The 287,213-nt window shown below is 40.1% G+C and overlaps 17 protein-coding genes and 2 long non-coding RNA genes across 30 annotated transcripts; 5 read left to right on the top strand and 14 right to left on the bottom strand.

The window, feature by feature from the left end:
- Window positions 1–24,881: 24,881 nt before the first annotated feature.
- LOC121906233 lies at window positions 24,882–28,214 on the bottom strand. Its single transcript, XR_006098579.1, has 3 exons — window positions 28,134–28,214; window positions 25,384–25,530; window positions 24,882–25,016 (listed from the first exon to the last, which is right to left on the bottom strand). It is a non-coding gene; the product is annotated as an uncharacterized LOC121906233 (long non-coding RNA).
- A 27,706-nt stretch (window positions 28,215–55,920) lies between these two features.
- Window positions 55,921–86,442, bottom strand: LOC121905803 (forkhead box protein O6-like). Its single transcript, XM_042424326.1, has 2 exons — window positions 85,798–86,442; window positions 55,921–59,947 (listed from the first exon to the last, which is right to left on the bottom strand). The coding sequence occupies exons 1-2, from the start codon at window positions 86,284–86,286 to the stop codon at window positions 58,223–58,225; spliced, it is 2,214 nt and encodes a 737-aa protein (XP_042280260.1). The 5' UTR covers window positions 86,287–86,442; the 3' UTR covers window positions 55,921–58,222.
- Window positions 86,443–93,682: 7,240 nt separating this feature from the next.
- med18 (mediator of RNA polymerase II transcription, subunit 18 homolog (yeast)) lies at window positions 93,683–96,579 on the bottom strand. Its single transcript, XM_042425312.1, has 3 exons — window positions 96,209–96,579; window positions 95,947–96,033; window positions 93,683–94,378 (listed from the first exon to the last, which is right to left on the bottom strand). Exons 2-3 carry the CDS (start codon window positions 96,017–96,019, stop codon window positions 93,822–93,824), a joined length of 630 nt encoding a protein of 209 aa, XP_042281246.1. The 5' UTR covers window positions 96,020–96,033; window positions 96,209–96,579; the 3' UTR covers window positions 93,683–93,821.
- Window positions 96,580–97,657: 1,078 nt separating this feature from the next.
- LOC121906430 lies at window positions 97,658–102,316 on the bottom strand. 4 transcript variants are annotated; one of them, XM_042425308.1, is made up of 7 exons: window positions 100,260–102,316; window positions 99,817–100,116; window positions 99,428–99,706; window positions 99,126–99,227; window positions 98,926–99,042; window positions 98,719–98,759; window positions 97,658–98,632 (listed from the first exon to the last, which is right to left on the bottom strand). In XM_042425308.1, the coding sequence occupies exons 1-7, from the start codon at window positions 100,321–100,323 to the stop codon at window positions 98,519–98,521; spliced, it is 1,017 nt and encodes a 338-aa protein (XP_042281242.1). In that variant the 5' UTR covers window positions 100,324–102,316; the 3' UTR covers window positions 97,658–98,518. The 4 variants fall into 4 exon arrangements, with proteins under 4 accessions (XP_042281242.1, XP_042281241.1, XP_042281243.1 ...); XM_042425307.1 differs by having other exon boundaries at window positions 99,126–99,350; window positions 100,260–101,736; XM_042425309.1 differs by lacking the exon at window positions 98,719–98,759 and having other exon boundaries at window positions 97,658–98,661; window positions 99,126–99,350; window positions 100,260–101,735.
- A 132-nt stretch (window positions 102,317–102,448) lies between these two features.
- Window positions 102,449–111,200, top strand: LOC121906429 (cytochrome P450 4B1). The gene is made up of 12 exons (XM_042425306.1): window positions 102,449–102,726; window positions 103,211–103,355; window positions 103,498–103,542; window positions 103,635–103,762; window positions 103,971–104,095; window positions 104,233–104,387; window positions 104,557–104,663; window positions 106,762–106,952; window positions 107,048–107,181; window positions 107,818–107,882; window positions 108,311–108,393; window positions 111,021–111,200. Exons 1-12 carry the CDS (start codon window positions 102,535–102,537, stop codon window positions 111,196–111,198), a joined length of 1,548 nt encoding a protein of 515 aa, XP_042281240.1. The 5' UTR covers window positions 102,449–102,534; the 3' UTR covers window positions 111,199–111,200.
- Window positions 111,201–112,087: 887 nt separating this feature from the next.
- On the bottom strand, window positions 112,088–122,271 carry ppp1r8b (protein phosphatase 1, regulatory subunit 8b). The gene is made up of 8 exons (XM_042425313.1): window positions 122,193–122,271; window positions 117,314–117,445; window positions 116,725–116,785; window positions 116,238–116,391; window positions 115,465–115,682; window positions 114,952–115,096; window positions 114,600–114,664; window positions 112,088–114,298 (listed from the first exon to the last, which is right to left on the bottom strand). The coding sequence occupies exons 2-8, from the start codon at window positions 117,364–117,366 to the stop codon at window positions 113,945–113,947; spliced, it is 1,050 nt and encodes a 349-aa protein (XP_042281247.1). The 5' UTR covers window positions 117,367–117,445; window positions 122,193–122,271; the 3' UTR covers window positions 112,088–113,944.
- Window positions 119,643–125,590, top strand: themis2 (thymocyte selection associated family member 2). The gene is made up of 6 exons (XM_042425304.1): window positions 119,643–119,777; window positions 120,652–120,792; window positions 120,877–121,302; window positions 121,944–123,157; window positions 123,354–123,468; window positions 124,030–125,590. Exons 1-6 carry the CDS (start codon window positions 119,675–119,677, stop codon window positions 124,140–124,142), a joined length of 2,112 nt encoding a protein of 703 aa, XP_042281238.1. The 5' UTR covers window positions 119,643–119,674; the 3' UTR covers window positions 124,143–125,590.
- Window positions 125,591–125,645: 55 nt separating this feature from the next.
- rpa2 (replication protein A2) lies at window positions 125,646–133,336 on the bottom strand. Its single transcript, XM_042425311.1, has 9 exons — window positions 133,184–133,336; window positions 132,884–132,978; window positions 132,026–132,127; window positions 131,075–131,188; window positions 130,243–130,317; window positions 129,904–130,020; window positions 127,516–127,653; window positions 126,910–127,004; window positions 125,646–126,176 (listed from the first exon to the last, which is right to left on the bottom strand). The coding sequence occupies exons 1-9, from the start codon at window positions 133,194–133,196 to the stop codon at window positions 126,089–126,091; spliced, it is 837 nt and encodes a 278-aa protein (XP_042281245.1). The 5' UTR covers window positions 133,197–133,336; the 3' UTR covers window positions 125,646–126,088.
- Window positions 133,337–134,778: 1,442 nt separating this feature from the next.
- Window positions 134,779–138,272, top strand: smpdl3b (sphingomyelin phosphodiesterase acid like 3B). Its single transcript, XM_042425281.1, has 8 exons — window positions 134,779–135,042; window positions 135,150–135,363; window positions 135,717–135,814; window positions 135,940–136,083; window positions 136,185–136,354; window positions 136,778–136,964; window positions 137,173–137,306; window positions 137,507–138,272. The coding sequence occupies exons 1-8, from the start codon at window positions 134,982–134,984 to the stop codon at window positions 137,867–137,869; spliced, it is 1,371 nt and encodes a 456-aa protein (XP_042281215.1). The 5' UTR covers window positions 134,779–134,981; the 3' UTR covers window positions 137,870–138,272.
- Window positions 138,273–138,570: 298 nt separating this feature from the next.
- On the bottom strand, window positions 138,571–142,618 carry mecr (mitochondrial trans-2-enoyl-CoA reductase). The gene is made up of 10 exons (XM_042425282.1): window positions 142,292–142,618; window positions 141,155–141,252; window positions 140,862–140,993; window positions 140,624–140,767; window positions 139,915–140,017; window positions 139,446–139,548; window positions 139,270–139,343; window positions 139,119–139,179; window positions 138,956–139,028; window positions 138,571–138,847 (listed from the first exon to the last, which is right to left on the bottom strand). The coding sequence occupies exons 1-10, from the start codon at window positions 142,486–142,488 to the stop codon at window positions 138,684–138,686; spliced, it is 1,149 nt and encodes a 382-aa protein (XP_042281216.1). The 5' UTR covers window positions 142,489–142,618; the 3' UTR covers window positions 138,571–138,683.
- Window positions 142,619–144,332: 1,714 nt separating this feature from the next.
- lin28aa (lin-28 homolog Aa) lies at window positions 144,333–160,748 on the bottom strand. 3 transcript variants are annotated; one of them, XM_042424272.1, is made up of 4 exons: window positions 160,558–160,748; window positions 159,549–159,721; window positions 154,858–155,042; window positions 144,333–147,943 (listed from the first exon to the last, which is right to left on the bottom strand). In XM_042424272.1, exons 1-4 carry the CDS (start codon window positions 160,670–160,672, stop codon window positions 147,724–147,726), a joined length of 693 nt encoding a protein of 230 aa, XP_042280206.1. In that variant the 5' UTR covers window positions 160,673–160,748; the 3' UTR covers window positions 144,333–147,723. The 3 variants fall into 3 exon arrangements, with proteins under 3 accessions (XP_042280206.1, XP_042280207.1, XP_042280205.1); XM_042424273.1 differs by lacking the exon at window positions 160,558–160,748 and adding an exon at window positions 160,176–160,456; XM_042424271.1 differs by lacking the exon at window positions 160,558–160,748 and adding an exon at window positions 159,805–159,991.
- A 3,234-nt stretch (window positions 160,749–163,982) lies between these two features.
- LOC121905765 (glycoprotein endo-alpha-1,2-mannosidase-like protein) lies at window positions 163,983–176,826 on the top strand. Its single transcript, XM_042424270.1, has 4 exons — window positions 163,983–165,270; window positions 167,495–167,604; window positions 174,084–174,160; window positions 175,482–176,826. The coding sequence occupies exons 1-4, from the start codon at window positions 164,760–164,762 to the stop codon at window positions 176,116–176,118; spliced, it is 1,335 nt and encodes a 444-aa protein (XP_042280204.1). The 5' UTR covers window positions 163,983–164,759; the 3' UTR covers window positions 176,119–176,826.
- Window positions 176,827–177,538: 712 nt separating this feature from the next.
- yrdc (yrdC N(6)-threonylcarbamoyltransferase domain containing) lies at window positions 177,539–183,949 on the bottom strand. Its single transcript, XM_042423820.1, has 7 exons — window positions 183,875–183,949; window positions 182,997–183,287; window positions 180,752–180,947; window positions 180,104–180,218; window positions 179,812–179,931; window positions 179,475–179,605; window positions 177,539–178,205 (listed from the first exon to the last, which is right to left on the bottom strand). The coding sequence occupies exons 2-7, from the start codon at window positions 183,166–183,168 to the stop codon at window positions 178,136–178,138; spliced, it is 804 nt and encodes a 267-aa protein (XP_042279754.1). The 5' UTR covers window positions 183,169–183,287; window positions 183,875–183,949; the 3' UTR covers window positions 177,539–178,135.
- A 742-nt stretch (window positions 183,950–184,691) lies between these two features.
- On the bottom strand, window positions 184,692–202,808 carry mtf1 (metal-regulatory transcription factor 1). Of its 3 annotated transcripts, none has more exons than XM_042423817.1 (11): window positions 202,729–202,808; window positions 200,440–200,971; window positions 193,694–193,932; window positions 192,450–192,581; window positions 192,170–192,243; window positions 191,123–191,256; window positions 190,366–190,443; window positions 190,067–190,169; window positions 189,312–189,985; window positions 188,903–188,972; window positions 184,692–188,526 (listed from the first exon to the last, which is right to left on the bottom strand). In XM_042423817.1, exons 2-11 carry the CDS (start codon window positions 200,905–200,907, stop codon window positions 188,033–188,035), a joined length of 2,466 nt encoding a protein of 821 aa, XP_042279751.1. In that variant the 5' UTR covers window positions 200,908–200,971; window positions 202,729–202,808; the 3' UTR covers window positions 184,692–188,032. The 3 variants fall into 3 exon arrangements, with proteins under 3 accessions (XP_042279751.1, XP_042279753.1, XP_042279752.1); XM_042423819.1 differs by lacking the exon at window positions 202,729–202,808 and adding an exon at window positions 202,624–202,645; XM_042423818.1 differs by lacking the exon at window positions 202,729–202,808 and adding an exon at window positions 202,281–202,594.
- Window positions 202,809–203,310: 502 nt separating this feature from the next.
- On the bottom strand, window positions 203,311–227,382 carry inpp5b (inositol polyphosphate-5-phosphatase B). 4 transcript variants are annotated; one of them, XM_042424738.1, is made up of 23 exons: window positions 227,096–227,382; window positions 225,828–225,908; window positions 225,336–225,433; window positions 225,157–225,186; window positions 224,945–225,055; window positions 223,094–223,237; window positions 217,587–217,677; window positions 216,023–216,193; window positions 212,984–213,085; window positions 212,565–212,679; window positions 211,643–211,759; window positions 210,223–210,410; window positions 209,827–209,938; window positions 208,220–208,329; window positions 206,878–207,013; window positions 206,485–206,595; window positions 206,082–206,247; window positions 205,474–205,709; window positions 205,175–205,288; window positions 204,711–204,795; window positions 204,142–204,269; window positions 203,922–204,033; window positions 203,311–203,513 (listed from the first exon to the last, which is right to left on the bottom strand). In XM_042424738.1, exons 1-23 carry the CDS (start codon window positions 227,149–227,151, stop codon window positions 203,404–203,406), a joined length of 2,724 nt encoding a protein of 907 aa, XP_042280672.1. In that variant the 5' UTR covers window positions 227,152–227,382; the 3' UTR covers window positions 203,311–203,403. The 4 variants fall into 4 exon arrangements, with proteins under 4 accessions (XP_042280672.1, XP_042280669.1, XP_042280671.1 ...); XM_042424735.1 differs by lacking the exons at window positions 224,945–225,055; window positions 225,157–225,186; window positions 225,336–225,433; window positions 225,828–225,908; window positions 227,096–227,382 and adding an exon at window positions 223,559–223,637; XM_042424737.1 differs by lacking the exons at window positions 223,094–223,237; window positions 224,945–225,055; window positions 225,157–225,186; ... (1 more) ...; window positions 225,828–225,908; window positions 227,096–227,382 and adding an exon at window positions 220,991–221,067.
- Window positions 227,383–229,144: 1,762 nt separating this feature from the next.
- Window positions 229,145–231,180, bottom strand: LOC121906199. Its single transcript, XR_006098572.1, has 3 exons — window positions 231,069–231,180; window positions 230,305–230,843; window positions 229,145–230,106 (listed from the first exon to the last, which is right to left on the bottom strand). It is a non-coding gene; the product is annotated as an uncharacterized LOC121906199 (long non-coding RNA).
- A 478-nt stretch (window positions 231,181–231,658) lies between these two features.
- Window positions 231,659–235,423, bottom strand: LOC121905414 (mucin-5AC-like). Its single transcript, XM_042423633.1, has 2 exons — window positions 235,370–235,423; window positions 231,659–233,860 (listed from the first exon to the last, which is right to left on the bottom strand). The coding sequence occupies exons 1-2, from the start codon at window positions 235,398–235,400 to the stop codon at window positions 232,014–232,016; spliced, it is 1,878 nt and encodes a 625-aa protein (XP_042279567.1). The 5' UTR covers window positions 235,401–235,423; the 3' UTR covers window positions 231,659–232,013.
- A 5,573-nt stretch (window positions 235,424–240,996) lies between these two features.
- LOC121906240 lies at window positions 240,997–245,185 on the top strand. The gene is made up of 8 exons (XM_042424988.1): window positions 240,997–241,195; window positions 241,432–241,542; window positions 241,661–241,745; window positions 241,894–242,078; window positions 242,163–242,259; window positions 242,359–242,509; window positions 243,233–243,475; window positions 244,922–245,185. Exons 2-8 carry the CDS (start codon window positions 241,468–241,470, stop codon window positions 244,977–244,979), a joined length of 894 nt encoding a protein of 297 aa, XP_042280922.1. The 5' UTR covers window positions 240,997–241,195; window positions 241,432–241,467; the 3' UTR covers window positions 244,980–245,185.
- Window positions 245,186–246,699: 1,514 nt separating this feature from the next.
- On the bottom strand, window positions 246,700–254,015 carry LOC121905740 (endoribonuclease ZC3H12A). Of its 2 annotated transcripts, XM_042424230.1 has the most exons (7): window positions 253,946–254,015; window positions 253,687–253,830; window positions 252,236–252,685; window positions 251,592–251,731; window positions 249,107–249,341; window positions 248,786–248,892; window positions 246,700–248,608 (listed from the first exon to the last, which is right to left on the bottom strand). In XM_042424230.1, the coding sequence occupies exons 3-7, from the start codon at window positions 252,607–252,609 to the stop codon at window positions 247,566–247,568; spliced, it is 1,899 nt and encodes a 632-aa protein (XP_042280164.1). In that variant the 5' UTR covers window positions 252,610–252,685; window positions 253,687–253,830; window positions 253,946–254,015; the 3' UTR covers window positions 246,700–247,565. The 2 variants fall into 2 exon arrangements, with proteins under 2 accessions (XP_042280164.1, XP_042280165.1); XM_042424231.1 differs by lacking the exons at window positions 253,687–253,830; window positions 253,946–254,015 and adding an exon at window positions 253,555–253,679.
- Between the last annotated feature and the right edge of the window lie 33,198 nt (window positions 254,016–287,213).

The following is a 287,213-nucleotide window of genomic DNA, read 5'->3' as shown; positions in this document are numbered from 1 at the left end:
TTCAAACGCTTTGGGTCTCCATGACAGTATAGCAGGAGCTTTGATTGGTTAGCTGTTGAGCTGTGATCCCACAAGCAACTCCCACCAACACATAACACATACTGAACATCATCCAGATTTGGTAATGAAACACTGACACTTGTGGTTGTGTTATGCTTGGCAGGCTCTACATGCACAGTAAACACTGCTAGTAGTTGCATGTGGTGTAAACGCAGCATTAACACCATCACTGTGTTCTTAATTGTTTTGGTGTCATCAGTTCCCTTTTGTTTTATACCCTTGGTTTAACTAGTTGCCTTGTTTTGTTATTTATGTTTATAATTGACCCCGTAGGAGAGTAGCTTGCTGACTGTATGTGAACTATTTTTCGTTCTTAAGAAACAGACCGTTTCCAAGTACCTCACTGTGTTCTTGACATTGCTTCTCAAAGGCACAGTACAGGTTGCACATTTGTGCACATTTGACCTATTTAAAGAACAACTTGTCAACCTTTTGTTTTGGCTGTGATTTGGTTTGCATTAAAAGTGGCTTAATTTGCTACCGCCTTTCGAATTAAGTTTACATCCTTCAAAAGACGACAAAGATGCTGCTTGACATACCTGAGAGCTGGTTTGTATGAATGGCTGAGCTTGGAGCCAAAGGCAGCCTTACATGCAGGTGTTGTAAGAGTCTTACGATACTCAAGGTCACTTGTTACAACAGGCAGTACATTCATATACACAAGGTAAGACAGGGAAACAAACAGAGTGACAGCAAACGAGTCAGACATGAAGCAGGACAGACTCTAGCGGAAGGTTGGGAATTGCATCAAGGTCATTTGTTTTGAGCTGCCATTCCAAGGCTGTCTTGTTCTTTGTCCCTTCTGGCAAAAGGCGTTCCTGTTTGTGTGTGTCAAAGGGAGATGCAAGAAACAAATAATTATACTGCTTATTACATGGTGATTTAAAGAAACACAGACAAAAGAACATGCTTTAAGACAGGAAACACAATGAGACTTATGGCCAGGCAAACAGGAAGGCAGCTACCAGGTTCACATAAAGGAACTAACAGAGACAGTGAGACACGGGCAGACTGACAGTGAGACAGGCATTGGGCAGGGAGACAAAGAGATATAGTCATACTGAAGGACAGGCAGATAGGAGGGCTGGCTGTTGTCAGCATCAGTGACAACAGCAGCAATGTAATTATAGGCTCTGATTAAAATCAATCTCATTTCTGCCACTCACAACATATTTTGCCTGCTGAAAAGATCTGTGCTTCTCTGACACCTCGGCTAGTGAGAGAAAAGGGAGGAAGTAAAGATGGACAGATGGGCAAGAATTAAGATGCGGGCCATGGTAGCCATCTAAGTTGCATTGCAGTGGCGTTTTTGCACTGCACTTCTCAAAGATCGCTTCTGCAATTAAATATTGTTTGTGAACTGGCTCACAAGCTAGCTAGCTACTTTGATGTTTTTTCTTCAGTATTGGAGGCCATGGTAGAAAACAACAGGAAAGATGAGAGTAAAACTTGAGAGATGGATGCTATGGCATAAATGCTCAAAGCCCGATGCTGCAATGTTTCAACCACATGCTATTGTGTGATCATGTAACTGAACCACTGGGATCCCCCAGCTTTCAACTTACTGGCCTCCCACCTTCTCAAAGGTGTCTAGAGTTGGGGGTTTTGTTATTGGCCTACAAGATCCACCAGGCTAAGTGGCTTTGCCTTTCAACCCGTTCTGTGGCACAGTGCTGGTTTTGCCGTTTTATAATTGGTTGCAGTAAAGCTTTGGGTGAAGAAAAATAACATTAACATTGTCACTTTTGACTGACTTCCACAGGATGAATTTGAAAGTGCTGTGGAGTAATTTTTCAGACTAGAATTTTATCAATCAGCAAATTTGGAATACATCATTTTGTGCATTGTAAGCATGTGAACTTCATTTTGAAACATGAAATTGTAAAAACTGAATTCTCCTCTTTGCACACTTGGCACCTATGCAGAGGTGTCAAGTGGCACCTATGCAGGGTTGTCAAGTGTGCAAGGATTTTAGGGTGATGACATTAAATGCATGAAGAATGCATGAAGATTTAATGGAGCAGAAGCTTGTGGATTTTGCATTCAGGTTTTTCTGAAGCTGAAGTTTGTCACAAGTTCATACTTTAAGTTTAGTAGAGTTTGTAGTAGAAGTTTGTAGTAGCCGATAACAGCACAGTGCAGCAAGTGTGGTTTAGCGATTTAAAGGTAAAAAACATCTAGGTGTCTCTTATTACTTGGTTTTAACATACAGTACATTAGATGTTTTTTTTTTTTAGACATTTAGCTTAAATAAGTGTGTCTTAGTGGTATTTCAATGACCATATTTCAACAGATTCAAATGGATGTCCTGTACATAGTTCTTTGCAAAAGCTGTACAAAGTGGTTAAAAAAATAAATTCTTTACATACACTATAGTCCTATTGCATATGTGAACAGTGAATACTTCCCTACCTGCCAGAATTAGTCTATAAAACTCATGATCATAGACTTAGACGGTTACAATTTGTTCATATTATGGATGCATGGTTACTGAATATTCCACAAGTAAAAAAATCCCTTTTCCCAGCTAAGGAGACAAAGACACGCAAGGAGAGTAAGTGAGACAAAACAATGAAACACACACACACACACACACATACAAAGATTGACAGAAAGAGAGAGAGACAGAGACGGAGGAGAAAGGCGTCAGTGTGGAGAGGATTTATGAGTGGGGCCTGTCTGTTGGCTATGGGCCTGGTCCCTCTGTGGTCCACTCCTCTGTAATATTCACCACTCCTCAGGCTCCCATGTGTCTGCCTGTGGCTGCAATGTACACACATGCACACACGCACACATGCACACCCGTACACGCATACATATACTGTACAAACATGGGTGCATGCATGCACATATAGACTGCTCCAAAAGAATCCAGTCACTGTACAATTACCCCTCTGCTATGTCATTGGGCACTTAACATCTGCTTCCTCTTTCGTCTTTTTCTCATTTCCCACCTCTTTCTATGTGTTCTTCTCACACTGTTGATTTTCCTGACTGTCCACCTGACCCTTCATGCAGACACTGGCGGCTCAGACGCCACAAACAATTATCACGGAACGATTATCACATAAGGAGGAAGTTGTGATGGAGGAGGGAGCTTCAGCAAACTGCTTCATCGTGACCGTATCAGCAGTGTTGTCAATGAGATGTGTCAGGTAATAAAGGCCATCGTACCCACTTGTATAAATATGATTGGATCTTAATAGTCAGCTGGTACACAAGCAGCTCATAAATGAGCCACTCATGATTAAGCCTGAATGAAGAAACTGATGCCAATCAGCTACTACAAGCACAACTTCAGTGCCCTGTCTGTTCTATCCAGTGCTCAATTTCTGTTTTCAAACTCCAGGCAGCAACACAATTCTAAGACTGTCCTCTTCTAATTACAGTTCTGTAAAGAATGACATAAAACACAACACACACAACATCAAAACACACTGGGCTGTTTTGGGTAGCTGTAGGTCGCAGAGGCTCGCAGAAGAACTAATGTGCACATCTCACAAATCTCAATAAAGTGTGCATCAAGCAAGCTCATTAGTTGACACAATTCATGTTGGGAGGTGGGTTGAAAGCAGGAAAGAAAAAACACTTAAATGTTAAACCGAAAAGCTGTACAAATATAAACGAAACGGACATGCAAACATCTTCAAACGATCAGTTTCCTGCAGCCCTGAGAGTCTAAAGTGACTAAGCTCCACTAGGCAAAGCTGGGAGCCAAATATATGCTGTTTTTTTTAAACGAAGGTCAATGATGGTTCATAATTTGACATGTAGTTTGAGGTGCGTTTTACTTGTCAAAGTCTGAAAAAGTAAGTGTCACAGCTGCAGGCATGAAATACAGTGTAACCTTTGGAAAAGCATTACATTTCATAATAAAAAATGTAAATACAATGCTTTACATGCACTGCACACATACAACAATGTATATACTGTACGTACTGTATATGTACACACACACACAAACGCACACACAAATACAAGCACTCACAGCCAGCAAAGAGCTTGATCTTGCCGTTTTTTTCCCTTTTCTCATTTGTGTAAACAGGGCACAGATTACAGAAATAGAACCATTCAGGCCTTTATGATCAGTGTTAAGTGTGACTGAGGCCATGTGCTAGGCATGTCCATATTGCACAGAGGGGCGCTGAATGGGGATTCCTCTTGTGTGACCCTGGTCAATAAGGCCACAGCAGCCTGCCATGCCAGCCAAGACAGAGGCCAACGTGATTTAACACAAGGAGGGAGGAGTTAGAAAGGCAGGCGGTTAGATATGAGGAGAGAGGAGGAAGAGAAGGACATAAGGAAGGGAAAAGAGGCAGAGGTGAGGTGTGTGAGGTGGAGATGGGTAAGAGGACAATAGTAGTTTTAACAGTAATGTAGAAACGAATGGGGAAGGTAGAGGAAGGGAGGAAGGAGATATAACAAAGACAGAATAAAGAGGAAGTGATGAAAGAAGGGACAGGTGAGTGAAGAAAGAAAGGGGCAGAGGAATGGGAGGGATTCATGAGAGGGTCGAGGGAAAAAGAATACTGTATTTCTGTGAATTTTGCGTGTGCTTGTGAGGTTGAGTACGTTCAAAGAGAGTGCATGAAGGATTTGACAATAAGAAAGACAGAAAAAAGAGAGGGAATATAAAAACATCAGTGGCATCAAAAGAACAAAAGCAAGAAGAAAGACAGAGGGTCAACTGAAGAAAAAACAGAGCTGAGAGGATGAAGAAAACTTTGGAAATAGCCCATAAAAAGTATGTGTTTTTGTGTATGTGTGTGTGAGACTTCCCCTCAGTAATGTGTGTGCCAAGCAGCTGCCAGTTATGATCCTCTCCCTCTGCCCAGGGCACTTCTAGAGGACACTGCAAGCTGAACAGAGATTTAGCAGATTCATGTGATATGATTGATATAATGCAGCATATTTGATCACATTTATTACAGAGTTGATGAATAATTCACTTAACGAGCACTGAATCTTTTGCAACATTTTGATTGGGTGCATGACACAAATACATCCTAGACACCTCGTATCTGTCTTATTCATTAATTCATCTGTAAATGCATCTATACTGGTTAATTTTAGTTTATTCTATCATCCTGCTATCCCGAGTGTCAGAGTTTAAACACTATTTTGGAGCTTTTTGACCCTGCATGAGACAATACTTGCAGTTAGTGTGTGCATCAATGGTCAAATTAGGACAAGCAAAATGCAATAAGGTTAAATCCATAAAGTATTCCCTTCAACAGCACCTAAACACTGTGAAAGTGTGTGTATGAGGAGACAGAACCAGAGCGAGGGGTCTATGAATGAGTACTGTGTGTATGCGAGTGTGATGCTGGGTTCACTTATGTAACAACCACAAGACACAGACAGTGGGAGGCTGAATTAGGAGGTACAAATCGAGGAAGAGGGCAAGAATAAAAGCGAGACAATGAAACAGAGGGAACCACAGAGGGAGCTTCATATTACTGAGCCAGCATAACTGAAAGAAAGCAGAGAGTACATTTATTTGAAAGTTAATTTTAAAAAAAAACAGATTAACATATAGTCTTTACTATACATAATTTAATCCTTACAACTATCCTAACAAAAAGAATTTCAAAAAAGAATTTCTAGATACTGCCTGTGATAATTGAGCTGAAACAAGAGTTAGATTAGACCAACAGACAGACAGACAAACAGACAGACAGACAGCCCTTGCAGAGAGTCTGTGCTCAGAAGTGGCCTTCTGTGATCCCTGCCACTTCCAAACAGCATCAGGAAAGAGTGTTGCTCTGGCCGCCAGCCGGGCTGTCGCCATAGGGACCCAATTCAAAGAACCCCCGGCCAAACCATCTGAAAGATGTGAAGGGGGGTGATTTGAAGATGTGAAAACCCAGCGAGAGTGTGGATTCAGTGCTTAAACACCCCGTATACTACTATCATCCGGCCCACTAATCAAAGCCTCGAGTTTATTCTGTCCCTGCGTTTTTTTGTCTATGTCTCTATTTCTATTATCTCAATTTCTTTCCTTCTGTTGCCGACTTTGAAGTTGCTTAAGTGAGATCAGAATCCCAAATTTTCTCCCCGAGTTGACGTCTGTCTCTGGCTCGCTCTCCCTCTGTGTCTTGTTTCCTCCTTTAGCTCACAGAGAAGAATTCAAAGTGTACTCTTAATGACTTACATGTGTTTCGATTAAGAAGCTGGCATGCACTTCCCATTTTAATGGGCTTTCTGTGCTCTTAGTTCACTGCTGGGGTAGGTTATGTGGTGGGGATCTGGAGGTAACGGCTTTTAATTGCCAGGCTATGGCAGGAATGTGGTCGGTCAGATGGCAGGAATGTGGCATGCGAGACACACATATTTTTTTCTGGCTTTTAGACACATATGTGGGCACAGATGCTCAAATGATATGGGCACGACATGCATACCAAAACAAATGCTTCAAGAAAACATCTGAGGTAACAGGTTATGGTAGGTAAGGAAGAGAATGTACCATAAAACCCCGGGAGCATATTATAAAGTATGTGATCTTTTGCACAGTGGGCGCCCAAGAACCCTTTTAGAAACTCTGTCCTTTGTTTATTCAAGAGTAGGATTTTGAATTAGCAGGATGAGCAGCACTACTGTTTCTTATTCTGGGAGGCGTTTGGACACATGGCATTGAGAGTGAATAGAGGCATCTTGAGAGAAGAATTTAGTCTTTATAGGTAGGAATGACACCTGTATGGCAATATTTTACCCTGACAGTGTTCAACGTGCAAAACACACATTGCAAACATTTAAGAGATAGTTTAGGTTACTTGGGAGGAATTAACATTTTTTCCTGTATACTTGTAGTCAATGAAAACCATTGTAAGCATTTGGAAGGTGTGTTGAATAGCGAGGTTAGCATCATTTAGCTCAATTCACGGGTGGTTCTGTGGTAGAAAAGGAGAAGCTCTGCTCTAAAGATGGAAAATACACTAATCTTTGTCAAAACATTTCAACAAACATGTTTAGCTATAATTTACAGTTGCTTATTTCACAATTAAAAAAAATACATATGAAACTTCAAATCTATTTCCAGTTCATATGCATGCACAGCCACAACATACAGCTATGGTGTAAGAATATAAATATGCACATCTTATAAACTACTTGGATGATATCATTGTGTTTTCATTTTGTATTTTTTCTATGTATAAAAAAGTTGAACAATAGTGTAATAAGTTCAGAGTAATAAATCTTAAAAAAAAAGTTGCTGGAAAAGATGAATTTGCCTGTGCGAGCAACTGCTGGTTAAAACAACTGAAATAAGCTAAGCTAAACTCACCAGTTCACTGCATGGAGACACATAAAAAGGCATCCAAGTGTGTATGACCCAGGGCTAGTAGGAATATGTGTAAAATTATTGCATGTTCAAATTTTCTTTTATTTCTCTTTTTTTCTTTTTTTTCTCATTTGTTCTGTTTCATTTAATTTGTCATTCTTTTTACATTTCTTTTACACAACAACATAAGCTGGACTACACAAGGAAGGCCCTCTCACTCACTCTCTCTCTCTGTTTTTCTCTCTCCTCTCTCCCTCTGTAGAATACTTTACAGGCCCAAACCACCCTGCGGTTAAAGAAAAAAGAAAAAAAAAAAAAAACACACTGGGTGCAAAATGATCCCAGCCCTGTAAAATTAGAAAAGGGGAGGAAGAAAAATGAGCGCACCCAATGTAGCATGTGAACTAATGATGGGTTGGTGGGGTGGTGTTGGTTTCGGCGGAGGAGGCCGGCGATACCATGTGATGCAATCATCACCTTTCGTCCAGTGTATGGTTAAAGTGGGCCGCGCCCCGGCAGTTTGCGGTGTGCCCACAGGGTCATGCCGGGGCACGTGTGTGGGTGCTCGGCCGAGGGAGGCAGGATGGGGCTGGAACAGGGTGGAGAGGAGTCAGGGGGATGATAAGGAGAAGAAGAATAAGGGGGGTGGAGGGTGGAGGATTGATTGAGGTGAGTGTGAGTGTGGGTGAGACAAGGAGAGCTGAGAAAGAGACGGACTGACAGATGAAACGAGGGAGGAAATGGAAGGAGCCGATATGCACATAAACACACGTGTCCGGACACACACACATGCACACACACTCACAACCACTCCAAGTCACCCTATTATTATCATTATGCAAGTGTGACTGCAAATGGTCCCCCTGAGCAACAACAGGACTGAGCAATGAGCCCATAAACAGATATGTGTAGCAGTGTTGGCATTTTTGATGAGGCAGCAGCAGCACACACGCATTCACACACACACACACACACACACACACACACACACACACACACACACACACACACACTCCTCTTTCCCTTCGACCTCTGCTCTCCGAGGGAAGGCAGTGCTAGCACACAGCCTGCCGTGGGGACTGAGCGACAGTGTGCCCAGCTGCATGCCAACTGCGCCCGCGGGCTGCCCTAACCCCAAGGGAGCAAACAGCCTCTATGCTCTCTATATCACTATCTCTCCCTTTCCTTCTCTTGTCCTCCCTCTCAGCCTCTCTCTGTCCCTCTCCATCACCCAATCGTTAATCCTTACTCTTTCTCCTGCTGCTCTGTCTCTCTTCCCCCCCCCCCCTCTCCATCCTTCTTTCTGTCTCACTCTTGCTGCCAGTCCTAGAGAGTGACTGACAAGCTGTGAATTGCTCTGAGGCTATACCCAGATAAAAGGCAAGGAATGCACATAAGTACACACACACGCGCACACACACACACACTTCACTGGGAATCACATCTACTGTCACATAGATAGACACAAGTCCTGCCATTCCCATGTTGGTGAGAGCAATACACAATCTCTTTGTCCAGTCCCCCCCACCCCCCCACCTGATGCCAGTGTGCTCGGTCACTCACTGTAATGGTACCCAGCATCAATCTGTGTGTGTGTGTGTGTGTGCATGTGTGTGTGTGGAGGGGGGAAGGGGAGAGCGTGGGTGTGAGACTGAGCCAGAAACAGACAGGGAAAAAGAGAGGGACAGATTGAGAAAGAGAGTGTGCATGTGTGCATGATGTGCATATGTGCATTTGTGTGTGTGTGTGAGAGGAAGAGATATTGCGTCTCACAGTGTGTGGTGTCAGGTCTGGCTGTGTGAGCTGACACTGATTACAGTCTTCACAGCTCACTCCCATCACAGGGAACTATAGCCATGGCCAAAGCCCTATATTTCAAAAAGTTGCAACACTGTGCAGGATCCAGAATTGCTTTCGTGCCTCCAGCAGCTCGGCCGTCGGCTTCCCAGAACGAAATTTAGAAGCCATACCGTCCAACTGCTCGGTATAAAAATAGAAAGGAAAAAAAAAGAATGTGTTCAGACCTAATGACCTATCTGAATTACACGATATAATGACAGAGCCTTAATTTCACTACATTTTGGTGCCATTTCTAAAGAGATGAATTTGACAGTCCACTAAAAAATTTCCATCACTTAGGGCTGGGTATTTTACCTAAATACTTTTCTGGTACTGAACAAAATGTATCCGTAGAATTGATTCAGTACCATATTTACTTATGTTTTGCTTAATAGTTCCTCATTTAAATTTACAATTTGCCAAATTTAGACTTAGACATTGAACATTTGAGGACTTTTCTTAAATGAAAAAAGGGGTATTGAAGAAAAACACGTCCTTATTTCTAGGTATAAAAAGGTTTTGGTATTGTATTAATAACATTTCAAACAGCACCCAACCTTACCTCCACGCTAATCTTATAAAATGGCCTATACTGTACATATGGTTAGTGTGTATTTATGTATATAGCTGGAGCACTACTACAAAAACCACCCATCCCAACAGTTTTCTATGCAAAACAGTTCTGGCCTGCTCTTGTTGAGACACATGCTCCTGTCTTTTGTGCCAAATGATAGGCCATAGTGCGGAGTGTATAATTATTGTAACAAGCCTTCTCTCTACACACCAATGACAAGGAAGCATTGAGAAAAACAAACAGTGACACTGATGACTGATGCCTACTCTTAGATGCTCACATTTAAAGGCTATCAAACCATGAGACTCCTTTCTCTGTGTGGACCATTTCTTTTTTTTTTTTTTCTCCTTTCTTTTCATGTGCTCTCTCTTTTCAGTGTCATTGACTGCTTTATGCCAGATATAAAAAGCAATGCATGGCCAACGAAGTGCATAATGGGCAGATTTGACTAACGTGTCAGTGCAGAGGAGTGAAAAAGAGGAGGCAGCGAGGGAGGGGGAGGCACAGCGAGAGGGGGCAGAGGGAGGGGGAGGAGGAAGCATGAGGCAGGTGAGAGAATGCGGGAGATAGACAGATTGAAGGGGATGAAAAAGGAGAAAAAAGGAGGGGATGAGAGACAGTTAGAAGCAGAGGGGTGGTGACCTGTGCCCCATCCTACAACAGAGGTAGTCGCCCTGGCATCTGCAGACACAGCGGGCATCAGCTGACATGCTACATGACTCGCAGGCTGTGACTGAAGTAGATTGGACCAGCACATTCATGCTGAGTCGTGGTGGAGAGACTCCGCTGTCAGATAAAGTGACTCTCTGTCAAATGAAAACAGATGATAAACTGAGTGGACATCCAGTCTGAATCAGTCTGTATCACGACTGAAGCAACTATAAGCCAAATCCAGGCAGCCGCTGCGGTGAATTGGGACCGACTTTGAGTTAAAACCTGCGCAGGCTCCACTCAAGATCGAACAGAACAAGTATTGAGAGTCCAACCATGCATCACCCTCTCAACCTCACTCACCAAGATTCGATTGAAGCTGACGTGACCGACGCTGCGGACCCCATTGAGAATCTTCGCTCTGAGCCTAATTCTCCACTCTGTCATGTGAATCACGTACACCATGAGCATAGTTGACTCCAGCTGATGTGTGCTGACATGTAAGTGCCCATAGTGCGAATGTTAAATCCGGCACCGTGCTTCCTTCATCCATGTGTAAACTCCATGCTGTGTATGTGTATAGTGCATTAATGCCTACTGGAGATGATGCAACAGAGGTCAAGCGTTGTCCATAGCTAACTACTGGCCTCCGTATAATGTAATGAATGCATTAGTTACATCATCATGTCAGAGTCTTCATAATGTCTCCAAAAGATCAACATACTGTAAACGCCGTAGGCTTACATTACAGTTTATGTCAAGATGTTATAGCAGCGTATGCTAGAAATAACTGATTCTAAATTTATATGGTCATTTGGCATTGACTGCCATCACAGATCATCTTTTATTACATCCTCCTATCGCCTGCTTAAGAAATATTTGTGAAGGCTCAGTATAGTAAAAGCTGACAGGCTTCGCAAAAGTTTCATAAAAGATTTTAATTTTCTACTTCTACAGGTGAAAATATACTCATTCAGGAAAAAAAAGGACAATGAATCATCCTCCGAGTCAAAAGGTGTCTTGAGGGTGGGGAAAGAAGTTGGTCATAACAGTGTAGGGCTAAATATAAAGAGGAAGTAGTCACTGAGACAAGAGATCAATAAAAAGGCTGAAGAACATAAGATATTGCATTTACAGGTAACACACAGGTAGCTGCATCTCCCAGTGTGTGTTTAATACCAAATGCAAGAGTTGAACTCAAGGTAAAGGAAGTGTTGGATCATATCTGTCTTGCAAGGAACTCCTATTTTCTCACTTTTGCACACCTGCTGCAGAAAGTGGCGTTGACTGTCTAATTGCCAGTTTGAGTGCCACGAAAACTTTTTCCACTTTTTCCCACTTTCAGACTGTCTGAAGAGCATGTATGATGGAATGAAGTATGTGCAAAGTCTTGTCAAATGATGCAATGCATATAAAAGCCAACACCTATGCTATTAGCCGGGTATATCTGATGACATTTGAGATCAGGTGAACGGGATAATATCCTGAATGATTACATTTTGTTCTTTTATGGATTAATTTATTTAGTCAAACACTAGTGTTCAATACTGCTGCAACATCACAATTTTCCAAATTCTAGCTTGTGTTGATGTGTCATCATCATGGATTGGCCTATACGATAAAAATAATACATCTGAATTTGTAAACCGAGCGGCATTCCCCTTTCACTGCTGATAAACCGTTGTGGTCTTGATTGGCTCCAGATGTTGGCTTTTTTAGCCTTGTTGTCGTTTTCATTGGGTGGCCACTGCACTGCATGAACACATAGTGGAAGAATACTGGTTTGTGGGCAGACAGACGCAGGTGTATGCTGTAGTGGTGCAGTCCTGGTCCCCACCCCCCAGCCCTCTGCTGTTTAATGACTGTGGTACAGCCCTCCACTGTGGCTTTGCCCCACCCCTCCTGCCTTTCTGAGCTTTTGAAATGTGCCAGCCAGATGTTCGGGGCTTACACCTGTAGGAGACACAGTCTTTGACATGGTCTCTGTGGATCTGTGCTGAACACACACACACACACACACACACACACACACACACTCACACACACGCACACACATAAAAGCACATATGCATGGATGTGCACATGAATCCAGATGTACATACGTCCATGTGCCCAGCAGAAGTGCGTGCTCACAGATATGCCAACAGATGGATCAGCAGACACGAGCCAACATGTAGACATACAGGCAGACAGAATCACTCACACGCACAGCTCCATCTTTAACCCCTCATTTATCACTGTTCACTCACCCACAGCTTGGTTTCAACGTGAATTTCTGGTGGGGTAGCGGGGCATCCAGTTTATGTCACCCTGGTGCTATACACCTCTCTCCCACGTCTCACCCTCCATCCACCTCCTTTACTCTTTCGATATTGTGTGCCATTACGCTTCAGCGTTTTGTAACTGGAGACTGTCTGTCTGGCTGGTGTAAGCTAATGGAGAAGAGCAAGTGTATGGAGAGGCTATAAGAGAGACAGTCTTCCTTCCTCGCATGCTGCTGTCAGAAAGCATACGGGCCTGATTAACGACAACAGCCACAATAGCTCTTTATGCATTCTCTCCTCACTGCTGGCCTGCTGCCAACTCACCCTCGGGGAAGGAGAGGTATACACGGTGTTGAGAGATTGTGTGCGTGTGTGACAGAGAGAGTGAGAGAGAAAGAGAGAGGAAGGTGAGGTATGTAATATGTTCTGATTTGGGGTGAGTGTGTGTGTGTGTGAAAGGTAGGTGCAAGGGGGAGCATCCAAAAAGTGCTAAGGAGAACAACCAGATGCTGTAAATCCAATTCACAACTCTCCGAATCGCCAATCCTTTCTTGTGAAATAAAATAAAAAAATAAAGAGGTACTTATAGAGGCTTTTTTACATCCATAATATCTATAAAACAACTCGCATAATGACCTAAATGTAACCCTTGTTCTAAACATTAAAACTAGTCAGGACTGTTGTATCAAATATAATTGGGAGTTGGATGAAAATAGCCCTAAAACTTTATATCTATTTTAGGTTGTGTTTTGGGTCTATAGTCTCAGCAGATGCTGAGTACTTGTGGGTGAGTGTTTGCGTGTGTGCGCGTGCATGTGTGTGCATGTGCAACTGTGTGTGTGTGGCTAGCTAGCAGCTATCTCCCCTCGCTCCTAACACAGAAAGGTTGAGAAGAGCCATCTTTCATCTCCTCTGCATCATCACAGCGTCTGCATTATTAATGGCCCTGATTACTGTAATCAAAAATTCTTATTTATTTGGAGGAGTCGGTGGAAGGGGAGGAGGCAGCGAGGCCTGGGCTTCTCTCTCCAGACAAAAAACCTTTGGTCTCCAGCTTTAATTTTTCAGAAATAGAGATGCCGCAGTGCCCTATCTTCCCCAAGTTCGGAGCTAAGCTAGTTAGGCGCACATAAACATGCAAATACTGAGGCACAGACGTTCAAACTTTTTCTTTCTCAGTCTTTGAGCATCACATACACTCATGTACACATACTCACAGTTGCTTGCACTCATGCACTCGGATGCACGCACACACATACGTAGAAGTAACTGTCAATAAGAGCATCTTAACGAAGACAATCATCTAGACCTCCAGACAGCCAAAGAAATAAAAAGCAGAACGCACTCATCCCTGCCTTTCATCTGGTTTTTGAGCTTCTTTTCCACCTCCTTCAATAAAGTATGTCTGTCTCCTTGCCTTCCTTATTCTCCTCCTCCTCCCTTGCTTCCTCCACCATCCACTCCACCCTGTCTAATCTTTCCAGGCACTGCCATTTGCATGCAAATAGTCCATTACCCAGTGGCAGGGAGACACAGCCAGGAGCTCACTACTAGGTAATCAAGGACAAAAGAAGTGCAGGAGAAATGTGAGAAAAGAAGGGGAGAAAAGAGAGAAAGACAGAGTGGAGTGAGAGAGTGCAGTGAAAGATCACAGGTGAATTAACATTGAGAAAGAAAAGGCACAAAGCGACTTGGCAGAATGAAGGGAAGAAAGAAAGGAGTAGTGAGGCAAGGAGAGGAGAAATTCTGTGAAACTGGCAGAGAGGTGACGTGTTTGAAGCGGTGATTGGAGGGAAGAATCTTTGTAATGTACAAGTTACAAGTTAAGTTGAAGACTGGAATGAGCGGAGTGCAGCTTTGAGTGTAAGAAGGATCAAAGAACACTTTATTGAAGCTTGTCAGGCTGTCAATCTACTGGAGGTTTATGAAATAAAAGAGTGTTACCCAGAAGTACGCATGCAAGGGAAAAGGTTTCTCCCTGCATGTTTTGTCTGCATTTTAAAGAACAGCTTGCAACAAATAGCTTGTCACTGGGGCACTGACCATAAAAGGGCAAATTTGTAGCATTTGAAAGAGGTACATTTCAAAAGAATTAAAGGCATACCTTGACATTTTGAATATATTTGGTTATTTTTTTTCGTCAGTAGATATTTGTCACATTGAGGAACATTCGTTCCGCAGTTTTTGTAAATACTCTTCACATTGTTAGCATTCCTCACAACAATTCCTGCTTTAACGGTGTGTTTTGAGGACTGTGAAGGAAAAAAGGAGAAATATTTTTTTCCACATTGTGACAAGTGGTGAAGAAAATGGCAATTTAAAATGCAAATGTCAAATACTGTCGGTGCATCTCTTTAAAGAACAAATCTGTCACTTGAGGTGCCTCTAATCCTGTCTCTATAAACTATATACTGGACCAATAAACTGCATACAATAAGGACTTTAGTACGGGGATACAAGTAGTGCTGAAATGATTAGTCAATTAATTGATTAGTTGAACAACAGAAAATCAATTGACAACAATTCTGATAATTGATTAATTCTTTGTTATTTGTTGTTCTTGTGTCATTAATCAAGTAAACATACCAAATATTCACTGGTTTCTTTGTTTTAAATGTGTTTTTCTCTGGTTCATGGAATTGTAAATTGATTATTTATCTTTCTTGGACTGTGAGTCAGACAAAACAAGCAATTTGAGGATGCCGTCTTGGGTTCTGGGAAACTGTGATGGCTGTTTCTCACAATTTTGTGACATTTTATAGACTAAATGACTAAACTATTGATCAGCAAGGCTAAATGCTAACGTCAGCATGCCAACATGTTCACAATGGCAATTCTATCAAGCAGGTATAATTTTTATCATGTTCACCATCTTATTTTAGTGTGTTAGCATGCCAGTTCATACTAATTAACACTAAACACAATGTACAGCTGAGGATGATGGGTATTGCAAGTATTTGGTATACGTACCAAATTTTGTGCCAATCCGTTGCATCGATGTTGAGATTTCCCCAGATAAGTTGGTAATGCTTGATGAAAAGACAAGGGATCACCTAAGTCAATAGGATACATCCACTGAGAAGCAGATATGTCAAAAATTTCCTGGCGATCCACTCAATGGTTGTTTAGGTATTTCAGTCTGCACCAAAGTGGTGGGCCGACAGACCAACATTGCCATCCATTGATCCACACCACAAGCGTAGCTAAAAATCCATGTATTCACATGGTCCAGTGTCTCAAATGTGAGGAATTGCTGCTTTTATTTTGTTTTTATCACTGTAAATTGAGTGTCGTTCAGTCTTGGACTGTTAGTCTGACAAAACAAGCAATCTGAGGACAATCTTGGGTTCTAAGAAATTGTAGTGGCCAAGTTTGTAACATTTTATAGACTACATGACTGGACTATTAATCAAAAAATATAACTGGCAGATAAATCGATATTGAAAATAATTGGGTAGTTGCAGCTCTATATACAAGGCAACATTTTAATTCCCATTAAAACACATTATTCTACATTAATACAAGACATTTTTCCACCAAACAGCTCCTTCTGAGTGGTGACCAACTATTACTTAGCATTGCAGACAGAAAATAAGATTGCGATGATGATAATCTCAGTGAAATAATTAAAAACTTGTGGATTTCACTCTGCTGTCCATCCTTCTGCATAACCTGCATAACCTTCTACGCAACCTCTCGAGGTGCTTGTTCCACTTTCAAATGTGAGTATCAACCAAAACCTTGTCTCACATTCAGTGCATCCCTCCTTCTCTCTCTTCCCAATGATAGATGCTTGAGGAAGCTAAACTTCTTCTTATGGGAGAAGAAGAAGTGCATGAACGTCAAAGGAAATGAGCCCCCCACCGCCGCCACCACCTACAACCCCTTCCTGTCCTACCCCCCCTCCCGCCTCCACTCTGCGAAGCGGTTGATTGCGGCCCGTTTGATGTCCTAAACGCGGCGTGCTAAGATTTGCTCTCTGTTCCTCGCCGAGCCCGTTTGAAGCTCTGCATGAGCGACACACATTTTCAACGTTACACTCTGCTAAAACGGGCAATTATTTTTTTTCCCCCCTTTTTTTTTTATGTTCGGCTTTGGAATCGCAGCGCATAAGGAGGTGGAGAGAGAGACAGGGAGCGATGACTTGCACCCACACATTCCTCTAACTAAGATGTAAATATGCATGGTGCAAAGACCTTTCTTCCAAGACAGGCGCTTTACTGTTTCCTAAACTTTTTTTTCTTTTTTCTGTCACAAGCATTACTGAAATTACACCTCCTGTAGATATCACCAGCATGCACCTATTAAGACCCATATATTACTGTCAGTAGTGCTTGGTTGAACCTGCCTCAACCACTTCTCAGCATCTCTAAGCACTTTCATAAGCCTCCTCTGTCGGTCGTGGGAATATAAAAGAGTCCTCCGTGATACAAGTTGCTGTAAAGGGGTTTATTCATTGTACGAAGCACTACTGAAGCCGCCTCAGGCTTGCTTCTGTCTACACCCACTACAGGAGCTCCAAGACAGTGGCTTGGAAAAAAACGCTCTAGCCTTGGACCTGCTCCTCACCCACCCACTCATCTCTATGCGAAGCAAGGTCACCACTTATGTAGGTTTATCATTTTACAGACTTGCATTTGACACACAGTTGATCCACTGCTACAGAGCTCTCTCAGACCGTGATATCTGCATGGTTGCAGGTTTGGCTTGGTGTGCCGTGGCACACTGGTAACATGTGCAAACACATACACACACTCATACGTACACATCCAAGCGTACATACACAATGAGACACTCTTCTCTCAGAGCTTGGCCTGTGCCCAGCGTTGCACTCCCCTTTTATGACCCTTGCTTTATGGTTTATTTAAAAAGTAACAGTCCCTTTATAGGTCATTAAAGCAGAAATAAAAGACAGCAGACAGCCTGCAGTGGGGAGAGGAGCGAGCAGACGCCAGCCAGATTGGCTTGAAACACACACATATCTACACACGCGCACACACACACGCACAAATTCAAGCAATGCAAGGGTGCATCCAAGGCTAAGGGTTGTGACCCTCCTGGTGAGAGTTGGTGGCTGCACATCATCATTTTACACATCATTACCCTGGTCGAATATTGTGCCATGACAAAGTGTAGGGACAAACAAACCCATGTACTGTATAAATGTACACATACAGCCGTACATAGAGAAATTATTTGCACTTTTTTTGGGATAGATGAATAAATAGGATAATACATACAAATGCACACTGAATGCAAACATGCAAATACACACATATATCCAGAGGCTGCTCACAGCAGACATGCAATTTTATCATTTTGGGCTCTCACTCACTCTCCTCTCCTTTCTATTTGATTCTCTCTCCCTCCCTCTCTCTGCCTCCCCCTCTCTCTCTCACACACACACACACACACACACTCACCCTCTTCTCATTCACACACACTTTGACCTGTGCGTGGTGGCAAAATGGGCATGATTAACTGTACAGAAATGTCAGCCGAGAATAATGGCTGAAATGTAATTACTGAACGAATGTGGTCCACCGAGAGACGAGCAAGACAGAGAGGAAAGGAGAGGAGAGACAAATAAAACATTACTGTATCCATTGAGTGTATTGATGATGATGTGTGTGTGTTTCTTAGTCAGAAAAATACAATACATGAGAAAATTTTGGGAAAATGTTTGCATCATTCAGGAATAAATACATTTATGTGAGCATAAATAAAAATAGCAACATTTAAAATGTGTTTTTATTTGCATACACACACACACGCACACACACACACACACAGACTGGTGTTCTGTGTGCTTTCAAACAAGCATGCACATATGTTCAAATGACTTATGGTAAACTGCTCCATACATCCAATCAACTAAATGATTGATTGTGACTCTACAGTGCCATTAGAATTACATGTATGTCTCTCTGGCATCGTTAATCTTAATGCATATCTTCAGTGAAATACATATATAATAAAGAGATTTGCTACTTAAATTATGAACTACAGTGCATTTATGACAACAAGAGGCATGAATAAGTGTGTTCGTATGTTATGTGTTAGTTCTGCTTCAGAAATCTTTGTGACTATAAATACATCTTTATCTCGTTTAGTGTAATGTCCTTGGACTGATGTGTGAAGAATGGTGGTGTGTATACTTGTGTAATTGTGTATGAGACGAAGACAGGGGAAGAAACAGTGACAGTGAGTGGGTGTGTTACATGTTACATGCTGTACAGCATGTCTACATTTGTGATAAAGAGAGAGAAAGACAGAAATAGGTTCACGTTAGAGAGGATTTATTAGAGTTTTGTTTGTGGAGCTCCAGACTGCGACTGAGACTGAGTCATTTTTTAGAGACAGGGCTCCTCATGAAAAAAGTGTTAGTCTGGAGCCCTGGCATACATTGATGTGTAATGTGTGAGATTTGTGGTGTGTGTGTGTGTGTGTCATCACATGCGCATATGGGCCATTTTGAAATCGTTTGCTTTCAGGAACAGGGTTGCAGCAGCCCTTTTCCCTCCTTCTCGCTTTCTATCAGATCATCTCTCTCTCATCTAAGCGACCATAGAGAGAGAGAGAGAGAGAGAGAGAGAGGGCACAGAGAGCGAGGTCATAGTCTTATTAGTGATAATGAGAGAGAGCCACTCTGCCAATTTACATCCGTAATCTGATATTAGCTCCTGCCACCCGCACTAAGGGAGCACATACGCACACAGATGTAGACAGGCGTGCGCACATTTGCAGGCAGACACAGAAGCACACACACACTCACAAATTTGAAATTAGTTATTCATATTCATGAAAAAGAGCATAACTGCTTTTGGGTGAAAACTATGGCGGCTCCTACGGACAAAGGAAATACGCTCTGAATCCAGAAATATCGGAACGCATACAAGACAGAGAGTAGTGGCTAAGACATGTTAGTAATGCTAACTAACTAGCTAGTTCTCATCACCTCACATATTCTATTTATGCTTGTACTTTCACTCTTGTGTCTGGTTTAGTATTTGGAGCAGATTTTAGATGCATTTTCTTTACTTTACATTTGTGATTTCATTCCCTCATGCTTTCTGTCCTTTTGCCCCATCATAGACTGCAAATCTACCAATGGTTTTAAGTAAATAAGCCTTGTTTTTAGCTTGATTTGTTCAACTGAAAATGTGAAAATCACCAAAATTAGGATGCACACATTCATGAAAAACATCACATGCACAGTAACGTCATGCAAAATATCACACACACACACACACACAAACTCATCACAACATATAGATCAACCTCTGCATCTGTTTCTATATCAAGAGACTAATGGTTCCAGGAAATGGACGGATGAATGAAAAGCAAGATACTCTCGGGCAAACACTGAAGAACTTGGTTGAGCAGGATAAGTCCTGGCAACATGTTCATGAATATTCCATCCACACCGGAAAAGCAAATCTCAATCACTCGCAATCCCTTGTGTTTCAATTAGATCCAAACCACCCAGAATCAGCTAATTGTCATAAGCACTTAAGCATGTATGGCAGGATCCCTACCATCAATCCACGGGCTAGAATATGTATTATAACTATGAGGGTGACAGAGCATTATGCAAGCTAGAGGGGAAATCTTTTAGCTGTAACATCACACACTTTAGCATACTGTCATGTATAGCAACCCTCTGAAATCACTTGCCTCCACTACAGGCTGTGGTTCTACATACCCACATTATTTCAATAGAACTTTTATCATCCAGTAATGCCTAGCAGCCTGGTTAAGAGTGCCATATGGATCTAGAAGCTACACTGCACAGCATTATCGACATCTTGCTCAAATCAAATCTACTCATTTCCTGAGCCTTAAAAGCTTATTTTACTTAATGCAAATCAAGTAGAATTATGATGTCACATAACTGTCACATAACTGTGCAGGTATCCATAGTATGTTATCCAACATACTGTCACTTGTTTGCAGTTCTTCAAATAAGTGCAAATGAAGCAACAAATATACAATTCAATTATGACTCAGTAAAGACTAAATCAGTTTTATTGAAGAAAGGTATCGGGGCAAGTCCACGGCTTTTAAATGCAGATAGCAAGCAATTAACACCCAGTATGTGTAATGTGTGTAAGAGCTGCTTGCCATTTTAATGCTTGGTTGATGTTGTTAAAATTATATGTAGCCATTTTCACAATATTTTAAAGGAAAATGTATTCTGGTGTCTGATTTGTTTTTTAATGTATTCATTTTTAACAGCAGTCAGTGTGGGAGATATAATGTTATGGAATCAAACACATTTTTATTCGTACATGTGTAAATGGTTCTGTTGTAAGTTCAATAGATTTGTGGGTATCAGGCACCTTAATATGTTTCTGCTTGCATGTTACTTGAACGAGGAAGCCTGTAGGCCCATCAGTTTGGTGCCTCTGGTGTGATAAAAACTTAATTGCCCTGAAGAATCCAAAATCCTTGACTTCCAAGTGAGCTGCTCAACAACAAAGAATTTTACAATCTGACTTTCAAAGATGTCATCTTGGAATCTTTTTAAATATAAAAGTTGTTTGTTGATCCGAAAGCATCTGCAGTGTGAGAATTCTCTATTCCTCTGAGAATGTGATGGTATCTGTACGTCTTCTGCACAAGGGTGTGTTAGCAATAACTAACTCCAAAAAGGACAAAGGAGTGAGTGATGGCTTTTACTATGTTGTCACAAACAGGAGTTGCCTTGGTATATTTTTAAGAGCACATTTTTTTTCCATCAACCCTGCCCTCGACTAGTCCTTTTGTACCTTGTGTAGGTTTTTTTTGTTAATATTATGTACAGTACTTATATGATTAATTTGCTTTTTTGCACTATTCAATCTCCAGTCTTCAAAACTTAACCCACGTTTCCACAATTTTATTAGTCTTTATTTCCTCGATCCTGTTTCAAGCTTTTTTTTTTTTTTTTTGTCTTTATTCGATAACGAGCAGCTGAGAAGCGACAGGAAACAAGAGGAAAGAAAAAGGGATAATGACATGCAAAAAGGTCCCCAGCTGCAATCGAACTGGGGGCATTGCAATCACAGTGTATGGTATACGTCTTAACCACTAGGCGACTACAACTCCCCAAGAAATATGAGCTTTTTAAGTGATGCTGCCATGGAGTGCAATGGATGCGTTTTTATTCTCCTGACTTAAGAAAACCCTTTCATCCAAAAGAGCTCATGTCTTGGAAGTATTCCAACCTCCCGTCAGCTTTCATCTCATTACATTTATTTTGGACCATATGTAAATATGATATATGTGGATAAAGATGTCTTAGTCATCCGTCAGCATGCTGAGTCAGAGTCTGGCTCCAAATTTGGATATCCATCATGTAAGAGAGAAAAACACATTAATTGGATTTAAAACAAATATGGGAGAGTTTGAGGGATGGTACGTAACTTATAGACTCTTGCTTGACAAAAAAGGCAACAACCAGCTGAACTTTTGTTGTTTTAATTGCATACAAAAACTTCAAGCAGGGATTTTTTTCTCTAACATGGATGTTACATTTTAGAATAGAAATCTCAGAAACCTTATGGCCTTTCAGCTTTCCCTCTTATTGGTTATAATATGACCTCAAAATCTGTCTTAATCTACCACTCTCCTTTCTGCAGCTTCCTTTTAGCATTAACCTTAGCTGCATTAACCTTACTTAGCACCTAAACCTTCTTACTTTCCAGTAAGACAGTGTGGAGAAAAATGCAGGCAGCCTGAGTATTCTGCCGGTGTGTGCACTGCATTTTCTGTTTGACTGAGAGTGACTTCTACTTCTCCCTTTCAATATTGCGTATGCCGTCTCCCCTGCACACTGCCAATGTACTGTACCACACACTCTTTCTCACCAATTACCTGCCTGTATCTCTCCGTCTGTGTTGTGTGATTGAGAGAGGGTGTGAGAGGAAGAGAAAGTGAGGATGTGTCTATATGCGTGTGTGTTTATTTGTGTGTGCAAGCAGCATACCTGCATATGGGAGTGCGTGTGTGTGTGTGTGTGTGTGTGTGTGTGTGTGTGTGTGTGTGTGTGTGTGTGTGTGCAAGAATGTGTGTCCGCGTCTCATTCTTCTGCCTCTGTTTCCCCTCCGGATCTCATGTATAATTTATGGAACCTCTCATGAATATGCTAATTAGCCGGCGTGCAGGGAGAGGTGAGAGGGCTTCCCCTGTTCTATTCTTACATTCGTCTGATGAGAGAGAGGGAAAGAGAGAGGGATGAAAAACAGAGAGAGAGAGAGAGAGGGAGATAGGGGGAGAAACTGGGAAAGTGTGTGTTACTGCAGTACAGGAAAGGGAATAAGTGAAAAAAGGGGAAAAGACGAAGGGCAGGGAAGGAAAACGCTCGAAGGAGAGAGTGTGGAAATACATTTATGAAATCCTGGGCGTTCGACAAATAAGCATTGTGGCAATATGGACGGTGGTGAGCCCATGTTGTGCTATATTGTGTTGGAGACAAATGAATCACCCATGCTGAGGGGACGTGGAGAGGCGAGATTGGAAGAGGTAGTGAGAGAAATGGGTAGATGAGAGGGAAAAAAAGGGAGAAATAGTTGTCATTGTTCCATCAGCATTTCAGTCGTGTTTTTGAAAGGCTAGACAGGCAGGCAAATAGGACCGTTATTCCAGTTTCAATTGCTTCTCCCATAAATAGATGATAGGTGCCAAGTTTCTGAAAAACACCCTTCTAGTTCTAGACAAAGGCAAAGGAGGGTGACGCAAGCTCCTAGCACTAATCAGATAAATTGCAGTGGGAAAGGGGTAGAAGGTAGAGAGATTAATCCAATAGCTAACAAACTAGCAAACTAAACATCAAACGCTTCATCTTCAAAGTTGCGTAACATGAAAAACCTTTTAAACCACATCAAAACCTTCACAGACAGCTGAGGGAAGATCTCACTCTCCTCTCTTCTCTCTCTCTTTCTCTTGAACTCTCTGTCAGTCTATCTGCCACCCTCTCTCTTTCTCTCTCCCTCTTTTTGTCTCACACTCTCAGCCTCTCGCTCTCTCTCTCACCCCTGTGTTTCCTTCTCTTCTTCTTCTCTCTCTTCTACTATCTGCCCTCTGGAGTTCAATCATGAGGAGTGAGTCTCATGTGAAATAGTGCGTAACATGCAACGTTTGCATGTGTGTTTGTACATGCATGCCAGTGTGTGCACAATGTTTGCATGAATGCGTGCAGTTAGTGGATGTATGTGTATGTGTCTTTGAGGGAGTTCATGAGTGTGTGTTTGCATGTGTGTGTATGTGTGTGTTGTCTTTCCTCCTGGCACCCTCTGGGTAGAGAGAGCATTCCAGCGGGCAGCTGATGATTCAGCATCTGTCGCCCTGCTTATGTAAGAGAGCAGACACAGCCTGGATGGCTGACTGACTTGATGAATGGATGAGTTACTGACTGACTGACTGACTGACTCAGTGAACAAACTGCCTGATTTACTAACTCACAGACTGACTTAACAAACTGCCTGATTTACTATCTCACAGACTGACTTAACAAACTGACTGACATGACTGACTGATTACTGGAACAGGAACAGACCTTAACTTCACACAAAGACTAAACACACCACTTCTAACAACCTACTTCCAACCAACAAACTACAGTACAACCAACCTCCAAACAACATACAGATTTTTTTGGTCTTTAAAGGCAGAAAGGATCTCATATTGAACAAGAAAGTAAGTAAAGATTGGAAAATAAGTTGACTTAGGGTGTTTTCAAACCTATGGTTTGTTTGCTCTGGTCTGAATCAGTGGATGGGTTGGCAAACTTGTTGTGTTTTCCCCTTGGTTCAGTTTCTTTTCACACATGAAAAAAAGCTAAGTGAGAATGAATGAATGAGCGATAATGTAACCACACAAAGAAGGTCCTAAAGAAGGTGCCAAAATATCAAGGAGGCAACATACTTTGTCACTACTCCAGGATGGACCTTGATTCATTATCCGGCCAGCTGCTAGCAACTGTTGTTTTCGCTCATCCTCTGTTCCCACCATAGACCAACCAACCCAGAATTCATTTGAGACCACACTGAGACCACTTCCTCTAAATCCAATATGGTTGTTGAGGTTGACAACCAAGTACAATTGCTGTGTTCAGATCTGCCCAAACGAATCATATCAAGGGGAAAAACGAACCAGAGTCCAATTCAACCAGACTAAGCAATGCAGGCCTGAAAACACCCTTAAAATCCAAAATCCAGCATGAACAGCCACCCATCAACAATTTGCACTGACCGAGACTTGGACGGTAAAGCTGTGCAGAGAGCAGCCAGAGGAGAACTTCACAAGCTGCAGGTGAACTTCAGGTGACACTGCACGGAAATCCGATGATCTGAAAACCATCTCCCTAATGGCAGACACAGCATTATTTTACAATTTGCTTCTGGCCAGTTTTTTTTTTTTTTAAATTGAACTTAAAAAACCATTTCATGATGTCCGAATTCTGGTCTTGAAATAAAAACATTTAAAATAATCTTAATGCGAACAACAGGCAGAAACTGGATCAAAATTCAAACAGTGAATGTCCTTAAATGCCACACTGTATTTTATTATATCTAACTGTTAACCTAAATTGGCTTCAGACTGGAATGGACCAACTATGTACAACTAGTCTTTTCGGTTTAACTGACTATCTAACTGACTCACCGGTTTTACGACTTGCTGACCAACTAGTTAGTCATTCTCCTGACATGATATTTGGCTAACTGACTCACCTGGCTAACTGGCTGGCTGACTGAAGTTGGAGTCAAACTGGAGCAGGTTAGATGACTGATAGGTATGCTGGCTGCCTGTATGGCTGGATGCCTGACGGAAAAGCTGGATGTCTGATTAAACGTCTGACTGGCTTGCTGCCTGGCTGGCTGGAGTCAGACGAGCAAGAGAGTGAGAGAGAGAGAGAGGGAGAGAGAGAGAAAAGAGGACGGGAGCACAGAGGCAAACCAGAGTTCATTACAGTAAACTTGGAGAGGCAGTGGTGACAGGCTGAGAGAGAGTGCAGAGACGGGGAGAAATTGAGAGTGACATGAATACTCTGAGCCTCCATGCAAATAGATGCAGTTACCTAGATGGCCTGCTCCTTATATAGACACAATGGAATAGAATCACAAACACATACACACACACAATGGAGAGTAGCTGTAAAACACACACAGAGACACACACAAAGACTTTCACAACACAGGTGCACATGTACACTGTGTGTAAAGCTTGTTTCTCCAGCTGAAGGTTGTTGGTGGCCGGGAGTACAGAGGACAAACTGGACAGAGGTGGAGGGTATGGCAGTTCGCATGCATGCATGTGTTTGTATAAGAGACTGAGAAGACAGAAAGATCCACAAGAAATGAAGGAAAATGAAAAGCAGGGTTGGTGTTCAGCAGTGTGACCTTCAGTGTCGGGCTGTGGGGAGGATCAACCTCAGGGAGACAGGGGCGGCTTGGCAAAGTCACTCCTACACAGGGCTCACTGGCAGACGGGGTCAGGCCAAACAAGCACACACCCACAGGAACAGCTCACACCCAGAGCCAGCCTGTAGCAGACACTCAGCCAATAGATATGAGGTGCAATAACACCCAATGTGAGTGGGTTCCTCTCATGGTTTTAAAAAGAGAATACACCTTTAACAACACATGCACACATGTACACATTGAGCTCTCTAATTCACACATCTCACTTTAGTGGCCACAGACAGAGGGAGGAGGAGGACTGGAAGGAGAAGAGGAGGAGGAGGGAGTTACAGCGGTAGCAAGAGAGAAAGAGGGAGAGAGAGAGAGAGAGAGAGAAAGCGCAAGAGAGGTGTCGCCTCTTCTCACTGATCCCTTATGCTAAGAGGGATTTGCATACATTTTTAATCAAAGCAAATTAGATCATAACCAAATTAAATCACGCTTTCCAGCCGCCCCGTTCTCTGTCTGCCTCCTGTTCCATCCACCCACCTATTCCTCATCATTTAATTATAGTCACTAATAAGTATGGTTAGACAAAAAAAAAAAAACCTCTGCAAAGATATGGAGCTAATTGTCAAAAAATATATGTTGAGTGTGTTGTTGTGGTTCTTAAATGTTATCCATCAATCTTGTAAGAATGTGAACATGGTGGAAACTGGATTTAAACATACAGTAGGTAAAACTAACTTTACATTGGCTGCAGGTTTACGTGGGTCTTGACAGCGTTCGGTGGCTTTGCTACTGTTACTGTCAAACATGTACTGACAAATACATAGCAATAAATCAAATGAAAACACATACACACAGACAAGAAAACATGCACGATGGCTGACAAAACAGTCACCCACCATAGAAACTAGACACCTCCTCCTACATTCCTCTCCACACTCTATGCTGCTAAACAGATTGGTATCGGCCCCCATCGCTAGCTATTGCCCATTACACAATGACTTCCTACTGTTGTCCGATAACTCAATCACAACACTATTATAGGCAATCATCATGAGGTCCACCTCTTCACTGGCCCAAACATATTTTGTCACAAACACAATTTGTCACGATTTCATCCCTGGCGAACAATAAATCCTGTATGTCCTCGCACACAAATTAAATTGCACGTGCATGTGCCAATACACACATGTACACCTGCACATGCCCACCAATACACCCACACGTACACAAATGTGCATATTTAAGAGTATTCTGCCTCTTTCTTTCTCTGTCACACACATGCACGCCGGCACACAAAGGTGCCTGCAGGCCTATTTGTGATGCAGACTCCCATGTCCCAGTAAATGATATTAAAAGTCATATCATGAATAAATCAGCAGGCAGGGTCCTAACGTCTCCTCTATGACACATTCACATACAGTAGACAGTAGAGGGAGAGGGCGAGAGAGAGGGGACAAAGATGCCATCACGTAGAGCACACACAGGAACACACACACACACTGAATGAACTTACACAGTAAACACACACACGCATGCATGTATGCATGCACCCCTGCACAAATTTTATGCATGAAAAGTGCCCATACTTCTGTATTAGCTTGTGATAGCACATTCTTTTGAATTTCCCCCTCAATTTTGCAGTGTTATATTTTTTTATTTCAAATTTAATAACTTACATATTTCCTACAGTACATGTACAACAATCTTATAGAACTTTGACTAATTAAGGGGAAATTTGATACATTACCATTTTATTGACAGGTTTCATTTGAAATGTGATTAATGTAACAGTCATTAAAACAGGTAACCCCACTGAGACTAATCATTTCTTTTTCAAGGCAAAAACATAGACCGCAAATTAACAAAGTACAACAACATGCAAAACAAAAAATACAATTTAAGCTGCACGAAAGAGAGCAATTTAAAATGTTGTATGTACTTGTTGCACTTGGCGGTAGTCCAGTATGAAATAGGTTCATATGAGACAAGCCTATTTAAATCTTCAGTTAACAAAGGAAGGTCGGCTCTTTGTTGAGCTTGCCATATGATTCAACTCAGGTTAAACTCACCTGGAGAGCAGATCCTGCTGCTTTGAGCCATTAGCCTGGATGAAGCAGAGCTCATGGAGGCACTTTTGGCACATTTCAGTTCTGACCTGAGGGTGAAATATGAGAACCAAATCCTGAGGCTACAAACAGTAATTTCCACAGTATATTTAAAAGAGCACAAACACGTAGGAGGCCTTGTAGATTAAAAAAGCATGCTTAAATTGAAGAATTTTAGATCTGAGCATACACAGAAAGCACTGACTTTAATGCTTAAAGGTGTGTGATTAGCAAGATGGGGGGTTTTCTCTTAACATCTAGAAGCAGTTGTAAAAAAACTACAGAGACAAAATGCGGCTCTATGTCATAGAAATGTTTAGTACACATTTTACAAAATTTTAGACTTGCATGTATCCGTGTCTTCACTGATTATAATCTGACTGTGGTGAGGTGGTGCCACGAGCAATTTGCTAGCATGCTAGAGGCCAACTAGCATGCCTCACATTCAAAGTTAAAGCAACAGTGAGCCTATTATATTCTGTTCTCTGTATAGTCTGATAAACAGCTAAAAAGACAAATGAGAGTAGTGTTGGATGTTTAGGATTTGATGAATGTGAAGCTGTATTGCATCAACAATTAAAGTTAGCTAATTTGCTTTTGTGTGTAACGCTAGCTACATCAAAATCTGCCAACCTGTCAACAAATACTATGCCAACTTTGCATACATGTTCAAGTTCAAGTTCAAGAAGTTGACTTGCACTTTTGGTTTTTGGACAAAGCAAACCAGTTGCACAGCACATGGTGGGTAGTTCAGGAGGGCCTGCGAGTATGGAGTATTCCCAGCAAATACACAGAGTCAGGCCCACTCTGCCTTTGACAGATTGAAATTTGAAGTAGCTTAACAAATTTGTTGATTAATCAATTAGTCTATTGAGAGAAACTATTTTAGATTTTTCAAACACGAATGCCAAACATCGCCCATAGTTCCAGCTTCATAAAAGTGAACATTTGCTGCTGTTCTTTGTTGTAAGTGATCATAAACTAAATATCTTTGGGTTTTGGACTGTTGGTCAGACAAAACAAGCCATTTGAAGAACGTCACCTTGGTCTTGAAGAAATTATGATTCACACATTTTATATAACAATCAAGAAAATATTCAGCATCAATAATGAAGATAATTGAATCAAAGCTTGGACATATTGTAATATGCAGGTCAGTCTCAGACACTTTGCAGCTCATATACAGAAAGGATCATGGAGGTGTTGAAGTCCAGATGAAACGGCATTTCGACAGTATCTAACTTCCATATTGTGACGTATTTCCCAGTGAAACAGGATAGACAGGTGGGACATAACGTTGGGAGGAATTTGATTTGAACGTTGAAAAGTTTAAGCTTGATTGATGGGTGGATGTCATCATATTATTGGTTGAAACTGGTTGGTTCAAGCCTCTGTTTTACAGGAGGAAAACATGTTTGGATTTTGATATAAAAATACAAATAAATCGATTTTTTTGTATTTTTTGGCATATATTGTTAAATATATGCACAATATGACCAGGGGTGTGATCTAAAAGGGTTAAAAAGGCATTTTCTATTTCATCTTGACTTAAAGAGCCATGAGGACATTAGGAGGTTGAGAATGTTTGTATAAATTAAGATAATTCACTAGCATTAAAAAAAAATGGTGACCAAGTTATTTTTAGCTGCATAAGAAAACCATGACTTGTTCCTAAAATAGTTCTGATTTCATCTTTAATTTCAGCAGGTGCTGAATATGAAGGCTGTTGAAAGAACAAAGAAATGCATTCCTCTGTTATAATTACTAAATACTTTTAAGATTTAGTAGATGCAGTTGCAGGTTGTTTGTATTAACCATAAGTTAATCAGCTTTTGTGGACAATAAGGTAGATTTTGCAGGAAAGAGAGGATTTTAAGACAATTCAGAATTTGCTGTGCAGCCCGTTGCAAGGCTTGTGGGTCTAGTTCATCAGAACATACTGTGTATTGTGGAAAGTTCAGGCACCTCATACTCCCCTTGTATGCAATATGTTGCTTCATATGTGCTATATGGTCCTATTTCCATGCCCCTAAGTGCATCCAGTGTGTGTAACAGGGGTCAAACGATGAGCATCTGAACACTTCTCTAACTCTGGCATTTTGTTGCTGCATAGCACTTGATCATTCATCATTCAATCAATTGTTATTTAGGTTACTTTCATTCATTAATTTGTTTTACTCACACCTTTGGTTTCAACTTGTGCCTTATATTTTCTTTCTTTAGAAAATGCTGTTTGTTTATTCCATCAGTATCATAATGTGTTGTGAAAGTACAACTCATTCTAGGTCAATTTCTATGTGTTAACAGTTCGAGAATCTTGCAGCAAATATCTGAGAGGTAAGAGCTAAGGAATGTTTGTATGTGTGTGTGTGTGTGTGTGTGTGTGTTGGGGGGGGGACTCAAAGAGAGGGGAGTTGGCTGATGGGCAAAGGCATGCTGCCTGCAGGTTCAATCTGCCCGCGAGTCAGGCATCAAACTTTCACATCCATACATCAATAATTCAGTGCCCTGCATTGTCAGAGTGTTAGCATGCCACAGTGGCAGACGACAAACCTGGGTGAGGAGGCAGAAGGAGATTGGAGGACAGGAGAGGGAGGAAGAAAGAAGTAAAGAACCAGTGAAGAAAGATGATTTGAGAGATGGAGGGAGAGACTGTGGCCCATATGAAAGAAGATAAAAGGGAGGTGGGAGGGCTAAGAGAGGGGTCTGGGGTCTACAGAGTGGAGCAAAGTGGAGGGCTCTTAGAGTGGCTTTTTGTAAGTATACAGAACTTTTGTGGTAAGAAATCATAGCTGCAACTATGTCCTACTCAAATTTACCAAAATGTAAATTACACAAATATTTGGATATGTATTATTTTACATCATTCATCATAACATTTTATTTCACTGGTTTGACTGACTGGTTTTATTCATTATTCCACAGTCTATGTCTTAAGAACATGGGGAGCATGATTCATATAATATACAGTATGTGAGAAGTATGATCTGTCCTGGTAGATTCAAAACATTAGTGTTACATACAGTATGTGCGGTCAGTCCACAAACAGTCAAATGTGCCGCATCATAAACTGACTTAGCTGACTTAGTTTTAATTTTAATCTGACATTGGATCGATTTATTTTAAATACATTGCTACATGAAATGATCCCTTTCATGTACTGATACCCTGTCTGAAGTCCAGAAAACTGGGTTACATGTATACATGGCTGAGAACTTGTCATTGTCCAGGAAAATCATGTTTCTATAATCCCCTACACCGATTCTGGAAAACGGTTTTCTCATTTATATGGGGCTTAAGGAAGGGTGGGAATCTGTCATGAGGGTAGCATGAACCTCTGTGCATGTAACACCCCAGCAGTGAGGCTCCTTAGCTGCAGGTGAAAAGAATTAGATCTCTGTTTACATGTTGGCTGTTTGAACCTGTAGGTGTAAATAACAACATTTCATAAAGGCTGCGTTCCATTTTTCCAGGGCCTTGATAGCATCAAACAGGCCTTTTTCGCAGCTGACATTTTGACTTGTCATAGTAGGAAAGTCACAGGTGTCACTAATAACATTAACAATGACTTTGGCCCTGTTTACACCTGGTATTAACTTCTGACGTACTTAACAGCGTTAAGTACGTCTGTTTACACCTGACATTAACATGCGTCATCTTGAGTAACCACTGATCGGTTCTCACTTGCCCGCTCTATATGCAAATAAACACGAACATCATTTCCGTTCGCAAAGACCAAATTCGTTCGTTATTAACCGCGAGAGAACCGGATTGTCGAGAGAGAGAGTGAGAGAGAGAGAGAGAGAGAGAGAGAGAGAGAGAGTTATATGCAGTGACCTCTCCATTGAGAGACGCTGTGCGCATTTACGCACGTGACACAGCAGCATAACTTCATTGATTATTTAAATCTCCGACACGCCGACAGCAGCGGTCAGGATCTAATGTTAATAATGTTTTGTTTTCTTCTACACATCCAATAGGTCAGCTGTTACACACACAGTCCAGGTTCATACTGTCTGTGGTAAAGCAGCCGCCATCCTGATAAATCCTGAGCTCATCATATCGAGCAGCACAGCAAAACTAAAAACTGTCGTTAATAACTTGACAGGAAAGAAGAAACCATCCAGCAACATTTAGCTTCTGACAAGCTTCTGACAAGCGAAAAACAAGCTAGTTTCTGGTTTTGGTTAAATTACTATCCTAACTGTCGATTTGAAGAGTGAAACCGGTTAGGGGAACGGGAAAAACAGGAAAAAACGGGAGGTGGATTACGTTTTTTAATTCACATGTTTTGTTTATCCTGTTATCAAACAAGTTGAATAGCTAAGGGCCCGGAGGCAGCAATGTAATTCCCTGCCAAGTCTGCCGGAAAATAGAGAACGTTGGTTGAGTATAGGCGGTCCTTCAATGTGGTCCAGGACTCATTGCGTTTACATTGCCAAATGAATGTGATCACATGCGGCCCAGACCACCTCCGAATGTGGTCTGAGTGATCGGATCTCAGTCCGTCCTCAATGCGTCTTGGGTGCGTTTACACCTGTAGCCTATATAGAGCTGTCCACTTGTGATCGGATCGCCCGAGAGGGATGTTAATAATACCAGGTGTAAACAGGGCCTTTGTTCTATATAAGGATACGTTCACACTGCAAGCCTTAGTCCTCAATTCAGATTTATTGCCCAGATCCATTTTTTTGTTTGGCTGTTTACAGTATTCTTTAAATGTGGCCAATATCCATGGCTGTGGGAAAATGATTTTAGTTAGGGGTTCAGGGGCGCTGACTATTTACACCCCCCACCCCCCAAATTTTTTTTTGAGTTTATTGAATACCTGTTGTTTGGAGTAAAGCAGCCGTCCTCCTGATAAATCCAGAGCTCCATCAACGCTGTCTAAAACTTTCATTTCAGCAGCTAAAAGTTTCATTCTGTTTCCCCTGGAGAGTTTCGTCTGTCTTGTCAAGTTTATAACTACAATTTTTAGTTTTGTTGCTTAAACGTCCCACGATATTTGCTGCAGTGATATTACTGCCCGCACAGAAATGTTTAGGCTACAATTACTGAAAGCAGCCTCTAATCTTTAAAGTAAATCGTTAAAGAAAACACTCACATCAATTCAACACACAAGAAAGAAATCACCTGGAAAGCTTGCGCAGGTCAACATAATTTAAAAAGCAATATAGCCTACAGGGACCAGTAGAAGTGGAGCATAATGTCCACAGTAGGGATGTGCAGAGAGCCAAGTCTTTGTATTTGTGTCTATATTTGTTGAGGCAGCAAAATTATTCATATTTGTATTTGTATTTGAATAAAAGTGGAAATAGGAGTAAAAATCCAGTTTTTGTTTTTAATATTCTTTTAATTTTATGATATTAAAGTATCTTTTGAGTGAGGTTGCCACACCAGGTTTCGAATTTGAGTCTCACAGATCATAGACGACTGCTCTGACTACAAGCTAAAACAAAGTGCATCGCAAATGTGTAGACAGACCCCTACTTATTTATACATCCATAACACACAGACAGCACAGCGTGTTACATCTTGGTAAGAACGTCATAGGTGATTCTTTCTTTGCAGTTTTCATTAATTGCCTATTTTTTGACAACCTAACTTTGTGGAAAGGAGATGGGGAACAACAGGTTATGGAGAGTCCCTTGAAAGCATTTTGCTTGTGTCAGTAGCTCAGCTTTATCTCTGGGGAACACCCCCAACTCCAGGAGTGATGTCCACATTAGGAAATGTGCATCATGTAGCAGGTGGATGTGACTCCCCTCATTGAGACCTGCTGATAGATGCAACAGCAGAGCAGAGGAGAGAGACTGAGATAACGATGTAACTGATGTGACCTGCACTGGTATTTGACATGTTTTTTTTTCTTCCCGAAAAAATATTTGTAAAAATTAATGTTCATAAAAAATCAACTATTTGTGCTTTGCCGAATAACATTTGTATTCGGGCCCACCCCTAGTCCACAGTTAGCAGCTGCTTTGCATTCAGAGTCTGTCAGGCTACCGGAGACTATTCTAACCAGCATGAGTCAACCGGGTCCATGAGCTGCATGTCTTATACCCAGTTCTTTTCCCCACTCCACTATATTTATGCACAGGGTCTATTTGTGCTGGACCAGCTCCACATAACAGAAAAAAATCAAATTTTGCAACAACACAAATGGGCCTATAGGTTGCCAGTCACCTGGAGGTGGGGGTACTGCACCTTGGGGCACCCTTACTTCCCATGGCCATACCAGATTCCAGTGTGAACTGGTCACAGTCATGAATTGACCCACATGTGCAAAAGAAAAAGAAAAAAGATGTCACACGCAGCACGCTGTCATACAGAAGTGAACATGGAGGCCACTGAAGTCAGCGTTTACCGTTTTATTTATAAGTTGATGTGCAGTGGAAGCCAGTGAATTTGTGAGCAGAAGTGTCACCCCAGATACTCATGAGGTCTAACACCTCACTGTCCCTCCACTGACTACCTCCGTCATAGCTGTCTTCCATGTTTGTGGTCACCGGAGCGACTCCCGCCAGTGCAGAATTATGACGAATGACGATCTAGAGTGATGTAAAAATCGCATGAATTCCAATATGACTGTTCAGACTAGGGTTGCATTGTGAAAAATCAGACCTGTATCTGATTTAGCACCACATATGACAGTGGCCCAAATCAGAATATAGAAGATCAGATTCATTGTGATTTGTGTTGTTCACACTGTTATGAAAAAACAGATCTGAATCACATATGAGCAAAAAAAAAAAAAAATCAGATTTGGGCTACTTTTGCTTGCAGTCTGAACGTAGCCTGAGTGTCCCAGTAAGCCAAGCTGACAGTGAGCCAGCATGCACAATATCATGACCCTGAAACTGGATGCAATGCAATTCAGCCATCCTTACTTTCATTATTAACACTCTTTTTCCACTGACACATGTCACAATGACCAACAATTTCTCTCTGCAATTGTTTGGTCTGCATTAAGCTCCAATTGGTAACATTCACAACTGTTCAATTAAGTGATTGATAGCACAAGGGTGCATTTGTATGGAATTTCAAAAAAAAAAATCAAGACATTATTAAAGTGCAAAATACTACACCAACACCAACACTTAATGTGTCGTGTTTACCCGCTGATAATAGTATTAAAAGCAACAGTATATCCAGATCTCAAGTATCCAGAGGAGAATAAGGTTAATTAACTAGCCTAGTAACTGTATGGTAGCTTGGCAGATGGAGTCACTCAAGATAATTAGCTGATTTGATAAATTTTGTCTAATCATCCCCACTCTGCCACTGTGTTAAAGCAGATTCTATAAACACAATATATTCTCAGTGCCTTCCACCCTGAGTAGTTCAAAATAAATATGGTGAAAAGGTTAATAAGATATTCACCTGTGTAAGATTCGATACATCATATAAAGAGATAAAGAAATATATTTTGGACAATAAGGGAAAAATGAACAGCGCATTGGAATATTTGAATTTAATCTAGTCTACTCTTCTCATGCCTACATGGAGAATTCATAACATAAATACAAGAACAAGGAAAGGTGACAAGGACAGACAACAAGCAAGAGAAATAGATACAGAGACAAAGAAGAGTAAATAAAAAGTTAATGGACACTAAGAAAGTACATTCACAGCAAGTACTCTCCTTTGTCCTTCTTTTGCTTTCTCACTCCTTCTCCCATGCCCTTATTGTATCCTGTAGCTTACTTCATTGATTTTTCTCACACTCACCTGTAAAGAAAAGTATAGCTGATTTGGACTCTCACAAATTATAATGTGACATTTGGTGGAAAATACATTGCAGATGCCGATGAAGGAGATAATGAGATTTAAAGGGGTTTAACACTGCTGGAGTGGGCCAGAATGGCTTTCCACCGCTCTTCAATTGACTGCATGGCTGACCCCGATGTCAGCTTATGTCACTTATCATCTTGAAAAGGGCAAATTGAGCAAGAGTATTCCATCGAAACTAAGATATCCCATTTTCAGACAGAATGAGCTCCCTCTCTGAGCTACACCCACTATTGTTCCTTGGAGTGACGCCAGGCTTTTCAGCTGATCATGCACAAACACACATGTACTCTCACAGTCAAGTGCATCTGCACACGAGAGCACACACACACACACACACACACACACACACACACACACACACACACACGCACAAAACGTGCACTCACGCAGAGGCACAATTTCCCACTTGTGTGTGAGCCAGCCATTGGAGAGAGCAGGGAGACGACTGACAACCAAGGCAAACTGCTGAGGGTAAGCAACATTCTCCAGGAACACTCGAAAGCTGGGACAGGAGGGAATGTACAGTGTGTGTATGTGTGTGTGTGTTTTGCCAGATAAATACAGATTTTCAGAATTCTAATAATTAATTTTACTCTTTTCAGATAAATGTTTAAAGATCCCCTCCAGACAAGTTTTATGACATACAAAAATATTCTGCTCTGAATAATAATTTGTGTCTAATATGTTTTTTCCATCCAAAAAAAAAAAAGTTCAGCTACCTTTTTAAAATCCTTTCTGTGACCTCTCTTACTTCTCCCTTATTGAAAAATCCAGAATCTATGAATATGCAAATATTTTTCATTTCAAAAGTTTAACTGCTGGATACAAGATGTCTCCTACTTTACTGAAAAGTCTGTTATCAGCGTATATGCAGTGGAGGCTTCAAGTTTCCACATCACACTTGTGATAGTTGCCCACTTGACCACAATTGGCTCCAAGCTAGTTGTGATGTCACAAATTATGCTCACAGGCAATCAATCAATCAATAACTTTATTTATCCCCAGTGGGGCAATTGGTTATGCAGCAGTGGGATTCACACATTTAGCACACATGAAACACAGGGGCACATAAGTACAACACACAGACCAAAAAATATAAATGCACAGTAAAAATACTCAGCCAATTAAAAAGATAAAAAAACCAATAAGTTAAAACATATGCAAATGAATACCTTTCCCTCCTAGAGTTTAGGAGGGAGATGGCAGAGGGTTTAAAGGAGTGTTTGTATCTGCTGGTTTTAGCTAGTGGAAGTCTGAGGAGGGTACCAGATGGCAGAAACTGAAACTGTTGATGGAAAGGATGGAAACAATCAGACAGGGTGGATTCTGCTTTCTTATATAACTGTTTGTTGTAAAGATCCTGCCGAGTTTCCTGTGCAGTGCCAGTTATTTTGCTGCAGACATTAACTGCCTTATTGAGTACATTTTGGGTTTTACTTTGAGAGATTGATACCAGCAGATAAAGGAGAAAGTGAGCACACACTCCATAAAAGACCGATAAAACATTGTGATCAGGGTCCTTTCAACCTGGAAAGTTTCCTGAGACAAAAGAGACGCTGCTGGCTTCTCTTGTACACCATGTCAGTTTTATTCTCAAATGTCAGTTTATTGGCTAGTATAATTCCCAAATACTTGTAGGACTCCACTATTTCCATCTTCTGGCCATCAATCACTGTACTGACAGGAGAAGGGTGAGAACATCTAAAGTGACTACACATATCCTTAGACTTGGACACATTCAGTACTAAAAGCGATTCATGACACCAATTTGATAGTCAACAACAGGACCATGGGAAATTCCCTTGCTGTTTAGCAGGCTCACTATGACTGCATCATCATCAGCAAACTTCAAGATGTGATGGTTTTCACACATGCTACAGCAGTCATTAGTATACAATACAATATGTACAATAGAGGAAAGAGGAGGCATCCCGGGAGAGAGCCAGTGGATGTTACAGACAGCTCGGAGGAGTGATTTACTCTCACTCTTTGCATCTTGCACGTGAGGAAGTCTAGAAACAATATTGCCGTCCAAGCCAAACTTGTCTGTGAGCTTCTAGACTAGCAGAGGTGGCTGTATGGTGTTGAAGGCTGATGAAAAGTCCAAAAACGATAATCTTGCATGCTTGTTAGAGCTGTTGAAGTGCTCACACCTTAAATTCAGATTTAAGGTGAGCACAGAGAAACTTTCCCCCTTCAGCAGGTGAATGTGAAAACAGCTTTCTAGTCTCAAACTCTGCAAACTCATTCTGCAAACATCCAACTGAAGTAAAATAAACACATTTTTGAATGGAAGGGGACTTTAAATCAATCTGTAATATAAGATTATGTCAAAATAATGTCAAAATAGCTGCTTCATTTGAATTAAATTCAATTTACTGAACAGAACGTTTTTGATCTGAATGTAAGTTGACTGAAGGGGAATTAAGTGGAAAAATATAATGCAAATGAGACCACAACATGACTAAAGACAAAAGAGAGAATGGAGAGAGACTAAGGGATTGAAAGAGAAAGAAAAAGAGTCGATATATAAGGTCATGATTCCCCAGTAAATGTGGTCTTGGTGTGGATCCCCTAAAAATAACCACAGTGGCTTTCATCTGTCCTCTACCCTTGGCCTTTAAACATCTCCTCTGCAGCTGCGGGGCAAGTTAGTGACCTCTCTGTCCTTGTGCTCTCTCTAAAGACGAACACACACACATGATAACATGTTCATATAATTACACTTGTGAAGACCTTCACAGACTAACCTCTAACCTTAACCTCCACCCACTACACTGCACACATAACTGTAAAGCCAAGCACCCACTAGACCACTGACTCTGAACAGGTTTTCTGAATTCACACATAGAGCCATTGTGGAGCCTCGTTGCTCACCTTACTGTAGAGTGACTGTGATTCCATTTAAGCGCTATACTGTGCTCATGACCTTCGTCATTCTGGTCAAAGGAAAGAAAAATATCCCATATTATAAGATGTCTGACTGGCAGTTCCACTCAAAAATGTATTTTGTTTATTGTTAGTTCAAGTTGATGTTTTTAGTTCAAGAGGATTTTTTTAACAAAGTAATTGAACTTATTTCGGAAAACCACATCAGATATACATTACTATTAAAAGCAGAGTATTTTCTTATGTCTTAAAAAATGTGGGAGGGGATCTTTCAGCTGAGGTTATCTTCATGAGTTGGTTGAAATAACCTCTCCAGCTGGCTTTTTGATGTGACCAGCTGACTCGATTACAAACGAGAATCTTGTAAAGGGGTAAATATAACTACATAAATGATATTGTGCTAAAAGACTGAGGCCAAAGCTGCATGTCCCAGACAAAAAGTCAGCTGCGGTCCGGCAAAAGTTGAGTTCACAAAGGGCTGAAGTCGGTTTGAACGTTGTAGTAAGCTAGTTAGCAGACTATCACCAACATTTTCAACAGAGAGAGCGATGTTTTTGACAATTCTGCATAGTTGTTAGTGACATTTCTTAATACTAATCTTCCAAAAAGATTTTTTTTATTTATTATAATAGCCAAAAACCATTCACAGCAACTACAGTATGGTTAATTTATGAATAAGGTTAGGGAAAGGAGGGATGGTTACAGTTAAAAAGCCATGACATTTTGGTCTGTGACAGGACACAAACACTAGTCTTGAAAGTCAGACTATCCACTGCCCTGAGCTCCACACCCTTTCCTTCTTTCCACCTAACTACAAAAAGGACAATCCATTGGCAATGAATTCTGCACATGCAAAATGATAGATTTGCAACCAAAACAATGTGGTGTATTGGGCTTTATTTGCCGTAGCATGTTTAGGTATGTGGACGGAACTTGTCGACATTTTCACACAGCCTGGTCTGCCACCCACTAGTCACCTAAATTGGACAACAATGTTGTGAGAATTTTAAGTGCATCCTTCAGGTTTCCGGTTTACTTCTTCTTCTCCCATCGAATTCTTGCCCACCACAACTCCTCACCACCAAGATGCCCTCTCTTATGTGGACAGTGTTAAACAAGGAAACTAAATAAACCTAACTTCAACCTCAATCTAAATCTTGCACCAAAATAGTCCCTAAGTAAAGGGGAATTTTGGTTTTGAAGATTTTTCTCACGTTTCTCTCTCATGATACACTTTAAGTTGTTTTTTCCTTTGCTCATTTCTGTAATACAGTCCTACATATTCACTTGAGCTTCATCCCTCTCTGTACTCTCTCTCTCTCCGTTTCACACACAAGAAAGCACATTGACCGACTGGGCTGACCAATCGTGTCCATTGGACCATCCCTGATATACCTAGGGTGCAGCGGGGCATGCGCATGCCAACACGGCGTCTGCATGCAATCTTGATCTCGAGTCACTCAAGCAGGCAGACAGAGGACGTGAGGAACAGTGGAGAGGAGAGGGAGAGTGAAAGAGGGGGGGGCCACCGCAGAGATCATCTATATTTCATAGACCTCTCAATTAGTGTCAGTGTTCACGGATGGGAGGTTGGGGAGCAGTCCCTGTCTACTTGGCCTGCTCGTCTGCTCATGCTTGGCCTGTACCATCGACCCCCTTACCTTCACCCTCCCCCTCCTCCCCCCTTCTCCCCAATACACAATAGGAGGGCTGATTTAGGTTCACTTCGGGCTCTTCAAACCATAATGAACGCGATGCCGTAGGGGATTCTCGACAGCAGTTTGATCTGATATAATTTCATAAATGTGATAACGGTGTTATTCTAAATGTGAGAACATGGAGAATAAATAAAAATCCCACGGGATGCCACACTCAAGTCAGATGTTAACATTTATCATGGTTTTCATGATGCACAGATGGCAAGGTAGGCATGTCATAAAACATTAAATGGTAGCAAATACTGTACGTGTAAAATTGCATCAAATATAACGATCCCAGATTAGCAACTCTGCCTGTTTACATATATTATTCATTTCAAATCTCATTATCTTCTGACTTGAGTGATGTGTGAATTTATAGCTCAAGGTACAAGAAGCTCCACATTTTTGGATGATAGAGTAGAGAATGGTCAAAATTACCTGGATTAGCACCCCCTCCCCCCATGCCACTATCTCTCTAAGTATATCTCCTGTGTGTCAACATTCCACCTACAGCTTTAGGAGGATAGTTACATAATTTCACTACCGGAGCCAGACAGCTCAGCTCATAGGCTCAATCCTATTAGATTCTATTCGAACATATTATATTATTCTACTGATTATCTGATTTATATTGACTGACAAAAAAAGTGGCAGCTTTAGGCTATAGTCTCATGCCGGCAAGCACAATAATACCTAAATTAATAGCGTTTTGTGCAAATACAATCATGTCTATGTGTCTTTTGAATTAAAGTGGTAACTGTAAGATCACATGTTACTGTAAGAAATAATAAAAGTTTGGCTCAGTCAGACCTGAACTCCTCCAGTTACATTGGTTTCCACTGAGTTTGTAAACACAACAGGAACAAATATGATGGATTTTTTCTTAACCAAGGGTAGAGAAATTTGGGGTTAAAAAGAAGACCAGTTTTTAAAAAAATCTTTTATATAGAAATAGTTATGTTCAATTATTAGGTTGAGATTTATTACATTTATGCAAAAGCTTGGACATCGTTGAGTCTCAATATTGGGTTAGAGATTTTTCAGTTCAGGGTTTGGGCTGGGTGTAGCTCAGGTTAGAGTAAGGACCTGAAAGTACGTTTGCCGTTGGTCATGGGATTTTCGTCATATTCATCCCAGTGGTCTCTTCCCATTGAGATGGGGCATTTCCCTTCTCAAGTTTAAACCTCAAGTAACTGGTTTGTGGTCTGACAGGGCCAAAGATGTGAACAAGGACAGCAAATAGAGAAAAAGTGAGAGAAACTCAAACTAATGGGTATGTTTATAAATGTTTTGGAGCACAGAGTAACATATAGTATTTATTTCCCTATATATATGACTATATCATCATCTAGGTTTCTCTCTGCTGTCAGTCCACACTGCTGCATTTTGCAATGTCTGCTGGATTTTGTGCCTCTTATGGAAAAGGAGAGCTCCAAGTGATACAAGTGATAGTTTTCAGTATCAAGCTGTCATCATTATATGAATTATCATATCCAATTGATTACTCACCGAGGAGCAGACAGAAATCAGAAATTTGGATAAGGTGTTTATATTTCACAGTATCCTGGATGATCCAGCTAGTATATTTAGGTCTCTAAAAACTGGGAAAAGGATTTATGCAGGTTTCTAAAACCAGGATGTGATGTTTACATGTGCAAACACATAAATGGTATACTCCAAAATTCTGATCATTACTGAGATTTGAGTGTGCATGTTATGTTGAAAATATGGAAAAAGAAATAGATGAAAAAAGAGCACAGAAAGTAGGAGAAGAGCACATTTTCAGTTAAATGTGTATTCACACAAAGGACACATTTGACTTTAAGCATCAGGTTCTATCACTGTAAGCCCTGCTTTTTGCTGTCTACATGAGGAGAAGCCACTGTCGCTTTGCCTCTCCCTCTTTTTCTCCTTCTTAACCCAGCTGGAAGCTCCTGCTGCTAGGTTATAGCTTGTCTGATGCTCCCCTGTGGCTCATTTAACCAGGGAAGGCAGCAGAGGAGAGGAGAGGAGTAAATGAGGGTTTATCAATAGGGCAGACAACTCCAACCAGCCAATGGGAAGTATAACTGAATATAATATTGAAAGAGAGGAAAGGAAAAAGTGCTAGAGCCAGAACAAAGGGTGGAGAGAGGGAGACGACAGTTACATTTACATGCACAAAAAAACATGATGATTGAGAGAAATCAGGTTTTTAAGCTTCAGCAATGTAAACAGACTTATTTAACTGTTCAAGTTTAGTCAGACTTCAGATTTAATCACTTTGAATCCAAGGACACATCGCTATGAGTAATGATGTTTCCTTTTATCCTACTTAACTGCTGCACAAAGATACTTTCCCTGTCTTGCGTACACATGCACAGATGGAAAAATCACTGTTCAAAACCCAGTTGAGCATATGCATGGGCAAGAAATCAGCTTTCTCCAGCAGCAATTTAGCTGTGTCAACTATGTTTGTGAGAGTACTAGGATTTACTCTGTGGCCCAATTGGTGGCCCTGGGGGTTAAAGGTCAAATCTAAAGGCCGATAGTGATTGGTTCCCCTGAGGAAGGTCACAATACACATCTGGCCTGGAGCTCATCCAAGCATTTTCCTTTTCTCTTTCTCCGTCTCTCTCTTTCCACACACTGCAGGGTGACCTTGAGAATGTCTGGTGAATTTCTTGCTTTTTTTGTCCTACCATCCTTCTTTCAACTCACTGAACAATTACTGCTATAGGAATCTCAGGAATAAAGGAATTTCAACTTCTGCTAAGGGAAGAGACCAGCTGCTCTGGAGTATATACAGTATATGTGTGTAGGTGGTGTTAAACCTTAGTTCAGGGCCCCTTCCTCTTTTCTTGATGATCTAGGTAGGTAGCAGAAAGAGCTTCAATGTGCACTTTAGGGTATACCCTTGGCAAGGGTTACCATGGGAATTAGGGAGGAAGGCAAAGGTCAGAGGGCTGTGTATAGGGGTGTGTATTTGTGTGTTTAGGTGCTGCTGATGTAAGCATAAATATATTTGGTCAGGTAAAGGTATATTGAACAGGCTGATTCAGTTTGTTACTACTTGGGTATTATTTTTTATAGCTTTGGCCATCATTCCTATTGGTTATGATACCATTATATGCAGACAAGCTCTATCAGGACAAGAAGTCAACAGTCAGACAATCAGATGTAAACATGATTGGTTGTAAACAGGCCAACAGTTTAGCCAGATGGAAGAAAAAATAAGAATGAGCACACCCAAAATGTTGGACACAATCCTTCACTACACAGGAAAACTGTTTTCGCGGACAAGATAAGTATGGCAGGTCAAGTTGAAGCAGGAAGCCAGTTTGTAAACTGTGATGGATGTTGTTCCTAATCTGGGGTTGGGAACCCCCAAGGCGACTCAAGATAAAACTAAGGGGGCACAAGGTGATTTATGGTACAAAAAAGAAAAACAACCGTAGCAGAACAAAACACTGTACAGTTTGCCTCCCATTCACCCCAATGACAGCCAGGCATTTGGCCTGAACATTGGGAGCAATTTGGGGTTCAGTGTCTTGCTCAAGGACACTTGGACATGTGGATCAAACCACCAACCCTGCAATTAAATGATAATCTCGTATGTATGACTCTTTCAGAGAATTGAGTACTTGCCTTTTTCTCGTAAAATAGATGATAATTTCACATCTCCAGGGTCCCTATCATTCAAATGAAACAATCTGAGAAGGAAAAGTTGCTCACCAATCATGTCAACACAAAGGCAATATAAGCCACGATTTCAGGTCACAAGTAAACATTTCTTCATTGCAGGTCAAAAAGGTTGGGGACCACTAAAATTGACAATTTGGGTAAAAATTTACTGTTTACCTTTGTTGTCTCTTCCAAACCAAGTTTGCCTAACCTAGGGGTTCGTAAAAACATGTATGATCATTTGAAGGCTTGTTTATTTCCACGTCTGACTTTTTTTTTTATAACATTGTCACTATGTTTGTCTTGTAACTTGTTGTGTAAAATTGTAATATTACTGATTAGAAGGAAAGCCAAACTACAAAAATAAGCCCCAAGTTTTGATAAACCAAAATTATCGATTAATATCGCACACCTTTTTGGATATTTTCAATTTAACCATGTCAGTATAAGAACCATTTTGTGAAAAGTTTGTGTCTTCAAGTAATTTCTTTGTATTTCTGTACACAAGCACCAACGTGGGCATGCAGATGACATGGGTAGTTCATAAAAGTCACACTGTGGTTTGCGGTTATGGAAGAAAATAATCTGATTTGAGTGAAGGCCATTTGACTTTGCCGCACACCGAAGAGCACATCAGCTGACCCCCGTAAAGCCTAATGGACTGACAGAGCAGATAGCCTAACAGTGACTCATGCAAGTGAAACTGATCTAAGTGCGAATCCATCCCTCATGGCAATGTCACGGTGTAGGCCTACCTTCAGCACTGATTTGAAGCCAAACGCGGCACAGGCAGAAATGAGCCGCTGTGGCTGTGAGGCAACGGGAACACTGATCTGAGAGTAGTCTCAGAGGCCAGCTGAGGAGAGCTGCAGCTCTGGGCTCTGGTGAGTAGTGAGAAATTAATTAAGAGTGAAACAGCAGCAGGAGGGAAGATAGGAGGGAGGGCAGCAGAGGGACTGAAGGAGAGAAGGAGCATGAGAGAGAGAGAAGGAGCCTCTGGGAGTGGGCCTCCTGGAGGATCAAGACTATTATTGCTATTATCATTGTCTAATTTTCCCTCCTCTACCGCTCCCCCTCCTCCCCCCACCCATCTTTCTCATTTGCTCTTTATTCCCTCTCCCAGTTATGCCTCCTTCTCTCCCACCTTTCTTCATCTTTTTCCCTCCTTTCCTCTCTATCCTGGCCCTCAGAGTGAGGACAGGCTGCTAGCCAGCGGGTGCTGTAGAGGAGGGAAAGCAAGCGAGAGCCTAATGAGATGTCTATCGCCTCCGTCTAGACTGGACTGCTCCTCTCAGCACAGAAGCACCACCACCACCACCACAATGCACTGTACTACACACTGTACCCTGTCTGCATGCCGACTGCTGCTGGAATAGCGAGAGGCAAGGTTTGTGTGTGCGTGTGTATCTAGGTGGTGTGTAGAAGCAGTATGTGCTTCTAAAGTGGATGGCATGGGCAATGTGTGTGTGTCTGAGGGGTACACTGGCAGAGCTTGTTGTGAGGAATGATTGTGTGTTTTTGCACTCTTGTTTGTGCATATATATATATATTGTGCACAGACATTTCTGAGTGACAGTGTGTGCTACTGTCAGTGCTATATCTATAATTCGAGTGTGTGAAAAACTGGCCCTTGGGCAGACAATATTATGATGGATGCCCTCACACACACATACACCCTCCTCCACTGTGATTGCCTGTTAGGGCTCTACTCTCACAGGCTGACAAAAAAAAAAAATCTGCCCTCTAAATCCCACCATCATACGCACTCTGTTTGCAGAAGCCCCCTTTTTTATTTCCTGATAGGCAGGCCCATGGCAGAGCTCCACCACAGGGACCTCTACTAACACCAGGGGGACCTCTGTTGTTCTGTTGGGACCTCTCCACCGGCAAAGTCACCAGAAATACTCAGTTACACATGTTTCCCAGCATCCATCTACACTTCCCTCTCCATTGGCCCACTAAGCTGCCTTGATATTTTATAAATAGAAAACATACCGTCACCAATTCCACTAAAGTAGCATAATAAATACCTTTTGTATGTCTATTCTTTTTTGATGCCACGCAATTCTCCACCTTAACAAATCTTTTTTTTTTTCTTTAACTGAGTCCTGAAAACCTTATTTTCCTTTAAAAAAGTAAAAGAAATCACAAGTGCAGTAAATATATTTTAACCAAATTTAACCAGTTTCCAAAAGAAATCTGCTTGTTTGGAAAATGTGTTTGAAATGAGTTTCTGTATCAGGAAACAAGAAACAATAAGGCCAGTTGAGTCTTGGATGACTGAAAATTGAATTTAGAGAGTTGATTTGCATTAGAGACAGGTTGAGATATTTTTACTGCACTGGCACAAATTTTCAGTTGTTTTGAAGAAGTAGTTTAACATCTAGAAATGCATGTATTTGTTCTTTTTTCTGAGAGTTAAATGAGAAAATCCATATCAATCTCATGTCAGGGTGTTAAGTATGGAGCTGGAGACAGGGCGTGTTTAACCCATAGCTTAGCATGAACACTGTAAAGAAGGGAAAGCACTCAATCTAGTCGTGTCCAAATTTGTTAAAAAAAAATACATCTACCAACACATTCGAAGCTCACTAATCGACATGATGTGTCTCACTTGTTTAACCTGTAAATAACAGAAATGTAACAGCAACATTTTGTGATTTGAGGGGGTGTTACTGTGTTGGAGCTATTGTTTTTCATTAGCACAGGTTTTGGTTTTAGTCTCTATCCAGGCACAATTGTATCACACCTGGTAACTTCACTGTGACGACAAGACTTTGAGAAGCTGTGCACTCAGTTGTTGTTTGCGAATAAATAGTTCTAGCACGAACTCCCCATAAAACCATTTGTGAGTTTTACATTTTTGTTTATGTACTAAACAAGAAAAAAATATGCAAGTCAAATAGCTGCAAAGGTGTTGATTCACTGTCTCCAGTCTTGATGCTAATCGAGGCTATTGATTCCAGCTTTGACATTAAAGGCTTTGAAAATATATTACTTCCAAATAAGGAGTGCGGGATGTTGCTTTTCATGCTCTGGAAACAGGCCCCACTACCTCAGACTGAAGGAAACACCATAACTTACTGGAAACACTGACCAGTGCACACCTGGGCTAACATTTGCTACTTTAGAGAGATTGCACTAACAGGGCAGGTATTATTAATCGCAAATAATATTAAACATACTGAAATATTGTGTGGCAGAACTGTGTGTTTGGAGAAAAATCACTGTAAGAGAAGCTCCAGAAGTCCAAGAGTCGAGGAGCCGGGGAGAGCAGCAGGCGAGAGAAGTGTCAATCACAGCTGTCAATCAATGCCCACACGGCAGATATCAAAACCTACTATAAGCAGGGTGGGAAATTAACTTTTTACAATGTGAACATTTTCCAGCCACTGACAGATAAATGTTCAAATTCACCAGCCACTCAATAGTAAACCATTATTTGGTGTCTGAAATCTACTAGCCACTTTCATATTTTACCACCATTTGTCTGGTGACTGGTGCTAATTTCCCACCCTGACTGTAAGCCTTCAAATCTTATTAATGGAGCAATCATTTTCAAAATAACCACCAGCACACTTATTAGAGGGCCCAAATTTAGTGAGTGAGACCATAATGACTGGTTGAAAAAAATTATTTACTTAGTATTTCTCGAGAGAAGTTGACACTTCTTGCATGGGAGTCAACTGGAGCCAGGGATTCTTGGAGCCAGCATCTAGAGGCCGTTGGCGGCATTGCACTTTCAGGAATTTCCATACTGACTTCAGCCTCAAGCCGTGGTAGTTGCCACTTGAGTCCTACTTCAACACAAAAGTTTCTGCCAAAGTCAGAACAGTTTTGGTTCCTTCACACGAGAGAGACACAGGCATGAAATTGATATCGATCCTCTCATCTCACTCTAGGAAAAAGAAAAAAAAATACACAACCCAACAACCCTACCAAAAAGTCCATTAAGGAGCCACTGAAGGGGCAGCTGTTAGCGGTTAGCCTAGCATGCTACTATGAAGGCAGTCAACTTCACATTGTTTGTCAGCTCAGTTCCCAGTGGGGGTGAGCTGTGAAAAGCTGGAGCTTGTCTCACTATAGCAGCCTTTCTCTCACTCTCGCTCTTTGTCTCTTTACATGGGTTTTATAATCAGAAGCTGTTGTGAGGCATCTCTTATGGTAACCTGCACACAAACACACATATACACACACATTTACTTAAGTCACTTTTGGGGTATTTACATAGACTTACATTCATTTCCTGGATACTTACCCTAACTCTAACCATAACCGCTACTTGCCTAAACCTAACCCTTACCCTGACTCAAACTTAACCTAACCTTAACCTTATAGCCATTGACCCAAAAATCAGCATTTTACCAATTGGGGATACAGCTTTTATGCCCAGTCGCATAAGCCGTCCTCAATCAACTGGTCTTCAGTCTGGTTTATGTCCCTGAAAGTGACTTAAGTCATACCCACACACACACACATACACTGTTCATTAAAGTGCATTCTGCAGAGGGCAAAGAAATGGAAGGGTAACGAGAGAGAGACAAATGAAAGGAAGCAGAGAGAGAGAGTGAAAGAGAGACAGAGAGCTTGTTAGCAGCCATGCTGAAAGTCTGCTCCAGTTATTCGGTTGAGTGAGAGGCACCGCCTTTTTTTTTTTAAAGTCTTCCTCACTGTCTCTGTTTCATCCCCACGCCCTCCCTCCTGCTCTCTCCTCTCTGAGCCCCGTTGGTTCCAGGTGACAGGCTTACTGAGGGTCAAGCAAGACTGCACACTGGGTAACTCACCTCGCTCACATGAAAACACACACATTTACTGTCTCTCTATCTCTCTCTTAGACACAGATATACACGATGTGCTCACACACTGGGCTTTCGACTGCAGGCCTCATTAACTACACTACAGTTGCCCCTGTTTTAGAGACACTCCTCAGCACGCTGTCTCTCTCTCTCACAGCCACACACACATTTAAGCTTTCTCTCTGTCTCACACACACAGTCAAAAGCACATATATTGTCCTTCAAGCTTTGTATTTCTCTTTGCCCACTTCACATCATTATATCTCTTTATCTGTTGCTCATACAGGCACAAGACCTGTGATCAAAAGGCTTATTGATTTAGTTTATTACAGATTTTTCACCAAAAAACTGTCAATTTTTGCAAAACCAAAAAAAAAAAAAAACATGCATAAAAGGTGGCTGCTGAAGAGAGTGAAACATCACAAAAAAACCCAAAGAGACAACAGGTGATGTACTGAACCAGACCAAAAATATGAGTGAATATTAAACCAGCCTTGAGAATCTTAGGAATCTATTTTATGCCTCTAACTGTCAAAATGCACTGAATGAAAACTTACACATCTGGTATGTTCTGTGATTTCTCGTTTTCATAGCTAAACCACATGAGTCTAAGCTGTAGGTGATTTGTTATACAGCAAACAATCAATCCGAGCAGTAGAGCACATACAAGACTGATCTCATAAGGGACATAATGTAAATATGAACTGCATGTCTGTGTGGTTGCATATACTCATGTGTTTGTTAGCAAATGAGGATACTGTTTAAATTTTCTTCAGGTGGTGATATTTTTACACTTTAGAAAAGTCTGTTTTTTTGGAAATTAATCACTCATTTGGTCAATACTGAATGTAAAGAATACTTATTAATAACACAACTTACATTTCAAATGTCAACTAAAGCTTCTAAACCTACATTATCTTACTCTCCTATGTCATAAGATAAATTATTTTACCTGAATTCAACTCAGCAGTGCACTTTATGTAATTATGAGTAGATGTAGAGTAACTGTCAATAATAATAAGCACATTGAGTATATTTGTGTGTGTGTGTGTGTGTGTGTGTGTGTGTGTGTGTGTGTGTGTGTATGCCCATATGCCTGCATGATAACCAATGTTTAACGGACCTGAACAAACACAATGGAATGCGGTTTGATGTGTTGTGATATTTCGTTTTTTTCTTGACTTTTACTTGTCATGAACATGTTTTTATTGAGACTTGTTACATGTGTTACATGTCTTATTATACATGTTATGTTTTTGTTGTATGTGTGGACCCCAGGAAAAGTAGCTGCTACCTTAGCGGCAGCTAATGGGGATCCAAATAAAGAATAAGAATGTATCTGTGCCCCTTGGGATCCTGCATGGCCTCTGCACAAACAGCTCTTATCTCCTGCGATCGAGTCTGACGCTCCAAAGCTGCTGCCATCAGCCACAAACTCATTAATTACTCTTTAGTATCAAGCCGTAATTAGAGACACCAATCAGGACTCCCGCTCTGCCACCCCTCTACACCCACCCCTCCAGCCCCTATTAGCACTCCACACCGTACTCTGTGTGCTAGTGAGCTAAGTTAGTTGCAACACATCAGCACAACACTGAGATGAGCTCCCCCCATGTGTGAGATTAGGCCAAGTGCAGTTTGATAGAAGCGAGAGAGGAGGGAGGGGTGGGTGAGGCAAGCTGGATGTGTGTTGGGAGAAAAATAAAGGAGGAAGAGAGGAGGGAAAGACAGAGGTAGCAAGGTGAGGGCGGGGAGAGATACAAGAAGGTGAGGCGATGTCGACGCTCGGGATGAGCATTAATTTGACATTAATTGTGTCATCACCGCTTTAGGTCACCCCCTCCCCTTGTACACACATTTACCTCTTCTCTTCTCCCACTCCTGATGAGTGGATCAGAGGAGAAGGGAAAAGATCTGATTACATCTGTCTTGTCTGTCTACACTGGAGGAGGGTGAAATGGGGACAAGAGGGAAGAGGCGGGAGGGTGGGGGTTTGGGTTCATTAAGGACAGTGATTGGTGTAATAACGTGCAAAAGATAGCAAGTAGGTCTATCTGTGGACTCGCAGTATCCACATGACACACCCACTTGGTTCGGTGTAGGCATGGGCGGTAAGATGGTTAGGGTTAGGGGTCAGGTTCAGTGTCGTGTATTATGATGTTATGGTGACAACATCGAGGAGGAGGGGGTGTGTCATGTAGTAAAGTGGGCGTGTTGTGCAGAGGAGAGCAGTAGATAGGAGGATTTCCTGGTTGGTAATTTTCTTTTAATCAGGAAGAAGTCGTTAGCCCTGGACAGTGGCAGGATGTCCAACTTGATTATGTAATCTATATATTTTTTAAACATTTTGAGATGAGATGATTTTATAGAGATTATGTTTGTTTTTTTGTTTTTTTTAGCAATAACTAATGACGACATAAGCTTTGAAAGAGCTTTGAATCAAAATTTACAGTTACCCTCATTGTTACTTTTGAGATCTGTTGATTGCATTTCACAAAATACACAACATACTTCAAATTACAATATGTTATGCCAGTAATGTTAGACTAAATTATCTAATAATGTTGGTTTGGTTAGCTTAATCAGATATTTTACCCTTCGTACACATTTCCTTCATGTTAATATATTTCATACCTACATTTACACCAAAGGATAGTGTAAATCTCTTATAGTATAGATCTCTTGGCTCTAACTCTTAGTTTTGAAAGTTATGTTACAGCTTGTGATGCTGCAGTGACCTCCTGTTTACATTGTTGATCACTATTGATTCGATGGGTGCACATTAGTAGCTAAGACATGTCTCAGGTTCTAATGGCGCCAACCAGATTTATTAAATTGTTATTATGAGAACTTAGGAAAGAAGTTGGTGATGGATTTACAAACAGCTGGTACATCCCAATCCTGGGGCAGATTTCATGAGGTCATATTGCTTTACAGTACATCTCAACCTGAAAGTGACTGTTGGGCATCTCTTGTGACTGATTTTTTTTAATGTATCCACAATTGATCAGTGCTCAGAAAGTCCATCCATCCCCCACACCACACCTGCAGAGGTTAGTCAGAGCTGGTAGGTAACCTGGAGAATGTCTTTTTCAGGGACACTCCAGCAATGTGGATGCTTGGGTCTTGAACATTTGCCTTCTGGTTTAAAGCATTTTTCTGCTCTCTAGGCTACACCTTACACCTTCAGCAGGACGATCTGTATTCTGTGTCCACTATTCATTTTTCTACACTCCTGCTACATTGCTTCAGTGTATCATAGCTTGATTGGACTGGATGACAGAGAATTCCAATACAAGCCTTCAAGCAAATACAAAGCGTAAAGATGTCATTGCACTGCAAAAAACATTAATTCAGAGATCTTTTATTTAGAATGATTAAATCAATTTTTTTCTTATTAAAGATAGATACTGTCATCAAGCTTATCTTTATCTTGGTAAGATAGCCAATCTAATTTTCAGCAACAGCCCACAAGAAATTGCATGGTTGATGCAGTGATATCCCAAAACATCTATTATCAGAAAGCTAGATGGTTTTTTTGCTTATTTCAAGAATCACATCAGTCTTAACATTTCTGAATTGATAAAGTATGGGATTTTCATTTATTTATTTTTTTATTTTGAAATAGTTAAGACACAGTCTGTGATTCAAATACAAACAAAAGAGTAGTCCAACAACCAAAATTCAAAGCACACGACTGGAAACTGATATCATTCCCAAATTGATTGACAGGTATTTTAATACATGGACTAACACTAAGCAACAACTGAATCCAAGTTATTAATGTTTGCTGATGCGGTTAAGGTTTGTTTACATAGATGTGATGAAATTTAAGCTATCTGAAGTGATGCAAAGACTCCTCTGCGGTGTAGTTTATAGAGCCTCTCATGCCTTTCATGATTTGAGTTATCGGAATGATATATACGAAAATGTGATACTATTTTCCTTTTGGAACCATTAAGTCTTTAAATTTGGTTCTTCGTTGTAGAACACACACTAATTATTCGTAAATTAAGTTCACCCCAGTTGATTCAAAGAAATGTTTTTATCTCTCAATGAGGCCAATTGTGTTGTTGTCTTATTGTTGCTCAAGGGTCTGTGCACCAGACCCACCGCTTTTAACTCTGGTTTCAGCAAAAAAGACAAAAAAAAAGAGCACAATTCTAGCTAATGCTCTATTAGTGTATGTCATGAATGATTACTTGATGTCTCTAGATTATAGTCTCTCCCATAGACACCTGTCTGCCTCCAATACAAATATTGTTGTGATGAGATGTTCCAGATCTGGGCACCACACTGTCTCACAAAGTTTTTCATCAGTCCTCTACTCATTTTTAGTCAATGACATCATTTTATGTATTACAAATTACTCTCTGGTGTTTGCATTTTCCATTCTAGTTGAATCTTTGATGGTTTAACACCTCACTAAGAAATGCAGTCTCAATCCCTTGATCCTGTCTCTAAAACTGCCCTTTATAACCATGCCTATAGTTCTGATAACTTTACAATTTCAAAATACTTTCAGAGCACAAAGACGACTCTTGGCCTTATTTTAGCAGAACACAAGTGCAGTATTCAATTTTTTAATTCTTTTAATCTCACTGTAGCCTCCAATCCAACTTGTTGGCTTTAGTTTCTAAAATCCAAACTGTCATTCCCTAATTCAACAGTTTAGCCAGTAGGAGCCCTCTCTCTATGGTCTATTGGTGTCTCTATGAGCTCTTTTTCCCATGTGGAGTTGATGATGTCAGCACCTTTTGGCATCCTGAGGGTAATGAAGACAAGTTAAAAGAGGTGTGCAGTCTGTTTTTTTTCTACTAAAAGATATCCTGTAGGATTGATTTTTGATTGATTGATTGATTGATTTTAATCATCTGTTTATGCATCTTTGGAGCTTAGTTACATCTTAAAAGTTACCTGAATTTGTGTAATGATTATAAACCAATTAAAGTAGCTTTTTCGTTTCCTTTTACATTATTCTTCTTGCTTATTTTTTTCAAATGGCTTTGAAACAATGCTTTGGAAAGTTATGTACTAATAAAGATAGTAAAGATTGTAAAGATGATTATTAAAGCTTATTTTCACAGTGGTTGCAATGGCTGAGAATAAGTCTTGGCATTTATTCTGAAGGCAGTACATCAAACTCCCCCCTTCTATATATGGGTGGGTTAATAATTTCTATGAACAATTGAATTTTGGAGATAGAGCATTTTCTCACTTTGCAGTTTGGCTGGAAAGTAAGAACTGCTGAATCCTCATAAGTACTCAAGGACATCTGTACCCTGGAGCCTTGCCTGGGTGGGTCTGTCTCTTAGCAGTGTCCCCAGCCAGCCTTTAGCTCCAAGGGCGGTCTCGACAGCAATATCACTGGGCCAAGTAAGGAAGGACCTGCTCCCAGATGCTTGAGTGGATGAATAATGACACTGTAACACAGCTTCTCTCACTCGCTGATAATGAGGAACAGAAGAGCAGACCCTCCCCGAGGCGCAGCACCTGGACTGGACTGCCTTCCTGTCTACCTCAACCTCTATCTCTCTCAGGAGAAAGGCAGGGAAGAGTGAGACTTTGGCCATACGCCAGACTCCTAGTCTCAGTTACACTCAATCACACTCAGTTTGGCCTAATTGTGAAATTATGAAACATCTTATAAAGTTACTGGACCGTATTTACGCTCATCAGACCCCCAAAAATGCTTACAAAAACACATTTTAATTGTGTGTTTTTGTGTCAGGCACTTTAGCTTTTAATATACGCTGCCTGCCTTCCTCCCTCCACACCTTTCCCTCCACTTCTCACTTCTCTCCCTGCAGAGAGGCTTTGCCAAGTGGAGTCAATTAAAACTGTACATCTAAGTGAGAAATGATTGTTTGAGCGTGTGCGTGTCGGTGCGTATGGTTTCATAACTGTGCCTCTTTGTGTAAATGTGTGAATTTGTGGTATTTTCAAATGTATGTGTGTGAATGTGCATGTGTGGTGTCTGTGTGTGTGTGTGTACATGTCTGAGTGAGTGTAGAGGCAGGGACTCCCCTGGGGCCTGGCAGTATGGCGCTGTAGCGCTGCACACTCCTCCTGTGAAAACGCCTCCAATGGGACCAGGACAGCTGTGGCCCAACCTATACCGCTTCATGGGCCATAACAAGCCTTATGACACACACACAGACACACACACACATGTATACACACCTATTACTCCAATCCCGGCAACTCCGTCTGGCTGTCTGGGTGCCTCCTTGTTTTGTCTGTCTGTCAGAAACTATCTCTCTCTCCCGCACACACATACAAACACATGTGCGTATACACACACACACACACACACACACACACACACACACCATTTCTCTCTTTCTTTCTCATGCAGTCTGAAACACAAGTGATGCTTCCAGACATATGTGAAGGCACTTTTTTCCCATTTTTCATTCATACAGCCCACTCCTCCTGCCGCCCACACAGCGACTTGGTGTCCTGGTCAAACACGACTGCCAAGAGGGGTTGTCTGTATGTGTGAAAGGAGTTATGTTTTAAAAATGATACAAGCTGGGCAATAAAGAAATAAATTCACAAGCAACACACATTCATTCATCTTGGCAGCTACTGTATACAAGCACATGAGAGAAATAGCACTTGACAAGCACAAGTAAGCTTAGAGTCTCAGAGTCTCTGAATTGTAAGGAAAAGGTCACTGTGTGTTTTCATGAAAACAAATTTGTCTTTATGGTCATAGTCACACAAATGCAACAATGAAGACAGTCTTTCTTTTAATTTCATTTATTTAACAGTCACCAGATGATGAGATACATTCTCTTAAAAAAGAAATAGACAACAAAACTGATATTCTTTTGAGATTTTAAAAACTATTATACAATATTCTTAATATATAGATTTTGTACAAAATAAAAGTCAGTAAAAGGGGCAAAGGGAGAGTGACATCTTAAAAAACAGAGAAAAAAAGAGGAAGGGATAGGAGTTGACTCAAACAACTACCACATTTAGGAGTGACAAAGACCAATCTCTTTCATAAATAAATATAGGAAAATTAGACATCATATATAGCTCTCTTTCCAATAGCAGGGCATTGCTAATGTCTGTAGCACAGGTTATAACATAACTGCTTTGTGAGGCCCATTTGCTTAGAAAATTCCACACATTTTCCACCAGAGATTAACTGGAACCAGTGCGGCTAAAAGCCCTGAAATAAAGGTATTTACCTCCGTAATGGGTCTGATAGTCTGTGCCGTGCTTGACCTTTGGCTGTAACAATAACCCCCACCCCACCCTTAACCCTCTTCTTTTCTTTTGTGTGCCGTACTTGGTACAGACAAAACACAGTGAGTCTCCTTGAGGGAACTAAAGAATAGGGGTGTCCTCTTTTTTTCTCTCCCAAGGCCAGTGAGAAACAAGCTTCAGACTCCCCCACTCACAAACATAGAGACAATTGAGCGGAGCACATGTGGGAGGGTGCACGGTATTGGAGCATAGGAAGGTCATACTGCACTACCAACATCATTTCACCATCCTTATACTATGGATATTTCAGCGCTGTCCTTGTTGGCCCTTAAAATTTCAACAATACAACAACAACTACAAGACAACAGAATAAACACACAAAAAGGGGGTGTGGATGGCTGTGGGGCTTTGCAACCCTGTTTGACATAGACTTATGCCACTCAGATTGGCTGATTGTTCTCTCCTTAAATCTCTCTCTTTGCACTGCTGAAGTATTTGAAGCTCAGGGTATAAGCACTGAAAACATGGGAACAAGGAAACACAAAATACAGACAATGAGGATGATTTACAATACAGATACACTACCTGTTTTCAGACACACACACCCAAACAGCATGGAAACTGAGGCTGGTGATTGATCCCACTGTAACAACAGACTTTTGTTCTATCCTTGTCTCCATCTTTTCCATTTGTACCCTCTGTGAGCAGGCAAGACGACAGTGACATTGGCCTCCTCAGAGCAGGACAGCAAGCAGAGTGACTTGGCGTTAATCACAGTTTTGTCTCACTTTCTTGGCACATTAAGTTGGAGAGGCAAGTGGCTGCCCGGACGGCCGGGGTGAGAGATGGGAGGACAACGCGTTAGATTCTCAATAATGACGCATCGCTGCCGCATCACTTTGGAGATTAAAAGCAAGATGCTGAATTTCAATCAAGCCACGTTAATGGCTCGGTGTGAGGAATGGTCACTTTGTCTCCACTGGCAGGCAGAGAGAGAGAGGGAGAGAGAGAGAGAGAGAAAAACTAGCACGAGAAGCCCAGGTGAGACAAAGTGATACAACATTTTAATTCACCAAATTGCATGCTAGCCAGTAATGATAGAATCCATTTAATGATGTAGCAACAATATTTTCTAACCTATGTCAAAAGGGCATTAACAAAATGTTACATACAAGAGAAAAGTCAAAGTGCCAAGGTCTAAATGCATGAAGCTGTAAATAACAGGACTGCTGATGTAAGATAATTGGATCTGATGAGCATTTGAATGTCATTATCATTATACTGGTTTCAGATCAGAAATCTATTTGAATACATTGCATATTAACCAGTTTCTGATTCAGGTTTAAATGAAATATATTTTATTCTGTTTTAAGTTTGTAAGGTGAATAATGAGGAACAGGCCATCTCTAAGATTTTGAGGTAACGCTGAATTAAAAAGAGAAGTTCCAACGACAATGCAACAAGGGATTTTTTTTGTAGAAAAAAAAGTCCTTACTGCTGACAATGACGGTCTTTGAGAAAAGGAGTCCAATTTTAATACACTGCCAAGATTACTTTATCAACACAGCTTGTGATTTCCTCATTTGTTCCTGTCAAGTACTGCAGCCACCTAGCAAAACATGCCAAGCTCTGCCTGAGCTGCTCTGTGAACGCATTGCACTGCGAGATGTGACCCACTTGCAATAAAGTGCATTGAGAGTTCAGTTGTTCTCATGGTAGATGAGAAGCGATGTTGGGCGAGCACAGCTGAGAGATTGTCATCACAGTATAGCTGATATGAGGAAAAACCTAATGTGACATGAACTAGATCTCTCGGGGGGAAGGGGATCAAAAGAGGAGGGGGTGAAAGAAGAATTGTCAAGACAACAAAGAAAGACAGGAGTGTTGGTCCTATAGTCTCTGTGTCAAGTCAGGAATGTCACAGTTGAGCACAGTGCTTTATGGGTAGGGTAGTTCTTTCTGAGGGCAGGGTGTGTTGTCCTACACTTCAGCCAGGAACCCAGCTCTGGTTGCTATGAGCTTGCTGTGGACCAGCCAGTCCGCTCATCCCCATTCCCATTCCCATGCCCACGGTCACACCCATGCCCATACCCATTCCAATGCCCACACCCTGAGCTAGGGAGCAGTCAAAGTTAAAGTCCATTTCCTCCCCAGAGTCCAAAATGTCATGGAGGAGGATGGACTCCATATCACAGTCCAAGCTACCATGGAACATGTCGATGTCCAAGTCAGCTGGTAGTCTCTCATGGGGGTGTGGTTGGTGATAGCCAAGGTAGTTGTTGTTACCGCTACCACCCCCCATCCCCTGGCCATGGTGGAACAGTCCATTTGCCATGCCTTGGTGTTGTGGGTCGGGGTAATGGTTGTGACGGGGGTGTGGGTGTGGAGCAGTGGCTACATGACAGGAGTCCTGGGGCATGCCAAGCATACCTGCTGGGTTTGGGGGCAGGGTGGTGGAGGCAGGGAGGTGAGCATGTGATGGGGGACTGTACAGGTAGGGAGCTTTGTGGTTGTAGGTCTGCAGCTGGTTGCTGTTGCCACGTGGGGTCAGGGCCGGAGCCCCGGGTGGTGTGTGGTTATGGCTCTGGCTGAGGTTGTGACCATTGTGAGTGAGGCTGTGAGGTGAGTTGTGATTGGTTACATTGTTGTGATTATGAGTAGGAGTATGGCTGTGAGTTCTGTTATGGCTATGGGCTGAGCTGTGACTAAGAGGTCCATTGTGGCTGTGGCTATTGTGGTGCCCAGGGTGGTGGGTGTGATGGTTGGAGCCTACTCCATTACAAGCTTGGCCCATCATGGGATGGCTCTCTCTCTCCTGTCCTAGCATCATGTCCTTGGCACAGTATTGCTGCCCAGCTGACCCCCCTGTTAGCAGACTCTGCAGGGCATTGGTGCTGGAATATGCCCGCATGGTTCCAGAAAAACTGGCTGGCTTGTTCTCCTGAATGGTCTGCATGGGCGAGTGGTGGCGCAGCATCCCCATGCCTGCTGCACCATACACACCTGCACCATAGGAGTTCTGCCCCTTCACTCCAGAGTTGTAGTGATAGACAGGGGTTTGGTGCTTATGTCTACCAACAGCAGGATGCTGCTGGTGTTGCTGCTGTGGGTGATGGTGATGATAACCATCCTCCATCAGCTGTTCATCAAGACTGATGGCACCTGTCAGGTTAGCCAGCTGAGGCAACTGCTCAAGGGGAGGACAACGATTCCCTGCCCCCATGGATGGAGAGCGGGCACTGGTTGGTGAGGGGTAGAGGTGGGGTGAGGTGGAACAGGACAGGCCTCCCTCCTCTGGTTCCTCTGGTTCTCCCTCAGCGAGGATGGGTGACAGACGCCCACTCAGGGTGGAGGCTGATGAGCTGGCCCTGGAGTGGAGGTCTGTCCAGGCATCAAATTCTCCATCTGTCCCAGATGTACCTCCAGCACCTGGGAGGCCTTTACGTGGTGGGCTGCCATGGTCAGGGGAACCCTGGAGCCCCACCACGGCAGACCCAGCTCCTATCCCAGGACGCCCAACCCTCTTGCCCCTAACGCGGCCTTTACTCTTTAGATATTTGGTGCTGTTGTCCATGGAAACAGCTCGTCGGCGCGGGGCCTTGCCCATCTTCCCTCCATCTGGGTTCAGCATCCACCAGGAGCTCTTCCCTGTCCCTTCATTCTGCACCCGGATGAAACGCGTGTGGAGAGACAGGTTGTGACGGATGGAGTTCTGCAGAGAGATAAGAGAGACAGTGTGAGAGATCAAATGAAATTACACTATACTAACTCACACCACTTAATATTTGTACATTAACTGCCTCTTTTAGGTGAACACTTAAAATTACACTTAAAAAATTTGCATAAGATTCACATCAAATATTCCAGAGGAAAATAAGAATTCAAAAAAACCTAGTCACAACCACAGCTGTCAACACTGCTTATAAATCATTCAGTCTATACATGCTGAGTCATAGATAAATTGTGCCAAATTACCAGGTTGCTTCCATATCTATTATTAAATATACAAAACACACAGAGTTAGATACTCAACCCTCTATGCAATCAGTGTCAACCAAAGTCAGAGTCAGAAAATTGAGAGCGCATTTAAAAACACAAACACGTTCGAAGGACAGCTACAGCTGGCACGGAGAAAGACCCTGTCAGCCTCAACCAACCTGAAATGACCCGAGACTCTATCTTGAGACACTCTCCTTATGTACGTCAATCCTCCCACTTTCATTTCCATCAATCCATCTGTCCCCCTCTACTTCTCCTTTCAGCCAGGCTGATGTAAGCTGCTGTGGTCGGGCTTACTGTATGTTTGAAGTCAGTGCCAGTCTGGCTTAGTGCCAGCCCTGTCTCTTTCACTCTTGTAGCTTGAATGGGGGGATGTATCGCAAGATTGAGCCAGGAGCAAGGAAGGCTAATGGATGTATCCCACCCTCCAACATCTACCTTCACTGCCTATCTCCACTGCCCTCCCCTTTTCTGTCTTTATCACGATCCTTCTTTCTCTTTTGTCACTGAGTGCTACATATTTCTGACTGACACATTTCTGTCTTGATTTTTCCTTTTCCTTATTTCACACACTTCTGTGCTCACAACAGTCATTTTCCACTTCTGCTTTCAATCTCTATGCCTTCAATTATAGTGTGTCACCAATTACTTTCCCATTATCCTCCATGGCGGCATGTACAGTCACTGACTCAGTAATTCATAGGATATAGTTTTTTATTATGATTTACATCTCAAGGGTTGCTGAATGCTGAAAGTTCCTGATGTGCAACAGCGTCTGTCGTTGCAATTCTGCTCTTTGTTGTATGCAAGGCATTTTGACACTCAAGCAGGAAAATATCAAATCAAAAGCACCTCCTGTGGTTTAGGAATATACTGGTACAATAGATTGTTTCAGATTGAGGGGTACTCACACTTCCACCATCTCCATTATGTTGTGGATTATTTGTATTCACACTGAATTGCACGGCAGGGAAACAAATAAATCAAATTGTGGCGGAGAACACATAAAAGGGAGGCAACTGAATTCAGGTGATCTGTGAATGCCTCCTTGGGTTATCTTGCTGTGACACCTCCGGCATTGGGTAACCATGGCAACCGGGTAAACGTGCAACAGCAGAACTATATCATATTGTGGTGAGAGTCGAGAGAGAGAGAGAGAGAGATGGAGGGAGAGTGGGGGATGGGGAAAAGGATGCAAGAGGAGGCGGTTGTTTGATGCTGCTGCTCCAACACTAAACAGCCTTTCATCTCGGCAGTGCAGGTCCGCAGGGGATGCCCGCTCCCTGCTTCTGACGGCTTTTCAACGTGCCGCGCCAACTCCCTGTCTCACCCTGGCTGGATCATCCACCTATCATACCACTCCAAATCATCCCCATCAAGTCCTGTGCATGCCTGAATTAAAACATATGTAAGCTTTCATGCCATTCCACCAAGGCCGATTGTAAATGGGGCATCTTTCACAGAGCTGAACCACTTCATGCTGCAACTCTGTGTGACTTGTCTGATTCAAATCTCGATTTATCCCCATATGAGAGAAGAGCAGCCCCATTGAACTTGGAGGGATTTGTCATCATCCCAAACCCTCTTTATCTGATGAATCCACCTGCTAGAGAGATTTGAGAGATTTCGGACGGTGGCCAGTCATGGCATCATCATCATCATCGCTAGCTGCTGGCTTCCTGTCATGTAGTTTTCCACCACATGTTTTTCTTTGTCATCCTGTTAGTGTGTGTGTGTGTTTTAGAATCTAAGAATAGCGCAGGTTGTAGTCGGTTCCACTGTGGGTGTGGTTCTATCAGCCTTCTGTTCCCTGAGTCTGAGTCAGGGGCAATTTGGCCAGCCTATGGCCCTCACGCCCCCGAAACAGGCAGTCACTGCTAATCCCCCTCCATCCCCGAGTAATCCCAAACAATCCGTGGCTAATCCCAAGTTGATTCAGGGGCACTCCCAGCTGGGTGTCTCACATGGAGCCATGCCAGGTCACCATGGACGCAGCAGGCAGCCCAGATATGCTATGATCCAATAGTAATGCTGCATGTGGGGAGTTTGAGATGTGGGAAATAGGGATGCTATGAAGCTTGTATAGGACGGTGTGTTAAACCATTCCAAATGTTTGTGTTTGTATTTTAGCAGGTGATTTCTGAGGCAATGAGCTGATGTTAACCATATTTTTGATGCCTCCATCAAATCAACTACCTTTACTCTGTGTTTTGTCCTTGAGGGGTGGCTTTGCCACATTTTTACCCCTACGGGTTGAATAGAATAAAATTGAAAACTTTATTATGTATTAAATATTCATAAAATGGAAATTCTCTTTCAGCCCCCTGGCTTGCTGAGGCAGACGGATGAAGCCCACAGAAACATACAATGACAGAGAGGAACACACACATCACACGCCTGGGTCCAGGAAGCTACTTCCTATTCAAATCATACCCCTTTAATACAATGGGCCTTGTGGAAAGGTCTCTAAATAATGAATGAACCAGTGGCTGGGCTTATGCAGAGAGATGCACTGCCTGGTCCCATAATACTGAAAAGAACAGACAAAGTCATAAGTATTGGTGTGAGTTCTTTGTTCTGTCATCCGGGATATCTGCCCTGACCAACCAAACACAACTAAATGAGGTCAAAAGGGGTTAGTTTGGCCATAAAGTAAAAGAGGATAAGGGTAATAGTTTTCAGACCTATCAAAGCCAATTAAGGTGAACAAGACTCTCTTAGTTGAAAGAAAACAATCAGCTTGGGTTCAACTCTCATTAAGGCCTAAAAGTCCTGATAGCTGATTTAGATATTTAGACAACAGATACCAAGCCACAGGATAGGCTTGTCTGTCCTCAGATTAAAAGCTTAGGCTCTTTTGAAACAACTCTGACATGTTGACACTTCATTTTCCACAACACACAGGTGGCCCAAATTCCAACATCTTGTGTGATTCTGATCCGACAGATTATTTCTTAATATTTGTTGGTAAACTGAAACAGGTTCCTGGTATTCATCCATAATAATCTCCCTCAGAACCATTTATTCAGCTTTTAGAAAATTTTACAACACTAATCAATTGCTCTACTGTCCCCCCTCCAGTTCCATGCAAACTCAGTTTGATTCAGAGACTGCAGAGGCCTATTTAGTGCTGAGAATCAATGAAATTTAATGGCTATCAGTGTTGAGGCTTAGCACACATCAAAGCCTGACTAACTACACAATCCACCTGCAGTATGAGGCCAATATGGGTGCTCAATATGCCATATCCTCACTGTTAGCAGAAGAATGTCTAACCGCCATAGGCTTGTGAGTTAAGTAATTGTGCCCACTTGCCCGAATTAGCTTGGTTCCCAACACACCCCTTGCCATTCCTAAGATGTCAGTCAGACATTAGCATTGGGAGTAGATGTAATATGGGGTTAGGGATTGTTATGTTAGGCCCAGTGGTTCATCTGGGATAACCTGACTGGCATGGGGGCAGCTGTGCTGGGGGTGGAGGGGCAGGAGGAGGTGGAGGGACTTGGGGATAAGGGGTGGGAATATAGAGGTACAGCTAGGGGCCCCTCCACGCCACACAAAGGGGTGCCCTCAAAATGCCCCCCACTCGCTCCACCCCCCTCCCTTAGCCCTTCATCAGAACCCACTCATGGTTTTTCCCGCTCACACACCCACACACATGCTCCCACACACAGGGGCTAGGAAACAGGTCAAACGGTTTATAGGACCCATCTTGTGGCAAATGTGCACTCATTCAAACAGAACTGAGAGAGGAACTAAGGACTGTGAGTGGGGTCTGGGAAGCGGCAAAAAGAAACCACTCACCCGATTCAAACAACCTCAAGGGTGAAGCAGCGTGGTGCGCTTGCCCAGCTAAGAACACAGCAGCTGTTCTTGTAGTGGCACCGGGTAAAGCCGTTTGCCACACTCGACTGGTATTACCAAACCATTTCATGCAGAATAGAGCCATTATGTATTGTCAAAGGGTATCCCTCTATGGTGCACATTCATTTGATAAGCCTAAATCAAGGGGGAGTAACAGAAGCGCTAACTGTGTTTATTGTGATGCTGTTTTTGCCTGTGCAGAAGGCAGGAGGGATCAGGGGGAGGGGAGATTTCAACACAAGCAGTTTTGTTCAGCGCAGGAATGAGTTTTGTCAGCTAAGCCTGTCTCCAGGCTATTGGTGGAAATTAGCGCCGGCTAAATATTCGCTTTCCGTGATTGATGTCACGGCTCGCGTTGTCCCTTTGAAGGGAAATAAAGAATTTAGAACCATGTGGATTAATAGGGACAGGGTTGGGGGAATTTTATGTGTCTGAGGGGAACTTGAAGAAGGACTAAAGGGCCTAATGGCTGCACAGATATGGCACAATGGAGCTGAGCCGATAGGGTGTATCAAAGAGTGAGAGAAGACAAGTGAGACTATGACAGTGAGTACAAGAAAGAAAATTGGAAATTGTTTGTGTGTGTATGTGTGTGAGATAGAGAGCGAGGGAGAGTGAGTGTGCGAGAGAGAAAGAGAGAGATGTCGGCCTAGCTATTTGCCTGAGAAGCTCAGAGTCAGATGATTAAAATCCCTTTAGGAGGCTTCTTTAAGAGAGACAGATGGGCAGACAGGCCTGTTTTTGGAATGCAATCAAATTGAAAAGATTAAAAAGGAGTCTCTTTTATTAGGAGGTGAGAAACAGTTACTTCTCTGCCACATGCCATCATCGCCTCCACAGCAGTGGTCACGACTGCATTGGCATGCAAGGCACATTACAGCCCTTGTTGGGAAAGAAATAAACCTGGGATTAGGAATTGTATCTAACTTAGTATCACTGTGGGGTCTCTGACGATTGGCAGCGTTTATAATATCTTGTTGAAAAACTACGCTCGTCAGGAAAAAGTCAAAAACCTCAGCCTTTCATTTCTTATGGGTCATTAGAGAAAGGCTAAAGCAAGCCTGGGTGACTCAGAGACTTTTTGCCAATAGTTGTCCTATTACAGACAGAGCTTTCACTTGATCTCAACGCCAAATCTGAACAGGTACGATTCAAATGTGTATTCCCTAGGCTCCCATTGTACTTGAATAGACTGAGTTTGCACAGTAGAGTGATTCAAGCACTGTGAAAGGTGCGCTGTATTCGACCCCATTATTCTACAACACTGCAGGAGTACCATTTATGAAAAGGCTTAAAATGGAAAGCAAGTGTGTGGTAGTGTGTCTGGTGGCCTCAGATCAGGAAGTGGCTGTGGAGAGGGGTGTAATGGAGTTGGTGGGGGATTCCTGCCTGACTGTGCACTAATTGCAGCCAATGGCTGGCGACTCATCAGCCATGCCCACCCTGGCGCCAAAGGAGGGTTTGGCATCAGGGTGGCAGGGTGTGGGATAGAGAGGGGCCGCCACAGCTTTGGTGGGTAAAAATAGATGCTGACAGATTAGTAGAGCATCTGAGACCCGGATAGGGGATCGGAAAATCCGCTCACCTGATGCCAGGGACAGCTGAGTGGTTCCGGTGGGCGCAAAGGGGACACAATCTGGGCATCATGTCTGACACCCACGCACAAAATGGAGCCTCAGAATGGGTGTGGGCACATGAATATGCACGTGCCACAGAATAGTACGGGTGTGGTTTTTCCACTGGGACCTGCAAGGTAGGCAGACCTCACACCCTCCCACTGAGGATTCACACAACAGGTGCTTGGGCTTGGCCACCTGTGGGGCCGGCCGCCTGCTCGCACTTCACACCTCGTCTAGGGAGCAAACTAACATTTTCCACTGGGCTTGCCATGCTTTTGTTAAAGACCAACACGTTTCTGGAGAGGCTTTTATAGCTCTTTTTACAAGATCGGCAAGATTTGCGTGTGCGCAAGTCAATCTGCATTTATGTGAGCGCCTGTGTGTCTATATTTGTGTATCAGTCCATTTAATAGTCAACAGGCACAGTGTGGTTTTGATTATATTGAAACCTCCCTCTGCCATATACAAAGAAACTGTCGGCCAACAATGGAATCAATGCAGGCCCAGGCTTTTTTCACACTCTGCCTCCACATAATCTCATTCATAACAATGAGAATCTCATTTCCCACATTCTAAAGGTCAGTGCACACCTCTGATCACACTTTAATAAACATCATTCTCAGCGTTTAATTTAATTTCAGCAGAGCAGGAAACTCATAGGCAGCCATGCACATGGCATGCAAAATTCATTGGATCGTCCCTTTAATTGCTTCAATTTCACAGTACAGAGAAGAATGACCGCAATCACTCTGGAGAAAAAAATAATGCACAAATACACTAAAACACAGGCACACATCTGCAGAACACACATACACACATACACACACACACACACACACACACACGCCCAGACAGAGAGAAGATAAGTAGAGTCAGTCAAGTGCCAGTTTTTGTTACATTTTAATAAAATAAGCCTCACAATTTTTTTGGACCTGCACCAAGTAGTCCCTCCACATCTCTTTGTCATCACACATTTTAACTCTCACCTAAATTGGCAAACTGTACCAAACAAACACATATACACGCTCAAACAGAAACACACACACACACACACACACACACACCTATGCACACACTCACTCACACACGTACATTGAACACACATGCCAACATGACACAAAGCCTGGCACACCGGGCACACTCATTACCGCAATGCCAAGCTACCAGTTGCTAAGGAGACCTGTGGGAGAGGGAGGGTTCCTTGTTGTTGCCATAGCAGCCAGCTCGCTCCCTGCCAACTCTCTCCCTCAGGGAGAAACAAGGCAAGAGGTGGGGGGTGAAGTGGGTAGAGGTAGGGGGCAGCGGTTTAATAGGGCTATGAGGTGCAGAGGAACTTCATTAGCCATCAGTGTGCGCCGCACCAACCACTGCTCCCCATGAATACCTACCCACATGCAACACTTCAGCCTGCAGACTTCCACTTATTCACGCACAGCCCATAGACTCCCACTTGTTCGCACACCTATATGGAGAAGACGATTGAGAGTGGCATGCTTAAAATGAAAAGCACGGAGTTGGGGGGAGGTGTGTGTGGGGGGGGGTTGAATATATCTGCAGGGGGAGGGGTTGAGAGGGCAGAGGTGGGCGAAGAACTAAAAGAAGATGGGGGGACAAAGGAGAGTCTAAAGAGGGTCTTGAATGTGGGGGCCCGCTTGGAAGAGTGGTAGGGATCTGAATCACAGAAGCTTAGGTATAAGGCTGCATGGAGGGAGGCAATTCTCTCTGTAACCATGGCTCCCCCTAACCAACCTTGACCTTCAGCGACAGCCTTTATCCTTCAAACCATAGAATAGCACTGTACAACCATACATACATATATAGTATATTGTGCATAAGCATTTTCAGTACGGAATGCAATTGTACAACAAAGTGCAATACAGCAACCATTCCTCCGTATAGCCTGTGAGGTTATTTTAGAATATGCTGCAAGCTGTTTTACCATTTGTGATTACATTTTTTCTCTTATGCCATGCACGCAAATTTGAAACAATTCTGTTGATGTGTTAAATGTTACTCAATTTGCATTTCCAGATTGTTTTCTAAAAGTTTACCATCCACGCTGAAATGTCAAAGCAAAAGAAAAACTGTTTTTTATTAGGGGTTTTTGATTGACAGTTTTCCAGCCTTTTGCAAGCATGGCCACACTACCTCCTCTTCTCTTCCAAATCTCTCAGTGATTAAAAGTTTTATGTGTTAATTTAAATCAATAAATATATATATATATATAGCTGATCACACAGTGTGGTTGGTTTCATCTCAGTGCAGCATCCCTGGAAATAGCATTGATCTTAGTTAGCAGTTGTCATTCATGACCATCAATCACAATTTGCAGATTTAGCTATTCACAGGTGTAAATTGAAGGGTAAATCAGAGGAACAATGGTTTTAAATGCGTCTATATTAATGTGTACATGACATCATATATAAGGATGAAATCAACAAGATGAGTAACTTCAGTGTCCAAATCACTCAGACTACCCTCACTAATTTTGATCAATCTGATATGATGATATGATAATGCATAGAGAATAAATGACGATGATGATGTGACTGCATTTTTAAAAGGCTTTATCCACATTGCAAGTACAGTACAGTATATATATTTACTTTGCATAGCTTTCTTTTTTTAAATCTACTTTCAGTGCTCAAAGCCTTAGTGTAGATGGAAAGCCAAATGGTGAGGAAAATTAATTCATGTTAGTGCGGACATCCTGTGGACAGCCTCACAAACAAGGCAATCAAGGTGAGGAGAGCTCAACTCCTGTCGGGTCAAAGTGATTTCTGTATTCAGGAGCAGTGCTGCAAATACTGATAGCCTGATAACCCATGATACCCCTGGCTGCCTCAAATTCTCATATTTTAAGTGCCAGGATACAGTACAAACAAGGAAGATTTGGTCTGAATGAACCCTGTTATACAGTGAAGAACAACACCCACCACCCACTACACCTCTCCACCCCCGACTCAAGCTTGACCGATTCAATTCAAGCTCATAAGAGGGACAAGGAGAGAAAGTGAAGAATCTAGAGAGCAAGACACTCCTGTCCAACTGAAAGGAATGAGGAGATGATCCCCTTCTCTCTCCATTTCCTGAAACAAAAAGAGCCCAATTAAGTCAGTTTGAGTTAGGGTCGAGTGTGTGTGCATGTGTATGTGGGGGGGACGGTGGAGGCAAAAATGTGTATTAATGTGTATGCAATAAATGGAAATAGGGGGAAACATACTTTAAGTTGTGAAGACTGTCTGAGAGGGGCAGAGGGGGGAGGAGGAGGAGAAAGGTTTGTTGGGGTTGGGCGAGAGAGGGAGGGGGGAAGCTCTCCCTCTCGTTGTTCTCTCTTTCTCTCTCTCTAGCCTAACAGGGCCAAACTTGCTCTCAGCTCCTCGACGGGAGATGCTGAAATATTAATCGCCACGCTCCAGCCGCAGACTAGTGAACACAATCGCTTCAAACTCCCACCCTAATGAGTGTGTTCATGAATGGCTAATGTGCACAGATGGGGGGCTGATGACTGGATAGATCGCAACGGGGAGGTGAGGGAGGGAGGGAGGGATGTAGGGAAGGGGGAAAGTGAAATTTCGGCGGGGCGTGGTAGTAGTGGTGGGGGTGGTTGTAAGGGGGTGCAGAGGCATGCCATGACCTTTTAAGAGCCTCCTGAAAACTTAATTAAGACTAACCCTGCGATACTCTTTCTTTCTTTTACTCCCTCTCCCACACACACACACACACACACTCACAGTCTCGCTCATGCTCGCATGCCTGCACAGACACACACACACACACACACACACATTAAAAAAAAATTCTATGATCCCTTCTCCCTCCTCTGAGTGCATGCCGATTGTTTACCCCCTTGCCCTTTGCACTCATACCCCGCTGAGCTGATGTACAAAAGATTTCAGGGGATAAAACTTCAAAATGACTCACGCAGGCTTTTTATGAACACGACAGTTTCTTCATCGTGTTAACGCACATACGCATCCTGAGATAAACAAAAACACGAGTAGACATTAAAACTGCAGAAGCAGGTATGTCTTTCCTCACCCCCTACATGGATACATCTCAGAAAGAAGGTGGAACAAATCCGCAGGGCTCTGAAGAGCAAGGTGAAGAGCTCTTTCACCTTAAATGCCATTTACTTCCACAGTGAAGTTTAACAGTTACATCTCACTGATGGGGTGAATCCTAACTCACTTGCATCACAGGGAGTGTAGGCCAAAGCACCCTCTCAACCAGAGGTTGTTCTTCAGGAATGTTAAAGCTTCACATGCATAGTTTATGGCTGAATCTAACCTGTTCTTTCACCCCTGAGATGCTTTTTACTTCAGAATACCTCCATCTTCATCATTGACTGGTCTCCTCATCATCATTTTAAGTTGGCTCATGTATTCATTGACGTCAGAAACATTATTGAGATACCATGTGGAGAGTAACAGAAATGCGGGTTAACGCGTCTTCCCAGGACTCTCTATTACCATAGAGGCCACCTACGGATTAAGTGAACCCAGCGTGCGGACGCATACGCAGACACACACACACAGACAGGCACACACACACACACACATGCACCGACATGCATACACTCTCAGCATCTAATTAGAGGAGTGAGATGCTGTGACCTAATTCCTAACCTCTCCTCTGCAGTCAGGATCGGGGCCTTGGCTTGGATCGGTTGGATTAAGGCGGGAAAATGGAAGGTAGCTCACAATATGGGAATGGAAAATGATGGGAAGAGGTTTTCTTGGTATGAAAAATGATGATGTATGGAGGAAACCATAAGAGTAAGTCATATTTCAAATTAATATTTACCAACCATAAACAGAAGGCTTCCTAATAAGATACCATGTTTGGCTGTATGTAGACAACCTTTTCCTGTGTTTTCAGAGAATAGTAATGCTTCCATTTTAAATCAACATGTCAGACAAAACCTAAAAATGTTCATACTAAACATAAATTGCAAATTGATTGTGTACCTGTTGGCTATTAAAAGTTTTACCATCAATTTGACAAGATGAGATGAGAAGATTGATAACACTCACTCTATACTTGTCTGGTAAATATAAGGCTACAGCCAGCATCCGGTTAGCTTAGCTTAGCAGAAAGACTGGAAACAGGTTATGTCCCTGACTATTTCTTGGCTGGGAGAAGCGACTTTCTGAAGTCTCTGGCAACCAGAATCAATCAATCAAGCACAATTTGTTTTTACACATCAGTTTGTGTACTGATTTAACAAACAAGATACAACATGTTAATTACCGAGCTTTAGAGGTGCTGGTAGGCAGATTCTGTCACCTTTGAAAAAGCGAGGTTAGCTTTTAGCCCCAGTTTCCAGTCATTATGCTAAGCTAAGCTAACCAGCTACTTGCTATAGCTTTATATTTTCTGGACACACAGTGTTGGTGTTGACCTTTTTACCTAACTCTCATCAAGAAAGCGAATAAGCATATTTCCCAAAATGTCAACTAATCGCTAAAAACACAAGCTACAGCTGTCACTCTAACTGTTGCTAACTAGCTAGGTTGTGCCAGGTTGCCATCTGACAACACTGAAATGAAGCAATTCCATAAAATGAAAATCAAGTGGGACAAGAGTAATTTTTTGCAGGTGCAAGTTCATTTACATTTTCAAGAAGTGGGGGTTTACATCCAACATCAGCTTCTGGACAAGTCTAGTTCGTCATCTTCTCAGTTTGCCTATATGGGACCACTGTAATCAAGATCAGCCAAAAGCAATGCTTTTGCCAAAAAAATATCAAAAAAGTGACGGTACAACTACCAAAAAATTCTTCTTCTTACCTACAGATGCCATGTCAATAAGATACTTCCATGCATTTGTGCCACAACAATAGACAATAACTTTAAAAAATGACCTGTGAGTAGACAAAAAATTGGTGATGCTCAATGCACTTGAAGGGGTTCAAGCGAAATCCACAATTTCACTCTGATGCCAACAGTATACTTCAATTAATTTATCACTGTGGACTAAAGTAGTGGGCCACTATTTCTGTACAAACCATTTTGCTTAAATAGTGAACAGTACTTAAATTCTACATCTTCTCAAGATCTTCACTATGTTCGCTTTTGCATAATTATTTGTCATCATGCTCGCAGGCCAAAAGAGAGACTGGTAGCATTATTAACGAGCTAGCTGTACTCTGTGATCACCTAAATGCCGCCTGTCTTTCCATCACATGAAAATTCCTGAAGACAGATGCAGCTGGATGGAGGCATATTTACAGTAAGTGCCTGACTGTGAGCACCACTGAGGGGTTCTGTGTGAGCAGAAAGTGTGATGGTCACACACAAATACACATCTGTCAGCAGCTTTGCATGAGCTGATACATGTATGTAAGAAAGTGCTACACCTCTGTATGTTGTGTATGTGTGTGTGTGTGTGTGTGTGTGTCACAGCACTCCTGGATGGGGGCTGCAGCGTTTCCGCCTGAGTGCGACTGTCAGTGGGCATCACTCAGCCCGGCAGTGTGGCAGGACGCGAGGATCATTAGTGGAGATGGAGAGAGCAAGAGAGGGAGCAGAATGGAGGAGAGTAAAGGAGAAAAGGGGAGAGAGGGGCAGTGACTGTGTGAGTCGGGCAGCGCGTCTTAATATCCGTCTTGAGAGCATTACACACACGGCAGTGCACTTTCCTCTCAGTCACGCAATCGCCCCACCGCAAAGACCCCAGCGTGGCCCCCTCCTCTGTCATTTTCTCCCCTCTGTCACTCTCCCTCCCTCCATCCATCTTACCCCTTTCACCCTGCATCTCTGATTGACCCTCTCTGTCCCTCCCCATATCTCTCATGCTGTGCCCTCACTTAAGCACAGTGCGTTGCAGCTTTTCATTTCCCCAGCTCCAGATTTATCCATCCTACTTTCCTTCTTCACTTACATCTTTCCATTTCAGCCCATTGCTCCCATTTTCCTCCACTCTGCATCGCACAGCCGATCTTCTCCTTGCACTAAGCATCATTGCTACTTGACCTGCTCTTAACCGCAGCAAGGTGAAACAACTGTTCTACACATGTGAGACATAAGCTCTTTTCACTTCTTTTCCCTTCACTCCTCATTCCATCCCAGCACTACATCCCCTGCAGTTGTTCGTGCCAGCCTTTCACCCCTTCACCCATCAGCTTATTCATTTGTACATTTGCTCATCAGCCCATCCATTAATCTGACACTTTGGTGTCTGCATGCTTCATGTCCACAGTCGTTCATCCACCTCTCTCTCTATCACTCACTCACTCTCTTTAGTCAGAGCGATCCCTCTGATCTCCCTCTATCCCTCCAGGTCTGTGACCTGAGCTGAGATGCCCTCTGCTGAATACCAGAATCAACATGCCTGACATTTAACAAACAGAACGGGCTCTACAAAGCTAGCTGTGTTAGCACAAGTGCTAATTCTCCCCTAGTTTGCTTACTCAGTGGGTTTCCAGGTTCAGGATCCATCTGTTTGCTTTACTGTCATTGCATTTATTATACACAGATTAGGTCTAGTCTGTAATACATTTGTCCCAGTGAAACATTTGTGAGCTTGGTTCTGGCACCTGCTGTGAGTGTAGTTTAGCATTATGGCATGCCGATGACAAAAGTGCAGTGATATCATGAAGTTAAGTGATGCAATTTGGCCAGATACCTTTTTCTGTTGAAAGACTGAAGGTTTTGGATGGCATGAAGTCAGAAATAAAACTGGCATGTGAGCATTTGCACAGGGAACATGTGACCAACCAGGTGCAATAGATGACAGTGTTACAGCTACAAGGCAATAATTGATAAGTCAATTAGTTGATCAAGAGAAAATTAGTTGAAAACAATTTTAACAATTGATTATTATAAAATGCCAAACATTGGCAAGTTCCAGCTTCTCCAATGTGAGTATTCGCATCTGTAGTTTATGTCATATAATTACAAATCAGTTGAGTTTTAGGCACACTAGAAGCATCGCTGAATGGCAATGTTGGACCACTTTGGTCCGTCCGACCAAAATATCTCACCATTGGAGGAATTGCCATGAAATTTTGTACAGATGCTCACGGTCCCCAGAGGATGAATCCTACTGACTTTAATGATCCCTTAACTTTTCTTTAATTTGACCACTACTTTGGGTTTATGATCAGCCAATCTAATGACATATCCATAAGCCTCAGCTGTATTTTGTCTTTAAAACTAGTTGTTAGCATGCTAACATGCTTAACTAAGACATTATACTTGCCAAACATCAGCATTTTAGCATTGTCACTGTGAACATGTTAGCATGCTGACATTAGCGTTTTAGCTCAAAGCACCATTGTGCCTAAGTACAGCCTTATAGAGTTACAAGCATTGCTGTAGACTAAGTCTTGTTTAATCAAATTAAGGCAAAAAATAAATTCTGATAAAATAACCCATTTAAAAAACACATTGGTATTTGTAAGCTAACAATGGTCATTTGGACATTGAATAGACAAAACAGTTCATTTATAATTGTTATTAAAAAAGATTAATCAAAAATAAAACTAAATCTTAAATGTACTTCCATGAGGGGATTGGGTTATTTTAATGTGATTAACAATATTTATGACCAAACAAAGCTCACAACCATGTAAATCCCTAACACATATCCATTCAACAGTTCCAACTCACATCACTGCCAGGTAATGTCACAATCTCATCCCTCTCTGCCCTCTGTCATTCCTCTCATGCTCACACAAAGATACATTCCTCATGGCAAACATCAACATTTTGCTAAGCATCTCTCTCCCTCTCTCTCCCTCACGCACACACACAAACTCCCTCGCATTAGTACAACCTTTTCCTAATCACTATTCCAGACACACATAGACAGCCCCAGAAATACACAAACACACTCACTTTCTCTCACACACACACACACACAGCCTTGACCCCGGCAGCATCCCTTCGGCTCCTCTCTTGCACCTCCTTGCCACTCATCTGGATCTCTCCCCGGCCAGTCTTTGGGCATGGATCACTTGTAAGGATTTGAGAAAAGACTTCGCTAAGCTGATTGCTAAAGGGGAGGGGGCAAATTACCGTTGCACAACTGCGTAAAAACCTTCTTGGGTCATGATTTGCCTTATGTAATAGATTGTGTGTGTGTGTGTGTCTGTGTGTGTGTGTGTGTGTGTGTGTGTGTGTGTTCCCGAAATACCACTCCCCCCGCAGCCCCTACCCCACACCATTTACCCATTTTGCACTAATTGAGGGATCTTTTTTCGGAAGCTGTTATTGCATGCATTTAATTATTTATTTTGACAGGAAGCAATCTGGTGGCTAGTGAAGAGATCGTGAATGTGTGTGTGTGAGTGAGAAAGTGAGAGGGAGGGAGGGTGGGAGGGAGGGAGAGACGGAGCGAGACTAGGTCAGTGTAGCTTTTTTGGGTAAATGTGTGTGAGGGCAGAGCTACCGAGCTAACTGTACTCTATGTCTGTGGGGCTTTGCATGTATGAACAGTATAAGAAATTGTGTGTGCATGTGTCTATGTGTGTGTGTGTGTGTGTGTGTTGCATCCCAGAGTGCATGGCTTTCTGAGTGCAATGGGAGTGCACTAATGGACGCACACTTGAGCTGAAGTGTGCAGAGTGTAGCTGAAGTGCAGCCAAGTCTGGCTTCCAGTCCTGCTTGGAAGCCCTATAATCTACTCTCCACTATTCTAGCTCTCTTTCTCTCGCTCTCCATTTTCCTCACTTCCCTCTCCGTGTCTTTCTATCTCTGTCTGTCTATCAATTTAATATTTTCATCCCCTCTTCATTGACTGAGCCAGCCAGCCGGCCAGCCCCTGTCTCCCCATTCTCTACTTATTAAATCTCTTTATCCTGGTTCTGAGAATGAAGACATGCGGATCAGCGTCATTGCTGGCTGGCTGTGGACTTTCCTTTCTTCTTGGTCCCCCTCTCCCTGCTGTGCAGTGGGGAGAATGAATTAAGGGAAGACGACATGCAACCACCAGTAGTCTTGACCTTTATCAAGCTCCAGTGCCTAAGGCGGGGTGAATGAGACATTAAGAAAATGACTGAGAATTATTAACCCCTACTTACTTATACACACACACAGATATTTAACACACAATCTGGTCTGAACAATGGCTCAGATGCCTTTCTCCTTGGACAGCACTTTTCTGACAGTTAAGGATAAGCTGAAGCCAAATGATCAAATTGGGAATAACACTTATGCATTCTGTGTCACGTCACTTAAGAAAGAAAAGAATGGGAAGACCGGCCCGGCTTGCCAGCTCAAATTGTTTAACTGTGATTGATCCCTTGTCGAGCTCCAGCTTCCCAGCACTCCTGCGAATGCCAAGTCCTGTTGAGAATTGATGCTTCATTATAAAGCAACCACACAGGTTCTTCAAATGATGCATCAACCTCTTAGAGAAAGCTGGACCTGTGGGCCAGATGTTAACCCTGACGGCCGCAGTCCCAGCCAAGCTGTACTTCTAATGATATATCATTTCCCCGTCTCTCTCTTCTTCTTTCTTTCTCTTTTTTTTGCCCGTGTGCACAACTGGCACATGTGCATGTGTGGCCATCCTTCTACTCCAGTCAATCAATGAGCAGAGACAATTCCCCGAGTGACATTTACGGAGAAGAAAGAGAGCCATTTATCACTTTAGTTTTGGGATAATAAAAGAATGACTGAATGAGCCAGTGTGTGTGTGTGTGTATGTGTGTGAGGGAGAGAGCAGGCGAGAGAGAGAGAGAGAGAGCTAAAGATGAAAAGGGGATTTCAAAAGCACATGAAAGGAGCAGGAGAAATGAGCGAGGGAAGAGGGAAATGAGTGATAAAAAGGCTACTTTGTGGGGAGGACTGAGAGTGTGAAATAGAACAAGTGAGGAGAGAAGAGAAGGCCGTGAGTGACTGACAGTGAAAAAGAGAGCACGAGAAAGAAGGGTAGGAGATGAAAAAAAAGCCTGGGGTACGGAAAGAAAAAAGGCAGAGAGACAGAGGAGAGGGGATAGAAAAAGACTCTCTGCACAGGGAGAAGGAGAAAGAGGGGGAAGAGGCAGAGATGAAAAGAGGGTCTGAGAGAAAGACAGAAAAGGGGAGAGGAAACAGTCGGGGACAGAGTGAGGCAGACGTGCTGGGTTCATTCAGGGCTATGAGCAGAATCGGCGTTCAGACCTCACACGGTCAGCATACTAAATACCGGACCCAGTGTCCTGACCCAGATTCATGCCACTGACATACAAATCCAATTGGGAAGGGAAGAATTATACCCCGCCACCCCCTACCCACTGCCTGACCATACCTCCCCTCAGAAACCCCCCCCCCCCCCCCCCCCCTCCCCCCACACCCCAATCCCAGCTGGTCTCACAGTCACCTCATAACCCAACAACCTCCCCTAAATCCTGTAACCTCCCCACACACATGTTGGCTCCCACACAGATTGACTCACACATGGGTTGCCTTACAGATATACATGCCCAGACACACCCACACATGTTCAGTGATTTCTTTCCAAGGCAGTTTCCTCTGCCTTGCTGCTGAGCTGTAATGTCAGGTGAGCTGACATTACAGCTCAGCAGGGTCCAACGCTGGTTCCTCACCAGCCGCTACCCGAGGTGACCTCTGTAGCCACGTCCATCAGCCACAGATGCGTGGTTCAGCCGCAGCATATCCACCAACCATTAGCATAACAAGCATCTTTCTTGAACATAACTCTTGCTACCCCTCCTCTCCGCTGCCCTCCTTTTTCTGCCCACCTGCTCCGATCAGTCAACGTTAACTACATTTCCCTTTGTGAGGCGGCTCCCTCCATCACTCGCCAGGACCGCCAAGCTCAGGTAAACTGATCGACGGCCCTTATACGCTGTCCTTTCCCCTCCCACAATCCTCTAGCTCGTGACAGGGGCTTGATGGACAGGCTGAGAGGTGCAAGAGACCCAGCACGTGGCTGCCAGGAAAAGGTCCGGAGATGGAGCATTGTGAAATAGACCGTTTAGCTCGGCATACATCATCCCTTTCTCAGGGACAGACACGGCAATATGCGTGCACGTAAACACACACATTTACACACATGCACATGCACACGACCATCAATCGCTTGCATACAAGAAGAAATATCCAACGCAGAGAAAAATTGAATTAGGAAATATGGGCACTGTGATTTGTGGGAGAGAGAAATACAGCTTGGAGCACATTTCATCTTATAGCGAGAGCAAAGAGGAAGAAGCATCTGTGTTGTTTATCTAAAGCCCCCATCTAGTTACAATGGCTTGATTTGAAATATTCATATACATGTATGACAAGATCAGGCCCATTATGTTGCTCTCTTGGCGGGGCTTCACTGAATGGACTGAATGGAAACCCATCAGTCAGAGTAAATTATGAAGACAAGATACATTTCATAAGCCTATAGATGGGCATGAAGAGGAGCATTATTGTAGCCTGATATCAGTCATGGCAACACACGTTCTATAGTGTCATCAGTATGATAATATGCTATAGGCTATTTCAAGGATAAACCCGCCATTATAATACTTCACAAAGCATATAACCAAAGAAAAACACATTAGGCTTTGTGTAGTGTGCATCATAAGGCATTATATGACTTGTGTTTGAGATGGATCTGTAAGTAAACAAATGATACTTCAATCATAATGAACCATAAATCATACAGCCTACTAGGGCTGCAACAAATGATTATTTTCTTTATTAGTTAATCTGTCACTTATGTATGATTAATCATTATGTTTTATTTAGTCTATAAAATGTCAGAAAACTTTGAAGGAGCCCAAAATGACATCTTGAAATGGCTTTTGTCTGAACAACAGTCCAAAATGCAAAGATATTCAATTTATAAGGATATGAAAACAGAGAAAAGCAGCAAAATTTCATATTGCTGGAAACAGCATATGTTTGGCATTTATCCCTGATACATGACTGAAACGATAAATGATAATCAAAATTGTTGATGATTGATTATCTGCTGTTAATCAACTTATTCTTTCAGCTCTACAACCTACCACAACATCCTGCAGATTGCATCTTTGTTGGCCAACAAAAGGAAACATTCCTTAGCAATGCCCAAACAGTGCACATCTTTAAGTACAAATAAAAATAGCTTGTTCATAGTACATTACGGCTATTAAGGTGTATGCTAATATGGAGTAGGCTAGCCTGAGGCCATCTCTCTGTGATAGGGGGTGAGTACTAGAGACGGAGCAGAACATAGTGGAGTAGAGCAGGCCCTGTAGTGGTAAAGAAAGAGACAGAGAGAGTCGACCCAGCATGACTACCGCCTGCCTGAGTGGAGCAGCCTGCCTGCAATTAAGGTGGAATCAGGGAGAAATCTGCGCTGCCTTGATAATGAGCCTCGTCTGAATTATTAACGAGAGCTGTTCCCTTGGGACCCGGGCTCCCACTGAGCCCATCAACCCCCCCCAACACACCCAAATGCACACACACACAGATACACACATTCATTCACACAAGGAGAAAGGAGAGAAATACATGCATTACACTAAGAAGCACACACACACGCACACATACATGATGACAATCACACATTATGCACATTGACACAGATGAGCAACAAGCATGCCGCTACACATGGAGACTGAAATTTCCAGCACCACAAGGGCTAACACATATTATTCACACGCTGAAGTGAATATCCAAAGCTATTTGCGACATTTTTAATACAAACAACATTTCTCTGGAACAAAATAACATCAGATTGGAACTGACAGACTTTTCTATGTCTTTGAATAAGCTACTTCATCATGGCATTTGATTGAATATGAAGAATGCCTTTTGATGTGTGAATCCTGTCCATTCAACCTACTCCACTGATCAAGCCTGTGTAATAACAATTGGCATCTTCTTAACCACATTACATTAGGAGACAGCATACTGAGGTATTTCATTTTTGAGATGTGAGCTAGTTATTAGACGATGAGTCATTTATTGCGAATTAGTCATTTTGGAAAGTATTTATGGTCATTAATGAAAAATACTTTATTCTAGGAGTAATACTACTATTGAGACATCTGTGGGTCCTCCCTGTATTCTGGTTCAGCAAACCCTCTAAACTAGCAGAATATAAGCATTTTTTATTAGTCTCACTGCAAGTCACAGGGACAAACTGCATCCTATTTTTACTGGTGTCAATAGTGTTGCTGGAGGGCAACGGAGCAGGAACACAGTGACTTTTATTCCTATTTTATTGAACTGTGGATGTTGTGAGTATATGCCCAGAGTGTGTCCAGCAGCACTAGCATGGCATATAGACCCCGCAACAGAAGAAGACCTCTCTCTGTTCCCTCCCCTCCTCCCCAATTTCATAACCCATTCCCTGGAAATAAAAAGAGATGTGTTCTAATCATCCAGCACTGGTGTAACACTCAAGGCTGCCACCCAACCCCCCCCCCCCCCCCCGTCTCCCCAACCTCCTCACATCAAATCTCCATGACATCAAACTTCACACACAGCCTCAGAGAGAAACACACACCACATTCTGTTCCTGCAGCTGTAAACGGTTTTGCCAAAAAATCCGCGGGCGCTTACCAAACAGAGCCACGCCTTCCATATGAGCCAATCGCCGCGAGTCAGACAGGTTTCAAAACAAATCAGACAGCAAAACAGCACCACAGAAAGTCGCTTCCGCTCTCTGTCAGCCCCCTCCTCTCCCAAAAAAAATTGGTTTACCCCACCCAAGAACAGAGTGTTCCTCCATGGGTGGTTTGAAGAGGCACAAGTGTGTTGTGTGTTTCGTGCAAATGTGTGTGCCTGAGCTAGAGGCAATAGTGGAAACCATCACCCTAAATAGTGCAATGGGAAAAGAATGACAATTTCTCTATGCCTCACTATGCTTCTTCAGTTTAGGAGAAAAATGAACTGAGAAGTGTATTTAATATTCTGAGAAATGTCACCAAACTGCTGTAAAAAAAAAAAAAAAAAGAAAGAAAATGCAGAGCCATGGGTAATAGGCTTGGTAAGAAATGCTTCAACAGCTGAAGTTCAGTTCAGCTGAGAAGAACATCCAAATTAGTTCAACCCTGTCGAATTGAGAACTTGACAATCTCATCCCCTTGTATTCTGCTCCAAAAGACCCACTAGCTGAGAGTCGTCGAGCTGGGGAAAATCCAGCATTGTTATCCTATTATCTCTGAGATAATGTGAGATATGAGATTTCCCTTAGATAAGAGGAGGCACGCTGCTTAAGGCAGTATAGATCACTGGCAGGAGACTGCTAAAGCTCAAAATCCTGACGCCATAGCTCCTCCGAGAAATACTCCTTACCTCAATTGGCCCTTGTGACAAAAACCACTAAGACAGAAAGAATGTATAGAATGTCTAATGGATAGATAGATGGAAGGAGAGAAACAGAAAAGCAGAGAGATAAAAGAGATAACATGGCTGTCTGCTAGATGGAGTGATAAGAGAGAGCGAAGTAATATCAAAGGCAAAATTATATTGTTTTTCATATTACTGTCTCCTGATTGCTGTCTCCCATATTTGAATGCGTGCCCATGCTTTGGTAATTTGCATGTACATTAATCATTTTCAGTGAGAAATGAACTGCCACGGCTGCCTGAAGGCTGCAGGGGGAAAAGGCAGTGAGAACGGGCTTCTTGGCATCAGACGCCCGGCTCAACCTGAATATACTGCCTGAACCCAACCTGGCTCCGGCTGCAGGAGCCAAGGGGAGATGTAAGGTGCTCATAATCCTACACCATAAATCTGTCCAGCATGCATCATATGCTCTCATTTTGCGAATGTGTGTGTGTGTGTGTGTGTGTGTGTGTGTGTGAGTGTGTGTCTGTCTGTCGCACTCTCAAATTACTCTGCTCCCCTGAGCCAAGACGGAGGATAAAATATGAATCAGCTGAAGTCTAGGATAGTTTCCAGTCTCTCCAGACTCCCCGACCATCATCAAAAGGCACAAGCATGCACGTACGCATTCCTGTACCCGCACAGCAGACACATGCACGCAACTCTACACACTCTGAAAGTTTCAAGTCTCTCCACTTCATGCTAAGCTCCTGTCAAACACACTCTCTGCTGCACATTTGACATTCATATCCTTCATATTTGCCAAGTGTCTCTCTGCTGCAGCTGCCTGTGCATAGTGACAGGATTACGAGAGTCTGTCTATCTCTTTACCTATAAATCAATTAGATAAAGCGATATGATCCAGCCCTGTTATAAATACTACTGCCTGTGGAGACAGGGGTTATGTGCCTTTACAGAAGATAAGACTACACAGTCTTTCTCTTCATCTTTTCACATACAGGTGGTCTTTCCTTTTCACCGCCCTCCAGTAACTGTCAAAATCTTGTCACATTTCTCTCTCTTTTTTTTGAGCTTCTCATTTGTCTGATTTCTGCCACTAAAGGAAACCCCATGACCCCTTAACCTGCTAGCCCCTGCACAGACCACCACCTAAAGACACTTTAAAAACAGTCTAGTCGTTCTGGATTAAAGTGTCTGGGTGACTGCCTGGCACCCTTACCGACCTGCTGTGCAATCCCCTGGCATCTCACTAGAAAAACCCCTGCGCTGCAAACACAGACAGGGGGGAAACTACATGTAGGCAGGCTGAAACATACACAATATGGATGCACTGTAGCAGCAATTGCATGTACCCAAAATATAACGTGAGGGTATCTTAGATGCATTCATTACACACTATTTATTTACATGATTAAATATTTTTTGCATCCAGGCTGACATAAACACTAAAGCAACCCCCTCCCCCAAAGCATAACAATGGCATTATCTTCTGACACCCTTGAAGTTAATGAACTTCTGGGCGCCTACAGGGCAATCCCCATACCGAGTTCCCTGTAAACCCCACCATTAGAGGCATTAGGAAGTCAGGAGCTAGACTATGCACCATTCTCCGCAGTGACACGCTGTCAGACCAATCAGCGGCCCCAAACACACACGCCTATAGAAGTAGACAGCCCCTCCCCCTGTTCTTGCCCCCACAAAGACACACATACACACACACACACACAACACTACCAACCCTGACGCTTTGTTGCAATTGACATGTGCTTCTCCCATGCACAAATGCAGTATGCATCCACATGCGCCTGTGGATGCTCGCACTCAGATATAATCAGCCATAAAGACATAAAACATAACCATGCACACAGGGCTTCAGAATCAGTCTCTAACTTCAGTTTAGAATCCTGCAAATTTCTGGGTCGGAAAATAAAGGCCAATGAAGTTACAGCTAATCTATGCTGCGGTAGTGACTTGCACCCCGGTGGAAAGTGTAAGAGGGTTCACAAGTGCACAATTCTCCGTAACCTCCCTCCAGTAAGGAGATGATTAGGAAGCCATGACCTCAGAATACTGCAGCCTTCCTAGAAGTCAGAAGCCATTAGGTATTTATAGGAGCTTAATGGTACTGTCTAGGTGTACTGGCTGTCTAGTACTCATGATCGAGCCAGCTTCACATCCTTTCCCATACGAGTCATGGCAGCATGACTTACAACACACAATCTCTGTTTGAAGATTATTTTCCTAGAGCCGCTACATATTGTCCAGGTTTGATAAACTGTCTAAAGAGGTTCCTTTTCTTTTAGTTGGTCATCCCCCGCCCACCACCACCACCACCAAGTCCCCCCCCAACCCCCCCTAGCCTGCCTGCCTCCTACGCAGACAGCCAACCTATAGCACTTAATTTCATTTCGTTTCATCAGCAGCTTACCAACAATTCTTTTATATATTTTTTATTTCCCTTCCACAACAGAAAAAAGCAGGCTGCTTTGCATCAAATGCTTTGCTCGCAGATGATATTGTTGATTGAGTTGAAAATGTAGAGGATGATACGAGTAGTGTTTTCCAACTCACAAATGCTGCTGTCAAATATAATTGCCTGATATGATTGTAAAATTACATGGATGGAAGTGCACCTGTTTTGTGTGCTTGTGAGGGGAGGGAGGTGGGGTAGGATGATTTCAGGACCTGGGTTGGTGGACTGAATCTGAACATGTGACTTTATGCTAACCTTGTCAAACTTGCTCTTAGAAGCTGAGTTTACACATGCAATTCTATCATTAATCTCTTGTCAAACGGATGTTTTCATGTGTCCACACCCTCTTTATTCCATGACAATCTTAATGAAATAATATGCATGTAAATGTCTTGTCATGCACTGAAAAAAATGGCTTGCCACAGTATGCAAAAATTAAGATTTAATGATCACACCCCTAATAAAAAAAACTCTATAGGGCTTCATTATGTATTCAAAACCCTGCTAATTCAAATGGGATTCTTATTTAATGACCCAAGTTTACTAAAAAAGTTGAAAACAGTTATTGCAAAGGCCAAGCTAGGCAGTTGCATCATGCATTAAAGCTCTACTGTAAATACATGTATGCTGTTGAGGAGTGATTTTTCCATTTGCTGTTTGTTTGATTCCTGTATATAAGCTACACATGTGTCCCAAGTGTGTTTACATTACCACATTGTCTCAGCCGAAACCAGGTCAGCCCTGTTACTGACATTATGGCTGCCTGCTTTAAACGACTTACCTAATCCCCCGTCATTACCTGGAATGGGCCCCATGTCTCGCCTGTGGCCTGAAATAGCCCAGGACCTCAGACTGCCACTGTCAAACCCCCTAATTTGCAGTTTCATAAATAGCAGACTGAGACTTGGGCGCTCAAGATAAAGTGGCCCTGTGGTTTAAGAAGTTACCTCTTGTTGCGAGTGCAGGGCCTAATGGAACTAAGTCTACCTGGAGACACACCTTAGCACAGTTCACTTTAATGGGACAGGCTTAAGGTGTCAGTCAGGTGCTTGTGATTAAGCCTGAGGCCAACAGAGGAGACGTAAGTCTAAGTGGTGACAGAGTTTATGTTATGCAACAGCAACACAACAAGTTTTGACAACAGACTGAGTCCTCAGAAAGACTCAAATATGAATGCAAGTTGTTGGACACATGCCATTACTTAGGTCTTTGATTGTAATTGATGATGCGAATGACACACCCAGATAGTTCTGGATGAGTAGGAATTATGTGACAATGCCAACTCTGTATTTCTTTGTATTTAATGGGATGAATTTAGCAGTAAATAAATGTTCAATAATGAGCTTATACGGGGAAAGAGATATGGCTAGCCAATGTGAAGTCATCTCTAAATCCTGTTCAGTAACAGTAGTAGTAAAAACATATCATACAAACCCAGATATCATGTCATTCACAGGAACCTTAAGAGTCTAGGGCAAGATTCTGAAGACTGGTATGGCACCCACAAAGAACTATTATACTGTACAGCCTCTACCTTCTCACACATGGCCGGGGAAATGGTAGTCTATATTCAGATGCAAAACTTAACATCTAGTCTCAAGGTCTGAGCTCGGAAAGGTGAACAACCAGGACAAGCACTGCTGCCCTGCTGATCTCCCTGCCCCTTCTCCCTGTCCTCAGATGGCCATAATGAATAGCAACAAGATGAGGCTGGGACCAGAGGCTGATAACATGGGCAGATGTCCAGGAGGTTACTCTAGGCTCTCAGCCAGACAGGCAGTGGTTGGTGGACTGTGGTCAGTTGTGAGCAACCTTCTGAATATTTACATTGTGGACAGCTGATCTGTGATCTCCTACAAATGTCTGTGTTGATTCTTGGATTAAAAAAAAAAAAAGATAAGTGGAGGGCAATGTGTAGTGCATACTTTCATAGAAATACATGGAACACTTTCTTCTATTTATCTGCCACATTTATTCGCAGCAGATATGGACATAAATCATTAACCACTGTGTTTCTGCTCCTGGTGAAGGGATTTCATGCACTACTACGGACGCTGTTGCCCATCATGAGCTACTCTCTGCAGATGGGATGAGCAGAGCCTTGTTACACACACAGCGAGTGACTCCACTCCAGTCTATTATATTCTGCCATCAATGATCTATTAGAATGACTGACGGCAGTAATGAACTAAGACAAGATAACGCATGGCACCATTCATGCGTAACCGACACGGAATCCCAGGGTGACATGTGTATGGCACGAGGGGTGAAAGAATCATAATGGCTTAGTGAATAGGAATAATACTCAATATTATCACCAGACACTCTGTGATTAACACGTCAAACCCCATCACGCTGGCATGTATATTTTATTCCTTACCTTCCAGCCAGCTGAGCTATTACTGTCGCCCTTATCCTTGAAATAGGGCACATAACGGACCATCCAGTCGTATATCTGTGACAGCGTGAGTCTCTTTTCTGGGCTGCTCTCAATGGCGCGGGTAATGAGATCCGCGTAGGACTGGTTACCCCACGCGTTCCGCCGCGAGGATTTGGCTTTGCGCAGCGGTCCGGTCACATCGAGCGCCGCGCCAGCCAGGCATGGGTGCGTCGCGCCTGTGGGTGCCGGGGCGCCGGCTGGATGCTTCAGCTCTCCCGGCGTTCCGCCTACGAGCCCCGCTCTGCAAGCCGGGACGTCCTCCGGTTCCACCTTGATGTTGGCCAGTGGAAGACCCCCGCTGACCTCGTGTCCACCGGGGAAATCCTCCGGGCAAGGTAGCGGCCAGGTGCATGAGCGAGGCCGGCTTTGCGGCTCGAAATCCGAATCAACCTGATGAGCGTCTAATTCGTCGTCCTCCATCATCAACATTTACCCTTCAGTTGAAACGGAATAAATCAAATGAAGAGCAAGGGAGGGAAATACCTCCACGATTCCCGTATCCCACTGTCTTCAATATCACTTCACGTTGAAATCGCCTTGTAACACGGCTATTAAGCTTACAGTCTAAATCAATAAGAGGGAATTCAGCGGAGTAGAAGGATCATGATGAACACAAGCAAAAATCACAGCATCGCGTGTAAAGATAAGAGAAGTAATAAAAGTAATAGTAATTTTTCGTCCATTTTACCTGGAGTAAAATATCAAATGGTGATTAAAATGCTTCTCATTTAACAGTCCACATCACCCCAAGACAGTCAATCTCAAACGCGTGTCAGAGCCAGTCATAGGGCGCTTTTCAATCCAGTTGCAGCAACAGATGATATTTCAGATAAGGAGCATATTTGCAAGGCATCGTCGATAAATCCTCCAGAAGACAACGGGAAGAATGGGAAAAGAGAGGGAAAATCACCAGGGCGATAATGCGTGATTACCGTGAATTATTAAATCTTCCAGTCTGCACGGATTAAGCTGGCAGCGCCACATTCAAGTCCATTCAGCCTGAACAGCACAAAACTGTCTGCAATTATAATGAAGAGGCGTGCGCATGTGACGAATCGATAAATTCCCAGTCTGAGAAAAAAAATATAAAGGAAAAAATAGTCCAGCAATCAAATCTCGTATCCACTTGTCAGGATGATAAAATTGGCTTTTATCACACCTCCTCTTGCTCCCCTCTACCCCCCCTTGCCTTTTCTCACTCTCAGATCCCACACATGTTCGCATTTGCTTACAACTCGTTCCGTCGATGTGAACCGAGGATGACGCGCCGGCGCTGTAGTGGAGATGCTGCCAATTGGAGTGCGCTCACGAAATCAATACTCTCCGAACATGATTACAGCGAAATCCCGAACTCTCTCTCTCTCCCCCCCCTCTCTCTCTCTCTCTCTCTCTCCTCTCTCTCCCTCTCTCTCTTTCTCTCCACCATCTCTGTTATGAACGGAGGGAGCAAAAGCCAAATTCTTAATCAAAACTCTGCATAATGATATTTCTGGCGGAGCGTCAGAAGGCGCTTTGTGTGCCAGTTTCCGCGTCCAGCCGTGATAAAACAAGACAATGTGAAAACTACACAAGGGAGAATTTCGACAAGAGTTTTTTCTTAAAAAAATAAATAAATAAATAGAATAGAGTGACTGATAATTGCCTTTGTGCGTAACAGATTGTCCGAGGCACTGTGTGCAGTCCAAATGCCCTCCAGGGGAACTCACGGTGCGCAGGAGGTTTCACCTCTACTGATTATTTGCAGCTATACTCCAGTGAGTGTAATTTTCTATGCCGATTAGACAGATTTAGTTCAGATTAAGAGAGATTGGGTAACCCTAGATTTTAATCTGGGAGGAGCGAGGTGAAATGGGGCTTTTCGGAGGCCAGAATATAAAAAAAAATCATCTCTATTCCTCACTCCAACTAATGTGAGGAAAAATAAAACACTTGCACATCCTCTCGAATTGCATTGGCAAAGCCTCAACGCCAAAAGACCAGAGATGCTGCTCTGGTAGACACAGCCCTCAGACCCCTGTGCGTAATTCTGATACACTGACCGAGGGGGATTCCTCCCCTCCAACCCACCAGCCCCCTCCTAAAATCTGACAGCTGGGCGGGCACACAGTTACAGGTGCTCGAATCTCATTGGCTGTTTATTTCCCTTATACAAATTGGGTTGGAGGTCTCACACTGTACCTCATCATTTCTATCCATCCAGAAAAGATTTGCTGAGCACACAGGCTATTTTACTGTCTGCTTCACATTTTTATGCACACTCACACCTGTTATGTTGATGATTGCTATGGGGAGAATATTACTTATTCATGGACTTTTACAGTCAGCCTCTCATGCAGCTACAATTTCTGATAATGTTTGTTAGTTAGGCAGCCATTCCATATGAGCGTTTTATCCGCCCATGGGTGATCAGTGTGACCTATGGGGGCATTGCAGTCAAAATATTCAACAACCGAATGATAAAATGTCACTCAACCCAGAGGCGTACATTCAATGCAGAGTCTGGTATCCTAAATTTTTCTAACTTTATAAGTGAGCATTCTACTCAACTCAATTTTTAGTCCAAATAAAACATCCTCATATCTTTGAGTGACACATGCACAGTTCATGAGCACCATCAAAACAAGCTCCTGTGCAGCACACAGTGGCCGAAATTGTCTAGAGGACCCCACCCTCTCCATACTCAAAGTGCGCATGGACTGAAGCTGTACTTAAAAGTTACACAACATGGCCACATTGTGTGCACTCAGACATGACTGATGTTGAGAAATTTGTGTCAAAAATAGCATGCTTTAAGCACGGGAGGATGTGTCATGGAATGACTTCATGCCAAACAACAGTGGGATCACATGGTTAAATTGCCATGTTGCTAATTTTTGGGTTTGTGTAAAAACCCTCCATGTTTCCAAAGCACCATTGCACCTTTGATTTATGGGAATTTTTTTCATAATCACCTGGCCACTTCAATATGTCCCAAGTATAAAACCAATGACGGACACAGACATGCCTTTCATAACTTCTTGTCTCTAACACAAGGTGCTGCTCATGATGCTCTACAGACTGGAGATTACATAATGTGTCTTGATTACACATTAAGTGAGAGAAAAGTAGTTGTGAACATCAAGAAGACGAATGACCAGACCCAGAGGCTCACAGGTGGTCTACATCTCAACAGAGACAAGAATTGGAGGGAGTGGAGGTAGACACGGAGGAAGGAGGAAGACCCAGGCAGCGCAAGTTTAAAAACTACGTATGTGATCAGTTGCTTCCAGGCTGGCTGCTACACTGTACACATACCAGACATTCCAGAGGCAGCGTGGCTGGCTTCAGGCTCTGTGTGGCTGATCCTGGAACAGCATGTTCTGCACAGCAGTAATCACCTCAGCCAGCCAAAAGCAAGGTAGAGCACCACAGCAACAACAAGGCAGAGCTTTGTGCCTGTCAAATTGCACCCATAAAAGGTGTTCTGGAATTTCATTCACATAAGGAAGAGGACACATTTTTCCACCCATTTCTGCAAGGCCTGTCTTCATTTCCTTGTCCCCGCCACTTCAGTCATCCCTCGCAACCTCATGATGTTGTGCAATTTATCCCTCGTCCTCATTCTGCCCGGTGGGATAAGGACGAGAGGAAGCCGGAGAAGCCACAAAAACACCCTCGGGAGATCGATGCCTGTCTGGGAAAACACCTCCCTTGGTTCCCCTTCCCTCTCAGCAAACAACCCATACTCTTCAACAAGCATATGGTCTCCCAATGACACAGGAAGGAGAGGGCTCAAATCCAAGTATTGGGAGCGTCCTGGAGTAGGCGAAGCTGGATTTCACCCCTTTGTGGCACTGGCCCAAAGTAGGCTGACTTAAAGACTTCCTGCCCCAAGCAAAAACCAGCTTTTCAGCGGCATCTTAGCATCTGCACTGCCAACTATGAACATTATGTTCAGAGGCAGCAAAGACAATTGGTGCCAAGAGTTTTAATTAAGACTGTGTTGTGGAATCGAGAGTAGAGGCATGTGGAGGTAATGGCTTCGCTCCTCATTTCAGAGGTCTAACAAAATATGATTAACTAACACTATCTGCCTTAGCCAATTAATTATATTTAACAGTTAAAGACCCATAACTACCAAATGGCCCAAAGAGGAAAATGAATGTACGCTGCTATCATACCCAAATGTGCAGCTAGCATAATTGTATTATAATACAATAAACTAATGATGTCAGAGACATTTTAAAGACTGTAGGGACAAGTGGACAGTGAAGCTATGTTGCAGCACTTCATATCAAGATGAGTAGATGACATGGTACAAACTGCCACAAGACTGTAATATGTTTTAACTACTGCAACAGGTGTGTACAGAATAATCATTTAAGTCAGTTATCAAGAATAAAAGCTAAGCCTTTGGTGGTTCCAGTTTATCCACTGTAAATATTTGTTGATTTTCTGTTTTATATCATAGTTAACTGAACACCTTTTAATTTTTGGACTGAAGGTTAGAAAAAAACAAGCAATTTGAAGAGGGCTCTATGTGCGATTGACATTTAGAGTAATCTGAAAAAAAGATTCATCAATAATTAAAATACTTACATTACAATTAGCAGCGCCCTACATGTCCCACAAAAACAATACCAAAAGGAGAATTTTGATGATCGTTCACACACTGTAACCCTAACCCCCAATGAATCCACATTCATAGACTTACTAAGATTTCTGCATGTATATGTTGAGAGAGGGTGTCACTCTTGTCTCAATTTCATTAAATAAACCATGCAGCATATCATATTGCCTCTGGCAATGAGTTAAATCCCTCACTTGTACAAGTCAGTGGTTGGCTACATCCACAATAGCCGAGTAGGCCTGATGCCAAGACACTGATTAGCCTAGCTCTGCCTCTGTTCTCCAGGCAATGTGGAGTGGAGGTGCAGTGGGAGTCCAGCTCATCACCAAAGAGCACTGTGCTAAACACAAGTTTAAGTGGAAGAAAGCCAGCAGACTGTAGAGTATCCATGCTGGACATATAAAGCCTTGGGCAAGGAGGCATCTGCCTCTTTAATACATAATTCACTCAGAGCTTGAAACATCATGCTTTAGTCCTTCTGGTTGTTGGAACATGAAACTGTCTCCATCAGATAATTCGGTCTCATTGACGATCAACGTAGTGTACCAGACAGGGAACTAAAAAATTAAGTTCAAATTGAGCACTAATGTATTTGCTTTAAAACCCCTCAAACATAGTAATATATTAATGGGAGAAGAGAGGGAAAATTATGTTCAAAGGATGGCTTTCAAGGTGCACCAAATAAATGTGGAAGCACTGTCATCTCACCTTTCCACCTCAGCGAGCTTGTCCTCATCAGCCGTGATTTGCAGGTAGGTCAACATGTAGAGACAGCCATCTGCCCTCAAGCCCTCCCTTCAGACATGCACACGGTCACTTTACATCACAACCCCTGCAAAAGCATCTTCCTGTGGGGGTATTATTAGAAGCACTCATGTCTTATTGCCCACATTATTATCATAACTGACAGGATGTGCATTAGTTACTTCAGTCTCCGAAGCAGATTGGCCATAATGTTGACACACTGGTATACAGGCCATTTTTGAATTCAGCATGTAGAGTGAGGAACCTGAGGCAGCTGTAGTGCTTTCATCTGTAATAGTCCCAGCTCAAGTTCCCATGAAAGAGGCACTAATGGGTTAACAGTAGAAATGAGAGGGGAAGAGAGGGAAAATCAATGCTTTTGTTGGGGGGAAGAAAGAAAGGCTTTCACAGGTCTATGTATCATTAAGCAATTGAGAAAGCTAATTAGAGTGGGGGGAAAAGATGTGCAGATCTCACCGCTAATTATTTCCATGGCAACCACAGCTCCTGTGGATGATCTGAGGTACCATTCAGCCGGCTCCAATTAGACATCCAGTCCAATGAAGAGCAAGAGAGACCCCTAGTGGGATAAAACGAATATGTTCATGAGAGGCTATACAAAGCAACAAATCAATGAAAAAGAACTTTTTAAACATAGAATAACGATCACGTTAGATTTAAAAAATGAAGAAAATAAACAGGCCTTTGTGCAGCATTCAGTATACTCTGGAAACAGTTGCCACAGTTATCTCACCTTTGTTGAGACAACCATGTTTTTTAGGTGTTAATCCTACCTGAACATTATGACTTGTAACTGTTCCTTCACACCTGTGTACCTTATACGTCGGTCAGCCACAACATTAAAACCATCAGCCTAATATTGTGTAGGTCCCCCTCGTGCCACCAAAACAACTCTGACCCGTCGAGGCATGGCCTCTGAAGGTGTCCTCTGGTATCTTGCACCAAGATGTTAGCAGCAGATCCTGTAAGTCCTGTAAATTGTGAGGTGGGACCTCCATGGATCAGACTTGTTTTTTCAGCACATCCTACAGATGCTCAATCGGAGTGAGATCTGGGGAATATGGAGACCAAGGCAATACCTTCAACTCTTTGTTCCTCAAAATACTGAACAATTTTTGCAGCCTAGCAGGGCGCATTATTCTGTTGAAAGAAGCCACTGACATCAGGTAATACCGTTGCCATGAAGGGGTGAACCTGGTCTGCAATAATGTTTAGGTAGGTGGTACATGTTTGAGTAACATCAACATGAATGCCAGGACCCAAGGTTTCCCAGCAGTACACTGCCCAGAGCATCACACTGCCTCCGCCAGCTTGCCTTCTTCCAATAGTGCACCTGCTGCACCTCTTCTCCAGGTAAATGACGCACCAGCACCCAGCCGTGCACATGATATAAATAAAACGTGATTCATCAGACCAGGCCACCTTCTTCCATCACTCAATGGTCCAGTTCTGATGCTCACATGCCCATTGAGGCCACTTTTGACAGTGGACAGGAGTCAGAATGGGCACTCGACTGGTCTGCAGCTATGCAGCCCCATATGCAGCAAGCAGCAATGCACTTTGTGTTCTGACACCTATCTACCATAGTTAGCATTAACTTTTTCAACAACTTGTGCTACAGTAGCTCTTCTGTGGGATTAGACCAAACAGGCAAGCCTTTGCGCTTTGGGCACCCATGACCCTATCGCCAGCTCACTGGTTGTCCTTCCTTCTGGTAGGTACTGACCACTGCATACCAGGAACAACCCACAAGACCTGCCGTTTTGGAGATGCTCTGACTAAGTCGTCTAGCCATCACAATTTGGCCCTTGTCAGAGTCGCTCAGATCATTACACTTGCCCATTTTTCCTGCTTCCAACACATCAGCTTCAAGAACTGACTGTTCAAATGCTGCCTAACATATCCTACCCTTCGACAGGTGCCATTGTAACAAGATAAACAATGTCATTCACTTTACCTTTCAGTGATTTTAATGTTGTGGCTGATTGGTGTAGAGGAAAACAAATCAATGTAATCTATCAAAAAATAATCAAAGAACATATTCAAGAACTTAAGTTTAAACTTAAATCAATTAAAGAACTTTAAATTCCAAGAGCCACTGCAAAAATGTGTTGTAAAACCTATTAATATTAATATGACAAGTGATAATCTAGTATAGATCTTTTTTTTTTTTGCCAACACATTTGTATAAAGGGGTTATTCTTTTAGTGCTTTTCACCCAATGCAAGCACTGGTTTTAACATGGGAAAACCCTTAAGAATACATACTGCAATTGTGAAAACTTAAATATACCAGGTATATGTTGAACCATTACTATATGGTTTAAATTTATGAGAGTAATAAGCATCTTATGTCAAAACTTCTATCAACTGGATTTAGTGGAAAGTAATGGAATGAAGTGATACCTTACAGTCATTGTAGAGAGCTCAGAAAACAAACTGACAAGGCGTGTAACTCTTAAGTCAAAGTTGTTCTGTATTTCATTTTAGATAACACGAGAATATTGTAAAAAAACAAAAATACAAAACAAACAAGAGATCTAATGTGTCCATGGTAGCCAGAGGGAACTTCACCCTCTGAATTATGTCATTCAATGTCTCTGTTTGCTGGGGTCAATCTTCTCCAGGTGAACCAGGGGTTTGAGTTGCTCAGCAAAGCTACGCATATCCTCTGACACAGTGTCCTGGCCAGCGGGAGCCAACACACTCAGCTCCACTAAGTATGAAAGAGATAGACGTTCTGTGTTCTCCGTGTTCCCTGGTACCAGGATACGAGACAGTTTGGTAACCACAATTTTCATTGCACCTTTGCGGAATATATGTCCATTGGCAACAAACTCGTGGTCCATGCGGAAGCCCATCTCATTGAGGAACTCTGGCAGGCTGTGAGAGGCAGCCACGTCAACACAGTTGCGCACCAGGGCGTGGCGGCTCTTGTCTCCCACTTCAGGTTGGCCGAGGTAGCGTAGATGCCATGGAGCCGTGGGGTGGGAGAGGGAGCGGCGGGCACGCAGAATGAAAGGGTTGCCTTGTTGACCTTTCAGAAGATAAACCAGTTCATGATCTGTAAAGGTCTCAGGTTCCATGTTGTCACACAGACCTCGAAGTCGATGCAAGAGACTTTCCAGGGCCTGGTCTAACACACTGCCTGAAGTGATAAAGGGTAGAGAAACAGCCGCATAAATATAAACAATGTGGTGAGATGACTGCACAGTATATTTTATTTATTATTCCACAATAAGAACTGCTACATTACAAACACTGAGATTCCTTTAGTAAGGAAGATTAGACAGAAGGGAAACAGACATTTGTCACAAACATGGCAGATGTTCTTCTGGTTTGTCTGTTACGGTAAACGATCAGTTCTCACCAGTGCCAGCGCTAGGAAGTTAACAGTCTGTTGCCTCTGACTGTCTGTCAGTTTGTGCTGAAACTGTTATAAAGTGGTTCAACATTGTGGTCAGGCTGTAGTTTGAGGTGTTGTTGAATTTTACCACTTTATATTGGCTTTCAAACATTTCGTCCACCCCATTCACATCATGAGTGTAGACTATTCAGAAGATTTTTAGAGTGACATGTTGGACGGTGCATCATCAAAATGCTAAGTGAGGCAATATCTTTTAAAAGTATGGCTTTCATTCCTCCAAAAGACTTCTAGAGACTTATACAGTATGACTGAAGTTGCTCTGGCAGCTTATGGTGTCCCAACACCTTATTAAAGGATAGGTTAAAAAATTTCCAAGTCTGTCTAAACAGTCAGATACCCAGATGAACACTGAAAGAGGTTTTGCTTGCTGTAATCATTCCTTATGCACATACTGGCTATTAAAAGATCCCCTTCAAAAGCACTTTCAATGTAAGTGATGGGGGGCAAAATCCAAAGTGTGTCAACACAGTCATTTTGTGCAAAAATGCATTTGGAAGTTTATCTGAAGCTTATATGAGACTTAAGCAGTCTGAGTTAGTCATATCAAGTGGATATCTGCCACATTTACAGTCTTTTTATCATCAAATTCCGTCTTGGTGTTTCCTCAGACAGTGTTTCCCTGTTGAGCTGTGGTGAAGTATAGTAACAAAAAGAGGGACTTTGGCACTAAAGAGACTGTAACGATGAAAGAGATATACTTCATTTGACTCATTTGGACAGTTGACACTTCATTTTAGGTTAAGATAAACTTTAAAATACATTTTGCACAGAAGGAGGCTTGTGGACTTTGTCCCACATCACTTACATTGTAAATACAGTATGAAGGGATCTTCTCATGGCCAGGATGTTCATTAGGGCACCTATTGTTTTATCACAGACTTGAAAAACTGTGAACCCCTCCTTTAAAGCACTTTTTGTTGTTTTTTTTCTATAACTTGTCACCAATCTCTATACATAACATGGGACTATTCTCAATGGGAACACCATATTTTGCCATTTGCCTACTTTATGCATTATGACGATACAGAACATTGTGTACCTCAAAACATATAAATAAGAAATAATGATTTTGGATGTATGCTTATAGCATCTTCAACAACATACGTGTGCTGTTGAAGTTGTTGAAATCTTAGATATCACATCACTCATTGCACCACCAGCATTGTAAACATTGTTCCTATAGCATGCACTACGCAGCTGTACAGGCCATAATACTCTGAGGTAGTTCATGGCTTATTGAGATGTTCTATCTTCTGTCCTCAGCTGTCGATATTTGTGACGTAGCTCACCTTGCAACAGGTACTCCATCATATTGATTGTTCCCCCGGTGACAGGCATCACAGTAACAGGAGGAGCCTCCATCTCTGTCTTTGAATCTGGAGGGGAGGAAAATATAATTATACTAGTGGCGTGCATGAACCGTGAACATTTGACTGTGTGCTTGTCAACTTCAGTTACAGTTGGTAACGTTAGCTAAATAAAGTCGGATAGCTGTAGGCTAGTCGTGGCTAACTGGCTAGCAACAGTGGTTAGCATAAGTCCCTGCGTTACCTGAGAAAACCACGTAGCACAAAAGGCAGCTGTTCACTTGCTGAGGAAAACCAGGTAAATGTTGTTGTGCTCGTCTTCGGTGGAGCCTCCACAGTAAAGGACCGATGATCAAGCAGGCCTCACTAGTCTGTTCAATCAATACATGGCTAGTAACGTTAGCTTCTCAGCTAACTAGCAGCTAGCTATCATCGGTTAGCCGAAATGTAAGGTGCGTTACTCAAATTGCCGTGCTAAGCGTTTCAGTTTGTGATAGAGAGGCGATTCACAACGAAATACAGCCGAACAGCCCGGTTAGTAGTCAGAGTAAGGATGTGAATGAGGGTTTTCCTCTTCTTCTTCTTTGAGGTTCAACGGCAGCTGGCTTCCATAGTGTTGCATTACTGCCATCTTGTGGATTTAGGTAACTATTACAGTTTCCGGATTGTCACATTTTCCATCAATCGTGTTCTCATCAGGAATCTGATCAAGCATCCTCCGCTCTGTCCACTAACACCACCCTCCAGTATGTTCTTCAATCCTGCTCCTCTTAGCCCTAATCTTTTCACTTCCTCCATCATCTTTCTCCCTGATATATATTATTATTGCAGCTGATGATCACATGTTCCACAGTTTCTGGTAATTGATAGTTGTTCACAAATACCGGTTGGATGCTTCCCTGCAGTATTAAGTGTGCTGTATAGATTGCTGTGTCCTGTTCTTAATCTAGTTATTATTACTTCCTCTTTTCTGTTTCCTCCCCTGTTTCTCACACTACCTGCTCTGTTGCCACACTATTGACATTTTTCTACACAATGCCCTTTCCCTCTGATTTTGAGAGTTTAATATGGATGTCTATGTTTCCTTTTCTAACTGCTTGTTTGGCTAGTTTGTCCACTCTTTCGTTACCCAGATTGCCTATGAGAGCATGAAACCCAAATGAATGTGACCTCATTGCATGTTTTATTAATCTTGAATGTATTGCAATTATTTTGAATAGTAAGTCCTGGCAATTACTGGACACATCTGACATAATACTGCACAGCACAGAGACCAAATCACTACTGATTAGGACTTTGTTGGTCTGTTTTGTTCAATCTATTAAAAAAACCAATGAAGCCTTTCTCTTCCTCTGGCTTGATTCATAGAGTTTGGCAGTCAGCTTTGAGGCACATTACACAAACAGTAACAGTGAAATAACACCACAGTTTAAAAGAAATATCTCATTTAGAGTAGAGATCCTGCATACAAGAGTTTCCTCAAGTAGCTGGCTAAATGTATAGAAGTACATCACTAAAATGTACTTAACTATTAAAAGTTGTTATTATGTAACTGGATTATCATTAACAATGCATTTGCATGTGAGCAATGGTGGAAGAATTCAGATTAGGTTATTTTCAAAATAATAATAATAAAAGTATTCATTCCACACTAAAAAATAAATGATTCCCATTACAAGTAAAAGTGCTGAATTCAAAATCTTACTTAAGTAAAAATGCATAAATACTCTTCGTACTGTTAAACTGATATTTAAACTTAAACTTGTATATTATTTTCTTTATTTTTGTTGCATACTGATCAACATGCAAGCAAGGTCAAGATGGGGCTGGTTTTAACTACTTCATATACTCTTGCATTGTTAAATCTATAAGAACAATCTTATTTTATAAGCTACTTATATGTTTTGTATGTAAAATCTGAATCTGCAAAATGATTTTAACTCCACTTCATCAAGTAAATGTATTGGTATAAAAGTATAGCCTAATATTTCCTTATAAAATTTAGTGGAGTAGAAGTATATAGTAACATAAAGTGGAAATATTCAAGTAAAGCACCTCAAAAAGTACATAGTTACTTTCCACCACTGTGCATAAGCAGCATTTTAATGTTGTAGTTGGTTTAGGTGCAGCTAATTCTAACTTTTTACACACAGTTGAGTAGTTAAAACTATGTTTGATCTGCAAAATAACTAGTAACCAGCTGTCAAATAAACATAGTGGAGTAAAAAGTACAACATTTCCCCCTGAAATGTAGTTCAAATAGAAAATAGGCCAGCATTGCAAAAACTCAAAGTGCAAGAACCCCAAAAATGTCAGAAAAAAATCAAAAGGATGTTCCCATGCTTGAAAGGGTAAAGAAAAAGTGGCTGCTGCTTGCACACTTATGGGTCACTTCATTAAGAAACTTCCTAATCAAAAACAGCCAAATATTTCAAACTTTACCTTCAGATCCACATGGGTGACATCACAAACTTTTTTTTTTTTTTTTTTTTACATGAAACACAGGTTATTCTTAGAGTGATCAACTACTTAATCATATGGCAGGACCTTTTCTTTACACATTTATTTCACTATACACACAATCACTGTAAGTCATTTGATTGTTTGCTGTCTTTGCAGGTCTTCTGATGACAATTGATGAATAAACCACTGAAGTCTCCTCTTGCACCTGTAATCACAGGTAACAAATTATATTACCTAAAAGAAACAACACACGTCAGTTCATTGATGCATGGTAGACTGTCTAACACTTACCCTGTTACCCATGCCACAACCAGGAGAAGAAACAGATAAATCTTTAGAGACATAGAAAGAGAAAAAGACTCAGCAGGGACACATGAACTTGCATAGCGTGAGCCTCAAAAATCTACCCCTGCTTCTGACACACTTATAAAGAGCAGAAGACCACTGAACAAGCAATAAACAGGAAGTTTCAGTAAGACAAAGAGCTGCATATCCTACCTGCTTGCAATTTTCGTCTGAGGCAGCAAATTAAAAGTGCCACTAAAATAAGACATGCAATGCCTGCTGATGATCCGTAAATAGCTGGCGTCAGATATTCAGGCTCCGTATGAGTACCTGTAAAACCAAAAACATAAGAACTGATATTCCTTTGATTCAGTTCACAAACTCCTTAAAGAGAGATACGGCAAAACACCCACCTGTTGTTTTGTTTGAAGCGATTGATGGCTCATGGGTGCTGTTAACTGTACTGTATCCATCCAACATCTGCTTTACATTGCAATTTAAAAACCCGTTTGGATCTACAAGCACAGATATAGTCACTGTGCCTGTCTCCACATTTGATGTGCTGTTTGGTTTGATGTCTTTGAATTCCATGTCACACATTACAACGCAAGAAACAGATGAATCCTCACTGTGCTGGACTGTTATGTCGCAAAAAAACAATTGTAAGTTAAACCGTTTAATATTGACATTAGATATGTGTGTGTTGTTTTCTCACCTGTGATTACACACAAGTTGATAGTAAGTAGCTTCTGTGTGTGTCCATCACATTTACTCGTCCAGCAGGTATATTTCCCAGCTTCTGCTCTTTTGACATTTACAATGTGTATAGTCTTGTTTGAAGTCACAAATTCTGTCTCCGGTCCTCGTAATGAGTTCTTGAGATTGGTTGTGTTGCTTGCTTTAAAAGTCCATTTTTTAACTTCACCTGGACATTCATGCATAAAACTGCTGCCTGCAGTAACGTAGAATGTCTTATAAATTTCATTAATGATTTCTGAAGAAGAAAAAAAAAGATATTCTTTATTTGAATAGAAGATGGGCAGGTTGGTACTTTAATTATTCAGTTTTAAGAAAACTAATCATAACAATAACAATAATTCTGACCTTTCTCCACACTGACGACTGTATACTTGCAGCTGTCATAACGAACTTCACAACAGTACAGGCCTTGATTATCCTCTGTAATAGAATTAATGACCAAGGAACCGTTGGCCGCAACAGTCATTTTGTCCCGCATGCTGTCCTGTTGGAGATGTACTCCTCCCTTTCCTTCAGAAAATATCTGGATTTCTTTACCATTTTCATCTTTCTTGTAAAACCATTTGAATAAGTTTGAATCACCTCTCTTATGTTGACAAGGTATCAAAGCTGAACATCCCAACAAGAACCGAAGGTGATGTGTGTCTGTTAAAACATGAGTTTCTGTTATACACCAATAGTAGCTTGAAAAATGAAAACTATGAATAAGTATTCACAGACAACAGCAACCTTCTCAAAATTGTATTTTAAAATACATAATAATATCAATGATTTAGTCAGTTACTTACTGTTTCCTGAGGTAAAAGCGGCTGAGTTACAAATAATCAGGAGAAAAATAAATCCTTTTTGCATCGTGGTAGTGACAGTTTTATCACTGAAAATATAAAGACATAACTGAAACTAGTAGACACGTCCCCTCCGTTGATACGCTATATCTGATCATCAGAGCAAAGATCAGAGACTCTGTATCACATCAGAAGGTTTTAGATAAAGTGTAACAACTAAATTTTTGTTACATCATCGGAAGTGGTCTAACAGCCAATGCAGAGGAAACTTAGCGTGGCTTTCACCCCCGCTCTTTTTCTGATGGTGTGACTTCACTTCACTTATAGCTTTAGTATAGGTGATACACTGTACTTGCAGCTGTTTGTAAAAAGTCTAAATCTACTCCCTGAAGTTTATACATCTATGAGATAATAAGTACATTATGTGAGTTAAAAAAAGAAAGAAATGAATTCCTCATCTGCCAAGCTTAAACTGGAATTTCTAAAAGATAGGTTGATAAGATTGATACAGAGAGTGCCAACGAGCACAATGTGTGGAAAGTTCAACAATGGAAAAATTTATATGACACGAAGAATATGAATCAGACGTGACTCACATTCGACTACTGGAGCTTTGGGCTTTTGTCAACTATAATGTGCAAGTGTGTGACTGTAACTGTAAAAGTCAGTGTTTCAGTGTGTGATGCTGTGAGTTTTTGCACTTAGTTGTGTTTTCATTTTTGTTTTTTTAATCTCAGAGAGATTTAGACATATTCATGCCTACGGGCAGTTTTTCAGTCTTCAGTTTGTGGAAGTAAACTGTAGCATGTGGCTGAAACTTGTGAAAATACAGGAATGACACATAAACTCTGCAGAAAGTACCAGGGTCTTCTTTTTGTCAGTGCTTAGATGACTAAATATTGTTTACTTTTGTCCCTTCAATTGCTAGTAGGACTAACTGGAAGTAGAAGAAGTGTATAGCCTATTACAGTGAAAAGTGTAACTACAAAACTGGACAAACTAGGGTACATTAAAAGCACAAAATGTAAGATTTGGCCACCTGCTCCGAACAAATAGCCCAAATAAAATTAACAAATATTTTTAAATGTATTTATTTATTCATTTTTATATTTAAACTGAAATTCTGACCAAATCCTACATAGTGCATCTGTAAACAAATCTATTATAATTATATTTTGTACAATATTGGCCATTGATTTGTTTAAAATATGATTAAACTTTATTGATTCCACACAAGGAAATTAATAGCCTACTCTGTACATGAGCACACATTATTTTCACCTTTCACACAGATTTCATATTATGTAATTATGTTTCTGCTGTTGGGTGTCTCTCCTATTTAGGTGATGCTTTCCAATACATAAATAAATAAATATATATATTCCTGTGAGGGCTGAGCCAAATTTTCAACTCTGTCAGCTCTTAAAATCCCCTAAAATATCTGCTGATGGAATATGATAATACATAAATTGTACTTTTTTAAAATATGCTGTATGTTTCTTATTTATTTTTATTTTATTAGTTAAAAACTGTTAATTACATATATCCTAAAAGGCTAAAATCATTATTATGATTGAATAGCTCTTCATAGTCTGTTGTTAGTAAGGATTTCATACTCCATACTCCACATCTTGGCAACTTGGTCATCATTAAGAAAGATATACTAACTTGCAATAATATGTATACATATCATTCATTACTATATATTTGAGCAGGCTGTATATACTGAACATAGACACCTTTTTTAACCATTCAAAATTTATTTCAGTACTCCTTTGCACTATTTGAATTTTGTTTACAGAAACAGTTTTAGCTGTATATAGATATTATATGTTGTTTTCCACTTGTTGATTCTATATTTATCTATTTTTTCACCCACTTGCTTGTACATAATAGTGATATGTTTATGTTGTGTATCTTTCTGGAGATAATAGTTGTGTGTAAGCACATTGAGAGCCACTAAACCGGATTCAAATTCCTTGTATGCGTAAACATACTTGGCCAAAAAAGCTGATTCTGACTCTGAACCTCCCCAGTCCTACATAGCCGTCCGTTAGACGATCGTTTGGTAAAGTCAAAAATCCGATATTTCCGTCAACACGTGAAGTCATCATTTTGATAGACAGTCCCGGTGCAGATTCTCCACCCATCAGGTTGCCAGCGATGATTATGTCATACCCCACTAACTTATTTGTGCGTTTGTCTCGCGCTTCAGTGCTCATCATCTAGTGCAACACTTCCCGTCGTTTCTCTCCCGCGAGACACAGGCAGCATCGGAATGGTGTTAGCTGAAGCGCTCGTGACATTTCAGTGGGGCTGGCCTCACATGCATCACTTGTTTGCCCTGCTTTGTCTTGTCGCCGTTGTCTACAAATTAAGCATCGCGTTTGGCAAAAGGAGGGATGTGTTTCGACATTTTGAACGTTTTTCAGGACCACCGGGACACTGGCTTTTGGGACATGTTTTGGAGGTAAGCCATGCATGAGTACTCGGTAACGTAGCAACCGCTTTGTGTAACCGTTACATAGTCCGCACAATACTTAATGTTTGTTAAGCTGCAGTCTACAGTATATGGGCGCTTTGTCGTGCAGTTGAAGTAAATTCGTCCAAGTGCAATTTTAAGATACTTTGAGTATATCCATTTATGAAATTGAAGTTATTTTAAACTCCACTACATTCATCTGACAGTTTCACTTAGAAGATTAATAAAACATGCAATAATCGTACAAGACTTAAAATATGGCAAGACTTGTAAATGACTATTTTTACGTCGTGGTTTTGCTACTTTTTTTTTTTTTTTTAAATCACTGCCCCTCTTGAGAGACTCGCAGATGGTAAACATCACGATTTAAGCAAACAGCTCCTCCATGCCATTAATCAGTTACAAAGCATGCACGCAGGCTGCAGGGTTGATAGGTTTAGTCAAGTTGACACTGTTGTAATTTCCCTTTCAGTTTAAAGAAGATGGGACCGACTTGGATAAGATAGTAAAATGGGGACAGGAGTACCCTTATGCCTACCCACTGAGGTTTGGTCCATTAGTTTGTTTCCTCAACATTCACCATCCAGATTATGTGAAAACAGTACTGGCATCAACAGGTGTGTTTGAGCAATTGTTTTTATCTTTACTGTTACACCTTAAAATCAGTGTAACACATTCAGTGCTTCATAAAATGTCATTGGGTTTCATTTTTACAAAAGTCAACATAAGGCTATTTTCTATTTGTTTGTTACCTAACAGAGCCAAAAGATGATTTCGCGTATAAGTTTATTGAACCTTGGATTGGTAAGACATATTTTGCCTTTCACCTGCAACATCTGCATGGCTTATTATGATGTTGCTTTTCATGCACAATCACTGTCTGTTTCTGTCTGCAGGGGAAGGTTTACTGGTGTCAAAAGGTCAGAAGTGGTTTCGCCACAGAAGGCTATTGACCCCAGGCTTCCATTATGATGTTTTGAAGCCCTACGTAAAACTGATGTCAGATTCTGCTAAAACTATGTTGGTATGTAAATGACAGTTTATATGTGTTTAAATCACAATTCATAATAGGTAACTACAAAATAAAATGGTGAAGTAGTGATAAAAACATTTAGGCTGATACTTTCCACATGATATATTTGTGTCAGAGTTGGCTGAGCTAATGAGTGTGTTGTGTTGAGATTTTTCCATCTCCTGCAGAGAGGTCACATCTGCTCTCTTATTGTTGCCAGGACAAATGGGAAAGTTATGCGAACACCAGCAACTCCTTTGAATTGTTTGAACACGTGAGCCTCATGACACTGGACAGCATCTTGAAATGTGCATTCAGCTACAACAGCAACTGTCAAACCGAGAGGTTAGTTTATGCAAACCTTCTTCCCACCATTCACAATTTCATGCTTACTGTATGTTTTCAGTTTCTGCGTCTTCTGTCTTAATTGTGAGTGGAAGAAATGTCATGTTTAATGGTGAAATGTTACATTGTCATTGCAGTGGAACAAATGCATATATCAAAGCAGTGTATGAGCTCAGTGATCTGATTAATCTGAGGTTCAGGACATTTCCATACCACAACGACCTAATTTTCTACCTCAGCCCACATGGCTTCAGATACAGGAAAGCATGCAGGGTGGCTCACAGTCATACAGGTAAAACAATCTGAACAACTGCCAAAATGTCAATAGTGCTTGATTTGATCAATTTGCCTTATAGTGTGCCCATACACTGAGCTTTCACTATAAATGGTTGATATTTTACACATTGCTATATTTCAAGAGTTAGTCTGCAAATACTCATCCATTATCTTGTCTGTTGAAGAGGAAGTCATAAGAAAGAGAAAAGAAGCTCTAAAGGCAGAGAAGGAGCTGGACCGCATACAGGCCAAGAGAAACCTGGACTTCCTGGACATACTTCTCTTTGCAAGAGTATGTTATGTGATGTCCACTCCAACCCACTGATTTCACAAAATTACACATTCTGATATTCGGTCAATGTAATGACACTGGTACCAAACTGGTATACAAACCTCTAAGTGAGTAAATTGTACATGTATGAACTATCAAAACAAGAAGTTACAAAAAGCTTTAGAAAAAATAATTTTAAAATGATTAATGAGAATAACTATGTAAAAAACATTTAGCAAAAACAGCCCTAAAGTGGCAGACAGTCCAAAACAAACAGCAAACAAATGTACGGCCAACAAGGTACACAGCATTTTAAGGTCAGGGTAATTTGTTATTGTCCTCTAAAGGGTAAAAGTTTGATGTGCAGTCAGGGTTTAAAACACCACACTAACTGATAGGGACAACCACTCAAAATGTAGAGTAATAGAAAATGACAAAGTAGACTAGAGACAATAAAAACAATGAGATAGATAAAGAATTAAGTACAATGATCTGAAAAACCTGAGATCATATTAGAGATTCGGTAGTATAAAGTGCAAATAACATGCAAGTGGCAAAAGCAAGCAGAGAGGGCTGCAAAGCATTATTGTGCATAAGCTATCCGATGCTCAGCATATCAATGACCACTGACACAAAGGCAACATTCAGGTTTTTGTCCTCTTACAAGGTACTCTTGAGCAGCGGCTTGAAGGCAAAAACTCCAGTTCTTAGGAGAGTGTTGGCCTTCTGCAAGTTTCTGCTTGCTGTAAACATTCCTGAGTTGGGCCTAATTCGCCACAACTTTGTATATAAGCTTGGACATGTTAAGGTTTTCATACTGAACAACAAGACAAAAAGATAAAACTGTTTCTGTAAAATGTCTGTTAAACAGGGTAAACATAACAGGACAAATATTAAAAAGCATATACACAGAAAGCAATAAATAAACAGAAAGCCAAACAGTAAGGCCAAAACAAAACAAAAGCAAGACAAAATTGGGATAAAGTTAAGACAAGACAAAAGACACCAAAAACACAGTAGAGAGAGGACAAAAAGACAATGAAAGATGAAAAGACGGTAAAAAGACAACATCACACAAAAGCGAGTCTGTAAAAATGGGTTTTAAGAAGTGATTTAAAAGAACTGATTCTGTCACTGATTCTGCGAGTCTTATCTCCTCAGGCAGGTTGTTTCAAAGCTGAGGGGCCCTGATGGCAAAAGCAAAGTCACCTTTAGATTTAAGCCTCAACTTCAGAACAGCCAGAAGGCCCCACCTGAGGATCTAAGGCTGCTCATATGGGGTCAACATATCTGTTATGTAGCTTGGAGCCAGATCCAAATGTGCTTTAAAAGTGATCAGTAAAATCTTAAAGCCAGGATTGTGGTGATGTGATGTTGTCTGTTAAAACCAGTAAGAAGCCAAGCTGCCGCATTCGGAACTAGTTGGAGGTGAGAGAGTGACTTTTGGTTTATGCCAGAAAAGAGTTACAGTAGTCTAGTCTTGAAAAGATAAGTGCATGAATGACTTTTTCTAGGTCACTGTGTTTAAGTATTGTTTTAATTCTGGAGATGGTTCTTAGTTGAAGGAAGCAGGATTGGACAACTTTTTTTTTTTAATCTGTGGTTCAAAGTTTAGATTTGAGTCAATAAGTACTCCCAAGTTTCTGGCAGCCAGCTTCACAGACAAGGGATCAAATTGTTGTCTTATATCCTCAACTCAGTTTATGTCCTCTCCGCGATCCAAACGTGTTTGGTGTTGACTTGTCAGCTGCCGTTTCGTCCAGTGTTGTTATATCCCAGTTTGGGACGTCCACTTCCCTTGTCACTGCTAACTCCACCCTCTGAGGGAATAGACAGACATGTGTTACCTCCATGACTTCCAATACTCAACACCAGCCAGACTGCCGTATCTTTATTGTATATTTTATTGGCTTTTATTATGGTTTGATAGATAGATAGATTAATACTTTATTTATACCAAAGGGAAATTTTAAAAAGTGCCTCACAAATAAAGTTAAATATATAACAAATATAGTTGAATGAATATAGTCTATTAGTTGTAATAGTTGTCACAGTAGTAACAAATAATACATTTATTTGTCATTTATTTTTCTATTTTTGTCTTTTATCTTAACATCAGGATGAGAAGCAGCAGGGTCTTTCAGATGACGATATACGAGCAGAAGTGGACACATTCATGTTTGAGGGCCATGACACCACAGCCAGTGGCATCTCCTTCATCCTCTACTGTCTAGCCTGCCACCCAGAACACCAGAAGATATGCAGGGAGGAGATCATTCAAGCCCTGGATGGCAAGGACACTATGGAATGGTTGGCTTACATATTGATAACGTTGCCATATGCAAGTCAGCAGCTGGTTTGTGTGACTTTAAGGCCCTCCACTTTACTGTGTCTGTCTTTTTCAGGGAGGATCTCAGTCAAATTCCATACACCACAATGTGCATAAAAGAATCCCTCCGTCTTTACCCTCCTGTGCCAGGAATGTCCAGAAAAACAACCAAACCCATGACCTTTTTTGATGGAAGGTCTTTGCCGGAAGGTCAGTGGTGTAGTTCTGTCTAATAATAAAAGGAATAAGTGACGATGTCACTGTTAATGTTTTTGGAAAGTTAAGATAGATAGATAAGAGAGGACGGTGTTGCATACATAAGAACTTTTACCCTACTAGGAAAAAATATTAACCTCTATCTTCTATTGGTTTTGTTTTTCCATAATGGACCTATGGCCTTTGCACAACTTGCAGCACACATTAAACCTTTAACATGCAATTTTCTCCCCTTTGTTTCCACTCAAGTAGCTTTACGCTTGTTAAAATAATCTTATTCCACACTGTCGGTATCATGCTTTATATGTCAAATGGAAACATCAAACGGAAACATTCTTGATGTGCACCGACAAAACTTATCTCTGTTTGAATTTAATTAACTTATGTGGGTTTGAACTAAATTTGGCTGCACAGCATGAGTTTGTAATGACTGATCCACCAGTGTACAGATACTTGTTAAGGGATAGCCAGAGCTTTATCATACAGTATGAGTGATACTGAGAGTCACCACCTAATATACAGTATAGTAGTTAAGTCTATTTGCACTCATTCCCTTTTTATGTATACCAAACAGAGTCTACAGTACCAGCACAAGCCTACATCAAAATCTTATTTTCCTTTTTTCCCTAGGTTGTTTTGTCGGAACAAGTGTGTATGGGATTCACAGGAATGCAGCTGTCTGGGAAAACCCTGATGTAAGTGAAGGTTTATTAGCTGGTGGTAGAGTGGAGCGTGTCAATACAGGGTGCTGATTTCATTCTGAGTAAATGAGTGTACACTCACTACATGGTGGACATAACAACACAATATTACAATTGATAACAAACCAGAGTTCTGCATCAATATGAAATGTGTCAAATAATGGAAGTGACATTGTTGACGATTAATTATGTCTCTTATAAGACTGGGCACCATTGGTGTATATATATATATATATATATATATATATATATATATTTACATATATATAACGTGTGTGTGTGCTTGAATGAGCATGGACTTACTCAATTCTCCTTGGACAAATGAAGTATATAGAAACTGTCTGATTGTCTAGGTGCTTTACAACACAGAAACCTGCAGGATAATAACAACACACTGTTTTTTCCATCTTGTGTCACCATAGGTCTTTGACCCACTTCGTTTCCTACCAGAGAATTCTTCCAGAAGGTCACCACATGCGTTTGTGCCGTTCTCTGCAGGGCCAAGGTATGTCCACACCTGATACCGTGTGACTGTCACTCGGAACAAAGCAGGGGTGTTCTCAGTTTACAGTTACTCACTATTACTACTTATTAATCTAACAAAAGTCTACACTTTGTGGACATGTAAGCTAGCACCAGCCCATTTTTACCAACACAATAAAAAAAAAGAAAAGATAGGGTGAACTCAGTGTAACCCATGATCAATCCACTTATTAATATACATTATATGAGTCTTTACAGTGAATACTTTTGAGTTTTGGTTTGTTTGTTTTTTTTGTTTGTTTGTTTGTTTTTCTAATATTCAACGTACATCAGAACCAGACCTAATATTGGATTTAGGATTTTAGTAAGCAAGTTTTAGTCAGTTCAAAATGGTGATTGTGTCTTGAATCAGCTTGTTAATATGTTCAGTCTTGTAGTTGACAGTCATTCATGCTACTGTGCAAACACATTAAGACTAAGATGGATTTGTGTAATAAAATTACTCCTAATAATTTTCTATAAAGTTGAATAGTCAATTAAACAGTGTGTTGCGGTTTAAGGACAACATATAAGAAACACCATATAATACTACAGCTGTGTAGGAAATACCAATTTGGTGAAGCTTATTGCTCGTTCACCAGTTGCTCATGTGACAAAGAAAAAGTCTTTAAAAACTAAGCTTTGAGCTTCTTTTTTCACGTTTCATTAGGGCCCAAGCACTGACAGTGCGAAGGCCCTATTGTAACTCAAGAAATTTTTCTCCATTATTATTTTTCTTCTGAAACAAATACATTTTTGAGGGCCTAAACGAGCACAAAAAGTTGTTCAACTTTGCACATACATCAAAAGTGGCGAAAAATTTGATATTTTATGGGTCTCGCAAAATGGCTCGACAGCGTCCCCTAGAAAATTTGGAAAATTGAGCCCCTCGATACGGATTGTCATAGAAGAACAAAATGTGGTATGCTTATGTATCATGACCAGACGCACCAAAAAGTCTCTTGGACGCATACCCTAAGTCCAACACGAAGTCAGCCATTTTGGATCAAAGTTGCAATTTTGACGCCGATTTTGTCATTTCCAGCCCACATACTTTAACGAACTCCTCCTAGAGATTTGACCTCAGCAACAACAAAATCAGTCAGTATCATCTACAGGCCTTGGAGATGAAAAGTTACCAAAACAGTGAGTTTTCGACATTGCGAAGTGGGCGTGGCCGGGGGGTGAATTTCGCCATGAAAATTGAAACAGCCATAACTCTGGCATACATGATCCTAAGAGATCCAAACCTTTTTTGCTTGAAAAGAGTCCCGCCCTGAACACATCCATGTGTCAATACTGGATCTGAATCATAGCGCCACCTATTGGCAACAGGAAGTAACATGTTTTACACTTTGACGCCCTGTGGGTAGCACAGTGATGGGTCTACCTCAAATTTACTCAGAATAGTCTCAAGACCTTTGAGTTTGTATATTCTGAAGTTGGTGGTTTTTTGTTGAAAGGTATTGCCATGATGACGCGGTGAATTTCGATGTCTCGCCATGAAATTTCAAAGCCCTATAACTTGACTCCACACGGTCTGATCTTTTCCAAATTTCATATGCTTGTCAAGAGTCCCGGCCTGAAGACATGTCAGGTCCATATTTAGTGACAGTCATAGCGCCACCTACTGGCAACAGGAAGTATCATGCCTCATTCTTTGTTGTATTACTCCTAGGAAATTTGGCCGATGAACCTGAAATTGACTCAGCTAAGATGTAAGGCCTTGGTGATGCTACATTTAGCAAGTCATGACCCATAACCAAACACCGTTGCCATGGCAACACATCCTTCACCATGAAATACGATGCTGTTTTTTAGGGGCAAGGGATGGGTCTACAGTCACGAAACTTGGCACACATGGCTGGAGTGACAACAGTTAAAATCCAGGATAGGTCATTTGCATAGGCGTGGCAATATGTCTCAACAGCACCCCCTTGAAAATTTCAAAATTGTAGCCCCACCTTCCAGATTAACGTAGAAAAATGAAATTCGCGAGGCTTATTTATCATGTCAAGACGCACAAAAAAGCCTCTTGGAGCCATATTGTAAGTCCTACAGGAAGTCGGCCATCTTGAAAAAAGTGGTCATTTTTCGCGTTTTTTTGGCCATTTCGCATACACGTCTTCATACCAATATTCAGTCAGTGATGCAAACTGGCTCCATAGCGCCCCCTACGACATTTCAATGCAGCAGCCCCAGCAGCAGGCAGAATATTGGATTGAGGAAGTGACGTTAATCTCCTCTTGCACTGTCTGAAAACAGCCCAGGTCTGGGGACATCTACATGCCCGTGACAGAAGCCCTTCACCAGCGCCGCGCCCCGACGTACACAAACTTGCAGCTTTAATTTGTTTCTGTTATTTTGTTCACCTCCTCTTCATGCAAAAAAGGATGTGTGCAAGTGCAATTCTGATCATGTTGTTACTGACAGTTGGTGTCTTTGATCTCAAAACAACCCTTATTTTTTTGCCTCCGAGTGAAAATGATGAACATCTATGGTCCATCCGCTGCATGTCTCACTCTAATGACATGTTACTGTCCATGTTATTGCTCAAAAGCATTTCATTTATCATCATATCGGTATTATGTTTTATGTTTTCCTCTTCAGGAACTGCATTGGTCAGAACTTTGCCATGAATGAGATGAAAGCGGTGATAGCCCTGACACTGAAGAGATATCAGCTGATAGAGGACCCCACAAGGAAACCCAAGATAATTCCTAAACTTGTGCTTCGCTCACTCAATGGCATCTACATCAAGATCATACCTGTAGACCCTCAAATGTAAAGGGAAGCCTTATAATTTAGTAAGTCTGTGCACTGACATAGAGTCTAACAGATGATGATGAAGTGCAGTATTTTAGTAATGTGAATGTAGTAAAATAAGTTTTTGTGGGAAATTATTTGCTGAAAAAAGAAGCCATTTTATTTTAACACAACAATGTTTTTATCATACATTTTTCGCACTTTCTTTGTGAAATAGGAATACGACCTGTATTGTGGATGGATATTTACACCAAATTAGTTTATAATAAATATGAAAAGTTTGAAAAATAACATTTTCCTTTCTTTGTTTGTAAATGCATTATCTAAGATAATATATTTCGTACAGAACATGTACACAAATATACATGAAAATAAAGGATTAGTTGTGATGATGAAAGTCTTCAAATCTTCACCTTCGTCTCTGCTAGCTTTGCATACTAAGTTTTGCAGTACAAACGTGTCTTCATACTTCTTGTTCTTGTGGCTCTCACCTCTAGTAGTGGTTAATAGCTGAGCCACAACAAAAGGTATAGCTGAGCACATTTGACATTTAGCCTGCATTTTTTGTTAATTCATTTCTGTCAACAGTAGCCAAACATTAACAGTGTAATGCCGCTGTAATGATTGACGTCTGCTCTGTCAAAGTGATTCATCTGTGCCAGATGAACTCATTTGAACCAGGTCTAAAGTCCTCGAAATGTTAATGTTTAACCCCAGAATAAAGTCTTAGGTAGTACGTAATACAATATGCTCTCAATAACATATTCGGCCTATGCTGCAATACTGTCTGCAAATAAGCCATCAAAGTGCTTTCACCGAGATTACTTTTCATTAGGTATAAATTTGGAATACAGGAAGTTCATATCAAAACCAAAGTGCAACATTTAATCACAGCTGAAAACACAGTAGAGTTATGAGTCAAAAGTAATTCATTTTTTATTTACAGTCATATGATTACAAAATCCACATGCCCACAAGGACAAAAAGTCACCAGCACAGTTTGTAAAAATGAAACACCTCGTCTTGTGATATCTGAACTTTTGCTAATTTAAAGATCCCATGAAATGACAACTTCCTGAAAAACAGGGAATCTTCAGTGGTGGCCTTATGCTGTATCAGAGGATAAAAAAAAAGTTCAAACAATGAGGTCATCCTGCGTTTTTACCATAACTACTAGTCCATTGGTTTACACTAAGATAGATGCATTACCACAACCTGTTACAAAAGGAAATACGGAGGAGTGTGGTGGCCTTGTGCTTAAGATGCATACCATATGCTGTGACCGCAACGTCCGGTTCTCTTTGTTGCATGTCATTTGCTATCTGTCTTCTTTCATTTCCTCTATTGTCCTTTAAATAAAAGGCAAAAATGCCCTAAAATACTTTAAAAAAGGGAAATACAGAACATCACATTATGAAAGTAATGACACCATTTCATGGGACCTTTAAACTTGGAATACACTGTAAAGTTCCACCAGTTTATTACGTTTTACACGGCTAACTATGTTTTTCCTTCTACTGTGCACAAAGACACAGTTCCTATGTCAAGTCAGTTCAGGGCAAAAAAAATATTAACAATGTAATATATAAGCTGCACTGTACTCTGTTGCATGTGAAAGATGTTAACATGCTACATAACCATTAAAACATCCTAAATCCATACCTGTTTCTGTTTTAACTAACATTTTATTTTGCAGGAAAACTGGTATATTACTGAACTAGAATCCATTCCACTATATTCTGTTACTACGTGACAGCAGTCCAATCAATTGCCAGACATAGAAAACTGTAAAATCCTTGTATTTACAGTATACTGGTGCTGGGAAAATGGGCAACAAACCATCCATTATACTGGAAAAAGTCAAGGGACAAATGTGATCAACATAATGTTTGGACAGGGCAAATGGCTTTTATCCGCAAAAGAATGTAATGATATATAATAACTTGAAGCTTGCAGCAACACTTTCACGGGATGCTATATGCAGATTTTGGACATGTTTGGGGTTAAGGTTAGTTCAACAGGCCGTCCACAGTGGTACCTGCAAGTCCCCAGCCCTCAGTGAAATCTTTCTGACCTTTGTGCACAAGTCGCCATCTAGTGGCTAATGGGACAAATGCAAGACACTTCAGTTGATGGAATATATATAAAGAAAATGTTTGGGTGAGTAAAACAAAAACTTGATCACATTATCTCAAATAGGTTTTCCAAGTGTTAAAAAAACAGCCCTGTGTTTTGATAGAAACTTAATCAAGACATGACTTCATGTCTGGATTCTCTGACTTTTCGGACTTCTCACAGTAAAATATCTTATATAAAAGTACTTTTTGCCATTTGTTTAATAGCATTATCAAAATATTTAAGCAGTGAAAAAATGTTGAAACATGTTTAGTAGAAAAAAAAAATACAACTTTACATCCAACACATCAAAAACTCAATGACCCATATCCATGTAGCCAGTCACTCACAGACAAGCATAACTCACTGCCACTCTGAGGCTTAAATGTACTGACAAGTTTTGTGAATTTGTTAATTTTGCTTGCAATAAAAATGATTTAACTGGTTTCTGGCTGACTTATCAACTGCTGATTCAGTAATATAGATGATACCTTGTGACAGACTACAGGGAAATTGTGTGGTGCCTTTTTTGTGATGACAGTAAGTAACACAACCAAAACCAACCAAAAATAGTGAATAACACCACCTCCTCCAGGTCACAGTCCCTGATGTATCTGCTGGTAACCTGAAAGTCAGCAGTTTTGAGAAACAGGTTAGATGAGTAGTGAAGGGGTGGGTTTCTTGCCTGGCCAAGCCTCTTTGGCATACTTCTTTTTGCGTGGCTCGTTGTGGGTCTCTGGTAGGTAAGGGGCTGTGACAGGGGTGGGGTTGAGGGTGACAGGGGGCTGGGGAGCCTCTGGGGCCAGGTCCACTTCTGGTGCTGGGTTGGGGAAGGGCAGAGGAAGCCCTCCCTGCATAGCAGCACCTCCTGGAGCTCCTGTTGGCTGGTTCTCATGACTAGTGGGAGGCAAGTCCCCATAAAGACCACTGCTTAAGCTGTAGCCATGGATGCGTTTTGAAGTCAAGTCATCAAGACCCAGAGTGTTTTGGCCCTCTGATCTCCGTTTCTGCAGCACGGGTTAACAGAGTATTAACTTTGCAAGTCATACATTTAGCCCCTAACGTTACACATTTACTTTAATGACACATTTTACAATTGTGTGTTACACAATACTAGACAAGTAAGTTCACTAGTTATTTTTGGTTTCAGCAGATTACAGTCATTATGGGAATACTGGTAATATCTTAAGCATAGCACTGTTTAGGTTCTGAGTAACCAAACAGCTCAACACACAGTTATACTTTGAAGCATGTTAACTAAAATGTATTAACTGAATCAGACATTTTTATGACAAAACCAACACTTACCTTGATGGGGATGACAGCAGTCTGCACCATATTTCTAAAACGTCCTACCGAGGGGTCTATATCCTCTGTAAGTATGTAAAATACAAGCGTTACAATTCATTAAGTACATTTCAGGCTCATCCCATGAAATGTAGAAATGCACATATCTGATTGGTGACATATCTTGATAAATACAGTATATATTTTCTTCATGACAGGAGACCTTTGTCTGCAAAACCCTTCCAATGAAGTTAATTAATATGTCTACAAAGTCTTAAACATAACCATCTACCATTACTTTAGTTTGGTATTGTTTTTCACCAGACTACAATCGTATGTGTTTCGTCAATGCAACTTTCACTTTGATTTGTACCTGGGTTAATGATGCAATCCTCTTCATTGAAGGTAACTCTGGAGTTCCTCCGTTTCCTCTTAGGCCTCTGGATTTCCAGGTTGCCTTCCTCAATGGTCAGGAGGGAGATGCGCTTGTTGTGAGCTGTGTTGAACTCTGTCAGGTTCTAGAAAAACACAGACATCAAAAGAAAAACATGTGTAATGCAGTAGAATCAATATCAGGATATCACAACTTTATTGCATGATACTACACCAGACAGAGCAGGATAATAACAAGTAGTATCATAAACCTATGTGAAAAGCAAATATCACTAGTTAATAATTAGACAATAGGTATAAATAGAACGTATAATCAGAAAATCTGTGCAGTGCTTATGTTAATATGTTCCTGAAATTTTGGACATTTACATTGTTACTACTTCTATAATCTACGATCTGTAAGGATGTGCCTGGCCTGCCACTTAGAACACCAGAAAACATTCATCTTTATGAACATTGTTACTGTTACTACCAAGAAACTATGTCAATATACCTCCAGCTCTGTCTCTTCCTCTGGAAGCCCGAGCAGTCCTTTCAGCTCCTCATCTTCTCCTGTCTTGCTGTCTCCTGTGCCGGCGGTTCCTTGTGTTTGGGGTTTCTCTCTAATGGTGTAGGTCCGTGTTGAAGCCCCAAAAGATATTGTCGAGTCTATGGGCACCTGCTGAGGCTTGTGTGGTTCCAGACGGATGTGTCCAAGGAAAGTACCGTGTGCTAAAATGGTGACAATCAAATGACCAAAGGTACATATGTTGGGACAGTTCATTCGGTTTTCAGATGATTCATGTTTTATGGAATTGAGTATGATGCAGTCCTGGTGGCAATGCGTGTGTCGCTGTCACACTAAGTCTGTAAGATGGTGTAATAATAAACTGGGTCACAAAATCCGTGTCAGCACACAATGAGGTCAAATTTGTTTTTGTTTAGCAAATAAGTAATTCTCCTCTAACAGAGTGACTTTTTGTGGTGATGACATCTGAGTGCCTTCATCTTCACCATCCCTAAATGACTGTCCTCACTGACGGATGTGGTCTTCCCTACTATGAATCAATAATGCAAACAAGTAAACTTTGACAGCCTCAAATTAATAAAAACTTAAACTTAATGTGGTTTCCACTGATGACTAAAAGACAGACAGCAAAGTCAAAGCTTTTAAGTTAAAACCTACTAGTAGTGCTCACAATTGACATACTTATGTACAACCTTTACAGACACTGGTTCTGAATATAAAATTACTTAAATACAATTGTGATTCTGAGGATGTCTTACTGCTGTTGAGGTCTATGAGAAAGACCCTTTTCAGGTGTTTGTGGTAAACCAGGGCAGCATGGACACGTGAACATGACTGATGATCAATGGTGAAGTCACACCAATCTGGGTTCCTCCCAAACAGGTAGTACTTCTTTTCATCTATGATCAGTTTCTACAGGGAGAGACAGTTTCAGTGTGTTATCGTCATTAAAAGACTTGTGAAAAAGATGTGTAAACAGTCTGCAATATCTCTGTGCCTCTGAGCCATAACTCAACAGTGTTGCTTCCCACTGAAAAGCTTAAATCTCAGGGCTGATGCTGCTCTCGCACCGGTGGAAGCCATGCAGCCATAGAAAGCCCCAGTGTGCAACACATCTGGGACAAAGTGGACTGTCAGGCTCGTATCTGGTGCGATTCAACCATCTTAATTCACACGATATTTTGTGCTTTTGCACAGATGCATGCTTTAACACATGCTTAAGGAGACCGCCAAGCTTGCAGTTACCTCTATCAGTTTGTCTCCCTTCATCACGTCTAGATGCAGCCCTGCGGGTGGTTTGCCTGCCCTGAAAAGCAAACACTTTGTTAACGATACACACAACAAAACAGTATGGATTCCGAGCACACATGTGAAGGTGATCAATACAGGCAATACATGATTATCCTGGCTTTATTTGTCTTCTCATGGTTAACGGTTTATTTATTGAAACGGGTGGCTCAACCTCCTGAAAACGTTTCCAGCAGTCGCCACATACTGCAAGAACAAGATTGCTACCAAGAAAAACGCAAAGAAATATGAAATTGTCTGATTTATATCCCCGAAACTCTGTTGTTGTTAACCAACATCCCTAAAATTAAACTGCAAAGCGTCCTTCTGCTCAAACGACGCAACGATATTTCTAAATGAATGCCAACGTTAACGGGTTAGCCTGCTAGCTTGCTTAGATGCTAACGTTAGCTACAGTAACTGAAGCTACAAGATTCTCTCCGATTAGCGGTAAATTACATAAATGAGTGAACTTTGTTTTGTTCATCTGCATCTCATACTGCATCACAAACAAGCCTTATCAACTTTCGCATGTGCATTTTCTCACCATGTTGGACAATCAAAAGGAGGAGGACTCTCTTTGCTTGTTTTAGTCGCCATCTTGCCCGAGCTTTTCAAGGCCGAGGTGCATGTTGGGTAAAAGCCAGGTTGGGTTCTTGGGAGTTGGAGTTTTGCAATCCTGCAAATCACATCACATCAAATTTAGACTTAATTAGACATTTGATGATTATATATTATTATTTTGGTCTTAAAGGACGGCTTCACAATTTTTCTAGTCTGTCATAAAACAATAGTCAGGTGCCCAAATGAACACTGACATATGTTTTCTTGCCATAATCATTCTTCCTGTTCCTACTGGCCATTAGAAGATCCCTTCATAATGCTCTTACAATGTAAGTGATGGGGGGCAAAATCCACAAGCCTCCTTCTGTAGCTTTCAAAGCATTCAAATTAATCAAATCAAGTAGATATCTTACAGTCTTTTAAGTCCCTCTTTTTGTTACTATACTTCCACTGCAGCTCAACAGAGAAACACACAAAGGGAATTTGATGCTAAAAAAGACTGTAAATGTGGCAGATATCCACTTGATATGACTAACTCAGACAGCTGAGGTCTCATATAAGCCTCATAAATGCATTTTTGCACAAAATTATTGTGTGGACACACCTTCCCATTCACTTGAATGAGAAAATGTGTCCAAACTTTTGACTGATACTGTATATTGAAAGTGCTTTTGAAGGGGATCTTTTAATAGCCAGTATGACCAGGAAGAATAATTACAATGAGCAAAACCTCTTTCAGTGTTCCTTTGGCCACCTAATTGTTGTAAGACAGACCTGAAAAACTGTGAACCTATCCTTTAATAAGGTGTTGGGACACCTCAACCTGCCAGAACAACTTCAGACATACTGTATAAGTCTCTGGAAGTCTTTTGGAGGAATGAACGCCATTCTTTCAAAAGATATTGCCTCACATAGTGTTTTGATGATGCACTGTCCAACATGTCACTCTGAAATCTTGCAAATAGTCTACACTCATTGACATGAATGGGATGGACGAAATGTTTGAAAGTCAGTATAAAGTGGTAAAATTCAACAGCACCACAAACTACAGCCTGACCAAGTTATAACAGCTTCAGCACAAACAGACAGACAACTAAACCCACTAGGGGGCCTCAGACCCCAGATTTCTGACTTCAAATATGTGCTACAGAATCGTGGTTTGAAATGTATGTCTACGTGTTGTTATGGAGAGTAAGTGCTTTGAGAATCTGAACACCACAGGTCTCTCAGGGTCTACATCTATTGCAAGGTCTTCGCACCTAATAAGGTATTGTGGTTACTTGACTCTTTGTACAAAGACTTCACTCTTTGATTGCAAAGAGCAAGGATGAGTCAAAGGGTTCGGTCACACAAGGTAGCATCTGATAAGAAATTGAATTACCAAACTGGATTATGGAAAGGGGGGAAAACCTCTCAAGAGATTGAGCCAACAGATCAGGGTGATCTTAGTGATGCCGTTGTAGGACACCTTTGGAAAGTGTTGTGGGTTACACAGAGACTGTGAGGGCCTGTCTCGTTATGTCACAGAGGTGGGAGGATGCTTAGTCTATTCTACAGGAAGTGAGGGTGTTGTCTTTATCTACCATTTGTCTGAGGTTCATTGAGTACAAAGAGGGAAAATTCCCTGTATGGAGAATGTGTCATGGACTTTAATAGGCACTAGAACCAGGAAATATTGGAAGAGAAGGACAGTACAGTGACTAAAATTACATTTCATATCAACTCAGCTAGAACCCATTCCTGGCTTAGCTGGGTGAAACATGTCTGTCCTTCCTGTCATGTATAAATCATTACTGTTGTGTTTTGGCATCAGTTCTGGGGCGAGATTTTCTATTAGATCATGTGTGATCTGTCCACAGTAGTTATGTGATACAGAAACATTGTGTTTGGCCAGACCACCAAGTTGTGCTTTAAATGCAGGTACATGATTAACAGGCTTTGATCTTACAGACCTTGTAACAAAATGTTTGCACAATGCAGTATTTGCAGTTCCCACGCTCACTCACGCACACGCAAGCACACACATGCAAATTTTCCTTATAAAGCTATGCTGTTAATCTCTGAATTTCTCAGTATATTTTTTGTTGCGTGATAGTAAATTAAGTGCTATAAATAAAATAAAAAATAATATACATTTTCTTCAAAACTTCACTGTATTACAAAGCTGATGTCATATCTCTTCACCTCGATCTGTGAATGCAAGCACTGTGCAAACTGCTCCTGTAACTTCCTCATTCAGTTCTGTGGTTTGTGACTGACAAAGCATCCCCCTTTTATGCTGCACTTGTCATTTATTGTCTGCCTTCATTTTTGAAAGCAGCACACTTATGCAGCAGCAGCAGAAATGGCAGGCACGACTGCTTTGCCACTTCAAGAATTCATTGCATCATTGGACAATACTTGTTTGCCAAAAATTCTACAAGTTTGCTCTGGAGTGTACTTTCAAGGTAGGCCTTCATTATATTCATTCATATGCGATTTGAAACTGTGAATGTAGATGAGCTTTGGATTGCTGAGGAGATTGCTACTAATCGTGATGTGCCTGTAGTCCATTAAATATAAAATATAAATATCTATTAAATTACAGAGGAATTTTTACATTTATGCAGGTACTGTACATAAATATTATAATTAATATAATCATTGTATAATTAAGTAAAAGTAGCAATAGAGCAGTGAAAAATACTCCTGTACTCAAAATCATACTTAAGTAAAAATATAGAAATATTATCAACTAAATGTGCTTAAAGTCTCAGTGGTATTCATTACACAGACAAATGGCCCTGTGAGAATTTGATTATAATATATAATTTTATTTTTATTATAATACAGTTTTTTATTATAATACAGTTTCACTTCATCAACACCACCGAGTGTGACCGGCCACAGGCCATTACACCACATCCACACCATCATGAACTGATAATGCTACATTAATGTATCTATTTATTGTTTACATGTTTTTAGTTTTTTGCTTAACCCTGAATCAGATTGCGTATGGAGAAGGGCTAGTACCATTATAAGTGTATACTTCTTCCTACTGCTGTTCAGACATGTAATACTTATTTTTGTTGTTTATTTATGTTCATAAGACTTTATTTATTGAGAGTTTGCTGTATATCTTTACTGTTCATTTTATTTGTTATTCTTGTTTTGTTTTTATTTGTTACATGTTCGAAATAAACAAACAAACAAATTCAGATTACTGTTGCCAAATGAGACGGTGACCATTTTTCTGAGCTGTGAAGTTTTTGTTCATGACTGAGTTTTGATGTTGTTTCACTGTTCCTCTTTATCTTAAATTCTCACTTTCTGTTTCAGGGTCTATATATGAAATTTCTGGGAGTGAAGTGTGTTTTTCCACTGGAGATCTAGTAAAGGTCACTGGCATTGAACTCCTATCAGTTTGCTGTGAAGACATCGGCACCAATGAGAAGTTTGAGCTGCCTATCAGCCACACAGGTCGGTCTGAGCTGTGAACAACATTCTTGTAACAGCAACTATTTGTTTCGAAGCTGACCACTGATACTTGTTGCTGTTTCTCAGGCTTGTTCAAGGTTGTACCAGACGACATGCCGTACAGTACAATAGAGGAAATGCTGAGCCTGAGACCTGTGGGCCTTGAATCCTGCCTTCCCTTCACTTTTGCCAGCCACTCCAAGATGACCTTTGAAAATTTCACTCTGGGGGCCGGGAGAGCTTTGACTGTGCTCTCCATTCAGCGGCGTGAAGGGAAAGAGGATCAGGTGCGCTGCCATGTTCAAGGACAAGAGGGAGCCTCAGCTGAAGTGTGTATCCCTCTTTCTTCCCGAGGGGAGTTCCATGAGTGTGAGAGCGAGGAGCGCTTCACTCTGCGGGAGATCATGTCCTCACCCTGTCTGCGCAGTCGAAAGTTTCGCTTCATCAACACAACCAAGTGTGACCAACCACTTATCCTCAGTCCAGTATACCAGGTCAACGCCATCATGAGCTGTGAGAATAACCTACTTTTTTCTTTTTTTTTAACTTTAAAGTTATCTTAATTCTTTTTTTGTTTGTAAATTACACTTGAATTTGTGTGTAAATTACAGTGGAATTTTTACATTTATGCAAGTACTTAAATATTAATATTTCAAGGCTTTACTTGAGTGTTTTCATTTTATGCTACTTTATAACTTACTATATTTGAGAGGCAAATATTGTCCTTAAACCTCTATATTTATTTCCTTCCTATTAAGATTAAGATTTAGATCTATTGCTTGATCTTAAACTCAAAAAACTCGAAATGATGAAAATGATGAATTCAAATATGATGCATCATTGTAGATTTCACAACCCAACAGTAAAAAAAGTAAATTAAAATCAACTTGGCCAACATCAATGTTTTAGTAAAAATATCTCAGTAATATTTCATTACTGTATTATAAAAAATGCTCTCAGGTATTTTTACGTGAGCGTGATTTTGAGTACAGGGGTATTTTTCACTGTTGTATTGCTACTTTTACTTAATAAGATTATCCAAATATTTTTCCCATAACTGATAAAACATACCGTACTCTGGTTTCAGTTATTTTTATATCACTGAGTGCCTCCACTACATTTTCTAATACTGTTTCTACCATTTTTTTATACAGTAAGGAAGAATGTGTTGAAGTTCCCATCCAGCTTAGAGGTGGATGTGATTGATGTCACAGACGTGTGTAAGGATGTAACTTTTGTGACGCCACTCAGTCTGACGGAGGTCCTTTCCCAGCCAGATGAATCCTTCCCTGCAGTAGTGGAAATACTGGAAGGCCCAGAGAGCCGCTCTCTGTTTAAGTGCAACTGGCTGCCGCAATTTAACAAAAATGAGAACCTCATTTTCCATAAGAAAGGAACCTCACCCATGATTTTGATATCCAGCTTGAAAAGTCGGAAGGCACAGCAGTTCTTCCTGGTATCTCAGCAATATGGTGGACGATTTCGGAGGCGGCCAAGAGAGTTTAATTCAGTGTATGAGCTGTATGTTGCTTTAGCCCAGGCACCAGATCTGAGGGTCACTGTAACAACGAACTGTGAGGAAATTGAGGAGGAAGGTCTGCCTGGCCTCAGTGTTGGGGACCAGCTGGAGGTCGTTAGTTGCAAAATGGTTGAGTTGCCTTGTGGAAGCAGTAAGGGACAGAAGGAGTCCATCGAGGCTCTCTTTTGTCGGCGCCTCCAAGAGCTGGATGATGACGATGATGATGATGATGAGGAGGAGGAGGAAGTAAATCAGGAGTGTCAGAAAGAGGAGATTTTCCTGCCTTTGTACATGCAGGGTCACTTTGTGGAGGTTATCACTGATACCAAGAAATACAGACTCAGGGACTTGGGTAAACAGTTTAAATTGCCACTGGATGTTAAAGTGGTGAGCCGTGATACTGAACTCGAGACTGATCCACTAGTTGGTTTTCCATGTCTCAGAATAGAGGGGGCTATGCTGGAGCCCACCATCCAGGCAAGCTTTCCAAACAGACCAGACCACTGTTTCGAGATCCCCACCCAGTGGCTCTCTCTGTCCGTCTGTTTCACCAAGGACCCCCTGCCATGGCCCAATGAACAACCCCCTATGTTCCACTTGGATACAGTTACTGAGGTCACAGACACGTTCTTATATGAATTTCGAAAACAGGGTAACTCAGATGCAGCTCCCCCACCTCGACCACCAAAGCGAAATCTGTCATCCTCAAAATCTTTGAAAAAAACATCAAAGAAAGTCTCATCGAAGGCAGACAAGCACAAACATCGATCAGACAAAAGCGTCCCAGCCAAAGAGTTGGGCGATTTGAATTTAAATAGCAAAAAAAGACCTCCAGCTCCCCCACCTCCGGTAAGTGTGGTCTTTCATGCATATAATAAATTTCCAAAAGCTATTTAAAATTTATTATGATCATCAGTTACCACGAAAAACACACCGCAGACACATTTTCTCACAAAGTATATTTTAGTAAAGACAAAATGCTTCCACTTTTGTGGTAAAGAAGTCAAGTATGCAACAAAACTGAATGTTTCCCTTTACTTTGCAGGCTATCTTAGACGATGAACCACCACCAGTTGTACCCCGAAAGCACTTAGCGCCTGAAATGACATCTGGCAAGGCTCAGCCAAACACCTATGTGAAAATGGAAGACTCTAAAAAAGGTGAAGCTCTTTCTGCAAACTGTAACATGCAGGTTATGGCCATGTAGGCAACATTTAAATGAATAAGACGGTTTTCTATTTTTATTTTATTAATGTCAGCAAATCAGATGAGTGTGCAACCAACAATACTTCCTCACTTCCCTATCTGTTTGGTCCAACTGAAGATATAATAACAGAACACAAATTTGATTTGACACTGCAGTGTCACGGAAACATCAGTAATAACTTTTTGTAAAGCATATTAAAACAGGAGTAAATAATGCTTTTGTTTGGGACTATTTTCATTTGTGGCTTAATACACAGCTGGCACTCTAGTGAGTATTTACAGCCACAGGATGGTGGATTGACTCAAAATAGTGCCCAGCTATATCAAACTTTGTCTACGCACACAATACTTAGTTAGTAAGATCAATTCATTGTTGGTATTGATCTTTTCTTGGGATTTCCTGACAAAGAGAAAGGAGAGAATATTGCTAGCCTTATGCTTGAACTTAAATACTGGATGTGAATGGGGACTCCATTATTACTATTTGATGAACTGTACCCCTCTTTTCCCCCCAGTGTCGCTGAGTGACGTTGCAGCAGATGTGGACAGTGACCATGACTATGAAATTGTGGATGACACTTTGGCAGCAATGATGAAGACAGCACAAGAGAATGTTTTGTTCTACTAAAAGGTATCACATATGGGCAGTGAGAGCTGAATGGGTGACTATGGTCACAGTCATATGGTCGTTTTTACCATATATATATATGTGACATTATTTTAGGACACTTCAGTGATAGCAAATGTGTGTAGCTTCCTCTTGTGTAACACATAAAACCTGTGCTTCTCATGTGGTCGGAGCAACTTTTCATTCCTCAACCATCCTCGTCAAGGTTGTGAGTGGCTGGAGCTGTGACACATACAGTACACCACCCGCAAACCCTGACTGAACAAATAATACCTTTGCTGTTGGAATATGCTGCAGCACCATCGTACTACACATTTTATTCAAACTTGTCAGGGGAGTGATTTAACCATGTGCTAGTTTCAAGGGCTGTAGCTTTGTATACAAAAAATTATATTGTGCAATAGTAAGCAATGCTTTACAGGAAATACAGTCCAATACACCACGAAAAGCTGTAAAAAGTTGCCAGAGTTAAATCAACTCCTCTTTGTCTAAACAAATACTCATTTATAAGCTTCACAGAGGTAGAAATTGGTTGCTTCATGTTGTGGTCATTAACTGCATGTTAGTGTGTCAACCTCCTACCATATATGTATACACAAACTCTAAACAGAAAGGGCTCAGATCAGTCCTCGCTGTGAGGTGACACTCTTAACCACAGAGATCACAAAATGGCAACTCTGTAGTTTCTCACTTGGTCATAAATTCTCTATTACTGTCAATCGTAGAGCTCTCCCAGCTGTCATAGAGAACTAATGGTCTGATTGTACAAAAAGGCACTGCAATATGTTTCGAATCCTGTTTTTGTAATCTCAGTGAAAAGACTATTGGGCAGACTTTTAATCACATACTGTGTAATGAAACCACTTTCCTGAAAGAAATGAATGTAAGTTTTACATTTGTGACTAATTGGCCAAACAATTTGAAAGACTTACTTAAAGTTAATTTTGTGTAACATTTCTACAACTTCAGTTACAAACATTATGTGGATTAATGTGTCTGCTGTTCAATTTTGTACAAGAAAGACACGTATTGTCATAAAAAAGAAGCTGAAGAAAGCATCAGACTTATTTGGTATTTTCACATTTTGTTAAAACTTTACTGTGTGAACCAGTGGGACCTTATATACAGGCCTACATTTCTGCACCAAGGCCAATCAACTGAATTTGGTTGGTGGACTCAACCAAGTGAAGACAAATATTCTAAAGTGTGATCCAAACATAAAAGATGCAAGATTCAGTCTTGAATGTCATACCAAAAGGTCTGATTAGAGATGTAAATGAAGTATTTCTGTATTTTAAAAAAATTGCTTGTTTATTGTGGGGTTGTGTACTAGTATAAATAATTGTCTTAAATTAAGGTTTAATGCAAATAAATTGTGGGAAAGGGCTTCAATAGTTTCCAAACCTAGTGTACATACAGTATATTATTAAGATGTCATTGTGTGTGAAAACTATGAATTAAAAATGTGATAAACTGTGAAATAAAAAGAGTAAAAGACCAAACTGTATTTTGTATAATCTTTATATTTTGGCAAAAGTAAGTTACATTGACAAAAATAAATTGAGTACTTATGTTTCAAATCTTTAAAATTACAAAATGCTTATCAATGAAGAGGGGGAAACACAGAATAACTGCTAACAGTGTCTTCTTCAACAGCAACACCTCTGGGACTTGCAAAACAGCAGAAGCAACCAGGGATACAGGATGTGTAAACCCCATTGTCTTACCAAACCCAAACCACATGCTCTTCAGCTAACATCAAACACAGTACCTTTACATAGAAAGGCTCGTAGGACTTCACTGGGTCCTATTCTATTAAAGAGGCCAGACAGGTTGTGATATAGTTGATAGCTTTCAGTTATTAATTGTATAATAGTGACTACGTCTGCTTCAATTCAAAAGAATAACCCCACTGGGTTGAATTGACAAAAACTTGTTGAAAGGGTCTAGTCGTCATTGTCGGTTGATTTGTAGTGGTCTTCGTCGATGGTGGAAAAGATGTGACCCTCGTTGCTTAGGAATTCAACCGCTTGCCTGTTGGAGTACAAAGAGAAATATGAATAGTATTTTTGCAGTACTTTTGTTTAATAGAAACTTGGTGCAAAAACGTGTCAACTTTTATTATTTCGTCTGAGACTCAAAATTCAGCTATCTTTAATGAAGAGGAGTCAGGAATTTAAAACCAGGGCACCTTTAGTGTTTAATGTGGTCACAGGAACAGCTACAAGGTTACTAAAATTGACAATAGTTTGAACCTTCCTGGTTTGTTTCACTGAGCAACACTGTTCTGCTGATCATGACAGCTGGTCATTCCGGTAACAGACAGTTCGCTTCAAGTTAGCGGCAATAAATGTGTTTGAGGCACCACTCTTTCATTCAACAGATTTTTTTTTTTTTTTTTTTAAATCTCCCTAATACACAATCAGCAGTCAAGCCAGCAAGATCAACTAACTTGACTAACTTGTCACTGTGATCTGTAAAAGGGGAACAAAAATCTCAATTTAAATGTGTTGAAGATTGTATTTGTGAAAAACTCCCCTTCTTCAGCTGAACAGACAACATTTTCATAAGAACAAAGTGCCAGTCACAAATTCAAAGTCAATGGACCATGTCCAAAACATCACTCCATGACACCCTTTATTCAGTCTTTCATGCTTTTCAGGTTAGGGAGAAGGTTTTCCATAGTTTTAAATAATTGACTTTACAGTCCCAATTACTACTTTAAAGTGCGTTTTCCCTTTAAAACTCAAAGCAGAACTTTTCTTACTTGATGACAGACAGACTCATGCCACTGAGTCTCTGCTTAAGGTCCTGAATGCTGATGCCCTGCTGGTCTGGGCAGCCCCTTATCAAACTCAGCACCTTATGAGAGGAACAATGGTAAGTTAATTAAAAACATGCATAATGTGTGAATAATGTGTGCAAATACAGAAGCAACCTTCAAAAGTCAACTTCTATTTTTGTCTTTGAGACGACAATGCTCACTTTTCTGAGAAGTTATTTTCATGTAAACGATAATTAAAGCAAGGCGGAAGGGGTGGGTGGGTGTTGTGAAACTGAGAATTTGAGGATGAACATATTTCGCTGTACATATGACAGTTAGGCTTTTGACCATTTTTACTTGAAGTTAATGTTCTCATCTATGTTCATTTACAATTAGCAATCAGCTTACTTTAATCATGGCTGCAGCATATTGCTGTTCACAGAATACTGTTTAAATTGTTAATAACTGAAAAGTTAATATTTTGGAGGACATACTGGCTATTGTCTAACCATATGCCCACTGTGGTGACCTTTATACCCATAATGGAGTCAACTTTTCTCAACAGTAGGTAATTGTAAAAAATCTAATATTAATATAATTTATTCTCACCTGATTCTGATTTGCACTTAATCCATTGTTAGTCATGTCATTAGCACCTGCATACCCCCCTCCCATCCCTCCTATGCTCCCCATTCCTGGCCGTGACATAGGTGTGACACTACTGCTCATTCCTCCTCCGGCACCCGACTGAAAGAGAAACAAAAAAACAAATTGTGTTAATGCATTTCCTATTAATAGCACAACATGATATCCCTAAACATAAATACTTTTAAATGTCATAACAATTGCAAATGTGATTATTGTATGCCAATTCAGGCACATTTTATTCCAATAAACTCAATGTGCTTAAAGGAGTGTTCTTGACAAACCTCACAACCATCCCACTGGCGCAAACCACAGACACACAAAAAAGTTTTCCGTTTCAGTTTGAATGTGGACATAGCTGTGACAAATCTTTGTTCCAGAAAACAGGAACAAGGTACAGTGCCCCGGACTTTTCCACATTTGGTCATGTTACAACCACAAATTAAAAAGGATTTCCTTGGGGTTGTGTGTAATGGAAAAACACAAAATAGTTGATAATTTTGGAGTGAGAGGGTGGAATATTACATGGAAATAAAAATCTGAAAAGTGTTGAGTGTGTATGTATTCACCCACTTTGCTGTGAAACCCCTAACTAAGATCAGGTGCAACCAATTGCCTTCACATAGTTAAATAAAGTCCACCTGTGGGCAATTTAATCTTTAATATAAATACACCTGTTCCATGAAGGCCTCAGAGTTTGTTAGAGAACATAACTAAACAAACAGCATCATGAAGAGCAAGGAGCTTACCAAGCAAGTTAGAGATAAAGTTGTGGAGAAGTACAAAGCAGAGTGAAGTTATAAAAAAAAATATATCCCAAGCTTTGACTATCTCACGGAGCACCATTAAATCCATTGTTAGAAAATGGAAAGAATATGGCACAACAGCAAATCTATCAAGAGAAGGCCGTCCACTCCCATTTGGAGTTTGCCACAAGCCATGTGGGAAACACAGCAAACATGTGGAAGAAGGTACTCTGGTCAGATGAGACCAAAGTTGAACTTTTTGGCCCTAGTGCAAAACGCTACGTGTGGTGGAAACCCAATACTGCACACCATCCATACAGTGAAACACGGTGGTAGCAGCATCATGCTGTGGGGATGCTTTTTGTCAGCAGGTACTGGGAAACTGGTCAGGATTTAGGGCAAGATGGATGGAGCCAAATACAGGGCAATTCTTGAAGAAAACCTGTTTCAGTCTGCAAGAGACGTGAGACTGGGGCAGAGGTTCACCTTGCAGCAGGACAATAACCAAAAAACGTTAGTCTCAGAATGGCCCAGTCAAAGCCCAGACCTCAATCCAATTGAGGATCTCTGGCGAGACTCAAAAATTGCTGTTCACAGACGGTCTCCATCCAATCTGACTGAGCATAAGCTATTTTGCCAAAAAGAGGGGGCAAAAATTGCAGTCTCTGGATGTGCAAAGCTGGTAGTGACATACCCCAAAAGACTTGCTGCTGTAATTGCAGCAAAAGGTGGTTCTACCAAGTACTGACTCGGGGGGGAGGAGGGGTGAATACTTGTGCATCCAACAGATTTTTTTGTCTTAATTATTTTGTGTCACAGCAAAAAGTATTTTGGACTGTCAAAGCACTATGCATGTTCTGTTAATCAATCAATAAAAAAAATCAATTTGAATTCCAGGCTGTAACACTGGAAAATGTTGAAAAGTCCAAGAGGGGTGAATACTTATACAAGGCACTGTAGCTAAAAGCGCCTTCACCATATCTGGATCTTATTCTAAGTACAGATAGAAAAGCATCACCTGATGATCTGAGATTGCAAGTAGCATTTTGAAGTTGATTGCACTGGGAGCCAGTGATGTGATTGAAGTATTAATGTAATGTGTAACGTTCTGAATGAGCAACATCCTTCCTATTGCTTATGGGATAAAGTTGCCAATCAAATTTACTACATAATAGCAGCATGGCACATGCTGAAATCTGGGACAGTATACTGTCGTCAGGTAAAAATCAGGACTTACAAGTTACATGTATTTTTCCAGCATATTTGTATCAAAGTGATAGTATGTATTTGGACAAATGTGGGTTGTAAGCAAAAGTAGATAAGCCAGTTTTTTTAGTCCAGTTTTAACAGACAGCTATATGTCCTGTCTGAGTTACTCTTACAATAAACGTCCTATTCTCCATCTGTCAGAGGGAGCGACTGCTGACTGAATGACCGCATGCATTCATACTTGGTTAGGTTTTTCAATACTAATTTAAATAAGGCCTTTAACATCAATATTATTTATAGGAACTGATAGCTATCCTGACTTCCTTATTTTCTGTGTTTCCGATCATCAATAATAAAGGCTACTATGTTTTAAGCTCATGATTTCTCGGATTCTCACCATCGTCTGAGGTTTGCCGAGCGCCATATGTGCTTGGACAACCTCCAACATATGCGAGGTGATTTCATTCATGTCCTCCAGGGTCCTGACGCTGAATGCCACAACAGATCTGTGATTCTATGACAGGAAGACAAACACACACAGTTCATCTCAAAACATCAACAACATCCACAGCTGCACATGTGGCACACCAAAAATACAATAAATGAGAATAACGCAACACATCAAACAAGCTCATACTGACCAGTATTTTATATTTGACAAGCCCATGTGCCCATGAAGCTATAGTCCTATTTGTTTCTGGGTATAATGGAGATGATTATAGGACAGTGAACTCACCTGAAAGGAGCGCAGATTGCCGGAGACTTTGACATACGTGCCTGGAGGCAGGACAGCACTATCCACGCTGGGGTCCTACACAAACCAAAAACAAAGAATTGCTTAGCTGCTTGAGTTCTGTAAAGTCTCAATCTACTTATAAACATGGAATAAGTTTTCCATCTCGCTATCATTGCTTTATTTGCTAATTTTATGGGTTTATTCAATGCATATATTCCACATTTTACATTTATTGGACCTCATGAATAATACTTACGTTTGTCATCACTGTTATATCTGTCATATGCGTTATGTACCACTAATCAACTTCAGGCTAATTATAAACTGAGTATGAGAAGTAAAACTTGCTTCACCAGAAATAGTTCATGATGGTTTTTCTTGCAATCAAATGATCTCATGTCCGAAAAGATTGCATCTTCATAAATAGTTGATAGACATCAGTTGAACAGGAAATCACCAACAGGTGTTTATCTATCACATGTTCCTATTTCACACAAATGGTTAACACATCTAGAAAACGTGCCTAAGACTGAACACAGCAGTAGAATATTCTTAAATTGTAAAACAGAAAGGACTGGACACTACTGTGTCTTCATCAGAGTCAGGGTGACCCTGACTCTAGTGTGAGTAGTGTTGAAACATTAGTCTGTTTGCACAATTAAAGGCTGCAAATTAATCATTGTGCTCTAGTCCCTTCTGTTTTTTGAAGTCTGCTGTCCTCAAACTGAGAACCACCTGGTTCAGCTGCTTTTTGTTGGAAGATGCATGGAGAACCATGTTTCTACTAGTATTCTTAAACTGTGTTTGCGCAGGTAAAAGTACCCCCACTGACCTCTGTGTCCACCCATTGCTTTACGTCCATGGGAGCACCTGTCATGTCATCGACCTTGTACTGAATGTTGGTCATGGACTTGTCTGTGCTCCTGATGATACCCACAATGGTAACCTATGAAACAAAAGACAAATTGTGAAAGAGTGAGAGGAAGTTAAATGATTACACGCTCACACCATCTCTTGTGTTAGTGGATGTGGTATAAAACAATCAATAGGTTTTTTTCCCCTGAACACATTGCAAGTTCTGTGTTCTTTACACAGCAGTTGGAATGGTCAATTCCTCCTTCATTACTATTCTTAGTGATGCTACTGTTGAACAGGGGAAGAAGACAATGACTCATCTACTTCTATTTTGACTTAACAGAGATGAACTTAATTGTGAGGTTATACATGGACATTTGAGCCACAAATCATTTAGTAAGATTCTGCATAGTTAGCTTTAGAAAAAGGTGCTTTACAGATTGTGTGCAATTTAGTGCTAAAAGGAGCAGTACATTAATCAGTTAGACAATTTTGTTAATTTATTTAAGTCAGTTCTCAAACAAAAATGCTAAACATTTGCTGGCTCTGGCTTCTCAAATTGGGACTTGCTACTTTTATGTTTATATCATTGTAAATTTAATATCTTTTGGTTTTAGACTATTGGTAGGACGAAACAAGAAATGTAATGTGACAGACATGATTCACCATTTTCTGACAAAAATAATTAGGAGATCAATTGATAATGTTCCATCTTCCTAATTGTGAATATTTTCTTTTTTCCTTAGTCTTTTATGAAAGTAAACTCAGTATCTTTGGGTTGTGGACTGTTGGTCTGGACAAAACAAGACATTTGAGGACATCATCTAGAGCTTTGGGAAACAGTGATCAATATTTTTCACTTATCAATTAATAGATAATGAAAATAATCGTTAGTTGCAGCTCTTGTCACCACTCTGCCGCATTTTACCTGAGCAACTTCAACATCGCCGACTTTGAAGGCCTCATCAGCTTGGGAAGCAGACATCAGCTGAGACACCGTGCAGGGGATTATCTGTGTGGCACGTGTTCTCTGCAAAAACATACACACAGATTGACTGCTGTGCCTCACCATCCATCAGTCAGTATTTTCATCACCACAGAGAAACACTTGTACACATGTGTGAAGAGGAAAGAGTGGGTGAGCATTAGAAGCTCCCTTAATAATGCACTTACAATGTCCACAAGCCTCCTCCTGTGCAAAAATGTATTTAAGTTTATCTAGAGCTAATATGAAGCTTCAGCCATCCAAATGAGTCAAATCATGTAGATATCTTTTAATGTTGCAGTCTTTTTAGTGCCAAAGTCCCTCTTTTTGTTACTATACTTCCACCACAGCTCAACAGAGAAACACACAACGGGAATTTGATGTGAAAAAGACTGTAAATGTGGCAGATATCCACTTGATATGACTAGCTCAGACTGCTGAAGCCTCATAAGCTTCAGATAAACTTTTAAATGCATTTTTGCAGCAAATGCACAAATGTCTGTGTGGATACACTGTGGATTTTGGGCCCCATCACGTACATTGAAAGCACATTTGAAGGGGACCTTTTAATAGCCAATATGAACAGGGGGGATAATGACAGCAAGCAAAACCTCTTTCAGTGTTTATATGGGCACCTGACTGTTCTTTTAAGACAGACTCATCAAATTTTGAACCTATCCTCTAAAATGCAAATTAAGGGATGATTTGTTATGAGTTGTTCATCTGAATTTTATTGATCTATATGAGTTTTAAGTGTCCAGTGGACTGTGATGAAGCTGTAGAGTAGACTTCACTACAGACCCCTTTCTTCTCTCCTCCCTGGGATAAGGAAGGTGATGCAAAGCCTCCTGGGGACTGAGTGTAACCTCCACCCATACTGGACTCACTGTATCCTCCTGAAAAATACCAAGAGACAATGACAGCTGAGATAAATAGCCGTTCAGTTGTTCCCCCCACTTTACTAACCAACGTTAACCTTCAAGACACGACAGTAAACAAAGAGCCAACTTAGTAATCCAGCTAACGTTAGCCACAGTCAGACAACGTAAACAAACCGAAATGACCACTTTAGGAATAAAACAGTTTGGATATTTAACTCACCCTGATTCCACATGTTGTAGGCACCTTGTATTTAAGTTAATAAAATCGCGTTTTTAATGTTATTATTGACACTGTGTAGCAGGGACAACAGGACAACAGGCGCACGCAGGTCTGCAGACTTCTTCCTTGTGTAGTCCCGCGCGCCAAACTAAACGTATGACGCATGCGTGAACCAGAAGTCCCGCGAAACCTACAGTCACATGGAGCTACGACTTACATTATTTTTCCCTGAGTTTTGCTTGTCAGACAGTCAATTCTCGCTGCATGCAAACAAATCCCGCCTCTTTCGATGAGATCGATGTGTCAAACGTTCAACTACGGTCCCAAAAGTACCTTTTGCGTCTATTTGTCCCAAACTTTGGTTCATATAACGAGTAAGGGGCGGTGCACAGCCTGGAAGGAAGGACTGCCTGGAAGGCAAAGCTCGGGGTTGTCGGCATTTTTAGGCTTTGCTGCCTTTATGGCTGTCAAAAGACACTACAAGTATTGACAACATGCATGCCTTTATCCAAAGCAGCTGCTTCAGTACACTGCAATTTTAAAGTTTCAAAATTAACAAAAACATTATTTTTTCTCAATCAGTGACCCCTAGGCTGCATATTGTGGCATATATTACATGAACGCAAGTTGTATTATTATACAGGTTGCATTATTATTAATTGCACACTGCATATACTGTTTACACTGTAGACATTTGCACATTTCTGGTCAACATTTCATTTCATTCTCTTCAATTTAAAATTTAAACCTGCAGCAGCTCCTCTCACAGAATATATTTTACAAGTTTTCTTGTAAATGTCTGTCTTTTTTAAAAAAAAAAAAAGATTTAGGATTACTTAATTTTGTGTATATTTTGACTCTTATGCACCACAACACCAAGGCACATTCCTTGTATTTGCAAACCTACATCGCAAAAAATCTGGTTCTGATTCTGATATTGTATGTTATATTTATAAAATAACGATAGGCATAGTAGACGTTGAAATTCTAAAATGTCTACCTGCTGTATAAACACCTTACAGTCAAAAATATTTTGTCAGGAGAGCTATTTGTTTCCTGTAATAATTCAAGCAAATAATTCTAAGAAGTCGGTGGTCTCTGGAGAAGTAGGCCTATGCATTTACGAGAATTACCAGAAAGCAGCACGTTCACCTAAGACTTCTGCTTTTTTAACCCCAAGTGAGTTATACATAGCCTACAATGAATCATAATGAAACATTTTCATTTTCAATGTCACACGGCTGTAAAAATTAACACATCGATGAGAGAAATTAAAAACTTGCTGTTAACCATACCTCTGCTGTAAATTTAAAATATACCCACTGAGTTTATCTTTAGCCTACATAATAATAAGGTGTATCTGACACCCGTGGCACTATATAGTTATTATACTGTTTCAATCATATTAATTAAATCTTTGGAATTCCACATGACAGGTTATTTAATTTTTTGCCTCACAGTTTATCAGTTCACACCGTGGTACGTGCATGCAGGCATGCTGCCAAACATGTGTTAATCTATAGCGGATACAACTCTTTTAATTGAGAAAAAAAACGCTCAATGGCATTTGAACTTGTCAAGTCTCCAGGCTTTGCAGAACTGGCTCTCTTTTTATCTTCGTTTTATAGGCTATTTGAAATGTTAACAATAGAATTATCTCACTTCAAAGGAATGGGCCAACTCCAAAACACGCCTCATGAATAGTTGTATCTTATCTTGCTTTTTATAGACTTACCGCTGTTACCCGAGACAGGGATAACTCACATCATTCGAGTGTTTGCTTCTCTCAGAGTTCAACATGTCTGCAGTGAAGCTGCTCCTTTTTTGTCTGCTTTTCAAAGAGGTTGTTGCCCTGTCAGGTAAGTAGCGAAAAGAGCATAGCCAGGCCGCTGAATGTTTCGTATAAATTTCCAGTCACAGAGCAGGGACAACTTCATGTGTGTAATTACTCATCGTCTTTAATCAGGAAACTTTTGGCACATCACGGACCTCCACTTGGACCCATCATACACACTGAACAATGAGCCTGAATTGGTGTGTGAATCCAGCGGTACACGACCTGCAGCCAATGCCGGGAGATTTGGAGACTATGCTTGTGACTCGCCATGGCACCTTATCAACTCCTCTATATATGCCATGAAGGATATTCTGCCAGATCCGGATTTCATTGTATGGACAGGGTATGTAGCCTGTTTTCTCCGTGCTCATAAGAACATTTTTTATGAATCCTGGTGCATGGCTTGTGTTAAGTCCCAAGTCCATCTCTGGGGAGACAAATGCTTGTCCAGTTTCATAATGATCGTGTTTATGTCTTTTTATGAGATGTGATCCACTTTTGGCACAGCTTGGAAACATAGGCCACCTGAAAGTATGTGGCTGTGGGCCCCCATTGTAAATTATATCACTACTCTACTTTATTGAACAGAATTGCGGGGAACTAAAAAAACTTCACTATCTTCCTCCCACTCATCATTTATTCCTAAAACTAATTTACAAAAAAGCAGATTTTAACAGCCTGTCTTTTGCTTCTCAGAGATGACACACCACATATACCCAACAAGGATCTGGGAGAAGAGGCAGTGCTCAGCATTATCAGGAACCTCACCGACCTCATAAATCTTGTCTTTCCAAGTATGTGTGAAGTAAAGAGACATTATGTTAAGGAGAAAACATTGCAGATCAACATTAACTTCAGTGTTTTAATATTGACTAACTCTTAACTGGTGATGAATGTTCTCCATTATTGCCTTGCTTAGACAGTAAAGTGTACTCTGCCCTGGGAAACCATGACTACCACCCTAAGAGCCAGCATCCAGCAGTCCCAAACAACATCTATGACCGAACAGCAGATATGTGGCAGAAGTGGTTGGATCCAGATTCCCGAAAAACCTTTAAAAGAGGTGGATACGTATGACACATGGCACAAAACACAATTTACACTTTTCAAAGCACATGTCTAATTGTGTCATTAATTTTCTGCAATGTTTTGCCTCTTGTTCAGGTGGATATTATACAGAAAAGCTGCTGAATCGAACAGGTTTTCGGATGCTGGTCCTTAACACTAATTTCTACTATGACCAGAACAAGCTGACCAAGGACATGGATGACCCAGCGAGCCAGTTTAGCTGGGCCGATGAGGTTCTTACAAAGGCGGCCAACAACAAAGAGAAGGCAAATCATCTTGTCTATCTGTGCCTTGCAGCAGGGGTTTAAATTAGATTGAGGGGGGCGCCCTCATACTTGGAAGTTGGGTGTCTAGGGGACTTTCACTACTTTTAATTTGCTGTCATTTGTCACTTGAATTACCTCTTAGTGAGCACCAAAACATTTAGTGCTTGATGAATACCTCATTCCTCTTTTCTATGCTGGTCTCTAGGGTAAACAGGAAGAATGTTTTGACTTAACATCCCTGTATGAGTACTTATATCTTGAAAAAGAAGTTAAATTCTACAACAAGACTCCAAAGTTCCTGTAGGGTGCTCCAGCCCAATTCCACTCCTGCCTTGCAAAAAGATAAATTCAAATAGTAAAACTCAAGCTTTTATCAGTGAAAATAGATGATTTTTGCTAACTGTACACTGGTTTGTCTATCAGGTTTACATCATTGGCCACGTTCCTCCAGGTTTCTTTGAGAAGAAGAGAAATAAATCATGGTACAGGTCGGAGTTCAACGAGAAATACTTGGAGTTAATTCAGAAGCATCATCCTGTCATACTCGGACAGTTCTTCGGCCATCATCATACTGATGCCTTCCGCATGTTCTACGATTCAGAGAATGAAGGTTGAACTGTTGTAGTACTGCTGCTACGACTTATCTTTTTTGAATTGTTTTGCATCACATGTGATTTATTGGTATTTTAATTGGTTTTTATTGACATGACATACATTTACATTTTACTTTAAAGTGTCCAGCTGTTACATGGCCTTGTTCCTTACAGAAAGTGGTAATATTAGTGTAATAAGTGAGGATAGTCTTTCTGTTTCAACAGACACTCCTCTCAGTACAATGTTCCTCAGCCCAGGGGTCTCACCGTGGAAAACATCATTGCCTGGAGTTGTGGACGGAGCCAACAACCCTGGAATTCGTGTCTTTGAATATGACACCCAAACACTCCTGGTCAAAGTAAGTCAAGGATGTTGGCAGGCTATACATTTGTATAATTTACATTCAAATATATTTGATTTTGAAGCCTTTCATACCTGCAACACACAGCCTATTTGTTTTATTTGACATTAACAGATGTGTCACTTCTATGAAACCTTTTTTATTTATGTTCACTGCTTTGTTTTTTTTTTTTTACCCACTTGTCTGAACAAACTCAGGATGTGGTGACCTACTATCTGAACCTGACTCGTGCTAATGCAGCCCGGGGACGCTGGGAGAAGGAGTACCGCCTCACAGAGAGTTTCGGAGTACCAGACGCCTCCCCAGCCTCCATGCACCAGGTTCTGAAGCGTATGGCTGAAGACCGCTGCTACCTACAGAAGTACTATAAGTTCAACTCTGTCAGCTATGACCTGAAAGAGTGTGACAGTGACTGCCGTGCTGACCACGTGTGTTCAGCCAGAGAGGTAGACTTTGAAAGTTATGAAAAATGTCTGGAAAAGGAAGGGGCAGCTTCAATCTCTGCTGGGTTGCTGCCACTACTGTCTGTGGCAGTAAGTCTGGTGTTGGCCAATAGGTAAATATCATCTATATCACAGATGATGTGTAAATTATTGAAGCTTCAAAGAGTCATGCCATAGAAAAACTGATTTTAAGAGTTTTGAATATTGTTGCCTTGTAAGACAATATTTAACATTTAACATGACAGGTTGTTTTCATATTTTAAATTCTATAACTTAAATGAGTGATGCACTAGATATAATTAAGCAAGAAAAAGCAACTTTTGGCTTCAGCGATCTTTAATGTGGCCTTTCTACCAAGGTTTATTGGTACTGCTTGAATGTTTTAATTTTACAGTAGATAGAAATTCTTTTGGCTGAAGAATATGAAGCTCATACTATGCAACTGTAAGGTTCAGGTTCAGATCCAGACTGGTATTTGTCTCACTTTACTGTTTTTACTGTCTATTTAATAAAGCCAGATATGGCTCAAGTTTTAAAAAGACTGTGTTGATGTCATTTCAACAGAGGAACAATGCACAGTGAATATCAGTAATATCACAACAATAAATCTGTTCGCTAATATTTATTGACAGCTTGTGTCTATATAACTTGAAAGGAATACAATATATTACTTATCAGATAACACTGAGTTATCTGCATCCTGAATGATTCCTGTCACCTCTTATCCCTATAAAAAACTTACTGAGTTATTAACTACTGGCAGTAAACCAAGGAGAACTCACAATGTCATTAAAGAATATGATGCTGGACCTTGAGCCTGCTGTGAAGACATATTTAATGAGTATGTGATTGAGCAACAGATCTGAGTGACACATCAACAATAACGCGACAGTCTTGGGGCTGCACTCAGTAGTTGATGAGACCAGCCAGTTCACATGATTAGGATCTGTTTAGCTGAGGTGAAAGGCTGCATAGCAGTGTCCAGAGCTCTGCAGTACTCTTGGAGTCCCACCTCGGTGCAGGCAGGAGCTGTCAGCTTTCCCTGCTGGATGAGGGAGCACAGTTCATCCAGCATGCTTCTAAATGCTCTGTCATCTAGGGAGGAAGTTAGTTGAATTTCTCATTAAAGAAATATGAAAAGACTCATGTGGTAATTTTTCATGTGACTTATATTATGAGTCAGGTAATTCCAGGCCTACTCACCATGTGCGTGATCTCTCTTCCATTGTGTGACCCAAAATCCTCGAACCTTCACATCCTTGAAAATAAGAGCACTCTGGAGAAGAGCAAGTGTAGTAAGACATACTGAGAAAAAAAAGGGTCTCTGTGAAATGTAATGTTAAATCTGGGAGGCCATTCAACCTACCACAGGGACAGTAACGGGCTGTTTGGCCATCCCTCCGTATGTCACCATGGATCCTCCAACCCTAGAATAAATAAGAAACATGTCACATTATGATCTGCTTTTTTCATCACTGTAACATCTCATGTCAACACAGATTATTCAGCATCCTCACCGTAGATGACGGAGCAGTTCTGTTGCACTCTTGCCTCCGACTCCATTTAATGCCAGTTTAGGCTTTGGACAAGTCTTAGAACGAAAGAAAAACATTACTACATCAGTACTGTGTTTATTCACAGATAAGAAAAAACACATAATCATATCTCTAAAGCTGTCTTCAGTTGCACAGACCTTGAATAGTTCCTTAATCTCAGGCCGCCTGAGCGCCTCTTCTTTGATCACGTGACTGGCTCCGATGGCCTTCAGCCTATCGCTGAGCTGTGAGAACTCTGGCCTTTGAAAGGGAAGATACAATGAAGAAGTTCATTACAGTCATAAATTCTAGCACACAAAATAAAACTCTCTCTGACACCCTTGGACAAAAATACCCTATTATCTCACAGTCAGGTGAACCACAGCGACAGGCTGATAACCTGAACCAATGATTATGACTGAAAAACAGCATCTAGAACAACTTTAACCCTGTGTGAAAAACGCAAGTCTCCTGAGAAGACTTGATATACTTCATAGTCAATCAAGAAGCAGCTGGGGCAGTCGCAGGCACCACTATGCTCACTAATGTAAGCGTGGTCATTTATTTCCACACAATATTTTAAAAAACAGTGTAATTTAAGAGTTAATCCAGTATGACTGACTTTACCTGTCTCTGACAATGTTTATCGTGTTTATTCCCCTTGCAGCAGCAATCTGAATTACAGCCTGTCCAACTCCACTGTTGGCTGCATTCTGGATCACAGAATCACCTGGAAGGACAGGAGATAGAGGGGAACTGTGAGCTGTCACATGAAGGCTAAAACTACTGTACAGCTAGTCGTATTTTTAAGATAGATAAGTACAAGAATACTGCACCCTCAATTCTCCATTTAGATTTTGAATTTACCAGCACTTCAATTAGGCATCCTGTTTTCATCAGCTTGCCTGTTGCATAATGAACACTTAAGGAGGTTTGAAGGTGCAGGATCCCTTCCTATGTACAGTCACCCTGCAAATATCAGCACATAACCTTAATCAAGGCTTTGATGTGTGTTTATTAGTTTCTTTTGTACTGGTGATAACTACTTCTGTAAGTCAGGTAGTGTTACTTTTCGAGCGGTGTGTACAAATACAATTTGAAACAGTTAAAAAATATTTGTGACATTATGTCTGTGGGTTTCATCCATTTGGTTGCTGAAAATGTAATTCAACAAACATTTCCTTTTGGAAGTGGGCTGTTATGAAAATGAAAGGACTCCTTGAATGTCTAAACCCGTATATGTAGGAAATGTGTTTCAATTCCTGTAAAAGGGAACTACGTTATGCATTTGGGTGCAGCGCTTTAAACTTTAAACTAAAACTTTGTAAAAGGTTACCTGGCTTGAGGTCTTCAAAGTCAGAGAGCATCCTGAAGGCAGTGCAGGGGTTCACCCCCAATGTGGCAGCAGACAACAGGGGAATGTCATTGGGCAGTGAGATGACATCATCCTCAGCTAGCACGGCTGCTGTCCTCCACGTCCCTGCTCACACACAAAAAACCCCTCAAAGATCTTACACAGAGAGACATGATAGTGACCCTGCAGACTCACCCGTATATGTTGAGCGGTAATTTACCTAGACCAGCATCTCTTGGGATGACCCAGTCTCCTGTTTTGAGGGACTTTACCTGGCTGCCCACCTCTAAGACCTGACCCACTCCCTCATTGCCGCCAACAGCTGGGAGGTCAGGCGTTATAGCATAAGTCCCTGAAAAAAAAAGGTTTTCATAATTTAACTATTTAAAAAATAGTTTGTTTTGCAATCTTGTTCTTGTTGGTAAAGCTGATTAATTACTGAAACAATTAACTACATTATACTCTTTTGGAAGTGCTGCTATCTAGTGTGAATGTAACTAACAAATTAATTACCTTGAATCATGTTGATGTCAGACGGGTTGATTGGAGCTGCTAGCATTTTGACCAGGACATCCTTTGCACCTATGGGGGGCAGATCCACATCCTCCAACCTGGCAATCAAAAAACATATGAAATTCTGCACATCACACAATTTGTAACCAAAGTCTGCCATATATATTTATGGTTTGGTTTGGTTTATTGTCATTTCTAACATTAACTAAAATACACCATATCCGACTTTGTAAGGGACAGAAAAACAAATAAATAAACATCATTCCTCCTGTTCATACTGGCTCTTAGATGATCCCTTCATCATGCACTTGCAATGTAAGTGATGGGGGACAAAATCTACAATCCCCATTCTGTGCAAAATGTATTTAAAAGTTTATCTGAAGCTAATATGAAGCTTCAGTCATCCAAATAAGTTAATTGTGTAACTATAGTTCCACCACAGCTAAACAGGGAAACACTGTCCAAGGAAACACAAAGAGGGAATTTGATAAAAAGAAGCTAAAAAGACTGTAAATGTGGCAGATATCCACTTCATATGACTAACTCAGACTGCTTGAGCCTCAAATAAGATTCAGATCAACTTTTAAATGCATTTTTCAGGAGAAATGATTACATAGAGGTGTTCATATGGGCACCTTACTGTTTGTTTGTTTTTTAAAAATACTTTATTTGTATTATTATTTTTGACAAAAACAGAACAAAGAGACTAAAAGACAACAGACAGGATCATCACAGGCAGTAGTAAAATACTTAATATGAAAAAAGGGGTTACATTGCAGTATCAAGGTCTGTATGTCTTTTATGTCCATTGTCCTTTTAAGTTGTCCTCATATGTTATATGAAATACTGCATGTTTCATTTCAGAAGTTGTCCTTTTAAGCCGTAGAGGTCCTTGACTTTGACTCGCACAAAGCTAAAATACTTTTGAGAGAGGAAGGATCTCCCGCTCAGTTTTAACCTGCACCTGACTGTTGAGACAGACCGTTTAAGACAGACTTAAACTGTGAATCTGTCCTTTAACACATGAGCTGCCTCTCAACCTTCAGCACAAACTGGAGCTAACGTTAGCTGCTGTTATCACACCCGCCTGGTCAGAGGAATGAAGAACAAAACGCGTGTTTGGACGGGCACTCTTACTGCACGACTTGAGAAGGGTCTCCGTGTTTTCTGAACTGAAGAGCCTTGCATGTTTGTGCACCAGGTCCAGCTGAATGACTGAGGTGAGAAACGTGAGTCTGATCTCTGCGCCTTGACAGTTTTAAAAGAGCAGCGGCGAAGCGTCTTCTGCAGGTTGTCTGGCTTCTTGAGCAGACTGTGTAAAGTGGTAGCCACATTGCGACACTGGACTTCACTTAAAAATACAAAAAAACAACACCGCTATTCAATAACATTTATCATTTAAAGAGGGAGTCTTGCTAGCATTCTTCACGCTGTACGGCCATATTGGATTTTACCGATAAAGTTGTCATTGAAAATATAAACAGAGAACAGCGCCCCTAGAGGACAAACACGGTAATGCACTGCGTTTAACCAGGATAATACTTTTGGTTTCAGGGGCTTACCAGACAGAAAAAAAGAGGAAATGAAAGTATTCGTCGACATTTCACATCGTGCACGACTGAATGACTCAATTAACCACTGTTAACGTCCTCAGATGACAGTCCAAATATGGACAAAAATGGCAAAGGCGGAATGTTGTTAAAGGTTCGCAATTTTTCAAGTGTGTGTTAAAACAGCAGTCACCTGCCCATATGAAGACTGAAAGAGGTTTTCTTTGCTGTAACAGTTCTTCCTGTTCATACTGGCGATTAAAAGATCCCCTTCAAATGTGTTTTCATTGTATATGATGGGGGCCAAAATCCACAGTGTGTCCACACAATCATTTTGAGCAAAAATGCATTTTAAAGTTAATCTGAAGCTTATATGAGGCTTCAGCAGTCTGAGTTAGTCATATCAAGTGGATATCCACATTTACAGTCTTTTTAGCATAAAATTCCATGCAGTGGAAGTATAGCAGCAAAAAGAGGGACTTCGGCACTAAAAAGACTGTAACATTGAAAAATATCTACATGATTTGACCAATTTGGATGACTAACAGCTTCAGCTAAACTTTTAAATACATTTTTGCACAGAAGGAGGCTTGTGGACATTGTAAATGCATTTTGAAGGGATCTTCTAATGGCCAGTATGAACAGGAGAAATGATAATTGCAATGAAAACCTTTTTCAATGTTCATTTGGGCACCTGACTATTGTTTTAAGACAGACTTGAGAAAATGTGAACCTGTCCTTGAAGCACATTTACTCAAAAGGGTATTTTACATAACTTTAAGTTTTTAAATTGTATGTTACTATATACTTCCACTCTACTACATTACAATCAAGATCCTAAATATATTCTATCTAAAATGCATTTTTAGATAAATTGGCAGAGAAAATCCTCACATTTTAGAAACAAATTGTCATTGTTTATTTGTTTAATAAATTACTTCAGTCATTAATTTATTATCAGAATTGTTGGCAAATCAGTTTTAGTTTGTATTAACTAATGAACTTAACAACTATCACAGCTAAAATATACTTTTTATAGCAATAAATTTCTATGACAGCATAGTTATTTTGCATTGAAAACATACAATGAGCTTACAAAATATATTATTTTAAAATAAACCTTCCCAACAGTATATTAGAAATAGTTAAAATTTACTGCACCTCAAATAGCTGCATTAAAATTCTTGGTTTCATTTTCTAGTAAGCCATAAAGGGTTTACACAAGTTACAACAAATGGCTTTATTTTTATGAATCAAATTAGTTATTAAGGCTTTATAATTAATTATAAACCATTAAAAGGGAAATATTTGGGTTGTAAAAAAAATATTTGGCTGGTGTATCCTCCTTTGTTAGGAGCCATTCTGCATGATCAGTACTTTTGATACTACAGTTCATTTTTACATATGAATGTTACTTCAGTAAGACTTTTGGTTATAATGGGAGTGTTTTACAGTCTGGTATTACTACTTTTACTCAATACAGAATATGAGTAAGTGACTATGAGGATTATATCTGATAGAAGTACTTCTTCTATGACTTATCAAATGCCTGTTGGTGGTATAATAAAGATCTTGTGGCTGAAATATTTTCTGATCTCTGGAAAGAGGAAAACATAAAAAAATACACATGAATATTGACATATTTATTAGGAAATGGAGCAGATCTTTACATATAGAAACATAATCACAGTAATACTTTGAAAAGCCTACATGCTGCTCATCATTTACAAACTAGCCATTAAATCACCTGAGATCAAGATAATTGTAGTTTTATGGCAGTAAACATTGATACATTCATCAGTAATAAATGCACATTTTTTTGGAAGTAGCTAGAGCCATTTACCCGATAAAATACAACACCACAAATGAAATGGCTGATGGTCACAAACAAGATGTACCATGAAAAGCACAGAGGCAGAATGCTTTTATTGTGCTTCAAATGTTACCCTGAGCACATAGTCTTACAGGTCCTTGGATTTTCAAGGTATATCTAACCCATCTAACACCCGACAATCAAATCACAATAACACACCACTGAGGGGTCAAACAGGTTTGTTGCAATTAGAATGTCTGTCATGGACTTTAGTTTTCAAATGATACTTTGAAAACATCACTAAGTACAGCAGGATATTGCAAACATTACAATACAACACTTTCATTCAACCTTTATCTGAATAAAGTGGGTGTCAGAATCACTGTAAGCCAGTTTGAGTGGTTTATTCCACATGAAAATGCAGAGAAAAGTAAACCTAATCAGAGCACTTATTTCAACAATCTTTTCCATCTTTTCACATCATGAGTGGAATTTGCTTTTAACTTGAACAGCCAGTATAAGCACTACCTAACCAGTAAGTTTGAAAGAGTATGAAACAAGATCTGAGTGTGAAGTCATCCATGACACATTCTTTTTGTCATAAGCATTGATAGTCTGAAACACCAAGTTATCGGCCATGTGTTGAGATGAGACAAACCCGGATTATATACTACTAGCCCCAATCCCTTTACAATATTCTACTACATCCCCATCTACAACGATTATAGAGGAAAATACAATAATAGTGGAACATTTTCTTCATATCATATCATATCATATCATATATCATGGCATGTTATGTCAAAGAGGAGAAAATATAAAGATCATCATCACACTGGGTGCATGGAAAGTTGACGAGTCAAAAAGTTTGTAAATCTCAGTTTGAACGTTTTCACATCATTTGTAATCATTGATTTTTTTGACCAAAATGTTTTTTTTAATGAGTAAAAAAGAGAAACTGTTGCACCAAGACATTCAAAAGCAGACACTAGCAAGCCCATTTTACTTTGGCTCCCTTGTCCTACGGTTCACATCACAAGGATGAACATTTCATCCCTACTTTGTTGTGAATAAACACTCCTTGACTCCTTCCAATCAATCTGAAGTATTCCCTGAGTTTTCAGATTGGCGATTCCTGAGATGAGCCTAAGAGTGGAGGTATTTCTTTTTTTTCCCCCCAAAAGCAGTTGACTGTATGTGGTTTTTGAAAGTCTAAAAATATATATATAAATTATGGAACATATATTCAAAAGAGATTAAACTGAATATAAAAAAAAGAAATTAATGCATCTTACACATGATTAGTGCAGAGTAACATTGCATTGGTTTTGGCATAGATAGATAGGTATCACAAAGGGTCTCTTTTCTGAGAGGCTCATTGTGCACATAACTAAAAAAACAGAAAAATCATACAAGGCAAAAGGAAATAAAATCACAGTTTACGTCAGTCCTCTTAAAACTATGTACCTGTACAGTATGTACTGTATATTGTTACTCATTGTGTTGCAATATCTTATTGTTACACTGTATTTATACGACATTGAATTATTGTTAAGGACAAGTTGTTATCAAGCACATATGTACAAAGTAATACGAGTACCTGGATGTTAGAAATGTGTTACCCAAATATATTCTCAAGTCATATGTAGCTTTGAATGACATTTGGCAGTTTTCTGATGTCTGGTCGAACATTCATTGCCGAGAGGCTTCAACAGGAGCATAAGGAGAAGCTGCAGCACTCTTTGATGAAAATAAATACGTAGTATGATTTTAAAAAAGGCTTTAGAATAATTTTACATATATATTAATTGGGTGTAAAAGTCTTGTCAGCTTCTCCTGTAAAACGGGAGTAAAATGCTGATTAGCTAGCTAGTTCTATATGCTCCTCCGTGCAGGCTTGGTGTTCCTGAACTATCACCCTACTAAGGGTTATAGGGAGGTAATGTCTTAAATAACTACCTAGAAATGGATCACTCTGGATATAAACAAAAACACCAGCCTTCCCACTGGCAACATCATGTCTGATTCTGCCTCATTTTATTCAAGTATCAAGAGGAGAGCTAGCTGGACCCCTCAGTAACTCAGTCCAGGTCAAGTATCTTATTAGAAGTGATGATGTACATGTGTTGAGTATAGTATCACATTTGTTGGAATTCTATCAAATCCAAATTGAGATAATTATAAAGCAGGAGTATTTGTCACAGCAGCCAATAACACAAGAATATACTGTGGATGTTTCTGGCTCCCAGAATTAATAAGGAAGTTATTGCTACTAATGACAAATCCTGCATCAATACTGTAGTGCAAAAAGGATTTGATTTAATCCCAATTCAAATCACAATCTCCAAAACTGTATTCCAAGCAGAGAATATTTGGTTTACCATCAGTGGTTAGGATGACAGTTTTAGTAGCAAGGCCAAGCATGCACCAATGAGGTAGACTGTGCACCTTTAAACAGCCAACAAAACGCTGGATGAAAAGAATGAAATGATTAAAAAAAACAAAAAAAACCCCAACTCTGACCAAAAGCTGGAAAACACTTCTGGTCTGACATTCATTTGGCCCCAGGAAAACTGGATGGTCAATTGCAATATTGGCAGGTGCCAATACATTGCCTATAGCTATACCCTAAAACCCGTCCCCTGTGTTTTCACAAACCCTCCCGTTCCCCATGCTATATGCACACTAACATTCATTACAGAGGTACCAACTGTCACTCCTCTGCCTCATCAGATAGTGAGGTGTAACAGTCAGGAAGGAGACAAAATGGTAAGGCAGCAAAAGTGTAGGTCTATACTAAACATACTGACTGACTGTTGCGCAAAAACAGAAGAGGTGTAATGCCCACAGCAGAGGCAAAGTATCACATAAAAGAAAACGCAGATTCTATAGGAACTCATCAAGATAATCCGTCACATGGCATTGCTCACTACAATCTCAAACCCCTCAAAGAACAGCAGTGATTTATATATTTAGAAAGCGTCCTGAGTGCAATAATACAGCAGTATTCCTGAGTGTTACACCAAATGAAAAACAACAACAAAAGAAAACTTCAGCAACATTCTTCATGAGAAATCATTTCAACCTGAGGTAGTTCCAAAAGCAGCTTCAACAGGTGGAAGGGGATCTGGCGTCCCATCTCTCCATCAAAGCAGTTTGATTGGCCTCTGTGCTTCCCCCAGCTTCAGTGTTGCCCGACTCCTCGTTTAATCAGAGGTCTCGGGAGGCGGTGCTGAGTGGCTGTGCTCCTCCTCGTCCCCTTTCAAGGACGATGGTTTTCCCTGAGAACCCGGTGAGGACTGTTGTGCTTTGATTGGGCAGTTGGCAACCATGTGGTCGATGCTCTGGCAGAAATGGCACTTCTTGGGCTGGGGTGGTAACTTGCACTCTTTGGCGTGGTGGTCCAGGCCTCCACAGTTGTAGCACCTACAAGAGCAGAGCGCATTTAATCAGGTATAATGTGTGTTTAAAGACATAAGACAAAAATATTCTGCTATGAATAATAATTTGTGATCTGATTTTTCAATGAGAAAATTCAACTGAGTGGAGACAAACTCCACTCAAACCTACCTCTGACTAAATTATTTATTATAATTGGTGATAAGGGAAAACATGGTCAAATGTCTTACACCAGTTGTGCGGAACATGCACAATTTCTACTGAACTTTAAAGCAAGACTAGAAAAACAAACAAACAATCACCTAGGACATAGACAACCCGGTAGAGAACCTAAGGCCAAAGGAGAAGCTGTGGTTTCCTGCACCTAGCAGAAATCCCTAAATTTTAAAGTCTGTCATGGAATTTTCCATCTTTAGGGGTTATAAATTGGGTTATACTTGGTCAAGCATGGGCCTTAGGGTCACACTAATATTCTTAAGCAGAAGGAGACATTTTCTCCTTTCCTTGAGACTCAGAGTAATTATCTGTGATGTTTGGGAAAGTGGGAGCCACTCTGATAAAGACTGAACCAGCATTGTCCCGGTAACCAGGGTCAGGGAGATGGCCCGAGACTCCCTAGCCAACACAGATGATAGGTGAATGCGTAAATTCGTGGGCATAATCAGACATTCAAAACAGAATACGCTGACGGTGACCTGAAGCTCCATGCAACGTGACCTGAACTGACACAGGTAAAATGCAGTTCCTTGTTTGAAACTAGGGAACCAATTAGACTAATTTTTCATATTGTGTGCTGATCTGTTGGGGTTAAAGACTAAAGGTTAGACCTTCAGAAGGCAGAATGGGAAGAGATAGCATCAGATGCAAACCATCTTGATGTTTACTGTTTCTGTTCTCTGCTTGGCCAACCAAGTGTTTCAATAAATATTCTCAGCATAAGACATCAGGCTCCTCAACGCTTTCTTCTACATGAGGTGTTGACCAATGCTCAGAATTTTTCCACAACAACCTCAAGTGTAAAAAAGTGGAAGTTACAACACATTCCGTGAACATGTGAAAGTGACCGTCAAAGAAGGGTCAATGTTATCTGCAAAGCCATAAAACATCAGCATGTAGCTGGTAGATGTCCTGGTGGAAGACCATATATGGATGTAGGAATGTAAGAAAGGGGAGATGTATATATATAAAAAGAAAAGCCAAGAGAGTCTGGGGATCTCTCCTTTTGGCCTTCCTTTTTGGGTCGTCACTTGAGGTCCTTTTGCCAGTTCGCTTTTGTGCATCTTCAACTTTATACTCAAGTTTTTGCATTTTGCATTACTCATTTTTGAGAAAAACAAATACAACTGGTTTATGCATTAATGCAGCTAAAATGTTCATGAACACAATGATTTTCCCACACATTTCGTACTGTCTGACAAGTTGGGGACATGTCAATAAAACCACGCTAAAGCCAATATAATCTCTGCACAAACAAACAATAAAAACTCTAGACATGAAGCCACAAGGATACCATCATTGCAATATTTTGAAAAGGCACAGCTTATCAAGCTGGGAAAACATGGTTAAATACAGTAGACTGTGTTTTGTCCTCAAGGTATCACACAATATGGCTCCTCCACCACTCTGTGCTTATATCACATTAAAAACAAGCCAAACTACTAGAGCAACAACTAGAGGAGAGTGCCTTAATCCAAGAAGACAAAGTAGTTTTGGCCAATCTGCTTTTTCTGTCAGAGCATCACAAGATTGGAACAATTTACAACAATACATAAGAAACTGCCAACTACCATTCATTCACCACAACATTAAGAGCCTCGTTCATTAGAAATCAAACTTGTGAACATTAGAATAGTGAGGTGTTTTTCATGTTGTTTGTTGTCTTACTTGTCATTATTATGCTTGGTGTAAGAGCTGTTCTTGTTTATCATAAGCTTTGTATATAACATCCACACTTTACCAGTCCTGACATTGTGTTGTTGTGCTATTTGTCGAATGTGTTGTCGTGCTATTTGTTGAATGTGTTGTCGTGCTATTTGTTGTATGTGTTGTCATGCTATTGTTGATTTTGTCTGTCTTAAGACCTGTGTTTCTTGTCTCTATGCAGTTCAGGCTTGTTTGTATCAGCATATTCTCACCACTTTTATTGTTGATGGTATTTTCAATGCTTTCATTCGTAATATTTGTGCTTCAAACTTTTGCCTGCCCAGGGAAAACAGATGAAAATTAGCCTTTCTGCCTAACTCTGGCATATTTTCAGAAATGTTATTAATATGCACTGTCCCTGTCAGTAATACAATTAAATTAAATTGTATTTACATACACTCCAACCAAAGTCCCTGACTTGTGCTCATCTCTAAGGTCTTCTGGTATCTTCTTCCAGGTGAGAAGGTGCCCCCCTGGGATATGGCTGACATGAAATTTACAAATTTATAATGAAATTTGCTAAGGATAAACTTGCAATGTTTATTAACAGAATTGTAAAAGTTTAGATTTAACGATTGAGATCAACCTGTTGCACATGTGATAGAGGTATAATTTCAGTACAGAATCAGGTTGAAAGGTTTAATATAGGTGTTTAATCGGCCAAACTGTTAAGGCCAGGGCATCGAAGCAACCCTATAAAACCGGGCGAGTGCCCTCGACCGTCAGAGTAGGCCTCCTCCAGTGAGGACCCGTTAGAAGGCCATCTTGGAGTACTTTCAAACCTCCAACACCTATTTGCACCAATACACTTCATTGCAACCTGGCTGTCAGGCATTCCTGACTAAAAAAGCCTGTTTAGAGCGGTTCAACAACAGCTGGTAATTATAGAAGCCAGGCTGAACCCTGGTTCCCTAAGCAAGGCTGGGATGGTCTTGCATGTAGATTTTGGGAACCCCTTCAATACCTAGGTCAGAGGTAGAGGACAGCCATCTGCTGGTGACTTATCCACACTGGCAGGGGGTATCAGTTATCTGAAGGCAGAAACCATTACACTATAGTAAAATGTTTGCAAGAGCAAGAGAGGACCTTTTAGCTTATCCTAATTTGTATTTAATGGAATTCTTCCCTAATGAGATTTATTGTATGATTGTATGACTTTTGTTTACTCAACAGGTCATAGAGTCCTAGCTTAGGAGTGATTTAGGAAAATTCTCAGGCAACTCTGAGCAAGGAAGGGACAGAAACTTTTATCTTACTGAGGAGGTGTGGTTGACCTGTTGCTGGGTATGACTCGTTTTTTAAAAAAATGTATGATTGGTTGATCAAAAAAAAAAAAAAACATTCTTAGTGGTAATGGGAATATAATGGAGAGTGAAATTAATAGGCCTAATCATAGAACTTAGTCTCTATGAACACATGGTGTAATTGTAAATACTATTTTATGTAATGAACATTTCTGTTGAATAAATTGTATGTCTTACTTTAAAAGTAGCCTATGAAATATTTGAAAACACAGGTCTACTTGTGCAGTAGCCTATTCACATGCTGATAGTTGTTATATTTATTTTCTTATGTTTATTTACCATGCTGGTAATTTTAGTACTTAATCTATTTGATATTAACAGGGGGATAAATGGCTTAGCTTTCATCAATTTCTGTGATTGCTGTAAGTAGCAGCGTTGGTTGGCATGTAAATCTTTCTTTTTCCAGCTGCCAGCCAATTCCAAATTTTTCCAGTTGCCAAATATCTTAGTGTTGTGATCACTTTCATTTCTGGCATCATAGCATTATTGTGTTGGGTGGGAGATGTGAGTGTATCTCTAATGAGATCGACCACAAACATTATCCCTGCACGATTTAATCTGTAGCATTTCATTAACTCATTGTCATTCAGCGTTTGGAGAGTATTTCTCCTGCCTCTGTCTTTCCACCATTTTCTCCTCTGCTTAAGAAACTCTGAAGCCTCTTAAAAGTCCTCCTCCCTACACCTAACAGTTTTTCACTGTAGGAGCTCTCTTAAGCACCAAGATACTTTGTGAATAACTTTTGTCTTTACCAGGTTCTAGTCTTAACTGTAATTCTTAGAAATATAATTATTAAATAATAATTCTAAGAATTTTCTTAGAATTACATCACCAGCAGCAACTATTTGTACTAGGACGCTTTATGAATACGGCCCCACGGCTTTATCTACCTTGTTTAACTCTGATAGAAGGACCACTATGTCCAATCCCAAAACAGAATGAGATATTTGTTAAGATCACAATTGTTAACAATTGAATGTTGTCTCTCCAGAGAGTGCATAAACTACATTTAAACAGCTCACGTCGTCTCTTTATCTACATCCTCACAAAAAGCAGAAGTAAATAAATGTGTTAAAAGCCTTGCAAGTTTTTCAAGTTCATTAGAGGCCACAAAGCTGCAACCCTGGCCTGGTTCACTCATTCATCTGCTTTCCACCAGCAGATGAATGTGAAAACACTTTCTCTGCACATACATCATTCTGCACAGTGAAGCTCAAACATCCAAATGAAGTGACAATAAGCAGAACACATTTTTGAGTGCAAAGGGACTTTAAGTTGCACCTGTTTGCCACTAGATGGCAACATTTCACCTGGAATGACTTGAGTTTGTATTTGGTCATAAATCTTGCAAGGCCATTCCAGGTCACACCACGCTGCTCTACACAAAAGGTTGAACCACTTCAAAACATGTCTTAACTTTTCTTAGATAGTCAAAAATTACAACCAAAAGCTATAAAATCATCTTATTAGCAAGCTTTTAGGCAAGCAGGAGTGTTTCTAGGGTTTAGAAATTCATACAATGAGATTGAGAGAATTACAAGAATTATGTGGCAGAGCTCCTTTTTTGGAGTCAACTGAGTATGAGTAGAATGCAGCATCACATCTGAAGATATTGTGAACAGCTTGCCCTATTTGTCAGTTTGTCACTGCTCAAAATAGGCTTCCCATTGGATTCTATTGTATCAAAGTAAGACACCCGTTTCATCAGATTGAACTGGAGAACTGAACACCATGAGGGGTCAGCGCAAGCCATAAGGGTGCCATCAGCCACCTCTGTTTGGACATAATCTATAGAATGGCCACGCGTGCACGGGCAATAGACAGATGGATAGTAAGAGTGGGATGGTCAGTTTGTACCACTGCGGACCCCCTGTCGCCATTGTTGCAGCAGATGAGGTTTGGACAGGGCGGCTGCCGAGGGGTCAGTGTGGCTTTGTAGCAGTGGCCGTTGGGGTGGTGTCAAGGTCTATACCGTCACATCACAGAACCTCCCTACATCAGCATCGATCAGGAGGCAAGTGGAGGGAAGGGGAAGTGGTCCTTTGTCCTTTGAAAAGCTGCAGTAATGACCTCTGAACCCTGACCTGTGCCACCTTCCCCTCAGTTCTCTTACCCCCAAACCCATCCCTGCCCCCAGTCCTCTTGCATTTACTCATACACTGTTGCCATGACAACTGTGACCTTTCACCCTCTTGCTGGGCTCTTGCATCTGTTATCAATTAAATGGACAGGAGCTTTTTCCTCTCCCTCAGTCATGTATACACTCACAAAGGTGGTCTATGAAATGTGGACTGAAAAACGGGTTCACTTTGGTGGCAAAACTTGAACTCAGAACTGGTCTAAAACTATCCCAAGGATATCTGATTATCGGTTGTATATATGATCAATCAATCATAAATAAAACCATGCAACACCATTCAATGTTGCATAATGAAATATGCTAGACGGAAAGATATCTTGTCCATGGATCAGTGTGGTCCAGGGAGAGTTATTGAACCACAGCGAGCCTCCCAGGACTCTTTGAGGCGGTAATGATCTCTGCTCTCACACTGACTACTCTCTGCCTCTAATCACAACTGACAGTGGGGTGAAGTTGATACACCTCTAACCCCGCACCATACTGATATTCAAAGAATGACCCAAAAATCAAGGCCCCCTTAGCATTATTGCCTTTGCTTGAAATCCTTGGATTTTCAGAAGAAATATTTTAGGAACAAAGATTTATTGTTAGGTTGAGCAGCATTGAGTTTTTAGCTTTTTTTTGGTGACTTTCACAAGACCTGGACTTGTGAAATTTGCTCTTACTTTTCAAGGATCATGTATATCTTCAGTTGAAATGAAAATACTGTATAGTTTTTCCTACAGCATCAAAGACATTCTTATGGCTACTTGTATCATACCGAGATGACTACAACTGTCAAGCATCTGTAAAAATTCTTCATTCTCTAAAGAGGAAGAGGTCCTGGAAAAAACAAAAAACTCTGTACTTTTCTAGATTAATTTAGATTTTTGAGTTATTAGTTCAGTTTCAGAGCTTCAAATCTCATTGGTAGAGGAGGTTTAGGAAGAGAGAGAGTCATTGAGTGTGAATTCACTAGGGGCCTGCAGATTTAAACAGTTATTGATCCAGGTCACACGTCAAGCCTACTGGTGTGACCCTTGCTAGGGCTAGAGGTGGGGGTTGGGGTTGAGGGAGAGGAAGGAAAATAGGGAAAAACTAAAAACACTATTGTATATCTGATCCAAACTGAAAACAATGACTGTTTGTGGACTGCTGAGCTCTTGAGCTTCCAATGGCACCTAATATAAAAGGACCTGTTGTCGTCACATACAGTATACTGTAGTTTACATCTATTCTTTTTTTCATCTTAAGTCAAGATCTAATCTGTATATTGTAATGAAATGAGTTCTGTTGTAATGCTAGTGTGAATGAATGGCTGTTGTAGAACTATTTCATTATTTGGGAGTTCTCCAGCTTGATTTTCTGCAAAATATCCTCTGATATTTGATGAGTTATGCATCCAATGCAGCAAGGAGAAAACATAATGAGATGCACCATTATACAGCATCTCACAGAGGCAATGAAATTACACACTATACTCATTTTTGCAGTTTATGTGACATTGATGTATTTCAGAACACCCATTTTATTTGCTTTTGGAAGGGAGCAATGTAAATGTCTTTCCTGTTTTCTCCCAGTTCATCCCTGCTTACCTATCACCTTTTGAGCGTCGCTTCTGGACCTTCTTGCCTTTGGGTCTCCGCTCGCTGCCCACACAGTGGATGCCACCTGGTCCTGTAACTCGCTGCGACTCCAGGCCCTTCGATGACTTTTTGAAGGTAAACTCCACTGCTTCGCCTTCCTTCAAGCTGCGGAAGCCTTCCATGTGCAACTTGCTCTGAAGGGCAGAAGGGGAGAGGAATTAATCATCAAAATTATTGCTTTGATGTTTAGGAACTCCCTTTGCTTCATGATAGCCAGAGTCAAATCACAATGGGATGAATGAAGGTTTTCTCTTATTACAGACATACAGCAGATAAATCTAAATGTGACATGTACAGTGATAATTTGATTTTTACACCACCAATGACCAAATCAACTCCACAGTGAGCCTGTGGAGACTTTGACCCTTGAGAACAACCCCCACCCATTCTTCTCTGTGTGGTACCATCAGAGCCAGATAGGACTTATCAGGTTTTTTGTTATTTTAAGGTGATCATTATGTCTCACCTGACAAATAAACACACTTTACAAAGCTTGCTGTTCCCACCATACCCTGCAGTTATAAGATACTGTTGCTTAGTGCTGCTTTGTCTTTTTGCTGTGTTTGAGTAGTAAACCTGATGAGGATAACCTTCAACCCATCCCCCCTCTGGAGGAACAGCATTCCACACTGCCGCCCCCACCCCCATCTCTCTTCCCACCCACATCACAAAGCTCCACTAACACACTGACCACCACCACTAACCCTAAACTGCAGGATGCAGGGGTTAGCGCAAGGGTTGGGGGTGGGGTGAGAAGGCAGCATGGCTTCTCTGGGAGGTTGAGGATCAGGGTGACATTCCTTGGATAGTTGTTTGGCAGAAAGACATGCAAGATAAAGGTTGAGGGGAGGCACTGTTGGTCTAAATGATTGATATCTACCTTTGATATCACTGCCTCAATATGTAACATCTTGTTAATGAAAAAAAAACAACAAAAAAAACATGGGGATTTCATTTTGCAGCTTGTTTGATGAAGAGCAGAATTGCAGGGGCTGATTCGCTTAATTAATCAACAATGGGGACGGCAATGGAACTGGAGGTTCAAATGCTGAGAGTAAACAATAATTTGGCCTCCTGCGTATCTAAATACTCATTTAAACTATGTTCACCTGAAATGACCTTTGAGAAGGCACCTTTCTCTGTAGTAGTGTCTTGCCAGAATCATTTCAAATTCCCAAAGAAAAAAAAAAGAGATGAAGGAAGGTGTGGTGCGGTTTTGAGGATCAAACCCAGCACCTTTCTAACACAACATGGGAAACCCCTCTCTAAAATTCCCTTGGCGGGATCGTGAGATTACATTGTCACAACTATAGCACACTGTTGAGAAAGATCAATGATGTAGCAGGTTTGTTTTGACAGACATTTAATCCCACTTTGTTTCTTTCAGTTTTGGATGAATTCACATCCGTCTTTTACAGTAATTACAAGTCTGCATTTTGCTTTTACCACAAGCATTCAAACTGATTCACAGAGCACAAGGTTTATTGTGAGGAAAGTCTGAGGCCCAATATTAAATCAAACCCAACATTACAGGACAATCCTTTCAGACTGGCTGCTCATTAAAAGATCTAAATCTCCAGGATACACAGTCAGAATAATAAACCGATAATCACGCCTGATAAAAAAACGCTTGAGCAAAACAAAAACAAACAAAAGAGCCATCTTCTCTAATCGCTAATCCTGTGATATTCACCAACAGTTGAGCATCTGCTGCAAAGTCCTATGCAGCGAGAAAACACGTTTGGTGAGCCATGACATTTGAGTGGTAACATGGACGTCTGCCGAGCCTCAATCCCATCAGGCTTCTCTGCCCTGGTGACCGTTAACCCACTTCGTCCCCCATGTGTGACCTTCCCCACCCCCATAACGGACCCTCAGCAGCCACATGCCCACATCAGGTCTAGCCGAGTTACCCACAGGCAGGTACAAGATCAGAGTGGGGCCTTTAACTTGAAGGACCTGATTATAAGTGGGGTCTACTGTAAACTTTCCAGAATTTGTCTGGAAGCCAAGTGAGGCAGAGAAAGACATCAGAGCTGTGAAGGACAAAAGCAGGACTGCTGCTGAGAGAGGGGCTCGGTCACGGCCGAGGGGTGCTTCATTCAGATGCATGGCTCTATTGTCCACCTGCACAAAGGCCAGTGGATCCTGGGAGTTAATTTTCCTTGACACGCGGCCACTAATTTTAGGGTAGAAGCCTTTTACATTGCCATAACCCCCTTACATCCATCATTGACACGTGTGCGTCTACCTTTTTTTCAGTGACAGAGAGGGAAGTTAGTCATTGGTTACGCATTTCTTGTGAATATAACATGAGAAATCCAAGTGTAAGTGTTGATAAAAGATGACAGGGAACGGTGTTAAATTCTGAGGTCTGAGGTGAAGATTATTACAACTTTGCTGTCTAAACTTGAGCTTCCTTTGAAGAATCTAAAGCGGAGCTGCAAAGATTAGACAATTTATCGATTGTTCAGTTGACAGAAATTTAATCATCTATTATTTTGATAATCAATTAATCATTTTGAGTCATTTTCTTAAGAAAAAATGCTCAAATTATCTGGTTCAAGCTCCTTAAATGTGAATATTTTCTGGTTTCTTAAGTCTTCTGTGATTGTAAACTGAACATCTTTAGGTTTTAAGACTGTTGGTCCGGACAAAACAACACGTTTGAGGTTGCACCTCAAGCTTCGGGAAACATTCTTCACCATTTCCTGACTAACCCTAACAAATGACTAATCGAGAAAGTAAACACCAGACGAATATGACACAATAATTTAAATAATTGTTAGTTGCAGCCGTAATCTGAAGCAACAATCAACTTGAGACAAAGAGGCACCCGCTTCTAATTTCTTTTAAATCTCTAACCAGGGGAGTAGCTAACTGTAAGTCTATGTCTCTGTCAGTTGAACTCGTGTTTTGGTTTGCAATATGAGTAATCAAAATCCAACCAACTTCCTGTGCATGTAGTCAAACAATATTTCAGTTACAACTGTTCCACAGAATATTTAAATGTCTCTATATGCATCATCATAAAACAGACAGCAGGAAGAGAGCTGCTTGAGTCTCACAACAGTGTGTGTGAACGTGAAAGCTGAATAGAATAAAAGTACAACATTATGGATGATAAGCCTAAATGTATGGGTGCATATATCACAAAAAGGGAAAAAAAGGAATTGTACTTTGGTAGGTAAATGTCTCCACAGCTGGAGGCCTTTAAATAAAATAAACCCTGGGATCTCCTGTCTTCTTTAAAGCTAATATAACACGCTACCGCACACACAGAGGAGGTTGAGCAGACAGAAAAGAGCCTTTAATCACTTTATGACAGGAACCTTGAGGTGAATGAGCAGCTAGTGGGGACTCCTCTCATTCACATGCTAACCCCTTTATCTTATCAGACAGCAATGGAGGCACACACTCACACGAGAACTGGGAGGGAAACGCACCCCCGCCTCCCCACCTCCCATTTTACCACTTGTATTTCAAAAGGTGAATGAAGGTTTTGGTTGAACCTGGCTGAACTGGGTAATTTACTGTGTGTGCCTTCAGTCTAAATGAGAAACATTAAAACCGAGAGTGAAGAATGGAAAGACTGTCTAATACAAGACAAAAAAAAAGATAAGATGAGTGTAAACTGTAACACTGCATCTGGTTACATTTATTCAACAAGTGTGACAATTTTAACAGCCCTCAGAGAAAAATACTTTAAAATATTGATGCATAAATATATAATCTCCGTTAGATCAGTTAAAATAAAAGTACCACAAAAGGCAAAATCTTATAATTGCCTGAAATGGTTCTGTGTAAAATGCATATTTGAACCTTATGATTAAGTTATTAATTTAGATGATGTGCCTTCTTCTTCTTTTCAATCTGTAATTCCAAAATCACTCAAAAGTCATTTCAACAGCTTCCATTCCGTCAACAGACGCCATGATAAATGGCAAAATAACCCATTCACTCATCACATTGCAAACAAACCCAAACGTGACCAAATATCGACTTTTCAACGGCTTCTGAAGAGGATCAATTACATGCTCTCTCCTCCTTTTAAAAAGCCGTTTTCATGCAGCTCACACGCCACTCTGATGAACCAATCTTGTGAGCATTGCTGCCAACTTTAAAGTTGTTTTAAGCATTAAAGCTACAGTTACTCCTTCATCACATCATGTTATCCCCCCACCACGAGGGAGACCCCGCAACACGTGTTCCTCTGAGAGAGATACACCCACCACACTGTTAAAAAAAACAACAAGCATCCATGGAAAGCAGATAAAATTACCATTTATTATCTTATTTTCCATCAAACCTATTTAAACGCCCGCTGGAGTATTAGTTTTATTGTTTTGATTCACTTAATTTTTTTTTTTCAGTATTTTTGATTCAGGTATCTTTTACTTGATGAGTCACTGCTTTAAAAAGGAAGACTAGTTTGGAGGGAAAAAAGTAAATTCATTAAACTGCATTGGAAACAGGTGGGATGATCTCACTCCTGCTGGTAAGAAATTTTACTTTCACTGGATTTTTTTGGAGCAAATAACTGGATATTTCTGCAGCGCAAATGTGCACATGGTTCTTCAAGTTTCTTCGTTATTAAACATTGGTCACAGTTTCAACCCCAGGGCAGATAGTCGTCCTACCTGATGGACAAATACATCAACCGGCTCGTCCAGTGGCACTCCCTCTCGGTTGGTCATGGACAGGAACCCGAAGCCCATGCGGACGTTGAACCATTTGCACACGCCGAGTCCGTGGAAAGACTGTGAATCTTCCTCGGTACTCGGTCCTTCATCTTCCTCGGTCTTACACACTCCTGCAATGAGAGGTGTGTGTAACGTTAGAAAAAAAAAACTTTCACAAAAGAAAGTACGTTTTAAAAAAGCACAAACTATATCCCCTCAAAAAAATGTTTAAAACCCGAAAACTTCTTTCTCTCGCTTTTCTGTATCATTAATCGATACGAATCAATAAATCGAACACAGTAACAAGCATCAGAGCAGAGCAGCATTAAGACTTCCACTCTCACTGAATGTGCCACGAGTTTGTACAAAATAAGTGATCTTGGAGGCTTCATGATGTCAGAATTTCTAAAGAGACTTTAATGCACTATTAGACACACGGATTGCACATCACATGTGAGAATAATGCCTTTAAAATGTTCCACTTAAATCAGACAGACAGTTCTCCACAAAACGACTCAATCGACCCGTGAAAAAGCAAAATAAATGAATCAATTAAAAAAAATGCAGCTTATTTAGTTACTCAACCTGGGAATTCCTGGTTAGAAACGGAGCCCATGTCTTCAGTTCTGCCTTGAGTCAAAATTAGCACCCAAGCTACCGTATCCTTTTTTTTTGTTTTTTAGCCCTCAAACTGGGTAATCCTCACAGATTGCCACTTTCATGCAAAATGCTGTGAAAAGCAGAAGCTGCGCAGCGAGAGGGAAAGCGGGAGAGGGAGGTAAACAAAGGGGGGCTGGCAACCTATTCCCCCTAAACAATGAGGGGTGGGGGGGTTAGAATTTGCTGAAGAATCCCCCCCTTTTAAAATTTTCAAAGACAATGCAAGGAAACCCAGCCCCTTCAGAAACCACTTTTATAACCCACCCCCCCACCCCCCCACACACAAAAAAAAGCTCCCAAAACTTACCTTCTGCCATGTTTGTGCGCCAGTGTTCACTACTGCCCTGTCTTTCTTTCTGTGGACGCGTTTTTTTTCTTCCTCTCTGTCCTGCAGTGGTCAGTTGGTCAATACAAATGACCATTTCTCATCCAACAAACCCCCCACACACTCTCGGTCATGTCCACGTGATTCACAATTATTGTCCCCAAGGATAGATTGCATATATTGTGTGATGGAAAGGCCCAAATGTGGGAACTGACCAATCACTCCTAAGCAAAAATCCTCATAATATTCTTATAATATTTCAATCAGGACGTCTATGTTTTTTTTATTTAAGAGTTCAGAGCCTTTACTAATTTACAATTACTGCAGGACAATTTGTAGTATTAATGTGTCCTCCAATGGTAAGGGAAGAAATTTTATTTGCAGTGTTTCTCTAGAAAAAAAAGTGATTTTCAGATATTTATCAAACAACCATCATCCTATCCAAAGAAGGGGGGTTGAATTTTGACACCATTAAACAGGGGAAATTAAATAAAATTCGTTTCAGCCTTAATAACCTTTTTAAAATATCATAGTCATATTTTCACCAGGAACAAAATGGAGTAAAATCTTTTAAAAAAGATCAAATTAGACGGGATTTTAAGTCAATTTAGGGGTTTTTACAAGGAAGAGAGTGTAATCAAGTGTATACTTTGATGAGACATTAAGCACTTTATCGTACTGCATCTCATATGTTGTCGTTAATGTGCACATTGGTTTCCATGTGATCAGTGAGTTGGTTAGCTGCTGTCCTAACATGCCAAAGAGCGGTTTGTGATCCACATGGAGGGGGAAGGGTTTCTCTCCGTGCAGAGGTGGAACAGCTAAATTGAGTCAAACAAACGAGGTAAGAGAGTAGAAGAAACAGACTTGATCTAAACAAAAGGATTAAAACGAAAATCAGTTTTCAGAAACAAGCCAAAGAAAAACAAGCCAAGCTGGTCAATTCATGGATCAATAGTGATTGATCACATCATGTTAAGATGTTGACTCTTGTCCTTGTGGAATGATGGATGAATCAAAAACAGGCAAGGAAAGTGATCTTTTAACCAAGCACTAAAAAAACCCCTCTAAATCGTAAATAACGAAAAGATAACGTAATTAATTTGTAGCCTAATGCAGTGGTTCTCAAAGTGGGGTTCGGGGACCCCCAAGGGTCCTTGATGGGTTCGTAAGAAAAAAGGAGAATAATTTATTTTCACTGTATTTCTATTCTTAAGTAACGCAATGAGTGAATGTGTGACTATTTTTGGTGGGTTTCATGCACTTTCTGTAATAAAACATCTAAAAGCAAAAATCTTATCAGATGGGGGTCCGTGGTCTAGTAGTTTGGGGGTTCTTGACGTGAAAAAGTCTGAGAACCACTGGCCCATTGAATGGAAGAATCGAAATGAATAATAATGACTTAAAAAACAAGTAGCATGAGAACGAGCTACTGTTTGTAAAAGTATTTTATTGTAATGAGTCTATGTCATCCTAAAATAAAGAAAAATATACCTGAGGAAATTATTCGTTTAGATTATTCTATACCAACAGATATCAGCAAGATAAGTGCAATTAATTATTTAATTTTTATGTTTGTGTGTTTGGGTTTGTTTGTTTGTTAAATGAAGAAATGGGTCATCTTATTGGTCGGCCTTCCTGTGTGAGAGAGAAAGATTTTTTTAAACTTACTTTTTCAGTTTGATCAGTTACATTTATGGAAAACTCTGAAATTTAGTTTAAGTTTTAGTTTTTTTTTTCCTGTGGAAGGAAGGCAGCAGTCTCATCTCTGTCTAACTGATGGATGTTTCAGAGGTGACTTCATCACAACTACCACAACGACCCCTTGTGGACCCGTAAAACACGCGTTTTTATAGCCTTAAATATCACATAATTAGCGGCATTAAATATCCAAAGTTTGACAAAAAAGTAGAAAATACTGTTGTCCAAACCCTGCGTTGAAATGATACATTTTGGTATTTCAAGTTTTAGAAGTTTCTTATAAATAATATGCTGTAGAGGCAGTATATTAATTAAAAACAGTACACCCGCAGCATTTAGTCTAACTCTACACTTGCAAGATATAATATATGGGGAGGAATCCAAATAAGCATTAATGCCTATAAGAACCATTAATATCTCGTTTTAAAGTTGGACAAAGCCATAACACACCAAATAGATTAGATGTATTAATTTCCATGTTTTTTCCTCCCTTATTTAGTTTATTCATTATCTAAGGACTTTGCAATCATTCGTTTATCTGTTTATTTTAGAAAATTTGTTTTTGATTAGTAAGATTTTGATATGGCGGAAGTACACGTGCAGCCTCTTTGGGGCTTTTCCCTACACAAGCAGGAGTTTTTAAAAGGAAAGTTTGAGTTAAACTTTTGTGTTTAGTAAGAGTTAGAGCGGTCATGACAGGTGGTATAATAATTATTTATTATTATTATTATTATTATTATTATTATTATTATTATTATTATTATTATTATAGCTGCAACAGACATTTCAGCTCCTCTGACTCCTTTAAGTTGTCCAGTCGCGTTTATAAGCTCGGGTCAGACTTTCAGAGCACAATCTTGGCAACTTCTAAAGGTGAAAATTCACATGACTGTTCGTAACAAAATTGGGTATTATAGTTTATTATAATACCCATGGACAGTAATACCCGACAGCAAATTTTGCTGTAACTGGTGGTGGAAGTTTGTTGTATCTGAAAAAGTTTATGTTAAACCGGATTTTATACAAAGCATCATCTAACTTAAAGCCCACGTTGCACGAGGACATTCCTGTCAGTCTCAGACTAAACCACGTGGGAACAATGTAATATAGAGTCAGCAAGTCAATCGCTTCCAGTGGAGAGGTCAGAACCTCTCAAGTGCAGGCTCACGTTGTCTTGGCCAGATGCCAAGGCGTTTACATCTCACTGCTGGATTCAAGCCAACGTGCAACAAGATAATGGACAGAGATGCAGAGAAGGCTGCGTCTTCTTCTGACGTCCAAGCTTGTGTTATGCAGTACATCTGAAATTTATCCAGTAACCTTTACTACGTCTGATTGTTTTCCAAAAGAGAGCATGCCTTGTCCCCTTTTGTCGGGGTGACAGCAAACAATAGAACATATTTTCTCTCTTTCTTTGAGTCCTGACAATAGTTTCTGATGGCTTAACTTTCTAAGGTTAACTTTCTTTCGAACGAAAATATGCCAATATTTATATATATTAAAAAATCAGAAAGACAAAGAGAAAATTAGGTTTACAGTTTCTATCAGGCATAGGCTGTAATAATAATAATAATAATAATAATAATAATAATAATAATAATAATAATAATAATAATAATTAAAATAATAATAATAATGATCGACAATTCAGACAAACTTCTTTATCAACCTCTCTGGTCTCCATCCATTAAAGCCCATATCAGAACTTCTCAGGTGTCATAATTTCCGGCGGTACCTGAAGGCAGCATGTTGAAGTGGCCTGTGTGATATATGAGGTGTCCACTTGATGTCACTATAACTTTTAACTCACCATGCAGGACAAGTCAGAGAGTCAGACACTGAAGCCTAACTTTAAAAACAAAATCCTGAAAATTGATAATGTGTCTTGAAGTAAGAGATTAGATTCTTAGACTGTGATTGGCTGCGATCAGAGTAACTTTATTTTGTTGCTGATCTGCGGTTAGATAGCATTCATATGATGATTTAAAAAAAAAATGTCTGCGCAAGGATCTGCAGTCGCGCACTAACAGGCAACACAGAGATGAGTCCCGCCTCTTTGACATCCAAAACGGACTGTGTAAAGGACCAACCAACGAACCCACCCACCTAGGAGAATAGAAAATCCTTCGGACATCACCGGAGAGCATCATTCCTGCATCTGGACGGGTGTGGAGTGAAGCGTCTGGATGAGAACATCCGGCGATACCTCACAACGCAGCTCATAAGACTGCAAAACATGAGGCTGCTGAAGAAAGTTAAAAATCCCACATCCAGCTGCGCCAGGTAGTCTGCTGCGACTGGAACTGCAATCATGTAGCCACTTTTTTTGTGATGAATTCAGAAAGGTGTGTGATCAGTAGGTACCATACAAGACAGTTTGGAGAGTAGTTTATAGATTGAGGTGAACTCTCGGTGCGTAGAAGGCAGAAACAAGACAGATAGAGGTTTATTTGCGCTCTTGGTCCCGTCCACTCCAGCCAAACATGGCAAGGCTGCGGAGGAAAGCTTGCATAGCTCTGTTTCTCTTTACACTGTTCATATTCGGGACTATGATGGGACTGAGGACCCTGAAGCCTAGTGACGGCTTCTCGGATTTGGCTCCGGGCTTGGAGCTCCTGCCGATGATAGGGGGGAAGATGGACCGGCGCTCGGTGTCCCGCGACACCACCACATCCCTGGGTCAAGCCCGCCCGGCTGGCAGCAACACCAAAGCAGTTTTGTCAAACTCAGGCCCCGAGGGGACAATATTTTATGATGTTCATATTTTTTACTACGTCTGGTACGGGAGCCCACATATGGACGGTAAATACATTCACTGGGACCACATCCTGGTTCCACACTGGGACCCTAAAATCGCATCCAGCTACCCGAGAGGGAGACACATGCCCCCCGAGGACATCGGTGCCAGTTTCTACCCCGAACTTAACCCGTACAGCTCAAGAGACCCGGACGTGTTGGAATCCCACATGGAGCAGATCGGTGCATCTGCAGCAGGTACAGTTTAGAGATGTGGTTTTCTTGGATAGAGATCGACAAAAAGAGCTGAATATTGTTTTTTTTTTCAGCTCAGCAGCTGCACAGACATCCGGCTTTTATAGCTAAGATAGAAGCTGCCTCCTTTTCGCTTCAGGGGCAGAAAACATTTTCAGCACCACACATTCAGTGGACAGCTCCCTACAAGCTCAGCTGAAAGTCGTCAAATATCTGCTGCTGAGCTTTTTTTCTGCTGCAGAGACAAAGTTTATGACTGTGAAAACCCCAGTTATCAGGAGAACAACTTCTTAGCTCTACATTATAAGCAGACCAATTTCCTGACAGTTAAAATAACAAAATTTAGGCAGGAAATTTTTGAGTCTGGTCCAATTCAGTATGTTTTTTCCACACAGCATAGGTCTGGACTATATGGTTGAATGACTTGAATGTATTAATAGGCATGATATGGCAAATTTAGCCAAAGACCACATTGGAAATGAAAAAGTAAGTTAAATTCTAGGAATTGTTAAAAAAAAAGTTAACAAATGTAAAACAAAAACTTCAGTAGCTAATTTTGGAAGTTTTTCATCACACTTTGGTTGAAATCGTTACTTTAAACAACAGAAATATAGGTTAAAAACACAATGTGTCCACATCATCCTCATGATACGATTCCACTGTAAGTCAATAGATGGTAATATTTTTGTAACTTTATTTAATCAAGTTGTCTCATTGGGATCAAGAGAGTCTTGAGAACAAAATATTAATGGCACACAACCATATAACCAGCATACAAGAGCTGACACATAAAAACCAGAAAACCAGCAATCAAGTGACAAATAGAGTTTTAAAAAAAGTCAAAAAACATCCTTTTATAGACTTTTGAAATCTCCAACGAGCTTGGGGGCTGTTTGCAGTTCATTGCATTTTTAAAAAAGTGCATGATTATGGGATATCTACAGTTAAGTTGGTGCACTGTAGTTGCGAGACTGAAATGAAAGAGGAGATGTAAGGTATTAAATTATCATCCAGCTCACCATTCTGGGAATTTCAGGGTTAGGTTTTTTTTTTTTTGCTGTCTCATCAAATATTTATAGGCTACAGTATGTTGTTTAGTCTTTTCAAAAACTTGTATAGCTTCCCTAAAAGACAGCAGACGCCTTCCACAGCCTGGTGTCGAGTAACAGCCCCTGTGTGTCCAGCCTTCAGCACCCTACACATGATAGGCCCTGATGTTTCTGTCCTGCGGCTCAGGAGGTTATTGTACACCATCCAGAATGATGACCAGACCATCCGTCCCTCTGAAACTGCACCGCCTTGACAGATGGATGATGGAGGGGCTGGCTCACGACGCTTAGTTAAAACAATCCATTTAATTAGACACCACAGCCAGCCAAACTCTGAATAGTTCCACTTGGCCGGATGACTGATTCCCCGCCACTTCACAGAGGCCCGTAAATAAAACAAATAGCAGTGGCCATATTCTTAATATACACATAGACATAGTTTAGTATTGTAATCTAATAGTCCCCCACAGCTCCACAGCAAGTGGACATGACTTTAATGAATTAGCTCTGAGTGCATATTCAGATCATCTCTGGTGCCAGGCACCTCCATGGTTGATATGAAGCCATTTCTCAGCCAGCATCAGAGCATGAACAAGCTTTTCTCCACTGGAATTTACGAGCTGTCACACACTCGAGCTGCGCAGAGAGATTGCTACTAAATAAGACATAATAAATAGTTCTAAGATGACAAGTGCATGTTCATCAATCATGGGCAGGATACGCATGACGGGCAGGTGGGAATTTTAGATAAAACAATCAACCCTCCTCCATACAGCATCTACAAGCCACAAACCTCACCAGCATCTGTCTGAGCCTTGAAAAATAAGCATGGTAATTACCCTAATGGATTACCGGGGCATAAATTTTACAATGTGTTCAATAAAAGTGCAACTGACTGTGTTCGTTCAGCGGTCTCAAATGAGTCTATAAAACTGTGTGAAAAAAACTCAGTGTAGATTAATGAAAGCAGAAGTTTTTCAGCTCCTGTTTCTCCCACAAGGATTGTCAGCATTTCTTACAATCCGCATGAAATTCATACATAATTTTAACAATGCTTAGGATAACAGTGTCATATGCATTATGGACATTTTCTCTCAGCAGACGCTCTCAGAGGTATTAATCAGTATCTTTGGTCCAGGTTGGATCATCAGACTCATGTGTTACTCGTGTGTCTCCAGGGGTTCTGGTGTTGTCCTGGTATCCTCCTGGCCTGGCTGACGACTATGGGGAACCCGCTGAGGATTTGGTGCCAGCTGTGCTGGATGCCGCATATAGACACAACCTCAAGGTACAAAGGCATCAGCACTTTCTGAGTCTGTGTGTGTGAGACCTGAAACAGAAAGGGGGAAAGAGTTCAAAGCTACGAAAGAGAGCAATGAATCAAATCTATTCTGACGCTTCTATGATTCATTCAATTTAAGTTGACAAATGTTGATTGAAGAGTTGCTTTTCCACCAATAATGCTGTATATAGGCTTTTACTATAGGCTATAACTGACATGGAAAATAAGGTAAAACTTCCAGCCTGCTGAACTCCTCAAGGTCAAGAATAAAAGCCTAAATTGATGTTTTGACGTATTATTTTATTTCTGAATAGTCACCAGAATGTAAATGAGGCTGAGGTAAATATGATTGTGTGTCCATTATCTCTCCATCCATTCATTCCATTAACAGCACAGTGACACAAGAGCTAGAAAAGGATTATTGATGCTTCACAGAGGTAAGCAGAGAGCTTAACACCACTCAGGGTAGTAATCTCAAACCGGGCATTATGCTGTGGTGTGTAACACACAGAAGTGTCATTTTGCTTTTGTCGCAGGAGAGTAAGATTGAGAGCCGTTGAAGCTCTACTTTCTCTGATTTGCCTCCTATAAAGCTGCCTCTGCTACTCAGGGATTTGACTCTGGATGTTTGCAGCTGCAGTGACATCTCCAGCATTAGAGCGAAAAACGGGTCAAAGAGCTTCTGCTGCTGCTGCTGCTGGATCAGTTAGTTGTTCAGTGGGGACTGAATGAGCTCGGTGTGGAGGTGGTGATGGGGGGAGTAAAGCCACATGACCAATTGGCAATTAGGTTGGAAAATGGCACATTGGAAGAAATAACTGCCGTCCATGTTGGTCCCACTGCCTCCTGTCACAGTATTGAAAGCTTATTAAAGTTTTACAGGGAGCACTCGCTTGTAATGTGATACAATTCATGTCAGATGCTCTCCCTATATAGGAAAAAAGGGACGGTAAGAACGAGAGACTGTCTTTGATGACATAGTAGTCAGTTTTCAGCTCCACAAAGTTTTTTGTCAGACTTCCCTTTTAAAGTTTCTGTGAATGAGTGTGCAAGAGCCATACATCATGTATGCATGTGTTTATGTGCATTTTAAAAGCTGCTCAAAGGCCATAATCATCCTTCTTTCTGTATGACTGAATTTGAAAAGACATAAAAGAGAGACAGACTTGTAAGAGTTTTCCTGTGTCAGAGCAGGTACCATTTAATAATGCATCAACAGCATTTGCTCAACATAATACATGCTAAAGTGAAAAAAAAGCCAGCTTACATGCATAGAGGGCAGGAACCAGATAAATCCTTTGCTGCTCAAAAACAGTGTCTGCATTACTGTGAAGTTTCATTTGGTTAATATGATGTTCATAGGAAATAAAACAGTAAACTGAGGCCATAGTATTATGATATTTTTATGTTTTTGGAGTACTGCTATCCAAGTTCATAAGTTGAACCACCCAGTTCACTTAAAGGAAGCACACCTTCTTTAAATTCGAGAGATGATACAAATATGTCAAATTATGGGGAAAAAAGTTCTTCCAAAATAAGCTTCAAATTTCTGCACCAAAGTCAACATGTTAAGAATGTAATTGTATTTATATGAGCCTATTGAGGTATGTTCCTATATTTTAACATGTGTGACACCAAAAACGATCAGTCAGTCCCCTTTAAGTTAAACAAGTTGTATTCACAACACTACTCAAGGTGAAACACAAAGCAAATTGAAAGTTTTATTATTGTGACACAATTCATTATCACGGCTGTCGGTGTTCGTGAATGCTGATGTGAAGATAAAGATCATTTATTTTCCAGCAGCCATGTGACACATACTGGCCTCGTCCTCTTCACAAACAACTTTGACAAGATGGCAGTGGGTTTGTCAGGGCCGCCTGTCAGATTTGATATTACATTTGTTTCTTCTGCTGTTTGGCTGCAGGCAAAGAAATAATGTATCTCTGCGAGGGCAAGATGAGCACAGCGGGATTAGACATGCAACGCTGAGCTGATGAGGTTTTACACATAATGCTGTCAGGAGAAAAGCTAATAGATTGAATTTAACGCCACACTTTGTTGTCATCAGTGACCCAGCAAGCGTGACATTTTCGTAAAAAGCGTGGAGGAAGCGTGCGTGGTAAAACAGACTGTGACATGCTTTCTACAAATCAACTGAACATTTCAGTATCTCACTGAAATAAGAATGAGCTGCTTATCGTTAATGAAAGCACTTACAAGATCACAATCAGAGAGCAGAATAGCTTTAGAATACAATTATTCTGTGTATAGCTTGCAGTATTTCCAAGCGTCCTTTCCAGTTCTCCTTGTTTTTGATGAACTCCTCCCACTCCCTCTGCACAGAAGGACATTTATCTTTGGACTGCTTCTTCTTGCAAAATTTCAGCAAAAAACGCTGACAAGGTAAAGGTCTTTGGCTCTGATCATTTGGAACTCTAATGCAAATTTTCTAAAGCAACAACCTCAAATAGTTTCTTTGCTCTTTTCAACTGAAAGGCAGGTTAAAAGGAGAGAGGAAAGCCCGAGTAAAGAGGACAGATGGTCCCACAGGAGCAGTGGCAACAGCCAAAAATGTATCAGATGAAAACAGACATATCTGCATTCGGCTTTTAGTAGCAACATGGCTAACAGCTAATCTGAGAAATGTAGTTTGGAAGTGGAATCAGCAGGCCCTTTGAGAGTCTAGTGTATAATTTCAGGAAAAAAAATGGTTAGATTATTGAAAAGGATGAGCAAACAATACAGAGAAAGAAAAGAGATTCATAGTACACTTCACACTGACCTGCCCAGACTCACAACCTGTCAATATGCACTCTGTATTCCATCCGATATCTCTGTCCTTTCTTGTCCTGTCTTGTCTTGTTTTGCTTTACTGCTTGACAGAGCAATCTAAGATACTATGACAGTCTTTGTGGTTTAATGTAGCTCAATGGGGCATGAATATAACATTAACCTTTTCCAAGATTTACGGCTGGATGAAGCTACTGGGGGTCCCCTGGGCAAAAATTCGCTGTTGACCTCATTGACCACCACAAATATTTAGCAATATGCACCAACAGATTCTGAAAACAAATTATACTAGGGCTGCGACTACTGATTTCTCTTTCATTATCGGTTACTTGTGAGAGCGAAAAATGCTTCTTATAATTCCCGACAGCAAGAAAGCAAAAGTCATTCAGTTTTCTATCATATTGTATATAACAAAGAAAAGCATCAAATCCTCACATATAAGAAGCTGGAAAGTGAGGAAAAATAAGTAAAACCATTAATTATCGAAATACTTGCATATGAATTTTCTCTTTATCAACTAATTGATTAATCAGTTCATCATTTCAGTGCTTATACAGACTAAAAGAATTAAGGTCATAAAACTAGATTTTGATACCTTTACAATGACCGGGAACCAGTCATTGTAAAGGTGTAAATCTGGGGCCCACAGGGAAGTTTCCCATTTTGCTGGTTGGTAATGCAGCCATGCCAAAATCAGGGAAGTTAAGCATCCATGGTGGTATAGGGAGCTTCAAAGAACAGAAATACACTTAATGACATGATTAGCATATTGGTATGAGTGCATATTCACAAGATCATTTAGAGGTGAATGAAAATTTGATTCGCCTCTTTTGAGCAGAGCGAACTTACCAAAATACAAATCCTACCTCCATCTTACAGGCAATCCCACACCACACAGCTAAAAACACACTGACCCCTCTTTAGATAACGCTTCAAGAGAAAGCAATGTACTTTTTATTATATAAGTTGAGCAGTATTTCAGCAGCACCCACACACAGCTCATGTATCGTTTGGCGGAGTTGGAGAGCAGATCACAGCAGTGTTTCTGCTCGACCTCAGCTTGAACAGGAGCTGAAATAGTCCTCCTGCCCAGGGGAGGGTGGGGGCGGTTTGGTGGGGACAGGGTGGAGGGGATTAGAAGCTGGGTGCAGGAGGGAAGGAGCAGAGGGGAAATGTGCATCATGGGTCCCATGACTCAGTTTGCCTCTGTGAACAATCTGAACCCTGAGGGGCTGTAAAAGTTCTATCCAGTAAGTAGGCCATGTAGCTACATACACAAGGGAATATGACCCATGGGTGCCCAACGATGGCATCAGCCACACTTTCTTGTTTCTACACTGAGTAGCTATATTGAGTCTTACATGACCCATTGTTGTGTGGCTCCACTGGCTTTGACAACAGACTGAAACTGACAGTCTTGGATATAGAAATGTGCCCAACTTTGTTGAAATTGATCTAATTGTTTTAAAGGTCTGTGTGTTGGCTCACATCCGTCCCTTTGTGCTTTCTGCGGGCCATGGCACTAAATTTGACTCTGATCAGCATAAATCATGCTGGGGGTGTTTGAGGCTCATGCTGTCAATGTTTATGGGGTATTAAAATGCGTCGTCTCTGTCTCATTTACTTCTAAATTACCACAGAGTAATGGGCCAGTGTGTTTGGGAAAATGAGCTGAAGGAGTTTTCTAGTGGCGTCCGCTCTGCTGCAGTGAACAGGAGACCATAACAGCTTTTTTGTCTTTGTGGATGATATTTATGTGGCTTCACATCCTTAAATACCTCACCATTTTTTTCAAAATAGGTTCGATATTTGATTACACTTTGCGGGGCTGTTACTTTACAAGAGGTCCAGAGAGTTATAGCTTCATAAACACTGATTCCTGGCTATGATTTACTCAGCTGGCCAGGATCTTTTTTCTATCCGCTGTACCTCTATCTTTCTCCAAATTGATATTTTGCAAGCAAAGTGCATCTGAAACTATTAAAATGTACATTTTTTACACATAAAAAGCACTTAGCATCTCCATTAAAGGCACAAGTGATTCTGCTTTTCTTGTCTCCAACTAGTTTATCTACACGTCTGCAGATTAAAACTATTTGCTCAGATATAACCTATTCCAAACATCACTTTAATCCATTAGTACACTTACGGTCAATGTCATAGTGACACACTTAGTGCTGCCAACAATCCCGTTTCCACATAAAAAATTTCAGTGTGAACCATTTACCTGCAATACAACTTCCCTATCATAGCAGCACTGACAGGGAAACCATTACAAAATATATTTAACAAAATAAAATGCAGTGAACACAAAAAAAAAAACTTGCTTGATAAAGAAAAATGTTCTTTAATCTTGTGGATCCTCTCTCAGTATTCTGCTTTTTAGTCACACTAGCAGCATCACTCTATGGATGGCAGTGTCAATCTGTATGTTGGGCGATTAACCACTCCAGACTGAAACATCTTGACAACTATTGGATGGATACAATTTTGTACAGACATTAATTGTGCCCAGAGGATAAATCCTAATGACTTTGATGTTCCCCTCAGGATGAATTGTTTTGTACAGCACTGCATCACCACATCAACATTTCAATTTGTTCTGTACTTTGATTTACCTCTAAATAATTGAAAAACTAAAGACATTCCCATCAGGCTCATCTGTAAGGCTATTTTGTGCTAAGTTTAAATTAGCAAATGTTGTTGTGTCACGTGATAGCACGGCTATTAGTCTAAATTAAGATGGTGAACATGATAAACATTATACCAGCTAAACATCAGCATGTTAGCATCATCACTGTGAGCATTTTAACACGCTGACATTAGCATTTAGCTCAAAGCACCGCTGTGCCTGAGTGCAGCGCACAGAGCTGCTAGCTGGGCTGTAGAATCTTAGTCTTGTCCAACTACTGGACCAAATGAAGACTCACAAGGATAAAACAGGAATCATCCAGCATAGGCTAAGTTGGCCTTGTGTCAGTTCAGCTGTTGATGTCTTACATCCATTTAGTTACTGTTGGCCTCCATTATCTTAAAATGCCATTTTCATTCACATTGTTCCCCTTGGGTGTCCACTGCTTGAGAAGAAAAGTGTTTCACTTTGATCATGCATAATTTAAAGTCACTGAATTCTCTGGCCATGCCGTAAAATATTCAACTTAAGCACTTTTTGTGTATGTGTCACTTGAGGTCCCTTGTTCCACTACTGCTTTTGCTCATCAGTGTCAAATAGATGTTTCTAACAGAACCATTAACTGAGCATTACAAAAGTCTCCACAGGGACACCACAAAGGGTGAAAAACAGCTCCTGTGTAGTGTGACAAATTTGTCATGAAAATGAAACACAGTGGTTGGTTCTTTACAGTTATGTCGTGTCCAAAAGGATTTCCTTAAGTGGTTAAGTGTTGTGCTGCACCGTTGGTGTTATACTCTTTTATTTGTAGGTCTTTAGAAAACCTGTAAACAACTGATCAAACTTTAATTAGCTAGAAACCAGAGGATCATGTTGTTGCATTTGTCAGCCCTCAATAAGAAGTCTCCCTGAGGAACTGACTGTAGCTTTTAACTCAATACATGCTCAGGTCATCTATAAGTGCTGACTGTGGCATCTTTCTTTAATGACAGTAAAATGATGAATGGAAACCAACAAGGTGTGTGGTTGTGTGTGTGTGTCTTTCTGCACATTTTCCTAGGTTGCATTTCACATCCAACCATACAGAGGACGAAATGACCAGAGTGTGCATGACAACATCAAGTATATCATTGACAGGTATGCACTGTGACTGCACATCTCCATCACTGAATCAATTTAAATAGAAAAGCATTAAGACTTCATGCATAGTTTAAAGAACAGTTGTTACAAAACTGAAATACTTTCAGAAAGCACATCTGATTATATAAGACAGTTTTGTTATTTATAGATGAGTCTCTGAAGCAAAAGCTACTTTCTAACCTTAGTACTGAGGTTACTCTTAAAAGCAGCACCTGTCAAGTACAGACAAACTCAAAACCCCAAAGGCCCGAAAGGTATTCAGTTTCCAATAGGGCTGCTACTAACAGTAATTCTTGATTAATTGCTTAATCATTTTGTCCATACAAATGTCAGAAAATATTGAAAAATGCCTGTTGTAATTTCCCAGAGACAAATGTTATGTCTTTAAATGTCTTATTTTGTGTGACTAACAGAAAAAACCCCAAAGATATAGCAAACAAATTTTCATTGTCCCAATAGTAATAGACAGTGATGACCATTGATGGTGTGTCTACCCAACACTAACGAGTGCTGCAAGTAACAATTATTTTCATTTTCATATTTAATTGTTTAGTCTATAAAATATCAGAAAATAGTGAAAAATGTCACAGTTTTCAAATGTCTTGTTTTGTCAGACCAGTCAGAACAGTCCAACCCAAAGATATTCAGATTACAATAATATCAAACAGAGAAAAGCAGCTAATCCTCACATCAGAGAGGCTGGAATCAGAGATTTTTCTGGTATTTTTGCTTGAAAAATGACGGAAATAATTGATTATCCAAATAGATGCAGATTAATTTTCTGCCGACCGACGAATTGATTACTTGACTAATCATTTCAGTTCTACTACATATCTTGACACCTAATAGTGAGGTTGCCATTAAATGTGCTACGAATAGTCCATGATGTAGTTATAGTTTTCTCAAGCACCACCATGTGGTTAAAACTTGACCTTGATCAAGAGAGGCTGCTCCATGACAACGTATCTCAAAAACTATTAGATGGATTTCCATTAAATGTGCTTTTGACATTCATGGTCCCCAGAGAATGAATCTTATGGTTATTGGTGCCATCGGGCCAAAATATTCACTCAAGAAATATCAAAAAGATTATCAAGAAACTTACTGAGTACATTCTTGCTCCCAAGAAAATAAACCAGTTCCAGGCAGATCGCAATGATACTTGTTGATCGCATTAAAGCTCCTCAGGGGATAAACTCTTTTGAACTGATTTTAATGACCTCCATTGTATTTTAGCTCCTGTAAAATACATTAATCAACTAATTATTTCAGCACTAACTCACTGTGTTATTTTTTTACTGTGTTACTGTCTTTAAAGGTACGGTGACCATGGAGCCTTCTACAAGTTCACCTCCAGCACAGGGAAGAGTCTTCCTCTATTTTACATCTACGACTCCTACCTAACCCCTCCAGAGTCCTGGTCTGAATTTCTGTCTGCTACTGGCTCCCACAGTGTGCGTGGTTCAGATTATGACTCCATCTTCATCGCCCTGATTGTGGAGGAGCGCCATAAGCATGACATCCTCGCAGGTGGCTTTGACGGCATGTACACTTATTTTGCATCCAACGGCTTCTCATTTGGCTCTTCTCACCAGAACTGGAAGGCCATCAAGGCCTTCTGTGACGGCAACAATCTCATCTTCATCCCCAGCGTGGGACCTGGCTACATCGACACCAGCATCCGGCCGTGGAACAACCACAACACCCGCAACCGGGTCAACGGCCGTTACTACGAGACGGCCCTGCAGGCGGCGCTGAACGTGCGGCCAGAGATTGTCACCATAACATCGTTTAACGAATGGCACGAGGGGACACAGATAGAGAGGGCGATGCCCAAAAAAACTGTCACCCGTGTGTACTTGGACTATCAGCCACATGGACCTGATCACTACCTGGAGCTGACCCGGCGCTGGGTAGAGCAATTCAACAAAGAGAAGGAGCAGTGGCTCATGTGAGCTTTCATTGAGAGGACTTGAAACAGCTCTAGTAGATATTTGTGTGTGTGTGTGTGTGTACACATGAAAGACAAAGAACAAAAGAGACAGGGAGTGAATGTAGGGATTGATCAGTATAGATGTGAGTGCAAAATAAGATGCATTTACTTTTAACTTGACTTGATGTGTCAGTTTCTGCAAGTCTGTATTTGTGCACACATTGTGAACTTTAAGGACACAGAGATGAGGGTGTGTCTGTCATGGTTCAGGTACAAGCAGCCCTCAGTTGTTAAGCTGGGGAATTTTCTTCAACTCCAATCGACAGCCCAGACTTTCAAAATGATCTGAAGGCCTGTTTCTGCTCCCTGTTCACCTGGTGCAACTTAATGGACAATTAGCTCAAACACTCCCACTATCTGAGAAACTACTGCCTGATATATCCATACATACTATTTGTCATCAACTCAATGGTCTCATTTCCCTTTCTGCGGTTAAAATAATGGAACTGATCATAATAGCCAGACACTTGGAAATTTGTTTTCATCTACAACAGGCTCTCAAAGACAATGAGGCACTAATGCTGACTGAAGTTCAGAGGGCTTCATAAAACGATGGTTTGTGTTTAAAAGACATTGGTAGAGGTTAAGCAAGCAGGTGAAGAGAGGTTTAGTTGCTGCTGTCATGCAAAAAATCCCATATCTTCAACGTGATTAAAGGAATAGTTCAGCATTTTGGGAAATACTTAACTTTCTTGCCAGGAGTTGGATGAGTACATCCATACAACTATCATGTTGGTCCATCAAATATGATGCTAATATTAGCTTAGTTTAGCATAAAGACCGGAAATCCACCTACTAGTTCCTAAAATGTCGAACTATTGCTTTAAGAGTTTTATCTCAAATACAAAATATTTCAAGAGGATTTAATATCATTTGGTAGATTTTTCAATCTCATAAAAAAGACTGCAACAAAGAACATCGTCCTGAAGGAACCAGAGGAATTAACTGATGAGCAAAATCAAATGCAAAGTATATATATGCTTATAGCATGTAGGTTAGCACTGCTCCTCTCACATATTTGGCACATATTACCTTCTTTCACTGATGTAAAAATCAACCAGATTAGACGTTAAGTGTTTTTAAGGAAATGGTCAGCATTTGTTTTGGATTTGTGAATAAAAATGTACCAGACAGGACACTCTGCTCTACAGATTTGTGTGTATTTAATTTAATTAAATTTGTCTGTTAAAGTAAAAGCTACTTTAAGTCAGTCATTTTTTAAAGAATCAAAGTACGCTTTCTGGTGTGTCTTTGGTTGATTTCCATGTGAAAGGCACTTCTGAATCTTACTCTGACTTTTGGTTTCACACTCCATTAAGAATCAATGATAAGTGAAATCCAGACACTAATGACAGAAATAAATAATGACAGAACAACTCAAATTGTTTCTTATGCATGAAGAAGTTTGAGGCATTTATTTTGGCTGTGCCGAGGACGTACAATCTTTCAATTAAGTTGACATGAGAAAAAAAAAGACCAATTTTTAACATGCAAGTGGGCAGATGACATTTAGTACATCCGCTTGGTCTACTGTGCTAATGACCCCTATAGAAATATTTAGTTTAAATAAGAAAGTCAAACCATTATATTCCCACTTAAACCACATTGGTATGACAATGAGAAAAAGTATAACGTTTTGTTTTTATGCAAAAAGAAAAAAAAATCCTGTAACCATAGCTGACCTTGTTCCATGTTACTGAATAAAAACAAGATGTGGTTGAATAAGAAATCCAACAAAATCCCATGATAGCAATCACAGTAAGGCAGAAAAAAAAAAAAGGGTCTCAAGACCTCAATGCAGCCATGAGCGTTTTAAGACTCAAGTCATTCCTGAGTTCAAGGTAAACCCACCTCGACTATTCAGCATTTCCAGGGAAAACTAACCGGAACAAGAGTTAATTTTTTTTTTTCCTGGAGGAGCCCCGGGTTGAAGCTGGTTGTGCGTCTCAGCGTGTTGCGGAGTGTGGAGAGTTCGAAGGTCATTCTTTCCCCGAGTCCTCTGACAGTCCATATTTATGTTGCAGCACATTAACCGTAGAAGAAAGGGCACTGAAAAACAGAATTTCTCATTCTCATTTCATGTACAGACTTATGTTCGGATCAAGCGTGGGAGGTTTGGAGGGGAGGGATGTGACGTTCAGAGTCAGAAAGTAGAGTACAAACACAAAGGAATAAACCTTCTCCATGTGGTATTTTTATCACTGTCAGCACCCATTTGTGGCAGACTCACAAGTACATCTATGTGTTGTAATTTTCTGTGGTCAGAATATCTACATCTTGTTCACTAGTTTCTCTGATATTTATAATCATGGAAGGGGCGGCAGGTGTCTCATCCTCTCGTGTATAATAACTGTAGTAGTGAAGTACATTGTGATAATGCTGTTTAGGGCTGCAACTAACCATTATTGTCATTATTGATTAATCTGTTGATAATTTTCTCAATTAACCGATTAGTTGTTTGGTCTCTAAAATATTGGAAAGTGGTGAAAAATGATAGAATCAATGTCTCTATAAGTCCAACCTCCCGATCAATAGTCCACAACCCAGAGATATTCAGTTTACTGTCATAGAGGAATATAGAAAAAATATTCACATTTAAGAACAAGAGACAACAAGAGAATTTTAGCATTTTTTTCTTAAAAAATAACTCAAAGCGATTAATTGATTATCGTATAGTTGTGGTAATTGTCTGTTGATTGACTAATTGATTAATTGACTAATTGTTGAAGCTCTAATGCTGTTCCTCCAGTAGAAAGAACAGCAGTAAACCTTGATGCAGGTGGATCTTTTTAACCCTCCTGTTGTCTTCCCGTCGACCATGCAACTTTTGTCCTCCCAGGTCAATTTTGACTCGGGAGGACAAAAGTCCACAGATGCTATAAATTTTAATAAAACACCCAAAATTCAATGAAAGTAGTGATCATTACTTTTACTTGCAAAGTGTGTGGTATGGAACCATCCATGTGAATTTCAGACCATTAGATGAAAGAAATCCATATTTCTGATATAAAAACATTTGTAAACGGGTCAAATTTGACCCGAGGACAACAGGAGGGTTAAGACATTAACCTGTACAGGATATAAAGTGTAAAGGCAAAAAATATACATTTTTAATTGCTCAGTGCAAAAATAAAATAGATTGCGGATTAGATAATCTTTCTGTTCTGTTCTTGAGTTAGGTTTTCCTCTGCTAAAGTTTTAATGCTCAAATAAATATGTTTGTGGCTATTAGTTTGATTTCATTCAAAGGGAAAAAAAAGCCAAGTATAACTACAGCAAGTGTAAGCTAACGGTCTCCTAGTAAGAGGTGAAACTTACCAGCCAGGTCTGATGATGCGATATTTGCCGTGTACTGATAGGTCGACCACTGTTGACCCGAGGCGGCTCTGGTCTCCTATTGGTCCACCATCCACCACCACTGCTACTTTGGGCCAGAGCTCCTTAAACTCCTTCATAGGAAAAACACAGCAGCGTTACAGGGAATATACGTACACCATCACTAGGTACAAATTTAATATAAAAATATATTTTTGTCAACTTAGATGACACAGTTGAAAAGGAGATAAATATCCCCATATTCTGATTTTAGATTCTGAAACAAATAATTTTAAAAAAAAGGGGGGGAATAGTTCCTTTCTCACACGTTTTCACTTACATTTACGGCCACAGTGCTGGTTTGTGAGCTGATGTTGGCGCTGGTAAGTGCGAGAGGCTCCCTGCACATCTGGCAAAGACGCCTCATGAAGGCATGATCTGGGATACGGACGCCTACGAGCTGAGGGGCACAAGGACATGTAAACAACAGATGTTCTACATTCATTTATGACTCATTAAAAAAAAAAAAATACATAGCTTATTATTTCTCCATGAGTCATAAGTGAACGAGTCTAGAGTTTTATTCACTGGTGTGTACTTTTAGTAGTATTCAGTTTAAATAGTGGACTTACTGAAGTAAAAGGGTTGAAATCTGTGTTCAGTACTTCAGACCTTTCAAACACCAGAGTGACAGGACCAGGTAGCAGGTCACACAATAGCTCCTTCTTCACCATCACCTTACAGTACCTGTCCATGGAAACAAAAATAATGATGCAACCACCATCCATCAGTCTGCATTTACTCCCCTGTTTAAGTCAGTGATGTATTATAATTTCCACAAATCCTGCAACAACTCAGAGAAATCAAACATGGCTGCAAAAACATACAGTGTAAAATATACATTATATATATTTCTGTGACAGCAGGTGCAGGTTTAACCCCGTGCCAGTCACTCATAGTGTAAAAATGTGTCTTATTGCTGGGGGGGAATGATGATCTGAAGATGATCTTCGATGTGTGACTCCAGTGCAATACAGACAGTCCAGTAAGAAATCATTAACACTTATTCAAAAAGGGACTGATGCCAAAACACATTTACCACTGATATTTTAAATTATAAAACAATCCGCATTCAAGATGTAGCTCCAGTGGATATAAGAGCCCATCATGTTCAATGCACGGCTGTTTATGTCTGCACTGTTTGAGTGATCAATGGTGGAATATTCTTTCTTAACTTGAGATCAAAGTTATCCCCTAATACTGGTAGCCTGTACACTTACTTATAGATATCCTGAATTTCTCCCACACAGATGGCCAGCGGTTTCTGCCCATTTCGTCCTTTGATGCCGTACGTCTTTCTGATGGCGTCAGAGTTCTGGGCCAGACATGCCAGGCCGTAGATGGTGTCTGTGGGCACAGCGACAACGTGGCCCTCCTTCAGAGCCTTCACGGTGCAACTCAGGATTTCAGCAGCATCTGCAGTTCCAAAACAGGGAGGATCCGGAGGGATTTATCCACAGAAGCAAATGATACCAAAATACTGAGGGTAAACACATGTGTATGCTATTTTTAATAATATTGTACAGTTGAGTTGAATATTGTGGATGGATTTGGGGGTATTGAAGGGCTGCAAAAGATAAACCAACAGGAGGTGGAAAGTAACAAAGTGCATTTATTTCTCAAGAACTGTAGTTAAAGGGGCATTCCACTGATTTTATTTGTGATAGTCAAAGGAGCTTTGTCAAGTCAACACACATTTCTAACAGAAAGCCTGAGTTATAAACAGAGTGTGTGGAGTTTAGAAGACGTGTGTATTTACAAAGGCATGGGCCATCCAACTTAAACACAGCTATAGGGTTGTATTACGGGAAGTGCAGGAACCAATGTGTTTGAAGGTTGACCCACACTAGAGACTAAAGATCAGAACATCTTGACTTCTACTGTGTCAATGATTTTTAAAATCTGTTTCTTGTGAGTCCCCTAACTTACAGAGGTACAATACTAAATCACTGAAAACTCATTTAAGTTGAGGACAAGCACATCAAAACTATACTTAATTATATTTACATATACACTAAATATCATTGTGTGCTACTTCATAACTCTACTTTTTAATCAAATACATGTAATGACTGTGGTTAGTCTTCTAGTTACTTTGCAGAATGATGTGAGTGAATTGACATAGTTTCTATTGACTACCAGTATACCTGACCTACCCACCACATCAAACTGATGCTTACATGTTAACGCATCAATGATGTAACACTCTGTACGGCAGTGGTTCTCAAAATGGGGTCACAGGACCCCCAGGGGTCCTTGAGGAGGTTCGAGGGGCCCCCAGCAAAAAGTGGAATAATTTATTTTTTACTTTAATTCCATCCATAAGTAACACAATGACAGAATGTATGACTGACTATGTTGGTTATGGGTTTCGTATGCTTTCTGTAATAAAACATCAAAAAGCAAAATTCTTATCAGATGAGGGTCCGTGGTCTAATTTGTGTCAGTTTAGGGGTTCTTGACGTGAAAAAGTATGAGAGTCACTGCTGCAGGGAGTCACTGCTCAGAGTGAGTCAATCGATCATCTTCATTTGCAGACTTATCTTATTTAAGTTTAGGATCAAAATATTTCTCTCCATTTGAACCCATCAAACCATCTGATGCCACAGACTAAAAAGGACATGATGATGACATCATCATCATCATTATGTCCTTATTTCCATCTTCTTTGGTTGCCTGTGTATGAAGTACATTAACTTGGTTGTCCAAAATCATTAAACTAGTATTAAATTCTGCAGTTGTATGGTTTTCACCTTTGAAATTTGAAATATATTTCAGTCTGCGATAGATTAGGCAAGAAACTATAAAAATGTAACGATTACTCAAAGAGCACATTTGAAAACAACACAACACAAAGCCACAGGAACACATGCAGTCTGAGAAAGATGTAGGCTGAAGCTGCAGCTTAATGCCTACAACAACAACAACAACAACAACAACAACAACAGCCTTTTTACAACCCAAACCCCATCTGACATCATAATGAGTCTTTCTGAACATACACTTTCAAACTTGATCAGTACATTAAAAAAACTTATTAAGTCTGCTTCATGCTGTCAATTCCTCATTACAGCTTTCCCATAAATTCACCCAATTAACTGAAATACGTCATTTTTTCCCTTTTACATTGGTTCTCACAATTACTTTTTTTAAAACATGCAAATCTGTGAAATCATACGGCATTTCTCTCATACTTTTGGATACTTTCAGGGTTTAATTGATTTTTTAAAAAACTCTATACATTATTTGCACCGTTCAAATCTCTGAACTTCAGAGCCTTTCATTTAATAAACACACCTTTAAAGTCACATGTGGGCAAACGCAGGAATCTGATGTAACACTCATGTAACATGTTTACGTTACGTCCTGACAAACATCTTCAATAAATCTTTCCCGAGCAGCTTGAACCATCACATATTTTCAAAGCTATACAATGACCTGAAGCTTCTGCAGTGATTGACCGACCTGTGAGGCTCTCCTGCCGGATAGACGGTCCATTGGAGGTCGGCGACGACAAATGCAGCACTTTGGTTTTGAGCTCTTTACACATTTTTGCTTCGTGTCGACGAGCCGCTGCTGAACTGTGAGCTCCACTGGACTTTATTAACTGAACAGCGAGGTTACAGACGGACTTCATACAACAGTGTCAGTAAAACAGCTTATTTGTCGTTTCACAGACCAAGTCGCATGTTGTCGCCGGATAGAGGTAAAGAAGAGTCTTCCGGGTTACGCCTCCAAAACAATGACGCTCACTTTCTTCAAGGGCCAGCAGCACATTTAATTCAAACATCCACAGAGAGGAGTCTTGCTTTATTATGAGACTTCATTACAAACTAATGCAGAGATGTCTCATCATTTGCAAAACAATAATAATAGTTGTTATTTCACTGGACCTAATGGTGGAAATAGTCCTGCTCTCTCCAGATATATTCGTTGTATAATTTCTCTTGATTTTTAAAAAATCTCTATATATAGATATACTGTTTGTTTTTTGGGTGTCAGCAGTTCAAAGCAAATACTTAAATATCTTACCAATATTTGTATCAGTTTAGTTAAATCTCATGTCCATAAAAGTAAAATTCATAATAAAAAAGACAAATGTTTCAGATTGTCAAAAATGAAATGCAGTAAAGACTTGGAGAGAAAGAATTTGAATTTTATATTATTGTCCAAACTATTTAACTTTTTATTATATTCTAATTTAGTTCTTCTCTATTTCTTTATTACTCATGAACCATAGGATATTTGCTATTTCTTATCTGTTTGTTATTATTATTATAGTTCTGCAAAAATAATTATAATTAATAAATTAAAATGATAGTAAAAAAAAGAAGAGTAAATACATAAGTTTTCTGGTATGGTGTAATCCTCCTCAAAGGCATTAATATAATGGTATCTGGAAAAGCATCTTCTGACATTTCTTCTAACTATCCAACAGATGTGCACCCACTAACACAAATATTTATTTATTCAGTGTTACCTGCCAAGCCTCCTAATCACCTGCTCATTAGGAAAATGTGAATCACCTGTTTGCACCTGATTAAAAACACAAAGGCAAATAATTGAAATGCAGAGTTTACAAGACAAGTATGTCTGTAGTCATGGCCTCGGACACAGGTAACAAAACATTTACGCATTTTCTGCACATTTGCTGCATTTTCAGTATTTCTTATGGTGCTTATGTAAACCAGTTACAGATTGTACAACAGAAACAGTGGTCCAGCAGAAAGAGGAGGGTATTCCTCCAGTCCAACAGGTCAGCCAATGTTTCACTGATGTCTCTCTGCTCAAACTATCTTGTGACCAACACGTTCTGTCCTCCATAGGTCCTGCAGGATGTTGACGGCAGGCTGGTGACCCTGTCTGAGAAGATAACACTGTGTGATAGAGTCCTGGAGGACCTGAAGGATCTGAGTGATCTAGTGGTGAGCTCCCTTTCCCTTCCTCGGACACATGTGATGTGCTACAGATTTTGAAAATTCACCTTGCTTGTTTATGTCCCACAGAGGAAATCCTTCCAGGATGTGTCTTTACCACAGCAGAAGTGACCAGAAGTGGAACAGAGACTTTTTATTATCATTTTAAATGTCATGTTAAATAAATTTAATTAAGATTCACTCTTCTTTTTCTGTAAAAAGACTTAATTAAACAGAGGAAACATTTCAGTGACAAGGATAAGGTTTTATTAGTATTATATTGCTCTCATTTCAGAAAGTTATCATATTACTTTATACGAAACAAGCATAAGCAAACATTTTCACATTATACATTCTTTGAAAAAATACAAATCCTTAATTCCTCGCTCTTTGGGTGTCAAGACATCCCTTTGGAAGCATATAGTTTCCTCTTTTTCTTTTAAATATTGCCCATTTGGAAAAACGTCTCAATTTCCAAAACCACTCTACCTATACATTTTGCATTCAAACCATCTGCTTCCAAACAAATGTCACCATCAGTGATTCGCTGACGCTGCCGTTTCAGGTAAAACTTCAGAAAAAACAAACCAGGACCAGAAGTCAAAAACCATTTTCTCTGCTTATTGATTACAACAAATATCGGCAGCTGTTAAGTTTGACTTTCATTGGTGAAGATGAGCTGACAAATTATCCACATGTCAAATATGAATGTAAAAGGCTGAGATGATTAGATAAATGTAGCAAGCCCAAATGAAACCCATAAAGTGTAAAAATAAGGAAAAGCTGCGTACATTTGACCAAAAAAAATAATTCTTAAAACAGAATCATAAACTAAATACTCCTTCAAAACAAAATCCAGTTGGTTTTAAACCAGTTACCTCAGAGGCAAAACAGCATGTAAAAGGAAAGCTGTGGTGCAACATTCATGGGGAACAAGTACTTGAACACACTACAACAGCCCAGGTTCACACCACTCCAAATGTAAATGTTGAATATGATGGAGAACGCTTAATGTGTATGCATTGGAAAGACAACTTTTGCCACTTGAGTTCTGCGTGTAAGGTTGTAGCAGAATATCATGTCACGGAGGGAGGAGTAAATCTTTTACTTTTGGAGTACGTATGTATACTTGTGAATGCCACACTTAAAAATTGCATAGTTGTGTTCATTGACAGTATGCATGTATGAAGATGTTATGTTAATGGTTGTATGAGCGTGACTCCTGGCAGTAATCCCACCTAGTGCCTTAACAGGGAAATGGTGAGTGAATTATTACAAATAAAATTTTGTGATTCAATGGAGCCAATTTCAGATTTGGAGACACTCCTAATATCTGATACTGGATATCTGGAATGGTTTTCGAGCACAAAATGTGTGATTGGAGCCTTTCGCAACATGACTAACTGCCTATATGGCACCTTTGAATTGAGGGAAAAGTTCCACTCCAGCAAATTATGGCAAAAAAACAAAACAAAAAGAAAAAACGAGTTATGACATGCATGTTGTTTTGATCCTACACACTGGAACTACTATGTAAAATCACATCATCTGCATCAGTTATGTAGCTGATTATATATATATATTTTTTTTTAGCAGAGCTGCATATCCATTAATGACTTTCCATACGCTATAGCTGGAAAACAAAACCTATCTAGCAAAAAAAAAAAAATTGTGTCAATGCTTTTGCCTCAGTGTGATCTGCTGCTGGAAGCGTTTGCCTGAGACTCAATGAAGATGAGTGTGTCGGCATGTCAACGGCACGTCTGAAGCAGAGACTGTCAAGGCAAGGAGGCTCATAGAACAGTTATGTTGTAAGGCCAAGTAGCTCTACACTCTAATATACGGGGCTAATGCCATCGCGCTATTGTCATTGCATTATGTCCCATGTGAAACAATACTGTTAAATTATACTCTGAGCAGGAGGCTATGTGTTACATATATTTTGTTATTATGGGGGACTGTACAGAAGCCCAGCTGCTTGTAGAACTATTCAACTAAACACAGCAAAAACTCAAAACTCTCCTGCATAAATGTGACTGCGGGAAGAAATGCGAGGATAGGTGCATTCGCTCCAAACTCTGCAAGTTAGTAATTCAATAGTCTATACAAAAATACAAATTCTAGAGTAATCTACAAGTTTCTCAAAGATGTTTACACTAAAATGTACTCTATTTACACTGTCGCCAGGACACCATCTTTTAAATGCTACTTTACAGCAGTTGTATACAAAAAGTCTGTAGTGGTGCTGCACCTCAGCTAACAAGCTGTCAGATTACTCACTTTACAAGTTTGTGTGCAATAAACGGGGAAGAGTGCAGCAAAACGTAGGGCCACTGCAAGTGTGGGGCATCTGGTAAGGAAACGCATGTCTGAGTAACAAATTAAGGGAACCAGGATCAGTTATGACTTGATGCATCCCTGAGAGGGTCACAACCCTATAAAACATGGGATGTTGACAGTAGTTCCTTACTGTTTAGTTGTGGACAATTTTTGCAAACAAGCAGATCCTAGAGGATAATTTGCTCAACTGTGCAGTCTTCTATAGGTGCCTCATTTCTCATACTTTAGCAAAACCCATTACGTTCTTAAAAGAAACGCAATTCAGTAACATAAAAACAGCTCAACTAAAAATACAACAAGTGATTGGAATAAATTAATAAAAGACTTTTTTTCTGCTATCTTGAAGATAATAGTATTACTAGTATAATGAAAGGATCAAGCATTTAAATAAATTAACATGTACAATTTTAAATTAGTTTAAGTTATAGGCAAGTTATTTGATGATACTGACTTAATTTCACAGGCAGATTTGATCACGTTCTTTTCTCAATTAGTAAATAACTGTCAAAAAGAAGTAGAAAATAATCATCACATCACATTTTCTGGACTAAACTAGTCTTCCTAGAAACAAAAATATCGAGGAAATCATTTTATTTGACAGCTATACGAGGGGCTGGGTGGCCCACCCCTTTCAAATTTCTGCTGGGAGCTATATTTTAAGTTATAGCAAATTCCTCTCATATACAGTGCATTCTGGTCAGTTGCATACCAGCTTTAAGCATTTGTTAGGACCTGTAGTACAGTACAAAGATATACAGACACGTTTTGTTTTCCTGCTCAGGTGTGTGTGACCTTCAAGCCAGGAAAATTAACTCTTGAAGTTTTCAGTGCTTGGACAACACTCACTTGTTTCATTCGATCAATTCAGAGTGGATATCATGGGATTTTATATACAGTTTGATTATGTTTTAACAAAAAGGTTCTATCGCCTTTTCCCTGCATTAATTAGCATTAACATTGCTAAACCTCAATAAGCAAACTAATCCTGTCTCTAAAAACTCAACTACTGCAAAGAGACTCAACAGCAAAAGTATTCATAGTTTGTGTATATATGTTGCACAATGCCACACGGAACAGAATGCACTGCAGGTACAGGGGGTTCGATGCACGCACGCACTATATAGGGAAAAAGAAGAGGCGTCACTGAGGAGAATGACTCGTGATGTGGGTGGAATTGATGCCTGTGGGTGAGTGGGTGCAACAGACTGACAGCGTGCCAGACTGGCAGCTCAGAAGGCAGCTCTTCTAAGGATTGCCATCAGTGGCCATGTTGAAGTCTTCAGCAACAAGCAGCAGAGCCTCGATGTTGGCAGCTGTCTCAGGGCTCTGCAGGGAGAGGAAGTCCGAGACGTCCATATTGGCTAACCCGTCAGATGAGGGGGGGTTGGTGGCAGTGCTGCTTACTATTGTGGAGAAAGTCTGAACTGAGGAGGAAGAGGAGGAAGAAGAAGGAGGAGGGGCCTCCTGTCTCACTTCACCCACCTTGGAGGAAGACTCGGGGAGGCAGCATGACGATGATGAGGTGGCGGGATGGTGTGGAGGCTCTGGGGGCTGCGGCCTTGGGGGAGGGGGAGGGACCTCTGATGGTTGCTGCTGTGCTGGGGCTGAAACGGTGGAGGAGGCACTCTTTGAACTCTTATCTTTAGCAGAGTCCCTGCAGGCACACTGGCACTGGCAGGATTCCTCCTGTTTGATGATGATGACCGGCAGGCTGAGGCCGATTTGTTGGACTGAGTTGCCTGAAAACAGAATTTTCAATAAAACTTTCAAATTCACTGAAAAAACAACACAGACACAGCAAACTTGATGTGTTTATGCTGGTCACCTCTGTGTCTACTGCTAGCACAGCTGGAAAAACTCAACTCATCAATACTTGTTCTCTTCTTATAGCTCCTGAATGATTTGAATGTTATTGCTCCTACGCGGTTACTTGTCAATTCATTATTTAAAAAAATATAACGTGATAGTGTTTAAAATACTACAGCACTTGCAGCAGTTACATTTATATAACAAAAGGTTGGCTGTTTGACAAAACAAATATATGATTTTGTTACAGCCTTTTGGCCTACGTCCGTAATATGAAGAAATATAATATTTCACTACACATCAACTTACCAGCGTTTCCTCCCACTGGTATGGCTGTAGTGAAGAAAACCTTTTCCACTTTTGGAGCTCCTTGATGTTGCTGTGAGCAAACATTGAACATCACGAATCAAGCAAGATAAAATCATGTGGTTGGTGTATGTGTGTGTGCTAAAAGTAATATTGATAAAATAACACATATAGTGAAATAAAACAGAGTTTTTAGCACGAGTAGTTAAGTGTGTAGCAGGCTGTTGTTGGCTAATCCTCTGATATAAACATACTAACAATTAGGTGACAAAACATAATGAAATCCCTATGTTCATGTATGTAGGAATGCATAAAATCTTTTTTTTACAAACACATCACAAAAATAAGATCAATACACGATTAGCACAGGTCATCAGGCTCCAGATGATTAAACTGTGGGGGCACTACTCACTGCTTGCTCTGGATTCTGCTGGCTGTTGGCGGCGCTGCTGAGGATCCACTGTAGGTTCTGGTCAGACATGACCAGGCTGGGCTGCAGCAGGTTCTGGGTTGGTGCTATGGTGATGGTGGCAGGGGCGGGAGGCAGACCAGGGCCAGAATTGGGAACAGGGTTGTTGGCCAAAGGCACAGGTTGAGCTACAGCTGCCAGAGCATCTGTTGTGGTGGCTGTAACAACAGACACAGCAGCCGAGCCTGGCGCTGTGGTGGTCAGTGCGGGAGCCACTGGAGGAGTAGCGGAGATAGGTGGTGGTAGAGGACTTGTCTGGGTGGCATTATCCGGCTGCAGGAATGATGCTGATGGCAGTGCCACATAGTGCTGGGTGTTGGCATGGTTTGGCGCTTGGACAGAAGCCTGGGCAGGCACATCGGAGATCTGCTGGGGCCCTGTTAGTTGCATGAAAGGGGGTGGCTGTGTGGAGGTGACAGTAGCAGTGACAGAGGCAGGTGTGGAGGCCTGAGAGGAAGAGCTCTGACTGAGTTGGGAAGGAGCCTCCATGACTGAAGTCGTGTGGGAACAGGAAGAGGTACAGGAGGTAGGATTGAGAGAGAAAGAGATAAGAGACGAGGCATCAGTCACTCCGGGCTGGGTAGGGGTGTCTAGGCTGAAGGCTTCAGCAAGGCTCTCTGAGGAGGGAAATAAAACCTCCATCAGTGGACAAAAACATGAATCATACTTAAAGGTGTCAGATTTTGAAATGTTCTTACCGTTGGGATGGGCGTCATCTTGGCTCACACTGTTTTCTGGACTCTGGAACATGAGCTCAAATATTTTCACAGGGGTCACATTGTTGAGGTCCAAATTCTGCGCCTGGAATAAGTTAAAAATTAACACCAAAAGCTTATTAGTACATCCAGAGACTCCTGTTCTGGCTCTTAATACAGTAGAGCTTTAGGTGTCAAAATAGCTGTTTGTTAAGTGACATATTTACTGACTATCTTGTCAGCTCTTTCACATCTTCAATCCAACGTCTGTTTGATGAATATGAAGCAAAGGCCGGACTTACATTATGGAGGCTCTCTCGTAGATCTGAGTCTGTAGAGATGAGGCTTAAGTCACTGAGGCACAGCGAGTGATTTGCATCCTGTAATTAAGAGAGGAATTGGACCTAATTAAACTTGCCACTGCTATGGGATCAGGTGCTGAGTCATGCAAATAAGACAGGCGAGCCAGATAGGAAAATAATGCGACACCTACTGTATATAAATGTGACAATCCAGGTTTTACTTAAAAGAACAGTTTACTACAAAGAATAAGCTGGTAGACGATTTATTTATAATTTAATTTCATTTAAGTTAGAATCATTCCTTGGAATAAGACGTGCAAAACATTTTTTTATTTTGGTAGTTTGATCTAAGGCTACTCTTTCTCTTTTTCTTATTAAAATTTTGCAAATGTTCCCATCATGCAGGTGTGCAGCTTTTGTTTTGGTTTAACATGTTCTTTATAATGCCTCTCATCTAGTACTAAAACTTGTAGTTTCCATTGTTTGGAGTGGCAAACAGTGAGAGTGGCTACTGTGTGCCATGATACATGCGTGAGAGCATAACATGAGTATTGTGTATGTGAAAATGTGTAAGTCACCAACACTGGTCGTGTGGCCACTAAAGTAAAGTGAACTGAAAGTGAACATGTCAGATAATTCTAGTAAATAATGTGAGGACCACGGTATCATGTTGCTCCCAGGCTGTAAATAGGGAACATGACCATTTTGCCAACAATGTGTGTCCAACATACTGACAAGTTGCTGAATTGTGACTCACTTCAGACAGCGGGTGGGTGAGGGTGACGCTGAAGGGCTGTCCTTTGTCGTGGCCCCGGATGTGACTCTTCAGACTGTACTGGCTGCTAAAAGTCTTCTCACAGCCGTCACTGGGACAGTTGAATGGCTTCTCCCCTGCAATACGATTAGAGACAGAGAGGGAAGTATACAGAAACAGACTGAAAGGTCCCAAGACAGGAGTATCTGTGTAATTTTAATCTTTGACGAAAAGGTAACACACAAAACAAAAAAGTATTTCTGACATGAGTACCTGTTCTTATTCCCTAAAGCAATAACTGTAATACTACAACAATTCAAATTACAATTTAAGTGGATGGAGCATTTTCATTTGATTGATTTATAGCGTGCACACAATTGAAACACAAGCAATCAGCTTCAGCAGAGAATCTCAACTTTCATCCAACAGGAGCTTCTACTAGAAAAAATGCATTAAGAACAAAGCTCCATTCTCCTCCACTGCCACAGGAATAAGTATCGGAGATTGATGGCTCTCTCTGATGCTTGACTACATTCTTTAAGTACACAATGTAGGAGAATCACCTATTTATAAAACTACTAAAGAACCGAAACCACATGAAAAGGAGTGAGTGATGTGTTATTTGGCCAGCAGCTGTAACTCTGGCAAGACAATCTCTCCTTTCTGAACGAACACTCAAGTCGCCCTTGAGCAAAGAATTCTGGCTCCTGCTGTCCGACTGGGAACTTCCAATTAGAGAAGTTATTTGTCCAATCAATATGAGTGCACATGAACAAGAGCGTTCTGTTAGATTTTCAATTACTGCTGTTTTAACCACACTTCTACACAGACTTTTTAAAAGGAAGACACAGTGAATACAAACCACGGAAAAATGTTTTTGGCCGGAGGAAAAATCTATTTGGTCAGGCCATTCAAATTAACTCTGCATGTGTGGGAGGCACTGGTTAACAATGTAATCAGTGTTAAAATGCAAATCAGGCATACAGTTGCTGGAAAATAAACACATTCTAGATAAATTAAAATTACATAACACAAACTAGTACTATGTACCTGTATGTGTCCGTACATGGGTTTTTAGATGGTGACTTGCAGCAAAAGCTTTGCCACAGCCATCGTGGTCACACCTTGAGGCAAAGACAGAAAAATCATGTCAGATATGTATTTTCTAGAGGCAAATAGACACTGATGCATTTTCAAGACACTGGGTTTGATAAATCATCAACAATAAAGCCATGCTTCTGCAGCTGTCTGTAAGTATCTACTAGTATAACTGTCACTTAATTTTCTACTAAGGGTGGATTAAACCTAGTTTGATAATGTAAATGCTCACCGGAATGGCTTCTCCCCAGTATGTGTGCGAATGTGCTTCCTCAGGTCACTGAGAGTGGTAAAGTACTTTGTGCATCCCTCCGATTCACAGTTGAATGTCTTGCCTGTGTGAAGTCTCTGGTGTGCTTTTAGTCTGCAGAGACAATCAAGCGTGTTTCATTAAACCACAACGGGAGACTTGAAGAGAGAAACAAACTAAGCACAGTGGCATTAAACGGTATATGCCGATTCCCGTTACACTTAATAAGAATGCCTGCAAAAGGGTCCGCATTCAGATGACAACGCAATCAAGTAAATGACAACAATAATCTTGGCAAACAGAGAAAACAAATGAACCCAGTACATATACAGCATGTCTCAGTGGTGGTCTTATAAGATACAGTAGTTTGGGTACCATAGAATATGCAAGAGGAAAAGTTATCATATTAAAAAGGGAATCCACCCATGTGTGCCATTCATGTGTGGTATCGGTTGGCTGCCCTGAGTAACAACGTCTGACAGGGAGTTGAGGGTGGTGGAACAGCTCCACCAAACCCAGGACATGTTGTCATAGCAACTGAACCAATATAGACCACACCAGGTCTCTGATATGGACTGCTTGAAAATCTAAATAGTGAAAGCACTACAAAGTAAAACCATGTCTGGGGTTTTAGAGTATGGTTATTATTATTTTCTTATGCATAACTGTAGTATATTTTAATGATAACAGCTCCCGTCAGAGTGGTTCATGGTCATTTGTCACAGCTGACATACTTTATCAAAACATCCACTGTGTCACTTCTTGCCTTCTCTGAAAATATAAAATCGTACAAATACAAATTTTCTGCAGTTTTGATGGGCTACAAGGAAAATACTTGGAAATACTAACTTTGGTTGGAGGAAATTTTACACACAAAACATAGTACACCTCTATATAAAGCAAAATGTAGTATTTTAATTCTGCTTAAACACTCATTTTGTGTCTGTTCTATGTATGTATAAAAGTCACGTCGTTGTACCTGCCAAATATCTGTTATATAATGACACAATCTAATCTTATTTACTTATACTACAGTTTCTCAACCATTCTAGGTGACCACACATGGGCTCTCAGTCTCAAGGACGACAAACGAGACACTGCTAACTCAACAGATCCCACAGTGATGATAAATGACTTGAACTTGCCTCATAGTGCCCACAGCTTTGTAACAACAGCACGATGAGGAGAAATAAAGCACAAAACAACAAAACTGGGTGTAGGCTCACCTGTATAGGGTGTTGAAGGCCTTCTCGCAGCCTTGCACATCACACTCAAACGGTTTCTCCTTCGTGTGTACACGGACATGGATCTTGAGACTGTAAGAGGTGAGGAAGGCCTTTCCACAGCCCTGCTGATTACACACAAATGTATATTCCCCCCGGTGGGTCTTCTGGTGTGTTCGCAGGTTTCCCGCCGTGCTGTACGTCCTTGTGCAGCCTTCGAACATGCACTGGTAGCGCTTCACCTGATAGAGGAACATTAAGAAGGGGAGGGGAAAGAAGAGGGGGTAAAAAGTGAGTGTCTGACAGATGGTGAATTGAATTCATCTGTACTGAGTGAAATCCTGAGGCTAAGGAAAAGATAAAATCACCTCTTTTAATCAATTAACCAAAGTATTTAACCAGAATTTCAAAACCAGGGAGAGAGAGTAATTTTATTTAATTCAGCTCAGCAATAACCAGCCTTGACTGAGAAAGTGTGACCTTTCAGAGGGGACTTGAACTCAATGACTCAGCCACCCGTCAGCACATGAAGCGGGTGAGCACAAAGGACAACGATGATGACTAATGCAATACATCCCATCCAATTCCTTTTCACAGCACCGATCTCCATTGCAGGGTGGCAGTCTCCTACTCTCTTCTCACACAAAAGCCCCAGGACAATGTGAATAAAAGCAGTCCGTTCTCTTCTCAGAAAAAATGCTATCCTGTATTGAACACAAAGCCAAGATGAGAGAGCTTGTGGTTGACCCCTTGACATGAGAATCTCCTCCCTCAGCTAATATTATTCCTCTAAGTTACTGCCCAGATCTTCTTACACATCTAGTAAATACTAATTTCCTACATGACAATCAAGATTAAAAAAAACTGCATGTTTAACCCTGACCTATTAGATCAAGCAGACATCCAAATTCCTCAGTGGTCACACAAATGGCAAAATTAGCAAGTGACAGAACTTTCTATTGTAATGTCATTTTACATAAAGTAATAAACTAACCTCTAATTTTTCAAGAGAGTCTTGGAAGCACAATTTACATGAAAGCAAGACAACTAAAATGATATATTTATAAAGAGCAAAATAGCTTGACTTGTAAAAACTGAGGTTGTGGACAATTAATTAAAAACTAAAAATGAATGGTAACAAAACAAAACCCATGTTTCCACATGATGATAACCATTCAACACAGTTCAAAACAATTGATGCATCAGTAAAAACCCTACAATGTTTCACAAAACACTGCAGTCTCTGTGCTTCATTTTAGTACACATGCTTCGACATGCTCTCGTAACGTTTTCAATAACCCATGAAAATGACAGCTGACATAAAGCTGATTACATTTCCTTTCAGTCTAACTGACAAACCCTAATTTGAGTGATGGGTAGTCTAAAGCCATTCATTTTGATTTTAAGCATGTGGGAGAGCTCATTTGTTAAACAAACATCCATGCAAAACCCCCCATGGGAAGCCTGCTAAAGCTTGTAGCTCTGTGCTGTATTCATCTCCCACACCCTCGTGACTCTTCTCCGCCATCAGTTCGATCATTGTGAGAGGGCATTGTATGCTTCGGTCTCCCACACGCATAGTGGAAAAAGACCACGACATTACAAATGAAATATTTAGGCAAGAGTATTTACAGCAAGATTGCAGAGTGCTCGATGTCACTTGTCCTTAGGTTTTTCCTGACACTTGTTGAACGGGAGTTTGGAATTTTTTTGTTTTGGTCACAGAAAACAGCCACTCTTGGGTGCTCTCTGCTCATCTCATGCTTTTCAAAGGCAGGGTGGCTCATTTTTTCTATGTGGATAGCAATGCTTTTGTCTACCATTTTGGATGTGCACAACCTAATTTGCACCATGCAGCAGTGCACTCCTATCTACTGCAACAATCTACTAAACATACTGTGACTTCATTTAAAGGCTCTATTAAAAGGCAGTAAAGGTCTATATCCAATATTATTTAGATTTTTCACAAAGTCTCCCATTTTCTAGTATGTGAACTTCTGTTTAGGGGGAGAGAAGTAGCACAAATGGATGATTTAGTTTATTGTCCTCTTGGAAATTCATTCTGTGCATGTAGCTATCATGATAACAATGTCATAAAAATATCAGGTCATAATGTCACAATAATGACAAACAGACTAATGAAAATGACCAACCAGCACTGCAAACATAACAGTGTTTGCAGCATCAACTGTATTTTGTTGTGTATTAATACAATGACAATAAAGAATCTATCTATCTATCTATCTATCTATCTATCAGGGGTGCGCAAGATTCACATAAGAATCGCGATTCTATCTCTGCCGATTCAGAATCAATTCAGAAATTCCAAAGATCGATTCACATTTTCCAGTCTTGCCACAACGCTGTTTTCCATTTTTTCCTGACATGAGTCAGCTTGCTAAATCCCATAGATGGCGCAATGTTGCTGCGCCAGTTTCCACCCGGACCCAACTCGGGGGGGGGGGGGGCAAGAAGGAAGTGAAGTGTGTGTCATGGAGAGATAGCAAGCAATGGAGTACCTGACAGAAAAACAAATACAACCTGCTGCATCTGCAATGAAGGCGATCATTTGGACATATTTTGGATTTTCTTATCTCGAAGGAAAGAAGGAGCTTGACAAGACTAATGCCATTGTCAGGCGCTGCAGCGCACTTCTGCAGGTTTGTGTGGTTGTGGGCATGTTTATTTGTAACCAGCATCAAACAATCAGAAAATAATGTTGTTTTCCTCTCATTAACCCGCTTTCTCACTACCAATGCTGCAGGGTTGAGCGGAGGTGTGTGGGGATGTTTGTGCTTTAGAACGTAACCATGGTGAAACAATCAGAAAATTACATTTATCGATCTGATTCACCAGCTTCCTCACTAACGTTACCAACGCTCCCTCACCTCATCCATTCTCTAGCTCGCTCTACCACTGCTTGTCTCTCTCTCTCTCGTGTCATTTTTAAAATGAGTCAGGAAGCCGTCAGCAAAGCCTAACTTGACTTTTTATGTTATCAAACGAAAAGAAATGTCCTCGCCAACTCCTAGTAATTTTTTTGTCATATGGCAGGTTGTACAGCATTACAGGTTGCGCTTCTCCAAAAGTTGATTCTGGTTCAATTTTCTCGCTGCAGCCCCCACCCCCACAGCTTAACGCACAACGCACAACCTGTCAGCCTGCCAGCTGGTTACCTGTGGACAAGAATGAGAGTCATTTTATCTCAGTGAAAAACGTCTCCTTGACGCTTATGACAAACTGCCAAAAACGAACCAACGAGATGCAGCAGCGAAACAAGCATTTAAACAGCTGTAATGTATTTCTGAAACAGTCAAGAAAATTCAGTAAATAGCGAAACTGCCCATTTCATCACTTTATATTCATGTAATAAATATACAAATGTCAATTAGATAGTTCTCTGCATGAGAAATTAAGAAAAAGAAACAAAATTGGTTATAATAATCATCTGCTTATAGTGATCAATTTGACAAATTTGATCAATTTTCTTGTTTGCACTTTGCAGCTAAATGTAGCAGGCAGCTGTTTTGTTGATTTTGTTATTTGAAGTATGAATTTAAGTTATTATTTGAAGTTTTGCACTTAATAGTTTATCTTTGCAATCATTTTTATTTTTGTATTAAGTATTCATTTTACCCTTTGTCTCAGGGCTGCCTTGGTTTCCTGATGACTGAGTGAACTAAAGGAAAATAAATCTTACTCAGGGTTAACATTGAGTAGCAAATGTCTACATTTGATTCAGTGTGATTTTTTTTCTTTGAGACCTATAAAAATGTCCAGCACAGTCAAATGAAAAGAGTAACTCAACACATCAATCTAGAATCAAATCTATGAATGTATTGAATTGAGAATAGATTTTGAATTGCGAATCGAATCGATTTTGAACCGTTTCGAATCGCAAATCGATTGTGAATTGAATCGTGACCCCAAGAATCGGAATCAAATCGAATCGTGAGATTTCCTGAATCATGCAACCCTACTATCTATCATACACCAGTTACACAAATACAGCGGTCTGCTTACAGTTGTAATAGCAACAAATATGGCGTAACGGCCATACACACAGCCAGCATTATATTTCATAATTTGTTTGTTTAGTGAAACTATGCTGGTAGATCTAGAAAAAAAAAGACCTACAGGTACAATTACTTCTCAGAGGCAGTAACCCTGTACTCTTGCCTTCTGTTAAAAACTAACACTCAACAAACAGATGATGTGAGTTTAACAGTAATTTAAGATCAAGTAAAGTTTGCTGTGCAACACAGAAATCAAAATGAATATTTTGAACCGCTTGAGCTCCAGAGGGCGCTGTTGTATAGAGAATAGCATTGTCTGCATACAGCTGAATTGTATTGTTCCTAAGGTTTTCTCCTAATTAATTTATGAATATTGTGAATAAAAGTGGTCCTAAAATAGAGCCCTGTGGTACACCTTTGTTCACATTCATAAAACTGGACTGATAGCCATCAACTACTACAGCTTGTGATCTATTACTGAAATAACTTGCAAACCAATTACATGACTTTTCATCACATCCAATCAATGTAAGGCACTTCAGAAGAATTTGATAATCAACTGTATCAAATGCCTTAATAAATGAAAATGGTGACACAATCCTACTTGTTATCTAATGCACTATCAACATCATTCAAATCTTTCGATGTAGCCATTACAGTATTATGCTCAGGTCTAAATCTATGTTTTCATGTCACTATAAGGTGATGTGTAAACACTGCAGGCCACGGATTGGTCAGAGATTATCGTCACTAGAATTATCAATTGCACAATACCGGACATCCTGCGGTGGAATAGTGGCATAGTAAGTCTGTTTCCATAGTAAATCATCTGTTGAGGGTTTCATAGTTATTTATTTGTGCTTTAGAACTTCAATGAAAACAATCAGAATGTTTTATTTTTCTCATTCACTGCCTTGTTCTCTTTACCACCCCTCCCTCTCTTTGCTCGACCATCACCGCGCTGAGTTGGGAAGCCAACAACAAAGCCTAATTTTACTTTTAACGTAATCAAAAGAAGACAAATGTCCTCCCCTTGTCCTAAATCGATACCAGAGGCTTTCCTTGTTTTATGAATAAAGCGGTACACAAGTGGAAGCAGCTGCACTGTGTGTGTTTGACCAATCAGCGTCGATCAACCCTGAAAACCTTGCCCCCGTTGTGGGGGTACTATCTTCAGTGGAAAACAAAATCCAGAAAAGTAAAGCGAGTAGAGTCGATCCGAGCCAAAATGGTACCATGTAGTGGCTTTAAGAACCTTTTGTGGAGCTCAGTTCCTCTGCCTCTGTTTCCGCTGAAGGGAACAGGGTCTAAATTTAGTTCCAGGGAGATTATTTTACCATCCAAAATGTCCCTGCTCAGGGGGTAGTGCTTTGCAAAAGTACAGGAACTTTGAGAGTGAATTTTTAGGGATGACTGTCACCGACTGGTCAAACACAGACACTGTGGCTGCTTCAACTTGTTCATTTGTTAAGATCCCCATTATCTGTGTCCTAAAGCATAGCTAGTCTTCCTGGGGTCCACATTTAAAAACATACATTAAACATTACAGTCAACACAAATGGCATACTTAAGACGTATTAGAGAATAACATAATATATATTACAACAAGTGTGTATTGTGTATACAAACACTTGGGGCGGTGTTGTGTACCACCGCTTCATTCATATAAGAAGGAAGTATTCTAGTATGTATTTAGGACCAGTTTAGGACAAGGGAAGGACATTTCTATTCACTTGATAACATTAGAAGTAAAGTTAGGCTTTGTTGTCAGCTTCCCAACTCATTTTAAAAAAGACAAGAGAGAAAGAGACAGGGATAGCGTGATAGAGCTAAGGCACGAACAAGCAAGATAGAGAAAGAGAGAGCGTGAAAGTGGTCAAGTAAGAAGAGTGAGTGGTGATAGAGAGAACAAAGCCAGTGAATGACAGAAATAAAATGCTATTTTCTGACAGTGGCTAAATTCTAAAGCACAAATAAATAACCATCAGTCAACAGATGATTTACTGTGGAGACAGACACTGTTAGTTTCTGTTTCATTTTACTCCTCTGCATTCCTCCTTTTCAGTCATTCATTACATCCAACTAATGCAGCAGTAAATATAAAGAACAACTGGACAAATCTGTGTTGTTTTTTCCTCCTGTGTGAATGCTGTGTTTCAAGCACGGCTATGATTTTTTAATTCCTCATGGGTCTAATTTGCATGATCTGCCTGGTTCCTCAGATGTGGTGGAAACGCAAACAGGACTGCACGAGAGAGACTTTAGGTTCCAAGTTTAGTTCCTGAGATTAGTTCCCCTGGGTCAGAAGTACCTGGAACTTTAGGTCGAAACAGGGCTTTTCTGAAAACACTGTAAATGCATGGTGACATCAACAACAGACATGAGCTGAACTATTAGCATTGAGGTGGTAACCTCTACTTCGAGGCAAAATGAGAGACCAGGACCAAGTTGCTAGAAAAATATGTCTCGAAAGACAAACCAAATCAAGCAATTACTTGCTTACCCACATTCTAGTGAAATGATGCCCATCTGCAGTAACTGGTGTGTGAAAGGATTTTAACACATTATATTCAACTGGGTAAAAGCACAAAGCCAAGATGCAGAGTGCTGATCATATAGAGCCTTCGAAATATATGGTATCTTTTTGGAGGTAGGCAAAAGAGATGCCTTTAGTACCCAACAAGCACATTTGCATTTCATCAGTATGTAGCTGCTGTTTTTACTAAGGCTTACCTCTCTTTGCTTGGTTTCTGGACACTCAGAATGCAGGGTGAGTGTGGCACCCTCGATGTTGCGTGGCATTGGGGTGGAGCCTGGATTTATTGTGAACTGGATCTGGTCTGGAGAAATGGTGTGGTGCACATAACCCTGTGACATGCCATCAGGGTCGGCAATAAAGGCCAGAGAGCCCTCCTCCTCATCTCCATCACCTTCCCCTTCCGTTAGGAAGGTAACTCCATCTTCGTCACCTCCGCAGTGACCCTCCTCCTCGCCCTCCTCATCCAACCGAATGGGGTCCCGCTCAATGAGCACTGTAGTGCGGTCGTACACCCGACCGGAGGATGACGAAGGCTCAGCGATCAGGCGATCGTCTTTGTCAAAGTGGATCTTGTCTTCTTCTTCTTCATCATCCCGCTCCAGGGGATCCACCTCTACCTCAAAGTACATGGACGCCTCCGTATGAGGGCCATTCTCGCTCATGGTCCCTGGTGCCTCTCCTTCCTTGGCAAGGAGGACTGCACACTCACACTGTTAGTAGTACAACCTGAAAAATAAGAAGCACATTCCATTTAAATAGTGCAAAATACTAGATGGCAGTCTTCCCAAGTTCAGTATTTACCAACGGGTTATCAAGAGCTAGCCAGTCCTGGGATCTGATAAACAAAATCATACTGTAGTGCTAATATTGCTTGTGAGGATCAGCCTACTTTTTCATACAAAAGTGATGAGTATGATATTTATCTCCTGTAATGAAATGCATCAAAATGAGTAGAATGAGCAGCATGGAAATAAGGGACACCTCCAAAATCTTACACAGACATGACTGCACAATGGATTTCATGTTCCCAAGAGAGAAACACGCTTTATTTGAAGAGACCATTTTTTATCTTTATTTTCTGTGCCAGCTGTTCCACGTGGTTTACAAGGTAAGACTGCTACTCAAGCAGATTCCAAGTATTCATAAGACTGAACAACAAGAGAATTTTGGTACCATTACAGTATGTGTATGACTGGCAGGAAGTAAAATATGTAAAATAGGATTATAGGTTCTTGAGAACAAAGCACAATTCTTCTTATTGGCTTTCAGTACAAGGTTATGTTGATATGTCTGAAGAAGGTTAAAGGCGGACTATGATCTAAACGTAGATAATGAGTGAGTGAGTGAGTGATTGGCCAAAACAAACAGCCATATTGCCTAGTTGAAAGAGAAAACAGCAAAGACGTTAGAGATACATTTTAACACTTAATATGTTTGTAGAAAGCACCATTGTCATCTTTAAGGCCTATTCTGACAACAGGTACTTACGACTGGCTGGACAGAGCCTAAAATATGCCTTGAAAGGGGCTCTTTGACAATATTAAATGCCAATACAATAGGCCCGCTTTGTACTAAAGCAAACACGTGTATGACAACAAAAAGACAGTTCAATATTTTCAGCTATAAAACACGGAATTATCACCAGAAAGCCGCCGATAAATAGGACTAATTAGCTCTGCTTGGGGGGAAAATAACGCCTGATTTCAATGACAGAAGTCACGAGACAGCAGGAGCTAAACTCAACTGACACATTTTATGATTTCAAAACAACTACAAAAAATATCTAGCTATCTTCATAAAACGTTATGAATAACAAAGGAAAGATGTCACATTCACACGATAATCTCAGTTAACTTTTTTTTGATACTCGACATGGCTGGCTAGCTAGCGTTTACAAACAGAGTGGCCTGGTAAACACGCTGTGATTGACTGCGAAATTAACCCCCATCCTACTGACAATGCAGTAACGTTAAACTAATGTCATGAGATTTTTAGCTGGCTTTGTAAAAAAACGCTGGTTGATGAAATTACTGACCTGTTATTTCACAGAGTAACGTTAACTTACATACTGGTTATAGCGACACTAGCCTTAAAGATATGTCGCTAGCTAGCTGCTACAAATACATTAAAAAAAAACGTAATTTCAGTGTTTTTAAAAAAATGCTATTCACACTTCTTAACAGCTGTGTGACTTCCCTGTGAATACAACACCTAAGTAACCCTTTTGTCTTTAGCTTACTAGCTAAAGCCAATTGAACTACCACTTATTTCTCTGCACATGCATAGCTTTGCTAGCTGCCAACAATTTAGCTCATAGCTTAGCCTGGGTGCTAGCTAGTAACGTAGCCGGTTGACTGTCGACAGTTGACATTACCCACCATCCTTGCTAGAATAATAACAAGTGTCATTTAACCTAATGATGAACTGGCATACTAACTCTTAAGGTAATCGACTAAAGGCAGATGACATTAAAATATATTTACCTGTGTAAAATGTTTAGTGCTGTCTCTCAGGCACTTTCTTCCTATCCCCTCCCTAGTACACAACGTCACAGCCCTTAGTGATGAATTATGGGAAATTAAGTATCATAACTAATCCCCAATTAAAAGATAAAAATACTATTCTTTTTAAATATATAACTTCTTTTGAAACTTGGATTATTTAAGCAGCAAATGTGATTCAATAAGATGAATGTAGGGAAGGTTATGTTCACACATGAGAAACCTATACATATTCATTTAGCTGCTTATGACTGGCAACATGAACCACGATGAATACAATTTAATTTAAAAATCACCAGAGACACACACCTTTTTTCCCAACAGTTTATATATATATAAAAACAATATGATGCTGAGATCAGAAACAATAAAATACAAATTATTTCTTAAATAAAATATACATACATTAAAAATTGTTAGCTCTCTCTTGATGCTCAATGATACACAATAAACTCTGTGACTCAACAGATCATAAACATTGTTTTGAAACAAATTAATATCAGGTAAGAACGGTCACTTATAGTAATTATTCTATATAGCTATACAAAGAACGATCTAGGAATATAAGAAATCATTACAGTTTATTTCAATACTGGACTATACAGTTTTTAGTGTTCAGCTTCAGCACTAAGGACAAAGGGGGGAGAAGTCCTCCATCTAGGAGGATCCTTGGGTCAGGAAGTGCTGAAAGAACTCCTGAGTCTTCCTCTTTTCTGCAAGGTCCTGCTTCTTAGGTGACTTCAGGAGCAAGGAGGCAAAAATGGTGACTATGCAGAAGAAAGAAAACAGATTATTCCCACTACACAGTACCAATGCCCTAATGTTATGCTGTGATTAGTCGAGTTTCTTTTTTTTTTTTGCATATTTCAAAGAATGTGTGTGAAAAAATTACAGTCATGATCATATTCAGATCTTACCACAATTTCTTTTTGTTGGTATAATTTAGTTTATATTAACCCTTTATTTATACAGGTTGGCTGAGCATATGTGCTTTTACACAAAGCTGGAAAATAACTTGAGCAAACAGATTCATAAGCGAAACAGAAAATAAACTGGATCTTCCTTTATTTTCACTTTCTTTACTTGTCAGTTCCTCTTCATTCACTAAATATACTGACATAAGCATAAAGCATCAGCTAATAATAACATATTCACAAATGAAAGATTGTTCTTACCCAAGATGTTGACATCTAATCGATTGCTTGCAGAATTCTTCAACAGCTCACGAAGAAAGGCAGCTAAATAGTTGAACACATTTTGATGGCACTGAGGTAGCATGGAAATAACCTTAAAAAAAAACAAAAACAACATTACGTCAGATTCACTTTTATGATTTAAAACATGTTGAAATAAACCAATAGTGATATTTAATTTACTGTAGGCTGCCTATTTTACCTTCTCACACTGATAGGCATTGGAGCAGCATTCTAGGCACTGCTGGTAAAAGGAGTAGGGGACCACAGGCTCTGGAAGGGCATCTAGGAAGAGAAGCAAGGCCTCGGCGACTGAGTGGTTACTGCCCACTACAGGTCAATATAAGGTTAAGGACAATTCTTGAGCACAATTTGCATATTTTGATACATAGTAGCTGTAACATAACAATTAAATATGTTATGTAGCAGGATTCATTTGAGGCAGCAAGTTAAGCATTCACTTTATTTGGACAGAAATACAGAGAAGTGTGTAAGTACTTCTCAAGTTTTTTTTCTTGTTTTGCATCACCCCACACACTGGATATGAAATGAAACTTGCTATGACGGTAAAGTGCTGACTTTCAACTTTAGTTTGAGGGTGTTTACTCAGCAGTTGTATCTAATATTGCACCGGTTTATGCAACATGGATGTCAACACCCTAAAAAATGTAATGCTTAAACTATAGAAAATGTGTCAGTTCAAATACTTTCAAATGCTTATTGAAGACAATTTTACACAAACGGTTAAACTGCAATAGTTTTGAAGGATACGGAGAGAATCTGGCATGCCAGTGTCAAGGCAATCCCTTATTTCTGAAAATTCACTCCGGAGTCCAGGTTGCTGAAATATGTCTTCCTGCAAATAGAGGAGAGTGACAATGAGGACAATTTACTTTGGCTGGAAAATGCATTTGAAGTATTATGGAGCTGCAATGGACTCAATTAAAATCAAAAGCAAACTCTTATGTTTACTTGAATCAAGGCTTTTAAAATCAAGATTAAATCCCTTCACCAAATCAATGCAGAGGCTCTACAAAGCTACTTGGCTGATAGGCACAGCTATAGAGTTATTCCAGTGTCTTTAGCCTCAAGACACTAAACATTGAAAGTTTTTTTTTTTTTTTGCTCAATTGCTGTGAAGTGCAGTAACTTTCAAGTACAAACTAAATAGGAGTTAGTGTTCTATGATTTTATTGCAGCATCAAAACAGAAGCATCATCATTATATTTTCTGACCTGTTTGATTGCATAGCGAAACAAGTGATCCACCATCATCCAAAGTTCTTTAGGAATGTCTAGAGGCTTTTCAATGCTTGCTGCGTTGTCTTTTCCAGACATTTCCGCCTCTTGCTGAGACCAAACAGAGCAAAAAAATAAGCAGTTTAGTCAAAATGGATTCAAATGTGTTTAATTGAATATATGCAAAGGTTATTAAAAAAAACAAACCCCATCATCTTGTGGCCTATGAGACAATCTTGACTGGAGAAGAGGTACTTTAAGCACACTGTCCCTACTCTGCATGTGGGAGCACTTACCAGTTCACGGAGGGTCCTTTGAGGCATCTCTTGGATGGGTTCCCTCAGCTGACACAGTGAACGGATAGATGTGCCGTAGCAGCTGGGCAGGTAGTTTCCTGTCACAGAGATGAAGTAGTCCTTGCCACGCTCTAGGTGGAGCACCAGGATGTCTTCGATCTGCTGCTTGCCAGAGTTAAGATCAGGCGCTGTTGAGCGGTTCACAAAAACTTCAAGCTCTACGTCCATAGAAGCACCTAGATGATTTAGAAAATAGGACACAAAAGTAACAAAGGATGACAAAACTGTCAGGAAATGATGCCTGCTGCCTCAGTGAGTAATACATTGTGCTAGGGTCACTAAAAAGCAGTCACAAAAGGTAGTGTTCATATTTCTTTCTCCTGAGCCTTGAGATCACTCCATTATTTAAAGAATGACATATCTGCCTCACTACCTTTAAACACTGTGATTGGCTCCCTCACTGCCAAAATAACTGTCTAAATCAAAGAGGTCAATCTTTCTAAGCTATCTGGACTCAAAGCTCAGAATTATTTCACAATTTGTAAAACCTAAAGGCTGGACATTGATGCTTTATTACAATGAAATCTGTGACTGTATGTGCTATTCACCCTGAGCGATGAAGCCTTTTGGTGGGTTGGCTGTGAGCCAGGGCTTGCAGTATGTGGACTCATTTGGCTTCTGGATAAACTCAAACTGACATGGGACCTGCCCGTCGTTGAAGAGGCTCAACTTCTCTGCCTGGTGCTGCATGAACTTCACGTCCTTAAAGTGGACCTGAAAGAAAGGATTCATAAGGAAGGATTTGTAAGGCATAGTGGATTCTATTCTCTGTCATGTAAATGTATCCTTTAAATATCTGCATTAGGCTGAAAGCCCAAGATCAATACACAGTTTCATTAGTGGAAGGTTTATCAAAAAAAAAAAGAAAGAAAAAAAAAGAGAGGTCATATCAGGAATGTATTAAAGCTCCCATTACACCATATTAAGCCTGAAAGTGATAGGAAACTTTACCTCTCGCTTCATCAAGGTGACAGATGGAATACATTCATTCTCCATTTTGTCTATATTGCGAACAATCTCTTCAAAAGTCTTCTTATAGGACTCACTATTTACTCTCTTGATCTGTAGGAACAGACAGAACGAAAAGGCAAAGAATCAATGCAGCATTTACATGTGTTTAATATGTATATATTACATATATTAATACAGTACAATCACTGCAATAAGATGGAAAAAGCACTTTTTATTGATTTATCATCTCATCTCACCTCCCATACTTTTCAAAACTATGTATGAATTTCAATTTCAAAGGGAGGACCCACTGTATCTTCTTTCAAACAAACAAAAAAGAAACCCAATTAATGAAATTCAAAATGAAACCATTTAGAAGACTGAATCATTTACCCCAACGGCAAGCAGGGAACTGACTGGTTTGTGGTCACTGGTCTTCAGATCCATGTGACCCTGGTAATGCTGTTGCTTGATGTGCTTCCCTCTCCATAGGATACGGTCACACCAGGCAGGAACACGACATTTTTCACTAAATGCAGAAGAAATAAACAGATATTAATTCACAAGTATTTTTATTGTATATTTTACTACGACATTCGTTAAATTATACAATGCAAAAATTACATCTGTATCACGGTGTATGTGTATTTTATCAAAGTTAATGAGGGCATAGTGTTGTGTTGTGAACCCTGTAGGGAAATTCTCTTATCGGGAGCTGAGAACAGAAAATACCACACAACGCTGCCTTGTGATTTATGGCCACATTAATTCAGCGGGATGTCTATTAATGACATTAATTTAGAGCACAAAAACTGGATCTGAAAGTTCATTGATTTATTAAGACCACAAATTCAATACAAGGTTGTTTCAGTTTTTTGATTTAAATACCTCTGGTGCAATGTGAGTATCCTCTACATGTTTATCAGGTAAAATATGTAAGCAGCACAGTCTGATTAATGGCTGATGACGTCCACTTTGCATTACATTACAATATCAGTTTTCCTCCTTGAACCCGATATGTCTATAGGGATGCCAATGTGGTGTACTTGTGGACATATTTTTGTGAATGCTCAAAAAAAAACAAAAAACAACTGTGCTCCGGGTATCTTATTTATGTTATAAATCCATTTTAATTTTGTTATCCTGTTTCTATGCTGTATTTCTGTAATTACTGTTTATTGTTTTATTCTGTACACACAACATCTATCGCATGTCTGTCTGTCCCGGGAGATGGATCCCTCCTCTGTTGCTCTTACTACTTCCTCCATTTTTCCCCCCTATTTTTTTTTTTTTTTTTAGGGAATTTTTTCCTTATTTGAATCGAGGGTTTGAGGATAGAGGATGTTGTATTGCTGTACAGATTGTAGAGCCCCCTGAGGCAAATTTGTGATTTGTAGTATCGGGCTATACAAATTAAATTGACTTGACTTGAAAAGCGGTTCCATTAATCATCAAACAATGGAAACAAAATGAGGTGTCTCAACACTGAAAAATTTCTCTGATGAAGGATCAAGCAGTTGGATTGTTTTGTGTGTTGCAAAATGCGATGACAACACAATTTCTCTGCTGTTTTACAAGGCTGAAAAGCTCTTCAATATGCAGCTAGAGCTGGAGTATTTCACATATCTTTCTGAAATTATGCTCACTTTCACTATGAACATGATTGGATTGTTGAAGAATGACTAAAAATGGTTCACTTTCAGCTCCCTGCAGACATGACTTTATAGGAGATTACCTTGTATCCCACTTGTCAGAGCCGGTGTCGTATTTGTAGGTGGGCTGGAAATCAATCTCTCCTTCGACAAAGCCAACAAACACGGCCTCTTCATCGATCTGCCTCTTGAGCTGAGGACCATATGCAGCTCTTAAAGGAAAATTCCGGTTTATTTGAACCTGATGTATTTCCCATAAATGTGGCAGTTGTGACTTTATGTGTCCTGCTAACTTTGCTCTCTTGAGCTCCATTATTGAGATTCAGGTGAGCAAGGCCTTGCATATAACAACGGTTATCTGAGCAACCTCCGTCAGCCTCCTACTGCTTTAGAAATAAACAAGATTTTTACGCAAATTGCTTCAAAAGTTTATTTGTGAGTCTGAACGAAAGTAAATACAGGAACTAGCCGCTTGTAGCAGCATTATGGTTAATTGCATAGGGAACTACATCACAGGATGTTCACATGTCAGTTTGTTTATGGGTGAGTCTGTGGATAGCTCTGTTCATGCTAGAGAAGTAGTGACTTAGTAGATGAAATAAAATGGTTCATGCCTCCAAGTTTCAAGGACAAAATGACAAGATCTACACTGTGCAGTTTTCATGGATTAGCACTGGATGATAGTGACTTGCGTACCATAATTTCTCACACAGTTACATGTTGTTATTGCATTTTTTTCTTACTGTGTGGAGCTGAACGTTTGGTGCAGCCGGCCTTGCTCTTTTCATCCAGTTGATTATGTTCAGGTGAAACGGTGTCCAGGATGACAATGTTGATGAACACTGTAAATCCATATGTAGTAGTTGCACAGAGGGATTACTCTCATCCATGGACACTTCTCAATTTTCTGAGTCTGACAGCAACAGGTTTGACAGCAGAAAAAATTTTCCTCTTCACTCGTCAGAAGAGGAGAGTAGTGACTGCAGGAACAGCAGCAGTTTCTCTGAGGTAATCGTTACTGAAAGTTGACTTTCCTGACGGTCCTGTTGCCTTTCTACCTCCATTCTTCGTTTTTCTTCTTTCAGTTCTTTTATCTACTCTCTGTGTACTCCAGCTCAAATAAATACGCTTGGCCATTCAAAGTAAAATGATTCACTATCGTCTTCATAATAGTCCACGTGATGATCTATCATTGCACTTAACCTTTTTAGTTTCCTTACAGTCTAACCAAAGTGAAAGTCAGCCTCATGCATATAAACAAACTGGCATGCGTGGATGAATATGTGGGTGGCTCGGTTAGCTGGCAAACTTCCCTGGATGTAGTTCCCTATGCAGTCAGCCGTCATGCTACTATAGGTGGCTAATTCCTGTGTTTATTTTATGTGTTTCATGTAAAAATCATGTTTATTTCTAAAGCAGTAGGAGGCTGGTGTAGGATGCCCTGATAACCGTCGTTATATGTGAGGCCTTGTTCACCTGAATCTCAATCTGAATCTCCGGAATCTCAATAACGGAGCTGCAAAAAGAAAAGTTAGCAGGAAACATAGAGTCCTAACTGCCACATTTATGGGAAATACACCAGTTTCAAATAAACTGGAATTTTCCTTTAAGCATCACCACTCATAGTAACAGTAATGATGAATACAGACATATCTGAAAAGCATAAAGACAAGGACATTATTGGGATTACCTGATCATAAGTGTGCAATGTTTCAAAGTCCTTCTTGCTGATTAGCTCCTTCACACTGTCGACATCAAGGTCACTGATCCTGTAGTTGAGGTCCCCAATCCATAAAACCACACTGGTGAAGGAGTCGGAGGAGATAATACGGCTCAGATGTTATCACAGTTTGATAATGGATGAGACTATGCAAGTCATATTCAGCCACTACAAACATAAAAAATTAACTCTAAACACTGGATTTGAAGAAAAAAGGCAGCAAAGATGTTTAATGATTAAAAGGTTTGCATGACATGTTCATGAGAATTATGTTTGTTCTTGATGTAGTGCTTTAATATCTACATAAATAGTTCCTACAGAAATTTTTAAATCTTTGTGTTCTATAATTCATTAACAGTTTCATACTCATGCTTCATGATAGTGAGCGGGGGCTGGGTAGGGTCAAGCTGGCGAAACTGGAGACGGCTGCAAATGTCTTTATAATCTTGATTACGTCTCTCGTATTCTTCAATGTGGGCGGCCAGGTGAGAGTTGACCACACAGATATCAGAGTTGTGGAAGCGAAAACGGACGGCCACAGCGCCCTTGTTTCCCTGCAAATTGATGAGTGATTAACACAGAGAGAGACAGAGAGAGAGATAGAGAGAGAGACAGAGAGAGAGAGAGAGAGAGAGAGAAATTCAGCAATTCAGTCAGAATAATGTTAAGACACTAAATTCTCCTGCAAAAAGATTTGGAAAAATAAAAATGGTTTAGATAATATGGGGTTATACTGGCTCTTTTACTTGACAGTAATCCAATATTATGCTAACACTTTGGTGTTGTCATATTTCAGATGGTTCCTTGTGCAGAACACAAACTGGTCTCATTACTGCAGGAAAGGATGGAGCAAAGGCTCCCAATGATCACCAGCCAACCATCTGCTCTACACTGCAGGCACTGCTAAGTAAGCACAAGTGCATAAAAGACAAGAATAACCTACACTGCAACATAGCATGGGGAATAAAGTTTGAGCTGCTGGACTTAACACATCACGGGAGAATGAGCATTAAAGAGAAACAGTTCAAAGGAGGATTCAGACGAGGCTTGGAGGCACAACACTGGTTCAGCTTGTTTACTCGTTTTCAATGTATTTCATTGCTTCTATTACATTCACTTACGGGTGGCGGTCCAGCCAGAATTTTCAGCATCACAGCAAAACCCTTAAGCACAACATTGCCTAATTTATTGCTATTTGCCTGCAGTTGTTTTGTCTGATAACTTGCACTGACATTGTTTATAGAAGCCTGATTGTTTTCAGTTATGTCTAAAGCTACCATTGATACCAACTCAACACTTCCTGTTAGTTCCTCACAATAAATGTGTTTTAATATGATGGCAACAATGCAAATGACGTTGGCTAAGTTAATAAAATTCAACAAAGTCGGTCTAAAAATCAGTTCAGACGTTTTTGGCACTTGATGCCTGAAAGTTGGTTTGAAAAGGACAAAATACATTTTATTACATCTATGACAAAGCAAGCTAAATGTGAGGGAATAACAAAACAAAGAGGATTGATGTTATTTATCAATAGTAATTTTAAAATCAAACAGGAGTTGTGTAACTGCTTGGTTTTGGTTTGTAAGGAAAAAGATAAAGATGAGCGACACCCTATCACTTATGTTCTTGTCCTGCTACAGCTTGCCAGAAGCATAGGCTCTATACCAGCTGTTCAGCTCCAGCTTGCTCCTTTCATGCTCCTTGTAACACGCTCTTTACAAAATACCAGTAAACCTGCATGAGGACCTGTGCATGAGAGTGCATGAATGTTAGAATCAGTCCTCACCATCCTTCCCATGATGCCAGTGCCCACGGTCTCAGTCTCCACATCAGAGATAAACTCTGCATGCTCCTTCTTCACATAGAAGAGCAGCATGATGCCCACCAGACGCACCAACTTTACCTGTAGCAAAACATGGATAGATTTACAAACATGAGTTCATAGAGTAAAGGGGAAAAGATGCACACAAACTCCTAGAGTAACATGAAACATGCTATTTGCATATTTCATTCAGCGTCATTATCCTGTGTTTTAACCTCAAGGACGAACGGACGCAGAAAGCTACATCACAGAATATAAAGCAGTTGCCCATGAGAGGAAGCAAAATAGTTTTTAAGTCTCCCTGTCAATCTCATATGACACAACATTCAGATATTTATGTAAAAAACATTTATTTTTCAGCTTGTGTCACTACACAGTGTCAACTACAGAGCGGCCAACTGTGCTTTAGTCTGAGAACTGACAGTGGATGAAGAAATGACATGTCATTGTAGTGGCTGCATGACACATAGACATCCTGTAAGCCCCGAGATAACTAGAAAACGGTCCAGCCAAGAAAAGAGGAAGTTAATATGCTAGCATCAGCACTCTGAGAAAGGGGAAATAAGGGGAAGGGAAAAAGAGAAAGACCAAAAAGTAACTTAAAATATAAGGCCTGACTAAGCCCATCAAACTATCAAGCTCATATAAATGTTGCTGGCATCATCCTGTGTAATTTACTGTGGCTGGATGACATTACCATGGCCACAAATAGGAATTGCATGAGGATCTTGACACTTAGCTGTTACACAAAATATTTCAAACACAATCAAAGTAGCATGAAAATATAATACAAAAAACAGACAGACAATATATTGGCAAATAACATTCTCAGGCCTAGAAAAAGAAGATTAAAGGAAAGGAAAAAAAAAAAGAAAGACTTCCTTACTAAGGCATACTTGGCTTCTGGATGCAAGGCCTCTGACACAGCCTTTGTCCACTCCAGCTCCTTGGGGGTGTCATTGAAGAAGAAAGCCTCTTTGCTGAGGTCAAGCTCCTGGAAACTATCAAGAAGGACAAAGAGTAATTCTTTAGAGTTTGACTACCATGTCTGAGCTTTACCCAGTACTTTTCAAGGCTTTCTAAAAACTTTTCCACTCCTCAACACCAAAGTAATAAACTGAAACGTAGGCTGGATTTTGTGGACACACAGTGGTGAAATCTGTGGGTGGGCATGTTCTCATACTTAAAACAGGATCAATGGCCGCTTACATCTGTCAGAGGTTTGAGCAGTATATGTCTGTCTGTGTAATGGGATTAAAGTGGAGAATTGCAAAGCTATTTTGCAGCAGGGTTGATGTGACTTACCCCACGCAGTATATGTCAGGGGGGTTGAGAGTGCAGCTCAGCCAAGGACGGAGGCTTTCCTTCGGTGTCTGTCCGTTCACATTGTATGTGCCGAGGAAAAAGCTGAAACGGAGTAGGGAGAGATGAGGAGTGGGCACAAAAGGAGAAGAATACAGAGTCACAGTTTGTTTGAACAAGTGCTACTGATTATGAGTTTATCCTGCTGACTGTGAGTGATTTCCAATTTATATCACAGGGAGATTAAAATAGTGTATAGTCTATATTAATCTGATGTTTTGTTTTACTGCAGCACTCCTTTAGTCTCAAACTTTTATGTCAGTTACAAATAGGAGTTGCCGTGTAAACAGTAACACTCTGTAAACCATTGAGAAGCCCCACTGGAACTTGATTGCCTTGGTAAGAGCGCCAAGATATTGTCATTTACATCCCCACTGAGATGTACTCTGCCGGCTCACATTTTAAACCATTTCCTTTCCATTCACAAACTTGCTTATCTGACCTTCAAACAACTGCTGCACAGGAGCAGCACAGAGTTCTTTATTTTGTGCTGACTGCCATCATGCTGGCCAGTTTCTGCTCAAATGGCACTAGCCTCAGCTAACTAGAAAGATGCTGAAGCCATCTTTATACATAAGTCTTGCACTGCTGCTTTCCCAAGCTTTTTGCCTGATCTGGTACATCAACATGGATATTCAGTACATTTTCAGGATGTACTGTAACATGAGCTGAGAGTAGACTATGCTCTGTTTGGTCTATAAAATGTCAGAAAATAGTGAAAAATGACAGTGACTGTTTCCCAAAGCCCAAGACGACATCCTTAAATGTCTTCTTTTGTCAAGACCAACAGTCCAGAACTCAGTGATATTCAGTTTACTACTAAGACTTAAGAAAACAGAAAATATTCACATTTGAGAAGCTGGAATCAGAGAATTTGGACATTTTTTCTTAAAGAATAACTAATGTCTTAGCACAACATAACCTATTTTATTATCTGGTATTTCTGACAAGGGTAAAAACTTAAGCATGTAAACCAATCAGCATATCCTATGAATAAGTTATTTATATACGCATATTGAAAATACTGATTTGAACACAAAGCATGAATGCAATGCTTTGTGGCAGCTGAATAGAGAAGCTCTGTTCTTCAGCATCTCAATGCACAGATCCCAGATCATGCAGCCATTGTAAAACTCTAAAATTAAGTAACTTTAAGAGAAACCAGTGCTGACATGTGTTTCATTATGATGCATTAGCTATGTTGAGAGAGTTTCAGGTCTCTGTGAGTTGACTTTGACTTTGCACACTGAAATGAACTGAAACCATGTAACTATGTATCCCTATTCAGGGTCATGCAGGGACGGAAAAATTCCCAGAAAAAAACTAGGTAAATGAAAAACAAAGCTCTGCTAATTTAGTGAGGAACATGTTTAATTTCCTGTAAATTCTTCACAATAAAAGTCTCCTGTTGTTTAGTCATTTGAAAGCTTTTAAGATGAAGCAGTAACGCAGGAAATGTTGGGTTTGCATCAGCGGTGATTTAACACAACTCTGATATGGCTGCCCCTCGGCAGGCTTCAGAGAAGCTGGCCAACGAGAACAGCGTGGACCCATGGGGAGCAGGGCCTTAAAGAGACAGGAGCTAAAACTGCCTGTTAAGAGACAGAGGCTGAACTGAGGGGCTGCATAAAGGGCCAGTATAAGATAAATGAGGAGTTTTTTGAACTGTGAATCATGCAAAGCCACTCTAGTGGAGTCCCAGAACAAAATATAGAGCTGGAAATGAACATAATAGGTTCCCTTTAACCTTAATTCCTGAGAAGTCTGGTGTGTGGGAGAAAATCAGAGCCCTCAGGGGAAACCTGTACCAACATGCAAATTCCACACAGAGAGGAATGGAAATTAGACTTAACACAGGTCTTTCTAGGTGGGAGGAAAGAGTGCAATCCACTGACCCGACACGCTGCCAATGCTACATATAGGGCTTCACTGTATACACTTCCTTTTTGGCATGTTTTCATACAGTACCCAGAATATTTCCCTTTTCATGTCATGCTGTTTAATTTGAAACACCCATTGTCTTTATATTCTTTTTCATTCTTTGCTAGATTTTTCTATATGAGTGTAAACATCAAGGCATAGATCTACCAGCAGGAGGCAATATGGTTGATAACTAAAACATGATACTGAATTCTTACTTTTCAATCATCTGACCACCCTTAATAAACATCTGAGCCCCTACAGAATGATTAATTTCTACAACAAATACTAAATGAGATGAAGAGCTACAAGCAGAAATACAGTATGTTAACCCACTAGGTTGGTGCATTTCTAGACAGTGGTGCTTAATTTAGCAAAGAACTAAGTACACAGAAATACAAACCCACAGATGTTGACTCATTCTTTTTACATAACACTTCTAGGATCCAAGCTGTGCTCACAGTTACGCTAAGGGCTCACAATGCTCCTGCCCAAAATGTCCTTCCAAAGTTTTTAAAAACTATTTTATATTTATAACTGGCCAGCAGAGTACAGCTCAACACAAACGTATAGTGTAAATATCCTTGACTTGTCTCCTAATTCGAAGCTTCAAATATTAATTCTATATATAGAAACGGGGTGTTATATATATACGCTAGTCTTGCAATGTCTCTTTGCACTGCAATGATATGAGGCTTAAAAAAAATCTGTGAATTTAGTTATGGCAATATTGTGTTATAGGTAAAATGTGTTTTCCTGGTTCTAAATGCTGTATTACACTAAGCGATACAACTTTCTTAACAGTTCTGTCTGAGCAAAATTAACAGCCAATCAGAGACCAATCATATCTCTCTAGATTAGATTAAATAGTGTAAGCCCCACACAAAGCATCAACACATTATTGATACTGAGGCAATCTGTAAAAATGTTTATTTGATATTTGATATGACAAAATTGATACTGTTGTGATGTGTTGTGTCACTGTACCACAATCACTTGTGCCAATCTGCCGAACACATGACTAACAAACACAGACACAACAAACAATTAAAAGTAACATACCTGAAGTGCTCTTGGTAAGTGTAAAGTTCTTCGCTCTTCAGCAGCTCACACCTGATGAGGTTGTCTCGCAGGCCGAACTGCGGCATGGCCAATATCTGAGCTTTGTTAGACGGGGTGTGGCTGGAGGAACGCACCAGGTCATCCCGGTCTTCACGACTGGAGATGCCCTGACTGCACACCAGGAGAGGAAAAATAACAGTTAGGTGTGGGGTGAGTGGAGACAGACCAAGATAGAAATGAGATCATTTCATCATGCTGGTGTGATTTCAGAGGGGATGAGTATCAGGGTGATCATAAACGTAAAATTTTCCTTTCTAATGCTTATGCACAGTTGCCATTTTGATCCTCTCTAACCTAAATGCATCAAACCTTTCCTCTCCTAAAAGCTAGGAATAAAATTATGGCATGAGAGACACATTACACTCCACTCCAGTGTAACAGCCTAATGTACAGTAGATCACCACAGCGACAACAGGAACCCTGGTTATGCAGACAAGCTCTATTTCCATGCCGTCAATATGGAATGGAGCTGAGAGGAGAGGAAGAAATATAATATGGCTGGACCATGTATTCTTCCAGGAATATGCTGCAACTTAACTCCATCCTACAGTAGGCAGCAGTTGCCTCCAGGTTAAACAACACATTTGCATTTCACAGCAACTTTAATTAAAACACCCATCACCAAGCTGCTGCCATGCACGTACACAGTAACTTATGCAACTGTGGAATTTTGAGCACACTCAGTAATTCTACATTTTTGTCAGAAGGCACATTCAGATATCATCAAATCTAGTAATTTTTAATAAAACTACAGCATAGTCCACCTTGTAAAACATCACTGCTAGAATGTACATTTTGGTAGAATGTATTCATATTGAAATGGTCACACTTAAGGATATGTCTGGCGATTTTCTATATTTTTCTTATTGTCACATGCAGAGCCTACTTACAAGTATTGTGTGCGTATCCAATGCCTGATATTTCTTATTCCTCCCCTCCATCCTATTCACTTTTATGGCTGCCCTGTTTACTTGAAGTCTCTTGCTGTGTGTCTCCCTTTAGCACTCCACAGTGACTCTGTGTTCGCATCCTCATAATAATATATCTTTTATACTTAAAATACATAATATTTAAGGTATCCCCTTGGTGTTTCTGACTAGTAGTGCTATGGAGCAATGTTTTTTATGAGTGTGTTCCCGTTTTGTTTGTGTGTTCTACACACATGCGAGTGATACACATTACTGCCAATGGTTTCACACTATTCCACTGATTTACAAGTGGCCGTAACACACCAACAAACACAGCAATGCTCGAACAAAAGGCCCGCAGAGAAAAAAACTGCCAGGAAGTGAACATGGTTTCAAGTTTCAAAAATTTCAAACAAACGATTTTGCAAATCGCACGTTTTGGTAAGTAACACTGGATGTAAACAGAAACTTTGTTTACAAGAGAACTCCATACAATACAAATTCTAGGACTCTTTCTACCACTATATAAAAACACAATCATGTAAAATGTATTAGTTTTGACAGCTCCCATATGTGAATTAATAAAAAGGCCTTACCTTTCTGGAACGGAAGATGCTCTGGACGTCTGTATGCCACTGTTTGAACCTTTCTGCCCTTCTGAACTTCCCTTTTTGTCTGATGATTTCTCTGTTTGGAGAGAGCAGGAGAAAAGTAGAAGTATTAATAGAGTGTTTTAGTTTACAATGATAAAAATGATAAAAGACAGAGTATAAAGATAAACTGCAGCAATACAGCACAGTTATGCGTGATGTCCATCAGAATTGCCTGCATCTTTAAGATGTTATCATAAATTAATAATATCTTGTTTACAGTGGTACAATATGAGCCACTGTGTCTAGCAGGCTGCTGGGAGAACTTTTCCTCTATATTCTGTTAAAGGAGCTCATTCTAATGACAGAACCCAGTCCTGAGCAAACCCATATTACAAACCTGAAGTAACTAATATGGAGAATAAATTGAAGATAATTATGACTAAGAATAAAAACAAACATACACAGTAACACATAAGTCAATCATAAAAGTGCGGTGTCAGTGCTCAGTTGTTGGGTTCAATCCACTGAGGCCATCTTTGGCAGTTGGTTACAGTTACTGCATCCTAAGTAGCTGGATTTAATGGGCGAGTGTGAAGTATGAGACAGCATGGCCCCTGTCTCCTGCAGCTTGGCAGGGAACACAGCTGGCTCTTCTGAAAGGAAAAGCCAGCTTCTTTGTGCAGGAAATTAAACTCTACAAATTTAAACAGGCTATGTTAAGAGCACACCTGATCAAAAGCATCATTTAGTTACCCAGAGGATGAGATATATTCGACAAGACCACTAAAGAGGCCTCAATGTTCTTGATCTTTCATTCTATTTGGCAAACTGGAAGCCAAATTCATCTCTTAAAATGGGATCACAATCTGTGATACATTTGTTTTTCAATCTGTTTGTATGAACATAGCTCAGATACACTGACATTAACTGACTGGATATAGATATCAACAGTTCTTCTACTAATATTATGTAATCATTTTTAAAACAAGGTCACGTAGGCTAGGGAATAAAACAGAGAGGTAATAAACCTGTGAAGCAAAAAGTGGAACTAAAAACCAATCAAGCAATCCAAATTAAGTCAATAAGAGAATTGACAAAGCATTGACAAACACAACACACATTTTCTTTTAGAAAGGAATGTCTTTTGTGTCTAAAGCAGCACTAAAACTTGACATATAAATGATAAAAACAGACTACTGCTCTTATCAACTAAATATTACCACAGTTGACAGGATTTTTTTTTTTTTTGCTGCATCTTTGTTTCACAATGGAAATATTCTCATCACTACAGTTTTACTGAGAAAATAATAAATTGGCTGTGACCTATCCCCATATCCATGCAGAAAAGGTCAACATGCCACAAATGCTTACACTGCATCTTTCATTTTGTATACACTTTGTATAAAAATTAAACAAGAACAAAAAGAAAGGTTAGGCAACACAAGGTCAGCCACAAACACCATTTTAAATATTCCCAGAAGGATCAATGACATTTCAAGCCCAGCGACTCTGTTGTTTGTGTGAACAGGAAAAGGAAAAGAAGACTGCCCTTTTGTTTAACTGAGAAAACCCCCAGCAAACTGTGAAATGCTTCTGAAAGTGTGTGTTTAAGAGTGGTACCATCTGAGGTGAAAATCTTCTTGTGCACACAAAGAAAACCCACATGAAACTCTTTGCAGAGTTAACCTGTAGGCTAAAAAAAAAAAAAGAGTCTTGCAAGGACAACGCATAGTAAAGAATTGCCATTATAGATGGGTTTAAACTAACTAACTTTAAAGAAATGTAACTTCACAGTGTTGACTCTAAACTACCAAACGGGGAGGGAGATCAAAAATGATAAGTTTCTCAGTGACTACACTGTATCTGGAAAAAGTTTTGTTTTAAAAACTGAACCATGATTTTTATTGTAAAAATAAGATGAATGTACAAAAAAGATTTTAAAAGATCCTTGGGGCTTGGTTAATATACACAGATGGTAGTTATTATCAGAAAAATGTCCGTTAACATATCTACAATCTTAGATCACCAATCAGTTGTAGTATCATTTAACACACCAGTGACTTCTGCTTATACACTCTTACTACAATGTCTTGTTCTTGCTGGAAAATGAAGCAGTTTGTTTTTTTGCATTGCATGATTCACTTTAAAGCTGCTTACTAAATATTTATTATCTTAGCATATCCAACATTTGGTGAACTACACATATCTATTACTGCAGACACCTATTTACATGTGGTACATGAAATCAGATACTGACCCTATGAGGTTCCTGTGAGTTATTATGTAGCATATTTTACATTCCTGCACATGCTTAAGTATTCTCAACCAACTAATGAGCTTAACTAAACTTTCAATCACCGAGGAGAGAGTTGCATGAAGTCTAACTAACTGCAATTTCACAGGCGTGATACGCCTCACTATCTGCGGTTGATCACAAGTCAGCATAAATGTCAAGCTGTTTTATCACGTCTGACTCTTCCGTCTTATAACAACTAAAGTTAGTCATGCTTTTAAAGAACATTTGCACAAAGTTCAACATGACAACTTCCCTCCATTATCTCATAAGTTAGCTGATGAAATGCAGAGGAACAAATTGTGTTATTTATTTTAACCACAATTATAGATATGGTTCCTCTTGTCATAATGAATCGATTGGCAATCATATTGACAATAAATGACAAAAAGGCTTTTCTCACAGACGATCAGAAGACAGTCAAAACACCTTCACTGAGAGGCGTCGGAGGAAAGTTAAGACAACTGATTAAAAGCTAACAGGCTAAGTTAGCAAGTCAAAGTCCCGCACAGACAAAAAAGCCATTTGCCAACGACGGGAGGCAAAAACAATGTCTCAATGAATGGCACAACAATGTGCCATTACATACCTTATCGCAACACCAGCCACCACAACAGGTGTCATTTTCTGTCACATAGCGACCACTAACATCATAGTATGTAGCGAAGCGCAACGTTAGCATTCACTGGTGTATCAACGGTGTTCATGATACATTTACAGCAGTTTGATATTGTGGCAACAGTTGATAAAATTAGTACTGTAATACTGCAAAGGTTTAAAGATATCTATAATCATTATTCCACCTGACAAATACTGGCCCTTTAGCAAATCTGGCTAAAGTTAGCTTGCTTGAAAGAGATGACAACTAGTAGCTACTACGCGCTAACATTAGCTAGGAAGCTAGCTAATCAGGGTAGACTGACTGCCACAGAGTGATGCTACAACATCCACCGCTCAACAACAACAAATATAGGAATATCGTCTCATACCAGAGTCTCTCATCACCCTAGACATCTCTCTGCACTGCTCCCACACATTATGTGCAGAAGTGCAATGTCCAATTTGCTTCAGAGTGAGACCTGCCCATGCTAACGTTAATGAAGGAGGAGTTTACCTTCCTCTGCTGCAGAGACAGGAGGCTGTACTAACCGCAATCTACCATGCTGAAAATGCAACCGGAAAAGTGCTATATTGCATTAGCATTGCATAAAGATGATAGGTTCACAATTGTTCGAGTGTGTCTTAAAACAAAAGTCAGGTGCCCATATGAACACTACGAGAGGTTTTCCTCGTTGTAATTATTCCTCCTGTTCACACTGGCTGTTAAAAGATCCCCTTCAAATGTGCTTTCAATTTAAGTGATGGGGGCCAAAATCCATAGTGTGTCCACACAGTCATTTTGTGTAAAAATGCATTTAAAAGTTTATCTGAAGCTCATATGAAGCTTCAGCAGTCTGAGTTAGTCATATCAAGAGGATATTTGCCACATTTACAGTCCCCTTGGCATAAAAGTCTCTCTATGTGTTTCTTCAGACACAGTTTCCCTGTTGAGCTGCGGTGGAAAGAGGGGTGTTGGCTCTAAAAAGACTAAAGTTGAAAGATAACTACTTGTTTTGACTAATTTGGATGACTAAAGCCTCATTTTAGCTACAGATGACTCCATCTGCGTTTTTTCTGGGTTGTTCAAATGGAAACACCCAGATAACCTTCAGATAAACTTAAATTATTGCACAGAAGGAGGCTTGTGCATTTTGGCCCCCATCACTTACATTGTAAGTGCATTATGAAGGGATCTTCCAATGGCCAGTATGCACAAGAGGAATGATTATGGAAAGAAAAACATATTTCATATGTTCATTTGGGTTCCTGACTATTCTTGTCAGAAAAATTGTGAACCCATCCTTTAAGCACATGGAGTTCAAGATGACAAATCAACTGTGTAAACTCTTTTTTGAGAAAAATATGGCCACCATTTCGCTTATAAAGACTGTGTGCTTTGTATGCAAACATTAGGTTTTTGTTTGTTTTGTTTTACATGAATAACCTACTTGCAGTATTATAATATATGATTTGTATATGACATGCCTGTCATGAACAGCATGGATCTTATCTAGCATGCAAAACATATGAAATCTGCATGAAATGAACAATCATGTAAGACAAATTGCACAAACTTTTACATTTACATACACAGTTTACAGCATGATTCTAAGAAATCTAATGTGGATTATTGTTGCACATTAAAAAATGTGGTAATATACTCTGTATATTGTTTTATTAATAGTAATAGTAGGTACTTTACTTTTAAAGCCCTCCATGTTTTGGTTCAATTCTATACTCAGTTATATATGTCTTCTTTCATCTTTTAACTCCATATACGGTCTGGCAACCAAACATTGTTAAAGGCTTTACAGTACAGGTTTAACACAAAGGGGATCATGCTTTTGCTGCTTTATCAGATCAGCTGAGTCTGTGCCACATTTTTAAAAATCCTTTAAAGACATACCTGTATAGGTATTTTTGTAAATTTCTGGCATTTAAAAAAATGTTTTACCTAAATGGTTTTATGTTGCTGTTATTCATTTTGTTTTATCATTCTCTGAAATTATTGTCGTATTTCATAGTATTGTATTTTATGTGCACCTGTGAATCACCTTGTAACAAATGATGCTAAAGAAAAAAGTTCAATTGCATTTCGACACATCATAGCAGGAAAACAACGGGTGGTATTGATGACTTTAATAAAGGTTGCATTCCATTTCCATTACCTGGCTGTTGTGCATGCTGACTGGTTGCTATGGCTTACTGGGAAACTTAAATGGAATGTAGCCATAATTAATGTCACTAGTTACACCTGTGTTTTGGCTGGTATGACACATGAAAATATCCGTCATGAAAAAGGAGGCCTATTGTGTGAGTGGTGTACTTCCCTACATGGCTCTCTCTTTGAGTTACGAGTAAATTCAGCGCAACTTGTTCACAGGTTGGACCAGTTGTATTCAAAGGAAGTGGTAATTGCAAAACCACTGAGTTTTATGATGAAACCCTTTGATGTAGACCGTTATCTGTGTTACGCTTGCAATGGTGAAAAAGAGCAAACTCTAAAGAGATAAAAGAGGAACAACCCCTTTCACCCACTGAATGAAAGCTGAGGGACGCTCACTGTATGTGAAGAAGCTGGCTGTGAATGTCAACAAATGGAAATAGGATGACAAACCTGTTTTCCGGTGCTGGTTGAGTTTATTGAGTGTTGTGCCGAGGGGTGCAAGGGCCTGTTTGACAGCTCCCTGGCCTTTGGTGGATTTGCGATACTTGCTGATCCACTCAAATTTGGGTACCTGTGAGGGAGACTTGCAAACATCTGAAGAAGGCAGACAGAGGAGAAAGCCAGAGAATTAGAATAATTTAGGATGATTGCAAAATTACACAAGAGTGAAGCCAGAAAACAGCAAGAGCCTGGTCTGACATTTGCATTTTTTGCTTATTTGTCTTCAGGAAAAAGTGATCTAGAGCAACAGCAATGGTAAGATTCATGTTATAAATAAAAATGCTTATTTATCAACCCCGCTGGTGTTAAAGAACTGCAAGAACAGTAGTTTTCAAGGCATTTGTCACCAACAGCTTTTTATTTCTTGCTCTTACATATGGGTCTTGTACTTTAAATTCCCTTTAATCAGCTTACCTTTATCATTTCTCACATTCTTCAGTTTAACAACAACAGGTGCAAGGTCATTTAAACTTTCCATCACTGGTATCCCTCACCAGGTTAACAGCCTTTGTGGCTCATCTTAGAATACCACAAAAAAAGTGTAACACAAACAACACATCAGTCTTCATCCATGCTCATGTGGGGTTTCCGCTGTGTAAAATAGTGAGCCAGTGGAGAAAGTGACACATTCCTAACAAAGCGGACTGTCTGCCATCCTTTCAACAGCCCATTCCATTCAGATGAACAGGATGCAGCAGGTAAAAAGTAGTTCAAAAGAAGTATTGAAGAGGAAGTAACACGTCCTTTTTAAACTGTTTTCATCTTGTCCTCTCTGCGAATGTTTGCTGTGACAGAAACAAATTACACAGAGTACACTATCAAAACTCCACCCCTTCTCTCTCAATCTGTCTGTGTCTCTCTCTTTCTGTGTCAGTCATGCATCATGTATGTCCCAGTGACTAACAAATGAAGTGACACCACCAGTTTGTATTTTAAATTTGGTGTAAGTTGTGGCCGACAAACAGCAACAAGGTTTCACAAACACATTTATGTTTTTATTCCTTTAAAAAATATAGTTTTCCAAAAAACTAATGCCCAATTTAAAGAATAAGTGTATTGTATGGTCTGACACCTCAAGGCAGTTGAAGTGTTTGACTGGCTGAGCAGGTTTCCTCCACACGGATCGTTAGAGATTATGTGCGCTTCTTCACACATAACAGAAGGTGCCTGTGACTGTGTTACGATCTACTAAACCCAAAAATAATCAGTGGTCTACAGACGGACGTAAAAAGTGAGTCTCAGTGTTTGTTCTGTTTTTCTATAAAAGTAATAGTTTCACACTTAACAAGATGTTAAATTCAAAGACTTTTCATTGCTAATGTCATGTCAGTGCATTGGTATATGGAAAATGGACTGCACTAATATAGCGCCTTTCTAGTCTTCTGACAATTCAAAGCGCTTTACACTGCATGCCAACATTCACCCATTCACACACACATTCATACACTGATCATACACTGCTCATCGGGAGGGAGATCTAATGCATTCACACACACTTACACACTGATGGCTCAGCCATCGGGAGCAATTTGGGGTTCAGTTCAGTATCTTGCCCAAGGACATTTTGACATGCTGACTGGAGGAGCTGGGAACCGAACCGCCAATCTTCCAATTAGTGGACGACCCGCTCTACCTCCTGAGCCCCCCATTGCAACCCATTCATTTTCAAAATGCCTTATTTTTTTCAAAATTCCCACACACTGTCTTGGAGTTTTAAAAGGCTATGAGAACCCTGAATAAAAGCAAATAATACTGGGTGTCATGTAAACAGATCATATATGAATCTGAAGTTTGACCTACCACTCCAGGCCCTGTTGACCTCGCTGAGGAAGAGCCGCGAGTGGGACCCAAAAGGAAGTCTGAGCTCTAACCCCTCTTCCTGGTAACTTACTCTCACCCTGGTATCAGCACCTAGAAAAATTGGAGAAAATGGACAAAAAATGTGCTCATGAATTTCATGCAGTGGATCAGTTATGCACCATAAAACTGTTATCTAAATAACAGAAACTCACCCACAACCGCAAGTTCCTCTGGTGAGGACACTATAAAGAGTGCAGCACAAGAACTGTGTTAGAGCACTTCAAAGTAATTACTGCCTTCATGCCACCAGAAACAATAGTCATCTTGAGAAGTCCTTTATTACTGTTCATCTGTTTGAGATCATGGGGTAAAATATATGAAAGCTGCTCACCCTCCACAACAGTAAAGTCAAGGGAGATGGGTACGATGTCCTCCAGTGACACATCATCAGCAGTAATGGCCATCCTTCGATGGGTATAAATAAAGATTCTACAGAACGATATAAGACTGACATTATCATCATATGATTTTAAGGTATATTTTTTGATTAATTGAGTTGGTAATCTGAATCAACTGTACATTTACATTTGGGGGTGGACATAATAAAAGGACATGTAAAATTTATTGTAATACAATACATGAGCCCTGCAGTAAATACTACCCTTGGAAATTTTACATGTAATATATAATTTTGGTTACTGTGTCAGAGGTGCGTCACTACTTGATGCAACTCTGTGGTCATTTTCTAGGCCAGTTTGTGGTGTCCCTGGATTTCATAATGTTTTTAACCCCTGTCATCTTCTTACAAAATGGTATTGTTGGCCTATAAATTAAGGTATATTGTACAATTATACACAGAGCCATGTTATCTGTTAAAACTCACGCATGTTCTTTTGAAGACTCCACCAATCCCAGCAGTCTGCTTTCTGTAATATCATCAGAGTAGACATCACATTGTACAGCATGTTTGCAGTTTAGTTAAGGAAATATTAGAAATATTTTCTTTTCTCCTGCATTCATGAGTTCCTTCAGTCATACCTTTAAAATAACCTTATATAACTGACATGAAAAATGACCTTTCTCTCATTACAACCATTTTTTTGCTGCAAAGGGCAACACTTAAATGAAAGTTTCCGCTACCTATACCAAGTGGTGGAATGTAACTAAGTACATTTACTCAAGTACTGAGGCTGAGTATAATTTTGCAGCACATGTACATTTACATAAGTATTTCCCATATGATCATTTATATTCCTGCTTGTTGTTTTTTCTCTTTTACATTTATCTGACAGCTGATAAATGTTTATCTGACATACAAATCATATTATTAGCTTATAAAATGTGATACATTCTTATAGATTAAACTACCAACTGTATCAGTAAATGAAATACTTCAATTTGTTCCACCTCAGTGCAATATTAAAATGAATTAAACAGTAGTTCTCAAACTTTTTCACATCAATGACCTCTAATCTGACACAAATTAGACCATAGACCTCCATCTGATAAGATTTTTGCTTTTAGGTTTTTTTTTTTTTTTTTACAGAAATTGATTGAAACCCATGACCAAAATAGTCATACATTCTGTCATTGTGTTATTTATGGATGGAATTATAGTGAAAATAAATGATTCCCCTTTTTCCTGGCGACCCCTGGGGGTCCTCAGAACTACTGATGCATTTCTACTGCATAAAAATACTTTTCACACTAGAACATTAGAACATTTTCCCGATAATACACCCTTACATTGACTCAAGTAACTTAATCCAAGACTTTTACTTGTATAACTTTTACTTTAGTGAAGGATCTGCAAACTTTTTCCACCACTACTTATAAGGAGAAAGTTGCAGCTGGTGAAACAAAGTTGCCATCTTGTGGATGGAAGGTATAACTACAAAGAAGTCACACCCGACTAAACTTGACCTACGGTTACGTGTCTTGTCAATTTATTGCCTAGATAAAAGCACAACCTACGTGAGGTTGTGATTTTTACTCAGAGACAAATCAACCATGTAGGCCTAGCACAAGCTGATACAGGCCTCACTCTTCTTCAAATGCATCGTGTTGGTTAAACTTGGTTTGAAGCTGGCACTCCTTCGTTTAAAGTATTAATAATCCTTGAACATGCGCTTAAAATTCACAAAGGATACTATAATGCAGTTTTCTTCCCTTTCCAGAGTCTCCTGAATTGCGACGGATTGATCCATGGCAAAGACAACTTGGATGACAACTTCGGCCACACGCTTCCTAGTCAAAAATACCGTGAGTCGTCTCGAGTTGTCAAGTTATTTCTCTCACACGTGAAAACCGAGAGTACAGCTGGACGAGAGACACTGCGGGGGCTCCGCGTAATCCGACATTATGCCTTTCTGGATCCAGATGTTTTCTCTGTCCTCAGCTGCTGGTCCGACCCAGGCTGCCTGCCACGCACTGATTCTGGATCTCTCTCTTTCTCTCTCTCTTTCACCCGGAGTGACGTCACATCTGGGCTGTCAGATCAGTTTGGTTCGGATTAGGCCTCAGGCGAGTGATCCAAAGAGGATTATGTCCTACATATAGACCCGTATCCCCTCTTCTACAAAGTTATATCAAAGCTTTCAAGGAGGGCTACTGAGCCCCCAAGTCAATAGGCCAAATGGTTTCGTTTGTTTGTTTTTTGTGAAAAGAGAATCCACTCCATTCCATATTTGCACTGTGCATGTTTGCATTTGTGGGCCCATTTTGTTGTAACACACCACGAGTGGAGGAACTGATATCGTATTGATATTTTTTCCTCATAAATGATCAACAGTAACATGTGTTGGCATCAGTCTGAAGAACAAGGACCTCTACTTAGAATAAGCATAAACATTGTCCCTACAGTCATGTAGCAACAAATGTATTGTAAAAAGAATAAGATACCAATTTTTCTGCACTCGCAGTGTCCTCAACCTTTTTCTGCTCTTACTGGCAACTATTTTGAGTATTTGACCTGTTCACATCAGTTCTCTGGAAGCTGAAGACATTCTGTAAAATGTGAGGAATCACTAACAACAACTTACCTAAGTTAGCAGAAGTTTAGTAGAAGGTTGAGAGATAAAGCTACACAAAAAAAAAAGTAATTTACAGAACTTATTAACCACACAGTGTAATACTGTTTTTTGTGGGCCCTCTGCAGCTTTTCAGAACTAGAAACATTGGACTGCTTCCACTCTTTACTGGTATTCTAGTATCCTAAGGCAAATTTATAACTTAAGAGTTTAAGAGTAATTATATGCACATCACGTAGGTGTAAGACTATTAGAACGTGGTATCAATGAAAAAGGTAACACCTGCACACTTTAATCTGGACAACATTTTGATCCTAGTCAGATCATTGTAAGGTCAGAATTTTGCAGCTTGGAGTAAGTGTTACCTTTCTTCATTCAAATTTATTATGTAACTCTTACATATTCTAACCCTTCACAATATCCCTTCATTATTAGTCTCTATACCAAACTTTTGAACCACAAAATCTATTTTTCATTCATAAATACCTTATCAGTCAATCATAAATGAGTGATTAATCTTTAATTAAATTTTCAGAGAGCGGAGAGTTTATTTATGGAGAGAAAAAAAAACATTCAAATCACACTATTATGGTCCTATGGTACCTAAAACAAGAGAACACAACAGCCGTCATGATTTCAATCAAAATTTTTGAATGTGAAGAATGCCGTGACATTTTTAATGGTGATTTTTTAAATTTTTGAATAAATAGGGGGCCAAATTTAACCTGGAGCACCCTCTATGAAAAAAAATGTGTATCAGCTGCACAAACATTTTTAAAAAGTTGAGCTATTTCCATTTTTTGTATATGATGTCAAAAAGTTTTAGGCTAAATGAATGGTGTTTAGGGTGTTTTTCCTGCTCTCAAATGTAAAAATGGTCAATTTAGCCTGAGCAGTATGTAGGGGATAATCAAATTAAAATTCATCAGGCATACAGTTTAATAGATTTATATAATTTTTATGATAATTGTATTTTATACAATACACAAAACTAGAATAAATTGATTTCATTAAACATTTACAGTACATGACCCCATTATACCATAAAATATACTTTATAAACCACAGCATTGACATCTAACATCATAATTCACAAACATATTAGACAAAAAGTAGCCAAAAGTATTGAATTGCACATTTGATTATGATCACATCTACAGCAACGGCAAAACCTTCACAACACCCTGTAAGAACTCAACATTTGTGTCTCATAAAGTGCATATAGTCATAGCTGCGTTATTCTCAGAATGGCTTGAAGGGATGAAAATCTAGGAAAAGGTTTTGGTGATAAAATATTTATAACCATGTTAGTGTAAGTAGGAATGTTGGGTTTAGGCTCTCTCACCCATCCAAAATTAAAAGCCATCTACAATCCGTTTGTAGTGGGAAGGCACAAACAAAAACAGACAGCAGCTGAATTCAATCAGTTATGGACAAGGTCATGGGAACCAATTACAAGACATTAAGTAACTTAAAATTATTTCTTAAAATTTAACAGAGGAGAGAATGTCACACACAGTGTTTGCTTTAATATATCATTTTGTTAATTAATATGGTGATTTGCAACCTACTGTAAATGTGAAGTGATGTAATGACTACATTGCTTCTGTCATGTTTGTCTTGATTCCTGAAGTTTATATATGTATTGTTTTTTCTTTTAGAAATACTTTTCAAGGCTGTTTTTAATCTGTCTTGAACAAGAAACAAAATCAACATGGTAAGTGGGGCTTTACATAATTCCATACATATATACAATTACATATGAATATCAGCGAGATAAATGATTAAGTAACGTTAACCTCTCATTGCTAAGCTTTTTTTCTAGAGGGAATTACTCATGTCTCAGATGTCTTAATGACCCACAGCAAGCCCCTCCACAGTCGCTCACAGCAGGAAACTGATGGCAAACAGGCAAAGTAAGGAAGCAATCAATTCTATGTGAAGATGAGGACCTCTTGTGGCAAAGGAGATGACGTTCAATGTGCCATTCAACCATAAGCAGGAATTTGTAGTGGCGTTGCAGCATTCTAGAAGACATGGAGGTTGTGTTGAGGCTTTGCATGGGGTATGGCTAGTGCAGTTGGTGCAACCCGCTGTCCACTTAAACTTGGAATTGACAGTCTCCTTTTTCAGCTGCAAAAGCAATAGTGGGTAAGAGAGAACAGTGCAGGTCCTACAAGTGGTTAAAAGTCTAAATATGAGATGAGATTAGAACATTTTGATGAAATATGGTATTGTAGTACATCAACATTATATAGATGTGTTAAAGTGTGAATTTGTGTTAAGTTGTAGAACTTGGAGTATCTTATTGTTATTTTTGGCAGTTCTCACCTGGCAGTGTGGTTGTGAGGGGGAGCATGTTTTGAATTCCTCAAAATTTTTGTAGCAATCTGTGCCATCACATGTACCTGAATGGCATTTTTTTCCCTGAGAAAACAACATCAATGAGAAGATGACGCTAATCTCACACCAGGCCTTGCTCACGACATTTTGCAAACTGTTATACGGTTCTACACACCACCACCAACATTAATATTACAGGGAAGTGTTTAAAAGTCAACAATGTATACAAATATAAACAACTTTGCATATATATTTTTTTAAATACACATTGACAGCTGTCACAAAGAAAATGTGCAGCTGACCATCTAAGAAAAGGTGAAATGGAGATGAACTGAATTTAATGATACACACAAGCCTCTAGCCTCCTGCCCCCTCATATACATCCATTCCCATGCAAGCATAAACTCAAACACACACAAACCCTCTTGTTCTTACTTTGCTTGCTGTTGTTTGCGTGTTGGTCATAGTCGTTTTGGTGACTGTTGTGGTTTGTGTTGTTGTTGTTTTCATTGTTGTCGTTGTAATTACTGAGAGGATGTAAATAGAAAATAATAGAAAATAAGTAAGAAACAAGTAAGAAAATAGTAAAATATTAAAAACATGTTAAATTATTTGCAAGAACAATGTGGGGTAATTAATATAATAAATTAATTTATTAAGTACATTAACATATCAAGGAATATTATTGTTTTATTTATTTTTTATAGTCATGAAATGGGAATGTTAAAGATGTGAAAGATGGTTCTGTTTACCTGTTGTTGTTGTCATCATCATGGATGCAAAACTACTATTGAGGCAGCCAGTAGAATTGCAGCAGTTCACAGAGCAGTTAGTCTGCGAGGTGTTGAGGCAGCTATCAGCACAGGAGGCACTGCAGCTAACAGTGTAGCACATGTCCGTCTGTCTAATCAGCTGGTACATTGCAGAGTGACACATTAGGAGACATTTCTTTAAGTGCCTCTGCTTTTCTTTCTTTCTGTAAAAGTCATTGACTATTACAATTAAATGTAACATTATACCGGACAATTACATTATGTAAACAATTAAAGTGTAAAGTTAATTTAGAAAAAAAGATTATTTTCCTTTACCTTCAGTAGTTACTCACAGATACCACTACATCCTTCAAATGCTCAGTTGCTTCTATGGATTACTGATATAGTAGGCTACATTGTATATTTTGCTGTATGTACACATAATTAAATACATAGACTGTAACGCATATTAGGTCAATTTATTTGTTAAGGGTAATGTGTCAGAGAGTTTTGTTTGATGACTCAAAAGGTTTGTGTCATTTGCCACCCTACCTGACAATATGCATCAGCAGCACATGAAGTGTCATTCTGACTGGTGTACATTGTGTAGCAGTCTGAGTAGTTACAGGTGAATGAGGGGCAGTATATCTGTGTTTGAGAGAAATAAAAGATGCCCGATAAAGATATGAGTATGAAAGGATGAAGAAGAAGGAGTGATAAGGGAAAGACGCAAATATAACAAACTCTCAAGTAAGGTGGACTTGCCATGCTCATTGAGGTAGAATTTGACATAGTGGTTCCATTCATACCAGGCATGCCTACTGAGCCAAAAAGATGGATGTCATGATCAAGGATAGGAAAAGACAGAGAAATAACAATAGCTTTCTTTTATACACATCGGAAAACAAACTCTGGATGTCAGTGGAAACATCATATTATTTGGTTCTAAGAAAACATACCAGTGGAGCTTCCTGAGTATGATGACTTACTGGTGGACAGTGAGGGTAAGGGACCAGAACCTGATGTCTTGGAGGATGATGAACTGGTCCAACTTGAGCCCGCCATGGTGGTGCTGGACTGGATCATGGCTGTTGAACTAGCTGTGGGGGAGGCAGAGGTGGTTCCTGTATTAGTAGTACTGATTGAACTAGGATAGATGATAGAAGCTGAAGGTGTAGAATTGGCAGTGGTTGTTGTGCTGGTGCCAGACTGTGTGGTGATTGCTGACCCTCCGGAGGTGGTTGTGGGGGACTGGATAGTTGTGGATGCTATGCCTCTGGAGGTGGTAGTGGTTGTGGGGGACTGCGTGCTGGTGGTGGATACTGGGCCTCCAGAGGTGGTGGTGATGGTGGTTGCTGTGCCTGCAGAGGTAGTAGTGGTAGTGGGGGACTGGGTGGCAGTGGTGGTTCCTGAGCCTCCGGAGGTGGTTGTGGCGGACTGGGCAGTGGTTGTTACTATGCCTCCGGGGGTGGTAGTGGAGAATGACTGGGGGGTGGTGGTAGCTATGCCTCCAGAGGTTGTAGTGGTTGTAGGGGACTGGGTGGCAGTGGTGGATGCTGAGCCTCCGGAGGTGGTAGTAGTTGTGGGGGACTGAGTGGTGGTGGATACTATGCCTCCAGATGTGGTAGTGGTTGTGGGGGACTGGGTAGTGGTGGTGGATACTATGCCTCCGGAGGTGGTAGTGGTTGTGGATGCTGAGCCTCCGGAGGTGGTAGTAGTTGTGGGGGACTGAGTGGTGGTGGATACTATGCCTGTGGAGATGGTAGTGGTTGTGGGGGACTGGGTGGTGGTGGATACTATGCCTCCAGAGGTGGTAGTGGTTGTGGGGGACTGGGTAGTGGTGGTGGATATTATGCCTCCGGAGGTGGTAGTGGTTGTGGATGCTGAGCCTCCGGAGGTGGTAATAGTTGTGGGGGACTGAGTGGTGGTGGATGCTATGCCTGCGGAGGTGGTAGTGGTTGTGGGGGACTGGGTGGTGGTGGATGCTGAGCCTCCAGAGGTGGTAGTAGTTGTGGGGGACTGGGTGGTGGTGGATACTATGCCTCCGGAAGTGGTAGTGGTTGTGGGGAACTGGGTGGTGGTGGATACTATGCCTCCGGAGGTGGTAGTGGTTGTGGGGGACTGAGTGGTGGTGGATACTATGCCTGCGGAGATGGTAGTGGTTGTGGGGGACTGGGTGGTGGTGGATGCTGAGCCTCCAGAGGTGGTAGTAGTTGTGGGGGACTGGGTGGTGGTGGATACTATGCCTCCGGAGGTGGTAGTGGTTGTGGGGGACTGATTACTGGTGGTGGATACTGAGCCCCCGGAGGCAGTGGTGGTTGGAGGGGACTGGGTACTCATGGTGGTTGCTGTGCCTCCGGAGGTGGTTGTAGGGGTCTGGGTGGTGGTTACTATACCTCCAGAGGTGGCAGTGGACTGGAACTGGGTGGTGGTGGTCATTGCTGTACCTCCAGTGGTGCCGGTGGTGGGGGACTGGGTATTGGCTGAAGTTGTTGTGGCTGGAGAGATGGTAGAGATGGAGGGCTGGGCGGTGGTGCTGGTTGCCTGGCTTCCAGATGTGGTGATGGGGGGCTGGGTGGTAGAAGTTGCTGTGGCTCCAGAGGTGGGGGGCTGGCTAGTGGTCATGGTTGCTGTGCCTCCAGATGTCATGGTCATGGGGGACTGGGTGATGGTGCTGAGCGGTGTTGTGGCTCCAGAGGGGTTGGTGGTGGGTGGTGGGGAACTTTGACCTGACACTAATACTGATGGCAGAAGAAGTCCTAATAGGAGGAGGCGGAAGATACCTGTGCAGCCTGGCATTTTGGGAAACATAATAGAAGTATGTATTTTAGTGTATGGAAACCAGAACATAGAAAATGATGAACATTGTATCATGATCGACATTATGATTATCATATTTTATTCATGTGTTATGATTATGATTGTTAATATGCTTGTCTGCATATTTCAAAAAATGGTTCTAATCAGTATTGCTTAGCTGTTTTTGTTGCTTTGTGTTGCTTGCATGGCTACATGTATGAAATAATGGATATTATTGTTGTATTATTATACTAATGTTTTGCTGTTTCCTGTTGCTCTATGTGGTTTTTGCATTGTCTTGAGAATACTTTTTTTTGTTGCTATTGCTGTCTTTATGGCGTGTTGTTGTCTTTTATATGTAATTTTTGAGCATCACTTCATTGGTTTCAGAACATCTCACCACAGGACTGCAGTTGAAAATGTGCCAGCTGGCAAATGTTGATGAATCTGCATTGTCCTTATGAATAAATAAATAAAATTAAGTGAAATTAAAGTTTATACAGGCCCTGACTTGGCACAACTATGAAGTTTACATTTGTGGTTGTGGGTGAAATATCATGACAACTATTGGATGAATTGCCATGAAATGGTACAGATATCTATGTTTCCCTCAGGAAGAATTGTAATAACTTTGGTGACCCCATAACTTTTCATCTACCGCTATCATCAGGTCAGAATTTTAATCTGTCCAACACTTTTGTTTATTTACACTTTTGCTACATTAAGATGATGAACACCTCATACCTGCTAAACATCATGTGAGCTTTGTCATTGTAAGTATATTTTTCATTTAACTCAACACATCACTGTGCCTAAGTACAGCCTAACAGAGCTGTTAGTGTGACTCCAAGTCTTGTTCTCCATAATGTAACAAGTGAAGAAAAATAAAATATAATTCAAGCATCAGCACCATGAATATGTAAAATAATGTGTATGTTGGTTAGTTACACATAAAAATAAATGAAAAAGAGAACAATAAAGAAATAGATGAAACAGACAGAATCTATGCTTATGTATGTGTGTGTAGCCACATGTGTGGCACTGGTGCATAGTAACCATGCCAACATACATGTGTCATCTTTTTATTCATGAGAGAGCTACAGTATAACATCTTTTCTTTTGGGACAGGGACAGTAGTGTCCCAGAGTTTCTGTAGATCTATCATTTATTTCTTGATAAACACTCAATACGTGCCTATGAATTTTAATCTTACAATACATATGTACACAGCACAAAATATACATTTTACAGTATATTTGATTAACGTAAGATTTTTGGATAGAAAACATTAATCACCAGGCATGTTTTTATGAGGCACCAGCCACGAGACCTCTCGAAGTGTACATGCAAGCTGCTTTACACCTGAATACAGCTAAAACACGATTATGTAAATGTTTGTCAGACTAGGCTGATGGAGATAACAATACTGATTTTATACTATACCTTAAGTAAACATGTGTGACCAGTGACAGTGCTTTCAAAAAGCAAACACACATTCATACCTTTGTCTATTATAAAAGTGGTGGAGGCCATTATCACATTAGCAGAAAGGCAGAATTCTTTGTCCAGCCTGTAATGACACAATATCTGTTAAAATCCTGGTAAGGGAAACATAAAACATACACTTAAAATGAATGAACATCTGCCAGATGTTGTTCGATTAATGTCCACAATGTTTTGCAGAGACATATCGATGTCTGTAAATATGTTTTGATAAAGCGACCTTCATTCAGCATCTTTGCTTGCAGAATAAACTGGGGTAGAACAAACTTAATTTGTTTGCTGAAAAAGGTCTAAATGGTGAATGGTAATGTGGGCATAATTCATACTGTTTACCCATGCTAATAGCTCTCTGAATTACAGCCCTGCTCTTTCATTGTAATCCACCTGGGCAGTTCTTTTGATCTGTGAGAGCTAAGTCATCTTTGGTCTCCTCTTTTTACAATCCTCAAATTGTCCTGGTGAAACTGATATCATAATTGTTTGGTTGAGTCACAGTAGAAACTGAAAAATTCAAGATTTAAAGCTTTATTTTTTTGCACTTCATTTTCACATTTTTACACACAGTTTCTCTCATTTGTGACACCTAGAACAAAAGCCTCGGTTAAAACATTTAAAGTTTAAATATGATTAGCAATTTATAGCAGTAGTCAACCCATCATGAGATCATTCCTGCGAAGATTAGTTCTGTGTACTGACCCACAATTATATCATAAGTGTCTCTGTTTGCATGAGTTTATCAGTGAGCACAATTAAAATGTGTTTGTTCCTCTGTCAGTTCCCTTGGGAGAACCACTAAGTGGCATGACTTGTTTTTTCCCATCTCCCTTGGATCTCAGCATGGCCTCCTATGGGCTCTACACCCTGGAAACTGAGTGACAACATGTTGGCATCCAAATCAAAATGCAGAATTAATTGGAGAAAAGTCCGTATTTCTTAAATGATATTACATTTTATGTAGGCTGTATCAAGGGATTTGTTCTGCTGCTAAACTGTCATGCTGTAAATCATACTCCCTGTTGGCCTAACCCCTCCTTGCATAAACTCACTATGTCCATTTTCATAATGTTGTGCTGGTGAATTGTGCCCAAGATTTAATTATAGTACTAGTTAAATGATGACAGAAACAACCCTCAACAGTATCAGTTGCTGTAAATATTACAACACTTCAAAAGAGACAGTATCTTCATTAGAGAATATTCTTATGAATGTAATGTGATTAACAGTGTCTGTATGTTTCTGGTAATGAGTAGACGCCTTGAACAGGAAACCTGTCAATATTTTGCAAAGCATTTTATAATCAGAAATATGACTCAATAAATAGTTTCTGTTATCAATCTGGATCAATCTATCAATCTGTACAGATAGTATAGAGAAAAATATGATAAATGAGAAGATAATTTAAGAAATTTTCAGATTTATTCTCAGATTTATGTAAATAGTATTTCATCAGATGATTAAACAAATGTGTTCATATGCATCCAAATAGTTGTTAGTGATTGACTTGTCCAAAATAGAACATAATAATATTGCATAGATAGACTAACTTTTGCAACAGAACCGTCAAAACATAACAGATATCACACCATTCCCCTACTGTATAATTTGCTGGCTACAATGATACTACTGTTACTGCATCCCCCTGTAATTCCATGTGCACACATTTCAAATCTCTCTATAGGTAAAATTAAATCATGAACACTAAATTCACCATTAAAAAATAAATTTTGTTTCTATTCAAGTCCACTCACCTGTGGTGCAATTTGCAGGGTTTTTCGTCAGCTGTGATTGAAGTGAATGAGCTCTCTTTCTCCAACGTTCCCTTTCTCTATTGGTCTTTGTCACCTCCCCCCTTTGCTTCCTCCTGACAGCACTGTAGTGGCAACATAACAAGTGGAAACTCTCACCTGCACAGCTATATTTGTGTGAGAGGAGGAGACTGCTGTTGCTGGGTGGATTACAAGATGCAAAGTGGCAGTGACACCAGGAATACACTAATTTGGTTGTCAGTATTAATTAAACCTTCAGTTCTGATGTATACAGTACATAGTTTTGAGGTGGATCTGGTTGACCTGAGAATGATCAGTTAAACACTCAGATATGCAATTGCAGAACATTTCAGAAAATTGCACCATATGTCAGCTTGTGTTTCATGTGAGTATATTGTGATCTCTGATTATATACAAAAAACAATTGGACAGACAAATAAATACTTGAATCACCTCTACTACATTCAGCTTTCAAAATATCTTTCAATACTTCTCCCATGTGTGTCAGTTCACCATAAAAGAAGATATTACATTACAATGTGTTGCAGTATTGGGTTGCTTTGATGAAAGTTAGCAAAAACTGTGCACCCAGCAATTAAAGATTTACTAAAATAACTCAGTGGATTAAGCCTTTTCTTGCCTATAAGGGTACAGGTGAAATTTCTATGCCTAGTGGGGAGATTGTATATGGAACCTCTTGGTTTCTGTGCAACACAATGTGAAATCAGACCCCCTCTCTCCGCCAGCCATGAAGCCACCACAGACTACAATCACCTCTTTGTGGTCGAAAGAACGTAGAATTCTTTGGGCACAACACAAAAGGCACCTGCGCAATTCAGGTGACAGAAGTCCTTCCTTTTTCATTGCAGCTGCATGAAACACACAAAATTCTGTCTGCTATGTATGGCTTATTTCAGTCATCATTATTAAAAAATACACAGGAGTTTGAGAGTTATTTCTAAAAGTCTGTGTGTAGTAAATCAAATCTGCATTTGAATTTTATTTGTAATATCATATAATAATGGAATTCTCTGAAGGGATTGTATGAGCTGTTATTAGGAAACACTTAAATGTGATAAATGACGCAAAGACTGTGAATATATAACAGGTGGCAAAAAAGGGTAGTAAACAAAATTCACTGAGAATTCCTGGCTATGCCTGTGCTGGTCATCCTGTTTTATTTCAATCAAATAGATACAAAGTCTCTACTTGTTTGATAAAAGACAAGATGACGGATGGATGGAAAATTTGCACATGTACACATACAGGCATACAAACACACACAAACTCATCATTTGCATTCCTTTTATGTATAGTTTTGTCTGAAACCTGTGACGTGTCAGGGTATTAGTCAAATTAGTGACTAAGTAGCTTAGATAACTGAAGCATCATTGATATTATCCAAACTTGGGATTTTAGAATTATTGTATGGTTGGTTTGGTTTGCATTTCCTGGTTTTACCTGAGTTGCCTGCTTATTTTACTTTATTTTATTTTATTTTTTAATTTCATGTTTATAATTTTTAACTTTTAATTTTGCATTTTACTCCCTTTGTGTTTTATAATGTGTGTTGTTATGTACTGGCTCATGTTTCACCTGAATGCCCAGCTTTACTTAGAAACCAAAGACTTATGTACTGTGTAATCAGTCAGATGATCAACTGGGAAAAATGTACTGAACTTGACAGAAACAGAATATAATATTCATAAGTATGTTTTAATTAGTGTATAATCACCTGAAAATAAGACTTGTTGTGTTTTCGTTACCTTAGAATGAGCCCTTCATATCTACATAGGAAACGGGTCCCCTTTGATGGAGGCCGCTATGTTGCACTGTTCTTACAGTAGCCCAGAACGGACAAACCAAACACTGTATCTAGAGAGGGCCTTTTCTGTTTTTCGTGAGCCAACGTAGGTTCTCCTACACATGCGTTTGTTTGCAATCATCAACTTCGCTGCTAGATGCCACTAAATCTTACACACTGGTCCTTTAACCTTGAGTTTTGGAAATTTGATCATGTTAAGCATAGACATCTGATATCACAACAGTATATAAATAACAGAAAGTCACAAAAATGCATAATATGTCCTCTTTAATAAATTCAATCATTTATAAGTGTGAGTCAGTTTTTTGTTTTGAACTATTCTAAATTTCTAAAATGGAGAGGGTTCAGATTTTAAAGGTGCTTTTGTTTTCTGTGGTGAAAGTCTGGATTTTACTTATCTTACTTCTCAAATTTTACTGTGTAATGATTATAGACTTTCTGCACTAATGAAATATATACTACAAATTTCATATCCCTGCTATCCATTTGTGCATTTCATAATTTTTTGCTCCTCATTTTACAGTAGTCTATGATTGCAATAATCTTAACTGTGCAAAAAATTGTTCATCTTCAATCCAAGGCCACCGTTTTGTTCCATAGAGCTTCCAACATTTTTTCAGGAAACAAATGGCATTCAAAACGCCTATGAATGACAGATTTGCATTTCCTGGAAAGTTTGTCTATAAACATTCAACAAAGGCTACAGTGTCTAGACACAACAAAATAAAACAGTATTACTGAAATTAGCCCTTTAGTATAAACATGGCAGGAGCTGTACATGGAAGAACAGTCACATATTGTACGTCAGTATGACCTTTTGCTCTTATGTTTAGATCCACATCAGATAAGGATTGAACAAACTAGTAGCTCTGTTTGTGTTTATATAATAGCAAGATTTTGTTGGACAAATTCCAAAAGTCATTTTAATATGTGGTTGCAATCCTTTGCACGTAGTGACAGGCTACAACACACAGACATCAGTAGACACTTCTTCACTTGTGATGCTCTGCCAGGCCATAAGAAACTCCTTGCTTGCCTTGTCTGTATGTCTCTGAAAATTGTGGGACTTTGTATAAAAGAGCTACAATTTCTACAAGGTTCATCAATTGTTAAACACCCTCAAACACACTTAACCTCTTTGATTCTGCTACACACACCACTATTTCAATCTTCATGTTATTTGTCCAAACATTGTTCAAACTCGGTGAAAATTATTTTAAATTCTGGTGAAGATTCCAAAGATTTTAAAGATACTAAAGAAGTGTAGAGATAAATTATGCACAAGACATCTAATATTTCCATAAGAAACATAAAGTCTTATATGTTAGGTTGCCCCAGCTTTTACAATTTGAGAAATAGAGTAATTAATATGATATGATAAATCCGAGCACTGTTAAATTTGAAAAATATTCAACACAAAGAATATCAAAGAGTTAAACAATCTTGCTAAGTTTCATATTTACCTTTGTTTTACTTACTTACTTTTGAGTTTGCTTCTTTGCTCAGGTGTATATTTGTTTATTTACTCATCATTTTCGTCTTTATTGCATTGTATTTGACCTTTACTGAGTGACAAGTGTTCATGTCCTTATATATGTTCATATGTCTATAACCATATAAATCCTTTAGGGGTCATTGTGGAGAATAGAAAAGACTGAAGTCCCTTGGGTTTTAATATTTCACTCAGTGTAAATAACAAAGTATGAAGTAAATTTTAGGGGAAATCAATAATTTAATCAAGTGTCCGGCTGAAAGTCAGCATTTGAATCTTGTTTCATTTAAAATCAAATGTGTTTTTTATGCGTCCACTTAAAAACAATTTTTTTTTTTTTTTACTTCTTCGGCTCTTACAGTTGAAGGTGTCAAAAGACAGACAGAACAGATGGATACTGACACAGAATCCTCCGTCCTTCAACAGTTGCATTGCATGTGGAGGCTTATTCACATTGTTTATAGATAAGGCTCAGTGGACCAAATTAAGCACCCTGGATGCAACTGGACTGTGTGACTGCATGACTAAGAAGATTAGATAAGATTTACCTACCCAGCAGTCGTCAGCAGCACTGCTCACACAGACTTGGTGCATAGCAACAGGTCAGCGAGCCTTGTGCGCTACGTTAGCATTCACCGTGGACTAGGACAGAGGCCCATTTAGCAGAAATGGGAGCTACCGTTTCCTCATGACCTCGCCTGGGATTGTTTCCTCCCATCCTTCAGCCGAGCTTCTGGCAAAGGTCAGTGTCCAGCTCTGTCTGTGCAATTTCCACTAGTAGATTTTGATGTTTTATGTGTGTTTATTTATGAAGTCATAAAACTGAAAGCCTTCTTTGAAGTCATGAGACCACAGTTCAGTACAACTAGAGTCATCAGTTCACCCTAATGTGAAGATTTATTATAACTTCAACAGGATTACCTTATTCCTTTTTGAGCTGTATTAGATATATCACATTGATATTCATTCATTCCCCAGTCAGAATACCACAATGTGAGGTGAACATGCTACAACATGACCGCATATATCCTGTGGACTGTATTTACATGGACGTTCAAGGGGATACTGTGCACCTGCAGGTTCCTTTGGGTGAGAGAATGATCAGTTATCTGTTAAATTTGTATTGAAACTGGGAATTGTGATCTTCAATGTTTTGATAAGGGTGGATATATATATATGGCAATTTCTTTTTTTTTTTGCATTGCAGATATGCCCATACAATGCAATCAAATTCTTGCCACGGGAACAACACATTACAGAGGAAAGAGGCCGCAAACTGAAACAACTAGTCGGTAAGGAACTCATTAAATCAATGAAAAAATTGACAAATAAAATATTTGTCTTCAATTGGAAATACTTTATACATCTGGCTTCAATTTATTCAGAGAGGCTGGTGTGTTGTAGCTCCACAACTCCACTTTAATTTTCTTTGTTTGTCAGGTGTGGAAAGTAAAGTGGTTGCAGCCATACCTGGTAGCCCTGACCGTACAACTGTCCTTCATAAAAGACTGACCAAAACTGAGAAAGACATACTGTCGCTTAAGACCAGGATTGCGTGTGACAGAGCATCATGGGAACGGAGGTTTGCAGAGCTGCAAAAAAAACAGGAAGAGCTATGCAATCAGGTGTGTCTGTGAATGTGCGTGAGTGTGTTTGAGGTTGTGTCTATGACTTCATCAATGACAACTTGTCTCTTTTTTTTCCCTCAGATGGCCTCTGAGGCTGGAGTATTAGTGAAAGTGGGCAGCTTTAATGACCAAGGAGAGTCAGGAGTGGACAATGGAGAAGTATATCAGGAGTGCTCGAGTAAATGTCACACACACTCATTTCATTGCATTAACACTTTTTTAAATGCAAACATGCCTTTGAATTCAATAATTATGTCAACTTTTATGCTAAAATTAGATCGCAATCTCTCACGACTGATGTACCAACACAGAGGGTCTGTCGTGTCGTCAAGAGGTGACACTTACGCGAGCAGTTTGTCAGGCAGCCAGTTGTCCTTGTCATCGGCACTGAGCTCACGACCTTCCTCCTCCTCATCTTCAGCCGCAAGGTGCAGCTCATAATCTTTAGTGGTTTACAGATTTAGTTAACAGTGCTTACTATTTTACGTTTTTTTAAAAAATGAAATAAGTGCAAAAAAACATGCTCTATACATGATGTGATATCACAGATGTTTCTAATGTTGCCTGTTAAAGTACCATTAAATAGCAGATCAAGTCTGTTTGTTGTAAAACTCGGCAACTCACAGCAAAATGATCTAGATGGATAAATAGCACGACAGGTATGAGGAAAAATATGTATTTTTGACTTTGGGGTGAACTGTCCCTTTAAGTACAATTTTTTATTTGAATTTAAATACTTTGTATTTATACTCCACTACATTTTGGAGGGAAATATTGTACTTTTTACTTCACAGCTATAGTTACTAGCTACTTTCCAAAACAATATTTTATACATAAAACATGTGATCGTCTTTTTAAAATAACTACAAAATATCATTATTATAGATCAGACTACCTATCAGTATAAATTATCAAGATTAACGCCATGTTGACATCTTTAAAATGCTGTGTACATGTACATGTCAATCAATCAGTATTAATATTTCAATAACATATTTATGATCAATTTAACACTCTAAATGGGGACAGTTTGCATAATAAGTACTTTTACTTTAAATACGTTTTGCTGTCAATACTTCTCTAAAGTAAAAGATCTCATTACTTCTTCCACCACTGATATTACTGTCTGACTGAACCCTCTCTTCCCCCAGTGTGAGATCATGGAGGACCACATCTCAAGGGCATCACCGAGTTTTTGTTCCCCACTCCCCCATGGACCTGCAGCTGGGTCACAGGGTCAGAATCATGCTGCCATCTGGACGGATCAGCACGGGAACTATTCGTTTCCTGGGCCACCTGCAGGGGGAGGCAGATCTCCACCTTGGGGTTGAGCTGCAGACACCTGATCATGGATTGCATGATGGCAGCCACAGGGGATACACATACTTCGAATGGTAACTAATCTCATATTGTTTACTGTGTGAACAACATGGGTAACATGTAGCTTCTTAACAGTGGTGGAAGACGTACTGAGATCTCTTACTTAAGTAAAAGTTACAATACCACAGCATAAAAATACTCAATTACAACTACTAAAAGTCTTGCATTAAAAATATTACTTAAGTATAAGTATAAAGTATTAGTTGCAAATGACCCACTCCGTGTTATATTTATTATATATATTGTATATAGCGTTTGTGAAAAGTATTATACACTCTTGGAATTTGTCATGTTTTGTTGTCTTAAAACATTGAATCAAAGAGGATTTAATGTGGATTTATTAGAAGAAAAGACCCTTTAATGTCAAGATGAAAACAGATCTCTTTAGAAGTGATCTAATTTTGTCACAAATATAAAAAAATATAAAATGCATCATCTGTTTTATGTGTAAAATATTGATGGGAAAAGTAACTAGTAACTACAGCTGTGAAATAAATGTAGTGGAGTGGAAGTATAAAGTAGCATAAAATGGAAACACTCAAGTAAGGTAAAAATACCTCAAAATTGTACTTATACAGTACTTGAATAAATGTACTTAGTTACATTCTTCCACTGCTCTTAATGTGTCAATATGTGCAACCTGACATTCAGTGCTGCACTGGGATTCTATTGCAACCACTATCAGTCACCCAATGGTGCTTTACTGGGATAATCTCACTTCTTTTTTGAAACCGCAATTCAGTTACTTTTTAAGAACTTTTAAAATGTGTTTTCAGTGCATATTTATCAGAAGTTACTTCCAATCATAAATCACATTGCAGATTTACACAGTACATTAACACATTCACTTTTAATCTTCTGACAGCAACTGATGGTCTCTGCAATCCATCTATTATTGAAATATCAATCAATCAATCAATCAATTTTTATTTATATAGCGCCAAATCACAACAAAAGTCATCTCAGGGCACTTTTCACATAGAGCAGGTCTAGACCGAACTCTTTAACCTAAAAATATGATCCCCAAAGCTCAGGTTAAATACATAAAATTACATTTTAGTGTCTGAATGAAGGCATTACACTCTGGTCTTTATGTATTTAACGACAGCCTCTGGACATACTTCAGTAAATCCTGTGCACTTAGTGGCTGAGCTGAATATGCAAATCTCAGGCTGAGGGCAACTTGTGAGGCTCAAATTACACCATTTGACATGAGGCGTGAACTTTGGGCATGAAGTGTGAACTCATTTGCCTGCACCCTTGACAAATTTGACTCATTGTTGTAGGAAACAGGGCTTCAGTATAGTCTTTTCTTCAAGCGGAGAAATACAATATGCACATGAACTACCCAACACTTGTGAACATGTGTACACTTTAATTTTAGGAGGAGGTGATTTAAATTAACTTCAGACATACCCATGATGTTGATTTATTGTTATTTCTGTTTCTGTTCTGTGCAGCAAGCCTGGCTATGGTGCCTTCGTACCATTCCACAAACTACTGATGGCCTGGGAATGACAAAAATACAGACCAGATCATGCAGACCTGCCCAATTGGATGCACTGAATATAGGACCAACTGAACGCAGAACAGTACTATAGTCATAGATCTGATACCTTGTTAAAATGAGGTAAATCTTTGTGTCAAAGTACATACATAAAAATGAAAAAAAAGTATGTCATGAGTGTCTTGTCTGTGCGGAGACATAAATCTGTATTATTAACAATAAAACACCATTTCAACAAACTTCGTTCCAACTTGATTACATTCTGACATTGCAGAGGGCACTGTGTGAGGCTTTTGGGACAATGTTATAGTTGTTGGTAAAGTGCTGTTCTTTTTCTAAGTTGGTTGATTTACAAGTCTTTAAGTGTCTCAGTCTTAAAGTGAAATAAGTAGAAGGAATTCAAGATCAAAGTCAAAACAGCCATAATGGCAAAAAAACTTGCAGAAACTATAAAAAACCTGTTGAGCACTGAAAACATTTTTCTTGCTTTGAGTGACAGTCAGATCTTTGCCTGAAGGGATTTTTAATCAAGCAAATGTAAAGTGACAAGGCCATTTCAAGACATCCTCATGTTTAACACATGTCAAACATACCATGATCCAAAGGTCAGATGATGATGGGCTCTATCTTGCCCTTTCACTGACAAATTGTCTTCATATGAGAATAAAGCAACTGCAATATTGCCAGCTGTGCTTGACAAATTATCATGAAAAACCACAGTAGCCTCAGAGTTCCTAACATGCTGACAGAATGTGGAAGTGTTGTGATCAGAGATACATTTAGCAAAACCATAAACCTTTTATTTAATTACTCCTGTGTTTTACAAGTCAGTTAAAATAGTGTGAGACAACATACAGAAGCAATCCTATCACCCCCCCTAGTCGTTTTAAGTTCCAAAGTATTCTAATGTCTGAAAATTGTATAACCTTAACTGAAGTTCCCCACTCTTGCTGGTAATGGCTGTGTGAATGTATACCTTAACTACTATTGTGGCTTCCTCTGGATAGTGTGCATAGATCACATTTCTAAAATAGCCCAAACAGGTGAGCGACAGTGAAAAGTAGGCCATTGCTCCTCAGAGGAAACGAAGAAAGAACATGTTAGATATTATCTGCAACTAAACTTACTTTAAAAGTACTTAAGTAATGATTGAAAGTACAGATCATAGCATTGTCATAGGGTGAGAGAAGTAGAGCGAGCAGGGGTCAAAGATATGCTTGGTTTCTTAGTAGTCTCAGCTCAGTCCAGAATTGAGGAAGAAGTGGGTTGTAGAAGGAAGCTATGTTGTTTTCTTTTCCATCAAAGTACAAAAATTCTCTGACAAAAATATTCACGGATCAGTTAAAACATCATTTTGGAAAATTAGGCTGTCATCCAACAGTCACTCCAGAATAGCTTGTTCAACTGACATCAGTCACTTAAGCATGCAGACACACTTGCACTTACATACTATACACACACACACACACACACACACACACACACACATACACACATACACACATACACACAGAGACACACACACACATGGGTTGACCTTTTCCCTCACACATTAGAAAAACAAAATGAGTTTCTGGTTTGTTTGAGCCTGCAACATGAACTGCAGAGTAGAACATTTCTTTGTTTTTAAAACCCTCGGGCACTCCTCGATTTTTGTGGAAAATGGTTGCAGTAAACAGATCAATGTGTAAAGTAGGATACATTCTAGAGGATTTTATTTACATTTTTTTTTATTTCCAGTGACATGCTTACAATAAAATTTTATCTTGTACCTTTACAAAGCAGTTTGTTAGAGAATGTAAATCTGCATGTTCATGAGAACTAAATTCCATATTTTTATTGACATTTTTTTACTGCATTTTCAATCACAGAGTAACCCAAATACACATGTTGTGTTACAGCAACACTTGGTCAGAATGTTTCATGAAACTGATGCTGATTTATGGGAAAAGGGTGATGACACACCAGCATATTCTCTTTGCTGGTGTCAAAGTCAGTTTCCTTGTTAGATCAGAATTTACTGTAAATCTTAAGTGAAGGTCAAGATCCTCTGCTTGATTACATTAACTGAATGCACTGGGTAGCGTCAGTGTATTGAAATATATACTGTTTTTTCACCTAGCTGAGATGAACTCAAACAATGGGCTGTTCTGGAGAACTACAGTGAATGTAAAAGAAAAAGTAATACTTTATCGCTTATTGCATGAGAATGTATTTTTGGAGATTAAAATAGATAGAGACACAATATGCATCAACAGTCAAATCTCTAGAAACTCAATCATAGCTACAGTATTATTGGTCTAGAGGCACTTTTCATCCAAAATATGGAAGACAGGGTTACATTTGACTACAATGTCATACAAATACATTTAATTTTGAACAGATTAACTAAACTGTTCATCAAAAGGAAGGCAAATTGCACCTCCATAATAGCACATTACACAAAACTAAACATCTTTGCAATTAACTTTCAAATCACTCAACTATAGACACTATAGAAACTTCTCAATACATTGTCTGTTTGCTGCTAGAGTGCTTGACATATAAACGAGGTCAACAGCAATATCATGTGAAATTTGACTATAGAGGATAAATCATCAGAATATCCCTCTCTGAACCTTCAGGTTGAGGATCTCTGCAGCCAGTTTCTCAGCATCCATCAGATGTGGGAACATTTCCATAACTGTATCCACCTGATGTGGGTTGAAGATGGCTTGCAGGTTCTTACGGAGTTCCAACCTTTGTGGGTCAAATGCCACTGGAGGTGGCTGTGGCTGGCCCCAGGAATGGTACTGCTGGCCCTTATAGGAACAGCGAGAGTTGTTGGGGTGTGAGGAATGGACCGAAGTGGGGAGACTACATGTCCTGGCATGGTGCAGCTCCTGAAAGGGATCAGACCAGTAATTTTGCTGATGATGAGGGGCTCCGCTATACTGGAGATTGGTGGGAAGACTGTGTTGGTGTGGTACACCATGTGGGAGCATGTGAGGAGGGTAGGCGTCATATTTGAGTTGACCGTTGTAGTCCAGGTTTCTACGATCTTGCTGGTGAGCTTTTGAGGGCACTACATGGGAGCAGCACCTGCAGGACTGGCTGGTGTTATTTTTTTCTAAATGCACCGAGGCATGTTTGGGTCCAGCGAGGGCACTTTGCTGGTGGTGCCTGAGCATGTGGGAGTTGCTGAGGCAATGCGAAACATCAGAGTACTGGCTCTCATAAGAGCCAAGGCCAGAATCCAAGTATTCGTGAGAGAGGTTGGCATAGTAATGATTGGGCATTGAGTGCAGCGGGGGCCACTCTTTCTCACACTGGCCTCCTGTTGCAGAACATGGTATATGATTTGGACTGTTTCTAGGGTCATCACAGTACAGCAGTTTATTTTCACTAACCTGACTGGGATGTGAAGAAATTTGCTGGTCTTTTATGTGCTCTATGTTAGATTCTTGAGGATAGGAACAGGTGTTACGAACAGGCCCAGAATCAGACTGAAGCTGTCTGGGTGATAATCTGGAATTTCTTTCATCTTTTGTAGTAGAAATCTGGGCTTTCTCTCTTAATTCATCAGCTAAGGACAGGTAGGACTGGTTTACCCGCTCTGGATGGTAGAACTTGCATTTGATGCCGTAAGTGCACTTTTTGTCTGTGGAAAGCAAAAATGGAAAAACACAAAAAAATTATAGATCATCTCATTTGAGAACTGCATTCCTTCCATGTCAAAAACCTCTGAAAATGTGAAAAGTATGGCTGTGCATCTGCAGTATAAAAATATATAGTAGAAGGGATCCTCTTCCTGAGCTCTGTGCTAATCATATCTTACCATATGGACAGAGCTGTCTCTTTTGCTCTGTAGGTAGAGGCTTTTTCCTAAGGAAGTTGTCAAGACTGGGGCCGTGGCGTCCCAGAGGATCATCTGGGGGCATAAACCTGGTCAAATAAAAAAGAAAAAAAGAAATTACTCATGGTTGACACTGTCATTTTTTGTGTGACAAATTAGCTGGCTGCTGCACAATTATGCTTCCCTGATTACACTCTATAGACACTACAGCAATATGCCCTCTGGAACCAAATTAAACGGCATTCACAGAAGGAAAATGTGAAACCACACAGGCTCAAGCAGAGAAACAGGCTAATTGCTTACTTGTCATTCACAAAGGAGTACATGAGGAGCCTTTCCTCGATGCATTTCTTCCACTCAGGTCTTTCTCCTTGCAGGTCACGGTATGTGTCGTTTGATACAATCACACCATCTGACTCGTATGCCAACTTGACGATAAAACGGTCATCATAGCAAACCACTCGCTTCCCCCCAACACGGCGCGATGGAGTGAAGACCACTATTTTCCGTTTTTCAAGCTCAGTTAGGATGTGTTGATCTGAAAGTGTAAACAATCATGAGTCAGACTGCTGTGAAGAGATAATGGAAAGATAGTGTAGTGGAGGTGTTTTTATTACCCTCTTACATTGTATTTAAAATGTTTTCAATGTATTTAACTGTTGTATGTCAGATTAAAAATTGTATACATGCAATAGTCATCATCCACAACTGCATGTTCAAGTTACAAAACCCACAAATATTATGAAAAAATGCAGTAAGCATTTTACAAAGCCCTGGCAATCAATCAAAGAAAACAAAATATGTCAAAGAAGGTATTACATAACCTGTACAAACATCCTATCTATGTACATGATACTGATAGTACTCAAAAAGAATGAATGAAAGCAGAACACACACACAGTACGCGCAGAGTGTTTTTCACACAGATTAGAAGTAAAATGAAATGAAGCATGAAACCTGTGTAAATGAACAAGAGGCCAGGTTACATGAAAGTCAGACATGTATATGGCTCAACTATCGACTTACAGATAATACACTCAAACACTTACAGCTCTTTTCATACTATCCGTTTATGTTATTCAGGGTGACTGTCGTCACTTAACCTCTTGGATGATTGTCAACAGTTGACGAAACTCTGCAAGTAAACTCGGTGTGATAGAAAAAAAAAACAGCTGTACTTCCTGATGGGGCTTTCCCAGGATTGACTGCGGGCTAATTTTTATTTCCTTGTTCACAGATTGAAAATAGAACCTTTGGATTACTCCACCCAGGCTGCAGTTACTAAATCATGAGAGCCACAGATGATGATCAGGTCCTACCTTCATTATATAGTTGTTATTGGAATTATCAGACGTTACGTAAGCATGACCAGTTTGACAACATGGCTGCATTGAGACTGAATAAAGGGCAGCTTCTGTATTGGTGTGCAGCCTCTGGATTGTGTAAGAACACCCAAAAAATGTTACTGACCCAGCTGTTCTTTATTGCACTAGACACTGCACTAATTTTATCTCATATGTCCACACTTGATGTCATACTGACCTCATAAAGGAAACATGACTTCGTAGCCGCTTGGATAAACCTCTATTTCATAATCTAAAATGTGTTGCCCCATAACTTTGGCAAAAGTTCAGCAGTTTGGCCTCTGACAAAACTGAAACTTTATCTCATGGTTTCTGTGGTTATGAATCACAGATACAGGAATATGCATACAGCTACAGTGTTGAAAGAGATTTCAGCGGTGGTCATATTCACATTTCTCGGTAAAAGGGAAGCTCATTGACTGAATTTAACTTTAGGGGGTGAAGCAATCAAATGAGTAACTAAAGGAATAGTTCAACATTTTGGCAAATGTGCTTATTTGCCTTCTGGGGGAGAGTTAGATGAGAAGTTTAATAGGCTTTGCTCAATGGTAACATAACCACCACCTCTAAAGCTCACTAGTACATATTATATCTTATTTGTTTAATCCATACAAAGTGTAAAAATGATAGTTAGGTTGTGTGCTGAACTATTACTTGGCCGGAACCAGTTGCCAAGCAAACAGTGGAGGCTCCGGGAAATACTGCTCCTAGCCAAGAAATAGAGAAAGAAGAAAACTCACCTGGAAACAGTGCATTGGCATTTTTTACACTCTGTTTTTTTATGGATTAAATAAATGAGATACATTACAGGCTGCATTGGACAAGAAAGGGCCAGACTAGCTACTTCCCCGTTTCCAGCCTTTGTGCTGAGCTAAGGTAACCAGCTGGTGGAAGTCGCCTTATATTTAACAGACACATATGAGAGTGGTATTGATCTTCTTATCTAACTCTCCGCCAGAAAGCAAACAAGTGGATTTCCCCAAACTATCGAACTAAGTGCAACAGTTATGGATGCTAAAATCAGATAGCAAACTTTTACTCAGAAGCAAAAACATTTCTAAGTATTTCTACCAAGTAGTGAAAAATCCAAAACAAAGCAATGCGGAAATCAACGTGAGCATCATGCACATCAAAACCTTTTGTCTGTGAGAAGCGTATTTAATTTAAGCTGAACCAAAAATGATTGATGTCATGTTAGCTATGCTGGCATACAGCTCCCCAATGCTGGTATTTCTATTCATGTAATTAAGGGATTGCCTGAAGGCTAGGATAGTATAAAGACATTACTTTTTTTCCAACTATCAATGCTACTACCATGTCCAGAGCAGTGTTGTTTTGTTGTTTATTTCAATTTTATCTTAACCAATGCCACTGTTTGGCTTCTCTGCCTCATCTGCTTGATTGTACATTTCTTGTATGCTCACCTGTTATGGGGGCATCAGGTCTGGGCTGCTCCTTGCGCCAAGTGGGAACAAACACAGTAATGGTCTTATGACCTTTGTCCATGAAGAAATTCACGGCCAGCTGGATACCTCGGCATGAGAACACTTCCTTGTTGCCATGACTAAAAAAAGAGACAGGTGAGGGAACATGAGTACAAATGGCAATAAATAACTGACAGGGAAGGAGGGAAAAAAAAACAGTTGATCTATGTAAACATCATGTGTCTTTGATTTATCTCCCTGTGTGAACCCTCCCTCTAGCTATTACTTTGTGTGTGCTTCAGGTGTTGAACTTGAGAGGCGGAGATTTTTGAGGTGTGTGCCGAGAATTTGCATGTTGTAGCAGTGGCCTTTACAAAAACATGCACAGGCAGGGCGGTGAACGCCCGTCAGAAAAATCAAGTCACACGTCAATGTAGGCTAAATGTATGTTTCATTGCAATGAGGGATGTTAGCTTGAAACATGTTATTTTACAGGTGTTTGCTGTCCCTTGTTAGATAACACAAGCCTTTATTGTTATGTCTCTGGATGTGAAAATGAAAATGATTATGATTTAATTATACAAGTCCACGATCCCATGAAAGAAAGTAAAAAATTGTTATCAGGATTTGTCATTGGTGCTTACCTCATGGCAACATTGCTACCATCAATAACAACAGGCCTCAATTCTGTCTCTGTCTTCTTCCTGTCCCTAAGTTGTGGTGTGATTCTCAAAGGTCCTTGGGCCCAACTTGGAGGCAGCAGAGAGTCTTTTCGGCCTGCCCTCTTCTCATCATTCTCAGTATTGGATATGCAGGGTGCCGTGCTGGTCCTGCTCCTAACCAGCTCTCCGAGCACAGAGTTGGTGTCTGTGCTCAGGCCCAGCTTCCTCAGAGCAGCCTTCACCTCTGCGGTGGTGTAACCCAGCTTCCTGAAGAAGTCCACTTCTCGCTGGAACTCCTCAGTGTCTGGTTCCAGCTGGTCTGAAGTTGAGCTCTGGCTGGAGAGTACCTGATCCATCCTTTAGTATCTGGGCCTTTTTTCAGCAGCATAGAAGATGTATTACATCTGCCTCTGGATTATATTCATGGAGTGACTGAAGGAAAATTATATTTAATTAGGAATACATGTCTATTTGACATAATTACATCTCTGGACATCCACTTTTCTCTTTTATTGTCCTCTTTAAGAGCTTCAGTTAAGTACTGAGTCCACACTCACACTGAATCATACACTGTTTATTAAGGCCTGACATGTTCCAACTGATCGTTGAAGCTAAATATTCAAATCCAAGATGTTTTTGTTCAAATATAGAAATACTCAAGATGTCTTTTGTGTACTTTTTACACATTTTCACAGTATTCAACCAAGAAACTCTGCATTTAACAGTTAGTTGTAAGAGTTTCACTGTTCTGTTGCACAGCATGACTTTGTAACCACTATTCCACCCACTGCTTGTCAAGGGGTTAAAGGATTGTCATACAATACATACCACATAGTTAAGTATATTTTATTTTAAGCTCTTTCATACATTATATTTACCTACACTTCCCTTTCCTTCTTAACATGCTCTTGTCAGAATTGTCAGTTACCATTTTCCATGTTATTATGTATATTATATTATTTGATGTACCTGATAAAGCTTTAAGTAAGCATCCAATAAGTTTACTTTCATTTTACGGAACTACTGGAAATGCGCGATGCTGGTCTGTCAAACGATAATCAGGAGTCAAAATTAAATGGAACTGACTCGCCCACCCCACAGTTTTAGGCTGTTAATGGCCTGTCTTCCAAATATACAGTAGTCTGATCGCCAACTCAGCTTTTCATACAGCCTCGGTTAGTGAAATAAAGAGACTTTAACATTACAGGAAGACCCAATGCGCTGCTTTACGCACAAATTGCGTAACATATGTACATTAGACTGCCTTTGATTTTATAAACGTATGATAAGCGTTAATTTACCTCGGAAAACACACCAAATGTTTACTGCTACCTGGTACAGGTGACGAGTATAAGTTTCCACCGCAAACCGGTAGGCAGGTTAGGTTACAGCCCATTTCTCGTCAACAAATCTCGCCACAGAGGCTAACTTACCTTCACTGAGCGCCTCTTTCTACTCTTGTTCCATATGTCAGCAGCCACTTAAGTCCTCTCAAGGTTTCGAAGTACAGTAACTTTGGCACAGTTAGGATTTCGTAGCGCCTCCCTCTTGACAAATGATTGCTTCCCTTCTTCTCTCTTCCTTCGGAGGCATGCAGAGCCATGAAAAATTTGCATATATGCGAGATAAGATAAGGTGTTCCTTTTCCTCTGGCTGTCAGTCACATGTAGTACACGAGTTAAAAAAACAAACCTTCCCTATTCTTTATTGTTCTTGTTGTCCCTTGAGGAGATTTACAGAATTTACAATGGCAATAAAAGCAATGAAACATTTAGGGTCAGAAATGTTGACCTCAAGTGCCCCAAGTGCTTTATAGGGAAATTACATAACAGGTTAGATTATTTAAATGAAAATAAAGTGATAGAAAAGTGTAATACAATCATGTTATAATAAACTAAGATAGTAGAAAAATGCTCCTTATTGAAAGACGCCCACCCACAACTCAGCATGTGCCCAACAAATACCAGTAAAGCTGATGTCTATGTGTTGCTCACATACAGTGCAGAGTCTGTGCTACAAGCTGTGATTTGTCCCTCTGACTAATTTCTGTTCTGGATTTTTACACAACAGATTTTAAAGCAATCTGTTTTTTATTCGTTGTTGTTGTTGTTGTTGTTGTTTTTAAGGTTGTGCATATTTTGACAAAGGTAAAAATATTTCGGTAATCCAATGAGGAGATTTATGTGAGGAATCATTCATTAGTTTGGAGCAAAATACTATTATATTATGATAATACTGATAGATTTTTCTGGAACAAGACGCCCTCTAGTGGTTTGGAGTAAAATGCTCCCATTTTACCCACATTTATTTTTCTATGTAGTCTGATTTTTGACATACAGATATAAAATTGTATAAAAAATTATATAATAATAGTGAAGAATAAACCACCATTTAGTCATAGACAAGTCAGGTCAAGTCAATTTTTATTTGCATAGCCCAATATCATAGATCACAAATTTGCCTCAGGGAGCTTTATAGTCTGTACAACATTACAGCAACAACTTGACCTTTTTGAAGATACAATTGTACTCAGTGTACATAAAAAATAAAATCCTCTTGATTAGATAACATTCTTAATGTGAATTAGTAAATCTAAAATAAAACTGGTTCTAATATTCTACATTAACCTGTAAAACTGGGTTAGTTTGTGCAAGATCATGCTGTACATACTGTTTTTTTCCCCAGTAAATATGTGGGCTATTTATTGCACACATTGCAACTAATGTTTACAGCAGCCCAAGTCTGTTTGTGCTATAATTTGGCCACTAGATGTCATCCTTGCTTCATTTTATCCTACTGAATGAACTCTCATCGGGAAGATTATGGAAGATGTTGGTCTGGAGACGATTATAACTTGAATAGGATGCCGGTTAAGCTGTGAAGTCCTGTGTAGTGTCTGTGTGTGTGTGTGTGTGTGTGTGTGTGTGTGTGTGTGTGTGTTCGCCACCAGCTCATCGTTGCTGGCTGCAGCTCATTGCCCTGCAGTAATATCAGGCCTTGCAGACACCTGGGACCAGTGGTGTGGGCCCTCAGAGGAGGCAACTGCTTGGCAACTGGCCCTGATTACTTTCTCCACTCTCCGGAACTCAACTCTGTGTATGCCATTAAACAGCTCCACACAGTGTGATCCCAGCTTGACCGTGCCATTAACCCTGAACACAAAGGGTTGTTTACAAATGCACACACACAAGCACACACACACACACACACACACACACACACACACACACAGAAGCGCACACACATAGATTCACACTCTGGTACACGTGAGTTCTCCGTGACTTTATATGTGGGAGAGATTCCAAGTGCATTATGAAAAAATATCAGTTGTATTACACTTGGCATGAAGGACATTTATATAGTATTTTATTGAATTTAATCTGTAACAGCTCCATTTAGCCTATAGGAGGCTGTGGTTGAGTGTATTGTTTTGTAATTTATGGCTAGATTACTTTGGAAGGCGTTATTGCCATCCAGAAAGCTTTTGTTCAGTAATGCAAATCTCGTATCTTGCTGAGAATCCAAGTGCCCACGATTGGATGAGATTAGTGCAGATTGGGTATTGTGAACATCAAACGCTTATTTCCTTAACATCTTGAGGGAGGCATTGCCCTGCTCAAAGGCATATCTTTTTCCTCCAGGCAGGTGCAGTTTGGCAAGGCTTGTTAAACCTGAGACAGTTGATCAAACATTCAACCAGGCTCATTGTGCTGCTGAGAGCTTTTGGATGTGGTTGGGATAGTGCGGTGCTGATAAAACCAGCTTTGTAGTGCCTCAGTGCTAGCTTCCTTTTGCTATTCCTTTCATTGACTGCCCGGGTCAGCCGTCTGTCAGAAAAATTAATTTTTGTATGATTTCTTTAAAAAGAACCAAAGTAAAGAAAAGGCAGCCTTTAACTGGAGTAATCCATCTTGCGCCAATGGTGTCAGAGTGATTCACGATTTCCAATTTAGCCACGGTTTGAATCTAAAGTAAATCAGGCAGGACGGCTCCACCCTTTGTGCAGCCGGACGACAAACCCTCAGTGACAAGAGCTCTCAAATGAACATATCCCGCACATTCATCTTGTTCATTTATTACTTCAGACACCCCACTGCCTGTCCTACACAGATCAGCAAGCAAAGACCTCCTGGCATTGTGTGTGAGTGTAGAGGAGGTAAGACATTAGAGCTGGCTAGGTGGGTAGCACTGATAGAAGATAGTACAAAAGAGCAGTAGAATGGAGAGGGTCCAGGTTTTGAGTCTGTGTTTAATTAGATTTGCTTTGATTAGTGACAACTGAATTGCCTGAACAGGATGTGAGCAGAGAATTGCAATGTAGCAGCTATTTCAGCCTGCTGGTCATGGACATCCACCCTCTGAGATATACACTGGACATTTTGTGTTTAAGTAGACATCATGTACACTAATTTGTTTTGGTTTTTCTTAATAGGAGTAGTTTGTTAACCTTTTACTGGTCAGCAATTAATTAACAGGGCGTGCTTCAGATTTGTTTGACTGTACATACATACACAAGAGACTTCATGAGATATGTTCAGAACTGCTATAAGCAATATTTTATATTTTATTTCAATAATAAATCAAATGACTATGTGTAATCTGAAGCAGGTTGCATAGTGACAAACCTACAGACAATTGTAATCCAACTCTGCACTTCCCCTTACCTCTACAGAGGTTTTTAGCATTTTTAACTTATTGTTTTGGTTTTAGGGCCTCCAACTTTATTTTGTTTTGGTTCACCAAAAACCCACAGTAGGCTACCTGCCCACCACCACATGGCAGACAGACAAAGTTAGTGACAAGCTGGGGAAACACAGTAGAGCATTTAGCAGTTAGAGAACCTTTTTTTCCCTCAGGAGTTGGTGGAGACCAAAATAGAGCTCACTACAAAATTCTTGCACTGGTTTACAGACAGGTGTGTTGATTAGATTATAAATTGATTATAATTGGATTATAAACTGTGACTGTGAAGCAAACATGAATCACTTGTACTTTTTTCTGTTAATGACGGTCCAAAACATTGTTAATTAAGTGAGACTTGTTTCACAACCTAAACAGAGCTAAAAGGAGAGTTAAATTGGACTTCTATTTATTAGGTGGCAAGAACCCTAAATGAGTGCTAATGTTGCTCCATGTCTGCAGTATGTGTAAATAAGCAAATGCTTGCTAGCAACTTTGCCTTATCAACTTAAAATCTGATAACATGTCACTGTTTATAGCTTGTTGCTGGTGCCATCAAGTGTTAAAAAAATGAGGTTTTTTTTTTTTTGGTGTTTTTTGTTTGGAGAAAGTGTATTTTTAGAATTTGGGTGAACTGAGCCTTTAACTGTCCAAAAAGCATGCAGACACTCACTTCTTTACTTGAAATAAATGTGGTCCAGCCAGCCACAGATCATTTAAAGATCATCACATGTAGGTGCACTGGATACCAGCCTTTGCAGGTGCAACCTCAGCATGGAGCCCTGGCCTCATCCAAGAGCACCAACAATGTCCTGATTAATTGTTCCTGTCATTTAGGCCTACCTGTTATTCTGCATATTACTCATATCTGCTCCAACCATGGCACACACTCACAGCAGTGCATGAGGACGTGCATTACAAGTACACATGGTTGCAAACAGACCCACGGACGTGGTCACTATCACACACAACAACACACAAACAAAACCCCTTCCAATGCCTGGCCTCATGTGTGATAGCAATTCATGCTCAGGCAGTCAGGCAACGCTCCAAGGTATTCATTACTATTGATGTCAGAATGCACAACAAGAAGTGATGGCTGAACCTCCTGCAGTCTGTACTGTTTAAAGCCGAGCTCCTCTCCCCCAGCTGTTGCTCTGTCTTCACTTAGGAGGGGAGACTGTGATGATTAATGCACCTCTGCTGGGATCTCGGGGAAAGAACCTGGAGTTTCTGCTGAAGTGCTTCGCTCACATTGTGGTGATTCAGTCACACAATATCTGTACTGCGGTGGAGCAATGCTGAAAAATAACTGCATCAAAATTGAAAATCATAACGGTCTCGCATTCTGCCATGTGTGCCAGTGTGCTGCTCGAGATAGATTAAGCTGATGCCTGTTTGCTCTGAGTATTGTCTTGAAAGTGCTGCTGTTTCTCACTGTTAGCTACCAGTTTTTTTTCCAAAAGTTTTTCAACTTGTAGCAGTCTTTATCAATCAAGTAAGTTACAGCCTGTAGGGGCTAAGCATGAAAAAATAATCTTGTGTCACTGTTATTGGTTTATCATGGTAGTAAATTATGGTTTATGGCATGTTAAAAGTGTTTGAAGGAAGGTTAATAGAAAGAAATTTCCTTTCTACCGAATAAAAAAGGTAACAGTTTTATTGTGTGACAGCTATTCTCTGTCCTTGCATTCAGTAGATGATTACTTTGATGTCTTTCCCCCTCGGGGCCCCTGTTCTTTGCTGACGGTGCTCAGTGGTGGTGTTTAACCTGTATACTGATAAGACAAACTTGATTGGGCTTGGTTGAGGTGCTGAACGCCGGAGATACTGGTCTTCTCTGTGAGTGCAGTTGTTCAGAGATTTCTCCTCTCATTGCAGTCTGCAGGGTTTGGGTGTAAGTCTTTGTAGCTTGGCTGGTAGTTCAATAATGCTTTAATAGATTCTAATCACTTCTAATTTCTTCTCTTGTGGTATAAAATTCACAATTGTTGGTTGGATTTTTCTGAATGTATTAAAGAGTGGAATCAACACTATTCAGAATTTGATCAAATAAAACACTCCGTCATTTATATCACCAAATAATGATGTTATTAAAGGAAAACCATTAATAAATTAGATTACAATTTCTTTGCGTCAGTACTAACAAAACCTATTAGTGTGGCCTGCCCTCTAGTGGTCAAAGATGGAAAACACAGGCACAGTGTTGTGTCTACGTGAACTACAAAGTTTGATACATTTAGAGGTTCTGTACACACAGAAGGATTCAAGATTTCAATATTTAAATACAAAGATTTAAACGTTGTAGTCCAGACTTCTCAAGAAGATAGGTGGGTGACAAATTACATGAAAAATGAGTAGCGAAACAAAACAAAAGATATTTTCATACTGGGAGCGAGGGGTCACTTGAATGATTTGATGAATATCAAATGATGAAAACGAGAACAGCGAGAGATGAGAGATGAGAATAATCTGCCTTGGTCTTCACAGTCACCGGGTCTCAATACAATGAAACACTTATGGGAGATTTTTGACCAGCATTTTCGACAGCGCTCTCCACCATAATCAAAACACCTAATAATGGAATATATCTTGACAGAATGGTGTTCAACCTCCAGTAGTATTTCCATATGTATCTATGTATATACATTTCACATTTTATATACTCCTGCAGACCCACATTTGAATGGTAATAGCCTCAAATACATTTACAGACCTCATAATAATATATTCTTTCCCTGACCTGTGATAAATATGACTTAACATTTTGATTATCCTGAGAGAAACACTGAAGAGAAAAATCCACCTTTGTGGTAAAAGGTTCAAGTGTGTTTAAGAGGTGCTTGAAAAAGAAATAACAGCCATCAATTCAACTGGGGGTTGAATTTTCTTTCTTTTTTTTTGCCAGTTTATACCTACAGGGTCATGGTGGGGTGTTGACAGCTCTTGTGCTCCACTCTGTATTTGTGGGCATTAGTTTGCTGTCAGTAGTGTACCATGGGGCGACTGTTGCCATTAGCTGTTAGATTTCTGATTCACACCCAGTGGGAGTGGACTCTCAGGAGCCAAGTTGCCAACTGGCTGAGATAATGTACAGTAGGCCGTGTTTTCCTGCTTTGTCCTCTTTGGCTGAACTAAATCTGCATGTCGTTCTGGCCTTTGTATCTTTGACCAGTGACTCACGTAAAGTACAGCGGGGCTGTAACTAAGAATTATTTTCATCATCATTTAATCTGCCAATTATTTGTTTGATTGATTGGTCAATAAAACATCATTCCAACAGTCCAAGAACCGAAGACATTCAATTTGCAATGAAGTGAACCACCTTGGATGACATTGCATCACATTGGAGAAGATGAGACCAAATAATTTGACATTAATGATTGTCAAAATAGTTGGCGGTTAATCTTCTGTCAATTAAATTGTTGCAGCACTAAAAGAAACCAATAGACCTTTTGAGTAACAGAAACTAAAATTTTATTTTCATTCCATATGTTTTGTGGTATTGTCATGACATATTTTATTTATCATTATTGTTTATTTTCATTTCCTGTTTATGTTTTTTATTAACACTTTCAGTAGAACCTGATGCAATGCAAGTCAAAATCTTACAGTAAATCACTGGAGAACAGGCAAAGGTCAAATAAAAAACGGCATAAATACAAATGTGGGGCAGCACATTATCATAATAAAAATAGTAAGAATATTTACTTCCTATTCTGTTTCTTTCTTTATAAAAAATTACAAAATTAACCACATTTCATAGAACTTCCTTTGGTAATTATTAGTACTTGCAAGAGATTCAAAAGAAGCAATGTTTGTCATTAATTTGAACCATTCAGCAAAGTCTGAATGTTTTCTGACTCTTTCAGTGATGGAGAACAATCCTTGCAGTACCATAATGTTGTTTTTAATCTTGTACTGAGAAGTGCTTTGGGCTACAAATGTGCTATACAAAATGTAACCTACTCGACTACCGTATAAGAACCAGTTGGTCTGACTGCTGCCACATTGTCTGAGGAAGTATAGATTTTTGGCACTACTTCGATATGATTTGCTTGTAAATTCCCAGTGTGATTCCCAGAGATGCATAAAATATAAATGTGTGAAGGAGAGTTTGACATTGAGCAGTTCAAGGAGGGATATGAGTCTGAATTCGTGGATGGAGAGATGGATAGGTGGATAAGAATCTATAAGAGAGCTTGAAGTGTTGTATTTGATCATATACAATGTAGAAAATGTGGAAGCTGTACTGTTAAATGAAGAAGCATTGTCCCTCTTGTCATGATTAATGAAGTTCTTTGGATATGACAACGGATTCTGTAATAGCTCCATTAGGAACGCCCCCTAAAGATTGATACAGTACCTTACCCACCCTGCGGACCACTATCATGCTTTTTACTATGTGTGCTTTGGGGGGCTGTACTGTGTCATTTTGATGAGCTCTAAATCACTTACATCTTCCACTGAGGAAAAGGCTCAAGCCACTAAGAGAGAATGATGCTACTTTTTTTTTTTTTTCTTTTTGCTTGGTTGCTTTCCAACAGTTTATAGAGCTTTTAACCCCACACCAGGCTTTGTTTTCCTCTCCTCAGTGATGTGTAAAAATGTAATTCTTCCTTATCATGACCCAAACATGCAGCCATTCATCCAGTGCCTGCCAGTTTTTATTTGCTCAGCTTCAGTTCGCTTGTCAGCCTCATGCCATGAATACCTGAAATGGAATTTCGAGTGGTTAAACACAGGTAGTAATTCACTATTTTTTTCTCTAATGAAAATTATTACCATACAATACTGTGCACATTATGTTGTTTTTAGCTTTGGGGCTTAATAGTGGAATAATTTCTTGTCGTTTCATTGCCAAGAACTTTAATGGAATTTCTGGATAATTGCAAGAATGCTAATGGAATTCAGAGCTTTTGGGATGTAAAATTGCATAAAACAAATACTATGAAGGTGGATGAATCACAACCAGAATTAGTATTGCTAATATCAGTAATGAGAAAACAAAAGGAATTGCACGCGGAAGCACTTATGATTCATGAGACAGAGAGGGCGTACATCACATGAAGATCAGGATTTTTTGCTAGAAAACATATGACATGAACTAATAAGATGATATGATGCTCAGTAAAGCAGAGTCAACAGTAAGCAGCCATGCAGGCGGTTGCAGATCTGCAAGACATAAGCAGTCTCAGTCTCCTGTAAAGCAGTACTGTGGGGGAAATAAGTAACGTTTCAATTACAGTATACATGGAAAGGGCATCTCTGCAGCATGATTGATATGTCATTCTAACAATGTCCAATTAAAAAGGGAGAATGCTTTCATTATTCTTTTATTAGAATACCCGTGCCTGAAACTGCATTGAAAGACATGCATCTCCCGGTTAAAGGTGAGAGTCCATCAGGCGTGAAATGAGTACAGCACACATAAAATAATTCATATTTCCCCCATGGCTGCCATAAATTAGTTTTGCAATTATTGAGTGTGTGCATGTGTGTGTGTGTTTGTGTTTTAATGCTAGTGAAACATGCAAAATAGTAATTTTATGATTGGGTTTATTTTTATGATGTGATTTATAATTTATTGCCATTCCTTAATAACTATGAACTGAGTATTAAACTCTAAGCATTCAAGGCTCAGATAAGTGAGCTTAAGTGCTAGTTGTCAGGAGAAATGGTCACCTGTCTAGAGCTAACTATTGTACCAATAAACATATTTCAACAGTCACTTTTATAGTGCAGATATTTAACTCAAAAGACAGAACTTTAAAGCTAATTTCAATTTCTTTTCTTAAAAAAAAGGACCCTCTCCTTCCTCCCTTCTTCAACATTTAACTAAAAATGGTGGTAGCGTCACGTTTCAAATGACTGTTGCTTGCAAATGATATATAAATCTATGAGCCCTACAGGGTTCTTGCATGCTAATGCATGGATTGCAAGTATGGCGTTTGGCTTGATTAGCTAAATGTGTCAAAGTGAGCAAAATGGGAAATGATGTAATGCTGCAAATCTGTTTGAACTCTTCCCAGTATTCAGCAGAAAACGTTACAATTAACAAATCTTTTTGCATTTTTTATGTTCAAAATGTAAAATATAAAACATCACAATACACACACAATAGCTACTGTATGGAGAAAAAAAATGCAGTTGTACCACTCGTTGCCAGCAAGTGATGGAAGTGTCAGAACTGCAGGTCTGTTAACTGGCCCAGCATCTCTGCAATTGGATGATATTGGCTGAGCCTGTATCTGTATCTCGTGCTTCAATGACACTGTGCATCTTTGTTGACTAACAGTCGAATGTGCTCTTTTTCTATTCATATGCAGACAAGAGGGGCACTAGTTTACATGAAACTGAACTTTTCTTGAGTATCTGCCGTGTAACTGGCATTGCATGAAAGGAACACTTATGCAAAGAGAAATGGCCTGCGGGGCCTTCACCATGACCCAGTTCAAACTTTGCAGGAGGCAAGAAAGCTCTTCATGCTTTCTCCTTTTCTTGAATATAGTGGAAATGATGGAATACATTAATGCCAATGGAGGACTATGACCTGACACATAAATCAATGGCAATGAATATGTGCCTGACAAACTAAGAAGATGGGTAGAGCATTCTGTTAGTTCCCCTGTGACAAGACTGGGGAATAGCTCAAGTTCTTAACAATACGATAAAAAATACAGGGTGATTGAATCTGTGCACTCCCACTCCACCAGCTACCTCCTCCAGCTACTACACTGGACCTAATTATCCTGTGTAAGCAGCAGCCTGGGGATAAGCCGCATCTGAATACTCAAAACTGTCTGTTATACCTCACAATTTAAACCTACGTAACACTGGTTATCAGCATTTTCTCCTGCTTCAAGCTTCCCTTCTGTTTTCTGAAGAGCATAATTGTCTTGATATGCTCATCACGTACAGCATGAAATGTTGATTCCACCTTAATTATCTTCCCCAGGGGTCATCGCTGTGACTTCTGCAAAGTAAATAAAGCAGCTCTGCATCCACAGAGGCGAGCCTTGCAGTGTTACTTAGCCCGCTGTACTATTTTAAGTCGAGCCCAAATGAATGCCTCATTCGCCATAATTAAACAAGCCACCTTGACACATTTCAACAATTAACTTTTAATCACTTGGATCTCCCTAAATCAAAATATCATGGCTGACGTTTATAACTCAGTCCTCTCTGTGGCTGGAGCAAAGGGTCAGTCTTATCAAATGAAATTCGAAATAAATCATTGGAGGTAATTGAGAGTGTGAGAGGGGCCAGTCTCATTTGGTGACCAAATATGTCATCTGAATAGAGTGTGATTGGCTGCTGAGAAATCAGGTATTACCTGCCAACTGAAAGCCATTCGGTTCATGGTCTGTAGTGTTTTTAATTAGCTGAGAAATAGTAGTAATAGTGAGAAATAGTATTCACTCCTTATTACTGCTCACAGTTTCACCAAAAAAATTCTGTGGCTTCCACAAATTCTCATCACGTGTTTCAAGCATACATCCATTTCACTCCTTGAATTGAAAACTCTTGAAAAAATCAGCAATGTCATGATGTTTTCGGTAAGTGATAAAAGCAAAGCCAAAGCATAGTTCATATTGACATTCCCATCTGCATGTGTCTTATTCATTCTTTTCGCTCCTGAGCAAATTAAACCTTAAGTCAAACTCAGGATGTTTTTCTACACTGAAACCCAATTACACTTCACTTACTGTAGACAGCCAGGCACACTGCACTCCACATTTCAAAGGAAATCTCTGCTGGCTGTGTCACAACTTAAACGTTTTAGCAAATTTAACATGATTCACTTCCCCCTGTTTTGACTTCCAACAGCAACAGCACATAAATACAATTATATTAACTTTATTTCACAGAAAGCTACTGTATCACAGAATGGATCACTTGTTACAGCATTTAAATCAAAGTAATCTGTTTAAATTTGTTTGGAGAAAAATCAGGGTCCACAACCTATGGATGAACATAGGTTGACTTTATCACTACTACAACTTTAATCAATTATTTGTGTTCTACTTGAAGCTAAAGTCAATGGTTGTAATGGAATGAACTGCATAATTTGTTATTTCTGTTAGTTAGGTACTTTTGAATGAGCAAATGAAATAGGAGATATGGGCAGAAAAGCCCAGAAGAAATGCTAGTGCAAGTCAAAGAATTTGTAGACTGGCATACTCATAATATACCGAGTAATTCATGCAATTTATGTTTAGTTTACCCAATCCTAGCCCCATTTGTGACCTCACTACCTTACTCTGTGATTTTATCACATAGCATTCCCAACACAAACCTTAGGAGAAAATTCTAAACATGATTTTTTACCAGGTACCCTGCAGCAGGTTGCATCCTCAAAGGTATTTTTATGTATATTTTTGTGATCTCTCAGATGTCAACTTTTTACCCAAAATAGTGAAATCTCCGCCCTGCTCTTTGCCTTCTTTGTATGACAAGTCTGCTACACAGGATGTGGCTGGCACAGTCTGTGAAAATATAAGATTTAGATATTGGTTTCTCCCCGGGTAAATGTTTTATCATTCTGGGTAGAAATGGTAGGGTAGGACGATATCTGTCAGATCATAAAAAAACCTTTAAAGATATAACCTGCTGCTAGATAAAAGGACAAAAAAATGAATTGAATTTTTCCCCTAAGGTATGCGTATTGGGAATAATCTGTGACCGAATTATGGAGTAATGTACTGAGGTGACAAATGGGGCTTACCCAGTCCTTACTTGTAAAGACACTTCAACTTGGGCAGCTAATATTTTGACATTTATTATCAGCACATACATCCAGTATGGTGGAAGTACATTTACTGTAAATACTTTGAGGTACTTGAACTCTACTTGAGTATTTCAATTTAATGCTACTCTACATTTCTACTCCATTACATTTCAGTGGAACATATTGTACCTTTTATCTTGCTACATTTATTTGAGAGCTGTAAACATATGATGGATTATTAGAATATGATGCATCGATTTCATGACCCAACAGCATAAAAAATAGTTAAAATCAACTCCACCTTGCAGCTCTAACATTAAAATGCTGCTCACATGTTATTGGTCAATAATAATAATCCAATAATATGCTATATAGAATGTGTAACACCCTGAAAGGGTTCATTGCGCATAACAAATACTTTCTGATACTATTTTAATTTTTTTTTAATGCAGGCTTTTACTTGCAAAGGAGCATTTTTACATTGTGATATTGCACATTTTACTACCTTTTAAACTGACTTAAAAGATCTGAGGATTATTTCATGTACTGGAGCAAAAGAAAAAACACTTTACACTGTTTTTACATACACTTTGTATTTGTATGTAAGGCAGGAGGAGGCACTGATTGCCAGCTACAAAATTTAGAGCCTTTTAATGACTTGGCCAGCTGTACAGTAGCTATAAAGAGAAAGAGGAAACACTGTGGAGACATATGAAGCAAGGAGACTAACCCCACCTGCTGACTGGTGCTACTTCCCAAGTGAGGAGGGAGAGCAGGGTGCAAATATGGCCCCAAGACAGAGGGTCTGTCACAGTGTAGCCAATGCCAGGCTGATTTCACGGTTGATGTCCCCCAGAGAAGAGAAAGATGTGCCATTGCTGCCTGTTATAATATTCTCCACCGACAGGGGTCACTCTGTGTATAGCAAAAACAACTGGCAGCTGGTGGGAAAAACAGTAAAAAGAGGGAGAAAAGGGTAATCAGGATGCAGCATGAATGAAGGTGAGTATGGAGGGAAAATTACACTGGTGAGAGTGGGTGGTCAAGGGGGAAATGACATACAAGATGAGCATGGACATTTTGGGGCGAACAGATTGATCCAAGCAAATCAACCAAACAACAGTCAGGTGGACAGGTATATAGAAAGACAAAAAGACAGATGCATAGACAGACAGCAAGGACAAAGGGGAAGGATGATAGAAATGGAAAAAAATGAGATTGAAAAAGGGAGGAGATGAAGAGACTCCAGTGGGCTGGATACCATTTGGCACTAAACTCCTCCACTGTTTTTTGCTTCTTGAAAACTGGTCAGTGAACACACTAAAAAGTTCCAGAAATTCCACTAGCTCAGTGATGGCTATGGGATATGATCCTTAGGGAGTGAAAAGGATGGATTAGTCTATTTTTATTGCTTGGCAAACGCACCCAACAGCCCTGTCTGCTCATCAATCATTCACAGTATACCCCTATTCCCCAGTAAGCTGCCCCCTCGTCCTCTCTTTTCTCCTTCCAAATTCTCTCTTTCCCTTTCCCATTCTTCTTTCGTTCTGTCTGTTCTCCGCTGTCAGTCCTCAGAGCCTCGGAGCACAAGTTGAGATACATTAAAGATGAATGGGCAACGGATCTTCCCATAGGATCCTTTCTTAAGTTTTTTGGAGTGAAGTCTGTTTCATTCTCTACTCACTTCTCTATTGGTTAATCCTAATGTGAAGTGAGAGTTGAGGAGTTGTTTTCAAGGTAATCCTCCTCCCCAACAATTAGCAAGAGTTTACAGGCATCCAGCCAAAACATTTTATTCACAATTTAACAGCCAAGAAAACTCCTCGTTAGAGAACTGCACTTTCATGTGACTGTTCATAACACTGCTCTAGTTTGCCTGGAGTAGAATTGAATAGAATGAAATAGAATAGAGGAATAGAGTCTGAGGTTGACCCCCCCCCCCCCCCCCCCCCCCCCCACCCCCACCCCCCCAGTATAGAAAGTCTCAGCTCTCCAGAGAAAGTGCAAAACTTTTTGTAGTGCAGTGTTGCTACAGAGCTGTAGCCTTGCAAAAAAGGCCATCATCATATCTGATGTCCAGGGTTCATAGATTTGAAGTCCAAATATTTGAGATTTTTATGAGCCACTTAAGCTCACTTGGCCAGCAGTAAGCCTTCATTTGATGTGGGTTAATATCCTCAACATTTGCACAACCTTGCTTAATATAGCCTAGCTGAACCTGTGTGTGTGCAGCTGCCTACATTTGAAACTGGATTTGTTTCAGCATCAAACACAATTAAGATTTTGTATGTACGCTAATTGATTTCTCTGAAGCAAATGAGTAATAAGAAGCCAGCCAGTGTAGAATAATAAGTTATGACTTTATAAAACACTCCTTGCTTTTTAAAGGCAGGCAGCCCCGTGGACAAAACTATTGTGCCTCCCTTTTTTCCCCCTTTGACATTATTTTTTATCTTTGTTAAAATATGATTTAATGTTTCTTCTCCTCTCAGAAATAAGAAAGTAATTTCACTGTTCCCCACTATTTATTTTAGGAGCGAGTGAATTTTCTATGCAAGCCACCGTGCTCTTGATTTTCTAACAGATGTTTGAGTGTCTGTGTTGCATCCTGGGTGATTAACCCTGGATTTCGTTTTACTAAATTTGGATGCTCTAGATTCTAGTCAGCACTGTCGTGGGATCTAAGTGCTCGCGCACAACACTGAGGTGCTTCCTTATCTATTTTTAAAATCTGCCAACCACGAGAAATGATATGATATGATATGAAAATGATATGAAGCTTACAGTAAGCTATCACTATGAGCAGTGTCACAGTCTATCTTTTAATACATTGAGACTCAATTTGTTTCCTCAACAACCTCATCCATTGCTGAATTCAGAAGAATGAGACAATAATCCTGCCTACAACATACAAACAACAGTATTTTTCTATTTCTTTCAATTTCTCTGAATTATGAGTCCCTTAAATTATTTTAGGAGTGCTTTGGGAACACCTCTCAAAATCAAACACATCACACTCAAAAGTAGGATGTACTTGTTCTCTGTGATATGTATGTCGTCCTCAAAAGAAGTGTCTGTCTGTGTGTGATTGTGTGTGTGAATGGATTGGCTAGAGCTCCCTTGTGCACAGTTAAGCTACAAGAGCTCCTCATGTCAATATTAGTGTTTACATTCACACTCAACTGTGACTCAGTTTGGTACTTCTGAGGATGGATGGTTAATCTTGCCTTATGTCGCTCTTAACATCCTTGGCAACTGGCCGGATTTATAGACTAATGACTCTGTTTCTGTGGACTGGGAGCAGCAATTAATTCAACACAGTGTTTGTAGAGTGAATCAGTTACTTATGGTATTTTTTTCCCCAGTGATGATACCATTTATTTCACCTTGTGCTTACAGCTCAATTAACTTGTTGCTCACTGTTCTGGCCTGGTGGGTTATGTTATTTTTATCCAATTAATGATTGTCTGCTTGCCTATTGTTAAAGATGACATAAAGTATATTTCCAGTCTATATCTTTATTCTGGGCCTATACTGGAATATCTTTTCATGATTTATAGTTCAAAACACTCCTTATTTATCTTCTACTGGCCCTTTATGCAGCCACCTCAGTTCAGCCTCTGTCTGAAACAGGCTGTTTTAACTCCTGTCCCTTTCAAGTCCCCCTCCCGTGGAGCCTGCTCTGTTCTGATTGGTTACATGAACAAACAATAGTAGTCAGATTTTGCTTCTTTTTATCAATCTTTACTTGAAATATTCTTCTCTTATATGTTCAAGCCAGAATCCGAATATCTGAGTGGACAATGTGAACAACCCATGGAACAACCTTAGCAACAAAGACTACAGAACAGACACCTGTCTGTGGGCATGCACGAACGATCTGATGTCATCATGAGGAGGAAGTAGAGGTAACTTTGCAACCAGAGCATTCAAATCAGACTGAAGCCCTGGCTTTGGACTTGAAGGCGACATTTTAACATACGCTCACCTCACCTTTGGAACTTTGACCATGTTTAACATAAACATCTAACATCATATACAGTATATAAATGACAGAAAATCACAAAAAGCATATGTCCCCTTTAATACACTTACTGTACAAGTATAACTTCTTTTTCACCAAATGGCACTGTGGCATGAAGCCTGGATAAGCAAAAAGAGAAAACTAGCAAGCTTGTAACATGTAAGTTATAGATTTGAATCATTGCATTAGCTGGGAGAATCTGGGTGGGGAAATTATCAGTATTATACAGACTGTTCAAATGTTCAGAGCTATGGCTGTGTTTATATTTTTGGCCAACGCTTTCTCTGAATTGTATAATTTTTTTTTGAGTGCACCAATTCATATATTTACAGGGGGTTTGTCACTAGGGTTTTATACCCTGGAACTTCAGTTTTGGTGCAGTCTCACCATCCTTTATACCATTTCCAGCAGCAGGCAGCATTTTTTGAAAAAAAAAAAAACCTCTAATGTATCTACTGTATGCCTCCAGCCTTGCATCGAGCAGTGCACAAAGTTACCGTCTAACTGGTGAACATAGTCAAGCATAGTCAAGCAGCAAAAGACTGGAGACCAAAACAGAGATAGACTGACAATGAATATTTGACTTTATTCAGATTGGAAGAAATATGACTCCAAATGAGTGCTAATGTTGCTCTGTGTTTGTGCAAACAGGCAATTGTTTGCTGACATGTTCATCACAATAATAAGGTGATAATCATAAGGTCAATGCTGTTTACATATATTTCTGCTTCCCACAAGTGGCTGAAGAAATCAACTATAGTTGCTTTAATTTGATGTTTTAAAGTCTTTTTTTGTAGATTGTAGAGAGCTAGCCAGAGCTCAAGCTTTTCATTTCATTGGAATGCAGTTCATAGTGTACGACAGTGATAATAATCTTGAACTTGAACTACCACTCACATGCCCCTGAGCAAGGCATTTGAACTCCCAATCTTTCCAGTGAAGTTGGGTAAAACACTCTGGGCAGCATAAGTGTATGAATGGTTACTTTTGCAAGTTGTTACTCTAAATGAGAATGATTTCTCCAGCAGTTAAGTATCAGAGTTAAAAAAAAATATGCTCAAGATTTTTGTTTCTGCACTCAACAGAAAAATTATGTGTGTCTCTTGCTAATCTAAGGTTTCATACAGTCGCCTTTGGAGATAAATCGAGATAGAGCACATGCCACATCAAAGCATCAAAGCAGACTGAGATGCAGATGGACTTTGTGTCCCTTCATTACACATGCACTAAACCTCTTGGCTGTGATTCACTTGCCACTGGTGGAGGGATATGTGGCCACTTAACCAGCTGTAGCCTGAGCCCGTTGTGACAAATGGTCAAACACATTTTTTTCTCTCGATCAATATCACTGGCGCTAACTCCATCGCCAAACGCTCTTTATAAAACCTCATTTCCCGTGTCAGATAATTCTTCCCCTTTTTGTTCCCTGTCTGTCTTTCTGTTTCTTCCACCTTGTCTCTTACTTGCTCCTCTTCTATCTTACACTCACACACACTCACACACAGACCCACAGAAGCACACACAGATGCACACATGCACATAAGTTCATGTGTAAGGATGGGATCTGGGTGCCATGACAACAGGGAACATCAAAATCCAATTAAATGGAACTTCCTCCCACTTCACCAGACCGACAAATAACTTCCTCCTCCCCTCTTCTCCCCTTTGCATGAAAATAACTTTGGAATGTTTAAGTTATTCACATCTGCACTCTTGTAAAGTTGATAAGATTAATACATCAAATTAAACTGGTGGTGGAGGAAATGGGGGGTCGAAATTTCTTCAGAATGAAAAAAATTTCAACCCCCCATTTCCTGCTGCACAAATGCAATTTCTTTGGACATGGAATTACACGACATAACATGAACACAGAGTGATAATGGTCCAATAACGGCATAATAAGAATACTCATGCATGCATATTGCTCATCATGCATTAAATTTCATTCTCAATGCATTTAAAATGGGTGAAAAAGCTCACATAGCCGAGTACGCCTTTAAGGGTGATACAGTTTGAATCATTAGTTACCATTCTCCTGACATGTGCCATATTGGATGTTCAATGAGATGATCTATATGCAGAAAGATGGCAACATGATCTACTTCACTTGTAGAACAGCACACTGACATACTGTGCAATGCTAACTTCCACAATACCTGGGTTTGTGTAGCTTTGCAGCGAAACATGCATCTGTAGATACCCATCTGCTGCTGGGTTTCCACAGTGTGTTAAACGGAGTGGGCATCATCAATCACTGCCACCCCCACATGGGTACTGCCAAGCCCCCAGAGAGAGATGCAAGAGCTGGGCAAGACAGAGAACCAGGCTCCCTGCCTCCAGAGAGAAGCAGCTTACATATCACCCCTCTGAGAGGCTGGCCTGGTAATGTCCCTCAAGGGCTGCCTTCATGCTGTGCTCAGTGGCTGCTGGGGGACAGGCTGCCGATGCAAGACTACACGCATGAGACTGAACACCACATTAACGCCGTGACTAGCCTTGGGAGGCCTGCCACTGCAGATTGAGTGGCCAGGCCCACTACCACAATTAAAAAGAAAATGATTAACAATTAGCCTGCTAGAGAGAAATAAACAAGCAGTTTGCCGAGACAACTTTTCCACTGCTGTAGACCCATTTGTGTAATGGGGGAGCATGTATATTCTGTTCAAGATAGTGAAGTGCACTCCATGTGCTGATGAGTGTTCATAGCCCACAGGGCTCAGCAGGGTTTGTGCCTCCTACACCACGCCGCCCAAACCCACACACTCCACTCATCTGAGCAGAAAGAGGAGAGAGAGCGATGTCATCTGTTTAGTTTGTAGCATACTGTCGGCCTCAGCACCACTCATGCTCCTCTGTTGTGGATGGATTTGAAAATTCTGCAATTGCTAAATTCCTGGATGCTTCCTCTGCCTTGCATACATTTGCTGTGTATTGGCTGCGATGACACTTGTCGAATGCTGACTCAGAGTGACTTTTATAAATTGTAAAATAAATCAAAAGACACGGGAGAAAACACACTTGATAAAATCCTCTGACAATTGAATGATAAATTTGCTGGCCCGTACCCGAGTGTGCTCCGGATTGCCTGGAGGTTATTGCTGTGTACTTTATCCACTGTTGGTCATTCATCACCTGGGCACAGAATCAGCCCAAGCCACTCACTCACATATGCAGAGAGAGAGAGAGAGAGAAAGAGAGGGAAAGAGAGAGAGCAAAGCAAGCTGGTTGCAAGTCCTCCTGCTAAAAGGTGTGTTTTTGTGAAGTGGGAATGTTTAGATAATAATTCATAGATAGAATAAAATTTTCTATGTAGTGCTCACAGCATTAAAATAATTACATTCAAAAAATTCAGCAACTGCAACATCCTTCCTAGAAACCATTTTAAGCAGTGTAATCCACAGAAGACAATGTTAACATTTTTCATAGGGACAATTTCTTCAGTACACAGTAGTACCAATTAAAACTGCTCATAGTGAGGCCTGGAGATTATTCAAAGTAACCAGGATATTGTTTCTGGAAGTTTTTAAATGTAGTTTTCTTATGCTGCAAGAATCATAAATGAAATTATCTTAATTTCGGTTGCAATGGGGGTGGAGGCAGACATCTCAGAGATGGATATCTCCAAACTTTGCCACATAAAACAGAAACCATCTGAATGCTATGTACCACTAGGGGTAGGTGAGAACATCTGCTTAAAAAAATGGGTTATCCAACCTATTAAGAGCTCAACTTCAGATTGAGTATTAATGATGCAGATGTATGAATTGCACAATGTAATGATACTATGATTAAAGCATATGGCTGGTGATTTTCTATATTTTTCTCATTTTCAACAAATCTCATGTGCAGAGCCAAACCAACAATTAATTCATCCTTCAAGTATTGTGTGTAAAGCCTGATATATCATATTCCTCTGTGCTGTAGACCTCTGTTGTTGTCCAAAAATGATTAAAAACACGTCAGTGAGCCACACCATGCATTTAGGGTGACCAGATGAGAATGGGTGAAATTTGGGACAGGGGAGTTGGGGATGGGCGTGGTCACATGGCCACGGTGGGTGTGGCCTGCAGTACATCGTATTCAGGTGAGAATTCACAAAAGGATTGTGTGGCTTTTGCAGCTGCGCAAATGAGACAAAAAGAATCCGTGTAACTCACAAAGCACCTGCAAAGAGTGAAATGCACCCCAAACTGCACTACCAAGCTAATAGCATCTCAGTGCTCCTTTGCTATTTGCATGTAAGCTATGTAAATTAGATAATATGCATACATTTGGTGCAAAATTGGCCTTTTTCTATGCAAGTGAACCTCATTACAAAACAGTCCAATTCACAAAGACCAGCGCTAATGGCCACACGTAGTTAGAGTGAAATTATTAGCGTCTTCAGAGAGTTGGTGGTAACTGAAGCGTAGTCACTCACTCACTCACTCACTCACTCACTCACTCACTCACTCACTCATTCACTCCTCTCTCTCTCTCTCTCTCTTTAAATCTTCAAGCCTGTCAGGCATTGAATGGTATTGAATTGATATTGAATGATATCAAGGGCGAAATCTTCAGTCAGACATTGGGGGGGATCAAGTGGGCATGGGGTGGTAGGCTTATCTTAAACTTTCAGCTACTAAAATAAAAATGTACTGACAGCTCTGATGGAGGTCAGGATTCATCTGTAAGGGCTGCTTTATTACAAAAAATTCAACCATATACACCTGGGATCTGTATGTAACAGCTGACCTGTGTAGATGTGTAGCAGAACACAGAAAATTAATTACCATCAGATCCTGAGCAGTCTGGTATTAATGAAGTTACCGCTGCTGTGTTGTGCGCGTAAATGTGCACAACCTCTTTCTCAGTTTGGAGAGGCACTTATTGTTTCAGTTACTGTATGATGCTGCAGCCAGCTGTGACACACAGCCAGCTGTGGGCAACAAACAGAACATCAGTACTGATGTTTCTACAAAATCCTTGATACATTAAGTGACACCTGAACAACATTATTGTAAGATTCGAACATTAATCTAACACGTTTCAGACCTGCCTGAGTCATATTAAGAGCTATATTTTGACATGTGACATTTCAGTAGATTATGTTAAAGATGCAAAATACTAGAGAAGTAAAAGAAGCAAATACATGAAAGTTGGTTTGTGATTGTGGAGAACTCTGTGTGCACACCTCTGCTAATTAAAGACATGCAATTTGAGGCTCTACAGTTTTCATTATGGACCAATCTGTGTGCTGAAATGTGGAGAAAAGCATGAAACACCGGAAACCGCTCCGCTCACTCAATCAGACGCAACACAAGGGCAAATTGCACTCAGCTGCAAAGGTTTATGGGTGTGTTAGCGCCGGCATATCATTAGTGCAATATCTTTTGTGAATCAGACCTTGAGATGGGGCAGATAATGGTTGCAAATGATGCACAATTCATGGTGCTATCAGGAGCCTAACCCTAACACAATGACTGTGTGTATGTAACAGTGTGTAAATCATTATCTGTTACATATTTTATTCATTTCATCAGTATGGTGTCTATCACATCCGTCTGAATGATACGCAGATCACTCCTTCTCTGTGGCTGCCTGCAGCTACACTAACTAATCAAAACTCGGGTTTAGTCTAACTTTCAGGACAAAGAGGACAGGATTCAGGATTCGGGACAGCTAATCCTAATTGGTCACCCTAGTTGCACTGGGTGTCTCTTATATCACAGAGTTTGGACATGTTAGTTTGTTTAGAAACAGATCTAGAGACTAATAACAAGGATCAGGTTTTCAGTCTCAGGAGAGTAGTGCTGTGTAAGACAGACGCCACTGTGCCACTGCGCATGTGCTGGAATGCAATTCCCTTTACAGTGCTTCACTAGCTTGTTGTGCTACATTATACATTGTAATGAGCTTTAGTTCTTTAAGGCCTATCCTCATCTAGGCTCAAACAGAACAGTACAGGATGTTAAAGCTCACTCACAACTTTAAAACACACAAAAAAATATATTTTTATTAAAATGATTCTCTCATTCCACATCTATGACATCCCTCATTTACTCAATGTATGTTCGCATAGGATACATCTATCAGACATTAAACATACAGAAGGACTTGCAGTTCTTGCAAAATCTGTCTTTTTGGAGCCTGATGCTGCCCTGCTACAACAGAAGGATGAGATTCTGAACTGTTCCTCCACCTACAGCTGCATATGAATATCATAGTTATAAGCAATGGCAAAAGACTGCATATCTGTAATCAGTTTAGCAATTGTCATATCTGTGAATTTCCACCTCATTGTGTGACCACCTGCTGAAGCTGATGCCAGCAAGGCAGTGAATGTACATGCAGCATCTCTGATAATATCTTGCGTGTTTTCCTTTGAATATTAAGAGCGTCTCTCCATCAGTTACACTGGTGCAGCGACAGTGTGATGCTCAACATCCTTTGCCTGGAAAATGGAAGTCTCCCAGATTTAAAGTATGCATATTCATAAACTATAATCATGGCTGAGGCTGTGTAAAAACTTCATTACACATTCATACACAGGGACTCCTTTTACATACACAAGAAAAAGCACTTTATGTTAACTTTATGGTTCAACAATATATTGAATTAATAAGGATGAGGAAGAGTGAATACCTTTAAAATATGAGAGAATGTTGTGATTCAGCGCCAGTACACTCTAGAAAAGTGTATTTAAAGATATATTACGATATAAATACCCACAGTAAAGCTATGCAAATGTATTTGAGCCACGAGGAAGCTTAGATTAAATGTGTAACAGCTCCATACACCTTATTACTATGATCTTAACGATTGCTGTAGTTGTTTACTCGGTTGATAAGCTGGTATTAGAAGTATGAAGTAGGATGGATGTGAAGTGAAAGAAATGCTGGCACAGACCGGTGAACTGTAGAGTGTCATAATTTTTAAAAAATACCACAAAATATAGACCAAAGATACAGTAAACACATGGCTAATAGATAATAGAATAATGTGACAGACCCCCGAGTGTCATTTAGAAATAGTGGACATCTTGCCAGGCATCTCACTTCGGCTTACAGGGAGTGCATTTTCTTTTAAGCTGCTGCCGTTTATTTTTCATCCATCTGTCAGGAGACAGTTGCAGCATGTCGGCAGTGCACTCACCGCCTTTGTCTTGTAAATTCAACTTCTGACATCCATGAGACTGCAGAGGGTTGTTACTCGACAGAAATAGACTTTTGTTTTTGTTTTTTGGTCTTTTTTTCCCGTTTCCTAACAACAAAGCACCTCTGTATCAAAACCGCAATGGGTGTACCTTGAAGTAGGAGCCATATATAGAAATCATGTAAATCAGGCATGGATTAACACTGAGGTGGCTGTTGACTTGGAACATTTCAAACACCATCAGAAAAATGATGACAGTGGAAAGGATTTATTATAAAGGAGTCACGCAAGTCAAAAATGCCCTTTGTACTAATGGTGCACAAGAACACTGTGGTAGTACTTGGGATAAATTAATGGAAACAAATGCATTTTTCATTATGAGTCGAGCAATTAATGCCCCTGTGAGTCTGACATTGCTTTAGAGCTGAAAACGACTCCCCTTCAAACTAAACTTGCATGTATTTTGGAGCAAAAATGAAAAGTTTTTTAAAATCAATATGTAATAGCCTGAGATTTAAAAATACTGTGCCGGTACACTGCACAGTCTGATGTGGGATCAATATAGCAATGCATCTGGTTCACAGCAGGAGAGATGGAGGCTGGATCAATAATAAGCAAATTTCCAGGAATTGCAAGAGGTATTGACTATTTAATTAGCCATTTCTCTCAAAAGGTGCATCAGAAGCTCATTATAAAGAAACGCTAATGGGCCTTTGTGAGAAACTTAGACTACGACGTGCAGATGAGTGAATGCTTGTTGAAGGACAGAGAAAAGTAGCCATGCATGGAAAGTCAAATGTTCTGTCCTTTAAAGTCGACAAACTACCTTATTTAGGCCTGAAGAAGTAATGTGAGTTTATCTGTAATCATCATGTTCATGTTGTAAATTTGTCATCTGTAATTCTCAAGGAGAATGGCTACTTCTCTCTGTTGTTTCATGGGATTTGCTGACAATTAGAAAAATATAGAATATTACCAGCCTTATCCTTTAAATGGGCACTATGCTTTTAACATGTCTTCATTTTACTCTGCTAAAAGATGTGATCCTGTCCTTGAGGGTGACTATTGCAGCTGATAAGACCGACCCAGATTAAAGCCCAGACTTGAGTGGGTGTGATTTCCTAATGATAGCAATAAATGTTGATATTACAAACTGGCACTTAAGAACTTAAACACATTAAAATGATCTGAAAGAAGCCATCCATCATAAAATGCATTAAACACCAACATTTTATAGTAAATACAGAAATGTTGGATCATTACGCTTGTTTTCACCTTTTCAAGACAAACACCCAGACTTTGCTGGCAGAGGCCTGCTAGTGGGGGTGGTGAATATTCACTTAGAGGGGTTTTTAATACAGTACAAACACAGAGAGGTGATAAAAAGATACAGAAACACAAAGGCCTGTAGATCCACCTTTAGTAGATAGCCTGCAACAAACATGAAGACAAAACAGATGAATCATGAAAAACTGAAAAAAAAAAAATTCTGATGGATGCCTTTGTGAGGAAATACACAAAAAAAATGCTTACACACTGAGGCTGAGTGATGCTTATGGGCATTCGAGTTTTTCTTGTGATGACTCCTCTCATGATTTATGTAGGTAGAGGTGTCTCCTCTGACCTTGAGAGCTGCTTTGCTTTGTGCTGATGTTCGGGTTAACCAGGGATTGTGGGAATTGGAGGTCCCTCGGAGGGATCTTTTTTTCTTGACCTCACACAGATTTTCGGTGCGTGCTGGTATCATGATCAATATCCACCTCAGTTCATGTGGGTTTTTCAGAGATATAAGGTACTGATGATGGATTGAGGTTTTGATATTGCTTTGAAGCCACCATGCCTGGAAAATTCATTTTTGATATTTCACTGGTGTGCAGAACATCAAGTTGATAACATCAACTTTGCCTTAAAAAGTCTACAATATTATAATCTTTCCTCATTCATTAGCATTTGAGGTAGAACATTGGAAGATAAAAACTAAAACTATTCTCTCATGATAAAGAGTCCTTTCTCTACATACTGATTCTACAATTTAACCCTAAATAGACGGACATTCTTCATTTTTTCATCAGTATCTCTTTTCTGTCATTTCAAAGATTAATGATGATCAGCTAAAGCTGACTTTCATAAATGCTCATCAGTACCCTGAGGGGGATGTTCAAAGCTACTAAATCAGTGTAATCATCCAAAGATTTTAAATATTCAGATGAGTCCCTGAGGCCTCGACGCAATAAAAGCTTATTTACCAGGGCATGGCAAACACACCTTGCATCTTAATACACTGACAGAGTGAGAAGATGAATAGCGTGGATACATCTGTATCATGTTCACGGTAGATCAATCTGTCACTCTGCCTTGGTTGGTTATTCAATATTGTCCTTGGCCTTAAACTCCACCAAGTGAGATTTATGCTGTCAGTATGAGCTTGAGGATGAACAGACGAAATCAAGCCTCAAAGTACTGTGGAGGCATTTGATTTCCCTGATTTGAATTCATCACTACACTGATGGAGGGGCTATTTGCATTTAGGCGTCTTTCTACTATTTCTCTGGAAAAGTCATTCACTATTTGTGAGCTCGACACACTGCCGAATACAAATCATGTCATCATACCCAAAAATTCCTGTGCAATCACTTTGTTCACCGTCAACAGTGCTATAGGCAGTTCAGTAAATCAACAAAAAAGAATTAACATGAAAACCATTCCTCTCTGAGAAAATCACAGCTTTCGGTAACAAGGAAAATACAATTTCCTTTGAGACTGAACATGAAACAGAACTATAGATGAAGTCAGTCATGTCTCACACTATACGTTCAGTTGCTTTGGCTCTCAGTGTCAGATGAAAATTTCCAGTATCATGGTCTTGAGTATGGCATTTTTACTTAGAAATCAAAACCCCCACTTAATTTGAAGAAAATCTTAAAAAAGCAGAACAAGGTATGTAATTCCTCTTTGCAAATGGTAACAATAACAACCTTTCAGTCTTGATAAATGAAATGTTTATAAATGTCCCTCTTGTTTCACCTCTAATGGCTAATGATTAAATGCTAAGAAGGTCTAATCATCTCTGAGGCCTGTGGTGTGTAAAACACACAGCACAGGTTGTCTGAGTCACATTTCCACTGTTTGTTCAAAGTAATGGGGCTTCGTGTCTTAGTTGAATCTAACCCAGATGAAGGTTTTCAACAGCTGCTTATTTCAAGGAGTGTGCAACAAGTCAAGCCCTTCAGATGTCCCAGACTCCTTTTCAAATAGTTATTAGTCATCAGTCCATTGACACTGCAGGACTGGGGTTCCCATAGCGTCTTGAAAAAGCGTTGATTTTTTTTTTTTTTGAGATCTGGTTACGTGGCAACCTTGCTTGATAGACGTCCAGTAGGGCAAGAAACATGAGTCATCAAATAATCATAATCATACAAACTTAAAACGAACCCACAGAGAATAAATAAAATAGCATCCATTACTGTTTGAATTTACAACTATAGTTGTGTGCAAACAGTTTTCAATGAGGGATTATTGTGCAATGAGGGATTATTAATAGTTTCATTTAAATTACTAATTAGTATTAGACTAGTAAATCCTGCCCATGCGCAGTGGTGTCTGCCTTACACGGAACTACTCACCAGAGACTGAAAACATGATTGCGGTTGTCTTTGGAGCCGTTTCTAAACAAACTGACATGACCATAATCTTCATGATGAAGGAACATGTCACCTAGTGCAACGGTGTGGCTCACTGACATGATTTTAATAGTTTTTGGACAACAGCGGAGGTCTATGGCACAGATAAATAAGAAATATAAGGCTTCAGATACACACACTATACTTGTAAGTAAACTAAACTTAACTAAATAAAATAAATTTGCAATCTTGTTTCTTGCCCTGTTTGACATAAATTTAGCAATCTTGCTATGTTCCCAGATGTCAGCAATTAACTTGATTAAGTTCAAGTTATTGTGTTATCAACAGTGATAGTAAACCAAAATTACAAAAATGACACCCGTGTTGTAATAAACTGAGATTATCCTTTAAACAAGACCACAATGTTTCCCCTAACCTTAACCAAGCACTTTGAGTTATCTAAACATAAAAACCTGGCTATTGTAGGAAAAACAAATAATAAAATCTTAATCTGGGAGGCATTTTGTTTCCTACAAAACATATTAGCATTTAGATACAAATAAAAAAACATTTCAAGGAAGACTCATAGGAGAGAGACACACACAGCTAGCCTCATGAGACTATAGCTGGATTATGTTTCATCTTTGTCTATGTCTGTGGTAATGGAGCTTGGTTCAGGCAGGAACATGAAGTAATTTGTGTCACCCATGTGAACTGGACATCAGCTGATCTTTCCAACCACACATTCATTCATATAGTAAAGTAGCCTGTATGCAGCACTACTGTATATACAGTACATCTGTTGCTGCTACTGCACTGCAAGCTCACAACCCCAACCCTCTCCTACATGTTTGACTTAAGCTGTTTCATTAACTAAACCAGTTAACCTTTTGGCTTTTAGTATATTTAAGACACACAGGGTATTAGAAAGTTTATTTCAACCTTACAGCATGTTATCATTTGCAGATAAACAATAGGATTTGCTCCATTCCCCTTGAGGGTTTTGTTTTTGCTATTCAGCTGCAACTACTGTATGATGAGAATATGAAGTTAAAATAGCTAAAATTAGTGCGGTCATCTACTTATACTGGCCTCTGAGCATCAGTCAGCAGATGTTGCTGGATGACACAAAGTGGTGAAAGCTCCCTTGTTAATGAGGTCTCAAAGGGCTCATAACCTCCAAACTGTTTCCTTCGGTGTATCTCTCTCAGTGTTGTTTTCCCTCATACATACAGCACACACACGTCCCCACAATGTGAGGAATACCTGGTCCACGTGTACACTTGCTACCCACACACTTTTTCCTATGTGTGCTGCTGATGGCTATAGGCAGTAGAGGTCATATAGTAGGTTATTTTGTGGGTCAAAGGTGGCTGCAAGATGAGCAGGTGTCTTGGGAAAGCTTATCCTTTGTTCAATTCTTATTAGGGCCCAAGCACCGAACGGTGTCTGAAAGACTCGCATTTTTGAGGGGCTGAACATGCTTGAAAACTTATGAAACTTTGCACATGCATCAGAAGTGGTGAAAAATTTAATATTTTATGGGTCTTGGGCATAGGTGTGGCAAAATGGCATAAGAGCGCCCCCTAGAAAATTTCAAATTCGAACCCCCCCCTTTCAATTTGACATGGATGAAAAAAATTTGTTTATCATGTTCAGACGCACAAAAAAGCCTTTTGGAGCCATACCCTAAATCTAACAGGAAGTCAGCATTTTTGAATTTACTTTGCAATTTTTGCGCACTTTTTGCCATTTCCAGGCATTGTATTTTAACAAGCTCCTCCTAGAGATTTAACTTGACCGACTTCGAATTTGGTCAGTCTCATCTAAAGGCTTTTGTGATGAAAAAATTATCAAAATCCTGAGTTTTCATTGAACACCCTTGCCGTGGTGACGCAGCAAACTTTGCATCAAGAACAAGAAGTTGTAACTTGAATATTCATCGTCCAACCTGCACCATATTTCTCATGCTTGATAGGAGTCCAGTCCTGAATGCATCTAAATGTCAATATTGAGTCATAGACATAATGCCACCTAAATGCCAAACATCATCTGATTCACATGAAATTTACAAGGTGTGGTCTACAGTTGTTATACAGCAACATGATGTATAATTACTGGGTGTTCTCTAGCGCCACATGGTGGACAAAGGAAGTGATATTTAACTCCTTTGTGCAATGTCCGATAAGGTCCTGAACACATATGCATTCCTTCAATAAAAGCCCTTCAATGGCAGCGCGCCCTGACGTCCATGAAGGTGCGAGGGCCCGATCTTTGCTGCTTGCTTTTTGCTTAACTGGTTATTGGCTCACGACTGCTTATTGTCCTGTTTACTCCTGGTTTGCTTACCCCTGTAGTAGGTGAGCAGTGACACTCCAGACTTCATGGCTATCTGCTCACATGTACTGATATTTTCATTACATTAAGCATTTCCCATTTCTCTAGGAGCCTGTTTTCAATTCAGCAAATCTAACATCATCAAGCTCTAGCTGATGTGGTTCAGAGAGGAGCCATTCCAGAAATATAGCCCTTGGGTTCTGTCATTTCCCAGCCAGAAGTGAACACAAAGAAAAAAAGTGCAGTAATATAGTTTGGATATAATTACAGCATGTGTGTTATAAAGTCCAGACCCCCAATTCCCAGATTAGTTATTGAAATAAAATGAAAAGAGCTCTAATTGACTGGGCTTCTAGTGATTAAAGGAGACAAATAATCACTCAACCCTGAGCAGCAACCGAAAATAAATGGGGATCTTCAACACTCTGCGCATTCCCCTCGGTAGGAGCGAGGCCATCCCATGTTCACTTCAAATACACAGTAGTCATTGCTGTATTTGTCAAGTAAATGAGCATTTTAGATTTACAGAGCCGTAATGTGACATAATCAAGTTATAATTTATCAATTAGAATAATTAGGAGGCAGATCCAATTTAATTAAAGTGTTGAAAAGGCTCAGTGGAAGCCAGCCACACATAACTGAGCCTGTGTTTTTTTCCTGGTGGTGGCTTCAGATGCTCGGGCGCGTTTGCTGTCATTCTCATTCATTCTCCACCTAATTGATTTAAGTTCTTGGTGTGGAGGAATGGAACACATAGTTTTTTAATCGCTCCTTCCTGCAGACCTAACTGGGGGAGAAAAAAAAGAAAGGATGTTGAAAAAAAGTAAAATGTAATGCCTTGTGGCATTATGACTTAGAGTTAGGCTGTGCGTCAGTGGACACTAATGAATTGGCACTGTCAGCAGTGTGAACTCTAGACCCGACAGTGGGGATGTGCTTAGTGGTCGTGCTGAAGCGTGTCAGCAGGCTTGTAAGACAGACAGGCTTGTAAGCTTGTAAGACAGAAATGAGAGAATGAGAGAGAGAGAAGGGGGCAGACAGAGGGAGAGAGAGAAAACCACCGACAGCAAAGACCTCATCAGCCTTGTTGGATAAGATCTCTACTCCTGGTGTTAAGGATGTAGGACTCCTCTCCACCTGCCCAAGTTTTCATTGTGTCACACATTCACACTAGAGATTACCTTTCATAATTTGGTGTTGTACCAGGCGCAAAAAATGTATTTTCTCTTTAAATCACGCTTCCTTTCTCACCTCCTCCTCCTCCTATCCCTCACCCTTGCTCCCTTCATCTCCTCCTCTCTCTTCATTCTACCACTCCCCTTTTTTTCCTTCTTCCTTCCCTTGCTCTTTTTTGCCTCTTACTTGAGGGCAAACAGCCCACCAAAGTAACTTGATGCCTCCCACAATGACAAACGGTCATTTAAAAAGGCCAACCTGTCAGGCAGACAGCACGGCAGAAGGCATTGCAGAGAGAGATGAAGGAAAAATATACTCAAGGTAAAGGAGACAAATGATCAGGGTGAGTTGAACGGGAAAGGACCAAGATGAAGCGGGAGGAGATGAAGACTCCTTGGAGGGAAGTGACTGAAGGTTGCTGACTCCCTGTCCCAGTGTGAGGCCTCTCTATATTTTGAGTTAGTTTATTTTAATCTATGCATGCCACTGACTTCATATCAGTGAGTCTGCATGCATCCACTTTATATTTGAAAAAGGTTTAAGATGAATCAGTGAATTTGATGGTGCTGGAATGTGACTATAAATAATCACAGTCTTTCCCTCAGGTTGAGAATTTACCTGTGGTGGTGGGTGGCACAGCATGTGATGGCGCAGTGTGTGACGGCACAGCGTGTGACGGGCGGGTTCAGTAATAAACTAGTCAAACAAAGCTTTATGAATAACTCATTTATTCCTATCTGAAATTATCATATATGATTTTTTTTTTCCCAACAGCATATTGTCTGACATTTTCAGTGTAAGAAGAGTTTGCATCCTACCTGTGGTGCTCTTTGGCTCTCTTCATCTTTCTGGCACTTGATCATCTGATCATTAAGAATTGATTCTCGATTCAAAACCAAGGTGAGGTAAGTTATTTTGTTCACCTCTGAGTTAGTTTTGTCTCATTTATTACTGCTGGAGTTCGCTGCTCCTCTCTGCTAATGTTAGTCTCCGAGTGATGGCGTAGAAAGTATTCACAATATACTTCACGTTTGTCTTGCAAAGTCAATTATTTAGATGTAAAATCAAAAAATACTTCAAACCGCTGCCTTTTTTGAAGATGAACTACAAGATAACTATAGTGTGCGCGTGCTGTATAGACTATCTGGGTGCTGCACTGCTCTCACAGCTGAGTTCCACCTTTTTCGCTCCGTCAATATCGCGTTATTAACTAACATTTAGAAAACCGATTTTTGACATTTGTGAATTGATTCAGAATCATAGGAGATAAGATTTGAGATTCTTATGTGGGCTAAAGGTCCACTGGTCTGTGTCTATTATGAAATGACAATTGCGAGTGTTGATTGAAAAAAAAAGGAATTCATCCTCCTAGGTGGGCTGCCCAAATAGAGCCTATGTATGAGAAACGCTGGGTAATCACTGTTCATCTAAGCCTATAAATAAAGAAAAGTGATGTAAAATGCACAAAATCAAGAATCAAACTTACTTTATCTGTGAAACACTGTCAATAAAGAGAAAAAATATATGATATTGTCCTTATGTGGCCTTCATTGGAGTCCCTGATGAACACAAGTCAAAACACGCTGGTCTCACAATAAAGTTGATCTGTACATTTCTGGAGTTTTGACATTGGCAGACTTGTTTTCCCCTCTGCATGCACTAAGAAGAATGTGTCTGTAATGGACTATCCTGTTATGATGTGTTGGATTAGGACCACAAGCAGTTGTTTTCAGTTGAACATTATGTTGTTAATAGCAACCACTACTGGCAGAGTTCTATAGCAGTTCTATAGCACTGAGAAATGCCATTGCACCCACTAAGGTGAAGGTTGTCTCTGGTAAGAAAAGATCTCCATGGAGAAATGCCACGCTGGTCAGAATGGAAAAAAGAGAGTGTCCAAAAGCTGAACGCAGATGGCAAAAAACAAATCTCCAGGCTCATTATGACATCTATAAAGAGAGACTTCACATTTATAATTTGGAACTGAGAAATGCAAGGTGGTCCTTCTCGCACCTTGTTTGCTACTGTCGACAGGCTAACAAACCCTCCTGTGTCAGTGGCACCTGAACTTGTATCCACCAAGGCTTGCAATGAATTTGCCTTCTTCTTCACTGACAAAATTCAGAAAATTAGACAAGCAGCCAGTGCCTCCATATCAGTGCTGGGATGAAGCCTTGTGTGGTGAGCGAAAAAAATGTTGCACGTAGGTTTTGTTTCTATGACACCCAGTCTTCTCCTACTTCTCAGCTTTTCTCTTTTTCATAGTTGTCCCACAAGTACTTCCATTTTGACTGGCAATGTTTACCTTTAATCAGATAAGTGACAATATGTAAAAGGAGGCAGATTGACATTAACTATGTAGCTAACTTAATGCTACGTTAACAGAGGGTTGACTGCACAGCTAACAACATGCTTACAACACGTAGGGTGATAAATATACAACACTCACTAGCAACATTCAGTGTCCAGCCGATCTGCTCCCATAAATAGTCTTTTCTGTCCTTGTTATGATAGTTTCTATCTGACATATAATAAAGCTCAGGATAGACAGACACGACCAAAACAATCTTCTCCTCCATTTTCTTGGTTACCAGGATGACAAGTTCCTCCTCATCTAATAAAAGATTGGTTGCCTAAAAAGGAGCAACAGTGACGACACCAGCGCCTTTCTGAAAAGTTCAGAGATTTTCAGTCAGATGCTGTCGGAGCAGCTGCACAAAAAAGGCGAAGTGCTTTGAAAAAAGACGCTAGGTGCTGTGCTTTTTCTCTAGGCGGCTGCATACTGCTGCATGTGCTCTGTCCTCATTGGAAACGATTGAAAAAAGAGGCTGGCGCTCATAAAAAAAACGCTATATGGACACAAGTCCTAACAGATCAATTGCTGTATTTTACATCCTATGGATTTTTTACTGGTGGTACTTTGTTTCTTCCTGACTTAAAGCACAATGTAACTAATTTGACAGCTAACTAGTTTATACTTCTGTGAATCCAATTTCTTTGTTACTCTACTAATCCATTCTTACAATATTGGTCTAACTCTTATTTATAGAATCATTTATCATTTATATTCATCACTGAATGTGTTGTCCAGTAAGCAGGATTGGAGCAGTATTGTTTTTTTCAGTTTACGTTCTGTTTACAATTTTACAATTGCCTCCAGTAAAAACTTATCTTCAACCTTTATTGGAAGTGTGTTAGTTCATTATGCATGTGCACCCACATGCATAATGAAGGCAAAAGAGTTATACAACATAGATT

The sequence above is a fragment of the Thunnus maccoyii genome, chromosome 10, assembly GCF_910596095.1.
Source record: "Thunnus maccoyii chromosome 10, fThuMac1.1, whole genome shotgun sequence".
NCBI lineage: Eukaryota > Metazoa > Chordata > Actinopteri > Scombriformes > Scombridae > Thunnus > Thunnus maccoyii.
Note: the sequence above shows the minus strand (reverse complement) of the source record. Positions and strands in the feature narration are given on the sequence as shown.

What these genes read in the sequence shown, in the direction of transcription:
- LOC121905803 (XM_042424326.1), bottom strand. Translation starts at nt 86,286, where the DNA reads ATGTTGATGATGGAGGACGACGAATTAGACGCTCATCAGGTTGATTCG. An exon ending in ATAGCTCAGCTGGCTGGAAG is followed by an intron (nt 59,948 to 85,797) that starts GTAAGGAATAAA and finishes ATCTCTCTGCAG; the next exon opens with AACTCCATCCGTCACAACCT.
- med18 (XM_042425312.1), bottom strand. Translation starts at nt 96,019, where the DNA reads ATGGAGGCTCCTCCTGTTACTGTGATGCCTGTCACCGGGGGAACAATC. An exon ending in GATGGAGTACCTGTTGCAAG is followed by an intron (nt 94,379 to 95,946) that starts GTGAGCTACGTC and finishes TTATCACTTCAG; the next exon opens with GCAGTGTGTTAGACCAGGCC.
- LOC121906430 (XM_042425307.1), bottom strand. Translation starts at nt 100,323, where the DNA reads ATGCAAAAAGGATTTATTTTTCTCCTGATTATTTGTAACTCAGCCGCT. An exon ending in AGTCGTCAGTGTGGAGAAAG is followed by an intron (nt 99,707 to 99,816) that starts GTCAGAATTATT and finishes TTTCTTCTTCAG; the next exon opens with AAATCATTAATGAAATTTAT. An exon ending in GTTGTGGCATGGGTAACAGG is followed by an intron (nt 98,633 to 98,718) that starts GTAAGTGTTAGA and finishes CTGTGATTACAG; the next exon opens with GTGCAAGAGGAGACTTCAGT.
- LOC121906429 (XM_042425306.1), top strand. Translation starts at nt 102,535, where the DNA reads ATGGTGTTAGCTGAAGCGCTCGTGACATTTCAGTGGGGCTGGCCTCAC. An exon ending in GGCAAGGACACTATGGAATG is followed by an intron (nt 106,953 to 107,047) that starts GTTGGCTTACAT and finishes TGTCTTTTTCAG; the next exon opens with GGAGGATCTCAGTCAAATTC. An exon ending in CTGTCTGGGAAAACCCTGAT is followed by an intron (nt 107,883 to 108,310) that starts GTAAGTGAAGGT and finishes GTGTCACCATAG; the next exon opens with GTCTTTGACCCACTTCGTTT.
- ppp1r8b (XM_042425313.1), bottom strand. Translation starts at nt 117,366, where the DNA reads ATGGCGACTAAAACAAGCAAAGAGAGTCCTCCTCCTTTTGATTGTCCA. An exon ending in AGGAAGAGACAGAGCTGGAG is followed by an intron (nt 115,097 to 115,464) that starts GTATATTGACAT and finishes GTGTTTTTCTAG; the next exon opens with AACCTGACAGAGTTCAACAC. An exon ending in GGATTGCATCATTAACCCAG is followed by an intron (nt 114,665 to 114,951) that starts GTACAAATCAAA and finishes ACATACTTACAG; the next exon opens with AGGATATAGACCCCTCGGTA.
- themis2 (XM_042425304.1), top strand. Translation starts at nt 119,675, where the DNA reads ATGGCAGGCACGACTGCTTTGCCACTTCAAGAATTCATTGCATCATTG. An exon ending in GCTGCCTATCAGCCACACAG is followed by an intron (nt 120,793 to 120,876) that starts GTCGGTCTGAGC and finishes GCTGTTTCTCAG; the next exon opens with GCTTGTTCAAGGTTGTACCA. An exon ending in CTCCAGCTCCCCCACCTCCG is followed by an intron (nt 123,158 to 123,353) that starts GTAAGTGTGGTC and finishes TTTACTTTGCAG; the next exon opens with GCTATCTTAGACGATGAACC.
- rpa2 (XM_042425311.1), bottom strand. An exon ending in TCGGCAAACCTCAGACGATG is followed by an intron (nt 127,654 to 129,903) that starts GTGAGAATCCGA and finishes TTTCTCTTTCAG; the next exon opens with TCGGGTGCCGGAGGAGGAAT. An exon ending in ATGAGTCTGTCTGTCATCAA is followed by an intron (nt 126,177 to 126,909) that starts GTAAGAAAAGTT and finishes GTACTCCAACAG; the next exon opens with GCAAGCGGTTGAATTCCTAA.
- smpdl3b (XM_042425281.1), top strand. Translation starts at nt 134,982, where the DNA reads ATGTCTGCAGTGAAGCTGCTCCTTTTTTGTCTGCTTTTCAAAGAGGTT. An exon ending in GATTTCATTGTATGGACAGG is followed by an intron (nt 135,364 to 135,716) that starts GTATGTAGCCTG and finishes TTTGCTTCTCAG; the next exon opens with AGATGACACACCACATATAC. An exon ending in CGGCCAACAACAAAGAGAAG is followed by an intron (nt 136,355 to 136,777) that starts GCAAATCATCTT and finishes TTTGTCTATCAG; the next exon opens with GTTTACATCATTGGCCACGT.
- mecr (XM_042425282.1), bottom strand. Translation starts at nt 142,488, where the DNA reads ATGTGGCTACCACTTTACACAGTCTGCTCAAGAAGCCAGACAACCTGC. An exon ending in TGACATCAACATGATTCAAG is followed by an intron (nt 140,994 to 141,154) that starts GTAATTAATTTG and finishes TTTTTTTTTCAG; the next exon opens with GGACTTATGCTATAACGCCT. An exon ending in AGATTAAGGAACTATTCAAG is followed by an intron (nt 139,344 to 139,445) that starts GTCTGTGCAACT and finishes TTTCGTTCTAAG; the next exon opens with ACTTGTCCAAAGCCTAAACT.
- lin28aa (XM_042424271.1), bottom strand. Translation starts at nt 159,982, where the DNA reads ATGAAGCCTCCAAGATCACTTATTTTGTACAAACTCGTGGCACATTCA. An exon ending in TTGATGTATTTGTCCATCAG is followed by an intron (nt 155,043 to 159,548) that starts GTAGGACGACTA and finishes TCTGCCCTTCAG; the next exon opens with AGCAAGTTGCACATGGAAGG. An exon ending in CGACGCTCAAAAGGTGATAG is followed by an intron (nt 147,944 to 154,857) that starts GTAAGCAGGGAT and finishes CTGCTCTTGTAG; the next exon opens with GTGCTACAACTGTGGAGGCC.
- LOC121905765 (XM_042424270.1), top strand. Translation starts at nt 164,760, where the DNA reads ATGGCAAGGCTGCGGAGGAAAGCTTGCATAGCTCTGTTTCTCTTTACA. An exon ending in GATCGGTGCATCTGCAGCAG is followed by an intron (nt 165,271 to 167,494) that starts GTACAGTTTAGA and finishes GTGTGTCTCCAG; the next exon opens with GGGTTCTGGTGTTGTCCTGG. An exon ending in ATCAAGTATATCATTGACAG is followed by an intron (nt 174,161 to 175,481) that starts GTATGCACTGTG and finishes CTGTCTTTAAAG; the next exon opens with GTACGGTGACCATGGAGCCT.
- yrdc (XM_042423820.1), bottom strand. Translation starts at nt 183,168, where the DNA reads ATGAAGTCCGTCTGTAACCTCGCTGTTCAGTTAATAAAGTCCAGTGGA. An exon ending in CCGGCAGGAGAGCCTCACAG is followed by an intron (nt 180,948 to 182,996) that starts GTCGGTCAATCA and finishes TTGGAACTGCAG; the next exon opens with ATGCTGCTGAAATCCTGAGT. An exon ending in CGCATCATCAGACCTGGCTG is followed by an intron (nt 178,206 to 179,474) that starts GTAAGTTTCACC and finishes TCTGTTTTTCAG; the next exon opens with TGCCCTTTCTTCTACGGTTA.
- mtf1 (XM_042423817.1), bottom strand. Translation starts at nt 200,907, where the DNA reads ATGAGCGAGAATGGCCCTCATACGGAGGCGTCCATGTACTTTGAGGTA. An exon ending in ACTGGGGAGAAGCCATTCCG is followed by an intron (nt 192,244 to 192,449) that starts GTGAGCATTTAC and finishes CTTTGCCTCAAG; the next exon opens with GTGTGACCACGATGGCTGTG. An exon ending in TCACCCACCCGCTGTCTGAA is followed by an intron (nt 190,444 to 191,122) that starts GTGAGTCACAAT and finishes TCTTAATTACAG; the next exon opens with GATGCAAATCACTCGCTGTG.
- inpp5b (XM_042424738.1), bottom strand. Translation starts at nt 227,151, where the DNA reads ATGGATCAATCCGTCGCAATTCAGGAGACTCTGGAAAGGGAAGAAAAC. An exon ending in TCACCTTGATGAAGCGAGAG is followed by an intron (nt 206,248 to 206,484) that starts GTAAAGTTTCCT and finishes CCTTTCTTTCAG; the next exon opens with GTCCACTTTAAGGACGTGAA. An exon ending in ATGCCTATCAGTGTGAGAAG is followed by an intron (nt 204,034 to 204,141) that starts GTAAAATAGGCA and finishes TTTTTTTTTAAG; the next exon opens with GTTATTTCCATGCTACCTCA.
- LOC121905414 (XM_042423633.1), bottom strand. Translation starts at nt 235,400, where the DNA reads ATGGCCTCCACCACTTTTATAATAGACAAAG. An exon ending in CACTTTTATAATAGACAAAG is followed by an intron (nt 233,861 to 235,369) that starts GTATGAATGTGT and finishes CCAAAATGCCAG; the next exon opens with GCTGCACAGGTATCTTCCGC.
- LOC121906240 (XM_042424988.1), top strand. Translation starts at nt 241,468, where the DNA reads ATGACCGCATATATCCTGTGGACTGTATTTACATGGACGTTCAAGGGG. An exon ending in CAAACTGAAACAACTAGTCG is followed by an intron (nt 241,746 to 241,893) that starts GTAAGGAACTCA and finishes TTTGTTTGTCAG; the next exon opens with GTGTGGAAAGTAAAGTGGTT. An exon ending in AGGAAGAGCTATGCAATCAG is followed by an intron (nt 242,079 to 242,162) that starts GTGTGTCTGTGA and finishes TTTTTCCCTCAG; the next exon opens with ATGGCCTCTGAGGCTGGAGT.
- LOC121905740 (XM_042424230.1), bottom strand. Translation starts at nt 252,609, where the DNA reads ATGGATCAGGTACTCTCCAGCCAGAGCTCAACTTCAGACCAGCTGGAA. An exon ending in GGTAGCAATGTTGCCATGAG is followed by an intron (nt 251,732 to 252,235) that starts GTAAGCACCAAT and finishes CTCTTTTTTTAG; the next exon opens with TCATGGCAACAAGGAAGTGT. An exon ending in GAGACAGCTCTGTCCATATG is followed by an intron (nt 248,609 to 248,785) that starts GTAAGATATGAT and finishes TGCTTTCCACAG; the next exon opens with ACAAAAAGTGCACTTACGGC.